This window comes from Drosophila nasuta, chromosome X, assembly GCF_023558535.2.
Source record: "Drosophila nasuta strain 15112-1781.00 chromosome X, ASM2355853v1, whole genome shotgun sequence".
In the NCBI taxonomy this organism is placed as follows: domain Eukaryota; kingdom Metazoa; phylum Arthropoda; class Insecta; order Diptera; family Drosophilidae; genus Drosophila; species Drosophila nasuta.
The window spans coordinates 7,608,388-7,877,586 of record NC_083459.1 but is presented as its reverse complement, the minus strand read 5'-3'; the positions used below and the strand labels follow the sequence as shown (position 1 = coordinate 7,877,586).

Sequence of the window (269,199 nt, the reverse complement as noted above, 5' to 3'; positions counted from 1 at the left end):
GCACTAAAATATTTGCATTGGCCGGAGCGGAGGGGAGCGGGGAATGAATGTCTTTAATAAATTTATTGTGTATAGCAATTAGTAAGTTCTCAAATGTGAGTGTGCGTGTGCGTGTGTGTGTGTGTATGTGTGGCTAGAACCCAAAAGTTTACAATGTAGACAGACAGACTGGAGAAGAAGAAGCAGGATTGGCAACTCATGTGTTGCGCCTAAAACAGGGCAAACATTTGTTGCCTGATTACTTTTAAATTATTTTGTGGCATAATTTCTGTGGCTCAGCGCCAGGCACACACACACACACACACACACACATAGAGAGACAGCAGATAGACACAACAAAGAGGCCGCTGGCTGAGTCTGAGGCTGGCGTGCATAATAATAAATAAAAGACACGGCGCGCGGGGAGAGAACGAAAGGGGGGGGATGCCAAAAAGGACCTGGATGACAGAGCTGCTGTCGTTGTCGCTGCTGTTGCTGCTGTTGCTGGAGGGGCATAGAAAAAGCTTTGCGGGCTTTTGTTGAAAATGGCAACACACACACTCGAACACACACTTGCACACACACACATGCCTTTAGGGGTAAACAGGATAGAGCAGGACATGCTGCGGCTGCCTGCCAAAAAGGAGGCCCAAAAGCATATGCTATACACAAGCACAAACACACACACACACGTATTTACTATATATATTATATGTGGCTAAGGATGCTCTTTGAGGCGCCTCGCATTATGATATGCTTAAACAGCACAAAACTGTTTAATTATTTATGGATGCTTCCTTTTGGCACAGGACAGTAAAAGGCCTAGGCAACTGGATTGGGATTGGGATTGGGCTTGAGATGGGGATTGAGATGGGGACTGGGACTGGGACTCGGAATGGGACTGTGACGAGCACTCGGAGTGGGATTAGGATTGAGTATGAAACTGGGAATGAGACTTGGGACTGTGCCACATTATTTTGTGGCAAATGGCAAATCTTGCGTGTCCTTGAACAAATTGATGCGAATACAGAAGGCAGATCAAGAGATCAGCGAGAAAGAAAAAAGGGGACGAAATGATAATGTCAGCTTATCACAGATCAAAGCAAATGGAGATCATATATGTTGATAAGATGCTAGAAAGTTAGTGTTAGTTTAATCAACCTTTTTGTGTGTGTGTGACAGCTGTTCATCAAACGGCGAGCATAAAACGCATTTCATGCAACCTTTTTTTTTTGTCGGGTCAGAAAACAGATGCGTCCCCTTAGATAGTAGGCATAGAGAAAGAGAGAGAGAGAGACACCTAAAATGTTGCTCCACATATTCGGAAGTCTTGTGTTGTGCTCGTGTTGCGCTGTGTTTTCTGCAAATTAATGAGCTCTTTGTGGGGCTTAAAATAATACAATAAAACGGAACGAAACAAAGGAAACACACACGCCCCGACAACAAGCCCAAGTGACAGACAGCAGCAGCAACAGCAGAAGGAACAGCAACAGCAGACACAACCCGCAACCCGACAAAACTGGCAACCTTAGAAAAGCAGAAACAGTTTTTATCATTCGCAAAGGGACACACACACACACATCTACACTCACACACACATTGCGCGCGTGTGTGTGTGTGTGTGTGTGGCATACATCAAATGCACTAATCAGCGATGTTCCCCAAGTCACCTACTTAATTTCAGGTCGGAGTAGCTTGTTGTTTAACTCTGCTTCCGCATAATCCTCTCCTGGTTTTCGAGGATTTCTGCACAGTGGTTGCGACTGCGAAATTGTCATAAATCTGTCATCATCATATTTTTGTGTTAAATTGTATTTAATGAGTCGACAGCAGATGTTTGGAATACAAATATATGTGCTTTGATAATTGGGTTTTTGCTTTTTATTTTTAGCTTTAACTTTACTGTTTCTTTAAATGAATTTAAAATTCAGTTCGAATTATAATTTATATAAAATCAGATTTATATTTTATTAAATTGTATTTACAAAAAAGAATGTACATTTATTTTAATTAAGTATATAATTTAGAATTCATATAAATGCAGCATTGAAATTGGATTATTCACAGATAATTTGATTTGATATGTTGCTGACATTGATAATAACATTTTTAACTTTTTTTTATTTTACATTACATTCTATTTATGGCAGAATGAAATAAATTGATGTGATATATCATATTAAACTTTTGTTCCTTTTTTCTAACTAAAATGGGCTCAATATTTCTGTTTGTTGAAATACACTTAAAACGCAGTTAGTGGATACCATTAATCTTAAATATGAATTGCACAAATACAAAATAATATTCGATAGCTGTGTACACAATAGATATTGTTTTCCCTGCGATTGAGCTGTCTTCTTTTGATATTCAAAATTTCGTTTCTTAGCTTTCTGAAAGAATATTACATATTGTCTGTGTTTAGTTTGCTTCCCAAAAGCATTATTTTAATACATTAGAATCAAATTGTATTTGTAATTCCGCTCCTATATAGGCTTGCTCTCAACTTTAATTCTATAAAAATAATTAAATTTTATTTGAAATAACTTAAAGAAGGTGCTTCAGTTTTATATTCTTCATACTCGCAACAGGATTTGTTATTTTTTTTCATTATTTAAGCTGGCTAACTTGTAGAATAAGTATGTTAACCAAACAGCAGTCGTATGTCGGCGCCACGCCCACTAAAACATTTTCCGCCCATTGTCGCAGTAAGCAAATTTGCATTTCATATTTCCGTCGAGTGCTTTCAAATAGTTTGGCAGTCGACAGTTGGCAGTTGGCAGTTGGCAATTGGCAATTGGAAAACGAATTCAGTACAGCTACAGTTCATATTCATATTTGACCGGAAACGGAAGTGTGCGTAGTTCATAATTACCAACTAAATGTGTGTAGGTGGGATTTACGTTTGTTGTTGCTGGATTTTATTAAATTGGCATCGAGTGCAGCGAACCGACTAACCAACTCATTTTATACGCGTTTTTACAAGTGTTTTATAATCAAATTGAATGAATTCCACTCTATCTCCCCCAGAGCACGGTTATCTCTATTATATCATAATTGTATTGCACTGTAATTACGCGCAATCAGGCTTTACACACACACACACACACACACACTCGTATACATTGAGAGTGAGAGAAAGACAGAGCGATACTCTCTGAATTAAATGCAATTTTATCAAACTTACACATGAGTTGCCTTCTGAAACATACGCATATCAGCGTTCATTCGCATGCATGATTTCTATTTTATTGCCAAATATATATAGAGCACTTGAATGAGCGACTAGTTGGCCAACGCCTGAATCGGACCACCAAAAAAATAAAAAGTTCATTTATTTTTTAATAATTTGGTAAATATCCAAATTTAATTTTTAAATGTTTAAACGCCTAATAGAACGTTGAAACGAATTCATTTAGTTTTTGTGTTTTTATAATCAGGTGAAAATACACATTACATTTTTTAAATGCTCAAAAGTGTTGTAGAATTTTGTGTTTAGTCTATTTTTACTGAGTTAATTTAAATAAATTATCAAGGGGTTTCAATCACTTATCTCTAAAGTGCTAGTCACTTTTGTTTTTAAGCTGTTTTATATCAATTTGTTATCAATTTTTAAATATAAGCTATTTTATTTATTTATTTTTGTGATCCAAGTGAATTACTTCAAGTTATGAGATTTAATTTTTTGTCTGCTTTCTGCTTTTGTGGATTGTATAAAAAATAGAAAGTATAGACGCAGCGTAAGCTTGATGATTTTCCAGCAAAATTATTACAATTGATAACTTAACTAATTTAGCTTGCATTGCGAACTTTTGTCAGTAATTTAAACAAATTTAAAGAGCAGTTCGTGTATGTGTGGGAGGCATCACAAACTGTACATGATTGTTGCTCCCCTGGGGGCAAGACGTAAATGTGGCTAGCTGTAAATAATTAGGAGATAACAGTTCGAAAGCAAACAATGCAACAATATGAATATAGAATATAATAACAAAAGCAACAGCAATAACAACAGCAGCAGCAACAACAACAATAACAGCCGCAGACGCAGGAAAAAAAAAGTGCACAAAACACAGCAAAATAAACAACATGTCTATTATTTGCTATCAAACTGCGACGCGAATGCCTAAAACAATTATACGTGGTCATGGACGCGACGGGGCGAGATAGCAACCAAGGGGATGACGAGTCGGGACAACGGGTCGTATGCGTATTTTGTCACAGTTGCTAATCAACGCTGAAATGACCCCAAAAAGTAGGCAATATGTTTGCTCATTTGTGCTTCCCTTCTCCGTGGTGTGGGGAGAAGCGAAGAGGGGAAGAGAGGCGGTGTTTGGTGCAGCGATTTGTGGTGAAATTATGTTGGAAACAGCGCAATTAAAATATGCGCAAGTGCAACAAGCAAAGCAACAACAATTGTTCAAGTTATATGTCATGCCACATTTCACTCCTTCTCCTCCTCCTCCCTTCTGACCCCTTCTGCCTATGTATAAGTGGTCTTATATAAAATATTCATTATATATGGCAGTCATGAACGAACACAAACGATAATGCCATATAATTGACGGACGATTTATGCGACATTTGTAAATACAAAACAGCGCATCAGCAACAGCAAAAGCAATAGCAACAGCACAATTTGTTTTTGTTACACTCGCATTATTATTGTTGGTCATAATTTTGGGCTCAATTAATTATTAATTTACGTTCATGATTATTGTTTGCTGCATTAAACCGACTTTAGCCGCATTTAGAGGCAAGCCAAAAGAGAGACAACACCAAAACATTTTGTGGCTTTAAACGAATTTGTAAGAATCAAAGAAAATCTCTTCAGCTCAACTCAAAGACAAAGAGTGAAAATAAAACACAAAGACGGATTATGCTCACAATATTATTATGTGGTCAAGTGCAAAGCGAATTCAAAAGAAATATTAATACATTTATACTACAAACAAGTAGGAAAGCTGTAAGATATCTTGTAAGCTTTTTCTTTATGTATATTTAGTATTCTATGGGATATTTGGAATGTAATACTATATTAATATACCAAATCTTCAGTAAATTTTAGTATTGGTGTGTGTGGTTTAGTATTTTATGGTATATTTTAATTGTAGTACTATATAAATATACCAACACTAAACATTCGGTGTATTTTTATTATTTTATGGCACTGTTCTGCTGTATTTTCAAAATTATTAAAATATACCAAAATAATATGCTTCAAAAATATACCGAAGACTGTATTTGGAGTATTGATATAGTACTACATTCATGAATGTATTTACTATATAGGTCAAAATATACCAGATTGTCAGCCAAAGCAGCTAAGACTCTATTGCAGTATGTGTTTTTTTGCCACACAAAAGTATTTCCTTAATAACATTTAAAACGATTTCTCCTTCTGCCCGTTACATGCATATAATACCCTTCTACCCCATGGAAGGTGGGTATAAAAGGCACAAAAATTGAATTTGTTTTTAATTTTATTTTACAGAATTGCATTACCTGCTTTTAGTTTTGAAGGATTAAAAGTGTAAAATAAATTTATGCACATTTTTTACGCACAAGCAAATCAGAACAAACAGCAGCTTGCGAAATTTTAAATAGAAATCTTACAAAAATTGCATTTTCTTTGCGAATTCAATTTCGATGTCAAGCAAGTGCAGTGTGAAGCGTGTAATCTGAAATAAATATACTCGAATAATGTAAAGCAAACACACAAAGAAGACTTTGCTTTGTTTTTTGTTTTGCTCACCCAGTTGTCGTGTGTGCGCACATAGTATATAATCTTTTCTAGCAATTTGAAATCAAGTTTATTTTTGCAACGAATTACGCATTGATTGGTAAAAGGTTTAATCCAGCTACAAAATGATATTTGCTGAACTAGATACGTTGAGAGTTCGGTGAACCATTTCACTCTGGCTGACTGAATGAATGAATGAATGAATGAATGCACGAGAATGCAATTCGAGAGTGGAACACATTCAGAGAGTAACCTCTGTGACTGCATTATGCTGCATCGAGAAGCACTTTCTTAGATTATATGCAACTAAATGAAATTTTCTGTGCAAATTAACTAAATGCAGTTCACAGAAAACGCCAGTGAGAGTGAGAGGAGGGAGAGAGGATAGCATATCAATTCAGTTGAAGTTGTTAGCGGGCGATACAATGGATGTGCATCAGAATGATTAAATTGCAGAAAGGCCAGGCCTATGGCCCAAGTCAGACAGTTTGAAGCTGTGATTACAAACGAGTACGAATATATATGTATGTATATAGCATGACTATCGATGCTTATGTATCGATGCAAACATTTCCGGCACAAAACGCTAAAATGTCACGTTGATGACGATGACGACGACGCCTCATTTCTGACGTTGACAGGAAGCAAGAGGAAGATAGAGAAATAGAGAGAGAGAGAGAGAGAGAGAGAGAGTAACAGATAGAGAGCGAGAACAACGTGTCGTTGCCCCAGGCTTGGCAAATATGTGTGTCAACTGGCAGTCGATGCCATTGACGCCGCAAAAATGCAGTTGCAGTTGCAGTTGCAATTGCAATTTGCAATAGTAGCAGCAGCAGCAGCAGCAACGGCAGCACTGGTGTTTTCATTTGTTCTTATATTGCAAAGTGAGTTGTGGCTTTCACACTTCTAAAAGTGGTCGACGAGCACAAGATTCCTTGCATAATTTTCGTAAATGAAAATGAACAACACAACTCGAGCATTTAAAGCCCAAGCACAAGCTATCCGACCAATCGACCAACTGAACTCAACCAGTCAGACAGACGGACAGAGAGACAGACAGACAGACTGTTAGGCAGGCAGACATACAGATTGGCAGATAGACGAGCAGACAGTCGAGCTTCAAGCGAGCTTCCTGGCTGAACAGCAAAAAGGCTTCAAGTGTGTGGCATATCAAGTGCTTTTCCACAACCATTTTCCAATAAGTTTGTCGCCTAACTGCTCGTTTTGCTTTTGCACACACATTTTCTCTCCCTCTTTATGTCTCTCTCTCTTTCTCCCTCTTCCTTGGCTCTTTGCGTTGCTAGCCTGTAGGCCCTCATAAGTATGCTAAGTTTTTGCGCCTTGTCGGCGCCTCGGCAAATGACAGAGTGTAAATCTAAGTGGCTCAAATGTGTCGACTATTAGTTGTGCCCCCTTCCTATTCCACTTTCTTTTATACGCTCTTCATCTTTGCATTCTTTCCGCTTCTTCCCTCTCGTTCGCTCTCAAATGCGGAAGCGATTTTTGAAGCCTTGCACGTTCGATGCTCTCGGCATTTTCTCAGTTTTGCCCTTTCTCTCGACTGTCGCTGTCGCTGTCGCTGTCGGCCCTCGGCCCCGATTGTTTTATTTGTTTGTGTCGCTGCTTTTGCACTTAATGCAGCAGCTGTCGTTGCCACTTTTCAATGCATTTTCATTTATTATGCAAATTGAAGTTTTCAAGCCTCAAGCGGAAAATAACACAGAATAAAACACAAAAAAAAGCGAACGTCGATGAAAGAAATAAAAAGAAATATTTGCGCAAGCAGCTTGGGTTTTTCTTGTGGGGCGCCCTTTTGCACTTAAGCAAACTAATTTGACATTGAAATTATGTGTAAAGTAAATTTTATGCAGTTTGCAAAATTATGATAAAAAGAAAATGCCAAAAAAACAAAATGAAAGCAAAAAGCGGTGGCAGCTTGAGTAAGGAACAGAAATAAAAATTTGCGCATTTTGCGCAGCTGTCAATGAAGATGAATGAAGACGGAGCCAAGTAGCAATAGTTGAAATCAAAAGGGAAGCTTGAATATTGGCCAGTTGAGCACTTGGATCATATATAGTATAGTATGCATGATGGAGCGAATTGTGTAATCATAATTCACAACTGGCATCTGATTTGCATTCACGCATTCATTCACTCAATAATTGCGCAAATTTTCATATTTAATGCCCTGCTATTGGTTTTTGGCATTCATTTATTCATTAAAAAGTCACCTTGACTCGCTTAGCCTAAATAACGATATTACGATTGCCATTGAAAGTTTATTTCCCATTTCGTTTGCTGCTGTTTTTTTTTTGGTGCCCTCTCTCGCTTTGCTGATTTCATTGGCAGATGTGTCCCTAATATCGACATTATGTCACAGTGCTTTGATTTATGGCCAACACTCATTCCCACACACAGAGCAGGTGACTCTCCTCTCCCTCTCTTTCTCTCTTTCTCTTTTTACTCACATTATTATGAAATATCAAATTTTCACTGATTGCCCGGGGAGGGAAAAAACTGTCCGGTCACGTGTCTGGGCCATGTTTATAATCGGCCATCAGTTTAATGGCTTTAATCAATGCATTCGTCGCTGTTACAGAAATATCATCGCTCTGCGACTTTTTGGCCATTATTTTTCGCATTAGCTTCGGCCAACTGCAGCTCGCTCTTCAAAGGGGTGTAACCACACACGCACACATACACACACACACACATGTCTCGTCTGGCAGCGATGCCTAAAATAGCCAAGTCATAAATAGGTTGCCGCTGAAACTTGTCCAGACATTAGACATCCGACGTTGCAGACATTGTCATTATTTCGCCTTCTGCTTCCCATTAGATGCGCACGCGATTGCAATTAACCATTTACCGTCGACCATTTCACATCCTTAATGAATCACACAGATGGGCGGGGCTCCCCATCGAGTCAATGACACAAATGCAACTGAAGCCAATAAGTAGTTGTTTATTTTGTATAAAACAACAAAAATCAATTTTAAGTAATATGCATAATTACAATAAAATGTCGCAAACTGGAATTGAAATAATGGAATAATCATTGACATTAGCTACTGAAATATTATATATTATCGCACTTTAAAGCTTGTTGATTGCGTCTTTATCTTACAAAAAAAAAATATAATTTTCTTGGGCAAGACATTTTCAGATTAAAATTTTAATGTTCGTCACTTCTTTTTATTGGTAACATTAGTTATTGATGACCAAGCTTCTTTATTGTATCCTCATCTTTGAAATAATATTTTCTTATGCAATACTAATTTCACTTTCCAATTTGGATGTTGATTTAATACTTTAAATTTGAGTTAGTATTTAAATCGCATTTACATAATATTGTTGGTGCGCCATATGTCTTGGCAAGTCTCAAGGTTTTGCAATCAACTCATGCAAATAACTATCGACGTCAGTGAATCGTTAGCTTCCTGCTCAATTGTAATATATACTGGCACTCTCTTTCTATATATACATATACATATACATATATATATATTATGTATGTATGTGTGTAGAGAGCATGTAGTCAGAAGTTTGCTTGTCTGCCAAATCGAATAAGACAATTCATTCGCTTGAGATAATCGAATAGCGCATCTGTGGGCTTATTGCCCGCTGGCGTTGTTTACAGCCATCTGAATTGTAAACGAACCATGTGAATTTCTATTACAAAGTTTCTCCGAGGCCAACATGAATGAATGAAAAGATTGCGCGACGAAGTTCAATTCGCATCTCAAACATTTTCAACAAGGCGATGGCAGCAGCAGTGGGTGAATCTTGAATGCTGAATTGCTGTTCAATATGGGTTGGCGAGGGCCAAAGGAATGAATAATTTAGGCCACTTTGGCGTAAGACAAAAATATTTGAGAACGTTTTGCACAAGAAATCAATTGTAATTGTGTGACGCTACATAACGAGTTATAACTTCGGATAACACAATCTAATCTCAATTTAAGGCCAGTCAACGGGGCAACTTTTTCTTTCTCATCGCTGAGTGAAAAATCTTGAAATTACATGTGTATTTATTTCTGAGCACATAAACGACTCTAAATAAGCACAACCAGAAACCAGCAAACAGACCTCAGAGCAAAACTCTCACGTCCCCATCTCCTCCTCCACCGCCTTCGGACTGAGGCCAGACGCCATCGTCGACATTTTGGAATGTAATTTTAGCCTGGCCAAACAAAAATAACAAAAAAAAAAAAAACTAGCAAAAATTGCAAAGTTTTTGTGGAAAAAGACACAAGTTTGGAGTTGGCGATGTGTAAACTGATTGATAAATACCCTGTAGAATGTTCAGGAATGAATTTGTTTATTTTTAATAAGCAATTTTGTTCAAAGTAAGTTTTATTTCTTAATTCTTTTCATAATAGTTTTAAAAAAATATATAAAACACTTGTTGTTGCATCTATAATATTTGCATTTTATTAGTTTTAGAACGCAATAAGTTACAGTTATTCACCAAAAAAGTATATTATAGAAAAAATTGGAGCTCAAAGGTTATTTCATTTTGCTATATTTTGCATCAGTTTTGTTTAAATCAGGAAATTATATACAATTAAATTATTAAAATGAAATTATTAATATACATAAATTAAATAGAAATTTGTACTGCTATTTATATATTTATTTTATAATTTTGAGCTCATAAGAAAGGAGTTTCATAGGAAAATGAATCATAAAGATATACACTAAAGAAGAAATGGTCTAATATTAAAATTTGTTCATCCTTTGTACCAATAACCTGAATATCCTCTATCCCCACTTTGCCATAGTGCTCGGTATCTTTGCCTTTTCATGCTTTTTATATGCAGTGAGAAAAGTGCAACCGTTTAAAGAGAGAAAAACAAATGCGAGCAAATGTCAAAATAGCGCCCACAAAACTCGGAGTGTGTGAGTGCGCATATGTGAATAAAAGTGCTAGCGTGTATGTGTGTGTGTGTGTGTGTGGTGCATTCATTTTATATGCATGGCGGGAGCAGAGCAGCGTATCACTGGAATTCTAATTTGCAAGCGAAATTGAACGGAAATGGCAATTTTCAAAGTGAAATGGCAACTGCGACTGCAACTGCAACTGCGAGTGCGACGAAATGTTGCGACAGCTGCAAATGTTTTGGGTCCAAATGTGACTTCGGTGCGCATCGAACAGGAGGATACTCACAGCCAGCGCTAATGATTGCCAATGAAAGTAAGGCTCAGAGAGAGAGAGAGAGAGAGGGGGGGAGTGTGTAGCCAGTCAGTCACTCACTCAATCGATGATGGTGACAAGGCAATGCCAAGGCAATGGATGCCACTAACTAAGTAACTAGAAGTAGCCATCAGGCATTTTTACAACTCATTTAACAAGACATTTTCCCACTCTGCCAAAAAAAACGTAAAACGAAAAAAGAAAAAAAAACAACACTGACCGCAAGGACGAAGATGACGACAATGAGGCAAGCTATGTCACGCTGGCAGCAGCTTGTTCCCGTCCCTCCGCTCCTCAATCTACTTTCCCTTTGTGCCCTTTGTGCCACACCCAAGTCACACGCACAAACAAACAATTTGCATATTCGACTTCATTAAACGCGCGCTTCCTTAACAGTTGGTATTCTATTCTATTCCATGCCATTCTATATTTTTTTTCTGCTTTGTTTTTTTATGCTAAATGTTGAGTGCTTGCTGCCTCTGGTCTCATCTCTTTTGCCACTTCATCGTGTTGGTCAGTGGAGCAGCAGCAGCAGTAGCAGCAGCTGTCTTGCAATTTATCACGCAAGGGTCTCGCTCTCAACTCATCCCAGCCCAGCTCAGCCCAATGCCCAACCAACAGTTACTCCAATTTCCAGTCGACAGTCAACACAGTCTCACAGTATAGAGTCCCAAGTCGAAACCCCAAACCGACCGCATGCCAAGCAGCCGGATTTTACCACAAGACCCACTGCGGCGGCGGCGGCAGCGGCTGTTGGTTGCCACTGCGGCAGCATCTAATCTGCGTCTTGTTGGCAACAGATTGAAATTTATTACGCATAAATCTAGGCATTCATTTGCACCTGGCCAAGCAGCCCAGGCTTCAGGTTCAGCTAGAGCTTCGGTTTCGCGCGCCGCTATGCAAACTATTTGTGGAAGCAACAGTTTAGCAAACGTTGGGACATTGCCACACAATGGTTGTCGAGGGACTTCGGGGCGGGGCCGCAGTGGCTGTGTTTAGCTGGTGACGCGTGCAGCGACGCACAGGTGACAATCGGTGGCAAGCAGAAACCGAACGCCAACGACCGCGAGGAAGTCTCGCTGTCTGACACTCTGCCTGTCTGTCTGTCTCTCTGTCTGTCTGGGGCTGCAAAATGGAGGTTAAACGTGCCGCAATGCGCGTGATTGCTGGTCAAATTGGTTGAGGGTGTTAGCCACGGGTGGCAACAGCAACAGCAGCAGCAGCCGAGCTTCATTGTTGTTGTCGTTGTTGGTGTTGTTGTTGTTGTTCTACTGTGTAGGTTCATTGGCACAAATAGATTTTCATTTCATTTCGCTTAAGCTCAAGTTTAGAGCCTTTGAAATTTAAGAATGAAGACGTGCAGTAAATGCCTAACTAAGCATCGATACGCAACGAGGCAAGGATTCAAGGATGCCAAGTGAGACCCAGAGCAACGCACAACGCACAGGGCACGCATCCGAATGCCAAATAAAATTGGAATTTTTAACTTGTACCAAGCAATATGAACAGCATCGTTTGATAAACAAAAAGGAGATGTAGACAGACAGACAGACAGACAGACAGACAGACTGAGAGATGGAAAGACAGAAAGACAGAGAAACGGATAAAGGCAGCGAGACAGCCTTCGGACATTGCCATTGCCTTTGGCTGACTCAGCAGACATACATACACAAATATACATATATATTGTACTATTCTATATACATATATATTGTCAGTCACACTCATGTTCACACACACGCGCACTCAATGGCATTTGTGTGTAGCGCCAAAAAACTCGCATCGCATATTACAACTTCAATAAAGAACAAGTAAGAAAGCTACTGTCAAGTGTGCTCGACTGTGAGATATCGGGTAGCTGCATACTTCTTAAATTATACCACAATAATATACCATAAAAATACTAAAAATATACCGAATACTTTCGATGTATATCGATATTTTGCTACATTTAAAATATACCATAGGCAACAAAATATTCCAAAGAGTTCAAAATATACCAAATTGTCTAGAACTATATTTAATATATACCATAGAATACAAAATGTCAATATGGTACATTTTGTATTCTATGATATATATTGGATATTGTTTTGGACAATTTGGTATATTTTGAACTACATTACAGTACTACATTACAAATATACCAAAGAGTACAAAATGTGCCATAGAATGCAAAATATACCATTGACTACGACAGATTCTATAGAAAACAAAATATACCAGACTGTCGAGTGCTACATTCGAAATATACTAAATTGTCAGCCAAAACAGCTAAGACACGATTGCAGTAGACGTTTTTTTGTCATCTAAGAGTATTTCTTAAATGCCTTCAACAACTTTTATTCGATCGCAACCAACCAGGAATTAACAATGTATCATAAAAATCATTCATTGTCTGTACCAAAAAACGCAACACAAAGTTATAGTACTCCTCTACCCAATGGGTAGCGGGTATAAAAACCCAAATAGCAACAGCAAATCGAAGTAGGATGGAAAATCATGCAAACACTTCCAATTCATATGTGTATAAAATGCAAACATCGAATTGAATCCGGGTCACACACACACCCACGCACACGAACAGTGAGTGCCGAAAGTTTTGGCCGCATAATCAGATTGGCAAATGAATGTGTAAGTTAGTGAAAGTTCTTAAAGTAATCAATTCATTTGGCCACGGCAACCTTTATGAATACACAAATAATAATAAGGAATATAAAGAGTATCTCGCTGAGCTCATTATAAATATTTAATGCGTTCGTCGCTCTTCAATATCAAATATAAGATAAGTGACAAAATCTCATCTGGATGTTGACTCCGATTGCTCACTGTGCCAACAGCTAAATCATCAATTTATTGATGCCGGGCATCAACTGAATAAAGCAGTTTTGCATAGCTTGTTCCGTTTTTTTTCATCTTCTTCCGTTTGACTCTCTGAGTTCTTCACTTTATTTGCAAGAACTACGACTACGACTACGACTAGTATTTGCCATTCCTTTATAGTTTTCTTTTTATTTTCGTTTCGTTTTCTACATGTCTGTTCTTTGCTATTTTCATATTGTTTGACTTGGCACATGATTTTTTGTTTTGTTGCTATTGCTGTTTGCTTTTCAATTTTTTTTCTTCTCGCTTGGCATTTCTTTGCATACATATTGCCAAGAGTTCATGAGAGAGATGAAGAGTCAACTTAAAACTGACACTAATACTATAACATAGCAAAGACCAGCCCAGCCCAGCCCAAAGAGCCGTCAAACTAACGCAGTGTGAGAGTTGCCGAGTTTTAAAGACAACGTCTGCAGTCACTTTGACTCTTTTCGAGAGGGTGTCACAGGTTTCCTTCATTCTACACGACGCTGACTTTCTTCTTTCGTCCTGAGTGAGATGTATGCTCGCAAAGGGTATTAAAGAGTACGTCTTTCAGCTGTGAAACTTTCACGACTTGATCACAGTGCTTTTAAGACTTGAAATGCGTTATTAAAAAATGCTGTTAGACTATTTAAAATATGAATTTTATGTTTTATTTTTGGGAGTAATCAAATAATTTGGCTACAAAATTTAACGTTAACGTAACTATAGAAAAATAGTTTCAAAATAATAAAAATATTCATAAATATAATAGATATTTTATTTACGATGGTGTAACTCATTATTGAGATTCACCATATAATTTGGCTACAAAATTGAACGAATAAACCTAAGTTAACATACTATATCGGTATTGCAAAAATAATTGAATATTAATCAAAAAAGTAGAAAATTGTTTAGCTAGTTTTAGATGCCCGATATGGCAAAATGGATTAAATAAAATGTAATAAAATATATTTTGTTGCAAACTAAATTAATTATTTATATTAAAATAGTAATAATAAATGATTAAATCAATTTTTGTCTTCAAAAATAATTTAATACCTTGAACAACATGATTTTTCTGCATAAATTTGTCTTTCAAATATTGTTTCAAACTATATACAATTCACAATGCAAATCCTAAATGTAAAATTAGTTTTATTTCGTTTTGTATATTAACCTAGAATTTTCTAATTATTTCTATACATTATCTACTTATCATTATACATAATTTATTTTATAATGTAAATAAATAAATCTTCGAATCAACATAGATTTTTAGTCAGTAGCTAATTAATTTCAAAATGAAATAAATATAAATATGAATCAGATTCGGATTTGGACTTTGAAAAATAGTTTTACACACTATTAAATTCAAATAGTTTATATATTTTGTTATTAAATTTATGTTTAAAAATGAGATAAATATTAATGGTAATTCCATTTATTTCTCATGCTTTATTGAGTTGTTTCTTGTTCCACTGTTTGTCAGAGTCTTTTACATTCGACGTTCCTGCCTCAAGTTTGTTTTCTTCGTTCTGTTTTTTGTTATGTGTGCTGAGCTATGTTGTTGGTGTTGTCGCTACTGCTGTTGCTGTTGCTGTTGCTGTTAGTATGCTCTAATGGTGTGCTCAAGTATGCTGCTTGGCTGATGTGTGTGTGTGTCTCTGTGTGTGTGTGTTGCTCTGTTGTGTTGTGTGTGACCTTCGTTACGTGTTTGGCAAGTTCATTTTTAGCGCGCAAAGTTAACTCACAGCAGAGGCAGCCAAATAAACACTGTGTTTGTTCAAGTAGTTGCAAGTGACGCTGAGTGTATGTGGCGTCGCTTTCCTCTTCTGTCTTCCCTCTCTGACACACCAACGTCAAACACTTGCTTCGGTGTGTGCGTGTGTGTGTGTGCGAGAGAGTGTAAGTGAAGTGTGTATGCGTGTCTGTGGCACACGCGCCCCATTATATGCTTTATATGCTTTATTATATGGCAACGCAACGCAAAAAAAAATGCAAGCATAAACATGTGTAAGCCAGCGACACCGTGTGTGTGAGTGTGTGTGTGAGAGAATGTTTGACAAAACTTATTGTATGGCTGGAGCTTCTGACTTCTGGCTGGCGTCGCTGACGTCTCTCTCCTACCTAATTTGGCAACATTGCGAATTTCTTCATTTTTCATGCATGCTAATGTTGAATATTTTGACAGCTATTGCCCGTTGTGCCCCGGGTCGTATGCGTAATATTCTTACGTTGAATTGCTCTCGCTCACACTCTCGCTCACTCTTGCTATTATGAGCACATTCTTAAGGTAGCACTCGTAAATGAATAATTAATGATTGCGCCTTTATTTTCGCTGTGGACTTTTATCACGCAATCGTAGTGGAGAATTTAATATGATTATGAGTGATGCAATTGCCCAACGCAATTCAAAATTGTATGTGTGTGTGTGTGTGTATTTGCGTGTGCATTGCGTATACGCATCGTTGTGCATAATCACAATGGCTAACAATTGACAGATGTGTGTGCTCGGCGGTTTTGCACTTCGTTGTACATGTCAGAAGAAAGTGAGCTCTGTGTCTCTGTTTGTGATTGCTGCTTGAGTGCTGCGCCTTTGATCCAAATATGGAGAAAGCAAAACTTGTTGGCTTCTCTCGTTGGCTGTCGACCTGTCAAATTGTCAGTTTGTTAGTTTGTTAGTTTGTCAGTTTATTGAATGTTCAACTTTGACTCGCTCGTCACTTTCATTATGAATGACCTTCGTGTTGCTGCTGCTGTGGCTGCTGCTGTTGCCGTTGCTGTTGCTGCCAAAGTGCAGCTTTGATCCATCACTAATCAAATTCAATAAAGTTGCATTAGAATTGCGCATAAATTTGCTCAGCTAAAATGTAAATCGAAATGCATGCATTGCAAGGTCCTGCATAAATACATGAACAAACCGAACAAATTCATGCATATGCAGCGCAGCAGCAGCAGCAGCAGCAGCAGCTACAGCAGTGGCAACATATGAGGCATCAACACACACACTCCCACACACACACTTGCACACACACTCTCACTCACACACACTTGGTTCAAGTGGCGTAACATTGGCAGATGCGGTTAATTCGAGTTTCACTGAAAGCTGAAAGCAGCAGCGGGTCAAAGTTACGCGATGCAGCTGGGAGCGAGTGTGGGGCAGATGTGAAGGCAGAGGCGGTGCGGTGGGTGTGGCATGCTGCAAGCAGTTTCATAGATAGCTCATAAATATACAGCGACACCGCCGCATTGCGCTCGGCTGTGATGCAATGCTGCGTGTTTGTGTTCGAGTTTGATCAAACAAGATGGCGGGCATGGGGCATAAACAAATACACACACACACACTAGCACACACTCACAGACACTCATACGGCAGCACACTCACATATGCATATGCATGAGTTGAAGTCAATGTTGATGCAGCGAAAGTGTAGTTAGAAGAGCTATGTGTGTGTGTTATGCCTGAGTGTGTATGTGTATGTGTGTGAGTATGTTGTGGCATATTCACAGTTGTGTCGCTGACAAACAAGCAATGGATGGATGCAACAACCCACAAGGCCGCTTTTGATTTGCATAATCTCGATTTAATTCCATGCTTCTCTCTCTTCACGTATTCCTCTTTCTGCCTCGTTGTTCTTGTTAGTTTTCCTTCTGTGCGAAAGCGAAATTCCGAAAAATACAAAACAACAGAGAAACAGAGAGAGAGAGAGAGAGACAGCAACAGCAACGGAGAGCTGCAATTGAATTTGGCTTCCATTCTTAAGCCTTGCTGCTTGCGTCGAACTCGAAGGCTCGAATCGCATGTGACTTGGCAAACGCTAAGCCAGGACTTACAAGCAGCGACAGCAGCTGAGAACTTGGCCAACATCTCGTTCGACACACGCACACGCACACTAAGAGCATATCAGTGGCAACAAGAAGAAGAAGAAGAACCAGAGAAACATCAACAAGAACAACAACAACGAGAGTAGCAGTAACAGAATTCACACGCAGCAGGCTTAAGAAAATGTGTGTACAATTTTGGCAGCAGCTGGAAAAGAACAGAACAAAGCTTATCAAACCGATTGAAAACCCAACAGAGACAGACAGAGAAAGAGTGGGTGGGAAAGAGTGAGAGGGGAAGAGCGAGATGAAACTGAATTAGGTTACGAAAGAAGACGAAGCCAAACAAACAACAACTGATTTCGAATTATTGACAGTTTGAACTAATTTCTTTCGATATCGAATTAATACTCTGATATGAGAGACTACGGCTAACTACAATGCCAAAGAGCGATTGCAGTTGCAATCAAAGTCGAATAAGTTTCAGCTGCTGCAAAACATTTTTAGTAGTTAGAAGCTGGAAAAATTGAGAACATTTGCTTCAATCAATTCACTTTTTGTATTGTTTTCAATCGGAATTTATGTTCTCTTAAAGTTAATGACACTTAAATTATATGTGTGTGGAATTTGGAAACAGTTTTTGTGTCTAAAAATAAAATGCAAAGTATTAAAAATGACAGAAAAATCAGATTTCAATACTTTATTCAATTAATTGTTATTACAAACATTTGAAGTTTTAATTTATTCTTCTGTTATAATGCATAAATAAACTCAGAATGTAAATGAAGATTCTATAGTAAAACCTTGCATACACTTATGATATATAAATATATGCGTATATATAAGTAATAGCTTTTTTAATAAAAATATCTTTATTTGGTTGTATATGCATTATTAACTATATAAAGAATATTGTTTCCTAAGCTAATAGCAAGTTTATATAGCTTTATAAAACTTGTATTTATTGTATTTGTTGTAGCAAAAGTTTGTAGAATATTAGAGAAAAAAGGAAAGAACTAAAAGTTGGAGTTTTTTTTATTAATTTAATTCTTACTAATGCAAATTATTGCTTAAATTAAAAATACGACAACTAAACGAAAGAACTTAAAGTAAATAAATTAGATATTAATTTCATTTCTTTCCTCATCTATCGATTGATAAATTTCGATTCAATTTGATACACAGAGGATTCTAGGGTCACTTACTATCTATTATTTAAATTCTTCCACACTCTCGCTGCAAATTGCATAATTTTATCTGTAATTTGCCACAGTTTGGAGTCTGCTGCATTTTATGTCTGTGGAGGAGGAGAAGGAGAAGGAGGAGGAGGAGGAGGCGGAGTGTTGTCCGCTTTTATGTTGTTGTTGGTGCCGTGCCATGCCATGTGCTTATGCAAAGCATATTGCTGCTCATTATCTCACAAAGATTAACATGTTATCCTTGGCACGCGCGGGCGCCTCCAGCATTGCTGCTGCACATTATTATTGTGCTCCTTCTGCCGCTGAGCTGCTTCTACTTCTGCTTCTGCTTCTGCTTCTACTTCTGCAGTTGTTTTTGTTGTTGTTCTTGTTGATTTTTGCATGTCGTTTGCTTTGGTTTTACGTTGCACACGACTTGCGCTCGCTCGTTCTCTCTCTCTCTCTCTCTCTCGCTTTTCCTTTTCCCTGTTTTTTTAAGCACTTTTTGGCAGCGGTAATGGCGACTAACAAGCGCTGCGAGGTGTCTGCGAGGGACTGCAGTATTGGCTGGGCGAGGCGAATGCGTAACAAGAATTATTACCACATTCTATGTTAGCTGCCTTCAAGCTGCTTTGCCTCTCCCTCTCTCCCTCTCTTTCTCGCATAGTCGCTGCCTTGGTTTACTGCAGGATTTGCACGTTGCCTTTGTCATGCTTATCCGACTAACCTTCCGGTTTCCCCCTCCCTCGCCACCGCCCTCACCAGCTCAGTGTTAGCTGCGAGTTTCGGGAGCGTTTCGTGGCATGCAAATTGCGCGTCGCCTTGTTTGTGGCAACTGGTTTTTGTGTAGCAGCGCACTTTTAACGTTTTGCACATTTTTTGCCAACGCTCTACGCTTTACACTCTAGCTCGACGTTCAACGTTCAACGTCCAGTGGCTCTGGCGCTCGTGTCGCTCATACGCCGTGTTGAACACGCAAAGCGCCAAAAAGCCGGCAAAGCAGAAAACAGCAGAGAAACGCAAAACGCGAAATACGCAAACAGCTCACGGCTCTGCAAAGGCGTTAGATCTGATGAGCGCAGAAACCCGTAGCCTTTTTCTATAGACTCCAACAGCATGTTGTGCCCCTTCTCTCTCTCTCTCTTTCTCTCTTGACAGAACTCGTATACTTTATACACAATATATATTACGTTTTTTTTGTTGTACTCCCCACGTTCTTTTGTTGCTCTCTTTGGCGTTTTGCGGTACCTGTTCTTCACTTTTTTTTTTTGCTGTTGCTCGTTGTATTTTTTATTTCTTGTTTTTAATTTTCTTGCTACGGGTTAAGCGGCCCTTGGCTTTTGGCTCAATGTATTTACCTTTGCCTTTGCCTCGCACACAGCAGCCAACCGCTCGTCTCTTTGTTTTAAGACCCTCTAGCTGAGCAACACAAGGCGAGTTTATTAGGTTCATCGAATGAAGAATAAAACTAGTCGAGTCTAGCATCAGCTTTTATAATTTTGCCTATACGAAAGGGTCTCGAAAAGTCGAGTTGATCGGGAGCAGCGTTGCTTATTTGACTTGGTTCTTGTTTAACAAAGAACGTTGCTGATACAATTGCAGTGCAACAACGACAGCAACAGCAACAACAGCAACAACAGCAACAATAATAATAACAACTGGAAAACAAAGAGGCAACAACTGAGCTAACGCTAGATACCGACCAAAGACGAACAAACAGAATACAAAAAAAAAAAAAAAGGAACGAAACGAAACGAAACAGCAACAAAAACAAACACACACAAAGCGTTGGATTGATTGAATTTCGAATTTTTAAGCATTTCGCCGCAGTCCAAAATTTCGTTAGCCAAATTGCAAAGGAAAGTGCACACAACCGAAAATTGCAAAGAAATAAAAACAACAACAAAAAACATCACAAATAAAAAACACAAAATATGAACGCAAAAAAAAACTGGTGCCAGCTTTAACGCTCAGCTTAACAAAAAACGCAACAAGAACACCAATATATATACATATATATATTTAATAAAGAGCAAAGAATTCTCGTAGAACTTCAAAAGAAATATGTGTTCATTGGTTTCTTTCCTTCCGCAAGCATTTAAGAAAAAATAAGAAATTAGCGAACACATTTTTGTCCATGTTCGATGTCAAGTCTTTTGTATTCTTTTATTTTTTCATTTTCTTTTCATTTCCATACAACAATTAATCCTGTTTTAAGTTGCCAAAGCATTTGCTGAAATACTGATTTAAGTCGCACAATTTGCTGACCAAGTCAATTATTAAAATAGAATTTTCAACTCGAATTTTTGTAAAATTCAAAAACATTTGGCAAACAACAGTTCTTTGAAAATACACAGGTATACGTCTCGTCTTGATCACACATTAGACGAACCCTTGAGGACATGATTTTTTGTTGTTAAGATTTTCAACAACATCATTATCCTTTAAAAATTACACTTGAAATTTTTTCAAAGGATTGGGTAAAGAAAAATTGTCAAAGCTTTAAAAAAAATCCGCTGTATCTTGGCCATTTGAAGGATTATCGGAATGTTCTTTGGCACAAGGGAAGTCACAGTAAATATAACCCAATTAGCTTACTGAAAAGGACGAAAGTCCTTACTCTGAGATAAAAATACTTTTTTGAATTCAGAAAATATGTTATATCTTTTGAATGTCATTGCGTATCCAAACAAACCTATCCACTCTCGAAAGGGCATTTCTGTCGTCCTTGTGGATCTCGAGTTATCCTGTAATTTGCGAATTCGTCCAATTTCCTTTGACCTTAAGACTGAAAAATAACAAGTGTTGGATTCTTAGATGATCCAATATTTCTTTAATGTAATCCGATAAAGTTGACTCTTGCGATCCTAGTAATATGTACGCGTTGAAAATGCGGCAGGATATGACCGATATATACGTTATTTTCTATCCAAACTATTAGTTGCAGAACGTTATTTAATATCAGACCCTAAAAGTATGCAACATATGAATTGCCTAGAAAACGCTGCATTTAAAATTATAAATGTGGCCCCAAATTTATGCAACTTACCATTTTGCTTAAATAAGTTTTTTTTTTATTTACCTGGCCGTAAAAGTATGCACCAAAAATAAAATCGTTTGATAAACTGCAAATTACAAATTGAATTATTAAAATTTCATGAATAATTATTTCATATTTATATGAGTTACTTGAAAATGAATAAATCTATATCTGATGAAATTCAAGAACTAATTCCACATAGCTTGTTCTTAATTTGATTTTAGTACAATCTTTTCAACAGCCAGGATAGATAATATTTTATACTTAAAGTGAATAATTTCTAATTAAATATATAAAAACAATGAGAAATATCTAAAATATTACCAACTTAGCTTATAAAATTATTGAATAATTAAAATTAATTTCTGTTTTTCCCTAAGAAATCAAAGTGTCAAACAAGTGAATAACTTTCAATTTTTTTTCCGTTTACAGATTGCCCAAAAGGTGAGTTAAATGAATGCTGAACAATAAAAAGCGAAAGAGGAAAGCGAATGCCTGCGAAAAGTCAAATCGCTTGGTCAACGTTATTCAACTGTGTATGATCTGAGCAAAAGGGAGCAAAGAGTTGACGTCGAACTTTGGGGGCGTCGTATTTGTAAGCCTTTTGGCCTTCTGTTCGGCCAAGAGTGTGTGTCCAGGCTATCATTTTACCGTATATATGGAAGGAGGCATGCCCCCATTTGTGGCAGCATTAAGTGCAGTCAGGCCGAAGGAGTTACAAAATGAAAAGACGAGATGAAGAATAAACGTGTGACGTGGCATCCCAGACAATGCGAAGAAACAAAAGGCAGCAGCAGAAGTAAAATAAAAAAAAAAGAGAAAGAAAAGAAAAGTGTGAAGAGGACTTGTGCATATTGAATTACGCGACAAGTGCAAGGCAAGTTTGAGGCTTTTTAAACTGTTTATGCTTCAGTGGCACACTGGGTGAGTGTTACACTGCGAGTCTGAGTCTGAGTGTGAGTGCGACTAAGTGAGTGTATGAACGCCATTATTTTGTTATAACAATGGCAAAGTTTCGACCACACTGACTGCTAGCTGCTGCCGCCCGCTTTTGGCCCATTTTCTATAGCTGCAACCAAACACTTAGCACAATCAATATACACACACACACACACACTGACACACAGAGTTGTGTGTGAAAATGAGTGAAAGAAAATGAGTTAATGGAAATTCTTAGCAACTATTGTGATTTGACAGCTGCGTGTAAACTTGAGCACAAAAGGACGACGCCCAGCGAAAGCTGTTAAAGTGTGTGTGTGTGTGTGTGTGTGTGTGTGTTGGCCAACACTACACATACTACTTCATAGCGCACAAAGGCGCGGCCAGAACTGACAGTTTAAAGGGAAAATTGCAAGGGAAACACGCCAGCTTCGGGGTTTGAAGTTTCCAGTTAGCAACGAGCTTTTGTATAACGGGCTGAGGAAAAAAGAAGAGAAACGAAAAAACCAACTTCAACTTAACTTCAAAAAATAATAAGTGGCAAAAAGAAAGTGCTAAAATGCGTAAAGAGAGAGAGAGAGAGAGATAGAGAGCCTCAGAGAGCTACGCACAGATTCAGAGTGTGTGTGTTGGTTCAATAAAAACGCTTGAAATGTTGCGATAACTCCCAATACACAAACGCATCATTATCCATTTCTATTCGTGAGCAATGGCTGAGCTGAAGCTCAAGCTCAAGCTGCACCAACAAAAACGACATTTAGATGGAGAAACGAATTGAGAATGTGAGTTGGAATGTGTGCTGTGAATTGGGATTGTTTTCGACATCGCACACAAAACGCACAAGACAACAAAAGACGCAAACGCAGACGCCACCTTTGCTGCGAAGGAACATCATTTAGTCATTCTGTAATTCATTCATTCATGTGGCAGCTTCATTGAAAGAGCTTTAATAGTTTACCATCACGACAACAAAAAAATACCATTGAAACAGAGATTAAGCAGTGTATTAGGCAATAACTCGATTGAAATGAACTTTAACAAAAAAGTGAGTGATATTTAATGCAATGTTCAGTAAATTAAAAAAAATTGCAAACAAAAATATCAATTTAATATAATTTAATACTTTAGTTTCCTCTAAGTCAGATATCATAAACAAAATTAAATGAAAATCATATTGAATATTATTTTAAAAACAAAATAATTGAACATTATTTCATAAATCAATATTCAATTTCACTTTTGAACCTAAATGAGGAAGAAGACTTAAATGAGTTTATAAATACTTATCGCTGCCTTATCGTAAATTAAGTCGAATAAGTCTGCATTTATTTTGACAATTTATTACAATACTTCAAGCAAGTCGACTATAACTCTCGTGCTCAGCTTCAGCTTGTTTATATCTCTTATGTATTTTTTTTTGTGTGTAGTTCTTCTCAATTTATAGCATAAATTCTGCGCCTTACTCTAGTTTCTTTGAAGATTTTGTGGGTAGTGGCCATAGTTTTGCCGCCTGCCTTAAATGCTTATTAGCCGTAGCCACGCCCACAGAAAGAGAGAGAGCTGGTGTGGCACAGTGCTCATGTTCTTGCCACATCATCTCTCAAAGGGCTTTGGGTCTTTGATTAATGATCGACGTCGTCGCTTCATCGGTGCCATAAAGCAGCATCTCGGTAAAACTATGAGGAAATACTATAAATAGTTTTTCCACTCAGTCGAGTGGAGTTGAGTTGAGTTGAGTTGTGCTAAGCTGTTTGGTGGCATTGCAATTTCCTCGTCATCTTGTCACATCTTCTTGTTGCCTCCTCCCACTCAATTAAGCGGGGCGCGAAATAAATTTATCTAAATTATCGGCATTATCTGCGGCGCGTTATTAAAATCTAACGCAGACGTTTTCCCTTTCCACATTTTGTCTCTCTCTCTTTCTCTCTCTGTGGCTTCGAGCATTCAGCATCTATATCTATCTAGTACTCAGTCTTAAGCTCGTTTTCCATCCCATTTTCATCTTCATCTTGTTGTTCTCATCCTTATTCTTGTCATCACCATCTTTCCGTTGTGGGCTTTTGCTTTTTAACGAGAAATTATGGTGGCATTGTTATTGTTATTGGTGTTGTTCTTGTCGTTTTGCCGCGCGATGCCATCAAAAAGCGAACTGTGAACAGAGCGACAGAACGACAGAGAGCGAGAGCGAAAGGAAGGCGGGGACAAACGCTAAAGTACCAAAGTACCAAGTACGAAAAAGGCAAGGAAAATGCGCGTCTTTTATGACTTCCGTTTGTCTAAAATGGCGCAGTGGGGCCAAACGGGGTCCCAGCGGCGACTGCAGCTCAACATTTTGACTCCATGCTCGAGTGCGTCGTCTGCCATTGTTCCTTTTCCAGCCAAACACGCACCACTCCACACCCGACCCGTTGCGAACCCGACCCAACCCAACCTAACTCAACCCGACCCGACCAGGCCAGACCAATGCACTTTGCCTCCTCTCAGCTGCACAATGCAGCAAGAACAGCAGCAACAACAGCAGCAGCCATCGTTGAGTTTTGTTTGGCAAAAATAAAACTAACAAACAAAATTGTAATGAAAAGCACAATAAACTGTCAGTTTAAATATGAAAGACTCGCTGTCTGCTCACCCAGAGTCTTCCACCTCCTCATCTACAACTCCACTGCAGATGCTGGGGGAAGTGGAGTGAAGTGAAGTGAAGTGAAGTGAAGTGAGCTGAACTGCATTGTCGTGCCATAGACATCTTTAAGCAGCAGCAGCAGCCAGAGCGTCAAGTGGCGAGTGCATTGAAAGAGCAGCTGGCAATTGCGGCTAGGATCTCGCTGCGTATACGTAATGCGATGTGGCAGCGTGTATGCTGCTCTTTTTCTCTCTCTCACTCTCTCGCTCTTTCTCTGCTTGTCACTACTTAGCGCATTCAAGCTCCCAAAAGGTCTGCCTACTGTCTGATACTAGCACAAGATTGAAAGAGTTTACTGGATTTTAAATGCAGTCACTACAAGAAACAAGCTGCTGCAACATACTATGAGCTCTAACAAATATATTATTCACTTACTCGCAATGGAAAAGCTCTTCCAAATTAAGAACTCCTCAATATTTATAGGAACCAAAAAGTGCCATCAGTGTGTCCAAGATGTGCAGTAAAAGAAAATAACTTCAAAAGCTGCAAAAGTAATAACAATAGAGGTAATAATAATAATACTTAATAAGTAATAAGTGAGGTTGCATCTCGTTTTATTGTATACTATGTTTATAAGTAACTGCTGGTAATCGGTTGTGTGCAACAGTCGTTGCCTCCTCAAAACATTTTCTTAAATAGTGACAAGAATTTAAAAATAGTGTTCAGTAATAGAATGACACCATAGTTATGTATCTTAAATGGTTTTACTTTCACTTATATTACTTAAATGGAATTGTAGTTCGTCTTAGGAATTTCAATTACGAATATCAATATTGTGACCAGTTTTTGAATGTTGATTTTTGCCACGAATATAGAATTATGTATTCGAATTATAAGTACGCTGGCAAGTCGATTTATTCAGAGAATATAGAATGGTCTGAAAATTTGCCCTGCAAAATGCCAGCTTCCAAGCTTTTTGCATATTTGATGTGCCAGCGCGATAACAAAGCATGGGGCAAAGACAAAAGTATTGTTGACCAATTGGTGGTTGACTCGAAATAATTGAATGACAGCAGCAACAACTGCAGTAATGCTCGTGAATTTGGTAGCAAGCAAAAAGGAAAACAGCAAAGTAATGTGATACAACAAAAAAATGCGAATGCGCTCAGGAAATGCGAGAATGTTTTTGCACTCTGCAAAGGTAAGAGCATTAAAACATTGCAACGTCGTCAATCAATTGATTTTAATGAACTATGAACAAAAGTCTTTAATACTTAAATAACTCGAATGGAAGTCAGACGATGCTCATGTGTAATGCTATTAAATGGGATGCGAAAATGCTGTAGAAGTTGAAATTAAATAAAAAAAAAAAGAAAAAAGTCAACTGCATTAATTGCGACGGCAATAAATTAAAGTTGTACTTTTTTTTGTGTACAATTTGTATTTCAAAAGTTGTTTATTGAAAAAAATTGTGTATTTAATAGAGCCATATCCTTGTGGTATTGGCTGCAAGTGGTAACAAGTTTGTTGCTTATGTCCTGCTGTTGCTGCTGTTGCAGTTTTTTAGTGTTTGAATTAAAATGTTTGTGAGTTTTAGTGGTTTTGGTTGTTGCCAACGACAATGTTGCCCAGAATAAATTACAAGCTACATCAACAGCAGTCGCTCTTTGCCTGTATGTGTGTGTGTGTGTGTGTGTGTGAGGGAGAGAAAAAGCCATAAATCTGAACGCCTCAGTCTCGGCTCATTTGCAGCAGTAAATGTTCGAAAACCAACAGCAATTAAAAATGGCAAATGCCGAAGCCCATAAAAACGCTCAGCAAAAACCACTTTGCCATCGTTTCATCTTCCACTTCCTCCCAATGCAGTTTTCCCATAAGAGATTGGTTGATTGGCGACACACACACATACACAAAGATTTACACCTACACACACACACAATGCACACAAATCGTTAACACTGTCGATGCATTTGGGCAACTCTGTTGCTCGGTTGCTCGGTTGTCGTAAAACGAGATAAAATTCCAAAAAGTAGAAAATGACATAATGCACGTATCTGGATGCAGGACAGCAACTAAAATGCACTCAAACCAAAAAACTGCAGTTCTTCAACTCGCTGCGGTCGCTGTGAAAATTGTCTTTATTTTAACAGCTAAGCTTGCAGACAATAGCCATGAAAAAAAGTTCAGCTGCTGCTTGTAAGCAACAAAGTCGTACTCAATTAAATTCCAATTAGTTGAAATGATTGAATTATTAGTTATGTAGTGCATTTTAGATTCTATGTTATTCGTGGCGTTACGTAATATCATATCAAATACATTTAATCGGATCACATCTGCTAGTTTTTTTTTTGTTATATATAAAAATTCTCAAATTTTTCTTGCACGTTTGTTCTCTTTCATTCTATCTCTCATGACTTATGCTTATGCCAACGTGCCGTATGCGTAATATACAGCTATTAATACGCATTCGATCTGGTCATCGAAGCTTCCACTTTGTTCTGTTTAACGGTTAAAGCTTTTTCACATTTTCTGTTTAGTTCTTTTATGCTCTTTGAATCCAACATGTCGTATACATAATATTTACAATCTCCTTGATTTTCTATTAATTTCATTTAAAAGAAATATGAAAATGTAAAAAATCTATTTTCCAAGATATTCGTGAATATTTGTTTTCTTGTTTTCTCACTCTTCTGACTTTTTTATACAACGTGTCGTATACGCAATTTTAAATACAGCTATCAATTCGCATTGACTCTTCTCGTCGTTGCTTGCACTTTGCTCTACTTTACGCTTAAAGCTTATTTACACATCCCGCTTCGATTTTTGCTGGTATGCTCTTAGATTTCTACATGTCGTATACTTAATATTAATATTTATTCAATACGGTCTTAGCTGCTTGCTTTCTTATTAATATAACTTAACAAATATTATATAATCTTGTACATTTGTTCTCTTTCTTTTTTATCTCACGCATTTTGCTTCCAACGTGTCGTATACGTAATATACAGCTATCAATATAACTGCTTACTTTCCTTTGCCTCGCTTAGAGTTTCGCTGACTCTCCAGCTCTGTTTTACTCTATTCCTCGCTAAGATTAATATAGCATTTATTTATTTTTAAGTATCAGCATTAAAACGCACCACAATTGCATATTAAATTCGTGCAATGTTTGCTACGTTCGTTTTCTGTGTGGCGAATCAGTGCACAATGTTTCGATGTCACGCATCCCCCCTTCTGTTTCTCATCACCCTCCACTCCGGGGGTGCTAAGTGTGTGAGCTCTAGTTAAATCAGACGAGCGCTAACCGCAGCAAAGCGATTAAAATTCAACACAACAATTTACTCAATTTATGAGCAACATAACTTTGAGACTCAATAAAAAGGGACGAAGGGGAGTTGTTGCGAGGGGGGTTTGACTGTTGCTAAGGGCATTCCCTTACTCTCTTTCTCTCTCTCTCGCTCGCTCTCTGCCAGCATTCAACAAACCGAAGAGTGTTATAAAACCAAATGATTCTATTAAAATGAGATTTGTGCCATTCATGCGTAAATCAATCTGCTTTCATGTTGTTTCTGTCGTTGTCGTTCACGTTGTTATCGTGTTTTTTGGCCATGGCCATGGCCATGACCATGCCTATATAGCAATGGCTATAACAGTGCTGCACACTCTCTCCCATCTTCCATCTTCCATCTCCCACATCTCTCATCGCTTGCCCGCCCCTAAATCATAAATTATTTTCTGCCTACCTTGTTGCCAAAGCGAAATTTGTTGAAGGCAACAATAAAATATTCATTGCTTGTTTATTGAATGTAATTTAACAACAGTTAACCCGCTCAACGCGTCGACCCCCTTCTCCACCATCACCATCCGCAATGCGAGTCAAGCCGTGGCCAATCACAGTAAAAAGCTGAAAGCCAGACAACTCTCATCTGGCTCGCTCGCTGGGGATCTACATAATGCTGGCCAACGGCCGGCCCCTCGGAGTTGCCACCAAAGGGATCTATTACGTGGTATTTAATCAGATTTTTTACGACCGGCCGACAATAAAAATGTAAATAGACACGAAAGGATTGCCATTGCTTTAGCCCTTTATTTTTATTTTTCTTTTCGCCATGCTTTAGTGCGACTTTCACGACGAAGACGGGACATTGGGCAGCTGGAGTTTTCTGGTACGTTTAACGCCAAACCGCCCTAAAGCGCTTCATTTTCCGCTGGCTCCGCTTTTATGGCATATGCCATCGATGCTCATAAAAAATATTGTTTTATGAATGCCAAAAGTGGGCAAAAATGGGAGGGCGCAAAGCGTTTAAGTGAATATCTCCATCGATAAACACACTCAGTCGAAAGTTTTTTTGTGTTTATTTACGACAATTATGAGCAAATATCAATAAACCAAAAACAAAAAAGCAGTGTCTCTTTTTTTTCCATTTCTTACACTACACAAATCTTTAGTAAGTACAAAATTAAATTACACTTGAATAAATTAACTAGTTTAGTTTGCTGACTAAGCTATTCGAGCACAGCTTGTTCTCCATTTCGGTGTTTATTTTAAATTATCCAAAGAGGCAAATATTTAATACTCAAAGAGCAAATACAAAACTTGTAGCTGACAATTTGGGAATAAAGAGAAACTGTCACTTGTCTGGCTGCCAGTTCAACTTGACAAATAATTAATTTCAACAGAAAGAGAAAGAGAGAGAGAGAGAAAGAAAACAAGACAGAAAAAAGAAGAGAAAAGTGACTCTTGCTTTATTGGCTTGTTGTTGTGTATGAAGGCTGTCAGGGGCAGCTCCAATTACGAGTTGTAGTAAACACTCCCACTATAAACGAGTGGCAGCAATATGAAATTCACCTTTCAGTTTGCATATTGTCGCAACACACACACACAATTAATTAATTTCGTAGCCAAAGTCATTGTCAGCATTACACAGAGTGAAAGTTTTGCGCAATTTTCCACCATCAAAAACGTTGCCCCATAAATATTGACGCAATGAACACACAGATTTTTGCACAGCATTATTTATGGCATTTCAATCGACTTCAAATGCCAACCGGCAAAGTTAATTTATTTGCTAAAATATGTCTGTATCAATTTTACAATCATCAATTAAAACCAACTCGCACTAAATTGTTTCTTAAACATTTTACAGTAAAATGAGGTCGAAAAAAAGTGGTAATCAATCTGGCTTTCAATTTAGATTTTCATTTAAATAAATATGCTGCATATTGATTAATAATAATGTATTTCGCTTTTCTCAATTGGCTGCATTCCGTTAGCAAATTCTGTTGGCATAAGTTAAATAAGTGTAAAACAAATAAAAATTATTGCAAGATTTTGCTTGTAATCTTTTGCTGCATAAATCATATTTGCAAGCATAATCGACAGCTCAACTTTAATATTAATTTGTAATTTTGTAATTTGTTGTTGTTTGAGTAAATTACGGAATTTCCATTTTATTCGACTTTTAATACTTAATTAAATTCCAGCTAAGTGAGTTCATCTAGTTTGTGTTCGAACAAAAATTAAGTCAGATTCCAAACGAATTGATTTATGAACTTTAAAATAAAATTCATTTACAATCTAATAAATTGGATTATAATATGCAGATATAGCGTGTTATTAATTGCTTTGCTATTTGCAGATCGAGAGAGAGTGAGTTGTCCCCACTCAATTCCGCCAGAGTGAGCTTTGCCCCTTGAAGGACTTGGCTGGCAATGTCCTGACACATACCAATAAAACATTAAGCAGCGTGACTAACTCTGCAGGCATTCTGATTAGCCTGGCGTCCATATGTGTGTTCGTGTCTCTTTCTCTCTGTCTTCTTCTCTTTTGCTGTCTGTGTTCGCTTTTTATTTCTTAATATCTGTGCAGGAGAACAAGAGAAATAAAGTACAAAATAATACGATACATAAATATAACTGTAACGTTTTCGTGTGCCACATTTCTGTGTTGTCCTGTGTAGCCTTGTTTTCACTTTGATTGCTACGTGTTGTCGCATGCTGCCCCAAGTCGTAGCATCAGCAGCAGCATCGCATGCAGGCAAATTGGATTTTCATGCATACTTGGTCACACGCGCGCTCCAGCGCCCCAAAAAGCCAGCAATAGAAACATGGCCAAAAACCAGCGACAGAGACGGAGCCAGAGAGAAGAGAAGAATGGCGGGGGAAGAAGAGGGAAGCCAGCCAGGCTGGCTTGCCACGCCCCGTGGCCAAAGTCAGCGCCAACTCTTCTCGCCTTGCGCTAAATGTTGTTATCTGCCTTATTCCCTCTATCTGTCTCCCGTCTGAAGTCTGTCCTCATGTCCTTTTCTGTCTGTCGTCTGTCGCCTGTCGCCTTCTGCTTTTGCTTTCTCTGTTGCCTTGTGTTTTATTTCCTCGTTCTGTGCTCGTTTGTGCGTTCGATTCGTTGTCGCTGTTGCTGTTGCTGTTGTTGCCGCCTTGGCATAAATTTATTATAAAATAATTTGCATAATTCGTTATTACTCAGCATAAACAAAGTGAAATTAAGACGATTTCTTTTATGCCCCCATCCTTGTTAATGCCATTGTCTTTGGCTCTCCAACTCCGCATCTCTCGTTCACATTGGGAACTGTCTCTGTTCTCTGTGCCCCGTAGGTCGTCGTCGTCGTCGTCGTCGTCGTCGTTCTTTGTGTTGCTTTCGTATCGTTGTATCTTTGTATCTCTCTCTCTGCTTATTTTGTCAATGTCATTTGCCTAAGCACGCCAGCCAGTCAAAGACTCACTCAACTCTCGGCCCTGACAGTCATTTGGATTGTCATTTGTTTGTAAGTATGCAAGGCATTTCAACAGTCCACCTCTCGTTCTCTCTCTCTCCTTTCTTTCGGTCTCCTTTCTGACTCACTCAGGTGAATACAGCTGTGCCCATTCTCCTTTCGTTCTATTCATGCCATTTGCTTGAGCTCTGCTTAATATTTATGATCAACCCCATTGTAAATCTATTTACAACAATCGAAAACAATCCGAACGAAGAATAGCGAAGCAGCTGCTTTGATAATCAGCTGAATTGCCAAAGCACACTGAGTGATGATGGCGTCAAGAAAACTGCAGCTCAAACTAATGCGATTATTTCGCAATTTACATATGTATCGACTGGCAAACAATCTGGCTTAAGTCTTAGCCCCAATTACAAAGCAGAGTGTTAGCTGCTGTGTAAACTGAATTAGTTTTGCTTTCAAATCAATAGTTGTAGTTGTAGTATATTTTGCACTCTATGATATATCTTTAATGTAGTACATTTGGTACATTATACATATGTATTACTATATCAATATATCAAATATATTATTTAGTATATTTTCAGTATTTTTGCGGTATAATGATTTAGTTAATTTTTAGAATTATATCGCTTTTATTCAAACTGGGAAGCGGTTATCTCACTTTCTTACTTGTTTTTATTGGTATATTTTTATTATTAATTGCTTTACTTTTCAAGTAAATATATATATATTTTTAAAAAGCAATGATAAATTAATACAAATACTAAAAGTTATAAAAATATTTTTGAAAAAGAAATAGTATTCGATCTCTTAAAGATTTATGTTTGTGCCGAGCAATTGATTGTATTGAAAAGTTGTGTGCAAGTTTTGACCTAGTCTAGCTTACACGACACTAATCAGTTTACAATCGACTTACACGCACCAACTACAACCACACCCTCACACACACAACCACTGCAAGTGTGCGTGTGTGTGTGTGTTTCACACTCTGGTGGTCTGGGATGCGATTTGTAGCTTTTGAACTCAAACTTAGTTTACTTTTCAATTTGATTGGGTCGTCTAAGCAAATAACGTAGGTAGCTCAGAAGCATAAACAAATGGTTGAACTTACAGAGCTGCAATACAAGTACACACACACTCACACACACTCGAACTCTTGCACACAGACTGTCTGCCCTGCTGTGTGTGTATGTATGTGTGTGTGTGTCCTGCGTCCACTTTCATAGCAAGCTCTATTTATTATGCCAGTAAGTAAATGTTATTTCCGTTAACTTGTACAAATATAACACACACTCACACACACTCACACACACACTCACACACACTCGCACATGCAGCCAAGCATGTAGAGAGCCAGACCACTTGTGCCCATCAGGCAAAGTGCGTGGGCGATGTTGTTGCTGCTCTTGTTGTTGCTCATGTTGTTCCCTCTGCCTCTCCACCTGCCTCGCCCCTCGATCCCATCGATGTGCACTGAGCAGCCATACTATATATTATCTTATTTATTGCCTGAAGCTTACCTTTGCACTTGAGTCGTGGATAACAAAAAAAATACTTACACACACTCACACAGAGAAGTCAGCTGGAGAAATGCGACTACGAGTATCTTTTCAAGTTCAATGTGCTTTGAGTGCTATAAAACTGCTCTTTAATCAGTATTTGAGAGCCTCAAAAAATGAAAAAGCAAAGAGAACTAAAGAGCCAGCTAAAGCAACGAACGAACATTGTCTGAGTCCAAAAGAATTTTTAGGTGAGGCTTTTGAGTGTGCTCGTAAATCAAGTAGATTTACACTGCACAACATGCCATAAATCGGATTTGTGAGCAGTGTAATTTAAAGTTTAGCTCAACGGAAAAGGAGGAAAACAATGGAAATATTGCTAAAGAAATGATAACCAGAAAAGCTATGCATTCGATATGAAGTTGATATCAAATTTGGTATACATAATGTTTGATCAATAAAGGGAAGAGTGAAATAGCAATCAATGATTTTATTCAGCTTGCAAATGCATTTATTTCATATCAGAATTTATCGCATATTGTATAATATATAATAAAATAATTCAAATAAAAAAGTTTAGTAAGAAATATGAATATATTTGAAGTTTATAATGCAGTTTCTAAGTTAAATGACTCCAAAATAAATTTAAAATATTTAGCTTTAATCCACAAATGTAAGAATCTCTTTAAAGAATGACTAAACTGAACATAAGAGATAGTTAGAAAATAGAAATCAAAGTTTAACTGAGCATTGTAGGTATTGATTGTTATTGTTTAATAACTTATTAATAAATATTTTAATTTACATTTTAAACCACAAACCAAACAAGTCCTTAATAGAGGGATTAAACTGAATATTAGTGAGGATTAGAAATATAAATTTTCTACTTGCTTAAATTAAAAAATAGAAATTAAAACTTATCTAAGCATTGCAGATATTAAGCATTGTTGAAACGAATAATAATGGACGCATATATAACGATCGATAACCAATGTTAGAAGTGCATTAACATTAAAATTTGCACTACACAAATGATGTAAGCTACCATTGACAATATAGTTAAAGCGGATGGACGTTTTTCCTGGAGGATCTTTCCTGACGAATCACATTATTCTTTAAGCTTAAAAACTCATTAAAATATTCTTAATTACAATTGTAACTTTAGACCAAATTAATTTTGAATAGAAAACAATTCCTTAAAATAATGTTTAAGCTAAAAAGTAAAGATAGTTAGAAAAGTAAAGATTTCTAGTCTTCAAATTAAACATCCAGTTGGCGGGATCTAAAATTTTTCTTTGCAATCATGAATTTAGCATGTTTTTTGTTAACTGACCAACACTGGGAAGGCAAACCAGCAAATGCTGCAAAACATGCCGCAAACTGTAACAAACACAAATACATACTATTTGTATTAAGCCACCCACACACACACACACTCACACACACACACAGCCACGAACACATGCTAACTTTGTGTTAGTGTGCGGAATCGCTCAAATGTTTTCCACTTATTTATGACTGTAAAATTTTCAGTAAAAGCCAAAAATTTTCAGAGACAGTGGGGGAGAGAGAAAGGGAGAGAAATAGAGAGAGATAGAGAGAGTGTACAATATTTTTGGCATTCATTTCATTTCGTTGTTCGCTCTGTTGTTTTGTGTGTTTTGGCTTTATTTAATTACACATAATTTGCTGCTGCTGCTGCTGCTGTTGAAGTCTGTGCGTGCGTGTGTGAGTATCTCTGTGTACGTATGTGTGTGTGTGTGTGTGGGCATGTAGCATAAATATGCCAAACATTTTGTAGCATACTTTTTGGGGGCCGACATAAGCAGCCTGACTTGACTCTTTGGACATGGCTTCAGCTTGCTGTCTGTTGCTCTGTCGCTCTGTCTGTTTGCCAGTCTGAGCGGTAGAGCGTGCAAAATTAGCTAACACACACACACACACACACACACACATACGCATGGTTGACTGCGCTCATTAGGCACAACGTTGTTACTTTCATGGTGCTTGGCTTGTCCCGACTTTGGCAGTCGTCGCCTTCCGCTTGTTTTGACTTACACTTTCCACTCAAAAATGCTCATATTTTGAGACACACACGCACACACACACACACACATTTACGGACGGAGTGCAGTAGTGTGCGTGTGTGTATTTATGGCTGTCGGTTGTTTTTCAGCTGCTCTCATTTTTGTTTCGAGCACGCAATGTTTTTGCATACTTTGTGCCCGCACAGTGCCCAAAACATTTTCAACGCTTTTGTCCTTGTCTTTATTAAAAGTTGTGAAAAGTTTCCACGCCCACCCACACACACACACACACACGCACAGCAGTTGGGGGAGTGAAGACAATCTAACCATTAATGTTTACTTTGTTTCGTTTTGTTCACTTCTGCGTGTTTTTTTCTGTTTCTATTTGACTCACTCGCTCTCTCTGGCTCTCTGTGTTATTTGCTTTGCCTTGGTTTCGGCCTACAATTCTCAGCTGTTGCCCCCTTTTTTATGCCAATTCAGAACGCTTTGTTTGTGCGTGCGTGCGTGTGTATGTGTATGTGTGTGTGTTGGCCTAAGGCTGAATAGTCTTGTGTGTGCTGACTTCCATTTCGGCCATTGCCGCTGGCCATTGTCCTTGCTCAGCAGCAAACTGTGGCAACTGTGGCAACCATTTGACCCCTCGGCCTTGTCTTTCAACTTGACTTTCTGCAACTTGAGTGTAACTTGCAGGCCTCCAATTGCAGGCCAAACTTGTGTCTCGTATCTCATATCTCGTGTCTCATGGTGGCAAGCTTAGTCGCACTTGCAGTCGCAGTCGCAGTCGCAGTTCGTGCACCTTCAACAAGGCTGTCAACGAAATGCATTTCGTATTCATGGCAACATGTACACACACTCGCTCTCTGGACACAAGGACATGCCATGCTGTGGGTCACTTTTTTTATGTTTTCCCTCTCTCTCTTTCTCTGTATGTTTTTGTTCTGTCGGATTTTTTTGTGTGCGCTGTTCTCTTGCTGTTGAACTTTTGATTTTTCTTTTGCGGTTCGCTCTTGTCTTTGATTTTCCTTTCCTTTACTTTTTTTTTTTGCTCTTGCTGTTGCTCGACGCATTCTGTTGTCTCGACCTGCCGCTGGCTATAAACTGGGCTCGTAATGAGACCAAGTAACCAAGACGCCACAGCAGACAGAGAGAAAAAGAGAGAGAGAGAGAGATAGAGAGAAACAGAAAAAGTGAGACAGACAGTTTTAGCTGGCATGCAGACCCGCTTTGCTTTTTGGTTTTTTAACCTTTATTACTTTTTAGCCAAAAGGCAGTTGGCTTTGCTTTAATGAGCACAATTTTATTAGCTGCTTTAACATTTTTCTTTGCCTTTGCCTTTTGACTCTCTCATATTTCTCTTCCTTGCTATCTATCTGTCTTCGACTCAGACTCCGACTCTGCCTTGCGCTTTGCTTTGGCTTTGAGCTTCATTTTTATGTACAAACGAAATTTTCGACTTTGTTTTAAAATGTTTGGCATATTTGCTTTTTGAGTGCCCATTTTGCCATCCAACTGCCAGTCGTAATAAAGCTGGCCAAACACACACACACATACACATTATACTATCAAACACACACAGACATATTGTGGATATATATGTAAGGAAAGCAAAATTGTGTTGAGTAAAGTTACAGCTAATAATATTTCTATTAGTCGAAAACACTTTTCAATCAAATTGAAAACAATCCCCAGAGTCGAGCAAAAACACCGCAAACCAAATGCAAATTGAGAACAGTTTTCAATTTCATTGTAATTTTTTAAGTAATTTCCTTTTAATTTTTGCATTTGTTCTACTTCTGATTTGTAGCCCAAGATTTCTATATTAAAACTTTAAGCTCAATTTAAAACTGATTTATAACCAGTTGGTCAAACTTCATTATTCTTTATTATATTTTTGCAATGCTTCACGCCATTCTACTTTAAACGTATATCTATGATGGATATCTATTAATTCGCTCACATATATCGTGTTGCGTATTTTTGAAATAAATTGAGCTCAAGGCCTGCGATAAATGATTATGTTATTGAAATAGTAGAACTCTGGTTTCTGTTTTGTGCATAATGTGTTAACATATATTGTTTTTTTTTTGTGGCCATCAAGAATATCTCATATTACGCATACGCCGGGTTGTGGGTTCCTCAGTTTGCAAGGCTAACAAAATATTGTGGGTGATTTTCTTAAAGCAAAGGCATTTTAAATACATTTTGTGCTAATTGGCAAATTAAATTCCATGATAATAAATACTAAAATTTGCTGTATTTTGTGTGTTCACTGGAGGTCACAAAATTCATGTTTAAAGCAAAGCAAAACGAGTTTTGTCACCAGGTTTAAATATATTATTGATTTCGCTTAAAGTAAATGTTAAAGAAGGCTATATAAAAAATGAACTTAATTTTTATTGTGGATTTTTTTTTATATTTATTAGAGTACAAGCTACAATAACTGAAAAATCTATTAAACCATACGAATTTAAAAAATTAACAAAGGGAATTATAGTACACACTCATAATAGTAATACAAAATTTACGCTATATCTTCCAATAAAAATCTAACAAAAAATAATGAAAACAGAAATATAGTACACAATTATAATAATAATAATAATAATAATAAAAATGTTGTATTTTGTTGTGTTTTACAACACAGATAAATGCTTTATGCTTCTCTATATGCTGTACCACGATACCATTATGATATCATGTTTTTAACACTAAGCTGCCTAAAGTTTCAAGGGCGCGGCCATTTCAAGGAAGCTGTGAGCTGTTTACTTTTTGCCTACTTTTAGGCGCATTATGATTTTAAACGCCGCCATCGCTTCACTCGGTGTCTATGCTTATCTTTCTGCTGTGTTGGCATAAAGTTAACCACCCCCCCACTCACCATTTCCCCCGCCCACGCTCTCGAGAAAGTGCTCTGTAGAATTAGTGTAAATTGCAAAAGTTCGTTTTTTGTTGTTTTTTTTTTGTTCGCAGTCTCTTTTGCTGTGCTTAGTTTGGGGTTTTTGTGGTTGCCATTCGCTCACTCATTATTAACGTCATGGTCATAACTCTAGAGCGAGATGGAAGAGCGATAGAGAGAGAGAGAGAGAAAGAGAAGGGGGGACAAACATTTGACAAGCTTTCTAATTTGTTTTTAATTTTCAGTTTTGCTGTTTCTACTTTTCTGGCTGTCGCACGCATTAACTGCTTTGCCGGCACCTTTTTGCACCTGCCTTATGAAAGTTTCTTCTGTTTCTCTTTTTTTTTATTCCTTTTGTTATAGCAAAGAAGGAGCGAGCTTTGCCACGACGTTGGCGCTTCGCTGTGTCTTCGCTATGTGGCATATTAATGAGCTCGTCTTTAACACGCTTTTGAATTAGTTGGCAGCCAACGTTGTCATTTTCACCTTGACGCAACTTTTTTTTTCGATGTTGCTTGATAAAAACTTGCAGCGACTTCTCGCCACTTCTCTCTCTCTCTCTCTGTCTTTCTCTTTCCGACCAGCTCCGACCAGATACTTGCGGTTTAGTCTTGGGCCGTTGAAGCCGCCATTTTAATTTGTCCCAAGTTTTAGCGCCGCCATTTGCCATTCGCCAGCTTCATTCGCCACGTGTTCCATTCCATCCACTCGCAGACGTTGTTGATGTTGTTGTTGTGTAGTTATTGCCTCCACTTTCGAGTTGAACAACTTATTCAGCTGCCTTCCATCGTTTGCCTTTGCTCATTTTGCGCCTAATTTCCGTTATAATTTGCTTCGTTTTATTCAAAACCTTTTTGGGCTTCCTCATTTCGCCTTTTGGCCACGTTCCTTTGCTTTCGTTGCGTTGCGTTTCGTTTCGTTTTGCTTCTGGGCCGAAAACGCGCCTAGAATTTAACTTGTCTTTTTCCACGCAGCGCCGACATTCGCATCATAACAATTAGGTAGCATTTGTAGCTCTTTCTCTTTCTTTCGTTTACTATCTCCATCTCGTTTGCTCTCCTGTTTGCCTGTTTTAGCCTTTCAACTTTGGCAAAAAAGCTGCTGGCTGTTGCCTGTTGTCTAACTAGCCTCAGCACTGTTCGGTGTCCTGTGGCCAGTTGTTTTTATTGTTGTGCTCCCGTTATTCATCAAATGCTGACGTCGGCACACACACTAACACAACACACAACACACGCACACACACGTCCGCTGTTGTGTTTGCGTAAAAATTTCATACGCCAGCAGAAATTCATTCGCGCGTGTCCCTTTTTGGTCAGCATTCCGCAGCGCAGAAGAGGAAGCTGCCACTGTAACCTCGTCCTCGTCCTCGTCCTCATCCTCGCCATCGTCCTGCCACGTCCTGCTGTTGTCCTTGACGCCCGGGATGACCAATCAAATCGACAGAGCTTTTGACAAATTCAACCGTGTTTTCGCCTTGAATTTATGTGGTTTAGCTTTGTTTATGATTTATAAATTAGCCAGGCGCTTCCCTCGACTAACACATTGATTGTCTCTTGTTAATAAAAGCCTTTCGAAAGAGCAAAAGCTTGAGAAATGCGTAGAATGTTTGCTGCCTAATGCCATTAAACAATAATCGTGTGTGTTGCTGCATCATAATTTAAGATTAATGCACTCGCAGTTGGACAACATTTGATTAAAAGCCGTTAATGTATCATCATTCAATGTGGAAGTATGTGCCTCGTGTTTTAATTAATTTCTGCCCAAAATGCTCATATTGAGTTCCTCTTCTTCTTCTTTTTCTTCTTCTTCTGATTGCACAATGCATTTGCAGCTCTCAATTGGATTTTTAATCCTGGCTTATGAGCTAGCTCGCAATTAGATCAATATGAGCGCAACGAATTCATTTGATTAAAATTTAAGCTAGCTGAGAGCAGCTTAACAATGCATTTGTGGCTTGAGTTTTAATACAAGCTGTAACTCATTTCCTCTTAATGCTGTTCGCTTCATGTTGTCATTGGTTGCAACTGGCTGCTGCAGCTGCTTTTGTTGGATTAGAGAGCTAGTTGAGATTGCAGTTGTTTTGCAATGCTTCAATGAAATTCGAAGTTGTTAAATTAAAACTTGGATTCTTCAATAAGATGTTTCTATGCACTTGAAAATATTTAAAAAAATTGGGTGAACGAACTTTTTTAACCCTTTCGGGACGGGGTTTTATTTCGAAAACCAAGATAGTTAGAGAAAATCCTTTTTCAGATTCTGAAAGATGACTAAAAATAATTATGTACTGCATACTTGCAAATCCTGAATTCGTCCTTTTATCCTGGGACATATAATACCAATCCGAAAATATTCACCGTTACCGTTTTGTTTACATTATGAAATAGACACTTAAAACTGTGTTTGGGATATTTCACAAGTGCTCTAGCATTAAAATTATAGAAAATACGATGCAATGAAAAATTTTGGGACGTATTGTCCAAGTATGCAATGAAAAATTTTGGGACGTATTGTCCCAGTAGTCCCGAAAGGGTTAAACTTTGCCCCTACAAAAGTATTACTTATGTATATAATTTCTACACTTTTCATCTGAACACAACTAAACTTTTAGGCACTATAAATACTGTAGTTACTATGTTATGTATGTTCCTTGAAAATCACGCTTGTTATTCGGTTTTTATCTGTTTGCGAGGACGGAAGTGGACTTTGACAAATTTTAAAAAAAACTTAATAACATAACAAGTGCTGTCGAAAAAAATTATATTTCTATCTCTAATAGTCTCTCTGCGATCTAGGTGTTCATATGGAAGGATAAATGGACAATTTATATCGTCTCGGTTCTTGGCGCTGATCTTAAATATATATATGGTCGAATATGCATTCTTCTGCCTGTGACACACATTTCCTGCAGGCACAAATTAATAATACCCTTCTACCCATTGCAATGGGTAGCATGTATAAAAAAATAAGTGATTTCTTACCTATGCAGTATCATGTTTCGACAATCTAATGTTTACTGTGGGCAACGTTGCATCTTGGTTTCAGCCTCTGGTCTAGTATTGGTCTCCGCCTGTGTTTGTGTTTTTCAATTTTACTTGAGTAGCCGTATTGAATTTTCAATTAAAAAGTATTAAATAACCAATAGATGGCTTATTCCACATGAATCAGCCATGTGAATATGCTTGAATAAAGCAACAGCAGCAGCCGGCTTAGTTTGTGTTGCCTTCAGGCTGCAACAGTGTAGGCTTTTGTGTGTGTGTGTATGTGTGCAGTGTGTGGGTGTACATTAATATGTGTGTGTGATCAGCATGTGTATAACTCTCATATACCTATGCTTAGCTCCTTAAATATGTTCATCTCTCTGTCAGCTGTCATCTCTTGTAAATATTTTCGACCTTTGGCTTTGCTTTGTTGTCAATTTGTTGTTGTTGTTGTTGCTGTTGTGGGTCGTCAGCATTTTCTGCTTTTGTCGATATATCCCAAAAACAGTATGCGACGGGGAAGGCGTGGAAGAAGACTGCCAATGATATTTCTCGAATGGGATTCAGCATGAAGAGAATGGTTCTAATGTCGCCTGCTTCAGCGCTGAAACTAATCAGAAAATGTGTTGCTGTTCTTTGCTGTTGTCATTCGATATAACGAGCAAAACACAGAGAAGGCACAAGAGAGAGAGAGAGAGAGAGAGAGGCAGAGAGGGAGCAAAAGAGACAGCGAGACTGTGGGGGAGACAAAAAAGTTGCCTAAGTATTTGTGTGCATATGTAATTTGCTTTGTTATTGTTGTCTGCTCATTGCACGCCATTTTCCTTTTCATTTTCATTTTCATTTTCATTTTCATGTTGATTTCCATGTTGATTTTTCTTTTTCATTTTCATTTGCTTTTTGCCACAAAACACAAATACAATCTCATTCTCGTTCTCGTTCCGATTCGCTTTCTGCTTTGCTTTCTTGCACCCTTTTCTTTTTTTTTTGAAGAGCAATGCAAAATATTGACTGACATTGATTATACTCGTTTGCTGTAAGCATGAGTGTTTGTGTGTGTGTGTGCGAGTGTGTGTGATGTGGGCTTGAATGTGTTACATATTTGAATGTATTTGTACATGGGGCTTATGGCCCCAAGTTGCCAGCAGACACAGTTTTTCTATTATGCTCTGATGTGGCAAGTTCCCTCCGTCCGTCTGTCTGTCTGTCTGTCTGTCTGTCTGCCTGTCTGTCTGCCTGTCGAGAGTTGTCATCGTCGTCTCCATCCTCCATCTCCATCTCCATTTGCGTCTTAGTTGACGTCCTGTTTGTTGTCTTTTTGGGTGCCCACATGCAGACAGCCAAGTCAGACAAAGTGAGTGTCCTGTCTTTCAGTTCTCGCTCTCTCGCTTGCTCGTGTCCTGTCCGGTTAAGTTTAACAGTCAAGGACTTTGTTGTTGAAATGTTGATTTTTGTTGATTTGGCTTAGTGGCTGCCACTCACATTACAACACATCACATCACAATGCATACATATGAATGTGTGTGTGTGGCGCCAGGAGTGAGTGAAAGGACATGGCAGGATGGAAGGATGAAACAGCAGAGGAGCATTCTCCTGGTGTCCGACAGTATGTGTGTGTGTGTGTGGCCGGTGGCCAACAAATTTTCTAAAAGCAACTAAACTGCTGATGAAATGGATTGTCATGTGCGTTTCAATTTCCGCCAATGACATTCCACACACACACATTCCATAATGAGTGTGTGTGTGTGTGTGTGAGTGTGGAAAAAGTTAGCGCAAAGTTGTGTGCGCCATTAGCTGCCACTGCATTCAGTCTCTCTATGTCAGCTTTGTGCTAATGAAAAGCATAATAAACTGTTGTATCAATGTGAGACACTGTGCGTAGCAAAACGAATCAAATGATGGCAATTGAATATAACCATAACTCGTGCACACAAAATATACTTTTATACAAATCACAAGCAGCTTAAGCTGATTGTAAAATGAAATGAATTCTATGCAATGAAAGAGTTGCATTGAACATTCGAGTAACATCGAAAAGCAAATGTATAGCGAATAAAAGCTAAAAAGTTAATTTTAATGGCACATCTCAAAAAGTTAGCAAATAAAGTTAATAAGCTATTGGATAATATTCAACTGAAAATTAAAGTGCAACTAAAATCTCAGTTTATTACTTGATTATGTTAAATTAAATGAACATTAGAAAAATTGAAAAGCTAAAAAGCTTGTATTACAAAAACGTTTGAGCTCAATAAATTCATGGAATTTATAAAATACCAGCTTTTTGCTTGACTAAATTAATAAACATTTCGAAAATGTATTCTTAATTTTTAAAATGAAAAATGTTAATCATTTATCATATACAATTTTCTTTCCATCTTCAAAAGAAATCTTCACAATTGAGTGCCAGTTTATTCAATTCAAAAACATTACTATCTAGTTAAAGCTTTCAAAGCAAACAAAAAGCAAAGCTGATTAAGAATCAAAGATTCAACTTTGAAAGCTAATAAAAGCTCAATATATGGCTAAGAAATCTAAAAGTTGACAATACTAAATTTTAATCAAATATATAATTAAGTTTGTAAAATAAATATATAAAATATAACAAATAAAGTAAACGCAACTCTGAACTCATTTCATAAAATAATTAAGCTCAAAATAAACTGATTGCAAGCTGATCCAAAATTAATAGTGTAACTTCAAGAGAAACTGAAAGCTCAGTTTATGGCTTAAGAAAACTTTAGTGAACTTTAATTGCTGTTCTGAGTCGACACTTGAGAATTAGTCAAATTAGAATCGTACTCGTAATCATTTAGTTTGCAGTAGAAGCACCTGAAAGCTCTAAGCAGCAACAAAGCACTCGACTTGATTTAATCTATGTGGCAATGTATGCAATATTTGTCACCAAAATCCACAAGCTTAAGCTAAATTTGAAAGCAACTTGCGGCTGCAACTGCTGAAGAGGTAGAGAGGGACAGAGACAGGGAGAAGGAGATAGAGAGAGAGAGAGATAGAGAGAGTTTGAGAGCTTATGACAACGTTAATGCTAACAAGAAGGAAGAGAAGATAATGGAGTAAAGCAATTCGAATAGTACACATAAATGACTTGGCATTATCAGGCATTCAGCTGCCACAATGTGCTCGCCACAAAATGTTGCAAGTTTCGCAAAGAAGAGATGCTTAAATCTATGACTAGCCAACATCAAGGCAAGGACGAAGGGAGAAAAAGTTTCCATGTACTTTTGCACTTGAAGTGACCAAGTGAAAATGGGGATAGAGGAAACGGGAAAGAGAAAAGCGAAAAGCGGACTATTAGAGAACTTAGAGAGATGTTTAACTATTTTGTTTATGAAAATTACACGCAGTCAACGCAGAACGAGGTGAACCTACACATAAATGTTGATGATGACCTCAACTGGAGAGGCTAAAACTTCAATTACATCTACAGCTACAGTCAAGTTGAAGTTGCAAGTTGAAGTTGAAGTTGAAGCTGATGCTGATGCTGATGCTGAAGTTGCATGTTCAAGTTGAACAACGCCATTTTCTGGTTCTTCGACGACTTCCGTTGCGGCAGCTGTATTTGCCTCAAAAGTGGCAACTGTCTGACGTTGCCATTGCCTCTTGCCACACGCTCCTCTGGCTGCCTCGTTGACTGACTAACGGCAGTTTCAGTTTCAGTTTCAACAACACAAAAATTGTTCACTTGCAAGTAAATGAAAAAAGAAAAACACAAAACAACGTCAAGAAAAGGCAACAAAAAAGAAGAGAGAGAGAGAGAGAGAGAGAGAGCAAGAAAAAAGTAGCAGAAAAGAGCGAAATGAAAGCAAAAGGAGTCAAGTTGGACCCGCAGTAGGTGATGACGACAACAGCAGTGGAGAAAGACAGTGGCACAGGAAGAGGAAGAGGAAGAGGAAGAGGGCTAGGACGGGGGCTGGGGCAACAGAAACCAAAGGCAACTTTGCCACACATTCGCTGGCAGTTTTGTGTACCGTTAGAAAAGCGCGCAAAAGTAAAGTTTTTGCTTTGCAAACAACAACCAATAAAACTTTAAGCAATCTTCCACAGCTTGAGCGTGAAAAAGCGAACGCCCTTTCTTTCTCTCTCTCTTTCTATGTGTCTGCCTGGGTTTCTTCCTCTCACAACTTTGTGGGCGGCTTGAGGCCCAAATGCCATGCATACGTTTCGCGGCAGCTCACTCCCCCCTTTATATCTCCTTCTCTTCTCTAGCCTTTTCGTGTTCATTTTCATTTTTATTTTGCTTTTGCGCTGCACTCTCTCTCTCTCTCTCTCTCTCTCTCTCTCTCTCTCTCTTTCTCTGGCTGAACTCGATTTAATTTCTTTTGCTGTGCGCTTTTCTTTTTCTGTATTATGTTGCCTCTCATCTGCTGCCATGTAACGGCGCCTACAGCAACATGTATTGAATTCGGCCTAAAAGTCTGCTGAGTTTAAGCCAAGGTTCATGTTGTTGCAAGTAGCTCCTAAAAGTATGCAAGTTAAATTTCAACCAAGGCACTATGTTGAATTTGACCCGTTTTCGTGGCCAAAACTCATTTTTCGCAAGTATTCAAATTTCCGTGTCTTTAATGTTACCATGTTGAGAAATGATCAAATCGCGATATTGTATACCGAAAAGGTTAACTTAACAGTTTAATGTTAAAATAACAGCTGTTAAAGTAAGCTGTTGCAAGCAGACAATACGTGCAGTGTTAAATGTTAAATTTGCGATGCAATTTCAAATTGGCATATCTCCCACAAAAAATCATTGAATAATAAAATTCAAAAGGAATATTACTTCTTCAAGTTATTACTATGTATTGATACTAATATGTTGCGTGGTTTGTTCGTATTTTTCTAACAATTTGTATATTTAGCAAGTGTTGTCCCCTTGTCACTTTTCGAAAAAAAGTTGAACTTTCCAAAAGGTTTTAACTAAAATGTTCAAATTTGTTCAGTGAGTGTCCATATACATGTTGTAGATCTGTCAATTCTCAATTCATAACATGTAAGCTCATTATGCGTTTTTTGCGGTTTTTTGCGTAATTTGAATTTTTGGGAAGCAACATTTTGACCAGAATTGCAGAACTGCTAAAGCCTTTGCGATTTTTTTTTTCTTGAATAACTTCCATATTTATTATCCGATCTGAACCAAATTTTCAGGACGCATTTGAAATAGGACATTCATCATGTGTTCCAAAATTCGAGTCTCTAACTTGAAAATTGATTTATATATTCGCTTTTTTTCGATTTATGTGGGCGTTGACACGCCCACTTTTCTAAAATACCTTCCTATAGCAATAACCTTTATTATACAAGAAACCTGCATTCAAAAATCTTGTTAATTTAAAAAATTTTAATTTTGGCCACAAAAACGGGTCAAATTCAACATAGTGCAAGGGCGCAGCTTTAAGTGCATCAGCTGCGCTGTAAAGCCGAGCTTTAAGTAGTGCATCAGCTGCGCTGAAAAGCTCATTTGACGTTTAGCGAGTTGCACTGGAAAGCTCAGCTTTGACGTTTGTGTCACCACGCGCATGCGCAGCTAGCTTAAGCTAGGCTGGTTCCGGTCAAAGCACTTTTCTGGTGACCGGCAGCGTGCATAGACGCATATTGGTTGGTGTAAAAATTTATACCACAAGACACTAGAGGTTAGAATTCTCTTAGTGCATTTGATACTTGGTAAGAATAAATAGTAATAGATTCTGGTAGGTGTTCTTTACTTATTGTTGTCGTTTACACAGGTCGTTTTCGAAATTTTCTGCTTTTGGTTTGGCTCTTTTGAGCGTGACAGTGCCTAAGCTAGCGGCCGGCGGAGCGCTACTAAGCGCCATCTTTGTCGCCGCCCTACCGGCCAGTAAAGCGCGCCAAAGTGCTCTCATTGCGGCACATAGCAGCTAGCTAAGCGTCCTTAGCGCCACCTTTGCGCGCATAGTGGCCAGCGGAGCACCCTTAGCGCCGCCGTTGCGTGCATAGCGGCCAGCGGAGCGCCCGTTGCGCAACCTTTGCCGCCGCATAACGGCCAGCGGAGCGCCCTTAGCGCCACCTTTGCCGCCGCATAGCGGCCAGCGGAGCGCCCTTAGCGCCACCTTTGCCGCCGCATAGCGGCCAGCGGAGCGCCCTTAGCGCCACCTTTGCCGCCGCATAGCGGCCAGCGGAGCGCCAGTGCGCGTCTTCTTGGCTACCGCGTCAGCGGCCAGCGGAGCGCCACTGAGCGCCATCTTGGCTGCCGCAGTAGCGGCCAGCAAAGCACCAGCGAGCGCATCTCTGCTCGAGCCGCCAGCGCAGCACCCTGCGACTTCTTGGCCTGCATCTGCGTCGTCAACCTCAACTTTAATCATCACCAGTATCTTTTTCATCATCTCATCTCATCTTTATCATCTCATCTCATCTTTATCATCTCATCTCATCTTTACTCCTGATCATCAGCGACCAGATCGCTTGTACAAATATAGTGTGTGTGTTAAAGTGAATTTTTGGGAAATTAAAACCAAATCTGAAAAGTTTAAAATGAAGCGCTACATTGTATAAAACAAAAAAAAATAGTGAAACAATATGATAGAGTAAAAGCTCAACAGTGTAGCGCCGCTCAGCACAAGTTAAAATGAAACATGTTGAGAAAAATTTAGTATTGCAAAAATCGCAAAAATTGCACAGAAATATTAAAAATTAAAATAATTAAATTTAATTTAATTTAGTTAAAAATTGGTTAAAAAGAAAAAAATGAATACGCTAAAAAGTTAAAAGTTGAAAAATTATTAAAAAAATTGAAAGTTCATTTGTTCACAAAAAATAGTAAAAATTCACATTAATTTTAAAAGCGCTACTGCAATTGCGGAATTTCAAAATTGCACAAAAAAGAAAATAAAAGTTAAAAGTTAAGTTCAAAGTTAAAAGATAAAATGATTTAAAATCAAAAGGAATTAGCGCAGCTGTTTTGTTGATAAAAAAAATGAAAAATAAAAAGTTAAAATCAGAACGAGTATTGTGCCACATTCAATTAAAAATAAAAGCGCTAAAATATTGTAAAACAACAAATTAAAAAAAATTGAAGCGCTACAAGAATTAAACAAAACAGATGTACAAATATAAATGAAATAGTTGAAATTAAATAAGAAATTGTAGAGCCATGAGAATTTAGAATTTAAAACAATTGTTGAATGTGAAGTGCACAAGTTACAAAAAAATTTAAAATATAAAACAAAACAGCTAAAAGCTTAGAAGGCAAAATGCCTAAACGAAAATTATTATATTAAATTAAATTAAACAAATAAGTTATGAAAATCAGTGCCAAGTTATGAAATATCAAAATTAAAACAAAAATTAAAACGTATGCAAATTATATTGAATAACTAGTACCAGTTTCGCGTAGGTACAATATGAAGTGTTTCGGTGAAAGTTGTATTTTTATTTTAATTTAGCACTGTTCCAGCACACCTTCGTCGGAGATCGATCGCCGCCGCAGGAGTTCTGTTGGTGAGTTTTTATTGCGAAACACACACTTTATACTTTCACCTCGATTTACATTGTACAAACACGAATTATAAATTTATAGAAAAGCATACGAAAAAAAAATTAAAAAATATTAAATATTAAAAAAAAAAAAAAATGTTTGAAGATAAATTACAAAATTAAATCAAAGTTTAAAATTTGGTACATGAAATAATACAAAGCACTGAAATTAAAATACATTATATATTTAAAAGAAACTTTAAAAGAAATATTGCAACTATCCTCTTGTAGTATTATTGATCATTTTGTACTATTTTTATTTATAATGCCATATTGTTTAATATCTATCACTAATTAAATATTGTATACCATGAAATAATTTACTTTTCATTTAGCCGAAACAAGCCAGCGACACCACTGTCGTAGGGTTAAAAGGGATCACCAGAGCCATGCTCTGATGCTGTGATCATAGGTTGGGAGGGGACTTCATCACTTGACAGCTGTGATGGCCTGCCTCAATTCTCGCTCTTTCTTTCTCTCTCTTTCTGTCTCTCTCTCTCTCTTATTCTCTCTTTGGTTTTTTCTAATTTTTGAGACATTTTTGGATCTTTCTTCTCTTTCCGGCTAGTTTTCTAGCAATCCCTTCTTCGTCGCAGCACGCTCAATTTCTGATCTTAAATTAATAATAATGAGCAGCGAAGAAAGGGCTATTGGCATAAGCAAGACCACCACCCCCAAAGCCGACGAGCTAGAGCCGGACTCTAAAGCGTGCCCCGCAAATGCCAATAGCCCTGTCGCCTTGTGCTTCTTCTCGTTGCACGTTACAGCCACAACGTTGCGCCTTTGAGCAAGAGCGACAGGTAAGAGCGCATCTATGTGTGCGATGTTTTGTTCAATGCGATCGTGAATGTGATTGTGCACGTGTATGTATTGTGTGTGTGTGTGTTGTGAGTGTGTGGCCTGCAGCCAGTCGAAAAGCCATTGGGAAGGAAGTTGTAGTAGCGGCGTTTTCCGGTTTCCGTTTCCGTTTTTGCCTTTGCTTTTGCTTTACCTTTCGCTCTGCTCTTTTGCCTTCCATTCCTATAACAATCGCTGCTTGTTCTTTTTGGCTGTCGATGTCGATGCCGATGTTCGATGCGCGCTTCAGCTTCGGCAATCTGCATGGCCGGTGAGGCGCCCCCTTCCCCCTTTCGCCTGCTTGCCTGCCTGCCACATGCAATGCACAGCACCTGCTCTCTTGCTTTGGCTCCAGCAATTCGATAACAACAAACAAATAAAGCAACTACAACAACTACAACAACAACAGCAGCAGCAATAATGCCACAAAAAAACATCAAAAATGTTTTTGTTTGGCATGCAACGTGTTTTTAAATTTATTTTTAAGTTTCGGCAACAACTTGCCAAAATGTTTGCCAGCTCAATGTGCATGCATGTGGGTGTGGGCATCAGAGTGTGTGTTTTCTCTGTATGTGTATGTGTGTGTGTGTGTGTGTTTGCAATTTTGGTTTTTGCAGCTGCACTGCTTTCAGCCTTTTAGTAAGTGCTCTTTAGCACTTACCGCATACGCCACACATACACATACACACTTATACACACATACACACACACTGTGCAGAGAGTTACTCAAATCGGATCTCTGGGAGGCATAAAAGGGCAGCTATAAATATGCTTCCCATACGCTTTGTGCCAGCTTAAGTCTTGCGGCAGCTGCAACTCAACATTTTATGTCTCGAAATTATCGAAAATAAAATAAAATAAAATGAAATAGCAAAAATGGAAACAAAGTCTTCACAAAAATAATCTCTTATGCGCTTCACTTAGCCGCACAAAGATTTAAAACAATTAGCAGACTGCTGATCTACACTCGGAGCATTCGAGCATCGCAAAACCATAAATTATTGATAATATTTATGCACCACATAAACCATATTTTATTCGACAATAAAGCGGCAATATTTTGCTTCGATAAAATGTATTGACAACTTTTCAGTTGTTTCCACAAATTTTGCAAATTAAAAACACATAATTGAATAATATTAAATAAAATGTCGTTGCAGAATTTTTTAATCTTCAACAGCCAAGATTGGCTTTTTTACGCAAGAATCTATTTATGTTTTAATTCGTTGGAATTTGTATTAAAAACCATTAATAACATGGTGGAATATTTTTTAAGTTGAGTTTAGAATATGCTTAAAAAATGTATAAAAGGAATAAAAGTAAAATTGATAGTTCAATAAACTGTGCTGAATATATTTAGTTTTTAGTTTCTAATAGCAGCAGGTTAAAATATGTGTAAATAAATTATGAAATGAAACAAAGATAATGCCTACAATCCATTTATAATACAATTATTTTTAAACAATGTGAACATACAAAAACATAGCCATAACCCACAAGGCAAAAGAAATTGTGCTTATATAATTTATATAGAATTCTTTGCATCGTTGGAGAAATACACACAAGATTTCGCATTAAAGGAATTATGTTTTTTGTGCAAATTGTGCATTTACTTTGGCTTTTGTTTGTGGTAACCCATAACAAAAAAGTGAATGCCATAAATAGGGGAAAACCATCTTGAATCACCGACTTCAGATCTAATAATATGCATGCAATTGCTGGTTATTTAAGAATTCTGGCTTCGACTTTTGCCTGGCAGCAACTGAAACTCAATTTAAACACTTCCTGCAGTGGGCAACGGTGCAAAGAGAGGCTTCTTCTACACACACACAGAGATAGTGCAACTGCCCCTGCACCCTTTCCCGCTCCTCGCTGTCTCCACGGACTGAGGCTAGAGTATAAAAAGCATTTTATCCGGCTTCGTCCACTTTGACTCCGGCTGTGCTCACCTGAACTTACATACGTTACGGTAAATTGCCCCGAAACAAAATATGAAAACGCATTACCCGTTCTCCAATCTGCAGTCTATCTCCCTCTCTCTTCCTTCTCACTCTATCGCTTGTAGTTTGTGTATGTGTGTGTGAAGTTTTGGCCTGCATCTTTGTGTCTTTTTAGTTGGCTGCTTCTTTTATTTTGTTTGAACTCTATTTTTATTTTTATTGGCCCCGCCCAGCCAACGACACAACTTTCTAGAGCGCCACTTGAGTAACGCGCCAACACAAACACAAACACAAACACACACTCGCATATGGAACTGCCATAAAGGAAAAGTTGTATTACATTTATGACACTTTTGAATATATTTTTATACATTTCTGTTGGCGGGCCTCGCATACTTTATACATATCGTACATATATAGTATTTTTCGTATGTCTTGCGCCATTCCCTCAGCACGTTCGCTGTTTTATTTAACTCGCCATTACGTTTTTACAACCCTTTTCTCTTTTTTTTTCGTTTTTTTTTGTTGCTTTCCTCCGACTGTGTTGACAAAGCGGAAAAGGCAAACAAAGCGAGCGAGTGCAAACAACAGCACGACAACCAACAGCATTGCCTCCGTAATAAGGGGATGCGGAATGTGAGTGTGTGAGTGTGAGTGTGAGTGTGTGTGCGGAGGGAGAATGTAGGCAAACATTTTAGTTGGCGACATTTCATCAAAATGGGCAATGAGTCAATCCTCGCGTTGGCGACGAAGATGAGGAAGAGGCGGAGGCGAAGGTGAAGAGGGAGAGAGATTCATCTACAAGGACACGCACTTAATCAAAGCATACTTTCTAGAGCGTCGGCGATTTGTTGTTGTCCTTCTTCTAGCGACAAACAGAAAAAAAAAAACAGACAAGAATAAGAATAACGCTTTCGCATTCTGCTGCCACAGAATAAATAAGCCGACAGCCAACAGCGAACAATAAAGCAAATGCAAATAAGCAAACAAATGACGAGTAGACAAATAAAATCTTAAGGTCGCAACTGAGACTGAGACTAAAAATGAGACTGAGACTGAGCGATGTATAAATTGAGACGAGTTAATGCATTAACCAGTCCCCAGTCTCTGGCATAAACAAGTGTTCCTCTACAGCTTACAAAATAGTCCCCAAAGTGTCTGCCCATTACAATATTTACTTTGCGCTCCTATCACACTCTGGCTATTCATTCATATTATATTAGAAAGCGAATCGAAAAAAAAAAACGAGAAAAACAATAAGCGTGGGTTAAACAAACGTCTATAATGCGACTGTCAATTGTCAATCCTTTTTGCGGTCATTAATTAATGAGCTTCTCACACGTCGCGGCGACGTGTGTAATCAAAACCGAAAAACATTTCCACTTATGAATGCGATATTTTTTTTCCCTTTTTTTTTATGTGTTGGTTTGTGTTGTACTCTTGTAACTTCTCTTTAATTAAATATTAACATCAACTGACATTTGACACGTGTTGGAGGAGCACGTCAAGCGGAAAATTGATATGCAGCCACTTAATTTCATTTCAAATTGCGCATACGACGTGTTGGAAAGTTACAACAAAAAAAAAAATCATGCAATAAAAATAAATATCAATGAAGTAAAGTCGCAAACTACTTTTTCATTTTTTTTTAAAGCTAAGACAATATTATTTTTAAAAGAAAATCAAGCCATTTTAAAAGAAATTCATCTAAGCTTGGTTATTTTTCATTTTGACAGATAAATAAATAGAAATTTGAGTCAAATTCATTCAATTGAAATTCAAGATGCCTTATTTCAACTATCAAAATTAGAAAGTTAAGGAATATTCTATAAGATTAATGCAATTAATTTTCATCTCAAGTAACCCGAAGGCAATAATACATATTATGTAGCAAAGTTGCAAGTTTTTTTTTTAATTTTAATATGAATACTGTCTCATGTTAAATGTCAGTTGTTGGCAAAAGAAACTCAACTCAACATGATTTTATTTAATAAAAATATATGTATTTGATGAAGTATAGTTGTATTAGGAGAAGCCAAATGTTTTGGCTGAAATAAGAGAGAAAATTCATCCAATTGAATTAAGATTCCTTCATTTAATTTAATTTCAAATGCAACAATATGGCTGAAATACTAATATAAACGCGATAAAGAAGCAGGCAAATATTGTATTTAATTGTAATATTAAAGTCAAAAGAAACTCAACTCAAGTTTATAGTATTTGTATTAAAAATATATTTATTTGATAAAGTATAGTTTTATTAGGAGCAGCCAAATGTTTTGGCTGAAATAAGAGAGAAAATTCATCCAATTGAATGAAGATTCCTTCATTTAATTTAATTTCAAATGCAAAAATATGGCTGAAATACTAATATAAACGCGATAAAGAAGCAGGCAAATATTGTATTTAATTGTAATATTAAAGTCAAAAGAAACTCATCTCAAGTTTATAGTATTTGTATTTGTAAATAGCACCCAAAAATATGCCGCCTCTATTCTATTCTTACAATTGAAATCACGCAGCTAAACATTCAGCTGTTTTTGCCGTCTGCTGCTGCTTATCTTGCAAATTAAGCGAGAACTGTGCCAACAAGCAAATGGCCAAATGTGCTGAGCCATTTGATAAGGTAATTAGTGAATGAATTCAATCGAAATGATTACACACACACACAGACACCAAGAGAGAGAGACACCCGCAATTAATTGCACACATTTATATAGACACAAGAGCAAAGTTTTTCTGGTTGTTGTTGCTGTTTGAATGTTGTCCGTTTTGTCACGTGACTGTTTGTTGTTGCCAGTTTGCGATTTGTTTTTGCTATTGTTGCATGTAATTGAAAGCGGGCACACACACACACTTACGACTGTAGCATCCGGTGGCAGCTTGTCTGCATATTTGCCATGTGGCAACCAGATAGAGCGGGGGGAGGAGGACAGCAGGTAGCTGCTGCTGCTGTTGCTGCATTTCATCAGCGTGGCAAATCAAAAGAATTCAGTCAAAATGTTTGCCATGCAAACGAAACGAACGAACAAACGAAGGCAGCGAAACGCAGTTGTGTTGCCAACAGTTGCCTTCCGTTTTCTTTTCGTATGCCAAAACACGCACACACACTCACACACACAGAGATATCTTGCTGCGGCTGCCACGTCCTTGCTGTCCTTACTTTTTCCTTTTCTCATTTTGCGGCGCGCTGATGTTTCGTTCATTCGCGCAATTTATTTAACTTGATTTGCTGCAATTTATTTCAAGTGTTGTCGTTTATTTAAACACTTAACACACACACACTCACACTCACACACACACACACACACTCACAGAGAAGCAAAGTGATAGACAGGCTGACACTCGTAGACCGCATGTAACACATAGGAATACTTTGACGGCGCGTGTAAAACGCACCGCAAGAAAAATCTACTTGAATGGCCTGCATAATTGTGCGCCACTTAACATACGTTAACCAGGCGTGGCACCACCAGGCGAAACCTGCCACAAATAGCGCCACACACACACAGGGTCTGTGTATGTGTCTGCAATTAACCCTTTGATGGAATGGACGTCGCAGCTAGCAACCTTTTCACACACACACACACACACACACACTCGGTTTCACACAAAAAACGAGCTACAACAAATGCAAGCAGTTGCTTGGCTCAAAAGTGACATGTGGCATGCAACATTCTGCCACACATTTTGCCAGCTCTGTGTTGCGGCATCTTTTCGACAGACATGTGAATAGAAAAGAGATTTGACTGGAAATGAAGCCGCATTTTCATATTCAAATGTATCGAAAATTGTGCTGGAAATGAAATGGAAATCTATCTTTACTTCTGTTTTCATTCTTTATCTTCATTCCTAGATTCATGTCTAGTTTTGTCTGTAGCACATTTGCTATCCAAATTTGTATCTTTTACTGTTCTCAGATCAGTCATTGCTTCTATTTTTATCTCAATCTTAAGCTTTAGCTCTGCATTCATTCGTTTGAATCTGTATTTGAATCTGTTTCAATATCAGCATTTCACTTTTGTTTTGGCATCTCTAATTGTATTTATAAATTCTATCTTTCTATCTAAATTCGAATCTTCATCTGTATCTTTATGTTTGTAAATGTGCAATCGAAACTCTGTCTGCATTTGTATTATTTCCAATTAATCGATCTGTATTTATATCTGTATCAGCAATCGCAAATCGATTTGTATTTTAACTTGAAGCCTCATCCCTATCTGAATCTTTATGTTTATAAATCTGACTGTTTTTATGGCACTGTCTATCATGTACATCTATTCTTCTCTAATTCTATCTACAATCTCATTTCCATTTGTATTTTGTTTTCAAGATCTATTTGTATTTCTATTAGCATCTATTTTTGTATTTTTATATGTCAATTTACTTGTATCTTAGCTTGAGTAAAACTATCTGCATTTCAATTTTCATCTCCATCTCTACATTTATCGCTGTATCTACATATATTTATCATATCAGTCTTGAGTCGGCTTGCTCTACTACACTATCTGCTGTCGATTCCTTCCTCGACCATTTGCACAGTCAATATTTTGTGTGCGCTGTGAGCTCAGCTCCATTTTCAAGTGTTCATCATTGTGCGCTGCTGCTTAATGGCCGCTCATTTATTTCATTGACAGGCGTTTCATGTTTTTTCCTCACTCTCTGTCTCCCTGACTCTTTGTCTATTATTTTCAGTGCTGTTTTTCATGGTGCAAAAGCCTTGGCTTTGGACAGGACTTTGCATTCAGTTGGCGGCTAAAGTGTGCAAATTAGTTGATTTTCATGTTGTTTGATTTGGCAGCCTCGAGTGAAAAATGAAGTGCGTTTAGTTGCTAAATTGCCAAGTCTTATGATGGCCAATTGAAGGCGTCGCTTTAGTATATAGATAGCTGCTGGTTAGGAGTAATTTGAGTAGCTCGAAATCAATAAAAAATAACAAAAATTAAAAAAAAAACCATACGAACCGCTTAACAATTTGCAGCATCGCACCATCGATTGACCCGGAAAAACAGAAATGAATACCAATATAAATGTTGCTTATTTCGCGATAATTAAATTTATTGTATTTTATTTACAGCAACGACGCAACGCGGCAACTTGCGACTGCAGCCTGAGTTATTGGTGGCGTCTCGTAATTGATAATATTGAATGCAGCGCATTGCCAAGCGAAATCCATTAGTGAGTATAAATTAAGCCCTGAATAAATCATTAACAAAAAAAATAAAACACATCTCGTCGCGAGATGTTTGGCTGGGAAATCTCTTCTGGCTTGCTTTCACGTCTCGTTTTTCTCTGTGATATAGGCATAAGGGAACGGCGACAACGACAACGACAACGACGACCCATTTCAATTCAATAAAGTTAAAACTGATTACACAGGTGAAATCGATGTCTGCTGTGGCTGTCTGTCCGCCTGTCTGCCTGTCTGTCCGTCTGTCTGTCTGTCTGTGTGCGTACGCTTTAATTGAAGCTTTTACATTTGGCTTTGTGGCAAACGATAATAGTTAATAATTGAAGGCGCTGTCCCCAAATGGCCCCAAGTTCTCTCTGTCTGAGTGTCTGTGTGTGTGTGTGTGTGTGTGTTGGCCACTCGTTTCCGACCACGTTACAACATCAACAATCAATGCATTGCATTTCTACGTTCTACGAAATTGAAATCGAAATGTCTTCAAACCGCAAAAAGAAAGCTCAATACGAAAGAGCAAACAAAATGGTAATTTGTTTTCGTCTACTTTGGCGACGGCTTTGTAATTGCTGTTGGTTAGCTAAGCTCAGCCCTCTGTCCTGCAAAACACTTTATAAACCGCAGACAATTTCACCATTTGGTCTTCTTGTTACACTCGCTACCCAAAGAAGGGTGTAAGGGTATTGTAACTTTGTGACTCCAGAATGTAACCTGCCTGAGGAATCATTTTTGACCCTATGAAGTCGATATAACCACGTTCTCTCTGTTTAATATACTGCAAAAAATACTAAGATATTCAAAGTATAGCCTTCGATATATTTTATTATATACTGAATTTAGATTTTTGTATATTTCAGACTTCGGTCAATTTTCGAATATACCAAATATAGCCATCTGGATCTTTTAGTATATTTTCAGTACATTAATCAGACAGACAAGTCTATAACGCATAGACTGTTGACGCTATACAAAACAAGTAAGAAAGCTACAGTCGAGTGTACTCGACTGTGAGATACCCGCCACCCATTTTGAATAAAAACAATATATTTTGCGGTATTATTCTCAAAATATACCAAATATACCACAAAAATACTAAAAAAAATATACCAAATGGTATATGTGGTATATCGATAGAGTACCGCATTCAAAATATACCATAGACGGCACAGTATACCAGATTGTCAGCCAAAGCAACTAAGACCCCTTTTTATCGGATCGCAACCTAATTTTCAGAAATCATAACTACTATAGTTGTTATTGTATATACTAAAATTCGGAACTCTAGCTTTAAAATGACGCTTGTTATTCGATTTTTTTGATTTGCGGGGGCGGAAGTGGGCGTGGCAAAAATTTGAAACAAACTTGATCTGCGTGCAAACATAACAAATGCTGTCGAAAAAAAATTATAGCTCTATCTCTTATAGTCTCTGAGATCTAGGTGTTCATACGGACAGACGGACAGACAGACAGACGGACATGGCTAGATCGTCTCGCCTGTTGACGCTGATCAAGAATATATATACTTTATAGGGTCAGAGATGCCTCCTTCTACCTGTAACATACATTTCCTGCCAACCCTATGGGTAGCGGGTATAAATATACCAAATAGAGCCTTTGACATATTTTAGTATTTTTTCCAAAACATTAATTTGGTATATTTAAAGAATAGAATACTATCATGTTTTGCTTTAATTCAAAAAGTGGTTGGCGACTGAAGCTTTTCTACTTGTTCTTGTTGTTTATATGTATGTATATATCATGTTTACATATTTAAATGTTTATATAGAAGCGCTGCTCTGACTGAGCGGGGATTTACAATATTATAATTTACGACTTTTTGACAAATTATCGGCATGGCTTGTCCAAATAAAGCGCATGCATAAATTTTGTAATCGCAATAAGCGCAAATTTCAATAAATTAATCATTGCAAGACGTCTGACAGCATGAAGCGTCGCGCGGACGCGGGGAAGTGAGGGGCAACAACGTGCCACAATAAGCGGTTTATACTCGGCCTCGTTCTGGTTCTCATTCTCATTCTCCTCTCCATTTCATTTTTATGAGCAGCTTCAGCAACAGGCTTTGCCATGTTGGACCCCTGGACTCCGTCCTCTCTCTCCCCCACTCTCTCTCTCTCTCTCTTGGTATTTTCCTTTTTTTTTTATTCTGCTAACAACACTGTTAAAATGTTCTAAAATCAAATGTTTACGCACACCAAATGCGATGAAGAGGGAGCACAGGAAACGGATGCTTAGTTATGCTGAGTCGTGTCGAGTCATGTAGCAACAGCTGTTGTTTAGGCCATGTTTTGAGCCCTGTCATTAAGGCCAGCAACTGTTTCTGTTTCTGTTGCTGTTGCTGTTTGTGATTTTGTGTTTTTTTCGAGTCTGAAATTGGCTTAAAGTGCAACAGCTTATCGAAATGCCATCGATTTATATATTTACAAAAATATGTTAAAATTTCACAAATTGCAAAGCTGCATTTTAAGTTTATGGAAATGTATGCGATAATTCAATGTCTTAGCCAATAGCATATTTATTGTGCTAATATTATCTATGTGGCATTTTGTGTTGTTCAATGAAATGATGCAAACTTTTATTTAATGCTAAATCAATGTTTAATGTTTGTGCGACATTCGTTTGTATTTAAAAAGCGTTAACAATTAAGCAGCTGTTAAATGGTTTTTGGCTTCAAGCTTGTTGCCCACTGTGCCACATGCCACATGGGCAACAGTTGCCCTTGTTGCTGCCGCCCTCCCCTCAGAAAACGAAGCGAAGCATGGAGTGGGAAGCGGAGGCTGCTGTGCAATTAAATTTGTTAGTGGCACACTTAACGGGAAATCGCCTTCGGTCGTACAAATGCCCGGAACCAAGACACACTTGAGGCTGCCTGGAGGCAGCTGTGATTGTGGCATGGGGCATGGAGTGTGGAGTGTGGGGCATGGGCAAAAGGCAGCTGGCAGCAAATTGATGTGTCCTTATCAATTTCCGTTTCATTTGACATTCAGGAAATTGTTGACTGTCATTTTATTTTATTATATACAATTTTTTTGTTCAATTTTGTTACTTTTTTTTTAATTCTTAACTTACTAATTATTATTATTTTTTTGTCATTGTGTTTAGTGGATATCTTTGTGGGGCAGTCAGACAGTGACTGCAACTAATCATGGCGATAGCCAGCTAAGCAAAAATCTTTTTGGCACAGCAGCAAAAATGTTCAAATGAAATTCGCATGCGATTTTCGAAGAGTAGATTTTTAGTTGCCCAATTTCCATTTGGCAAACGCATCCAAAAAGCCAAACATAATCATCGGCTTCGTAGGTAGCAAATAAGAAACAAAAACAAAAGACATACAAATGGAAATGGAAATGGAATTGGAAAGTCAACGGAGAGGAGGAGAAAGAGCGGTGGCAAAGTAATTGCTGTTTGGGCAGGCAAACCTTATTTCTTGTCGTCGTTGTGGCTTCGGCATTTGCGGCAAAAGTCAAACAAAAACTGTGCCATATATTATGTCAGAGGCGTCAGATAAGCGGCCAGACAACTACCATATACAGACGTCTCTTCCGCTCTCTCTCTCTCTCTCTTTCTTTGCATTTCTTTCTCTCTGGCAGGCGAATGTAAATCTGCTGCAAAATTGGTTTCTTCTTTTGAAAATGCGATTACAACTTGATGAGCCGCCATACAGTGGCAGCCAAAAGTAGCTCAACAAGGGCGCAACATAAAAATACACAAAAATACACAAAAATCACAAAAACAAAATTAAAGTCAAACAAAAAATTACCCGCAATAAGCTGAGCACAAGTGCCAGGAAAGTACTATATGAAAACACTTCCATCATTTGGCAAACGGATCATATTATCATCATAGATGAAACTCTTTCAAGTTACCGAGTTACGAAGCACAGTCAAGATCAAAGTTATGGCCAAATCTCGCTTAACGAAATAACGCTAAACTTGTAGAGGCGCATAAAATGAATGTAATCCATTTATTTAAGCTTCGTTGTCACATTTTCCACCCTTAACACACACACACACACACACACACACCCAGAGAGAATTCTCTGGCAAGGAATCCCATAAATTATAAATATGAGACAGAGCTGCGACAGTTCCATCTTCGTCTCGCATCTGCAACTCGAAATGGTTCAAATCCTTGTCCAACGACAGTTCCTTCAGTTCTGCTCTGCTAGACAGCGGGCCATGGCCAACTTCTCTGACTGGGGACAGTAATCAGATGATTTGCATGCAACTTGTGGCAAATGATTTCAAATAGCCGCAGACACAGTCTGCCAGGTGAATTCTAATGTCACACGCAGCACAGTGGACAAAAGTCTGAGTAGCATACGATTAAATGCAGTGGTATTTCATATTATTATTATTGATGATTTAAACGTAAATATATACTTTTAAATTTTATATGTAAAAGCTTTTTCTGAAAAAAATAAAATGTGTTTTAAAATACACTGAAATTCTCATGATATTTTTATTTCTTAAATGTTTATCTTCGGATCTGTCTTCACACAAAATGTTGGATAAAAGCATCATAGTTAATTGAGCTTTCTATTGATTAAAACGCAAATTTCTAATGGTAAATGTATTTTTTGCAAATGACTAATAAATTGTGTTTTAGTTAGTCATTGCTTATATATTTTTATTAGTAAAGGAGTTGCTTTCAAACGAGATCTACAAATTATGTTCATTAAATTACTGGTATATATAACATATATAGGGTCTAACAAATATAACAAATTGTTAGTCTTACACTTAAATAGTTTAATTTTAAATTTTAAAGCTTATTTGACCACTGTACAAGGGTTGGCTTGAGGTAAAGTTTTAAAGAGGTTGCAAGCTGGGAAATTGTGGCAAGGAGGGCATCAACAGCATCGGCATTGGCAGCAGCAGTAGTTGGATTTAGGTTCGTAGGCAAAACTTAGAAGTACTTGCGAGTATTATATCTTTAAGCTGGAGTGCCTGGCCGCTGCACTTAAAGGCCAGAGTTGCTGTCAGTTCGCAATTAAAGTAGTTAATTAACCGCAGGAACAATTAAGGCATGCAACATACCGCATACCATCTATCTACTGACTGCACTCTCTTCTCTCTCTCTCTCTCTCTCTCTCTCTCTCCTCATCTCTGGCCCTGTCAAGTTGCATATTTAAAAGGCTGGTGAGCGATTCAGAGTAGCAGTGAAGAGGTCCTTGTTGAGGTCCTTCACTTAGTCAGTGCAATGAAATGTGCAGAGAATACTTTCTAATTAGAAAAGCAAAACGACCACATTTTCATTCTACCCCTGTCTCCTGTCCCCACCCCCGCCTCACTCATTCACTCACTCCCCCTATTCACTCAGTCTAACCAACCCCAATCCTATTTGCCTTTCACCCCTTTGGCACACACATACACACACATTCATTTGCAGAGGCACAACAAATATTTAACGAAATTATAAATGTACACAAGTGAAATTTATAACAAACTCAACGTTGATGCTGATAATGATGTTGCTGCTCATCATGATGATGAAGACATGAAAGCATTCATTACTCATTTTCCAAGATGAAAAGCACAACGTGAAGAAGTGCAAAAAGGAGGAAATGAAATAAAAGTAAGGGAAGTAAGTGAAGGTTTGCTTAGTTCCAAAAAGTGCGCAACATTTCTAGAGTTGTGTGCTCCACTTGAGTCGCAGTCAGTCTCCATTCTCCACACTCTCCACTCTCCACACTCGACTCTCGACGCTAGTCTCCGTCCCCCAAAGGGGGAAGATGCTTGCTTCTCAGTCGCTTTCAACGCAAAACAATTAAAAACCGTAAATGTCCCCACATGACAAAGTGTGAACTTAATTTCATTTTTGTAATTTACAAACGCAACAACAGCAACACCAACAACACCAACAACAACAATAGTAACAACCACAACAAGAACAACTAGTTGGACAACGAAAAAAGAGATGTGCAAGGGAACGTTGATAATGGGCCAGCCAAACATTGTTGGGAGGGGAGAATGGAGAGACTGAGGAGCCAACTAAATACAAATGAAAATGCTTTTGTAATGCCACAAAAACTACGCAGCAACCAGCAGTGAAGAGGGGAGCAGAAAGAGAGGCGAAGAGAGAGAGAAGCAGAGCAGTGGGCAAGGCAAGGCAAGCAACCAGTTGCCAGAGAGGAGCATTCAGAATAACGAGCAAAACGTAGCACGAATGAAAGTAATTTTCTAAATACTTAGGTATACACACACACACACATACATGCATACATGTATGCCATTCCCACTGTGCGTGTGTGTCTGTGTGTGTGTGTCTCCCTGTAAGTGTGCTGGCCATTTTTCAAAGCTTAATTTCCAGAAACAAGTAGCAAGTACTTGGCATTAGTAAAAAGAGATTCAACCAAAAAGAAAACGAAAATAAGACAACACACAAAAAAACATGAACACCACAATAACAATTGAAACCTGAAAGAGTATAATGCTCGACTAAGAAATACCCTAAATGAAGCAAAGTAATTCAAGGATATGAATATCCTAAAATTATCAAAGAAATTTAAAGTTTCGAAATCGCTTTGAGTTAGATAAAAAATATATACAAGGTATATACATAAATAAACTAAATATAATATCTTTAAATAATAAATTCCCATAATAAATATAAATTTCCCTTTGAATATATTACGTATACGCAGATCAAAGACCATTATATAATAGTTTCTCAAATGTAGTAAAAAACTTAAGCAACAAATGAAAAAATTAAGTAAGCATACACAAAAAAATCAAGAAATTATATAAAATTCTACAACAATAATACAAATTTCATACTTATTACTTATGTATACGCTGAACGAGCCAGTTCAACATGAGTTTCTCAACAAGTTGAATGCTTTTGTACGCATTACTAATACACATTTATGTGTTGTTTGGCATGCTTAGCTTTTGTTCAATTTAAAAATTAAAAAAGTTCATCAACTTCGAACTGGAAGATGTCCCTGAAAGAAGCTCAATCGATTTGCCAAAGAGTGAGCTTAGAATAGAGTAGAAGAAGTGAAGCGAAGTGAAGCAAAAGATTGATACCAGCTGCGCAGTTTCAATTATTAGTTTCCTGAATATCCTGCCACTTATGTACATATATGTAGATGGCAGAGCGTAGCACTTAAAATGCATTGCCGAATGCTGCAGCAGTCACCAGCTCTAATCAAAAAACTACGCTGAGACTTGCGCTCAAACGAAGGCTGAAAGGGCTGGAAGGATTCGCTACAAATTACCAAAGCACTCGACTTCCGCTCAACAAAACGCATCAACGTTGCAATTGCCCTTAGAAAGGCAGAGGAGAGATATACGCAGAGAGAAAGAGTTTCAGTGCAGTGCATACAAATTGTCGGCACCATGTGTGTGTTGGTGTGTGCTTTGAAGTGTGCTGCTTTGTGTGTGTGTTGTTTTGACGCAACCTTCAGAGGCTGGCATTACGCATACGCCACGTTCGCCACGACGTCTGGGTACTGCGGCTTTGCGTGCACAAATGAAGTTAGTGCTGCACTTAGGTGACTCCATCGCCAAACTCCAACTGAGACTACGACTTTGACTGAAGCCCCACTTGGCAGCCAAGTGGCGCGTTTAAACGCGTTGCGAGCCAAGTCGAACTAGCAAACAGTTTGACAGTCAGACAGCCAGACTGTCTCTCTGTCTATCTCTCTCTCTCTGTCTCTCTGTCGAGCTGCGCGGTTAGCCAGCTGGCTGGCACAGGATGCTCATGAAACATTCATTAAGGACATTGTGTATTTCCGCTTTTAGTTTTTATCATACGTCGTGCAACATTTCGCAAAACAGCAACCGCTACCTGTGCAAAGAGACGTTTAAAGCATGCTTCCCCCACACTCCTATTCTCTTTCTCTCTCTTGTTTTCACTTCTCTTTATCATTGTGTCCATATGAAAAGTGAACTCAAAAATGCGGTCAGGATACACACAGCAGGACAACGATATGATACAAATGTTTGTCTGCTTCTATATTTAGCTAGCATTCGTTTTGGCATTGCGTTCAAAGCAAAAAACTCCCGCTCGTTACGTTCTCTTTCTGTCTTTCTCTGTACTTGGGGTCAGTGCTCGGCAAAGTATTGAAACCTTGACGTTCAGCTGCCACATGCAAATGCTATCAAATTCGCAATATCGAGAGCTGCACTTCATACACATTATGTTCTTACTGCAACTGCAACTTCAGCTCAGCTCAGCTCAACTGAACTCAACTGGTAACTGGCAAATGTATGGATTTGTGGTCGCCAATGATTGCCCCTGGGTTTTTGACCAAGGGATTGAGTAAACTCTTAAGTGAAAGATCCTTTCATCTTTTTCATCCCGCTATGCGACACACACACACACACAAAAACTTTCAACTCAAATTGCTGGGAATAAGCCCGCATAAGCAAAAAAGTTGGGCGAAACAAAAACCCTAAAAGCTGAACACATTAAATTAACTGAAATTAGGTAAAGCTATTGTAAAAGTTCTCGAGAATCATTGTACTTTCGAAATGTTAAAGTCGCAAGCTTATGGCAAAGTAATAGAAAAGAGATTTCGTGTATAAATTAGATTATCATTTTGCTGCTTTGATGTGATTTGATTTGTTTGGGAGTTTCCTTTGAAACCGAAACCATACTATTATTTGACATCACTAGAGATAAATAAAAATCATTTCAATTAGTAAAACAACTCAATTTAATCAGTGTATTTTATATTTTATTATATGTATGGAAAATTTCAATTGTTGTATTTTAGTATTTAAATTACTTTTGAAACTTTTTAAATAATTCTAACTCAATAACTTTATTATAATAGTTTTTATTAAATTGAAATACCATTTTTTTATTAGCATTATATTAGAACAAAATGCAACTGATATAATTTTTATGCTTAATATATTAACATTGTATGTATAATCTAAGTATTTAGATTACTTCTTTAAAAACTTTTCTTTCGAAAACAACTTTAAATCAGTGTGAATTGTGTCATCTGATGAAAGAGAATGAGATACTTATTTAGTAGATGACGTTGCAGAGTGGGAGAGAGAGCGGAAACTTTAATCTGCTGGCGTTAAGTGTATGACAATAATAAACATTTAAATGTTGCTTCAAGTTGCGCTTTAACTGTTATTGTCACTTTTGAAAAAGCAACTTAAAGCTTATGCCGAAATGCGAGAAACTTTTGTGATCTCTTCTAATGTTCTATGTAACAGTAGTGACTCCTTTTATCAGTCAGATTCCTCTCGCTCTCTCTCTCTCTCTCTCTCTCTCTCTCTCTCTCTCTCTCTCTCTCTCTCTCTAACACACTCTATATTGTAGTTCAGTTTATGCTGTGAAGTGCATTCAGCTCGAAATGTGTGCACTACACTTCGTGCTATTGCTGTTTTTGCTGTTGTTATGAGTCAAACTTTGCACTGCAACTTCTTATCAAAGTCTTGCCCGAAACAGGCGAGTTCATAATGAAGCCGGAGAAAGAGCGTGAGATGAGGGCCAAGCAAATAATTAGAACTCACATTTGGTCAGCTCGTGAAGTTCGTGGCCAAAGGAAAGCGTATCCATAACACAGACTTCATTGTTGTCCATAGTTATGTTCAATATATAAAGAAAGCAGGAGAGCTTAAAAGAATACTCTAAAAATGATTAAAAATAATAATAATAATAATAATAATAATAATAATAATAATAATAATAATAATAATAATAATAATAATAATAATAATAATAATAATAATAATAATAATAATAATAATAATAATAATAATAATAATAATAATAATAATAATAATAATAATAATAATAATAATAATAATAATAATAATAATAATAATAATAATAATAATAATAATAATAATATAATAATAATAATAATAATAATAATAATAATAATAATAATAATAATAATAATAATAATAATAATAATAATAATATCAAACTACTCCACATAAGCTGCTTAAATTCAAGGATACACACAACGAAAAAAGTTCAACTGAAATTCGAGAATCATCAACTAGTTACAAACACATACGACACATACACACACATACACGCACATACACACACATGCATGGGCATAGAAAGCAAAGTTTGTCCTTCATGCAACAACAGCAACAACAAGTTTTGCGGTTGTGCTCGATGGCATTGTCGTTGTCGTTGTTGACAGGCGTGGCAAAAGAGCAACAAAAAAAAAAAAAACAAAAAACAAGAAAAAAGAATTGAATAAAAAGTGGCAAAACGTGAAGTTGCCAAGCATTAGGCAAAAGTGTCAGGGCAACAACGATGAGTGCAACTGCGAGTGCAACTGCAACAAGAACAACAATCATCCAGAACTCAAGTAATTTCATTGTTGTTCGAATAGTTTGCCGCCTTTTGTCGTGCACTTATTTATTATTTGGCTAATTCGCGCGTTGCCAAAGTGGCTTTTCAAACAATAACAATATAAAAGTAAAGAGTAACAATAACAACAGTTAGCGAAAGCAAAAAAAGCAAAAAAAAAAAAAATGTAGAAAAGAAGAAACAGCGGAAAGTCGAGCATAAAATACACAACAAAAAAAAGAACGAGAAACCGAGGAAAACGTGGCAAAGAAACTTTGCTGTCCAAGTGGCGTCCGGCGCGTCGCCTTGTGGCAGCGTCGTCGTTGCTTGCACCCTTGCTCCCGATTTGCCAGCTGCCTGCTGCCTGCTGCCTCGCAATCCAATTCTATTTCACATTTGCACAAACTTTAAACAATGCCCACAATGCGATAGAGACAGCAACAGCAAGAGAGCAAGCGAAGTGCGGATAACTTTGGCAGCGCCTAGAAAACTTTTCGCAGCGGGCAACAGTCAGCGAGGCACTTGCAGTTGCAACTGGAAAAGAAGCTGCTGCAACTTGCAACTAATTTGTCTTTGCTTTTCATTTTGGGGCGTGGCTTGGCAACTGCAACTGCAACTCCCGCATCTTTATCCACTCCATTCCATTGTCCACTTTTGCTCGTGTCTCGTGTGTCACTTTGGCTTTTGTTTACAGCTGATTGTATTTAGCTTTTGTTTTTGGCCCGGGCGCAAGTTGTCACGTCGTTGTTGCGGCCTAATGAATTGAAAGTTAAGCCACTCCACCTCCACCTCCACCTCTACTTCCACTTCCAGTTAAGCCTTCTTCATTCATTCATTCATTTGCTCGTCTTTTCATTGCATTTCGCCTTGTTATTGCATTATTCCGCTCCCTTTGCCCCCCCTTTTGCTTGCCTTGTTGGCTGACTTGGGCTCAGCTTTCCCCAAGTTGCAAATAAATACAAAATATTATTTCAAAGTTTAGCAAATTCATTTTGCCACCATTTTCCTAAGGCTAGGAATAGCATGTCTCCTTTTTTTCGGAGCCAAATTACATTTTATTTGGCGTGTTAATCAAATTTTTCTGGCCTTGCTTTTGGATTCGACGAGTTTAATGTTTGCAATAGCAACTGCTCTTCAATGTTGCGCTATTCAAACATAGCAAATATTTAAAACTATATATCTGAGATAGCCAGCAGCTTGAATAATCTCATGGCTACTAAAATCTATTTAAATTTTTCGCTTAAGTGGTTAATTTTTCTGTCATAAATTCATATAGATTAAATGACATTGTTTTGCAAATCCTGCGTGGAATATATATTATTTAATATAATTTCATTTGTCTTAATAAATAAGTTATGGAATATGCATATAGATAGTTATTCAAGAAATTTCGAATTATGCCATGAGTACATTTTTGTTTTTAATTTAGGAATAAATAAAATAAAATGATACGTTTTTAATTGGATTGACTTTAATAATATCTTTTACATCAATACAATCATCCAAGTTGTTCGAGCTTTTCCTTCAATAATGATTAAAAGTTAATATTCTTTTATAGGTTCATTTGATTACAAAATGTTGAATTCATAAATCAAATAAAAGAAAGTGAAGTAAAAAGTTATTTAATTACGTTAACTGAAATTTTATTTCTTTTTATTTTTACTTATATGAATCATTATATTTTCGATCTCTATAATATTCACTTCTACAATTAAGCACGTTTTCTTAAGCTAATACATTTTTTTTAAATTAATTTAAACAGAATGATAGTTTATTAATTATTTATTTATATTGCAATCAACTATTAGTTTCCCTTCGTGAATTGAATTTAATTGCTTACAATTTTATTTTATTTAATATTTATTTAACATTTCTTCTAGACTTCAATTGAGGAAATCAGCTAAACTAATTTTGAATTGTTTGAAATATACGAATTTATTTGATATATTCCTTACTTGATTGCTGAGAATATAATTTCTTTTATTTCATATTCATGCATATTTATGTAAATAAAGGTTTTTTTATTTTCTAAAAAGATTCTCTTCCTGACTCCCATTTGGAGAAACTAGATAATATTATTTTCACTATAAGAATATATTTTAATTCTATACTTGAATATAATTTTGTTTCATTTGATATTCATTTATATTAAAATCAATGAGTTCATTCGAACTGCGAAGGCACTCGATGCTTGAATTCATTTGAAGACATTCTCATGAGCTACGCTTATTGAATATGCTACGCTTTCTGGCAATGTTGCCACTCAAGATGCGACGTTGAGGGGGTCTCGTGGTAATCCTGTAAAGCTCTTGCGCTGCGCCACACAGCTCAGTTGCATAGGCTTATTCGATTTTGTGGTTAAGCATACAATAAATTAGGCAATTTTGTGGGCAACTGTGGGCCTCCAATCAGCCAATTCCACAACGACATTGCCGCATCGCCACATCGCCACATCTTCACATTGACTTCCGTGAGCAAATGCATGAATCAATGCACCAAATGTGCTAATACTCCGTATCGCATCGTATCGCATCGCATCGCATCGCATCGCAGCTTTGGGGCAACGCATTTTGGGGAGCATTGTCACTGGCCAACAATGATGATATTGGTGGCAATGGCAATGGCAATACAGCAGTAGCTAGCCAAGCGTGTAGCGTATGGTTTCCACTCCTCTTGCTCCCTTTGGCACTTAACATAAATTGAAACTGTGCCCAGCTAGTGCCGTCAACTTCATCATCATCATTGACAACATCATCATCGTCATCGTCATCGTGGTGAACGTTGTCGAAGCTCATCGATAACTGGATTTGCAGCAAACAAATCGACGGCACACTTGAACACGCCACGCAGCAATCACACTCCCCGCACTTCCGTTCCTCCCCTCGCCATTCTGTTTGTGGGGCGGAAAGTGAACTGTCGGGAGGGAATTGCTAACTTATGACGCCGGCGCGTGTGTTTTTCGGCAACTTCATTATCGATTGCTGATCCATTGGATTAGAGTAGACAATGGCAACAAGGCGTTTGCTCCCCTCTTTTTGCATCCCTGCCTCCCTCTTCGAGTCCTTGGCAACTTCCGTTGCGGCGCACAAATTTGTCCACAAATTAACACAAAGCGCCCAGCACAATGTGAAGAGGCGACAGCAGCATCAACAGCAGCAGCGGCAGAGGAAACAAGCAGCAGGCACCTAAATTGTTCTAGTTAGCATTTAGGCCTGAGCTTTTGTGGGGTGCGCAGGTCCTTCTTGGACCACACACACACACACACACACACACCACACCACACCACATACACTGAGGACAACTGGACTCTGTCTTTTTTGGGGTGCTCCACTCGCCTCGCTCTAGGCACGCACATTTGGCTGCTAACATTTATCGCCGGATTTCCACTGTCATGCCGAATTGTGGCACACACATACAAGAACTAGAGAAGGAGAGGGTAGGGGCAAGGGGGAGGATCTACTTGTTTTGCGGCTCGCTTGTCGTTTTGTCTCGTATGTTGAATAGAAATAAATTTGAGACTTAAGTCCTTGCGCGCATTAATTCGGCCTAATGTCGTGTAGTCGCATCCTGTTACCGCCCCCTCCCCGCTCCAACCGTTCTCCGCTCTGACCATCCAGCCACCAAAAAGCCATACTAAACTGTTCTCGGACTAGCATTTTATTTATGAGCAACTAACAGAGGCGGAGGGAAGAGAGAGAGAGAGAGAGAAGGAGGCGACTGGTCAGTGGGTCCTTTTGTTGCCTCTGACCGCAGTCGTCGGTCGTCGGTTGGCATAAGCCAGCGATACACAAACAAGCGATGCGATCTCCCTATGTTGGTGGAAGTGTGTGTGTGTGTGTGTGTGTGCTGGTCAACAAAGCCGATTTATGAGTGCATATGTGTGTGTGTGTGTGTGTGTGTGAGTGTTTGCCGTGGGCCATTCGAATGCGTGGCGTGCGTGCGTTGTGGCTATTAAATTATTTGTAAACAATTTTTGATATCTGATTTTATGCACACACACAAACAAAATACGCACACACACACACATACACACATACGTGCCAACACAACATGAGAGTGACAAAAGGAAGGGGAGAAGAAGGGGAGCGGAGGATAGGAAGCAAGGGGTTGGTTGTTGGTTGAAGTGAAGCAGCAACTTTTGCTTGTTGTGCTGTCATAACTCGATTCCAACATTTTGCGATTCGTTGCCCAAAACTCTAACACACACACACACACTACGTACACACACACACACACACACTCGCATATTTTTATGGTAATTCAAAGTCGTTTTGGCTTGGACAAAGGCAAGACAACAACAAAGAAAAAGAAAACGATGAAGAGGAAAAAAAAAGCAACCGAGTTGGCATTTTTATTTTTGGGCTTAGCCCCAAAAAGCAACACGAGAAAAGTGTTGGGAGCTGGGCAAGGGGGAAAACATGCGAGTGACTTTGTTCGTTTCCTGAAAATTGCTTGCCAAACGGCATAAGTAGATAATAGCTCATAGTTGGACCCACACTCCCTCCTCCTCTCTCTTCCTCCTTTTCCTCTTCCAGACGAGAGAGTGAAATCAAGGAGCATCGCAAATATACACTAGGATAATCAGGGATTAGAGAAATCAGGCAAACACATCATGTTCTTCTAGTTGTTAAATGGAACAACAAGAAAAACAAGTATGAAAGCTACAGTCAAGTGTGTTCGACTGTGTTGTACCTACTACCCATTATTATGTGGTATATTTCGTGCAATATACCAAATTGGTATTCTGGTATAATAAACTGAAATATACTAAAATCTATATTCGATAACAAAATACTAGAGATGGTGCTAGAAATGCGTGTTTCTGCCTATTACATGGATTAACAAAGTTATAATACTTTTCCACACACGATTATGAAGATTTAACTAATAAGTAAGAAAGCAACACTCGAGCGTGCTCAACTGTGAGATACTCGCTACACATTTTCTTGAGGCATTTTACATGCAATATACCAAATCAATACAAAGAAAAATACTAAAATATACCAAAAGCTATATATGGTACATCGATAGGAATATGATCAATACTTTGAAGATGTTTCCTGCTGCCACTTAAATACATTTGTACAAACTCACAATAGCCTTTTAATCTAGTGTAAAAAGAGTACTCAAGCTCAAATCGGCACAAAGGAATATCTTGCATAGACTACTTACTTATCTGCAGATATGTTTATTAAGAAATATTCAAGGTGAGCTGAAAATAAACCAGCACGAAGGAGAAGCCCTAAGCTAAGCTATATTTGCAAATAAATGTACAAATTTTTTCTCAAGTGAGCATAAATTGTAAATCACAAAAGTATTGTAATCGATACGATTGTGTAAATGAGTCTAGCGTTAATTTTATAGACATGAGCAAATGAAGTATATTTTGTCAAAGGATCAAACATTGAATTGAAATCTTTTGTGTTTAATTAAATGCCAAATTTGTGTTGGATGCAAGTTGAAATATATGCGAGAACAGTTTAGCAGACTAAGAGCCCTGGTGCTTGCCTGCTTAATGCTGGACGTAACTAATGTGCATGCATTGCTCACAGAAAAGCTTTTAAGCCGATGCCTAAACAGGTTGTGAGATTGGCTCAAAGTAATATCGCGCATACGCAGCGTATGCGTAATGTGGTAAACTGGGATAATGGCATTAATGCACCAAAATTTATACACCATATGCAAATGCTGCAACACTATAACTATGTGTGTCAGAGTGTGTGCGTGTGTGTGTGTGCTTGCCACGTGTGGCATGTGCCACGTATGTTAGGGCCCATAAGCTTGCCAATCGCATGTGCAATCAAATTTCAAAGAACCAAATGAGCCACACACGGTCTCTGTCTGCTAATGGCAGCGGCAGCAGCAGCGACTGAATTTCAGGCCCATCACACACACACACCCTTCATTGCCACGCACCCTTTAACCCACTAAAGCAGCACAGCCGCAAAATGTGCCGAGCCCATTCATGTGGCTGCAGCACGAAATAGCATAATATTGACTACGAAAACTATTAAACTGTCAATCGTCGAGCGCTCCCCACTCTCCACCCTCCCTCTGCTCATGCTCTGCTTTTCAGTCACGACCACCACAGAGAAACAACAACAGCCAAACTCCATTCCACAGCTAGCTTAGAGCTTTGAATTTTTAGCTTGCAGCTTAGAGCTCAGCTTCTATTCAATTGCCTGCATTTCAACAGCAATTCTTATGGCATAACAAATATCGATAAATATATCTATGATGATATTATATATAAAGAATTATGAAATTTTCTAATTTGAATTAGAATTTGATCGATGAGAAACTATATCCGTGAAATTAACTCCAAATGGAATTGCTAAGCTAAACATGCATTTATTTTAATATAATAAAACAAAAACAAAATATTGCACTCTAAAATGTTCTCAATATAATAAAGAATATTATACGATTTCTTGCAAGAATAAATTTTAAATAAAAATTACTATATGACGATACAAAATATTAGAATATAATAAAACATAATGTTTATTATATAAATAGAACATATATTGAACATAATTATTATTCATCTTTAGTCATAATTCCATATAAACGGTGATCCTTCTCAGCTGCTGAAAAGTTCAATAAATGTATAAAGTTAAATATCTTGTGAGCAGTTATAGAGCACGTCAGAGCTTGGAATGTGGTTCAGCATAAATATGCTAACGCATCAACAACGTATTAAGGCATCGAGACCTAAAAAAGAGAACGAAACGAAAAGTGCTCTATGTGCTGCTTAACAAAAAACAAAAACTCAAACGCAAAAAAAGGATAAGAAAAATGAAAATAAAAATAAAAACGAGGAACTGATTGCTCCACTTCGACGTAGCTGCCGTTGGCGTCAATGCTGAACCTCCACTCTGCACTCTGACAGACAGAGTCTCCTCTCTGTGGTGGTGCTTGGCAGCCATCAGAGTTGAAGCTGGTGTGCCTGGCGAGTGCTGTCTGCTGTCCAATAGATGACGCTCGCTTGTTGGTTTTTACCATGGCCGCCGCACAATATTTTCCAGCGTCACGTGCGCACTTAAACATCAGCATCATGATGGTATTCAGGGCAGTGAAGCGCAGAGCAGCGCAGCGCAGGCTGAAGACTCAGAGGCAGCCGCAATGCAAAGCGTAGCACCCAAAACTCTCAACTCCCTTCTCATCCTCAATGGAGTATATGCATATATCACAGTCAGTTTAGAATCAATAAAATATAACTTTGCGTGCTGATTTCTCTGTGTATAGCCCGAGGCCGAGTGTTGTACGTTGAACGCTGCTTCGACATCTCAAGGTGGGGCATGCTACACTACACACTACACATGCCGCTTGCCGCATGCCGCGTGCCGAAAGCAGCTCGCCATGCTTAGCAGCTGCCAGCTGTGAAATGTATTCATAAACATCGCCGGCGACATGAGAGCTAAAATCCCGGAACCAACAACCGACTGACAGCAGCACGTGCATCCATCTGTCTGTCTACACACACCCACACCCACACCCTCTCATATGTGAGGCGTTTTGTCTGCGCTTAGGGATTTCCGCTTGAATGCGAATTTGATATGCGCAATAAAATATTAAAAAATCGACAAAATTGTTTTTAAAGCGCGTAATTCAACAGACGACGCCCCCGAAGATACCCAAACATATTTGCATGTATTAGTATATGAGTGTGTGGATGCATATGTGTGTGTGTGTGTGTGTGATTGTGTGGAAAAACCAAAAACCAAAAACTGAACGCGTTTTCAGTCGCATTTCGAAACGCGTTGCGCATGCAAAATGAACTCTTTAAATGTGATTCAAACACTTTGCTATTGTGTGTGTGAGCATGTGTGTGTGTGTGTGCCTGTCATGACCTGTCGCCTAAAATATCAGTGAGGTTTTTCTTATGTTGAAACGCTTAATGGATTCAAGCTGCAATCATTAGGCAAAAACAAAACAAAACAAAACTGTTTTAAACTTTCAACACAAGTTTAAGTAGCTGCACCCAAAAATAGAAACGATTTTCAAAGCTGAGCTCTTTACTTTAATATGAAATACCCTTTAAATTTATTTCTTTTTTGTTAGTCGCTAAAATAAATATCTAAATAATACAATTTTATAAGTCAATTAAAGTTTTTAAAGCTAACTCCCATATTTGCCCACAAATTACGTATACGGACCGTCGAACAAGTGACTTTTTTCAAGGGTATGCACATCGCCAGCAATCAGCAATGGACTGTGAAATGCGCTAACAAAACTTGGTCCAAACACCAACGACAACAAAATGCTCATATTAAAGTCAGCGCGGACGGGAAAGAAAAGTGACAACAAAAGAGGAAGAGGAAACGACGTTAGAGTTGTTGCAGCGCAAATGCAAATGAGCGTTAAGTGGGCGTTGGACCCTGGGCGTGGCACATTGGCGTTAAAGTTGACGTTGGCGCTGACGTTGACGCTGACGTTGACGCTGACGTTGATGTTGACATAATTGTCATTGAAGATAGTTTTAAATGTGCCGTTCGCCACTCACCACTTGGCAACATTTTGACTATTGCAAATTGATTTTTCTAGCTGCAGCCACATGTCTTCAATCCCTCCTTACCACCCTCTATATCGCATATCGATTTTGAATTCTTTTATGCAATAAATACAAAGAGAGAGAGAGCGGGAAAAAGTTTTGCACAAATTGTGGCGCAAAATTTGCAACTTTCGCGTAAAGTTTGACTCAAATTACCTAAACGTTGACGTCAAAATCAACGTCAGCGACGGCGACGGCGACGGCAGCGACGTCGACAGCATCTCCAATAACGGAAAAGATGTTGAAAAGTGAAAAGCGCAAAGTACTTGGCCGAAAAGTTGCAAGATTGTTTGACAAATACGGCACAAACACAAGCCAAGCTAATGTGAGAGAGTGGCTTAAAAAAAAAGTGAGAGAAAGATTTAGAGCAGAGGGAGAGAAAGTGAGGGATAAAAAAAGCAATCACTATTCACAGGCAAGTTCTCCTGTTCACTATTAACAACTGAATCAAATTTCAAAGGCTGCAAGGCAACAACTCTAAGAGTATTACAAATAGCAGTTAATTTTTCGATATTTATTCATGTAATTTAATTTTATGCTATATTTTTCAAGTCAATTATATAAATAATAATAAAATAAATATTAGTGCAAAGTGTTCACATCTGGAAATGATATAAAGATCTCCCTCTCTATGTCTCTCTCGCACTCTCTTTCTTTCTCTTTCTCTATCTATCCTTCCCTTTCTCTGTAAGTATTTTAAATGCTTTGCCTCAACGCAGCTGAAATTAAGTGTGTCCATTTCGATTTAAGTACTGCGCCCCAAAAATTCGAGACGATCTCATACATATGCTAATGTGATGAGAGCGCGTTGGCATATGAAATGATGTCAAATGTGCGAGTGGAAAGTGAAGAGTGAAGAGCAAAGAGTGAAGCACGCAAAAAAGTGCGAAACTTTTTGGTGAGCAACATAAAAAAAAAAGGAAAATCAGAGCCTGAAATGGCAACTAACGGCAGCACCCAGAATCCTTCCTCAACCCGAAATTGAGGCGTGGTCAAGGGCAAAGGGGAAGAGTGGTGGTAGAGAGGAGGAGAGGGAAGGGAGGTGAAGTGAAGTGATGCGAGTCCAATACACATAACCCCCGCTTGCCACAGGCTTCATAGCCGGCGATATGGCTAATGTCGTTGTTGTGGGCAAAATTCAATTTACTGCCTGAGTCCATAAGCACACGCACATAACAACAGCAACAGCAACAACAACAACAACAGAGAGGGAGCGGCAGTGGCAAGAAGAAGTGGCAGCAACAACTACAACAAGCGCAAGTTGAGGCAGGCGGCAAACAAAACGCGGCAGCTGCGCTGTGTGTGTGTGCATGTGTGTGTGTGTGTGTGTGTGTGTGTGTGTGTGTGTGTGTGTGTTTTTTTTTTTTATTCGTAGTATAGGTTAGAAAAAGTTTACAGAGTGGAGTTATAGGAAATTATGTCTAGAGACAAGGAAGAAGAAAACCGAGTTAGCGGAGCCTGGCTCTTGTGGGACGGCCGCGAAGCAATGCTTCACAAGTGCGTCGGCGCCACTTACTCCCTCGTTCGTTGTCTTGCCTTCTCGGCCCTCCTTTGCTCGTTCATGACCGCAGCCACAAATTGGCTGATCAGTGTCCAGTTAGTGGACGATACCAGCATCAGCGGAACCAATGTCGACACGGTTAACCTCTCACCAATTGCAACTGCCAGCTCTTGTCTGAGGGTTGCGTATCTACCGCACTGGAAGATTACGTGCTCGGCGTCCTCCACCGCAGTCGGGAAACAAGCGGGGCACTCTTCGGCTGTGTCGTGTCCGAACCGGAACAAGTAGCTCCTGAAGCAGCCGTGGCCACTGATGACCTGGGTCAAGTGAAAATTCAACTGGCCGTGACTCCTTGTCGTCCATTCCTTAATGAGAGGGATAAGCCGGTGAGTCCACCGCCCTTTGGACGCCTCGTTCCACCGGGTCTGCCACCTTTCGAGGCATTCCCTCTGTGCCCTTTGTTTAATGGATCTCTTCTCGGCGTTGGGTAAGGAGCCAGTCTGGAGTTGCCGGAAGACACTTACCCTCTCCTGACCATTTCCTCGAAGGGGGTATGCCGGCAATGACGTGTGCAGCCTCGTCGGAAACGGTCCTGAAACCGCTTATGACTCTGATGGCGCTCAGCCGGAAGGTTGACGCCAAGCCGCCGATGTACGAGCTTTTGATAACGGCGTCTGCCCAGATAGGAGCAGCATAAAGGGCTATGGACCTTGTTACGCTCGAAATTAATGCACGACGACACTGTTTGGGGCCCCTGGTGTTGGGCATCAGGCGAGATAACGCCCTGTTGGTGACAGCAGCCTTACGGCCAACCTCCTGCAGGTGTTCCCGAAAACTCAGCCTCGAGTCGATCGTCACTCCCAGGTACTTAAGTGTACGCTTGGAGGTAATATGGGCGGCTCCGACCTTGACTACCGCTGTTTCCACTTTCTTCCTGCTACTGATCAGCACTGCTTCCGTTTTTGGGAGCCAACTCCAGTCCGACGGAGAGCAGCCAAGTCCCAATGCAATCGATAGCTCTGTTGCAATTTGATTCGGCGACCTCCAGCTCCTTAGCGACCACAAGTAGCGCAATGTCGTCGGCGAAACCAATTAGGTTTGCTCCTGTCGGCAGGTCCAGTCGAAGGATTCCGTCGTACATCGCGTTCCACAATAGCGGGCCAAGCACAGACCCCTGAGGAACGCCTCCAGTCACGATGTACTCTTCTGTTCGAACACTGGTATCATATTTGAGTACTCTCGACGAGAAGTAACTCCTGATAATCTTTAGCAACTGCCGTGGGACTTTGAATGCGTCTAGCGCCCGTAAGATGCAGTTCCACCGGGCCGAGTTGAAGGCGTTTCTGATGTCCAATGTCACCATCAGACAGTACTTCTTCTGGCCCCCTTTCCAGCGAGTGCCAGCAATTGCATTGGAAGCAATGCCAACTACCTTCTCGATTGCATCTACTGTCGACCTGGCCTTCCGGAATCCATATTGGTTGGGGGAAAGGTTTCCGTTCACCAATATAGCTTCCTCCAAGCGAGTGCAGATCACCTTCTCCAGCAGTTTCCCCGCCACGTCGATGAGGCAGATAGGCCTAAACGAGGATGAATTGCCAGGCGGTTTCCCGGGCTTCGGAATTAGGACCAGCTTTTGAGTTTTCCACCTATCCGGGACTACAGCTTCTTCCAGGCACTTATTCAGCATTGCTGAAAAGCTTCTGGATGGAGGGAGCAGGCGAGCATTAGTGCCCTTGCGGGTATGCCATCCGGACCTGGAGCGCCGGTTTGTTTCATACTCCTAACGCATTTTAACACCTCCTCGCTGGTGACCAACTTCAGCGGCAGACCATCGTTGGATGCTGTATCTGGCAGCCATGCGTTGTCTTCCTCCACGCTGGGAAACAGATCCATGACAATCCCACGCAACAGATCATCCGGTGGTGGTGGCGATCTCCGTGCCCCGATTCTCTTTATAACGATCTGGTATGCCTTGCCCCATGGGTCGTCATCCAGTGTGTCACACAGGGCCAGGAAGCACCGTTTTTTGCTCTCCTTGATCGCATTTTTGAGAGTTTTGCGACTCTCTCTAAAGAGTGTTTGCCAATATAGGAAAGAGGGTCTTCCCCGCGCTCTCTGATAGCGCCTCCTCGCGTGGTTGCAGACACGTCTTGCAGCGGCAATGGTTTCGTTCCACCAGTAAACTGGTGTATGGCGTAGCGAGGGGTTTACTCGACTCGGCATGGAGCCTACGCAAGCCGACTCTAGCCTTTCCATGACAGTCTCGACCATCTGCTCTGCGCTGCCTGAGACCTCCAGCTCTCTCAGCGAGCTTGTAAAGCGCTCGACGTTTAGCTTGCTGGCTGAGAAATTCCTCCAACGAGGTGCGGCAGAGATGCACCTGAGGCTCCGAGCTCCAATTTTGCAAAAAATGGCCATATGGTCGCTCCCTGTATAGGAGTCACTGACTCCCCACTCCGCTGAATGAGCGAGCGAACTGCTGCAAAATGTTAAGTCAACAATTGAGCCGGTACCGGCCCTGCTAAATGTCCATTTCGAGCCTTGATTGAGGAGAGTTAGGTCCAGTGAAGCAAAGGCTTCGACCACCAATCGCCCTCTTTGGTTGTGTGTGTGTGTGTGTGTGTGTGTGTGTGTGTGTGTGTGTGTGTGTGTGTGTGTGTGTGGCAGCTCTGTGAAGCATATAATCGACAAATACGCACACACACACACACACACACAGAGATGAGGAGAAAGGACATGGCCACATTGCGTATACGCAACGTAGCACAAAAGCGACAGGCGAACGCGCAAACCGCTTAAAGCCAACAAAAATTGCCAGCGACAACATCATAAACTCAATATGTATTCAATCCATTTGACTTTTTGCCCGCCATCGTTGACGTGCTTGCCACATCAGTGGGCGTGGCAACAGCAACAACAACAACAACAACGCACACTTGCTGGTTGCCCCAAAAGTTTCCACTTCCACTCTGCCCCCTCCCTTAACCTTCCCTTTCATTGCGAACGTTTGCGAATCGCACCGACACAAAAAAAAGGAAACCGAAGAGCAAAAAAATATTCGGTTCATTCTTTTTTTTCGCTCGCATTGATTTTCAGACACTGATTGTGTTGTGTCTAACCGATTGATTTGTGTGTGTGCGTGTGTGTAGAGTGTGTGCGTGCGTGGGTGTGTGGGTGTGGTCTCCATCTATGTGAGTGCGAGTGTGTGAGTGTGTATTGGCATCGTGTAAAGCATGTGGCAAAGCATTCGATATAGACATTGGCATGACCAAAAACCAACGCGACTGCCAATAGATCAACAAGCATGCCAATCGACTCACTGGCTGACTGACTAACTGTTGAACTGTCTGACTGACTGACAGACTGAGTGTCGGACTGGACACTGGCTGATTAAGAATGCTGCTGCATGCGGTATGCGTGCGGCATGCGGCATGTGGCATGTGGCATGTGGCAAGCTGATGCCGCTGGCTTTGCATTTTATGCAAATGCCGAAACAATCAACTTTTTAGTTGAGTTTCAGCTGCATTCGCAATAAGCATCAAATGCATTTTCAAGTGCTACACCATCACGATTCTGTCGTTGATGGGGTGTAAATGTCTGCTTGTAAAACAATGTGAGAAGCATCGCCAGCATTTGCACTTGTTTGCATGACCCGCAAAAGTATGCTACGGTTTTTCGCTCCCAACAAACAATCGATTATTTATAGATTACTGCAATTTGCTGACCAGATTAATTTCTCGACAGCAGTGTAATTTAATTATAATCGAAATTGTAAGTTAAAATATAGTGTAGACATTTTTCGATATTAAAAAATTAAAGAAAAAAATGCATTTGTTAACATTATTGCTGAAATATTTAAAACTAATATGTAGTGTTGTTTCATTTATTTTTCATTCATAATTATAAGCTACACAGCACTTAAATTAACTAACCGTTACGCATTACTCAACACTTTAGTTAAATAATCAGTTTGTACTACACAGCGCATAAAATCAGAAAGTATGGAAAAGAAGAAATCGTGAAATCGATAGTAAAGCGACGCTAGACGAACATCCAGACTAAATGTTGAATATTGTAAAATAATAAACATAAAATTAATTAGAATATTCATCGCCTACTAACATTCATATTTATACACCACACAACACTTAATCTGAGTAACCGCTCCACATTAATCAACACATAAATTAGGTAAACAATTTCACTAGGTTATATTCCAAGTGTCTTTATTTTAGTTTATTTTTAAATTATAATTATTTATAGAAAACATTTATGGATTAGTGCTTTAAGCACGTCAGTTCACTTTCGCGGCTATGGAAGCCGCGACTTCCCTTTGATGTCTTCGTCATATACTATCGATATATCGTGTCATCGATATAGTCGATATTTTGACTATTTTTACTAAACTACACATAAAATCAGAAATTATCGTTAGGAAGAAATCGGGATTGGAAAGATTGTGAGAGATTGTAAAATAAGTTAAAATATTTATCGTGTACAATTACCAACAATCGCCTGAAATTCAAATCTAACCAAGTAAATAATTAAATGCAAAATTAAATACACAGTTTAACACTTGCTTAAATATAAATACTTTTCGATAGCCGCGGATTTTGTGCAGTTTATTGCTGGAAGCACATTAAATGCTGCTGGATGAATAAAATCGATTAATTGCATCGCTTATTAAGCTGAATGCCAGAACGTTTAATGTATTAATACAAAGCGAATTTATATAGTAAATTGTTGGCATCTCACTTTCATTGCTCCACATGGATTTAAATTCCATTTTGATCTCGTTGTTGTTGTTCTTGTTGTTGCTTAGTTCATTCACAAAAATTTCATTTGTCGCCACAACTGACCCAACAACACAAACTCACACTCACACACACACACATGCACGCTTCGTGGGGCATAAAAACATTTGAAAATTTATAGAAATAAAAAAAGTTATAAATGTAGAATGAAAATATATATAAAAAAAAAATAGACAGACAGGGAAACTGATGCGACCAACTGTGCTGCCAACAGCTGCAGTTTTCCCTCTGTAAAGAGTGTATTTTAGAGTGTGTGCATGTGTGTTAGTGTGTTTGTGTGTGGCTGGCAAATGGCAGCCTGGGTTTTGAAAATTTCATCATTGCATTTTGGGTTTTTGGCTTCGATCGACGACGCGCCGCTTTGGCAGTTAAGCATTTCTCTAGTGCCAGGGCGTTTTTGTTGAGCGATTTCGCTTGCCCCCGATTGTGGCACTTACACTCGCTTCTCCCTTTCTCCCTCTCTCTGTCTCTCTCTAGCTTCAATCGCTCTCTCCCTCTGCTTTGCTGAGTGTGCTGACTCCAGTCCCCATACACTACTATATTTTCTGATTTTTTTGTTATTTTTTCGTTGCACTGACTGTGCCTTCTGTCATGGCTGAGTGCCTCTTTAGCGTAGCTCAAGTGGGCTCTGTGTGAGTGTGTGTGTGTGAGAGAGAGTGTGGGGCAGATGGGAGTTGGGTGGCTTAGACCAGCACACGTACTCGTATGTTGAGTGACTGCTCAAATCTGACGGGCATCGCTCGTATTGCTCTTGCTGCTCTCGCTTCCTTTCTCCAGCTCCAATTGAAACTCCAACTCCAGCGATGTCATTTCCAATGCTCATTGCCGAGTTCTTTGCCATTGATTTGTGTGTAGAGAGCAGCAGCAGCAGCAGCTGGAGACAGTTAAGGCCCCAAACCGCTTGGCACATTTCGCTTGATTGCCCAATTCGGGCAACCGCCTCCTTCTCTGCCAGGCTGAGCCTCAGCCTACCAGCCAAAGTAGTCGCATTAAAAAAACGACGACCTCACACACACACACATATATAAATAGATATATGCCTCCTGCTTTTGCTTCTTTTTTTTTTTTTTTTAAGTCAATATCTGAGGTTGGGAAACGAGGCAAGAGGCAATCAGGCAAACTGCTTAAGCTGCGGCCACGCCCTGCTTTCCACATATGTGTGTATGTGTGTGTGCGCCATTCCCGCTTTATCATTATCGGCAAAAGCAGTCATCATCATTGTGGGGCAGGAGATGAACTCGCATAAAACGGCGCATAAACTTCGACTGCCGCTTCACGACGACTTCAACTTTAGTCTCCGTTTCAGTTTCAGCTTCGGTTTCAACTTGAGCAACCCGCGCTAATAAAAACATTAACGTACATATGCCAGGCGGATGGGATGAGAAGTTCACTCGGGGATCAGCGAAGTTTACTCATAAATAAATATTTCCTTGGCTAACATTTTAAGAAGTCGCGCGCGAACAATGCTCGCTGCTTAAAGCCAAGTCGAAAGTTCGAGTTTTTGGACACAGCGTGCCAATTTGTTAATAGTAGAAGCAAAAGTTCTCGAGTTGTTGTAATTTGAAACTGTTTACATTCGCCCAAAGGGGTTGTCCATGTTAGCTATGTCTCTTTCTTTCTCTGTGCTCCAATTGTCGAAGTTTCTGCGAATTTTGCCAGATAACAAAACGCGGGCGAGGCAAAACTTTTGCTCCTGGACGCGTGTAACAATGGCATTCAAGTTTCCTGGCCCTGTTCCTCGACCCCTTAGCAGCGAGCACTTAGAGCTTGGAGCTGAGCTGAGGCCATGCTTGATTGGCTGATTGACTTGGCAATGGCCCGCGGCAGACTTAATTGTTCAGTGCTCGTAAAACTATTTGCCACAGTTTTGAGATCTGATGTTATCCTCGCAAATGCGTTCGTCAACTAAACCACAGCATTAAGAAGAAGAAGAAAGTTTGCCTCAAATGCGAAATGTCTGTCGCGACTTTAAATTTATGCCCGACGTTGAAAATTCAATTTCGCTGCCATCGCAAATTTTCAAATATTCCAAGTCTACCTCTCTCTCTCTCTTTCTCACCCGCTGCTTCTTTGGCGTTCTCTGTCTCTTATTCGCTGATAAATTGCCATCAACTCTCTCATATATAGCTGGCTGTTTAAGCTTACACTTCATATGCGCCTTGCCCTTGCTCCTCTTTTCTCCCTTGTCTCTCACTCTCTCTTTCTGTCTCTCTGTCGCTCGCTGTGTATCACACATGCTGCGACTGGCATGTTGCATGCCTCACTGAGCAATAAGTTCGACAAACTCATTTCATTAAGCTCACAGCTGCATAAAAAACGAGCTAATGCGCTACCGATGCTGTTGCTGTTGCTGCTGCCTTGTAACGGTTCCTCCAACAGCTTGCGTGCCTCTCTACCTCCTCCCTCCACAATCGATTGCCCCTGCAGCATGCAACATCGCTGCTGTTGCTGTTGCTCGTTCTCTCCACGGTCGAGATGCCTCATCATTTATTGGCAAGCGCTTTTCAACGGATTGGCAGCAGCAACATACGCGTCGATACACACACACTATCACACACATACACACATACACACTCACATACTTTCACACACATTCGCCTTAGGCAGAATCAGCTTAGAGTTCAACTGACACGAAGACTCAAACTCAGACTCAAACCGATACTGATACGGAGACTGAGACTGAGACTCTGAGACTTCGACTCGCTCGGCTTGAGATTCAGTTTGCAGGGCCATGGACACGTCACGACATGCTAGGACATGCAAGGACATACCAGGAGCTGCCTGTTGGTATTTATTTGCCAGCCAGCAGCCGGCAGCCTCAATATGTGCCGCACTCTAAAGCCATCAATTTTTTATTAGATTAAATAAAATTTACCAACGATTTATCTAAGCTCACGGCCGCGTCTGTCTTCCATTTCCTGTCTCCTGTATCCTGTCTCTATCCCCTTCCGCCCATCTTCTATCTTCCATCTCCTGTCTTCTGTTGCCTGTCTTCTGTCGTCAGCTTCTTGTTTCTGTTGGTCTGTTGCTCCGTTGCTCCGTTGCTGCTGCTCCCATGAGTATCCGATTGGCAAGGACAATAATAGCAGCAGGATGTGCTGGTTGCATTTAATGCAACTATCTGATTTACTCAACCCCAAAAAAAAAAAATAAATAAATAAATAAATAAAAGCAGCATTGACGAGTGAATAAACAAGTTTATAAGATGACAAAGACCTTATTTCTGATGTACGAAATTTAAATCTCATTTTGTTTATAGCTTTGCTCTTGAGTAATACTAAAAACAATTAGGCTTCACATATAAAATTTAAATAATAATAAATACAGTTTCCTTTAAGAACTTAATACATTTTAGTAAATGAAAAATATGTAATAAAAACAAATCTATAAATACAAATAAGTGATTTATTTTTAAAGAAAAGTTCATATACAAATAAATTTATGCTTTTGAAAATTATTAGCAATTAAAATTGTATGTAATTGCCTATTAATTATTAAGCCATAACAATATTTTATATGAAGTTTAAGATGCTAAAATGAAAATATAAAATGACAATTTATTTATATATCCTTTTACAATATATCTTCCAAAACATGTGTAGTCAATAATTGTTTTGTACAACTGCGAATTTAAGTACCTGTGATGTAAGAAGATTTTGTCAGACAATTGCGCATGCATTCATTTCAAATTTAAATAATTATCCTTCAAAGTCAAATAAGATTTTAAATTAAATTTATGCAATTTAATTGTAGTTTTTATGCGACTAAAAGCGACAACTTTAAAATTACATTAGATAAAAAGGCAGTGGCAATAAAAATATTTCTAAATTCACAGAAGATGAGTTCAAGAGTATAAAACTATATAAAGCAATAACGGTAAATGCATTTATAATTAGTTTTAAGTTTGTATAATCATCGTGTAATTATTGTGGTTAATACTCCGCTGCGTATGTCGCGCATTAATGAATGCAATAATCTGCAATGTCGAATGTGCGCACAAAAAAAGAAAAACCCATTAAAGGCATTTCCCAAGAGGCAGACTCTGTCTTGCTGTCCCGCTTCCTCCCCCGCACACTCCGCGCCCCACGCAACTCATTTGCAATTGCCATCGAGCCATCGACTTGCCGATCAAACTCTGCCCTCAGTCCTCGTGAAATTTGTTCGAAATTCATTGCGCGATTTCTTCGTGTTATTTTGTGCCATTGCCAAAATGGAATTCTTACGTCGATGCTGAGCTGCCACGCCCATGATTGGATGCTTCCCCCGCTCCAGCCCCCGCCCACTTTCGAGATTCCCATGAGCCGCAGACGTTGCACAGACTTTGGCGTTGTCCTCGCGTTGTTGCTGTTTTCTTCGTCTTTTCCTTTTTTCCTTTTTTCCTTTTCGCCGTCTGCTTCACCTCAGCAGCTGCAATGAAAATACATTAAAATGCAGTTGCAATTGCTTTTGCAGTTTGCAGTTTGCCATTGCCATTGCCACGCCCACAAGAACACTCAGTGAGCCACACCCAGACTCACTCAGGAATTGCCAGCTGCAGTGGCATTCATCAGAGTTATCCTGTCTCGTTATCCTTGTGCTTTACATGCAATACGAGCAGCTCGACGGCAAAGCCACTTAGCATTTTCCACCTTTGCTTTCCACCTTGCCTCGCCTCGAATTTTCTCACTCTCGCATTCACTATTGTTGTACACAATTCGCATTCATCTTAGAATAAACAACTGAATGAAAATGAATTCTATAATTGATTTAAATGCATTTCTTCTCGTTGCAGCTAAGCTCGCTCTGAGTTGCGTTTCTTAACGACGACGACGACGACGACGTCGCTTCGAGGTAAGTGCGAACAATTTGCAACAATTATTAAAACACCGTGTCGATAGCAAATGCAATTAAATGAAGGAATACAACAGATTCCCTCCCCAATAAGTATGCTATGCGTTTTATTGTGAAATTGTTGCGAACGAAATTCAAGAAAAACGCGAATTTCGAAATACAAAATGAGCTCGCATCGAATTTAAGTTGCAAAAATATTTATGCGAATTTATGGTAATCGAGAAAGAGAGCAAAGTCTTTATTCATTTATTTAATGCGCCAGCATTTCTTTTTTATTCGGCATTTGATGTGCGTATAAATGTGAATGTAAATTCGAATGCGTGTTTTTATACCCGCTACCCACTCGGTAAAAGGGTATTATATTATTTGGTACATTAAATCATGACTACACTCTTTAAAATTCTTGTAAATTTGGCATTTTTTGTACTTTAGGGTATGTTTTAAATGTATTAGTATATTGATATACCAAGCATAGCCTAAGGTTTGTTTCTGCATTTTTCAAAATATTTTTTTTTGTATATTTTAAATAAAAAAATATGGCATACTTTGTACTTCATGCTTTTCTAAAATATTACACTATATTGATATACCAAATATAGACTTTAGTATATTTTTAGTATATTGATATGGCATATTTTAAATGTAAAATATGGCATACTTTGTATTCTGTGGGTTTTTGAAATATTACAGTATATTGATATACCAAATATAGACTTTAGTATATTTTTAGTATATTGATATGGTATATTTTAAATAAGAAAACATGGCATACTTTGCACTTCATGCTTTTCTAAAATATTACACTATATTGATATACCATATATAGACTTTAGTATATTTTTAGTATATTGATATGTTATATTTTAAGTGTAAAATATGGCATACTTTGTAATCTATGGGTTTATGAAATATTACAGTATATTGATATACAAAATATAGACTTTAGTATATATTTTAGTGTATCGATTTGATATATTTTGAAGGTAAAAGTGTATTGATACACTAATTATAGCTTTTCGTATATTTTAGTATTTTCGCGCTGTTTTATTTTCATTAAACACTTGTAGCGAGTAATTCACAGTCGAGCAAACTCGACTGCAGCCTTCTTACTTGTTATATAATCAAAAGTGGAGTTGCTTGCTTTAATAGCCAGCCACATTAGTCGCCTGTCGTTAAGTGCGGCAAGCAAAGGAATTGCCACTAAATGTTATTGAAATCGAACAGCAGCCGCACCCACTTATGGGCGGCTGCTCAGCGATGCGTTGCGTTGTGTTGTATTGCGTTGTGTTGCTTTGCCTCACCAGGTTTATCTTTTATAATCGCAGCCAACAACAAGACACACACAGCTGACTGGACAACACATGTCAACATATGTATGTTATTTTATGTATGTGTATGTGTATGTGTATGTGTATTGGTGTGTGTGAGTGCGGAGTCGTCTTCTCTGTGCTTTTGACTTATTGCCCGCAACTAATTCCTAATTATAATTTCAATTAAATATTTATTTTAATTAAAAAGCAACTTCAAATACATAACCCACATCCGTTTTGGGCAATGCCACAGACAGCCACACACACACACACACACACACACAGCAAACTGGCATTGCCACTGCCACTGCCACAACAACTGCCGCTTCAACTGTTTTTGCCGAGCCACCAGCCAACCATGCAGATCTCAGTCAGCAAACCCAATCGAGGAGCCATTCCAGCCAGAAGCCATGCTCCCACTCCATTCCTCGGCTCTGCTCTGCTCTGCTCTCCTCCGCATCGCAGCTTTCAGTCAAACCATTCAGCTTGCCTGCTTCATTAAATTTCATGAATCGCCCGCAGCGTTACCCCATATCCTGTGCATGTTGTTGATGGCTTTACACACACACAGCAAGAGAGATAGAGAAAGGGGGAGAGAGAGAGAGAAAGAGAGGGAGCCCACTCTACGCTTTGTTGTCTGCCAGCTTTGGCTGGAACATGCGAATATAACTCAGCGAATCTCGCGACCCCTATGCCTCTCGCATCCCTTCATCCTCCCTTCTCTCTCTCTCTCTCTCTCTCGCTCGCTCGCTCTTTTCGGACCCTCGCGGGCTCTTTTCTGACCATGTGCTGGCCCCGTATCTTGGCTGGCATATCGCGAGCTCCACGTTTCTGTTGTTGTTTCAGTGAAAGCCACAAAAACTGTTTGCGCTTTTATTTATTTGCTATTGATTTCCACAGTCCCAGGACGCAATTTGTTTGCAATAAACTTCATAACAATAATTCATGTCCACACAAATAAATAATTCATGGTTTCACTCGATACCAGCCGCTGTTGGCGCCCTCTCCCCATCCCCATCCCCATCCCTTTGAGGCTGCATTTACTGACCATCATCAGACGACGATCTGTTCCAATCCAATCCGTGCCCAAAGCTAATGCTTTATCCTTCGCACACTCTAATTTATATAGTATATACTATATATGTATGTATGTATATATCTCGAATAGATAATTTCATTGCGCAAAACAAATGTCTGAAGCTGTTTGGCCGTTGAGATTTCAGATTCGACGACGTGGCTCGCAGCAGGACCCAGAACGGAGAACGCAGCACGCAGGACACTGGAGGAGCATAAAAGTCGAGGAAGCGGCGAAGCTAATAAATTCAATGCGCGTTGCGATAATAAAAACTAAACATTAAATTAAAAAGGTGTTTCATTGCGTTGTCAATGCCATTCATGCATGTAAAAGCGCTGCCAGAAATATGAATGAGTGCACACTGCTCGCACAGTGGGGCCAAAAACGCACTCAGACTAGCAGATGATTTACTTTACTTAGACAAAGAGCTTGCTCAGCAAATAATGTATGTACTTTCCCTAGTAAGGAAAAAGTTGTCCTTACTTTACAAACCTTCTATTACGGTCGATATATTTTGTATTGAAAGGGTTCAACTTCTTGTTTTATTTATTTTAAAGAGTTATCTGATAAAGTAAATTCTTTAACCTTTTCATTATTATTTATTTATTAATATGCTGATACTATTTTTTACATATATTTTTCAATCAGAAACACAAAATGTTATTCTAAATTATATATTTCTGTTATATTATATAGCGTCGTCAAGATAGTAGTCTAAGGTTTTAGTTTCCACATAATGTGTTGTTATGGTAATATATTCTTAATATATCTTAATCCATCCTTAATCTATCCTTAATTAAAACAACAGTTAGTTCTTCTATATACCCCAATCTAATTGCCTTTTACAATCTGCCCGTAAAAGTTGTTCACTATATTTAGTGCATTATATTTAGAGCATTGAAATGCAGCTTTAATGCTTTGAACGCATTCACATTCTGCGGTCTTTCAGTCTCTCTCTATCCTCTCTCTTTGTCTGTATCCAACATATATTATTACTTTGCTACTCGACTGATCCCTTTTATGGGGCAATTCCTTGGAGCTATTTGGCATTGTGAAATGCTTACCAAGCTGTCAAACATTTCTCAAATGGTTTTATTGACTTTGCTACACTGTGAATAACTATTAGAATAGTTGAGTGGTTTTGTGAGTGTGTTTGAGTAACTCGACTCTGTGCGAGGAGGGGGGAGGGGAGAAGTGTTCATGCGATATCGCTAAGTAATCGAAAACAAAAAACGATAACTGACACAGACGCCGCAATGACACTCTCAGCGAGTGTGTGTGTGTGTGCGTATTGCCATTAGCATTTCCACAAGCCATTGTCATTTCCATTACCCCTTTCTCTTAGAGAGCGGGAGAGAGTGAGAGAGAGAGAGAGAGAGAGAGAGTGAGAGACGCTATGCATGGGAAATTGAATTTCCCATTATCGTATAAATGAAAATTAATGAAATTTTTGCGAGCTTCAAGCTTTCGCTTCGCTCGCATTTGTAATGCCAACTCTGGGGGAAGTAAAACTTTCTGCGCTGTTAGCTGATTGAATGCATAAAGTGACATGGACATGAGACTGACCAAAAGAGAGAAAGAGAGTGAAAAACAGAGAGAGAAAGAGAGAGTGCTTGTTTGACGACAGCGAATAGAGACCGAGTGAACACTCGAAATGGAGTTGCGACGTTTGTGTTTTGAATTCGCCAATGCCGCATTACTCATACGCCACGTGCACCACGGCGCTTTGATATTTGTGCTGTGCTGTCATAAAAAGGCTGCCAAAGAGTCGAGCAGTCCAGTAGTCGAGTAGTCGAGCAGTCGCTGGATGAATTGGACACTCATTCGAATTGATTTTGTATGTGGCGCATAAGTCAAACGAATTTCGTATCAATAAGCAGAATGACATGTGGAGAACATTTCGAAAAGCCAGAACAGTAAACCAATGCGAATGAAAATGGAAATGGAAATGACGATTGCCAGAGAGAAAGAGAGAAAGAGAGCGAGCTGGTCAGTCGGGCAAATATAATAAAAATGAAAAGAAAATGAAATATTTACACATGCGAGTACCGAGAGGACAAACAAATAAATAAACACAAATAAAATATGGCACAGCGCAGCGCTGCGCAGCGATGACAACGATAAGGACAACTACATCGAAATGGACGAGTGCCAATTGAGAAAATGAATTTACTATGTACGAAATGGTTAAGTACAAATATGTTGAGACAGGAGCAAAGTCAAACACCAACAACATCAACAACAGTAACTGTCATGTTAAAGTACCGCATAGTGGAGCTAAGCCAATGCTATTTGAGCGGAAAACGATATCAAAATCAATGCCAACTAAATTCTAATTGAGCGAAGAGGTTTTCTTTTTATCAAATTATTTAGTTACAAGCATTTATAATTTAGTTAGTTGATATCTGAATGAAATGTGTGCATATTAAACATGGCTGGATTATTAAATAATGCGACTCGAAATTGAGACTTTTGATAGCTAATTTTGAATAATTTATTTTTTAATAAAATTTTATATATACTTATACTTATTTAAGTTCAGCTCTCTTTAATAATAATAATGCAATTGTTTGAAACCCTAAAGAAAAGTTCAATACAGATTTCTTTAAAATTATTTCAAAGACTTTCTCAAACACTTTTACATTTAAATTTTCATTGTCTTAAGCAGATAATTACAATGGAATTTAAATATATCATATGAAAAACTTATTTACTATTTTCTATTCTGATTGTAGATATAGCTTAAACATTATTTAAAATTTGTAATGTAGCTGAAAAATTCAAGACAAGTCTTCTATTTTATTGCCATTTCATTCTTTCTTTGTTTCTGCTCACTTCCTAAAGCAGCTATGCGTGAGCAGTTAACTTGGGCTACAAATTAATGTAATTGATAGCTTTGGAGCTCATTTCAAATGCAAATAGCTAGAACTAAGCGATGTCACCACACTATGTTTGCAAAATTCGCAAATCTAGTTCTCATATTGATACCTCGAATTCGAGTTGCCAAGCGCACTCGCACTGATGGCTGCTCCTGTTGACTCCAGACAAGTGCTGCTGGCAAAACTCGTGTCCACCGCTGACTGCACCTGACTGCGTTGACTGTGCGAGCATGACGCTTACAGTTGTCGTGGCGGACATTGCCACATCCAGAGCCAGAGTCCGAGAACTGTAGCTGCAATCGAAGTCATAGCCAGAGCAACTGTAGTTGAAGCTGCAAGTGAAGCTGATTGAGGAAATGCGCATCAAGCGCTCTGAGCCACTGCCAATAAACCATGCGCCTGTCTCCGTCTCCGTCTCCGTCTCTGTCTCTGTTTCCCAAACGCAATGCGAATGTGTTCACATTGATCTCGAGAGAGTTGACAGAGAGAGAGAGAGAGAGATAGAGAGAGAGAGAGAGAGCGGGAGAACGATAGAAGAGGCCTAAAGTGAAATCCTATAAATATGCCATTTGAAAGATAATGCAGCAATAACAAAGTGATGGCGAGGACGTGAAGCAGGACGTGGCAGCGACGAGCTCGTCGACGAGCTTGGCCAAAGATAAATAGGCAGCAGTAGGCAAACAAGATGAGCAAACAAACGTCCACGAATGGGTCTTTTCTTTCTTTCCCTCTCTCTCTCTCTCTCTCTCTCTCTCGATGTTCTGTGTTCTGACGCGATTGCACTTCAGTTTCAACTACAGAGCTTGCTCTAGCAACTGCTTCCTGCCCACACTTTTTGCATGTTTGTCCTGGCCTGGCAAGGACTGCTGCTGAAGCTGGCAAGCATTGAGCAAACAGGACAGCGCCAAAGGCGGCGAAACGCATTTGGAAATGCAGTGGTAAAGAGGCGGAGAGGTGGAAGGGTGTCACACACTCATACAGTCACATAAAAATGCCAACTGTCCGCTTGTGTGACTGAGCCTGTCAGCAGGACATGTGCATGAGACACAAGAAAATAGATAGATTTCGACGACGTCGAGCTGGGATTTTGCAAAAGAAGAAATTAGAAATGCAACAGCAGCAGCAGACGCTGCGAAGAGGATGAGAAGAGGAGTAAAGGGTGAAGTCGGGAGGGGGGGAGGTGAATAAAGTCAGCAAATAACAACAAAAATAGTAAATAGTTGGCTCGTTTGAAAGTTGAAGGGTATTTTATATGAGCTTCGGCCAAACAGAAGAGCTACTGCGATAACGCCAGAGAGACGCTCGATGTCTTGGCTTTCATAGCGGTAGATAGAGAGAGAGAGAGAGACAGAAAGAGAGCGAGACAGCTGGAGACACACACAGTTGTTTGCTAGATTAAATTTACTACATTTGAAATTGAATAACTAAAGCTCCCAAAGGATCATCTTCATTTTGTATTTATCCAGAATGAATGGTAAACGACAGTTGGAATAACACACACACATACACACACTCGCACACACATACACTCTCACATACACACAGATGAGGGCATGGATTGATGATAGAAGCAGCCGTAGCAATAGCAAACAAAATATTGCAGAAATACGACTGAAAGCCAACGACAGGACAAACTGGCAGACAGACAGATGGAGTGACTGAAAGATAGACAGACGCTATGGCAGACGGATAGACGGATGGACAGAAGGACAGACAGACAGATACACATACGAAAACAATCAGTAATGTAATAGAAATGCCGTCGAATGAGGCACGAGACGACGAGACAGCGCTGCCTTAGTAAGCCTCTGGGGCAGAACGACGGATCGACTGGAAAAGGCACGAATATGTGATGCGATGCGAGTGTGAGATTGAGTCAGAGTGAGAGACAGAATCATGAAAAAGAGAGAGAGAGAGAGGCAAACAGATGGAGATGAAGAGGCAACAGAACTTGCAACGTTGGAATGCTGCAGGAAACAGCTTGACAAGCCGTTGAAATTTATATTGAAAGATGTTTGTTTGGTTGCATGGATTAAGTAACTGTACTTGCATTTACCTTTCTGAATCAAGCACACGAGCCACAGCAGCAGCAGCAGCAGCATGAGCAAGGACGCACCTTCTTCGTGTCCTCAGCCTCCTTTTGCCAGCCTGAATGCCTGGCCCATTATCCCTTTGGCACACACTCTACTCGTAAAAGCGTTTGTGGCATGCATGATTCATTAAATGACAAACACACCGTTGGCCAGACTTTAATGCACGGCGAGAAGATACCGCTTACATATATAAATTTTGTGTTGTCTTAGCAATCAAAGTTAATTTACATTGCAAAAATCTTTTCAATCGAAAAATTACATTTTAAATGAAATACAGAAATATCTTAATCAAATCTATTCAAATATAAAAGCAAATTTTTAATTTTTACCGAATTGTTGAAATAACAATTATAAATTGCTTATAATCTGAATTATAGTAACAATTTAATAAACGTTATTTAAATTAAAGGCGCAACTTTAACAATATATAAATTATATAATTGCAGGTAGTTTAAATAAAGACCTAAAATTCAAATAATTAATAAAACTGCAATGAAATTCCAGTTCATAACCAACTCGCTTTATTTTTCAATTCAGTTGCACTCTCAACGTTAAATATGTCAAAAATATCGTAAATATTTTGTAAAGTTTTTAAACTGAAAACATTGAATTCACATAGAGTTTGTAGAACACAAAGGAATCGTAATTACATAAATATAATTGAAGATATCCTAAAAAAAAGATTTGAAATTTAAAGATAGAAATAACCGGTCAATAGAAGAGTTCCCGGCCTGACACATAGATGGCGCTTCTACATTAAAATCCCGATGGTTCTTAGAAAACTTTAAGCTATACAAGATGTGTGTAAACATTTTGAAGACTGTCATTAATTTGTGAATTAAAGCGAAGTAACTTTGAAGTGAAATAACTTTTATTATTGTGAAGGGCAAAATACAGTTGAAGATAAAACCTATATTGCAACGATCCAATTGAATGCAGAAAGCAGGGTATTGTAGGAATATTTGTTTAACCCGCGAGGCGCCGCTTTAAGACACAACAAATGCAGAGGCGCCGTTGCAATGTGACGTTATTAAAGCGAGCACAACAGGGTGTGAAGTGTTGGCTGAGAGGGAGTCGAAGGGGTAGGGGGATATCGAATACGCGTTCATTACGGATTTAGCGAATTGACAAACACCTGGCACGTGCTTGCGACATCGCGTTCATTTTAAGCAAAACTCAAATCACACAGACAGAAGAGAATAGAATGTATATGGCCAGGAGAATATGCAAAGTAAGCCGACGAATGTTTAATCCAATGCCTGTTTATGTATATTACCATGTGTGTGTGTGTGTGTGTGAGCCATTTTGCAACAATGGCTAAAAGGGGTAGCTGCTACTTTGGGGCCTGGGAATTGGGTATTAGGCAGAGTATTGGGAGAGTATTGGAAGTATTCTTCGAATGTATTGTGTGAGTCAAGGCATGCGGATGTCGATGAGCTGGCGGATGCGGATACGGATGCCGACTTGCTTTCTTCTATATATGTTACATATACGCATATACATATGTGTATATTTTTTTCCCCATTTTTTTCGCTTTTGCCTTTCGTCCGCTTTGCCGTTTGTTGTTGTCTGCATTTTTATGTGTGTGTGTGTGTGTGTGTGTGTGTGAAGGCCGTCGCCAGTGTTATGAATAAACATAAAAGCGTTTTGGCTTCTTATCGCGCTGAGCATCAAGAATTCAATTGTATTTAATACACATACATGCACACACACACACAGAGAACAATCGATTGACAAGCACAAAAGAAAATGTTTTATGTCGAAGGCGCATAAAACTGAATATTACTCATACGCAGCGTACAGCAAAAAGAAGAGAGGGCGAAAGAAAAAGGCATTTGATTAGCAACAGTATCGCAATCAAATTGAAAGAATTTCTACACCACATGCTGCTCGTATTAGCCAAGAGCTGGAAGCTTAAACGTAACTAGAGGGCAGAGTTCAGCAGCGAGTACAAATTGCTTTCAAAGTGCAATTGACATTTGGCCAAAAGTGAAAGCATTTATTTTGAACATATAGTAGGCCCAGCAGGTAACTAAAATACTCAAGGGCTTGACGGCCGAAAAGAGATAATTAAATTTGGTAGTTATTCGATTTCGAATTGAATCTTGAGGCTTGTGTCTTTCTCTTGTTTTGCATTCGTTTAGAAATCACGAATGTTTTCTGTTTTCTATTAAATCATAAATCACAAACCGAAATTGCAATTAATAAACAAGGTCACATTTTATTTATGTCAATGGCATTTTATTGTTTTTTTTTTGCTTTGAGAAAGACTAAAATTGCTTTGACTTGATGACGACAACTACATGTATGTAGTGAAAGTTACATTTATCATTGGCAAACTCAAAAGGAAATTACCACAGAGACACTTTTCATTTGCTGCCACTTTTAACTTCAACATCAGCCATAACTTTGTTTAACTTTGCCCTAGCCAAAAAAGCAGCAAAAAACACATTTTCAACTTAAAGTTTATTGTTCGAGCTCAACTCTCAGTTCAGTTGAATTCTGTTTCCGCCTTTTTGGCTTTTGCCTGGCCTCAAAACACGTGTTTAAGTGCATCACCTGAGCCCTCAGTTTCCCTCCCCTTTCTCCCTTTCCCCTTTCTCCACATTGTTGGCGTCTCACATGCCGGTCAAGCGGATTCGTTTCGTCTTTATCATGATCCCCATCCGTTCGTTCGGTTCGTTTCGTCGGCGACCTACGTTAAGTGTCAAACACATTTTGCTTTGGCAATTTCTTGGGTCGCTCATCGAGGTGGCCACCGCTTCACCTCCTTACCGCTTTCACGCCCCTTTCCTTCTCTCTTTTAGTCGCTTTCCTTGGGCCGACCCCTAGACGCGCAAAAGTTCTCATGTCTCATGCTCATGTCGTAGGCGTTGCCAACTCTAATGAAATGATTCATTTCCGTTTTCCGTTCTATTTGTATGTACATACGTGTGTGTGTATGAGTGTGTATGTTCGCCCGTGTGTGTGTGTGTGTCTGCTTCACACACTTGACACTTTCTTTCCGCTTTGGCTCGTGGCTGCGGCTTTGCTTCGTTGGCTTTGACTTTGCCACGTTGATAAATTTGTGTAAATCCGTTTTAGCCAATTTCCACACACACTCACAAACTCGTACATACACACACACTCGTGCTAATGTCCTTGGAGAGCAGAGCGTACACCTTTTTGCTGCCACAGCTTGTGGTTTTTCGCTCCTTCCTTTTGCGTTTTCCCACTTGGGACTCTGTTCATTCCCACTTCTGCTCCATCACCTACTTTCCCCTTCCACTTACCACTCATTCCTGCCTGTTTTCTTTTTTTGTGTCCTTTGGTACAGATTCCCTCTTTTGTGATTCCCCACATAAATAAACGATCGTTGATGTGTTTAGCTTTTTTTTTGTGCTCGATAATTTCACTGCTTTGATTCCACATTAAATTTCAGTTTTTTGTGCTCTCGGAGTTGATCACAGAAAGAATTTTCAACGTTTTTGTACAGAATTTATAATAATATAAATTTTTAGTAAGCTAAGGTAATTTTTTAGTGCTTATTTATTTTTCCATGATTTTGCTTAACATTTCACATTTATTTATATTGCAATTTTTAGAATTATATATAGTTATATTGCAATATTTCAATTTCTCTTCAAGTTTGAAAGTTTTTCATTTTTCTAATGTTCAAGTCAATTTTGATAAAACAAAAAACTTATAAAAATACATACTTAAAATTATATTGAAGTATACAAGATTTCGTAGTAAAGTAAAGTAAAGTAAAAAAGCGATTTAATTTAATAATAGTTTTCAATATTTTTCTCTTATATTATCCATTTAATTCGATTGCATCGTCTTATTAACAAGTTTTCAACATTTTGAGAATTTATTGAAATTAAAAATTTAAGTTTCTATTAAAGCTTCAAAGTTTTCAATTTGTTTTGAGTTTAATAAAACAAACAAATTAAAAAAACATAAAGCATTTATATTAAGTAATAAAATACTTTCCGTATTTTTGAGTGGAAACAAATTTGTATACATTTTTTAAAGATGCAGATATTAGTTTTCTTTTTAAAAGCATCGCTTGGTTTATCAATTATTTTCAATTTCTTTTTTTTTAATTGTCCTGCTTCAATGTAAAGGCGACTTCTCAATCGACTTTTATTAATTGTTAACAATATATGAGCACTGAGCATTTGCCACGTTCAGTTTTCGATTATTGTGCAGTCGCTGCTCTTTAGCTCCCCATCCAGCTGTCCTCTCTGCTGTGCGCTCTGCAGTTCTCTTTATGGCTCTAATGGTGCCTCGTTTGCGGTGTCACTTGGCTGGCACATGACACCCAGTGGCGCAGTCTTTTGGGCTCGAAATGGAAGCCGGAGCTGCTCAGTGGTGCACTGCCAATGGCATCTCGTTGCGGGGCCGTATAAAACTCCAGAAATTGCCTCGTGTTTAAATAATTTGTGCAATTTGCTTCTCTTTTTTTTCGTTCGTTTTCGTTTTCGTTTTTGTTAAACGTTTTTCGCTTTTGTTTTGGCATTTTTACGTTGTACTTGAAGCAGGCTTCGTTCTTTTTTCGTTTTTTTTTCCCCGTTTTTTTGGTTGCCTTGGCTGTTGCGATTTTCGTATGTTTTTCTTTTGTATTTTTCTTCTGCCACATTTTTTTTTGTTGGTATTGTTGTAGCCACTGGTCTGGTCTGTGGTTTCATCTGCAGGCGACAGGGGGCGGCAGTGTGCTGGCCTGGCCTGCTGGTCAGAGAGTTGTCGCGGCAACGGCAGCTTTTGGTCACATGTTTCATGCCAGTTACAGCATGTGGAAGACGAGCAAGCGTTGCGCCCCCCTAATAGTGTCCCTACCTTCCTTCCCCCCATCCCCCTGCCCCTTCTGGCTGGGGCCTCGGCTCATAACTTATGCCAGAGGCGGCTGAAATGTGCCTGGCCCCAAAAAATGGGCAAATGGCGGGCAGCGCAGCGCAGCGCATTTGTTACCACCAATGGCAGTGGCAACGTTGTCACACACACACACACACACACACACACACACATACACGCACACATGTGGCCTTTGTGCGCCCTCTGACCCCTGAGCCCGCCTTTGCCTCTTGCCCAGGGGCGTCACTTTTGAAACATTTACTTTATGTTGTTCACAGGAAATTAGATTTTTTTTCTCTCTCTCTCTTTCCCTCTCTCTCGCTCACTCACTATGTCGCTGCCACGCCTTCTATGTGAAGCAACGTGCGCGCCTCCATACATATATTTTTTTTTTTTTTTTGTGCAGCGAGCACATTTAGTTTTAGCTGAGTTGTCAATGGCAGCAGCAAAAGCAAAAGCAAAAGCAGCAATGTCCTTGCGGACAGGAAGCAAACTCATTGCGGAAACAGCTTTTTAGCCGTAACAAGCGCCGCACACACACATACACACACACACACACACACACACACACATACACACTTAGATCAGCGTCGAGTTGGCAACTTGTTTGCCATGCTAATTTATTTATAGACAGCATTTTAAGGGGCAAAGAGAGGGAGCAGAGCAGAGCACAGCACGCCCTGGTCAGTCGTGTCTTCTTCTACAACATTTTTTGTTGATGCTGCTGCTGCTCTGTGTTAGTTCCGTGCAAATTTCCGCCACAGACGACAAATTACATACGTGCAATGTCCACCTGAAGGCAGCTTGAGCTTCAGTTGTCTGCCTCTCGCTTTTTTTTTTTTTGGGGTTGCCGGTTACTTAATTCGATTTCGAGCTGTACAAACAAATCATTAAATGGCCGCCAGTAAAAAAAAAAAAAAACGAAAAAAATGTGGGAAACATATTTGGGTCAGTTGCGCTGCTGCAGCTGCTTTTTTTTTATATTTTCGGAGGAGGAGAAGGAGGTTGGGGCACACCTTTTCCATTACGCTGCCATTACAGTGCTGCAAGCGAGTGAAAAAGTGTTGCAAGAAATGCTTCGCTGGTTTCGTAGCTCTCTCTCTCTCTCTCTCTCTCTCTCTCTCTCTCTCTCGTTCTCTCTGAATGGACATTGCCACGTGTTTGGCTCCTGTTGCTTGCTCCAGTTACAGTTTGCAATCGTTGTAGAACATGATAAGTAGCATAACCATTAAAATCAAAAGCAGCGCAGACGAGACGAGTAAGAGGTTGGAGGGAGGGGAAGAGAACGCCCGCCAGTTGCAAATGGAACGCGACCACTTTGGTTAATGTTCGGCTGGCTGCAGCAGCAACAGCAGCAGCAGTAAAAGCATATCGCTAACAGCCAACACAACACAGCGCAACACGAACAACAACAACAACAGCAAAAACTTGGACATGGACACGGTTACGCCCCATCGTCCATATGCCACGGCCACGGCTGCCGCAGACCGTGGCATGCATTCATTTTGGGCCACTGCTCGACTTTCTTCTTGTTGTTGGTGCAACTCTCGTTCTGTTTTTGTTTTTTTTTTTTGTTAAAGCATTTGCGGCGGCATTCCTCCAGGTAAAATAGGTTGCAACTCTATGGATGTGGCAAGTGTTTATTTGTGTGTGTGTGTATGCTTTTGTGTGGCAACTGCAACAGCAGTTGAAGCTTAAGCGTTGCATTCAAAACTCTCGTTGCCAATCATATTTAGCGTGCATCATTCGAACATGTTGCCAACTAAGCTGGCAACCAATGATTGCAGCCAGTTGCTGCTGCTCCGCGTGTTACCTCTGGCTTTACTTAAAATGTTTAATAGGTTTTATGAATTAGAGTAATTCACTTTAAAAAAATAAATTTAAATAGTACCTTGAATTAAATATAAGTTTTTTGCCAATAGGGAAGCGAGCTTCTATAATAAGGGCATTATCAAGTTGGCATCTCGTTGGGAACTCGTCATCGAACAAAACGGCACATATTTGACTTAAATCGCATTATTATAACTAATTTTATGAACAATTGAAAATTCAATAAAAATACCGCAAGACTTTTTTGCCAACCTTATATATGAAATAATCAAAATGAGTCAATGAGTTAAACCCTTTTCTTTCTTTTTATACCCGCTACCCATAGGGTAGAAGGGTATTATAACTTTGTGCCGGCAGGAAATGTATGTAACAGGTAGAAGGAGGCATCTCCGACCCTATAAAATATATATATTTTTTTTTTGATCAGCGCCAACAGCCGAGACGATCTAGCCATGTCCGTCTGTCCGTCTGTGTGTCTGTGTGTCTGTGTGTCTGTCCGTGTGAAACACTGAATCTCAGAGACTGTAAGAGATAGAGCTATAATTTTTTTTCGACAGCATTTTTTATGTTTGCACGCAGATCAAGTTTGTCTCAAATTTTTGCCACGCCCACTTCCGCCTCCGAAAATCAAATAAAAATCGAATAACAAGCGTAAATTTAAAGCTAGAGTTGCGAATTGGTATATACTATAATTACTATAATCGTTATGATTCCTGAATTTGGTTGCGATCAGATAGAAATTGTCGAAGTTATTAATAAAATGCATTTGTATGGGCAAAAACGCCTACTTACTAGGGGTCTGAGTTCCTTTGGGTGACAATCTGGTATATTGTGCCGTCTATGGTATATTTTGAATACGGTACTATATCGATATACCAAATATACCATTTTATATATTTTTAGTATTTTTGCAGCATATTCGGTATATTTTGAGAAAAATACCGCAAAATTTCTTTCTTTTATTCAAAATGGGTAGCTGGTATCTCACAGTCGAGTACACTCGAATGTAGCTTTCTTACTTGTTATTTGTTATATTTACTTTTAATACTTGCGGCTTGTATGACTTTTTTTGATTTACTCAGTTGATTTTACATTATATTACGCCATTTGATGTAACGAAATTCAATACAGTTTTACAATTCACTTTATTCATATTGTCGACTCATGTCTCGATATTAAAGCTAAGCACTTCAAAGTGTGAACTGCAGCTGCCATTGGCACTTTCGATTGCGTCTTCATTTAAGCATTTATCAATAAAGCATTTCCATGCAACTTCAAGCGCGTTTTTCGGCTGATTTTGTGCCACTGTGCGGCGCTGCAGCAGTCAGTTGCAGCTGCAGCTGAAGCTGCAGCGTGTGTTCAACCTCTGCCAGCAACAAATTGTGGATCTCTGCTGAATCATATTCTTCATTTGCTGCGGTGCTCGAGTGAAATTCGTTTCAATTTGTAAAACGTTTTCATTGTGTCGACGCTGGCGACGTGGTAAATTTCATATTTTTAAACGGCGTGAGGAGTGAGGAGAAGCGAGAAGCGACAGACGAAACAGTTGCCCGGCTCAGACATGACAGCTGTTGACGTCACCTCGCAGCTTCGTTTTGCCGGACAGCAGCTTACAGGAAGGAGGAAGAGGATGGGGAGGAGGAGGAGTCGGTGCCCCCCAGCAATAAATGAAAAGCAATTTACGCCGCAGAAGGTGCGCCGGACGTGCACGGCGAGAAAAACTCCACACAAAATGGAGAAGAGAATAAAAAGAGAGAGAGAGAGAGAGAGAGGGCGGTGGGGAGAGTTGAAGGGTAAAATGAATCAAGGTAGAGAGCGAAGCATTTCGCTCAAAAGCATTTGCCACATTTAGTGGCGCCAATTGCCAACTGTTCCCCTTACCTCGGCTGCTTTTGTCGTCGCATTTCTGCATTGTTGCTGCCTTTTGTACACAACATTCTAAGCTGCTTTAATGGTCGACAACATTTTTGAATATTAAAATGTTTTGCCCAAAATGCTTGCCACAGCCACAGCCACAGCCAGAGTCAGTGGCGCGGCCTTGGGGCGCCCATTGCTCAGCCGCGTGTCTGTGACTGCGACTGCGACTGCGACTGAGACGCCACATAGAGTGAAAATACTCGACTTCAAGCAGCAGCCATAAATAAGACCATTTTCTTAAGCGACTTTCTACCCGCAGAAAACTTGGCGCAACGAAATCGAAGCACTCGCCGAGTGGCAACTTGAAAGTGGCAAGTGGCATGTGGCAAGTGGGAGTAAAAGAGGTTAGCTCGCTGGGGACGTTGCTGCGGTCGCACACCTTTTGTTGGCCTCTGGAATTTATATTTTATTTCATTTTATTTTATTTCACATTTCGTTCTTTTTTTTTTGCGTTTCTATTCTTTTCCGCCTCTCAAGACGAAAAGAAAAGCAAAGAAAATGAATACAACCAGAGGAACACGTTTACAAATTTTCGCTATAAAAATTTATGCAAATTAAAAATGCTCCATTCGACCCATAAACCGCAGTTCCTTGTTCCTTGTTCCGTCTGTGCTTGCCACAGCATGTGGAATTTATGGTTAAGGAAATGCAAATGCAAAATAGAGAAGAGAAAAGAAAAGGCCCAAAAACTGATTTGGCAGTTGGGAGTTGGAGTTGGAGTTGAAGCACATTCCCTAGGCTGGCCACGTCACATCATCATCATCATTTTATGGCCCATCCAAGTTAATCCAAGCAAACAATACAACACACACACACAATAATGCCAGACTGTGTTTTTTTCTATTTTTTTGATAAACTTAGGTCTTTGGTTAATGTTTCTAGCAAGGTTAATTGAAATTGCCTTTGAAATGTGCAATAAAGGAATTAAAGCTAAAAGCTCAAAAAGAAATGAAAATATATGAAATTGGGAATTCAATCAATGATTTAAATTATATTTTAAAATTTAGTATTGTAATTTGATTTAGCTAACGACATTTAATTATAATTAATATTAAATTGAAAAGTCAAAAGGTATAGTGAAGTATAGTATAGTTTGATTGAAATTATGTATAAAGGAAAATAGAAAAATTGAATTGAGAGTAAAGCAAATTTATGAAATTCAATTAATTCATTGAATGATTTCAATAAAACATTAAATTTTTTTATTTTATTCACTTTATTAGGCTTTGGCCTTAGCTTAATAGATACATATATCTAGTAATTTCAATGTGTTGGTTTTGCAAGTTTGATTGAAATTATGTATAAAAGAAAATAGAAAAATTGAAATGAGTTAAGCAAATTTATGAAATTCAATTACTGTTTACTATTGCAATTTGAGTAGTTTAATAAACACCGTTTGACTTTAAGCTCCCCCAATTTAGTGGCTAACTTCGAAAGCACATTAAATCCTTAGCCTCAGGTTAATTAATTGCTGCTTAATGCTCTGTCTGCTTTAGCTCGGCTCTGACCCTAATCCTTTCGCCTGGCTGCAAGTTCCATCGCACATAAAAATGATGTGATTGTTCCACATCCTGACATTGACCATTTTGCCGCACCATTTGCCCGAAATACATAGCATAAATATATGTGTGTGTGTGTGTGTGTACGACTGTGTTTGGGTGTGTGTGTGTGTGTGGTTGTCACTTTTCTAAGTATTTTAGCAATTTCATTCTTCTGAACTGATGTTCGCGACGGCAGTCTGTGCTCTTCTTTCCGGCACTCACAGTCATAATTATCTGTCCGCTGTGAGTTCGCTGTGAGTGTGTGTGTGTGGCTTTGTGTGTGTGTGTTCTGCGTGCCAGCCAAATCCTACGAGAATCCTGTCATCTTTAACGTGTTCATTTGCGACGCCTTTTCTGTTATGTGGCTCAGTGCGTGCCTTTTGCCTTTTCCCCATTTCCCTTTTTTCCCTTCTTCAGGCGAAGCTCTTTAGCCGCAGCAACCCCTAGGGCACAGGATTCGGGACTCAGGACACAGTCCAGTATGGCGGCGACAGTGTGCGTGCAACTCAAAAATGGACATCAGCAGCCGAGGCAGCTCGCTTGCTTTTAAGCAATTCCCTACGAACCAAAAAAGAAAACGAGAAAAAAAGAATCCCAACTTGCCGTTGTCGTTGCTCATTGCCTGCGTCTCCTCATCTCATTTCATTCCATTTCATTTCATTTCATTTCATTTTGTTTTAATAAATTAAAATGTCAAGTTGATAAATGAAGGTTCGCCGTTAGTCCCGACGTCCCGAGTCCCGACGTCCCGACGTCCAAGTCTCTGAAGTTGGAGTCGTTCGTGTTGGCGGCATTTTGAAGCCCAAAAAGTGTCGCATTGTTTGGCATTCGTTCGCTTGCTCCCTCCCTCGCACACACAATCACACACACACACACACACACACACACACACACACAAGGATCACATTAGCGTTTGTCCAACATTCAGCATCCATTGTCCAGTGTCCTTTTTCTGTGCTCTCCACACATTCTGCGCACATCCGTTTCAGTCGTTTTGTGGTCGCTCACTAAATTATGTTGTTGTTAGTTTGTTGCACTGGACTCGACTCAACTCGACTCGACTCCTTGTCACACACACACACATATACTGCGATAAGGGGCACGTTACCCGCTGCCGCTGCGGGCCGCAACATCAACATGGGGGGACATCATTTGGCGAGGCTATGGGACCCGCTGCGGTTGTCTAAGTGGTTATGAGTTAATTTTATTTATTTATTTATATTTTATTGTTATCATTTATTTCACTTTTTGTTGCGCTTTCTTTGGTTTGCCTTTTGGTGGTCTGTGGTTCTTGCTGTAAGTGCGCATTATTTTATTTCCCATTTTGCCGGCAAGTTGAGCAAACATATGTACAAGTATTCGTTCTCCTATTCGCATTCACTTGCGCATTGTATTTGTATTCGCATTTATTTCTCTTACTGTTTTGCTGTTGCTGTTACGGTTTGATTTCTATCCGGGCCGTAATTTTTATGAAGCGTTATTGCCTTTGGCTTAAAAAAGGTCCGGGAATGGGACCTCATCTCCATCTCCATCGCCATCTTCATCGGCAGCTGTAGCTGTCTCCTTCGGCTCATAAATTCGCACAGGCCGGACAGAAGAACGACTCAAAGAAGCAAAGAAATGAGAAAAACGAGAATGAAAAGACATTTCCGTCGCTCATTAAATTTGTCTACGCATTTATTTGTCAGCAAGTCGTAAAACTCGAACACGAATTTTATTAGTGGACGTCCCCCCCCTCCCACAAACACAAGCACAAGCAAACATATCCCCAGTCCAGCTATAGGTATTTTGTCCTTTATTCCTTTAGCGGCCCTTCCTTAGGCATTTGTTGCCCTTAAGCACACACCTGTTTCGCATCTGCTCATCTGCTCATCTGCTCCGTTCTGTTCAGTGTCCACTCGAGAAAGTCTTTTGGCATGGACGAAGGCGAGGCAAGGCAAAAAAAAGGTCGATTTGATGACTTGGGATAAATGACATGGGCGTGTAATGTGGGCATAATGAAAGCAGATGAAACAACGACGGAGGTGAGAAACAACAGATGACAAGTTATCAAATAGTTTACTCACACAAAAACCCTTTTTTCGTTTGCGCCAGCTTACAACTTGTCAAGTATAAATAACATATTCCTCTTCGTGACATCCGATAGCATCTTGTGCTGGTTATCAATTTGTCCGCTTGGTTTCCTTCTAATGCAAGTTCAAAACAAATGCTAATGATAGTTCAAACTCAATTTTCAATATAATATTTATTTTTCTAATTTATATAGAAACTTTCAAATTCTAAGCCATTAATATCCAATTAATTTAAAAATATTTTAAACACATTCAGAAATATGAAAATATAAGTAATTATCATAATTGCGATATCTTTGAAATTGTTGTTGGCATCTTTAGAAATAATGCCGCAACCACCGCACTGGAAACTTTTGTGATGTATTAGCTTGTTTTTTTTTTTCGTTGCCATATAATTTTATATTCCCTTGGGGCGCAAAAAAAGCAAAGAATAAGTGAAAGAAGAACTGAAGACGGATGGCGGTGAGGGAGAGACAGTGAGTGGCCTTTAATTGTTAGGTAAAAAAGTGAGGGAAAAACGAGACACGACGTCGCCAGAGAATTTGTTGGGCGACGACGAATCAACAAACTTGACTTTAAACAAATGCACTCAGCCATGCACTTGGGCAAGTTCATGGCAGAGGAAGCGGCGAGAGAGGGGGAGAGAGGGAAGAGTGCGCTGCTTTGCGCTTGAACTCGGCCTAGATCGAGCAAATGCTAAAGTTTTTGTATTAAATTAAAACGCTGAGCGCTGAGAAGTTTGCTATGCACCCAAGGGTCGAGTGGGTGGGCCAACCTGGCGTATGCGCGATGTGCAAGGGCAATAGAATGTGAATGCGAATGGAAAAAGGAAAGAGAGCGGGCCAACTTTGGGGCATTGTTGCCAGCTTCAACGTAAATCGTTTTTGTTCGTCGTCATTCCTCGGCCTGCTGAGCATTTGGCCGTCTCGTATTGCAACTATTATTAGCAGCAGGCGGCAGGCGGGGCAAGCGGCAGAGCGGCATGTGGCAGGCAGAAGGCAGAAGGCACAAGGCAGCAGGCAGCAGGCGCGAGGCATCTGCTTTCCTGCTTGCCGTCTGGTGCTTGTGTGGCGTCTCTGAAGTGCAACTGCAACAACAGCAGCTTCAAAATCCCAAAGCAAAACTTTTTCTTGCCACGCGGTTAGTTACTGCTAAGACAGCTTCTTCCTGCTCCTGCTCCTGCTGCTGCTCCACTTCTAGTTGCACTTCCACTTCCACTTCTTGCTGTTGGCGTTGGCAAGATCTTGTTTGGGTCTAGCGCACAAAGGCATTGATGCCTGCGGCTTCAGCGGCGGTTTGTGGCAGCAACTTGAAGCCCAAAGACCAAAATAAGTATGATATTTGAGAACGAGGTCTTAAGGCGCCCAAAACTTGTTTAAATCATTCGCATTTTATAACAATGCTGCAAACTGTTCGATATTGAATAGTTTTGCCAGCAACTTTGCTGCAACGATTTACTACCAAAGTCAATTCACTTCTTAAGGCGCGTTAAATAAATGCCAAGGTATCAAGTGGCTAAAGAAAAAGAAACTTAAAAGCAAAATTAGCTTAAAGCTAAATGCATTCAATTTTATCTGCCTAAAGAAAATTGCTCTATGCTCAAAATATAATTTCGTTTAATTAAATTGATTTATTCTTAATTCAAAGATCAAAGGCTTGCTCTTGCTTCTAAATAAAAAATATATTTTATTTACTAAATCAATATCTTGAATTTGAGTTTGATTTTTGACTAAGCCTAAAGCATTACTTCAATTGCAATTTGTATACAATTTTATCTTTGTACATCACATTAAATCGCAGTGCAGAAATTTATATGCACTTTATGCTAATCCAGGCTCAACCTGCTAAAAGCCCAACAGCAATTGTTAAACATATGAATTTATATATTAGAAATTGAGCGCATTATTTGACACTTTGTTGGTTATTTCTGCATTATTCATAATGCCACGGTAATTAATTTTCAAATATTATCATTTTGCAGTGAACGCAGCAAAAAAATACAAATGTATATGTTATGTAGATGCTCATAGTCTGATAGCCGCATTAATTCCAAGTGTAAAAATAATATGCAAACACCAACACACAAACACATACACATATCAATGTACACGTAACGCACAATTTATGAAAATCAAACACACAAAAATAACGCAATTAGTGGCTGGTTGGAGCATTAATAAATTGTTGCTTGTCTGCTGCGCGCTGCGAGTGTATGCGAGTGTATGTGTATGTGTGTGGGGGGTTATTTTATGAGTTTTTCGTTTTAATTTCCTCCTGTTAATGGAAAAAACGACTCACTCTCTTTCGCTCGCTCTCTCTCCCCCGCTCCTGCTCAGCCTTTCACATACATATAATAAATATGAGTTTGATACGAAAAATGCAATTAAAATGTATGAAAGAAAGCCAGCAAAGACGCACACACATACGCAGAAGTATGCACACATGCATGCGGACTGTGGAAGCCATTCATGCAAAACATCAAAGTGCCAACGAGCTCTGGCAATTTACCATAGCATACTTTTAGGCGCTCGCCTATAAGAGAAAGTTAAAAATTTTGCAATCGAGAAATACAAATGAAATTAAATGTGCGCCAGCCCACCCAACTGAATGCGAGTGTGTGTATATCTTAATGTGTATGTGTGTGTGTGTGTGTGTGATTGGGTGTGTGTAAGACTTCTCTGCTTCAAGCTGTGAGCTCTCGCTCGTTCATTAGCAGACGCCACTTGAATTGCCCGAGCGAGCAACCAAACGAAAAATAAAGAAACGTAAAACCTCTGCTCTACTTTAAAGCTGCCGCCGTATGGAGGCTGGACAAGAGATGGGCGTGGCAGCTGCGCTTGACTTTGACTTCAATTCAACGCCTTGGAAATTGCCCAAAAGGCAAAAAAGTAGTCGCTTCGCCTTGTCTTCAGCTCCAATGCATTGTTGTGCTCTGCATGTGTTTTATGTAGTTGTGAGCATGTGTATGTGTGTTGTATACGATTTACAGTTCATAAATAGTCGTGAACCGCAGTGAGCGCCCAGCACAATGAAGTTCTTTTTACTTTTTGCTCTTCTGCTTTTATCATTTCGTGTTTCTTTTCGGTCTCATCGTTTGCTGCCGCTGGCGGCCTTTCACATGCGATTTCCTTATTGTTGTCGTTATGTGATTTGCAGTGAAAGTGCAGTAAGAGTTCAACTCCCTCCTTCTCTCAGTCTTTTGTTGCTTCCCCTGCGATCAGAGTGCCTTGGGCTTCCGCTGGTTTGGCAGCTGCCTTCAATATAGCAGCCGCTTTATGCCTCACTTCCGTCGTCCGTCGTCCGTCGTTGGGCGTTGAGCGTCGTTTATGGGCAACCTCATTCGCTCATTGTTGTTGTTGTTGTTGTTGTTGTTGCTGCTGCCAAAGTGCCAACGGAAAACGGAAGTCAACAGGCAGCCAAAGAGGACCGAAGGGGGCAGCGTCACACTCTATTTCCACGTCCTTTCAGCATTGTTGTGCGCTTGTGTTGTACATTTTTATTAGCGGCAATCAATCGGCTTAAATGCCTGCCCATTTGATGGGCGAGAAACAAAGGGGGAAAGGCAAGTACAATACTTTGTATATATGTGGATCAGGCGAGCCTGTTGCCTCACAATTTCACAATTTCCACAAGGAAGTTGCAGCTGCAAAAATGCAAATTGTAATGCAGCTTAACTAAATATTTGAGGGTCATATTTAACATAAGCTAGAGATGATAAGTATCTGACGTAGAACAATTGATAGCCGAAGGGAATGCAAGTGAATGAATGAGTGCCAATGAATGCGCGTGTTTGTCTGTCTGTAAGCTGCTGTGCAATAAATACTTGTATGACTGCTGCCTTTGGGCAATACCAATAAGAGGCATAAACAAGCAAAAGGAAACTCAAACACGCTGCCCAAAATCATTTGCCTTTCAAGCCAAATGTCAATGAGTTGTCATTCATTTGCACACACACACTCAAGTGCATGCGTGTGTGTCTGTGTGTGAATGTGTGTAGAGTTTACGGCTGGGCTGCAGACAAGCATTGCTTTATTTGCGTGTTAAGCTGTGGCTGCCACATTGAACACCAAATGGCCATTTGGAGCACAGTTTGCAGCAGCAGCAGCAACACTGGAGACTGAAATCCGTTTGTGATTTACATATGTAAGCCACTCGTCCATGTGCCACACATACACACACACACACACACACACAAAGATAAATGCACACTTGCCTTGGACTGCAGTTGAAATCCCAATGAAATACTTAAATGAAATCACAAACTGTTAACGGGGCAAACATCGAGCATCAAACAAACATTGATGCGAATCTCGAAACTCGAAGCTCGAAAGCTGCAATCTCGAATAGCAATCGCAATCGCAATCGCATCGCCAATCGGCAATCCAATCGCCGATGCAATCGCAATCCGCATGTGAGGCAACACTGTCAGTAGGCCAAGATTAATTGCCAGGACTCTCTGTCTCTGTTCCTGTCTCTGTCTCTGTCTCTGACTTTGACTCCGTCTCTCTTTCTCTTTAGGTGCAGCTCTTGACAGCGCAATGCAATTCGAAATGCAGCCAAATGTGGAACAATGTGGTCGTTCTGTCGACTTCTGGCAAAATGGTATTCCATCATTCCTTTTGCTCTCGACAGGCAAACAAACAAACAACCAAACAAACAAACGTTCTTGCCACGCCCTCAACGGGTGACCAACTGCCCGACAATCTGACTATCTGACTGTCTGACTGTCTGACTGTCTGACTGCCTGACTTCACCAACTGTTAATTGATTGGGGCGTTTATTTTAACAATTGCGAACTCACTTATGTTAATTTATGTTAATTCATCTCATCTCTGCCTCTGGCTCACGCACCAACAACAACTACAACTAACACACTCAACTGCTGCAAACGTACAACGCATTAATTTCCCTGTAGCAGTCAATTACAAGCTCATATTAATAGTGTACACAGGATTTACTAAGCGTTAATCACACTCGAAATGTGCACTGAGTTCTCTGATACGTAGTGTATTTATTGTATGTAATATTATATATTAAATGTATAAAGTATACGCAGTGTTTAAAGAGTATAACGTATTCGCTGATGAGATAAAGCCATCGCAGTCCGTTTATTCCTGTTTGTGTATAAAGTTTACGATTTTGTTGTATTTGACGTATACGTGATATTATGGTACTTATACTTTATAAGAAGTATTTTTGAATATGAAGTATACGCAGTATGTATGAAGTATATGTCAATTGAATGAGAATGTTATTTTCCAACATATGCAGTCAGTAATGTATTCGAATTTTATTTGTTGTATTTTGTAAATATAAGTTAGTAGTATATATAATAAATTATGCGCAATCGGGCAGTATATTAAGTATACGTTATATTTTGGTAGAAATAGTTGAACTAATATTATGGTATATATGTAAATATAAGCAGCATTGTAAAGTATTAAGTAGGTGGCGAATTGTATATGAAGTGTTTTTAACGAATGATGTAGATAAAGTATTCATAGATTATTTAGTAAATTCAGTAAATTAGGTATACATACGTAGTTTGATAATTATATTTTGCATTTGACGTATAAGTAGTAACATTGTTCATGAATTATTCGTAATACAATTGAAGTAAACGCATAGTGTTTGTAATATTATAAGTATATGCGATTTGTATGCCGTTTGTATATCAAATATACAAAGTCACTATAAATCACCATTGCATTGTATTTAAAATAGTTATAAAAACTGAAAAATGTATGTATTTACTACTGTATAAATTAAAAATGAAGAACAATTAATTAGATTCATTTAATTTAAAAAATAGAGGATGAAAGTGAAGAATCTAGTGCATGTACTTTGCAATTTTTGCAGCGAAACATAAATCTTTATTCGTATTACTGGCAATAAAATTCGTAGTTCTATCTCGTGATTTTGTTAGTATCATTATTTCAAACAATAGAACTAACTTGCTTATTTCTTACAGCCTAACAAACTAATTTAATTAAAGAAGCTTGGATTTGACTTCAAGCACAACACATAACAGAAAGATTTTCTACTGTAAAGAGAGGCGTGATTTTGACATCGATTTGGTTGCGCAGTTTTGCCAATTGAGAGTTGAGAGTTGAGTGTAATAAAAGGTTTTCTCATGACATGATGATGATAGCATCGCCATAACCATATTTCTTGCTTAGGGTGACAGCGGCTTCCCTACAGCCAAAAAAAACGGGAAAAAAATGAAAATAGCCCCCACAACTGCAATTTTGTGCCGACAAAAAAAAAGGGAGAATGAGGGAAAAACTGAAAAAACTGACGGTTATTCGTGTGTGTGTGTGTGTGTGTCCGTGTATGTGTGTGAGTGCGAGAGGTGTGCGTATTAGAAGCATTCGCATTCGCATTCTCATTCACTTTTTGTTTTCCACACAGCAGATCTACATGTGGATTTCAACATGTTCTGCTGGTTTTTTTTCAATGTGTGCACAGTCGATATATCAACAACTTTCATTTGCGTGCGCCCAAAGCTGCCCCTCCCTCTTTTTCTCTCTTCTCGTCTCCTCTCGTCGTCTGCACCTTGCGAGGCTGCGGCGCAACCCTTTAAATGCATTTATGTCTGCTGTTTGCATGCGTTTAGCTTCGTTAGTTGTCGTTAGTCTCTCAGCCGCTTGCCAGTTGCCAGTTGCCAGCTGTCCCGTTTCCAGTTGGCAGCTCGCACGCCACACGAAAAGTGTTGACAAGGGAGACGCCGCTGGGGGTGGAGCGAAAGAAGGGGAGAAGAGTGCAGCATGCTCCTTGCTCCTTGCTGCATGCTGCGGTGTGTGTGTGTTTAATTGTCGCAATGCGACCGGCAACAAAGCGCGCCATGGCTGCAATCGCATCTCAGAGACACCCCCAAACAAGCCCTTCAATCTTCTCCCCTTCTTTTCCCTTCCCCCTCTCAACCAACTGCATTGCCAGCCATTTTTCAACATGAGTGTGTGTGTGTGTGTGTGTGTGTGTACTGCGATGCTGCTGGCAACGTAAATCGCCAAAAATTGTCCCGACAACGTCGTGTTGTCGGCTTTCGACGAAATTTGCCTACAATTTTTGCCAGTTGCCAGCAAACTTGGCACGGCGCAAAAAGGACCAAGACAAATATTTTCGTTGCTTGTGTGATAAAAACTGCAAATGTGCATGTGTGTGTCGCTTCTCTCTCTCTCTCTCTCTCTCTCTCTCTCTCTCTCTCTCTCTCTCTCTCTCCTTTCCCCTTTCGGTCTGGCTGATGGGTGTTTGTGCGTATGCCGCTCGAGAAAATATGGTGCAATAAACTTTGTGCTCGCGACATGCGCGCATTTTTGAAGGCTCCTGTTGAGCATCACACACATATACACATTTACATACTGACACACATACACACGCACACTCACATACACATATTCTGACACACACACATATAGGGACTAACACACACAGTTTTTGTTGCTGCCAAAATTTTTAATTTCATGTTACGCCCGAGGCCTTTTTAAGTCAAGAGTAGTTTCAGTTTTCTACACTGAGGAGACGGGCGAATGACGAAGGACGAAACGAGGCGGTCCAGGTGTATGTGTGTGTGTGTGTGTGTGAATGTGTGAGTTTGTGCTAATATCTGGGCTAACAAGAGCAGCAAACTTAAGTTAAAGACAACGCGTTGAAAGCTAAAAGCTGAAAAGCTATAAAAACTTAACTAAAAGTGCAATAACAGTTGCGATAAGTCTTCTGATATAAAGGAGCAGCACGAATGAATAATGAAGAACTCGCGAGAAGAACGCACAAGAGAAAGAAGGAAAGAGATGGAAAGTAGAGCCAAAGGAAAAATGAAATTAAGAAGTAGAAAGAAGCTTAATGTAGCAGAAATAGTTAGAGTAGCGACAACAGAATTTGTCACAATAAAAATGAAATTTATAGAAACCTCAACTGAAATGAATGTAAGTAAGCAAATGTAGCAAAACTAACGACAAAATTAAGTAATTGTGATACGTGAAGTATATCTGAATATAATATGTTGTTATATATTATGACAATATCGATATTATACTAATAGCAAAAATGCTTAATTCTTGCAAATAACTTTCTATGTAAAACTAACTTTTTTCTGTAAAACACTATTGAGATTAGCAGAGTTCATTTTGTTTAATAGCGATCAAATTTAAATATTATACAATATATCATAAATGAATCAAAGGAAAAAAGAAGTAATTTTGCATGGAAAGTGCATAGATTGAGTTAATAACAGCAATAGTAATAGCAAAAGCAATTTCTTCAAAGCAACAGAAACAGCTGTGATAATAGCAGCATTAAAAACAGATCAAGTAAAGTACTGAGAGCAAGCGATCTTCGACTGCAATAATCTTAGCAACTGCAGTAATAAATAGTAAGAATAAAAGCAAGTAAAAAATCGTGTGTGCTTTGACTGTGATATACCCGTTACCCATTTTAAATAAGAGCAAGACAGTGCGGTATTATTCTTAAAATATACAAAATTGATGCACTGCAACAAAAACTAAAATATGCCAAAGGTTCTATTGGGTTTATTATTAGAGTACTACATTTAAGACATAGTAAATAAATATATACCAGTTTTAGATTCTTAAACATACTTGATTACTGTAAGTAAACAAATCAGATTGCCAGCCAAAGCAGCTAAATCTTCTTAAAAACCTACAATGTTTATCAAATCTATATCTCTTATAGTCTCTTAGATCTAGGAAATCAATCGGACAGACTGACATGGTTATAGCGACTCGGCTTTTGCCGCTGATGAAAACAATTCTTTGTGGTTGGAGGATAGAAAACCAGCAATACTTTCAGCAGCAGCAACAGTAACAGTTGTATTGTAAATGACAGGAACGGAAAACTGTACTTGGGGCAACAAAATGTTTCATCAAGCCACGTGATAGTGGCAGCAACTACAACTATAAAGATGATCAAAACAGCAATCATAGCAGAAGTAGGAATAATGATAGCTTCTGCTACAATTGTGGCAGCAACAACTTGTGGCTGCAGCCGTGAATGAATGTGAATGCCAAGTGTGAATGCTGAGTGTGAATGGGAGGGTGAGTGTGAGTGTGGCAAGGAAATAACAAGTGTGGGGAATCGACAAGAAGCTTAGTTAATTTGACGCGCCAAGGCGTCTAAGCTGCGAGTGGATAAATGGGATAAAGGGTGCGAGGACAGACCAGATGCCGGCTAATGGAGTGAGAGAGAGGGGAGAGAGAGGTGGCGAATGGGAGGGGCAAGGAGGAGAAGCAATAAGCATGGCAGATAACAACAGGTGTCTCCGGCTCAGCGCTAATGCAGAGCCATAAGCTCAGTTGCAGACGGCAGCCAATTGCTCGGATTTATGAAGTGTGGCAGAAGAAGAAGAAGATGAAGAAGAAGAGGGGGGAACAGGAAAAAAGGAAGACGCGGAAGATACGCTTAGATGGCGCTTAGGCAAAACAAAGCCAGAGACATGCACACACGCAAATTGTGCAAACAAACAAGCTTGGAATTGGAGAGGGGCGTGGCCACGCCCACACACACACAGCTAGAGAGTAAGGCGATTTGGCAAAACGAGGCGGAGAGATAACGAGGTAAATAGATAGAGCTTGGATTTGAGTGGGAATTCGGAGGAAAGTCGCAGGTAACATTTTTATTAACAATAACTTATTTTGTGTAATAAACAATGTCTGCATTGTCTGCAGTGCAAAGTGGAGTGGGACGAGAGAGAGAGAGGATGGAGACGCTGTCTGAGCTGGCACTTGAGGCGCCGCTTCAGCTGCTCGACATGCAAAAGCAAATTCATGTTGCGACTTGTGTGTGTGTGTGTGTGTGCTGAGGACTTTGTTGGCAGGATTACCTCAATTCCTGGTTGCTGCTTGCTATTGTTGTTGTTGTTGGTGTTGCTCATGTTACTACTATTGCTGCTGCTGTTGGCTTCCGGTTGTGCTACATGTTTGTGAGGTTGCCTCTCGTTGCCTGCTGCCTGCTGCTTGCTGCTTGCCACTTGCCCCATTTGCTGTGGCTTGCCACCCGCTGGCGTTTTGTGCGCTCACCTAATAAAAGCTACAAATAATCACGCATTTATTATGCTACTCTCCTCGCTCTCCCTCTCTCTCTCTTATGTGTATGTGACATTGTTGTCGTTTATCATATAATACCAGGGAAAAAATGTTACAAATTTGCCGCAACTTGTCTTTTGTTCTAAGCTCCAGCTGCCCTCGAGATTCCATTGCTGCTGTTGATTCGGATTCTGATTCTGATTCGGATTCTGATTCGGATTCTGATTCCAATTCCTGTTATTCGCCCCCTTTTTTTTTACTCGCTTCGTTCTGCTGCTCCGCATTTGTGCACATTGCCATCGCCCTTATGATTAACATTATAATGAAAATTCTTGCTTTTGTTTTTTGCCCCACAGTCTTAGCCTTATTCAACACAGATTTGCCATCTTTAGGGATTGCAATCTCACCTCCCACAACAACAACAACAACAATGACAACAACAAGAACAACAACACACTCTCTACTCATAGGCCTTTGAAGAGCTCAAGAACCAGCCAACTCAACCAGCTGTCCATGAGCTGCTTAATTTTATTATTTATTTTCTTTTCTTTTTCTTTTGTTTTCTTTTCTTTGTGTTTTTCGTTGCTGCTTTCTGCTGTTGCCATGGCACAGCGATGGGATTATGTTTTACGACCAAGATTGTTATTGGTTAGTTTGGCAGACAAGATGTTGACCTAAGTCGATAATTGCTACTTGATTTGCATTATGGCAGCTTAGTGCTGAATCAAAACGCAAATTTGTTATCATACGCAAGACACAAAGCTCTTTAATTAAGCTATTTATGCCGTTAACTGCAAATACTTTCAAGCTAATTACGCAATGTCACAATATAAAAAAACATAGCTGCAAAAATTATATCATTATTTAAAATCCAACAAGAAGTTTAAAATGTATTCTCTGGTTTAATTTGACAAATATGTGAAAAGATTTATTTACCACTTGAGTCACATCAATATATTTAAATATTTTTAAATTATATTTTATTTTTATTAACTTTTTTTCTAGTATAATTGTTTAATAGGTTAGATTTGTTAGAAAATTTATTCAACACATAAGTTTTAATATACATATATATATATTTTGTTTATCAATAACTAAGTTATAATAATTTCAAATATTTTTAAATAATAATTAAATTTGCTTTACTTTTTGGTGTTTGGTTTTTTTAATTGATGTCAGCTTATTATCACAATTGGCAACATATACAATAATGTATTCAACACATAAGTCATTTTTAATATTTTTATACCCGCTACCCATAGGGTAGAAGGGTATTATAACTTTGTGCCGGCAGGAAATGTATGTAACAGGTAGAAGGAGGCATCTCCGACCCTATAAGGTATATATATTCTTGATCAGCGTCAACAGCCGAGACGATATAGCCATGTCCGTCTGTCCGTCTGTCCGTCTGTGTGTCTGTCCGACCGTCCGTATGAACACCTAGATCTCAGAGACTATAAGAGATAGAGCTACAATTTTTTTTCGACAGCATTTGTTATGTTTGCACGCAGATCAAGTTTATTTCAAATTTTTGCCACGCCCACTTCCGCCCCCGCAAATCACAAAAATTGAATAACAAGCGAAATTTTGAAGCTAGAGTTGCGAATTTTGGTATATAAGTACTATAGTAGTGGTGATTTCTGAAAATTTGGCTGCGATCAGATAAAAATTGTCGAAGTTATTAAAGAAATACTTTTGTATGGGCAAAAGCGCCTACTTACTAGGGGTCTTAGTTGCCTTGGCTGACAATCTGGTATATTGTGCCGTCTATGGTATATTTTGAATGCGGTACTATATCGATATACCAAACATACCATTTGGTATATTTTTAGTATTTTTTCAGTATATATTCAGCATATTTTGAGAAAAATACCGCAAAATATATTTATTTTATTCAAAATGGGTAGCGGGTATCTCAGAGTCGAGTACACTCGACTGTAGCTTTCTTACTTGTTTATATCAATAATCGTATACAAAATTTTAATGCATTTATTTATTGTTTTATTTTTTCTGTGTTTAATTGAATACAATGTCTGTAGAAAGTGCATTATAATTGACAATAAAGAAATAAAATGTATTCAGCACTGAAATCATATATTTAAATGTTTTTCTTATAAATTATTATACCTGATAAAAAATAAATATTTTTTGTATGAATATTTAAATTCGCTCAAAGGATATTTTTAGTACGCCTTACCCATTTCTGTTGTAGTTTATTTATCGAAAAGATGTTTTTGATGAATTCAGCTAATCGATAAATTGATGACTAAAGTCCGCTAAAGTTTTCGTGTGTTTTATGGCCAATGTCGTGAGCTTCCATTCAGTTTAGAGTTCATCTTTCTTAGAGCAAACGCCGCGACGTGTGCATTGCGAATCAGGTAAGCTGTCCAACAGCGGAACTCTGCGATGCTTATCATCTTGGTTGGCAGTTTTTCTCTTTCTTCTTTTTGTTGTTTAGCCCAGAATACACACACACACACACACACACACACACACACACACACACTGAGAAGGCGCCCCTTTCTCTAAGGCCAATCGACCCAAAAACTTGGTCAATTGGCAATAAAATCAAAAGCGAAAAAACTTGAAGAGCAACAGTAGACGCAAGTAGCAGAAAGAGAAAGAGAGTTTGAGGGGAAGAAATAGAGCGAGGATGGCCGAAAGTTATTCGACAAAGTCCAGGCGGCGTGTCTGGCATCCCAAATGCGACGCGGTCAGCGGGCTGGTCAACGGAATGGGACAGGAACATGAGGAGGAGGGAGACCGAGAGTGTATACCGTGCTGTGTATATCAGGGGTCTGGAGTTGGTTCATAAAACGCTTTGTACGCTCAAACAGACACAGTAATTGGCGATACACCAACACACACACACATACAACACACACACAAACACAGCGATACACATGTGTGTTGTGATCCTTGGCCAGCACTTTGTCTTATGGCGAGGGGAAGGGAAAAGAGCAGGCGAAGCAGAGAGCAAAAAATAAAGAAACTTTGGCGGCGACGCGCCTTTCATAAACTTTGAGTGTTTCTGGTTCTGGCATGCACTTATTTTCTTTATATTTATTTATATTTTGCTCAGCATCACAGCATATCCCCCTCTTCCCCCGTTCCACCGTTTCCACCACCCACTTCTGGCGCCCTTTGCTCTTTTCCCAATTCTTCATAGCGCACATATTTTCATCATTCTGGCAGTGCTTGCTGCTGGCTTCTTGCCTTCTACTGTCTGTTTTCACTTCAACATCTTATTGAGTGGTCATAAGTTTTGGCCAGTCTCTGTCTCACTCTCTCTCTCTCTCCCTCTGTATCCAGCTGCTTCCAACTGTCTGCTTTTTCGCTTCCTTCTGCTCTTCTGCTTTTCTTTTGCAATTTTGATAAAAAAAAAAAGCAAAAAAAAAACAAATGAAACAACTCGAAAGCAGCAGCAAAATAATAATATTTATAATAAAATACACCAACGAAATTATGTTGAAAATTTCCGCTCTTTGGCAAAATGTATTTCGCATTCACTTGCCTCGAAATATGTGCCAGAAATTGTTGAGCCTTTGCATTATGGCCACCTCAGTCTCAGTCTCCTTTTGACTCTGAGCAGAAGTTACAAATCGCAATTGCATTTCAATGCAATAAGCAAAGTTATTCTTTTGCCTTTGCATTGCCAATTGACTTTCTTTTTTTTTTTTTCCTTCTTTCACAGGCATCTTTCGCTCATTCACGATTACGAGTACTATCTTTATGCGCTATGCTGTTAAAGTACAAATTGTTTCGCATTTGCAGCCATAATACAATACAAAACTCCTTTGCTGCTGCATGTGTTGAAAACTGTTTACAAAATCGGCCCGAGTCGGCTATAAAATGGCAGCGAAAATTGCTGTTTGCTTTTTAAATATTATGCAATACTTTACAAACATATCGCTTTTCAATTCTCTTTATATGTGAATTATTTCACGCGTGAACAATAAAACTCACTGAAAACTGAAGGCATTCAAGTGTCGAGCATATGAATTTTAGGTATGTATATTAATTGTGAAATATTGCAGAGATGTGCGAAACTTTAGAATATTAGATTTCAAAGGCTCTTAGTAAATCTCGTTTTGAAGCTAGATTTAATTTAGTTGAAAGAAATTTAATGCTCTAATTCAAGAATTTTCTTATTTGAGAGTTTACGCAAGATTTAATTAAATAATTTGCCTTTCAGCTGTAGCTTTATACTTAAATTGTTCAACTATTTTTCTATTCCTCTTCAAGGACATAATCCGAAAATCATATTTAAAAATTTCTAAAAAATAAAGCAATTGAAATATGCTGTCAACAAGCAACTAGATTATAATAATTAGAGGAGAAACATTTTGCGCAAAAAAAAAAAGTGAAAACTAATTGCATTTTCCACAAGACTGCAATAAGCTGATATTCAAAATGTTTACAAAGTATTTCAAATTAGTTGCCGTATAATTAATGGGACAGCGAATGCGAATGCGGCAAATTACAATTGTGCAAGCGCGAAATAAAAGTCGAAACAAGCGAAACAAGCGAAAAACCAAAATCAAAATCGAAATGGAAATCGAAATGAAAATTCCAATTATGAGGGCTGGACATTGATAATGCCGACAAAAGCAAATCAAATTCAAATGTGGAACTGCAGTTTGACACTCATTAATTTGCATTAGGATTTGTATTTTGCATGTTGGGTGTGTGTGTTGAAAAGTGAACTGAACTTAAATGCGAAACAAAAACTTAGTTGAATTGAAGATGCAGTACATCATTCTAATGAATTTGCACTTTCGTCGACGTCACAAAGGAGTAATTACTTAATGCACAACGATGACGATGACGATGACGATGAGTTCAGAAGGCCCAACCAATGACTGAGTCGAAAGACTGACCACAAAATCAAAGCCCCGTTGCTGCTGCTGCTGTTGGAAGTGTCAGTGCCACAAATCAAAAGCCAAAGCCAAGCCAAAAGCCAAAGTCAGGCAACGTTGCTTGCAAAAGCGGATGAGACTGATGACGGACATTGTGACAGAGCGACTGACGCCCTGACAGACTGAGATCCAAGTGGCGAATGAGGCTTGGCGAGTGGCGAGTGCCAAGTAGCGAATGAAGGACAGACGAACGGAAGGATTGGTTGACTGACTGTCCGGTTTGGGGCTGCACTTGTAGCACTTTTCGTAGCAGATAGCAACACCAAAAGCCAAATGAGTTCAGCGTCCTATTACATCAGGCAGACCATGCAGAGTGCAGGATGCAAAAGGCGAACAAAGACGAGTCAGCAGCTGGGGGGAAAGAGAAGCAGATCACAACAGGGCTCTCACTCTCTCACTCTTCGCTTTCTCTATGCTAACGAGTGGCGAGTCGAGCAATGATTGCGGTTACTTGTTGGTTTTCATTTCATTTTTCATGCCACACTTCTACTTCTTTGACTGCGAATGCCCGCAAGGGGCAAGGCGGAGGAATGCGCAGTGCTTCTTGCTGAAGTTGAGCTGTCCAGCTGCTTGTTAAGCACTTTAAACAATGCGGCAGCAGCTCCTCTCCACTCTCCACCTTCTCTCTATTCCCCACTCTGTGCATTGCACATTGTTAAATTTAATTTTGCCACTTGTTTAACCAATGACAGAGAGCCAAACGCAGCCAGACAGCAAACGCAGCAGCAGCAGCAACAGCAGCGCATCTGCTTTGACTTTGCCCTGCAATTCCGAGCTGCAACTGCGCCAAAAGCGCAATTTGTCAAATGAATTTCAAGTCATTTCACTAAATTGCACAACAAGCAGACAATCGGACAGCTGACGGACAGCAGGACAGTCGGACAGACAGACGGACAGACAACTGGCCAGCTTGATGACTTTGCCGCGACGCGGCTAGAAAACTTGACAGCTGAGCGCGCGCGCTTACTTGACACGCCCAACAACTGCTCAAGAGAGGAAAGAGACAGTGCAAAGAGGAGGGAGTCTTTGGTCAGCTTGGAGCGAGGGTGCGATTCGGTGTCGGAGTCGGAGTCAGAGTCGGTGTCGTGTTGCAAATGTTTTAAATGTATTATGCTCGGATATTACCTCTGTGAGGCCTGACAGGTGCGCGTTGATTGCGCCGCAAATTGCTTCTGACTGAGAACGTAGCGTATACGTAACGTGGATCGCGTATACGCCCTGTTTGCGCCCGGACTGCTTCGCATTGCAACAGCAACAGCGTTAAATTTAATTTTCCAATTAAATGCCAAAAAGTTTCTGCTCTCTTTTTTCTGTGCGCTTTTCTCTGTTATTGTTGTTGTTATTTTGTTTGCCGCTGATGCTGGAAAGTTTTTTGCGCGTCAAACAGACATCGGGGAATATTACAAAACTCGGCACGCAGCGGCAACTGCCCAGCTCCTGCTGCTCTTCGAGATAAAAAACTAACGAACACTCACACTCACACTCACACACACACACACACGCTGAGAGCAGCTGTATTTGTTTGGGTATCGGTTGCACAAACATGTCCGAAAAACGCAAGTGAATAAAACAAAATGCAAAAACTACAACAAATTCAAATGCACAAAAAACGACACGATTTCAACAAATAAAATTAAAATAAAAGAGCGAAATGAAAATCCGAATAAAACTATCTAAAAACACAACGTAAATTGCCAACGTCGAACAGCGTGAAAAGTTAACTGAGAACAGCGGGGGGAGTGGAGAAAACACCCAGAGCGCGCCTCTGTGCATCATGCACATTGAGTGTTGCCATTTCACTTGGGAAGACGACGGGGGATGCGATGAGGGGGCGGCAGTTTGATAGCCACAATGAGATAAACATTTTCAATGGCTACCCGATTAATTAACCATCGAGAATCCACTCACAAATTGTTTGACAATCAACCCGAAATGCCATTTATTTTTTCAGCCAACTTCAACTTTAAAAACAATTGCAGCACTTCGCGCATTAAATTAACTTTAAACGCTTTGCTTGCCTATCTAAACTGCTTGATATAGATCGCTTAATAAAGTTGCATTAACTTTGAGTATTGAAATGAGGATTGTAGAGAAATAAATGGATCGTCGTTACTTCTAGTAACTACAGCATATGAGAGACAGGTGTTACATCTGCGTATGGTTTCTTTCTGTTGTTATGACAATGATAATTTGATAATAAAAGAATTTTAATTGATATACTAAAGTTATATAACATTGCATTTAGATGCATGTTGCGTCGTGCGCATAACTTAAGAAAGACTAACTTCAAAAAGAATTGTATCGAACTATCAAATATTCATGCTGAACACTAGGAAAAATGCCGTATATACATACATCTATCTAACATGTTCTTTCATTTCAAACTGATTGGCTGCAAATAGAGTTCTTTTTATAAAGAAGAATTTATTAAGATTATTATCAAATGTTTCTCTTGGCTTCGAGTTAGCTCTGAATTAAATCAGCACTATGCATCGAACCCTTAAGGACTTTCTTTCAAAATACTTCAATTTGTTTAACAATTTTTCTGGTTTTTAAGTTTGGTTCAATTTAGTTCATTAATGAATTCAGAGGTTGCGTGGCTTTATTCAAGTATAAACGAAATAAAATAAATTGCTAAGAGGCTACGTTTTTATATATAGTGTGTATAATTTTAGATTCACCTAAATAAAGAAGCTAAAGCAATTTTCGTGCTAATATCTTAAAAAGTAAATATTGTGAGATCGTCCATTAATTGTACAAATTCTATTCAACAAATTAATATAAAAATAATCTAAATTCAAAAGAAAACTAATATGCTAACTAGCTAATAATAATAATTACAGAAAACTGGTTAAATTAAATTTTTCGAATGTTTAGTTTAGTTTTGGGAAGTGATTAATAATAAAGATAGAAGATAAGCTTGGATATTAATTTCCTTTTATTGATCTTGGTAACAAAAAAAAAGCGTAGTTAAAAAAAGGGCTGCAGTCACTCTGAAAAGTAGCCAGTAAATCATCTAGGGTTGTTTACTTCTCTATGGTGTCTCAGATCAAGTGAGAAGCCGCTAATTACTTAAGAATTTCGTATTTATGAAGTTGTCAGTTGCAGTTCATAGAACAGAAAAACAAGCAAGCAAACAAACAAAAAATGAAACGCAATGAGCTAATTCAACGGATCTGTTGTATTAAGCAGAAGCTCAGCAAAACTTGGCCAAGTTGATATCTCAGCTCTTTGGCTCTTGTTATTTTTGCCTCTCGAAAAGTTCTCGACAGTTTTTCACGTGGAATTTGTATAAATTTCATTTCACATTTTGCGCGCAACTTTCGCTATAAATTTGTGAAATTTTACTTGCATTTTTTTTTTGTTTTTTTTATTGGCTACGTGAAGATGAAGGTGTTGTGACCAAAAAGGATAGAAGGGCAGTTGTGGATAGAGAAGGGGAGATGGAGGGATACCGTGTCACATTAGCCAGCAGCAATTGAAATTAGAGAGTGCGTCCCAAGAGAGAGCGAGAGAGAGAGAGAGAGAGTGAGAGGAAGGGAGGGAGAAGCGAGTTTAGTTTGTCGGTTCGGCGGCCAGTGGCAAAAGTTTTGCGCATAACTTTGGCTGCAATGTGGCGGCAAATTGCAAGTCGCGCCAAAAATTAAGCGGCCAGCCGCAGGATTCAGCAAAGTTGCGACTTGCGACTCGCGACTTGCGACCCTTGAGAACATGTCCAACTAAATAAAAGTCAAAGCAAACAATTTTCCATTTTATTTGCTTGCCAACTTGCGGCCACAAATTCGAAAATTTTTCACTCTCTGCTCTTTGGTTTTCCCTTTGCTGCTGCTGCTGCTGCTGCTGAATGGCAAAACACATTTCAAACTCATCGCGACTCGTGTCTTATTTCATCTCATTTCGTTTTGGTTCGCTTCGTTTGGCTTTCGCATTGGCATTGGCGTTGGCTTTGGCAAAGTGTCTCAGCTGTGGCTGCGGCTGCTGGCTGGCAAATAATTAATTATGCAGCGCCCGAAACTATGCAACAGTTATCAGCGGCAAAGCCTCTCTACCTTCCTCCCTAACGCCCCATCTTAACCACCTGCCAAAAAGTTTTGTGTATTACACGCGGCGCGCTCATCAAGCCAAAAGCATTTGACGTTTGCCGGCCAAAAAAGTTAAATGAGTTTTTATGCCAGGCGCCGTTCTCCGTTCTCCATTCTCCATTCGCTCTGCTACTTTTCCCACACAGTCCCTCTCCCATTTTGGCCTGGCACTTTGACCCCGCCCAGCGACTTCTAATTGGAAAAAGACGCGCGTCCGTTCGCTGGCAATGACAATACAAAAGTTTGCAGCTCAGCGAAATTGAAATAAATTGCCGGCAATAACAACAAACACAATAAATAACAATGAACGAGTTGGCAGCACCTTTCACAACAACGCTGGCAACTCTGCGCGTAAGGGTTGTGGTTGTTGTCTTTTGGTTATGCTGAATCTAATAGCTGGCAAGAAGAGCAGGAGGAGGAGGAGGATGGGAACTGACTTCAGCGCTGCGGCGACCATTTAAAACTTGATTAAGGCGACGACGCATCGAGGGGCAGATGAGTTTGGAGCTGGAGTCGGCGACTGTTATTGCTGTCGAATGGTTAACTTTTGAGGCAAATAAGAAATTCAGACAAGCAGTCAGGCTGGCAGGCTGGCGCTGTCATGCATGTGGGCCGTTAAATCGCTTTAATTGCCAATTTCCGGTTAAGTAATTAAAAGCGTTTTGCCCGCTCGACACGGAAATTGGTAAAAGAGCAATTAAATAGCAAACATATTTCGTGTGCTCTCAACCGGCGCAGCTCCACTCAAACTCAAACTCACTCACAAACTAACGAATCACGAATAACAAATAACAAAAATATAACAACGATTGACGACGACGACGCAAGAGTCAGAAGTCAGAGGCAGAGAAGTGAAGCGGAGCGGAGGCAGTTGAGCGATTCGCTAAAATGAATAAATTAATGTTTGCATGAATGATTGTCTGACTGACTGATTGATTGACGGACGAGTCAAGACCAAGAGCCGAGTTAAGCTCACTCCCACTCCCACTTTTCCACTCGCCTTTTCTGTGGGCGTGGCTGGCAATCAGTTTGTTCGTTCGTTCGTTCGTTCGATTGTTTTGCTTCGATGGCAATAAACATTTCAATTTATATCATTTTTCATGTCACATTTTCATTTTCAATTATTTGCGAATTATAAGTTAATTATACTCACATTCGAGTGCTATATTTATACACATATCACTTTTTTTCTTTTTTAATATTTTATATATCGATAGCTTGGCAGTCATCCTCAAGCTGTCACCCGCAAGCAGCCATAAGTTTCATTTCCTCTCATTTTTGACAAAGAACTTAAGTTCGTTGTCAGTCAAAAATGTCAGAATGCGCTTCAAGACACGCGACAAGCTGCCAATGAGAGCTCGCTAAGTACATACTTATGCCATGTGTATGTCTTGATATGATTGTACATCACATTTTATAGTATATACTCGCAGTATATTACGACGCTCTTTTCACATTTTCAGTCAAGGCCACGTTAACTTGCGTTTATGTTAAAGTCAAGTCAAGTTTTTCCCTTTCACGTCAAAGCAGCATTTGTTGTCGGATGTTGTCGACAAGTTAAAGTCAAAGCATGCAGCTGAATTTTTAATGAACACATTTTTAAATATTTAAAATTAAGACTATTAGTAGCGGGTTAGAAATTTGTTGTGAGTGTTTGTGAATACAGAGAGAAATTAAGAGTAATAAGAAATTAAGAATATATTATTAATATTATTATTATTTGTATAAACAAACAGATACTTTCAATGTAAAAGACAACAAACAATTATAATTTAAAAACTACTTCGTTAAGGCAAAATAAAAAGCGAATAACTTGCTATTGATGCCCATTAAATAAACTAAAATGCCAGAGCTCTTTCTTTGTCTTGCAGGCGCTGCGTTAATTGCGTAGCTGTCGCCCCGTTAAACACTCGTTGGCAACTCTTGGCATTTAATTGAGAATATTTTCACGTTTATTCATTCGCATATTTGGGCGTTGCAATAAATACAAAAAATAATTAACTCATTAAATAAGCATTTGGCGTTTGCATTTGCAATTTGCTGTCCTGCCATTTCGCAGTCTCCACAGAGAGAGAGAGAGAGAGAGAGGAGGACTGTGTCATAAATATTGCTTAATGTTTGGCATCAGCCAAATGGCGTCGTCGTGGCAGGACACTCAGGACATTCGGCTGGTCAACTGAGCACCAGAGCAAAGCAGAGCCACCAGACACAAGGCACCAAGCACCAAGCACCAGGCACCAGGCACCGGGTGCCATTATGTGTTTGTGTTTTGACTAATGCACGAGCTTTGGTCAGTCGACGTGAATGGGTGTGTGTGTGTCTGTGTGTGTGTGTGTGTGTGACCGAGGGGGGAGCGGGAGCAGGTTCCAGTTCCAGTTCCATCTTCGGTTCGAGCTTCTGGCGGGAGGTGGCAGGTAATTTTCGTTGGAGCTAGGCCGCAATTAATGCCAAATGCCAAGAGACAGGCATAAACACGAGTATGTTGAGTATGCGAGTATGTGCGTGTGCGTGTGTGCGTGTGTGCGTGTGTGTGTGTGCGGTTGTTTGGCCAGCCAGCACATGGCCGGACATCATCATTATTGTTCTTAACAACTTACAGCAAATAATAAAAGCATCATTTATAATATTCACAATGTGTGTGCGTGTGTGTGTGTGTGTGAGTGCGTACGTGTGCGTACGTGTATGTGTGGTATTTTGCTGTTCACTTAATAATTTAGTTAATTAATTTGCACACACACAAAAGGAAAAGTCTAAAACTCTTGCCACACTTAAATTTCTTACACTCAATTAACATTCAGAATTATTTATCTAAATTGTCGTACACACACACACACACACACACACACACGCACATGCAGGTGTGCAAAAGAAATCTCTGGCCTGGGCAGAGCATATCAACGGGTAGAACTATGGAATTTGAGCAACAGTAACAACGACAACGACAACAACAAACGACAACGACAAATGTTCCAATTGTTGGCATTTGCAATTATTCATACGCCACGTAGACAAATGTGCTGACAGGACACGTAGAGCAGAGCAGAACAGAACAGAGTACAACACAGCAACACACAGGACATCGCTTTGAACAGGACATTCCAGTTTAGATTTGTTGCCGGCTTGTAATTGTCGCAGATAATTAAGTTGCAAGCACTTCTAACTCAGACAGGATGCGACTTGTTGTCGCCCTCTTCGAATCCCTCCTCCATTTAAATGCGATGTATTTTCCCATTTTTTGGCTTGGCACAACAGCAGCTAATTTTGTCAAATTGTTTGCAAATAAGTGGCAAAAAGTTAAAATAGCATCAAATTGTTAATAATTGTGAAATCGTATGTATAACTATTTTTATACCTTCAACACATCACAATTAATTTAACATGAGCTGCCAAAAATTAGTGTTAGAGCTTTCAAGCAAATTTTTGATAATTGGGAAATTATTTTCATTTAAATTTACCAAAATCCAACATAAAATTTCTTAGTTATTAACCAAGTAATTGAAAATCAACAAATTATTAATAATTGTGTAATCTTTTGGCTACTGTTTTAATATGCTCAACACATCCAAACTAATTTAATGCGAGTTACTAAAAATCTTAAACGTGCTCTCATAAATAAAGTACAAAACATTAAAAAGGAAAAAAATAATAAAAAATCTGCAAAGAGCAAACAATAACGATGCTTTCATAAATTTGACTTTGTTCAGATCAAGCATAAATATCTTTATCTTTTAACAAAATAATAACGAGAAAAACTTTTGACCTGTCCGGACAGGTCAACTCAACTCAAAAAAAAACAAAAAAATAAATAAAATGCAAAGTACAAAAAAAATGAAGCACAAACGAAGTGCAATTTTTGTCGTCTTTTGTCAAATGAAAAGTTACGAATACTTAGAAGCATTTAGTTGTAACTTTTTCTCTATTGTTGTTGTTGTTATTGTTGTTGATGTTGTTGTACCGGGCGTATCCTTTGTCGTTGTTTAAACTGTAGCTGGACATCCTGCTCCTGCAGAACTCCTTTTTGTGGCTCTGCTGCTGCTTCTGTTGCTGTTTGTGCGCTGCTCGCTGCTCATTATGGCTATCAAAAGTGAGGGAAAAACGGGCGAAAAGATTATAAACAAAGTGCTCAGTTTTGAGTCTTTGTGAAATATTAAAACACATAATTTACAAGCAAAACCAGAAGCTCAAAAACTGTATGAAAGAACCAGGCTGGCAACGAGTTGAGTCGAGTTGAGTCCCTCCAAGATGCCGCTGAAGCTCACAAAAAACACATCCATCCCTTCTCTTTTCGTCTCTTCTGAGAGCGTCAACAGCGACAGGATTAAAACGAACTGCAACTGCAACCAACAATAACAAAGCCAACACAATTTGTTGCAAAAAGAAAGCAGTTCAGCTGAAGTTGGCAGCGCACAACAAAAAACTAAAAAAAAAAACAAAATGGCTTAGCAGCGGGGCCAAAAAGGGCAAAACGCAGATGAAAGCAGAGACAAAGAGAGAAAGAAGGAGAATGAAAGAGGGAGAGGGAGAGAGAACGACACATTAAAGCTCTACATGATAGTTCACAGTGTTTTATTGCATTATTTATTTAAGCTCCTTTGTATGCATTAATTTACCTTTTTATGTTGTCATTTTGTGGCTCTAAATTCATAAATTTCTTTAAACAAAAAATCTACAACTTCAAATTAAATAGCATTTATTTGTTAAATAAACATTATTAATCAAAACAGATTATAACGAAAAGTCTAAATCAATTAATTTGCCTTCAAAATCTCGCAGCTAGCAAAAGTTGGCTTTTGGGTTTTTATTTTGCTAAATCTATTTGAAACTGTGTGAATTTGCAGTTAAAGCCTTGGCGAGAAAAGTGTCGTAAAAAACTTGAGCATTATGTCGGGAAAGAGAGAGAGAGAGAGAGAGAGAGAGAGGGAGAGAGAGAGAGTGTCATAAATAAAACTATAAATAATTATGAAAAAACAATTAGGCAAAAAATAAAGAGGAAAAACGAAACGCAACTGAAGCGAGAGTTTTGTTGCTCGTAAAGTGAGCTGTGACAGGGATCAGAAAGAGTCAGAAAGAGTGAGAGAGAGAGAGAGAAAGACTGTTAATTAAATGGCCCAAAAACACACTTGCACACACACACGCGCTCGCAGACATCATTAACAAGGCTCTAAAATGGTCATATAAACATGTTAGCACCTCTATGAGAAGCACTCGACCCCGTGACCCTGCGACTTTCTTCCTCTTCTCCTTCCCCTACTCCTACTCTTTTCTCGCCCATCTCATTGACTCGCAAATTTAGCAGCCAGCGAGTTCTCGCTTTCTCGTGCATGTATCATAAAATTATATGGGTTCTGGCACTTGAGGAATTCACAGCAGGCAGCGAGGGAAATGACACTCGCAAGCGAAGGACGAGGCATTGGTGGTCGTTGGTGGGCAGGCTGTGAAAACGAGTTAATCGCGCCGAGAGAAAGAGAGAGAGAGAGAGAAAGAGCGAACTGAAAGCGAAGCGAGGAATGGCGCTAATTGCGGCAACCTGACAAATGTCGCACCTCTCGGCTAAATGGGATGCGGTAAACGTGGCCGAGGCAAACAACAACATCGACAACAGCCAAATGGCAAATAAACATTACACTAAAGATACGGCAAACACATACCAATAGCATCGTCACATCAAAGGGTCCTTTTTTCCTGCTGTCCTTTTTTGCCTGCCAGCCAATTGGGGCAACAACACAGCACAGCAGAGCAGAGCAGAGCAGAGCAGAGCGCAGCGCATCCTTTCGGCCACACGGAATAGACAACAATAAAAGCGCAACACGTAATTGTTGCCGCTTTTTAATAGCAACTAACGAGCAACAGCCAGCCTCATCGAAAGTATAATAAAAAAACAAAAACGAGGTGAGAAGCGAAGAGAGGAAAAAACAATAGAAGTGAAAGCAATCAGGCGCAAGGCGAAACATCAATAGGAAATGGTCAGCAAAAAAAAGGACATCAATGTGTTTGAAAACAGCGAGTGCCGATCAGAGCGCAACCATTACGGATCAATTGGCAATCAAATAGTGAAACTACAGGAGCGATTAATGCAGTATATAGTATACAAAGGCAATCAACAGCCGCGCATGAAATGAAAGTTCAAAAACGATTTGGCAAGGTTAACGCATAAGAAAAGAAAGCAATGAAACAATTGAAAAACAAGGGAAATCAATAAGATTGAATTAAGATGAGCAAAATAAAGTCAAGTTAATAGAAAACTTGCTGCAATAATGTGATAGTCATATGAAATAAAATGAAAAATATGTTTAATAGAAAAGCATTTAGTAATCACAAGTTTAAATCACAACATAAACCCACAAATAAATTGGAGATTAAAAATAGATTAAGCAAGCAAGTTAAATGAATAAGAACCGAATAAATAAAATTCAATTAAGATGAGCAAAACAAGAAACATTGAGTGTTAAAGAAAAATTGAAGAAAATTAAATTAAGATGAGCAACAAAGAATGAAGTAAAGAATCGCTGAAATAACGCGACTGGAGGAGTATAACAGAATATTCCAAATCTTGAAAATAAAATTAAGATGAGCAACAAAAAATGAAGTAAAGAATCGCTGAAATAATAAGACTTGAATATAACAGAATATTCCAAATCTTGAAAATGAAATAACGATGAGCAACAAAGAATGAAGTAAAGAATTGCTGAAATAACGCTACTGGAGGAGTATAACAGAATATTTCACATAGTATATCCAAGAACGAAAGGTTGAAACCAAGTGAGACTCGTACAACAAGCAGCAAGGATCAATAGCAATCGAGGCAGGCAAATTGAAGCATGCAAAGCGCGTCGGCTGTAAACAGGATAACAGCGGCAACTCGCTAGCTAAGCCAGGATATCAGTAGCAGCGATTGCAACTGGAAGCCAACAGTGTTTGTTTATGTGCCGACAACAAACTTGGCTTTGAAGGCAGCCCTGGCAAACGGAGGTGGGGTGGTGGTGAACGGGGCAACTAGGCAGCTGACAACTTTGAAGTGCTGGGCAAACAAGGACATCGCGAAGTAATCAAAGCAACGAACGCACAAAAAATAAAAAAAAAAAGACGAACTCGAACTGCAGAATTTATGTTTGTCTTGCTGTCGTCTCGTCTATTGGCCAAGCAGAGTAAAAATGTGACAAGAGTGAACACAGCATTTGGCTAGACATTGAACTCGTGCTCGTAGTCGCATTCCTCGCTGTTCTTGTTGTCCTTGCTGCGACTGCGAAGCAAACGCAGACGTCGATCCGGCGGCAAAGGCAGCAGCACTTGGCCCGAGTGCGAGAATCTTTGTCGATTGGGGCTGTAACTGTGACTGTGACTGTAACTGTGACTGGGATTGTTACTTGTGCTGTAACTGTGACTGTGACTGTGATTAGGATTGGGGCTGTCGCTGTGACTGAAACTGTGACTGTAACTGTGACTGGGATTGTAACTGTTACTTTTGCTGTAACTGTGACTGTGACTTGAACTGGCGCTCTGATTATCACAGTCATAACATGGAGTGTAACTGCTACTCTTGCTGTAACTGTGACTGCGACTGTGACTGTGACTAGGATGCTGCTCCTCTTGCCAGTGCACGCAGCGCGGCAGCCTCGGATGCTGTTTCGTCCGCATATCAGGCAAACTGCGATGCACGTTAAGCTGACAGCTCTCTGCACTTGCCACGTCCATCTCTTGCTTCTCTGGCAGCGGCTTGAACACCTCCATGAAGCTGGGCAACGGCGCCGCAACGCTGCTTGCCAGCTGCGGCCGCTTGAGCTTGTGCAGTGTAATGCAAAAGTCCTGAAACCCGTGGACCGTGTGATAGTTGTGCTCCTGCTTGGCCTCCGTCTCACTTTCCGTTGCCGTTGCCGTTGCTGTGGCATGCAACATGCCCGGCGACCAAGTGTGCTGATACTGCGTGGCCTCCACATCGATGAGTCGCCGCTCATCGCTGTCCAGTCGATCGATGGCGCTGTGCAGCTCGGGATCGTGCAGCGCCACCTCGCGTGCCAGCCGCACATCGTGCCTCCAAAAGTGCTGATCCCGTCGCTGCACCGTCGGCGCCACCTCCTTGATGTGCAGCACGACAACGCCCATCAGCCACACGCACAGCACATTGACAAGGGTTAAGGCCATGCTCACTGCTGCGCAGATGAACAGCTCAATGTGCAGCTGCTGTGAATAGTCGCGATGCTTTGAAAGGCTCTGCAACAGTTGCGCATCCACGTGCCACAGTTGCATGCACGCTCCGATGGCGCCCAAGAGTCCCGCATTCACCGCCGGCGGCAGCAGCGATGCCGAGATAGCCACGCCCACTAACGATCCCGTGTTGCCGCCCAGCACGCCAATAGCAGCCGCCGCACCCGAGGCCAACGCTGTCACAAGGCCAATGGCCAGCGAGTGAGTGTCGCAGCGTGTGATGATCTCCTCGGTGAAGCCGCCGGAGAGCACAAAGTGTCGCGAGAGGCCACCAAAGCAGATGGCGCAGCCAAAAACGAAGCCAATGGCAACGGAGATGCCAATGCCAATCAGCTCGTTGCGTATGCCCAGCCAACGGAGTCCACGATCGCGTATCACGGAGCCAAAGATGCCCGCTATGATGGGACCCATCAGGGGGGAGATGAGCATGCTGCTGGAGAGGAAGAGGAAACTGTTCTCGACGAGACCCACGCAGGAGAGCAAAGCGGCAGCCACGAGGAGCACGACAAAGTCAAAGTTGATGGTGGCATCGCGACGCACCAAGCGAACAACTTGATTCACATTCAGGCGACATCGCACCGAGTCCATAAAGCTCTGCCAGCCGAGATGTTGTCGCTGTTGCTGTTGCTGCTGTTGCTGCTGTTGTTGTTGAGTTGCAGTCTCAGTCTCAGTCGCTGCTCCAGCTCCAACTGTGCCCCGCTTCAGTCGCGTCTCCAGGCAATTGATGGCAGTCACTTGGGTGCCAGCTCTCTCGCCAATGCCCCAATCCTGCAGCGTACTCAGCAAGCGTTCGTAGCGCTCGTCCTGCTGCAGATCAAAGCGTGCCTGGAGTTGACATCCCGCCAGATCCTGTGACCAAAAGACTTGCTCCACTCGCAGCTTTTCCACAATCGATCGCAACACTTGCTCGAGTGGCGCATTCCCTGGCAGCTGCTCTGCATTCGCTTTCTCTCTGTCTCGCATCCTTTGTTTTAGATGCGGTTGTAGGCGACGCTTCTCCTCCAGCTCGGTGGGCACGGTGACCATCACACAAACAGCTGCATTCATTCTGCATTCGAGTATCACGTTGAGTATTCACTTGAAATTTGTGTGTTGAATCGATATGTGAGACACATTTCCCACTTGCTAGTTAGAGCAGAGCTGCCTCAGCTAAAGGCAAAGCAGCTATCAATAATTGTAGCTAACAATTGCATATTAAAACAAAAGCCAACTTCCATCCCAACTGAAATAGAAAAATATTGAATAATAAGCATAATTATACCCGCTACCCATAGGGTAGAAGGGTATTATAACTTTGTGCCGACAGGAAATGTATGTAACAGGTAGAAGGAAGCATCTCCGACCCTATGAAGTAAATATATTTTTGATCAGCGTCAACAGCCGAGACGATTTATCCATGTCCGTCTGTCCGTCTGTGTGTCTGTCCGTCTGTCCGTCTGTCCGTCCGTTCGTATGAACACCTAGATCTCAGAGACTATAAGAGATAGAGCTATAATTTTTTTCGCTAGCATTTGTTATGTTTGCACGCAGATCAAGTTTGTTTCAAATTTTTACCACGCCCCCTTCCGCCTCCGCAAATCAAAAAAATCGAATAATATATATTGCTTTTATTCAAAATGGGTAGCGGGTACACTCGACTGTAGCTTCCTTACTTGTTTTAAAGCTAGCTTTGCGATTTCTTTACTTCAGTATTTATGATTCTTGCCTGTCTGCCAATCTGGTATATTTTGGAACTCTATGGTATATTTTCAGTGTAGTACTATATCGATATACCAAATATAGACTTCGGTGTATCCTAATATTTTTGCAGTAATTGAATTCAGTGTATTTTAAGAATAATACAGCATTCTTTTGCTCTAATGCAAAATGGGTAGCGGGTATCTCACAGAAAAAGAGTAATAAAATTGATTTAATGAGTCGGAGATTGGATTCAACATTTTCAACATTCATAGCTTACAACTTGCTCAACAATGTTTCAGTCGCCAAATTTAAAATGAAATACACTTGAGTACATAAATAAGTAAATGTTTTAGAATTCTTCTCAATATTAAACATACCATTTTAAATGCATTATTTGTATTGCATGAATTTGAGCTGTTCATCTGAACGTTGCATGTAATATTTATCATTGCCAAGACAATATTCGCTATCAATAATAAACTCTACATTCTCAAAGCTGTGTGTTCGAGTGGAGCTCGAGAGAGAGAGAGAGAGAGAGAGAGAGAGAGAGAGAGAGAGAGAGAGAGAGAGAGAGAGAGAGAGCAAATCAATAACTCAATCATCGTTTCGTGTGGCAAACGAAGTGTGAACGCATTGTGTGCGACGTTTAACTAAGTTGTGTCGAGTTAATTTAAGTGCAATCGACAATCGACAATTGTTGACTCAAATCAAAATGGCAAATCGCGCATGTCATGTCAAAAGGATATTTCCTTACGGCAATTTGAAGCCGCATGCCGCATACCTCATGCCACCTGCCCCATTCTCTGGATGCTGCTGCTGCGACATCCGTTGCAGTTGTCGTTAGGTGGGTGGGAGCGGCAGGCAGAGGGAGGCAGAGGGTGCAATGTGGCGCGTGTCCTGTTGCCGCATAATCGACACGGCCACAGCCAGAGCTAAAGAACCAAAGAACCAAAGAACCAAAGAACTAAAGAAAGCAGCAGGCGAAAAATGTCAACAAACTGGCAACAGCCATGAAATATTATGAGGCCGCTTGGCAGACGGCTGCGGTTTGGCAGTAATAACAAACACAGCGGAAAGTCGTCGAAGAGAGAGAGATCGCCCGGAAGTAAAAAGCAGCAAGAGGCAGGGCAGGGGTAGAAGGGAGGAAAAAAACTGGCAGCGAGCAGAGCAAACGCGTGAAAATGCAAACAAAATTGCTGAAAAAACGCACGCAAAGCGAGCAGCAGCAGCAGCAACAAGAATAACAATAATAACAACAGCAGCACCAGCAGCAGAGCTCAATGCAACCATTGTTCTGTAAACACACACACATGCACACACACACACACATACTCGGGCACACTTGCACACACATTCGCACACTCTCACATATGTGGAGAATTTTTTGCTGCTGCATTCCTCGGTGTCCATTATCCAGCAGCATTTTTTCCATCTGCCATTTGGCAGTCGCCGTGCATGTGGGCGTCACCCCGCCCCTTTTCCACTCTCCCCCCCTCTTTATGTGTGTGTGTGTGTGTGTGTGTGCTTTACCGAGATCAAGCGTCAAAATTACATTGTTGGCATACGCTGTGCAAGTTTTTGCGCCATTCGCTGCTGGCCAACATTTTATTTTGTGCCTTCTGTGGTGCCCCCTGTACCCTCTCCTTCTGCTTCTCCACTCCCCTTCCCTTCCCTACGCTGCACGCCCTGAGCTGGCACGCCTTGCGTTTCCTGTTTTCCGCCATCTCGCAGCCGCTGCAGCATTTTATCCCTCTCCTGTTTTTTTTTTGTTTTTTTGTGCAAAAGCAACTCTTGTTATTGCGGCTCCTGTTGCTGCCGTTTGGTCACCTCGAAATCCTTGCCAGCCATGCTGCCAGTCAGCCGAACAAGCGGACAGACAGACAGACAGACAGACAGACAGACGGGCAAACCAAGCAACCAGCAAGGCCATTGTCTGGTCTGCTTCAGTTGCTCGTTTTTCGGCTGTCCGCAAAATGTGGGCGGCAAAGCAAAACCAAAAAAAAAACCGGCTTAAAACACGCTGCAGGCGATTAACCGACGCTGCAATACTCTAACTTTATTTATTTGGGAAACATTTTTTCATTCTTATTGCTCAAATTTAAGGCAGCAAATTTCAAGTTCAATAAATTGTTTAAATTTTAAATTATTTAACACCTAATTAATAAATAGTGTAATGCAGCTTTCTTCAATATTATTTTTATTTAAGGAAAGATTTAAAATTATTTAAGACTGTAGACAACCTTAAAATATTGCATTCCTTAGGTCAATTTACTTAAAATTCAACTTCATACAGAAAAAAACGTGCTGAAATCAAGAATAAAATCTTGAATAAAGATTATGTGATATCGAAATGACACCAAGAAGGTTTATTTTTAAATCAAGATAAAAATTCTACTTGGATTCTAGGTTGCCCAAGCTTGAAATTCAAGATTATAATCTTTTTTTTTAAAAATGAAAAAATCTCTAAATTGAACCTAGAAGGTAAAATCTTAAACGTTCCAAAAGTTATCTTGTTTAAAATAAAACAAAAAAAAAGTGTATTTGTATACGATTTTTATTATATATATATTTTTTACACTTTTTTGTATGTGTGTTGTATAATTTAATGTAAGTTAAAGTATCTTTTGTATTGTATTTAAATATATATTATTATATGTAAGTATATATTTTATATGTTCTGTTAATTTTGATAAGTTTAACTCAATATTTATTTAAGTTAATATCAGATATAAATATATTCTTATTTAATTCATTTTTCTTTTAAGATGAACTCAATTTTTCTTTAGATATATCACATCTAAATAAATTATTCTTCTGTTATTCTTCTCAAACGTTGCTTTTCTTCTTTTAAAGTATATTTGAGATGTAAATATATTTGTTATAATTACTGAATGTAGTTGAAGAACTAAGAACTTTTTGTTTAAAGTTTACACTGAATTATGATCAGCATTCTCTGCCATGATTAATATTTGTTAAGTACGCCAAGTTAATTGAAGCAAACACTAGAAGTAGTCTTAGCTCGTAGCTGAAATGCTCCATGTAAAAGTGTATGGAATGCCACCAAAAAGCAGAAAAAAGGCGAGCAGGCTAAATGGGATAAAGAACAGCGAGCAGGACGACGCACTGGACATGGACTGAACGCTGAACGCAAAGGACACGCAGGACACGCAGGACATGCTGGACGCAGGATGCGCTGAGCAGCGTTGATTGTTGCAATTTCTCGTTAAATTGAATTCAGTCGTTCAATGCGAGCCCAGAGCCCGAGTCAGATCCAGAGTTGAGCGTTGAGTGTTGAGTGCTGAGAGTTGCGAGAGAGCGAGAGAGAGAGAGAGAGAGAGCGTAGAGCTGCACTGCTTATTTATGACAAGTGGCGCTACATGAACAAGGCCAGGATGCAGGACCAAAACAGGACCTACAAGAGCGGACAGCGAACAACAGGCAACAAGCAACAGACAATGGCCAATGACAACAGCAACGAGTACAACGACAGCAACAACGACAACAACAGCAACAACAACGACGACGACGACGTCAACGACAATGCCAATGACAACGCCGATGACAATGACAATGAATACAGCGCATTATGAGATTGCGATTGCCGATTGCAGATTGGCGATTGCAATTGCGATTGTTGGTTTGGTTTTCAAATTACACAAAACACATGGCAACTCAGCTCATTGGCCAGCTGATTGGTTCTGAGCTTCGACTTCGACTTCGACTTCAACTTCGATGAACGCATAATGGGGGGAAGCATAAGGTGCCTTTAACCTTTATTGTCAACACTTTGTTAGACTCCTCTTGCTCCTCGATGAGACTTCAGACTTAATTGCCAAGGTGGATGTCATAAAAATGTAGTCGAGGCCTTAATTGAAATGAGAGCACAGAACTTACAAGAAAGATGAAATTAATTATATGAGTATATTTTATATTTCATATAAACAAAATAAAATATGTAATAGTTGTGTCATTTGATCCGACATTAAATAAATCTACGCAGTAAGACATTAAACGAAGCATCTAAAAAATCGATCATATAAAAATTGTAGGAGTTATAAAAGAAATACGTTTTACTTACTAGGGGATCTTTCTTGCTTTGGCTGACAATCTAGTATATTTGTAGTCTTAGGTATATGTTCAGTAAGTTTGGTTTATTTTAAAATGAATACCACACAATTTTTCTAATATCCAAATTGTGTAACGGGTATTTCACAGTCGAGCACACTCGAGTTTTATAAATGTTTCTTTCTTTTTTTATATCTAAATCCGATTATTACAGTTATCTAACTATAAAGCTTATTCAAAATGGTAAATTTTTATTAAATAACAAATTCATTTAAATACAATAAAATAGGTTTAGCACTCTTAAAGCTCTGTTAAAATGTGATATACTTATTTTGTAAAATTTAATGAGATATTTCACGTATCAATTCATTATTAGATAATTAGTTAACAATATGAAAACTTTTTGCAATATTCTGTTGTAAACTTTGCAAAGTTCACATCTGCCGCGAACTTTGGCTTTACTTAAATTATGTTACAAAATTGAATTTACTACTTTAACCCTTGCCAAACGAATCAGAGTTCATCTCTATAACATAGTTTTTGCACTTTTAAAACTGTGCATAATTTATGAATCGAAACGAAAGTGGAAAGTTCATAAGCTGCTCTCTGGCTTAAATCAACTTGTTATTCCAAGAATCTTGCCACTTTTCCCAAAAAAATACAAAAACTCTCTTCAAATTAACTCTCCATTTGTAGCTCTTTCCATCTCTCCCTCTCTCTCTCTCTCTCTCTAGCTCTCTCTGTCGCTGTTCTGTCTCCCTCTAAATCATATTAGTTCACTTGGAATTAGAGCTTTCGCATTTGTTTGCTAAATTGACTGACAGTTGCAGCTTAAATGATACAACATTTTCGACCCAGTAAACTAAGTTGGGGGAGTGAAAGAAGAAGGGGAAAGGGGGGTTGTGGTATAAGAAGCGACGGCTCGTAAATAACTAAAATGGCAACCACAGAGCCACAGGAAAAGGCAGCCAAATGCAAAATTATGCGCCACATTTAAATGTAATTTGCATTTATTGCCATTAATTGAGTTGCACAACTCGTTGTGCGCGAGTGTGTGTGTGTGTGTGTGGGGTGTTTGTGGGTGTGTAAGTACAGGCGAATGAATGGCATCAAATGAGCATTTAAGCCTTTTCATTGAGCAGCAGCAGCAGCAACAACAACAACAACAACAAACAGGCCTTTCGGCATATGGTTAACTAATGAACCGAGTGCTGACTAAATCCGCTTCAGATAGGCTCATAAGATAGCTGCTTATGGCAAACTCAAACAGATACAGATACATAGATGCGGATACAGATACATTTACAAAGACTGTCATTAGGTAAATTGCAACAACGACAACAATGAATGGGAGCTGGGAAAAAATGCTATTTAAGCGGCAAATCGCAAACATTCCAATTACTTAACACGAATGTTTGAGTAAGTGGCCAAGTTTGAGGCGCCTCGCCACTCGCTGTGTGGCAAGAAGTGCTCGTAATGAAAGTGCCAAATAAATAAGGTGTAAACACGACTGTCTGCCACTCTCTATCTGCCCATCTGTGTATGTGGGAGTGTGTGTGGGAGTGTGTATGTGTGTGTGCCACACCTGTCTACTGCCTTCAGCCTGTTGGCAAGCTTAAATGCCAACAAAATCGCAATCGCCTGACGTTATCCTTATCATTGTTATACTTAAGTTAACAACAGCTTAAACAACAGCGCAAACACACACACACGCTTACACTCGCATACACGTACGCACACTAATCAAGCACACACCCACACCTTTGCACTTGTGCTGAGGCAACTTGAGTTTTATGGACCGCACAGTGGGTGTGTAATACATTAAGAGCGTGTGCATAAATAATGCTTGTATTTGTTTTAAGATTGTATTAAATTAATTTCCTGTTTTTATATTCAGTTTTATAATCTTGTAAGGCAACAATTTTATATATTTTCGGATTAAATTAAATTAATTTGATTTTCATATTCATTTTAATAATCTTTTAAAGCATAAACTTGATCTATTCCTTCCTTAAAAAAGGAATAATTTTATTTATTCTATATTATTAATTTATTTCATTCTAAATTTAAAGCATTAACTTTATCAATTTATGTATATATTTTTATTTATTTTATATTATATTTCACAGTCATAAAAAAGGAATAATTTTATTTATGTTTTAATTTTTTTTGACTTTTTTTAAAAGCAAAAAACAACAAGTTAAATCTTATTTATTTTGTTTTTTAATTTTTACAGTGTTAAACAAAGAATAATTTTATTATGCTATTGTATATTTATATTTTCAACCTTAAAAAAAAATAATTCATTCAAATGGGAAAATTATAAAATATCTTTGACAAATAAGGGAAATTTAGTTCTTGTATAGGAAAACAATCAATATATATGTGAATTGGCATTTATAGCAAAATGATCTATAAAATGATTGAAAATAATCCATAACATTGCCACTTGCTCCACTGTGCAGCATTGATACGTCAGATCTTGCATTCATTTGAGTTGTGAGTTGATAGTTGGCGTTTAGCTGCCGCATTCGAAGTGTCTGCGACTGCGTTTGCGTCTGCGGTGTCCTGTTTGAGCCACTGCCACAGTGAAATGGAAATGGTAACGAGGCAGAGCAAGCAAGCAAGCAAGCAACGAAGACAGCAGTTGGCTGGGCTTTTAGCCACGCTCATTTTGTGGCAGGCGCAAATCCCCATAATCAGAAAGCTTTTGCACTTTATTTGTGTTAGTTTCAATTATATAAACAACGGCAATGGCAATGGCAACAGCGGCAGGCAGCGATGGCAAGAAGAACCAATTACCGCTTGATTTAGCACACGCACACACAAATGCAAACAAAGCTTAAACACTCACACACACACACACACACACACACACATGTTCAGCAGCCATGACAAACTTATTGAGATTCATTGAGCAGATTGTGAAGCTTCTCTCTCTTTAGTTGAGTTCAGTTCTGGGCAACACGCGGGCGATGCGGCACTGACTGACTAACTTCCCCTCTCCCCCTTCCCCCTTTCCCCTTCACCACTCATCCTCTCTGTTGCTCTGCAAAGTCCCCTTTTCAGTGTGCTCATCCCACGCATTGGTAGGCAGACAATAGCTAATGCTTCAACTGGCAAATACAAACACAAACATCAACACACACGCACTCACTCTTAGTTGAATTATGTACGTATGTAAATGTGTGCTTGTGCTTATGCGTGTGTGTGTGTGTGCGAGCGTGTGTGTGTATCAGCGTATTGTTTACTTTGCATAAAAGCTCAGCCATTGAAAACTAAAATACTGCACAACACATTGAGACTTTGTATTGCATAGCATTAGGCGCCGTTTCATTTATATTTTATGCACACACACTCGCACACACACACACAAACATTCCCAGGGACACAATGTTTAAGTGCGTCGCTTTATCGTCCTGAATTCAGTGTGAGTTTGAGCTTAATAGTTAAATACACAGCAATTTCCTTCTGCTGGCAGCAGCAGTAGCAACAGCAGTTGCAAAAGTTGCCATTTTGCCAAGCGAATCGAACTGCACAATCGAACAAGCACATTCTTTATTGTAATTGAAATATTTTATTTATTTCCACCAGCTACAATTTTTGTCTGCACTTCACAGCAGCAGCATTCAGCCATTCAGCCATTCAGCATTCAACGTTCTCAGCATTTCCAATTTTAATTTGGATCATTTGGGAATTGTTTGCTTTAACTGTACAAACTGTGTGCAAGCAGCAATTGGGGCATCAAGTGTGAATTGCCATTGATTGAAGTCCATAATAAATTGATCTGCCTGAAAGTATGCTACAAAAACTGGCACAACGACCGTACACGTAATGCAACTGGCCGTTAGATGGCGCTTTGCGCAACCAAAATGCAACGTTATCAGACGTACGCGAGACAACCAAGCCAAATGGCCGAGAAAAACAGCTGTGCATACCTATTCGCATTCGCATTCGCATCCACATTCACATTCACATTCGTAGTCACACTCACAGAAATTCAGCTGCTGCAATCAACGCCTAATGCAGATCGTTAGGCAAACACGTATTTCAGAATTTCTGCCAATTTTTCTAGCTGCGCTCCCCCGCTCACTTTCTCTATATCGCTCTCGCTCTCTCTCGTTTTTCGTTATGTATTTTATTCGCCATGTTAACATGCCGTCTGCATATGTTTACCAAAGAAATTTCTGGCGCAAAAAAAAAAGAAAAAAGAAAATAAAACGAAGAAAAGTTAAATTTTCCTAATGGCATTTGGTACACGAGGCAAACATACGAAACGCACAACATCGACACCTCGACGCCGGCTGCAGGCAAGTGTGACAGATATTTTACCATATTACAGTTGTAGGAGTATTTGTGTGTCTGTGTGTGTGTGTATGTTGTTTGTGCATCGTCATGAGCGCCAGTTTCCTGTCGCTGATTTTGTTTCCATGGCTTTTCGGGTAATCCTAACACTCGTCCTCACTCACAGCTGTCTTTCACATTCACATTCACATTCACATTGGCATTCGTATCTGCATCTGCATTCACATTCGCATCCGCATCCGAATTCATATTCGCCGTAGTACAAGTTATGTTTGCCTTTAGCTAACTCAGCTGAGACGTTGTTCTTTTTTTAGTTTTTGGGGAGGTAATTCCCCGACAACATTTTCTTCTCTTTTTTTACGCTTGTGGACAACAGCAATTGGTCTCGGCTTGAAGCTCACCTTGGTCTAGACTCTAGACCCAGACCCGATTCTCCATGCAGTCGAGCGCAATAAAAACTTAACTGACAAATGTACTTGGCCTCAAGTCGTAGTTGGTGGTTGTCCCCCCGCACCGCCTTCATTAGAGTTGAATGAGTTTTTGCTACTATTTGTCCAAGTGTGTCCTTGGGCAAGTTTCTGCCTGCCCGTTGTCCGTCTGACCGTCTGTCCGTCTGTCCGATTGTCTGGCCGACCAAGTGTCCAACTTAATCCCGCATAATCGCACCAATTCATAGTTAGAAAACTTACCACAAAGCCTCAACACAAACGACAATTTCTCATTCTCCGAGACGACTTTTCGGGGGCGTCACAGTCACAAAAAAGCGAAAGGAAAGACGAGGCTGAAACTCTGCAGCCGCAAACTGCGGCCAACTATTAAATCACATGAAAATGAAAGCACTCAAGAGAAAGAGAGAGAGCGAGAGAGCTTCAGGATATCTGAGTGTGTAAATAAAAACCGCATTTTGCATTTTTGTAATTCGTCTTTCGTACTAAACTTTGTTGTTTGCTGTTGTTAACATTCAATTTGAAGTTGTAATGCCCACGCTTTATCATAATTAAATTATTGCATCAAATATTTTTGTTTTTCGTTTTGTATATTTTCATATTTTCGATTGTATTTTTTACGTTTTTTTTTTGTTTGTTTGTTTTGGTTTTTAAATATTTTTGTTTCTCGTTTGTTTAAGACACCAACAAAAAAAATTTAGGTTTACAACTATTTACATGCATTACATTTAGTTTACAATAATATATAAGTGTGTATGTGTATGTGTGTGTTTAGCATAAATATTACGCTTAATAATAGTATTGTTTATTATTTATACTCGTATATCTTTGAAAATGTTTCTTGAGCAGCAGCGCGACTCTTCTTCTTTCGCTCTTCTTTCGTTTAAAAGATCATCAACAAATGGCCTTTTCACCTTGATATTTTTTTTTTTGATATATATATTTACACAGAGACAACTACAATGATGATTTACATTAAAAAAAAAAAAGTAAATATTTATGTGTACAGAATATTTTGTTTGTTTGGAAAGGGAAGGGGAAAGTAAACACAATTTGCAAATAGATTCATATCATACAGATTTCTATCGCAATAATTAATATTGTTAATTGTGCGTGGTTGTGTGGTTGTGTGGAGAGAGAGTGAGAGGGACTAAAACTAGTTATAACTTTAGATAATCACAATTAAATATTGCTAAGGTATGCAACAGCGGCAATAGCAACAGCGACAGCAACAGCAGCCAGCAACCAGCAGTTGTTGTTGGCGATGCCCCACTTGAGCACAATCATATAAAACTATTGTACTCGTAAAAAGCGCACATGACAAAAAAAAAACTATTAAAATTAAATCAACAACTTAAAAGATGCAGCAATCTGAATAACACGACGACGCAAAAAAAAAATACATACATATATATTTATATATTTGTAATTATAATAATAATAATAATTGTTGAAACGGAATTGAGTTGACAGAAAAAAAAAAATAGAAACATATTTACATAAAGTATTACACAGAGAGAATGTTTAAAATTATAATTAAATAATTATGATTTAATTGTGAGGGGGAGAGTTTTAAAGGGGGAGGAGTAGGAGGTGGGTTGAAACATTTTATAGACGCCATTTGCAACTGATTAAAACAAACTTCAACATTGAAATTGAAACGTTGTTGCCATCGGCATTATTAACGGCATTCGAGATGGCAACACGACACGACACGACACGTCAACGACACTGACCACTGACCACTGACCACTGCCCACTGTGCCTTGGTGCCCACTGTGCCTGATCAACTCCAGCGACTCTCGACATGGGCGAGAGCAGCTAAGAGATTGCCCTAGAAATGCATAAAGCTTATTTGCTGCCACACCTGCACCTGCATTTGTATCTGTATCTGCATCTGCAACACATCTAGCGACGCGAGGGCAATGTCGTTATTCTTGTTGCCTCTTCTGCTGTGTTGCCAGCACGAAATGGTCGAAAGAAGCGCAACAACAACGAACGATCCTCGCCGTTCTCATCCACCTGACGATCGAGACGAACGCCAAAATTCGGCAGCCACCAGAATGGTGTATAAGCAGCAGCATTGCTGCTGTTGCTGCTTACTGTTGGTGTTGCTGGTGTCGTGGTTGTTGTTGTTGTGGTTGTGGTTGTTGTACTGCTTTCGACTATGCTATCTATACGAATTATTTTACTATTTCTATTGCTACGATTTGTATTAATACTTAAATGTGATGTGGTTGCTGCTGCTGCTGTTGTTGTTGTTGTTGCTGCTGTTGTTGTTGCCGCTGTTGTTGCTGTTGCTATTGAAGTGTCTGCAACACTGCTTTGTGCAGTTGTTGTTGCTGTTGCTGTTGCTGGTATTGTCTCTGCTGTCTCATCGGTTGTTGCTGCTGTTGTTGCCTCCGTTGAGCTCTGACTCTGGCTCAGCATTGGCATTAACTTTGACCAAAATGTTGTGTTTTCTGATGCTGCTGGTGTGCTGCTCGTTACTTCTGAGCTTTCCACACTCGTTGTTGTTGCTGCTGTGGTTGTGCTGCTGCTGCTGCTGCTGTTTAACAACTGTTGCTGTTGCTGCTGTTGTCGCAGCTGCGATAATCGCCACTTGCCCTTAACCAGCTCATTTATAATGCTCAATTCTTGTTCGAAATTCATTTCGCCAGCCGCCTTCTCACTGTCGCCCTGCCCACCAATTGTATTTGTCATTAAATTGTCACTGGCTGCCATATAGTTCAGTTCATCCAAGTCGACAGCATCAGCGACAGTGTTGCTGCTGCTGCTGCTGCTCGTTGCCGTTGCTGTTGCTGTTGTGCTGCTCGTCGTGCTGTCTGAATGCTGATAATAAAACCGGTCATCATCTTTCGCATTGCCATTGGCATCTTGATGTATGGCAGCAACGTCGCCTTCATCAGCAGCAGCAGCAGCAGCAGCAGCAGCGGCAACAGTTGTTGTTGTTGTCACTGCTGCTGTGTCTGATGTTGTTGTTGCTGTCGCTGTTGCTTCTACTTCTGCTGCCGCTGTTGTTGTTGTTGTCGTTGTTGTGGCTGATGATGATTCTGCTATTGTTGTTGGCGTTGCTATTGTTGTAGCTGTTGCTGTTGCTGTTGTTGGTGTTGGTGTTGGTGTTGTTGTGGCGACAGTTGAGCTCAGCTGAACCGGTTGCACTTTCGATTTTTTCAACACAACTCGATTTTCGCCCTGTGCATCTAGCTCTCCTTTTGCTGTTGTCGCAGATGTTGTTGCTGCTGCTGCTGCTGTTGCTGTTGCTGTCGCTGTTGTGGGCGTCGCATCTGCAGTTGGTGCCATATCCGTGGCCGCCGATTCATCGGCATCGTCCAAATCGGCGCTCAGCAGCGGCGCAACACGACGATGACTGAACGGCGGCAACAGATCAACGCTGCTGCCGTAAGCTGTTGCTGGCAGCAGGGTGTCGACCTTCAGCAACTGCGCCAAGGCCTCCTCGCCATCATCCTCACTCGGTTGCACTCGTTCCTCATTCATTTGCAGCTCCTTTTCATTGTGTTGCTGCTGCTGCTGTTGTTGCTCATCGGCATCCGCATTGAGCATGGCTGTTGTTGTCGATGTTGCTGTTGCTGTTGATGTTGATGGTGCATCCGCCTTGGTCACCAGCTGTATGGAGGCCTTCTCATTCACTGGCAATCCCGCTGGCACCACAATCGCCTCAATGCTGCCAAAATCATCAATGTTGCTGCTGCTCGGAGGCAGACTGATGCTCAACGTCGTGGTGCTGGGCAGAGCAACACTCGAGTCAGCCAGCAGATCATCCAGCTGGGTTGCAATGCGATTGCTTGACTGTTGCACAGTGGCTGCTGTCGTTGTGGCTGTCGCTGTTGCAGTTGCTGCTGTTGTTGTCTCCGTTGTTGTCACTGTTGTTGTTGTGGTTGCTGTCGTCGTTGTGCTCTTGGCTGCCGTGTCCAGTGTCATGGGATACTTGTTCTCGAATATGTTGAATTTAAGCGGCGCATCTTCACTGGGCAACGCCTGATCCTCGGCAGCGCCATTTGGTTGCAGCGGCGGCAGCAATTGTCCCTTCTGCATGAGCGGGACATTGATGAACAGCTCGTCGCTGTCCTCGTCGCCATCGCTGTCGCTGTAGTCGTAGTCAAGATTGACGCTGGGCGCACTGCCACCGGGACTCAACTCGATGAGCAGCTCCTGCTTGATCAGATCGGTGGGATCGATGTTGATCTGGGGTATGCAACTATCGCCGAAGCGCTTGTGATCGGGTGGACAGTGGCGAAATGGGAGCGTGAATATCGATTTCGCCGTCACCTTCTTCTCCTTTTCGAGGGTGCGTTGATCGGGCGTCAAGCGTTGCCACTCCTCCCACGCCAGCAACTGGGCGTTGCCCTCGATGGGGCGTGATGTGATGGGCAGCGCCTCAACGCTTGCCAGCTGCATCTGCAGCGCAGTCAACGTCAACGTTAACGTCAGCGCCAGCGCCAGCAGCATGCCGCTCGCTGTTGTTGATCTCGTTGCCATGGCGGCGGCGGCAGAACAATCCCTTGTGGCTGCAACGCCAATCCTTGGGCTCACTCTTTACTGCTCCTTGCGATCGCTGCAATCGAAAATGAAAATACAATTTGCGGATTAGTCAGGTACATTTTCTTTTCTTTTCTTCTCTTTTCTTTATCTTTTTGGATAGTTGATTTCCCCCAAGTTGTTGCTCCCTCGGTTTGGGTTCTCTTTTGTGGCATAACAATACCGGTTTTATTCATGCCACAAACGCGAGTCACAGAGCGTGCCACAGTGGCACACATAAAGCAGCATTTGTCAACGCCAGACACCAAAGCCATTCATTCTCTGCTCTACTCTCTGCTCTCGACTTAGTTAGAAATCAATGAATTATTAGATGAGAAATTCTGCGTATTAAGTTTACCAAGAACTGCAAACAGTCTGCAGACTACAGTAGTCACTCGCTACATCAAATGGCCCTTACATAATGACAGCAGTGCAGTGAATTCCTTCTTGGAAGAAAAGCATAAAACAGCAAGCTGATTGCCTAGCGTAGACATTTATTCAAGTCTGTATCAAAATTCATAATAAGTAATAAGAAATTTATACCATTCATTAATATAATTCTTAGCAACCCTATAAAAAACTTCCTGAATTAGGAATGCAACGCTTGGTAAAGTTAAGTTCAAACGTATTAAGCAATCTTTAGTATGAAATTTAAATTCCATTGTCACAATTACCTACTCTCAAATTAATGCCTAAAATGTTGCCTCATTGCCATTAAATACGTAGAAAAATTTACTTAAAATTTCGCTTCAAATATAGTAAAAAGTGGGGATTCACTTTAAAGTAGCATCGACTCACTAAATGGAAACTTTTTTTTGTCAATTTATGTGCTTTAATAAATTGAAATAACATTATACAACAACACATATATTAAGTGTACGATTTGACACAAACGAAACGTTAAAGTAATCAAATAAAATCCAACAAAATTATTAAAGATTATCTTGATTTTGATGACGAATATTATAGAGAAACTTTATGGTATGTTTTACTCCTTCATACAATTTTTGTTGTTGTTTTATTATATCATAATGTTCTTATATAATAGGCAACCTCAAATTCAAAATAATCTACATATTTTATATATATTTTTATATGCTATATTTGGAAAACAAATTCCTAAACAAAAATGCGCTAAATGAAAATGTAAGAAAAAAGTAGCAACAATGCTATTGAAATAACTTAACAAATGTATTTAATTAGCTGGATTATATGCTATTATAAATGCAGTTAATTAATATTGCAGTAAACATTTTTGTTTCAGTTATTTGAATGGCATTGTTGCCACTGTGCGCGTTGGCAGCGACGTCGTTGCTTTTGTTGTTGTCGCTGCACACAAAGATTGTGAACTTGGGCAGCGTTTTTAATGTTTTAATGGGTATATCGACGGTGCCACACACACACACACGCACACACACGCACACACACGCATACACTGGCAGTCAAACAGAGAGACAGAGACAGAGAGCGAGGCACATGCATAACTCACATCAGTCATCGGTGTTGTCATAATCAACGGCAACAATAATAATAATAACAACAGGCACAACAACTGCATCAACTTGTTGCTGCCGCAGCAGCAGCCACGCCAGCAGCAGCAGCAGCAGCAGCCGCATTCATTGTTGATGTTGCACTTGGCTTAAGCATACACAGACACACACACACACACACACACGCACACACATCGTATACTCAGCAAGCACGCACAATGTTTATTTATAAAGAGAAGTGGGAGCGAGATACAAAGAGAGGTGAAGTAAGGGGTAAGGCAGAAGACGATGAAGAAGAAGAGGGCGATATATGTAGGTTATCTGCGGGTTCTTAGAATTTATGAGTTCAAGTGTGGCACATTGCAACCGCGACTTTTCCCATTGCTGTCTGTCTCTGTCCGTAACTGTTGCACTCAAGTTTATGGCTGCCACCGTTGTTGTTGTTGTTGCTGTTGTTGTCATTATTACTTGTTAATAGCTTTTTAGTGGGCCTGACTCGGCGTATCGGTCATAAAACTGGACAACGTCCCTTCCCTTCCCTTCCCTTCCCTTCGCTTTACTTCGTTAGTCTGCTCTGCTCTGCTTTTGCTTTTTGGGCTATGCGTGTTAAATGCGCGTGTGAATGTCAAGTACCTCAACCCACACTCACTCACTCACTCACACACTCACACACACACTCACAGAGGCAAACACACTCTGGCTGCTTGATAAGGTTAATGTCATAACGGTATTATATAAGACAATGACTTTGACACCCGCAGCATTTGAAGTGCTTCTCATAATGCAATTGGATCACAGCGGGGGGTAGGCAATAGAGAAGGGGGGATGGGGGTGGCAATGAGTGCGAGCAAACGAATCAATTGCTACTGTATTTTTTAAATGCACTCGAATGTTTGTTCGTTGCTTCAAATTTTGAGAACTGAATCAAAGCAGTGCATTCAATGTAAAGTAAATCTTTATATGAATGTTGAATTCGAATGTAAATACATTCATGAATAGATTCACTTTGCAAATAGCTTATATAATTGAGGGAACTTTAAAGCAGTGCTTTCTTTAGATGAATGTTTAGTTTGAATATGAATTTATTCGTAAATACATTTATGAATAGATTCACTTTGCCAATAGCTTAAACACTTAAGAGTGCATTAAAGCAGTGCTTTGAAAGTAAAGTAATTTTTTAGATTAATGTTGACTTTGAATTAAAATGTATTCATGAATACACTCATGAATAGATTCACTTTGCCAATAGCTTAAATAATTGAGAGTGCTTTAAAGCAGTGCTTTCAAAGTAAAGTACATCTTTAGATGAATGTTTAGTTTGAATATGAATTTATTCGTAAATACATTCATGAATAGATTCACTTTGCCAATAGCTTAAACACTTAAGAGTGCATTAAAGCAGTGCTTTCAAAGTAAAGTAAATCTTTAGATTAATGTTGACTTTGAATTAAAATGTATTCATGAATACACTCATGAATAGATTCACTTTGGCAATAACTCATATGCTTATTAGTGTATTCAGTTCGAGAAAATCTAAATACCAAATCACAATTTTTTTTATAAAGGAGACTCAATCAAAGCACACTCATTGGCAATTGCGGCCACTCATGAGTGCATTCAAAAGCTAATCTGCAGCTGCTGCAAAGAGTGCATTATATAGTATATACATTTTTGTGGTTGGCATTTCAATTGACTGTCCATTCGTTCGTTCAGCTTCGATGTGGAGATATATCTTGACTATTTAATCTATATTTATGAAGCGAACGTCATCCATTTTGGATGCGAATGTGTGTGTGCGTGTGTGTGTGTGTGTGTGTGTGAGTGTGGCTGACATGTGATGACTGCTGTTGCCTGTCGCTGTTCGTGTGTTAGTCTTCCTCTTCCTCCTGCACATCCAGTTCCTGTTCCTGTTCCGTTCTGTCCGTCCTGTCACGAGGCATCAACTGTTATTTCAGCGAATCAGCTGCAGCCCAACCACCCCCCGCCCCCTCTTCGCCCCCTTTGCTGTCTAGTCATGTGGTCAGTCACGAACAGACTTCTCTATATATCATCTTCTATGCGAAGCGAGCCACATCGAAAAACCCGGGACTAAACAGCTGAGTTCTGTATCTTTTGTTGGATGTATCTATGTATCTGTATCTGTATCTTCTATCTTGTATCTGCTCATCTGTCAGTTGAGGCCGCTGACCCTCCCCCCGCCCCCCATCCAAAAGATTGAAATCAACTTCACACGTCGCAAATTTTTAATTAAAAATCAGCAACTGATGTCAATTTGGGGCCACCAAACCAAACCAAACCAAACCAAAGCAAGCCAAACCAAACGTATGCGAGTGTCCAGAGTTGTTTGTTTGCTTTCTCATGTCGCTTTTTTCGTTTTTGATGTGCTTTGCTTTTTCGGACAACATTTGATGCCCTTTACGCGTGTGATCCAGAGACCAGAGACCAGAGACCTACGGCTGGGCGTGCTCGCTTGGGTGTTTGTACATACATAATTCCATGCCACACACATTGACATCCTGCTAATACATAACAGCAAACCAACAACAACAACAACAACAACAGCAACGAGAACAACATGTAGAGGACACGTAGCAATGCTCTCTGTTTCGTGCTCGCACGTATTCAATTCAATTCAATGATTCAATCCAATTCGGTATCCAACACAACACACCAGATCTAAGTGTGCGTGTGTGTGTGTGTGTGCGAATGTCCTGCTATTCATTTGCCATTTTTTACACATGTGTGTGTGTGTGTTGCCCGCGGAATGTATTCACATTCACATGCACAATCTCATGCTCATCTGCTCTGTGTGTTTGCCATAATCTCTGTCAGCACTCGGACATAAGGCTCAGGCTTCAGCTCCAGCTCCAACTCCAACGCCGGCTCAGGCTCAGGCTCAGGTCATGTCGCTTAATGTTTTTTTTTGCACAATTTTCACACAACAATTTTTATAAATATTTCTCCTGCCTCTTTTATTTGCAGAACTCTTTCTCTCCGGCCACAAAAGGTGAGTAAATGAAATCAATGATTAAGCCAAATTAATCGCATTCAGCCAGCACTTTAACCAATTTAATACAGCTGCAAAATATTTATTCACCAATTCGCATTCGCGAATAATTGTTATTATTATCGGCTGCAAGTGATTGCATTTTTATTCAGTAATTTAGAATTTAATGCGGACTGCTTAAGTGGCTGTCACATAAATGCAATATTAATATGAAAAGTCCAATGACACTGGCTGAAAGTGACAATCCCGAAAGAAACTCTTTTTGTGCGCTGTCAAGAAAATACTTTTGGCTTAAATGAATTCCAAAGAATTTTTTGCACTGACTCCAATTGAATTCAAGCAAAACATTCTCTAAGCTGCAAGTCAATTAATTATCCATTGTGTGCTTATAATTTTATATGTATACGAAAACAAAAAAAATGCCAAAGCTGACAGCGTAATTAATTTCAATACTTGTATGTGCCAAATGTCTAGAGATGAAAGCTAAGTAATTTTAGTTATCACCAAATATTGTCTTTCAGTTTCGAATGAAAGCTAAGTAATCTTTTTTATTGCAAAATATTAACTCGAAGCAAAAAAAGCAATATTATTAAACGTTTTCAGATGAAAGCTAAATAATCTCTTTTATTTATTTTTATTTTTTTCTTTACAATTAAAAAATGTAAAGAACAGCGAAGCTTGTTCATTATTTATTCACCTTCAATTTAAATATTTTTCATTTCGCTATTCCGCAATAAAATGTATTTTTTTCAAAGCTTTTTTTGTAGAGGAAACAAAAGGGGAATTTGTAATATTAGACGTGAGTCTACGATAGGAACTAACATATTAGATTGGTCAATGGTTGCCGCAGCTCAATTGCAATATTAGTGAGATCATCGGCAACTAGCAAACCGTTTACTGTTAGCGATGCAATCTCCCGTGAAAGATAAATAGATAGATAGATAGATAAAGAGCGAGAGAGACCTCGAAATGAAACTGTTGGGCATTCAATTAGTCGGTGGCTGATGATCAAAGTAGTCCAATTAGCAGCAACAGCCACAGCCACAGCAACAGCCACAGCAACAGCAACCCGTTGCAGTTGTTCTTGGTTGCTGTTGCTGTTGCTGTTGCTGGCATTAGAAGTGGCTTATTATGCATTCAGCGAGCCGCACACACAAAGATTAGACTGCGAGTGTGTCAATGTCTGGCCAAGAATTATACAATCGAGTCGCAGTCGAAACCAGATTCAATGTTGTTGCCTCCTCTTGCCTACGCACGTGTCTAGTTGCCACTGTTGTTGTTGTTGTTGCTCTAGGTGTATTGGCTGTAAGTAGTTCGAGTGACAACCAGTTTTTGGGCCTCAACAGTGTCGTAAAAATTGAAAATGCAAAACTGTCAGCTAAACAAATGAAACAACAATACTAAAAACAAACACGGCGAGGGAGAGAGAAGAATCGCTGCAACAACAACAACGACAACAGCAGCAGCCAGAGAAGAGGCAATCAGAGTGAAGTGGTTCAGCAGGCAACTGGAACGCTTTTTGTGGTTTATTTATTGCCGATGCGGGCGGCACAGTTGCCATTCCCTCCACTCCCCTCTCCTCCCCTCTCCTCTTAGCCACTCTTTCCGCCTCTGCTCTGCTGCCTTCACCTCAAGTGGTGTCATTTAGTTTTCATAGTCGTTTAACTGCTTTGCCAGCAGCAACAGCAACAGCAACAGCAACAACAATCAGTCAGAGTCGAGTTTGCAGTGTTGATCAAGTTGGCCAAGCTGCCAAAAGGCGGCCCAGAGCCCAATGGTCAACTAGACGCCAAGTTGTTGTCGCCTGTTGCCGACGCTTTTGTTATTTTGTTATTGTTATTGCTGTTGCTGTTGCTGTTGCTGTTGTTGGCAACAGACTGGAGAACCGTTACAGTTCAGGGGAACTGTTAAAAACAGGCGACAACCAACACCGGGGGAAAGTGAAGCTGGCAATGTTTTGGGCTCTATTTTTAGAGCTCCCTCTCTGTGCTGTCAACTGCAATTATCGACAATGCTGATCGACAGCCATTAACTAAAAGTAACTCTTGGCAAAGGTAATCAAGCAATCGAAACCATGAGATCAGCACAAACTAAAAAGTATTATTATTAGCAGCTCAGGAAATACTCGCAGAATTAATTTTGCACATAAATCAATCGATGTTGTTGTTGTTATCGTTGTTGTTGTTGTTTCTCTCCCTTTCAATATAAACAACAATTATTGAAGACTTGCATGCGCATTAACTAAATGCGAAAATCATTATAATTAATAAACAAAATACACACACAACGATATATGTGTATATGTATAAATAAATAAACGAGATAAGAACAAGTCAATTGGGCCAATTCATTGGACAGCGTTTGGGGGCTGACATCATCATGATCCATCCACTCGCTGACAATTCCATTAAGAATTCCAGAGGGAAAACTGAGCAAAACTATCAACTTATCTAATAGTAGAAGACGAGCACGAGAATATGATGAATATGAGCGAACAATCAAACAAACAATCGACAACGTTTGTTCGCCAAGTGCAAATTGCACTCAGACAGGGAAAATTGAAAATTGCATCTAAATGAGGCATGATCTAAGACAAACATATATACATATATCTATGTTATGTATATAACATAGTATAGCAACAAAATCTATATCTATAAGATGATATTCATTCAGTTGAGGCCTACGTGATGATCTTTGTATAAATTGAAAATTGAAAAATTCATAATTGATTTTTCCAAACAAATGCGCATTGCGTGTGAAAAACGCAATTACGATTCTCTCTCTCTTTCTCTTTTCTCACTACTTCGATAACACTTTGATTTCTTCTTTTACCACGCAGCAGGTGGCGCAGCTCTATCGAACAAAAAGCAAAGAACTGTGGGGCGGAAAAATCGTTTACAATTGCAAAACAAACAAGTGGAAAAAAGGCACTTGGAAAATGATCCGCCAAAATCGCTGTCGTTGTTGTTGTTGTTGCTATTGAGTTATGGCCATTTTGGCAGCGAGGCGACTTTAGCCTGCTTTTTCCTCAATTTCGTTTTTGGGGCCAGCAACATTTGATTTGCTGACCAGCTGAATATTGTTTATGACACTCCGAACGAGGCGGGGGAGGAGGAGCAGGAGGAGGAGCGTGGGCTCTGCTTTTTGGTGGGTGTGACGACTACTTACAGCCACTTGGCACAGAGCAGCAGACAGACTGAGGGGAGTGGAAGAGGCAGAGCTTTAGCTCTGAAATGCGCACGCAGACGCGTGCCGAATTCATAAAAACGCATTCGAATCGATTTACATTTAGTCGCACTTAGGCCGGGCCAAAAACCCGCAACATGCGAAGCGAGGCACGAAAGTTGAGCTCTCAATTGAAATGAAAAGGCAACAAAACACAGAGCAAACAACAGCGCGAATTACCGCCAAGAACCAATCAAACAATCAAACAAAACAACCACAGAGGGGCAGCATGAGTGAAATGAGGAGAAACGGAGCGAAGAGGGAGAGAGAAAGAGCGAGTGAGTGAGAGACTGAAGCATCGAATTCTAAATGCTCTACTAACATTCCACACAGACATTATGTAAACCGATTAAGGTTGAATGCCCCAGCTTAGGCACTCCATTCATAATCCACTAACTATGCGAGCAGCTTATGCACTGTAACAAAATGTGGAGTAAGATGAAATCAAAAATATTCAATATTAAATGAGAACATATTTATACTGTGGAACATATTTATACTTTAAATGTTTTGTACTTAATAAATTGGTACTAAAGATGCACAAAATAAGAAATTATTCATGGTATGAACATTTCAAAGAATGCATAACATTAAAGACAAATATTTATGCACGAAAATAAAAATCATATTTGTCACATGAAAATTTATAAAATTGCCTAAAGTTCAATAAAAATATTTACGTAGCATACCAATAAAAGGATATATGATTTGTATATCTATTAAAATGATCTGCTAACTAATTTCATAAAGAAATATTTTTAAAAATATCGTTATATTTTATAACATATTTTATCGTATATTATATTTCATTTTTAAACTGAATTTGGATCCAATTTTGAGCTCATATATATTCAAATTAGAAATACTACACCAATTTTGCTCAGTGTATTTGAAATCCTCCCCGTGTGCTGTGCATTTGCATAAGATGTGATTAGAGACGAAACCAAAGATCGTGCGGCTAATTTGTTTAGCGCGCAACTAAGTCTGATATATAGAGATACTATATTTGGTATTTTGTCGGCGGCAGGGGGAATTAAAAATGGAAAAAGGAATGAAGAATGAAGAATGGAAATGACTTAACTGGCGAGCATTATTTCCCAGCTACTGTTTTCCCCTTTAACCTTTATTTTTTTTCCTGTTTTCTGTTACGTGTTGTGTCGAGTCATCGTCGATGGTTATTCCCAAATGCCTGGCGAAATGTAGGGGAACTTTGTTTTTTGTTTTTGGCAGTCACTGTGTTCATATTGTAATTGTTTCTATTACTGTTTGCCGCACACACACACACACACACACACACACATATACAGAGAGTCAGAAAAACGTTAAAATGTTGGTGGCATGAAATGTTGTTATTGTTATTGCGGCTGTTGATTGTTTTGCATGTGCTTTTCATTTTCGTTTTCGCCTCACTTCATTCACATTTACATTTACACATTCACAATGCCAAAGTGTGGCAGAACTTGAAGAGGTCATGGCTCGAGATGACCCAAGGGGGCCCACTCCGCTCCTCCACTCCTCCACTCCACCACCTCCTTTAGAACAAACGAAGAAGGAAGGAAAAGCGGAAAGCTGCCAGCCAGCCGCCAGTCATGGGAAATGTTGCTCAGCTGTTGCCCCCCAACCCCCTCCGAACGCTCTGTGAGGCAGCCCAACAGGTTGCTTGTCCGTGAGAACCTGAAGCTTCCTCAACTTGCAACATGCCCCATACCACACGCTACCTCTCTCTCTCTCTCTCTCTCTTTCTCTTTCTCTTTCACTCTTTCACTGTGCCTGTCGAGCGTTCTTTCTGCCTGAGTTTGCCTGAGTTTAGGCTATTGTACTTGCTCTGTTGTTGTATTTACAAAACACTCGTAAGACAACGTTTGTTTACCATTCAAAACCAAATGTGTATCTCTCTCTCTCTCTCTCTTTTTCTCTAGTTCTGGCTGAATCTTTTATTTTTATTCTTTTTTTGATAATTACTTTGCCATTTTTATATACAATTTCAATTTGCGCACTTTTGAATGAACAAGTGCGCAAAACTATTTTATTGACCCGCAACGCAATTTCAATCACCCAAAAACATAAAAAGATTTTCCACTTTTCTTCTGCGTTCAACTTACTCGTTTATCTTTATTGTTGTTGTTGTTATTGTTGAGGTTGTTGTTGATGTGTGTGAAAGACCCCAAGGCGTTAGCCCCGACAGTGGCAGCAGCAGTTAAGTGTATCCAATTAGTGCAAGGTTTTTCTGTGGCTAACAAAATGTATCTCAATCTATTGGCTGCACTTGCCTCGCTCTGTATCTGGGGTTTGTTAAATTATAAACTCACAACTGGCATTGCCAAAAAAATTTAAAAAAAAAAAAAAAACATTACACAGCACGAAACACAGACACAACACATAAAAAATTAAAAAGCGTTTCTTTTCTTTTAATTTGTTAAATAATTGTTTTTTGTTTCGTTTTTGATTTTTGTAATATATTTTTACAAGTGTTTTTCGGTTGGGTTTTTGGGCGCGTTGTATGACTTGTTTAGCTGGAGATCTGAATGCAGACTGAGTAGAAAATACACGAAATTTTCGTATCAACTAATAGACGTACAAATCGCCGAGAAGACGACGACGACGACCGAACCAAAACATTCGCCGAGAGCAGCAAGAACTACACACAGAGAGCTGGAGAAAGAGCGAGCGAGCATGGAGAGAGAGAGAGAGAGAAAGATATCTGTTGAAGTAGAAAGAGTAGAGAACAAACGGACTAACTGAGCAGAGACAGACAGTCAGACAGTCGGAAAGGCAGACAGATAGATGAGCAGCCGGAAAAAAAGTAAAAGATAAACTTACGCAACGGCCAACAAGAAGCCGCTGCAACAGCAACAACAACAGCAACAACAACTGAGCTGTGTTGCAGGCAACAAGCGCAACAATTTATGGCCACAATATCGGCGATTATATATGAGATCGCATGGCATATTGAAAAGAAGCGACGAGAGACTGAGAAGAGCAGCCTGTTTCTGTTTTGCGCTGACTGTTTTGTTGATTTGGCGGCAAATCATTGCCACTTGCAACAACGATCCTGCCACACACACACGCTGAGCAGCAGATAAACAGATGCACAGAGAATGGGGCAACATCGAAATACAGACAGAGAGAGCGAGAGAGAGAAGTGTGGAACGTGGATTGAACAGGTAGACAACGCACTTGTCACTTACCTGCGCAGTCATTGCAGCCTTGAGCCACAGTCTCAGCCAGAGCAACAATAACAACAGCAGTTTATTGTGCTAAATGTATCTGACAGATACAATTGTTACAGTTATGCACAGACAGAGAGCGAGAGAGGAAGAGAGACGCAGAGTGAGAGCTGAACTGAGCTGAGCTGGTGATAAGACCGAATACTCAAGTCTCAACTCTCACGTACGTGCCGCGTCCTTGCCTTTATTTGCTTAAGCGATCTGCAGCAACAGCAACCAAGCAGCAGCAGCAGTTGTTATCGCTGCAGCAAGGTGAAATGTATCTGGGAGAAAAAGTATCTTTGGCTGTGCGTGTGCTTGTGCACTGCGAGTGATAATAACGCTGATAACAACGCAATGCAAAGATACCTTGATGCGATTATTTACCATGCGCTGCACTTGATCTCGCCAAGGCAATTGCCTGATAAGACAGTCAGCAATCAAGCAGCTCCGCACTCAGCAACCATCCTTGAGGAGAGGCTGCTGTAATAATATTAACTGAGCTTAAAGCTGTCAAGCGAAAGCTGGCGTATATTTCTTTGACTTGTAATTACAGCACTGGAATTGATTAAATTTCTTTATATTTTATAATAAAATAATACAGGTATGCAAAGAAACTCTTCAGAAACTTGGCTTACGATGTACATTGATAAACTGAGCTTTACGAAATACAAAACAATCTTTAAATTCTCTAAATATTTTGAAAGTTGCACTATATAAATATACTAAATATCCCGTTTGGTATATTTTTAGTATTTTGTGGTATATTAATTGTACATATTTTAAATTTAATACCGCAATGCAATACTGCATCAATATACCAAATGTAGCCTTCGGTATATATTTAGTATTTTTGTTGTATATTAATTTGGTATATTTTAAAATTAATACCACATTGTTTTCCTTAACTTGTTTTGGTTAAAATCTTCAATACAAATCATGCAAAGACATCAATAACTTTTAAAAGTATTGAGAAGAAATGTTTACAAACATTTAAAATCTTTTGAATTCCTTAATTTTTTTTGTATTTTGTATTTTTGGTATACCATGTTTTTTATTGAGCTAATCTTTCTTAATATGAAGTGGTAGTAATAACTAGTAAATATTATATAATATATACAAGCATTGGTAAAATATGGATTTATCTTAGCTTGAAATTTTTAAAAATCGTTTAACAATCTTTGAGCTCGTGCAAATTACTATTTGTCTTAATAGTTATTGTTATTGTTATTGTTGAAATAACGATCATAATTCATCATTCTTAGGCTATTATTATGCATTTATTTAATTGTTTTCTATTATTAAAAGTTAATATGAACAATTGCGACATTTACAATCACTATCAATCTATAATGATGATAATTATTTGGTCAATTTTTTACTTGCACTTTCAAAATTCATCGTTCGGCACTCATCAAGTCTTGCAATCATGAAGTATTCTCATTTTGATGGCAATTTATCGATAAACAAATAATCATTTTATTTTTTTACGCTCAACTTTTGCGCAAACAATTTGTTGTTTGTTTTTTGGCTTTTGTCTGTTTTTTTTTCTCTTTGCTTTGTTGTGAATGAAGATAATTGAGATAGAAAGTGAAATACTTGAACACGATCGCTTGGCTGTCAAACATGCTCACATCGTCTCAAGATGAAGCTCAACTAGCAGATAAAAACTTGGTGATAGATAAAGGTGAACAAAAACTGACAAAACTGACAAATGTCATTCGGTTTTTCCGGCAAAAAGAAGAATTAATCTAGTCTGACGATAAGTACTTTGCGCGTTTTCGTGTTATCGCAGAGCAAACAAGTGTATCTCAGAGATACATTTGCGAAAATAACAAAACAAAAAGCAAAAGCGAACATGGTATAGGTCAGTAATTGTAATTGGTCAGGCGAGGCAGAAAAGGGAGCGACAACGAGACGTGTGTGTATGTGACTTGAAGTAATCGATCCAATTCCGATTACAACAACACAAAAAAAAAATGAGAGAAAAATAAAAAACGAAAACGCTGCAACTGGAGAAGCGCGAAAGAAGAAGCTTTCGTTTGGCATTTCAGCAACACACACAGCGAACTCGACGTGTTCTGCTCGCTGTTTGCAATTCAATTAACGCTGTCAATGTCAGACGCCGATGCCGCAGTCGCCGTCGCTGTTGCTGTTGCTGTTGTGGTGGGTTTTTGTTATTGTTACTTTGCTTGCTGGCGGCAAGTGGCAAACGGCGGCAGTTGCAAGATCAGCAGACCAACAACCTGGCGACCAACAAACCCAGCGACCGTGTTTGATTTGGCTGCTGTTGCTGCTGTTGCTGCTGTTGCTGCTGCTGCTGCTGCTGCTGCACTGCATCGTCTATCTCTGGCTCGCTATCTCGCTATCTCAAGCTGTATCTCAGTTTGGTTATATATCTATGTACATCTCTCAGTGTTAACGTTTGTATCTTTTGTAGTTGTAGCTGTCGGCGGGCCTTATGATCGACGTTGCTGCTGCTTTGGCTGCTGTTGCTGTTGGGTGTCTGTGGTTTATCAACGTGTTAGACAGCTCGCGACTCCAGCTGCTGCTGTTGGCCATTGTCTGGCCAAATTCTAAAGATAGACAGACAGCACACAAAGCGCTGCACAAACAAGCATCAACAGCAGCCAACATCAGCAACATGACTAACAGCAGCAGCAACAACAGCAGCAAGTGCATGTGAAACAAACTTTAACAGAAAGTATGTGTGTGTGTATGTGTGTGTGTTGTTCATGTGTGCTATTATTGTGGGCAGCTCACAAATGGATGGCGTCTAATTGCATTGCATGAACGGAGCGTGAGCAAGCTGCAACTCTGACGGTCGACAGTCCGACCGATAAGCATCGATAAGGTCGACTGGAGACACATCAATTTCGTTAGCTAGACGACAGACAGAGATAGTAGCAGAAAGAGAGAGAGGGAGAGAGCGAGGGCGAGCGACACTTGAACTTGACGATAAGTTTTAGGCGTCAGCATTATGTTTTTGGTTTTTGTTTTTGTTTTCTGGGAGCAACAACTCAAAAGGGGGCACGGACTGAACTTAGTTTCCTCCCTCGCCATAAAAGTAGTTAAGTAGTTGTAGTATTTTTGGGGACGACAATTATATGAGCTTAAGCTACTCGTATAATTCTATTTATAACAAAAACACATTTAACGACACTTCTCTTTGTTTTTATAACTCCCCGAGATACATTCCAATTGTGTGTGTGCCGGAACAGAGAGGCACTCGTAAAAAAAAGCTGTGCCCCTTTTTTTCATACTTTTTATTCTCAAATTGAATTATATTCAAAATTCTGTAAAGGGCACGGAGAGAATGGGGGAGGCGAACAGAGCAAACGACAAGCGACAGGCGACCATAAAATGCCAGACCAATTAGTAGATTTAGTAATCATAAAAAGCAAACAGACGCACACTCAAATTGATGTATGTATGTAGTATAGTGTCAACTTTTGGCAACATGCGAACGGACAGCGACTTTTGCCGGAACTGGCGTAGCTCAATTTTTGTGGGTCTCTCCCCCCACTCCCCGGATGGCCTTGGGGCCAAAACCCAAATGAAAACCAACTGAAACCCAACTGAAACCCGACTGAAAAACCCGCCTACACAGCGGGCTTCCCTCTCTCCCTCTCCCTCTATCTCTCTTTTCAACCTTCCATCGGTGGATATTAGCCAACTAATTAAAATAAGCCGCGTTTGCATTGATGAAATGCATTTGCCAGCTATCGAAAATTAAATCAAATTCAAATTCAATTTCAAATGCAATGTGCGTGTGCTGCGTTACGGTTTGCTTTGAATTCTCCATTTAGCGCGTTTTTGTCAATTGTATTTTATGTAATTTTCGCAACGCAAAGGGCCGCAAAATGCGCAAACAGCGTCAAACGGAGATTCGTGACCAGCCACAAGCAACAACAACAACAACAACATCAATGAAATAAATAAATGAAAAAAAAAGAGAAAACAATTGTGTATTATTTGCTGTTGTTGTTTACCCCAGCTCTGTGGCACATTTATTTATTTTATTTTTTTAAATTTTTTTTTCTTTACGCAAAATTCAAGGCCAAACCTTTATTTGTGCCATATTTGATTAGTACGTGCATGTGTTTGTCTCTCTCTCTCTTTTTTTTTTTGATTTGTGGTTGCTTTGTGGGCGGTATGTAATAATAGAAAATTGCCAAATTAACCGCTCAACTGTTGTATTGTGGGTGGAACGTGGTGTGAATCGATATTCAATTCAACAAAATAGTTTTTTTTCGCCCTCTCTCTCACACACACTCTCTTCCTCTCTCTCTCACTCTTTTTTTCTCCCTCTTACAGAAGAAGTATCTAACAGATTTCTATTTGCTTAGCTTGTGAAAGTTGCGCACCACAAATAAATTGATAGGGTACTTCAAACGTCTTGAGTATTCTCTGAGTGGATAAGTGTTAAGGCTTAAGATCAGAATGGGACAGCTGACAAATAAATTATACATAACATGTTTAACAGACGATACCATTTCGGATTTTAACAAGAAATTGTTGGGGTTTTGTATGAAATATATTATGAAAATATATGGAATATTTATACTATTCCATAGTTTGATTATACCGAAAAGCAAATAATAGAACAAATGACTAAGTCAGTACTCTCTTTTATGTATAATTCAATGTAGTATTAAATACTAGATTCAATATAAACGAGTAAGAAAGCTACATCCGAGAGTGCTTGACTGTGAGATACCCAGTACTCCATATTCTAAAATTATACCGACAATTTTCTGAAATATACCGATGGCTATATTTAATACTAAAATATACCGATGGCTAAATTTGATACATCGATATAGTACTACATTCAAAATATACCATTAAAGAACAAATATACCAAATAATATATATACATATTATACATTATTCATTCAAATACAACCATATTCTAAAAATATACCGAAAAATTCTGAAATATACCGATGGCTATATTTGGTATATCGATGCAGTACCACATTAAAAATACTAAAATATACCGATGGCTATATTTGCTACATCGATATAGTACTACAATCAAAATATACCATTAAGTAACAAATATACCAAATAATATTCCGAATATTAATTTCATATACATATTATACATTATTCATTCAAATACAACCATATTATAAAAATATACCGAAAAATTCTGAAATATACCGATGACTATACTTGGTATATCGATGCAGTACCACATTAAAAATACTAAAATATACCGATGGCTATATTTGCTACATCGATATAGTACTACAATCAAAATAACAAATATACCAAATAATATTCCGAATATTAATTTCATATACATATTATACATTATTCAATTAAATTTTAAATCGATTTTTATTTTAGATATTTATGAGTGAATACATTTTCGAATATGAAAACTATAACAAGAATTGTAGAGCTTGATTGCATTTTTCTTGCAACTGAGAATATTAATTCTAAAATTACATATATTTTTGTTTTCAGCCATTTACAAAACACATTTGGCATGCAAATATTGGAATGTTTACGATTACAAATGTTATTCAATGCAAATGAAATTACAAATTTTACAAATATCTTATGCATCACCAACTAAAAAAAAAAAAAGATAAATATAAAGAGCATAAAACTATATGATAATTTGGAATGTGCGAAGGTTTATTTTTTTTATGGCTAAATCATGTTTTGGTTTGCATGAAATGAAATTGATTATAATTTCATAAATAAATCATTAAAATGCCAAATAATTCGCAAAAATAAAATTTGGGTTAATTGTGGCAATTTCGAATGGTGGCCAAAAAACACTTTGCATTTGCAGTAGTAAAACAAAAAAAAAAAATAGGAGAAATGTTTGCAGTTGGCAGTTTGTTGGAACAAGAGCAACAAACAATCAGAGATCCGTGTAGATATGCTGTTTTGGGCTTAGTGCAACTGCAACAAAAATGTGGCAATTGCGGTTGCATTTAAAGCTTCCCATTTGGGCCTCAATTTTCATTGCGGCTTATGCAACACACATTTTGCAAATGAATTGTTCGGCAAATCAATTTGCATATTGCGCGACACATTTTGCGGCCACTCGCTGGGTGAGAGAACAGAGGGAGAGACAGAAGAGAAGAGGAGAGAAAGAGGAGGAAGCCTCCCCCACACAAACACACAGACACAGACAGAGACACACACACACTTGTACAATGAAACGACGATTTACAAAATATTTTTGTGTTCACACTCAATTAATGCCAATTGACTGCAAAATTGCAAACACCTTTGACACGTTTTCATTTTGCCATGTGAAGCAAATGGAAATGTGCAGCCAAAGCAAATGCAAATGGGAATGGAGAATGGGAATGGAGAATGGCGAGCAGACTTTTTCTCTCTCTCTCTCTCTCTCTCGCACTATTTCTCCTTCCCTTTCTCTCCCTCAATTTGCTGTTGGCACATTTGGCAGGATGACACTCGCTGTATTTGTGTTTAGTTAGTTCAAAGCCGTTGTTGTTGCTGCTGTTGGAATTTAAAGTAAATCAATAAATAAATTGTCACATGCAATATGCATGAGCTCAGATAGACAGACAGAGAGCAACAAAAATATATCAATAACACAGCAACAACAACCGCAGGAAATTATTGGCATTTTGAACGCAATTGAACTTTTACGCATAAATTTAGTCGCAACAAATTCGAAGAAATAAAATATAAATAAATACATATACTATATGTATGTAGGCATTTACTCGTAGGCAAACTTCAACGCTCAATTAAATTAAATGCAACTGCTTAATTGATAAATAATTGCTATTATTATTATTACGAGTATTGTTGCATCGAGTGACTTCCAAATGGCCACAAGCTGTCTTTTGTCTGCCCACTTCTGTTTGCTCTTCAGAATGCCCAGTGATTAGTTGGATCAATAACTGCTCACTTCGAGACAAAATCGAATCAATTTCCAAAGATGCTCAATTTATGTTTCATTCTTATTTGAAGTGATTGAAAATTAGGCGAAATTCTATTGCACAATTTGTGTAAATATTACAACGAATTACGTTGCTATGCGAAGTATTCTGTTCGAGTCACGATCAAGCCAAGTTCATGATAAGCACGCTGCATACCCTGTACCCACAGCATGACTAAGCTGGGTATGCCAAACAACAAGCATAAAAATACTTTATAAACTCCTCCGTTTAATTTACATAATTTTGTGAAATATGCAAACTAATATTTTTCCACTCGTAACTATTTAATTGAATCATCGTTTGTATTCCACACACAATTACACAGTTTGTGCAAAACTATACATTTTTTGTAGAAAAGTTTTGCACACTCATTTAGCAATGAAAAATGAAACATTTTAATTAAACTGAAAGCAAATTTTGTGTTTCACTTGCGGAAGCAAAAAACAAGTTCATATCAAATTAATTGCAAAATATTTCGAAAGGTAATTAGCAAGTTTTTTGCCAGAGCAACCCTGGCATCGAGCGGAAATATGGCAACCTTTGCACGCGTTGACAACCCTATTACACAGCACCCAGCTGTAGGCTCTTATTTCACAGCAAAATTTCATAACAACAACAGCAATATTGACTCACTTCCGCTTAGATCACGAGCATAGCAAACTATTTATATACTCTCTCCAGATTATTTATAGTGAAATACGTAGATACATGTATATATGTATATAGTATGTAGAATATGTTTGTTACAGATCTGACGCAGTCTCGATCTCTTGATGTCTTTCTTTCTCGCTCTTTCGCTGATATGATCGCACTTGAGCTCAAGCCAACTCATTTATGCATTTATGCAGATGCCACATGATGACTACCAGATATATACATATATATATATATATATATATATATGTATATATATCTGTTTGTATTTACATATGTAAGCACGGTCTGTATGCTGGCATTTTGTGCTGATTTCGAGAGATTTGCAATGCAAGCAGCGCCAACTGTTTTTTGCTCAGGGGCAACATGACTAAAGAAGATTGGCTAAAGGGGGTTGATCGTGGAGGGGGAAGAGGCTGAGGGGATACCCAAAGCTGGTGGCAAGTGCGTCAACGATCTGTGAATTCTTTTTTTTGTTGTTTTTTTTGTTTACTTCGTAGTATTCTGTTATATATTTTAATTCTTTTCTTTCTCCCACTTCTTACGTTGTTTTTTACTCCCTCTCTGGTTCATTCGTTGCCTCTGTTTCTTTCTCTTCGCCCCTCCGGTTCTTTCCCTTTCCCCCCATGGTCAAGTTATCTGCGACCATTTGGTTGCCTCGCTATCGCTTCCGGGTGCGTTCCACCGCCAACGCCAATGCCAGAGCCGAAGTCTCAGTCGATGTCGAAGTCTCAGTCGAAGTCTCAGTCGAAGTCTCAGTCTCAGCACTGAAATTGAAGTCGCATTCGGGGGCGGGGAGAATCGCAATCGAAATCGTTGGCTGAAGGTGGCAAATGCTTTGTTTTAGGTGCGGGAATTAGGCATGCAGCCCTGGTAAATGCAATTAAATGCAAATTGCGACCCCCTGCGATGCGATAAGCTTCATTTTGTTCGTTAGCTCGCGATCAGTTGGTCGATCAGTCAATCGATCGATCGTTGCTTACTTCGTTGGTTGATTAACCCCGTTTGCCGGTAATTTCGACAGCTCGGCTCGATTTAAAATTCATTGTGTGTTTTCATTCCGAGCTGCGCTCCTTCATCTTCTTCTCGTTGTTGTTGTTGTTGTTGTAAGCGATTTTATTTTAATTAAAATTATGTCAACGCAATTGAAATGTTATTGAACCAATTTAACAACAGCGAGTTCATTAATTTGGATTTTGTAATTTTTATTCAATGCACAGCGCCAAGAACAACAACAACAACAACAACAACATCAATAGCAAGAGCAACAGCAACAACAAGTTGCGATAGCAACAACGACAATATTGCCAATATTTATGCTCAGCAATTTTTTTTTATTACGATTTTTCGGTCCGCGCATTCGCGTAATTTATGGCAATTGTGATAAAGAAACAGCCGCGTCGTGGAAAAGTGCTGCCTGGAAAACTGGGAAATGCATTTCCAGCAAAAAGCGTAAAACGAACGTAAGGCAAACGCCTGTTGCGAGGGGAAGGGGGAGGGACAGTGAAAAGGGCAGCGCGTAAACAGTTGTGTTTAATCAACTAAAACATCAGCGCGAAAAAAAGCCACAACAAACAAAACGAAAATAAAACAACGCGTTAAAGAATAAAACAAAATTAAATGAAATTCAATCAAAATGGGAAGTTTGCCCATTCGCAATCAGCGAACAGCTAACACCTCCCTCTCGCTCTCCCCGCACTCCATAAAGTCGAACGTCGGCAAAATATTTATGCAATTTATGGGCTCGAAAATTATCAGCAGAAAATGCGCGAAAACAACAAATTAACAAAAATCAAAATTATTTATGTGCTACAGTCGAACAACGCTACATCAAACCATCTATCAATTTTCACATTTCATTCTTGCAGGCTTGCAGTTCGTTGCAACGCTGCTTTACTGTACCACTTTTTTTTTGATTGTAATGCGTGTACTCACCCCAATGCAGGCGACATAAATGTCACGAACGACAAAACAAAAAAAAAAACAATCGGAAAACAGGAATAACAAATGCAACGCCAACAGTTTTGCTCCTCCCTGGACAGGATGTGGGTGCGCCCTGTAACCAGCTCCAAATTCCCAGTTCCCAGTTCCCAGTTCCCGATTCCCTTTTTGCTTCCCTGCTCGCTCAGTCAGTTCTCAGCTGCGGGATTGCTGTAATAAAAACAGGGAGAGAAATTAATGGTTTATTTGCAAACATTGGATTAATCAAACGAGATTTTGTAAACTTTTAAAGCTGCTAAAAGCTCGGTCTACTACAAATATTCGCAAAAGTAAATACTTCAATGCAGAGTTACAGCTTTAAGCAACTAATATACGATTTCAGCACAACGATTAAGTTGGCTTTGAAATATCCAGTATTCGATATACTTTGTTAGTTATCTCTGTAAATTTTATAGCCGAGGAAAGCTTTAAAATTCCTTTAATTTTCCCTGCTCAACGTTAAAGTAATTCATAGCTTTCAAGAATGGTTCTGCAGCTCTTATCTACTATTTAGTATATCATTTTAAAAGTATAGCTTAGCTATACTCATTAGTAAGATACATTTTGAAAAAACTTCATAGGTCATTACGCCTGTCTTTTTAAGAACCTTTAAGCTAGTTTTCCCTTCCCTTATTCAATATACGAGTTATCCTTTTAAAGCTGCTTAAAGCTCTGCTGTTTCAATTATAAACATGTAACTTAATGTTTATTACATAATTTTCAAGAAAATTTTTAAACTTTGTTATTATCAAATTCACCTCTAAGAAGATTTAAGCTTTCAACATAAGATTAATCCTTGATTTGACTAACACATTGCAAGCTCTTCTTTCACTTTCAAATTTCTATACGTAGTGAAAAAAACATGGAATAGTTATTTGTTTTTAGGAGAGATTAAACTATTCGAGCTGTTCTATTTCTTCCTGTTTTCTCGAGATTAAAGCGAAGAATTGGTTAATGCGTGCCACGAAATGATGTTGAAAGCGCAAAAAGTGAATTTATTGTTGCTATTACTGCTGATAGGAATGGAAGTTTTTTTTTTTGTGGAGAGGAAGCGTGTGGGCGTTATGTGTGGCGTCTATCGGCTGTGTTTATGACCTTGATATAGAATGATTCCATAAGACTTAGTTTTATTTTTCTTTACATCAAATTTAACACAACAAATTCCGAGAGCGATTAAAGTTGTTTTGTGTTTTAAGCTGGTTATCAGCTTGTTTTTCCACTGAAAGTGCGCTTGCCTTTAAGTGGGGAGGCGAAAGAATTCATCATGAGGCCAAATGTTTTTTAGGCATCTTTGCGCACTGGCATACGGTACGTATACGTAATGGCATTGAATGTAACAAATCCAGTTATTTGTTGAATTTGACAGTTTAATTCTACGCCTCGATGAGCGTTTGCCCCCCAAATCGATAACTGAACCCGATTCAATGCTCAATCCTCTTTCTCTTTTTCCCACCCACACACTCACTCTTTCTCTCTCTCTCTCTCTGGCTGTCGCACTCTTTCTGTCCCTTCTTGGCGCAATATTTTGTGTCTATTTCAATTTGTGATGTGCGTTTGCTTTATTTGGATTCGGTTGATTTGGAAATCAAACAGGTTTTGCCATTCAAGTTGACATTCAATTTTCGGCCCGCTGCCAAGGAACTTTATTTTTTTCCTTCGAAGCGTATGTGTGTGCCTTTTGTGTGTGTGTGTGTGTGTGTGTGTGTATTTGTTGGGTCCTTCATGAGGGTGCCCCAAACAAACAGAGCTGCAATCAATTTGCTTCTTTTGTTGTCTGTTATTGCTAAAACATGAAACAATAAAAGTAAAATTTGCATTCAGGCGAGAAATTTCTATGACGCCTATGAGTGGACACCAGATTTTCAGGTTCTGCCTATTGTCGGGGAATGGGCAAGAGGCGTGCGGGGAAGGGTTACAGCTGTGGGCCAAATTGGTGAAAACTTGTACAAAAGGCAAACAGACGGCGACGAATGGCGAGTGGCGAACGGCGCTATAAAAAACAGCAAAGCGCAAATCAAGAAAGATAATAAAAATTGAGCAATAAAAAAGCCAAAAAAAAAAAAATTTATATAAAAAAGAAAAACACGACAACAACAATAACGGGCCGCAAGCTAAAAATGCCGTCAAGTGCCAAAAACACGTTTAAATGTCAAAATGTAACTCCCCAGACAACTAAAGCAGCGGCAGCGGCAGCAACCGCAACAACAGCAGCAACAACAACAGCAACAACAACAACTGCAACAGCTGCAGTCGCTGAGGCGCCGCAAAAGCAACAAAAAATCAAATTAGCGCCAAGCAATGTCGCCTCTGTCGACGTCGACGTCAACGTCGCTGTCGCCGTCGCTGTCGACGTCGCTGTTGCTGACAGCTTCCACTTCCAGACTTTTGCAATCATCTTTCAGTTTTGTCGTCTTCTTATTAATTTTTGGCATTTTTTTTCGCCATACTCTTTCGCAGCGAGCATCGCAATTATCAGCAGCATTATGCAACAAATTTAAAGAAGAAAAAAAAAGTTTTAAAAAACACTTTCGATTTGCATAGAACACTGCATAAATTAGATAGAACAGGATGGCAAACTAAAAATATATCTAATGAATAATGAACACAAAACTTGATTTAGAGTGTATCGAAACAATAAATTTATTTCGCGTAATACTTTTCATTTCAATCGCTTTTATAACTCTGCATCTTTAAAGTGTATAAAATCTTTGTTACTTCGTAGAGAGCTCTTCTTACTTGATTTCTTTTTTTTTTTTGCTTTTTTTTGTTGCCGTTGCGATCTCCCTTGCAGTGTTTTTGTTTTTTGTTACTTTTTATTGCTGTTCATAATTTGCGCTTATGCAAAAAAACGACAACAAAATACGTATATATTTTTTAAATTAAACGCAAATTTGTAGTTGTTTTCTTGTGGCAATAAAACGGCGACAATCCAGCACCAAAAAAAAATATAAGAAAACAAGAAAAAAAAAGGGGCGAGAAACCCAAGCGCGAAACCAACTGCTGCAAAACTCCGGGGGACAACAATGAGAAATAAAATGATTATTATATCATTATAGCAAAGTGCGTTAAAATTTATGAACAATGAAAACTTTTTTCGCTGCTGCAGCTGCTGAGACTGCAGTGCAGAGGGAAAAGAATCCGGATGGGTGCTACGACCCGGGAACAGTCGCAATCGCAGTCGAAGTCGCAGTCGCAGTCACACAGGAGAAGGGAATACTCGATGTGTGTACTGCGGAATATAACGAGTTGCGGCTACATAAAATACACGTCGACGACGAGTACACGCTCATAAATATATCAAGCCATTCATCAGTTGGCGAGCAGTTTAGAACTTTTACTTGAGGCTGGCAAACAGGTCCCAGGGGAATACCACACACAACAAAACAGATAACCAGATGCTAACATGGCTAAACATTAGAATGGAGTGTGCCGACCTCAGGAGGGCAAGATTTTTTTGTTAAAGTGTTGAAATTTATTGCACAATTCTGCTTAAAATGCACAACTGTTCTCAGGTAGAGAACTGTTCCCACGATTTTTGTTTGTACTAATAGTATTAGTATAGGTATTAGGTATTAGTCTAATACCACACAAAAGATGATATGGAAGGGCAAGAGGTGTTTTATCTAGCACTCAAAATTGCTTAAAATGCACAACTATTCTCAGAGTGAACTAAACTGTTCCCAAGATTTATGACTACACAATAACAGTTAACCAGATGTTAACAAAGTGCAAGAGCACTCGAAATTGCCTAAAATGAACTACTGTTCTCAGTCAGAGACCTTAACTGTTCCCAGGATTCCTACTTATATTGATACTACACAAAAGATGAGAATGGTAAGAGTTCTCTTTCTGTGTTTATATCAAAGTGTTGCTAGCGTTCTTGGAAATGCACAATTGATCACAGGCAGAGAACTAAACTGTTCCCAGGATTCCTAGTTATATTGATACCATACAAAAAATCAGAACGGTATAAGTTCTCTTTCTGTGTTTATATCAAAGTGTTGCTAGCGTTCTCGGAAATGCACAACTGTTCTCAGGCAGAGAACTAAACTGTTCCCAGGATTCCTGCTTATATTGATACCGTACAAAAGATGAGAACGGTAAAAGTTCTCTTTCTGTGTTTATATCAAAGTGTTGCTAGCGTTCTCGGAAATGCACAATTGATCTCAGGCAGAGAATTAAACTGTTCCCTGGATTCGTGTCTATGCTAAATAGCTCTTCACGAACTGTACCCAGCGTAGCAGCAGGCAGCGTCTAAAAAGGTGCTAACGAACGACAATGCAATGCATTGAAAACGTGGCGCATCAAATCGATTGCGATTGATTAATTATGAAATACTTAACGTTGCTCAAAATGCAATCAGAAAGAAGCATCATTTAACATATTCACAACGTCAGCGTCAGCGTCAACGTCAACTCCAACGCAAACTCGAACTCGAACTCGCACTCGAATTCGAATTGACTGCATAATTTGTATACTATTCATAACTGGCACTTGAATGCAGCTGACGGACGACGATTGCAACAGTTCGAAAACCAAAAGTGATTGCTTGACGGGCGACCAAGACATGATTAAAGCTCAATTAATTGCAACTGACAATGACAAGGAGAAGTCTCAGCTCTCAACTCTCAGTTCTCAGTTCTCAGCTGGAGTTGCGCGCTCAGAGCTGTGATGTTGTGATGTCAGGGACAGCCAAAAAAAACAAAAACAAAAAGAAGTAGAAAAAACGAGACACAGCAAGAGCTACGTGGAGAACTTTGCTCAGGCAAGACACAGGGACGGGGAGCAGGGGAAGGGGAGGCAAGCGCTGTGGGTCAGAGTTCTGTGTAATCATTATCAACGAACATAAAGCCAAGTATGTGTAGTATAAAGCTATAGCTATGTTATATACATTCATAGCTATTGCATATTATGGCTGTATTAAAGCTAAAGCTTTGTCGTAATCTGCTTGACAGCATAACTCGCCCCTTCCCGTTGACACTCCCACAAATGCACTTACGCCACTACCCCCCTTCCCCCCTTCCCGTCACTCGCCCACCGCCTTTTTCGCCTCTTTTTCCTCCTCCCGCTCCTGGCGTTGGGGCCGTTGCACGATCACTTTAATGGAGGTCAACGTTCCCCCCGAGCAAGCGACTTTGTTGTGTGTGTGTCAGTGTGTGTGTGTGTTTATGTGTGTGCCTGCTTGTCTATGTATTTGTATTGCGACTTTTAATGCGGTTTGTTTTCGATTTCGATTAGACAAAGTTACGCACGCTCTCGCTTTGCATTCTTCCCCTCTCTCTCTCTCTTTTTCTCTCTCTCTCTCTCTCACCCACTCACCATCCCCCTTCTCTGCCTTGCTGCATCTATCTCGCTTGCACTCAGCGCCTTTGTAATGTCATTAAACTTTCTATGGCTGTGCTTATCACAGTGGCTGCCGCTACTGAGCAGGGCGGCACACGGCAGCAACATGTTGCTGTTGTCGTTGTTGCGGCTGCGACTGCAATCGAGTGGCAGGCTCGCTCATTAGTTCAATGATTTTGAATGTGGAGCAGCAACAATGCCGCATCTATTGCTGTGGCCGGCATTGATTTATCTGCCATCTCACGTTCCAATGCACGACAACAACAACTGCAACAGCAACAGCAAGAGCAACAGCAACAGCAGCAACAACAATGAAGGGCTGCCGCTTGCTTGGTTGCTTGCTTGTCGTGATCAGTGGCCCGCTTTGGTCCGATCCATGGCCCACCCATGACTCGCATTGTTTCGCGCGCAACATCATCATCATGTTTATCATCATGAGCAACGTTGTCGTCGTCATCGTCATCGTCGTCGTCAGCGTCGACAGCGTTCGCGTCATCGTCATCGTCATCGCCTAATGCCATTGCATTTTCAATTGAATTGCTTGAACCACAAAATCATTGACAGCACACAAAGTTAACAACTGGCAACAATGCGGCTGCCATAGTTGTTGTTGTTGTTGTGGTTGTTGTTGTTGCTGCTTTGAGGCATCAGCAACATGTCAGCATCGGTCACACGGCCAATCGCCCATTCAGCAAAGAGGGCGCCATCGGTTCATGGGAAACTGCGGCAGAAGATGCCACACAGCAAGCAGCAAGCAGCAAGCAGCAAACAGCAGCAGCAGCAACAACAACAACAGCAACAACTAGCTGCAGCTGCAGCTGCAACAACTTTGGCCCCGCTGCAATCGCTGGCATTGGTGTGGGCGATTGCTAATGAAGAATGAAGCATGAAGCGCGCGAGAATGAGGAATGAAGCATAAAGCAGAGGGCGGCAGTGATAGTTGTAGAGCAACAATAACAACAACAGCAAACGAGGAGGAAGGGGAAGGGGAGGGGTAGGGGGAAGTGTTGCTGACAATTTGCTTGCTTGCATTTCGCTGTCGCAACAAATTTTAATACATTTCTCACATAATTCGACTCTTGGCCCCGTCGCTCACAACTGCTCACAAGATATTCTTCGTCTTGTTGTTCTTGTTGTTGTTATTCCTACAACGATTGTCGTTGTTGTTGTCGTTGTATCGTTGCATTGTTGTTGCAACTGATTCGCTATGCGCCCCCCAAAACCAACCCAACCCAACGGCAACAGCAACAGCAACAGCCCTGAGCCTGAGCATCTGGTTGGTGTTGGTGTCGAGTCAAGTATGCCATGACAAGTAGCGATCAGGCGATGAATACCATACAAAAGTGCAGAGACTAGAATTAAGGAGAATAGAAGAAATGCATTCTAACATTTTCCACTGAATTGAATTGAATAAATAGTGAGTGCGGAATGCAAAATATATATTGAACAAAGAATTAATAATCCAGCACACAATAGGGGAGAATATTACTTTTGAAGTATACAATAAAGAAAAGCAAAGACAATGCGAATGCAAAATATACAGGCAAGAGATTACAGAAAATTATATAGAAGTATTCATGAAAGAAAATTCATTGAAACAAATAGCTGAATATTATATGATAATACTGAATAAATATATACTTATATGGAATATTAAATGTAGAAAATATATGTTTGCCTTGCATAAAGAAGTATAACGATATAATTTTAAAGCTGGAGTCAAATTTTTGTTCAGACAATAAAAGCTATACTTTGGTTGCTATCAGATAAAAATTCAGAAGTTATTTAAAAAATACTTTTGAGTACTTATGTATGAAACGGGTACATTCAATTTGGTATATTTTGAACTCAATGGTATATTATGAATGAAGTATCAATATATTAACAATATACCAAATACAATATTTGGTAAATTTGCAGTACTTTGAAGTATATATAAAAATTTAGAAGTTATTCAAGAAATACTTTTGTATGAGCAGAAACGTCTACTTACAATTTGGTATATTTTTAACTCAATGGTATATTTTGAATGAAGTATCAATATATTAACAATATACCAAATATAACACTTGGTATATTTTCAGTATTTTTGTAGTGTATCAATTTGGTATATTTTGCACTCAATGGTATATTTTGAATGAAGTATCAATATATTAACAATATACCAAATATAACACTTGGTACATTTTCAGTATTTTTGTAGTATATAAATTTGGTATATTTTGCACTCAATGGTATATTTTGAATGAAGTATCAATATATTAACAATATACTTAGTATAACATTTGGTATATTTTCAGTATTTTTAAGTATATTAATTTAGCTCTGTTTTAATCAGAGCATAAGAATGATTACTTTGACAGCAAGTAAAAGTAACAGTAAGAACAAATTGCCAAAGATTACCTCAACGAAATTCCCGATAGAGAGAGAGCGATGCACAGCATTATCGAGGCACGCAATTCTTTGGCGCTTTGCGACTGTTGATCCAACAGTTTCATAAATGTTTATCTCGCCGGCGACACGTACGCGCATTTGAGGCATGCCACTGGCAGTGTGACCACATCCCATTTTTGGTAATGAGATCATGGAATTATGTTGTTTGTTATTTGCCGTACTTGTTGTTGTTGTTGTCGAGCATTTATTGTTGTTGTTTTCGCAGTCATAAAATTAAAAAAAAAAATAACACACACACACACAGAGGAAAACCCCAAACGCAACATACTGCATAATAAACAACCCTAACAACAACAGCAGCAGCAGCAACATCGACAGCGACAGCGACAGCGACAGGCGACAATGGAAGCTAAGGGGGGTGGGAGGGAAGGGAAGAGGGGAATGGGGAATGGGAAGTAGGCAAGCAGCATTCACAAACAACAAAATATGATAAAAAGGCCAAAAATCCAAACGAGAATTGTCAACCAAAACATCGCTGGCTACCGCAAACAGCTGTAACGGATGCCAACGTCGTTGTTGTCTCTTTGACACCCCCTCTCCCCTCTTTACTTCTCTTCCCTTCACTTCCTCGGCTGACAAACAATCAACGAAACAGCCATAACCCAGCGGCAACAACACCCTTTCCTCCCTCTCCCCCCGCTCAAAGCCCTTGCTGTTGTCCCTAAGGCAACGAGGCGTCGGTGTTGCCGCTGGCACTAGTAACAGCAACAGTAACAGCAACACGAATGGTAACAGCAACAACAGCAACAGCAACAACGCGTTGCAACAACAACGACAAGTGTGGCGAGCAAAAACACGCGTTTTCATTTTGCATACACCGAAAACTGCATTGCACAATGTGAATAATCCAGCTTCCTCCTCCTCGTTTCCCCTTCTTCACCTTCTTCCCTTTAACGCCCATGACTCGTGGCCCCTTAACCTGCCACGCCCTGCACTGTCCTATCCGCCCACTTTCCCCTGCCACTACTATTCACTGCCCATTCCCCCGCCCTCAGCTTCACCGTCAACGAGTACCATTCAGAAGCCACAACACACGCTACTCTGCTCTGCTTCGTCCTGCTCTCCTCTCTCCTGCTCACCACTCTCCACTCTCCACTCAGCGCCCATCACGTTGCCCATTGTAAAAACATATGCTTTCACACTTGACACACACACACACACACACACACACACTCTGCACACACACACGTTTACGTATACACCTGAATGCCATATGCATGCTGATGGCTGCAAAAGGGGAAAGGGGATGAAAGCGTTGGAGGGGCGAGTGCTAGAACAGGTGCATAGCACTCATGGAAACGATGGCGCAGCCAACAAATTTGTCAACATGCAGCAGAAAAAAACGCGAGCAGAGAGAACTAAGCAGCTAATTAGGTAAAGAACTATAAACAAAATAGAGAGAACTAAGAAAAGAAGAGAATTGCGACGAGAATCGCTCATTTTCATAGGGAAATGTGAAAAAGATCTCATTCATATTCCATAAATAAATATATATCAAGTTAAATGAAAAATTATTTAACTACTAGCTGCCCAATTAAATCATTATAAAATATAGATATAGAATATAGAGAATGGCGAAAAGAATTGCGTAGAGAAATACGAAGAGAATCACCCTTTTTCAAAGGGAAAAGTGAAAAAGATCTCAGTAAAAGTTAAATCATTCATATTCCATAAATATATATATAACAAATTAAATGAAAATTAAATCATTATAAAAATATAGATTCTCAACACCATCAGTACAAACTTAGAAAAAGTATTATTTATAAATTTCATTTTACAATTTTTACTTCATTTGTAAACTCAAGAAACTTTTTAATTGATTTTAGAATACAATAAAATTAATTATATTATTAGATTATTAAATTATATTAGCTCTTTAAGGCATTATTTTATTATCATTTAAATAACAAACAGAATATTCTAGATTTTGTCTGTTAAACGCAATTGCAAAAATATATTTCCCTTATAAAATAGTTTCTACATTTCTAGAAGTCAATTGTAACAAATTTCATTAAATTCATTTAATATGAAACTTTTAAAATAATTGTAAAAAAGGAAGGGAAGAAAATATTTCAAAAGGAAAAGAATACATGAAGTAAAATACTGAGTAATATAGAGTATGTTTAATATATAATATTTTTTAGCACAATATTAATTGTGAATTGGAAATTAATTGTAAAAAAGAATGAAATAAAATATTTCAAAAAGAAATAGAATACTAAAAAAAATAGTAATATGCTGAATATGTTTTAAGATGAATTAATACAGAACATTTGTGGTATATTTTCTAGCATAAAAATAACACTGTCAATCTACCATTGTTTTAAACAAATTTATAGCCAATAATAGTTCAACAACTCTTTATTCCAATTCGATGCTGATCTACAACCAACAAGTTCTTGTGGCGTTGTTGAATGGCAAATAGTAAATGGGAATAGTGTGTCGCCTGTGGCTTGATGCTGTGACAGTTAGTAGTAGCCTTTATATCCTGCTGGCCAATCCTAGCCAGGCTCTTGCCTGCATGGTTGCCTTCCTGCTGCTTTTGGCCATCCACTTCCACTTTTGCGAGCGCACTTTACATGCATGAAAATTAAGTGCTTGTCACATTTGCGGTTGACAACGTTTAATTTTCAGTTTATTTTTATGCTTTTCCCCCAAATAATATGCCAAGCAGAAGCGCGGCCAAAAGCGATTGTGAGTGTGAGTGTGAGTGTAGGGCGTAGGAGGCGTGGCCGCTGGCACATGCAAATGTGGCCAAACTCCAACAAGAAACAAGTAACAGCGAATGAAAAATGAACAAAAAAAAGCCAAACGAAAACAAAAACAAGAATTTAAAATAATTAAATCATTTACCAACAGAAGCGACAACAACAACAGCAACAACAATGTCGACGGCAGCAGAAATAGAAATGAAAACGGAATATAAAATGTGTAATAAAGTGTAATAATAAAAAACAATTGTAAGCGGAAGTAGCAGCGACGCATTCAGCTGTGACGTCGAGCTGAGCTTTGGCTTATATCAGCAGCAGCAACAGCAGCAGCAGCAACAGCAACAGCAGTAGTTGCTGTTGGCAGCGGAAGAAGAAGGTTTCCTCGCCCTTCGCTCTTTCTCTCTCTCTCTCACTTGCTGACTCCCTCTCTTTCTCTTACTGCGACGACAACGTGGAGGCATCATAAAGAAAGACAAACGACGACTGTCGGCCATGGAGTGTAATGTAAATTACGAGCGGAGGCAAACAAGAACAATAAAAAGTCGCATTGTAATAGCTGTTGTTGCTGTTGTTGCTGTTGCTGCTGCAGAAGGCAGAAGACGCATCAAATGAGGCAGCCAAGCAAACGACCAGACCAACAAAATAATGCACCTGTAGACAGAGACATAGAGAGAGAGAGAGTGAGAGAGAGAAAGAGGGGGAGAGCGAGAGAACTCAAGTCCAGCGATCGGCGGTGATTAGACGCTGTTCCTCCCGCAACCGCCTCCCTCCTCCTTTCCGTCGTGCCACCAACTGTTGCCCCAAACTGTTTACTGCTTCCGCTTGCCCGCCAGCAGCAGCAACAGCAACAGCAACAACAACGATGACCACAAAAGCGTAACATGCGCTGCCGCAATCAAATCGCCGCGAGTATTGTTCTCTCTCTCTCCCCTTTGGCCAGTGGTCGAAGTTGCCCCCGGGTTCGGTGCGGACGGTGCGACGTTCGTCGACACTTTGACGCATCGCTGCGTTTAAGCGGGCGGACTGCGACGATGATGATGATGATGATGATGACGATGACTCAGAGTGCGGCACAAGCCGCATTGCGTTGCGAGCCAGGCAGCCACCCTGTGGCGGCATTTCATGCTTAAATAACTGGCCAACACAGTGCCAAGGAGAGGAAGAGAGATGAGTCAGAGAGTGGGGGTGGGGGTGGGGGTATAGAGAGGGGCAAAGGGGCAGAGGGGCAGAAGCGCGGCTTATGCAACGCTACAGTGCACAGAACTTGGAGCTATTCTATGCTACGCTAACGGGTATATTCCAACCTGTCTACCTTTTGGCATTTCCATTTAGTCACACACACTTGCACACACACACACACACACACACACTCGCACACTTGCTGGTCAGGTGGTTCAGCTGGGTCAGTTGGCGGTTGGCGGTTGGAAGGCCAAAACAGTCGTGTACAGTTTAGCTTATTAAGTTTCCACCTACAACAACAAACAATCAAACCATAAACAAACTGTATTCTTGTCTTGCCAACCAACAAATTTACATTTTTATGTTTTAATACAAAGTGAAACTAATTGCGATGCCACAAGTTTGCTCATGGATCGTGGCATTTTAACTTTGATTCAAATGCATAAGAAATTGATTTAAAATTCCATACTATTTTCTAGATTTGAAGTGAACATTTCTTTAAGCAGTAACCAAATGCAACTTAACTTTTAATCTGTATTATGAAATGGGAATTATAACTAAAGTGATTCCCTTTAAATGAAGCATTGAAATTAACAAAATTTCACACAAAGCTAAGCTTACAATTTATTGCTTTGAAAATAAAAAAAAAAAGAGACCTTATACTTTCATTTACATTTAAATTAATACACATTTGAATTAGAAGCTTAAATGATTAGTTTTAAAATAAATAAAATAAATACAAAAGTTGAACTTACAATTTGGGATTTCAACTCCATTTCCAATTGAAAATAAAGTTGTTAGTCCTAAATTCTGCTTTGAAATTTAAATCGAAATATATAGTAATATACAAATAGGATTATAGGCACTAATAATTTTCAATTCCTTAAACTCAAATTTTTCTTTAAATTGCAACACAAGTGTAATAACAAAGTTGTGCTTGCCATTTTGATTTAAACGCTATCAAGAAAAATTGGAATTATAAGTAAAGTTCACCTTTCAAATTAAAAAATAATAATAACAAAATTAAGCTGACAAAAATATGAAAAAAAGCGTTTAAATTCTTAAGACAATTAGAATTAAATCTTAAATGCCAACTCAATGCTTGAGTGCACATTTGAAATCAATAACAAAATTGAGTTGACAATTTATTTAATTTACATTTGATTTAAACCAAATATCCAAGTTAAACATAGAATTTCCTTGATGACAACTCAAATCTTAAGTGCAGTATTGAAATAAATAAAAAAAGCAACAAAAGTTGAGTTTACAGTTTGATTCGTGAAGCCATTGAAAATTGGTTATTTTAATTTAAATGGAACACTCTCGTTTATTTCGATTATTTAGCAAATAAATTAAAAGATTATCTTCTCTACTGAAATACCAACAAAATAATAAAAAGACTCTCAGCGTTCAATTGAAAGTTCTGCTGAATAACAATGCAAAATTTTAATATATAAGTTGAATATAAGCTACAAAGACTTTATTCTCTGGGGGAAATTATGAAAAAGAAAAACTTGAAAAAATTATCAACCCAATAAATCAAAACAATGCAACCGGAAGAGTTCCCTTAAGTATTTACAACAAGTTTCAAGAACCAAATTGAAATGTGTGCATAAATTTTCCTAACAACTATTTTAAATGCTTTAAGAATACTTTCTTATTGTTCCTGCGATTAAATTCAACTAAACTCATATTTCCATTTCCCAACTCTTTCTATTTGCAGCAGTTGAACTGAAAAATCGAACCCATTTGATGGAGTGTTTAGCGTCTAACTTGGTGAGTTCTTGGAATGCAAAGAGCTATAAAACCATAAATAAAAACAAAATGAAAATGAAAATACTCATGTCTAAATCATAGCAATTGAGATGAAGATATGGAGTGAGGGGGAGGGAGTGAGAGAGGGAGTAATATAAGATGGAAGCTGAGGTCATTGATATCAAGTCTTAAGGCACGTATTGTGCATTCCGTCGGCTTTTGCTGTTGTCGAAGTAGAATTCCAGAAATTCGTCGAGTCGCTAATGGCCATTTCGAATGTGCTCCATTGGCTGATTAGGGCCTCGAAGCTAGCGCCTTTAGCTTAAATCAAATTATTTGCTTTGTGGTGGGGAGGGGTTAAAATGCGAGGAGGGAATAGACCACGAAAATGAGAATTTCGTGTCTCGTCGTTGCTGATTTATTTTCACACTCTACTCCGAATGTGTGTGAGTGTCTCGTTCTCTGAGTGATGAGTATGGGAGTGAGTGATGAGTATGGGTGTGAGTAGTGAGTGTGAGTGTGAGTGTGGCGAATGCTGAGTATGTGTGTATGTGTGTGGTGTCCGCCTATCAGTACTTAATTTGATTTGCGTGCTGTTTGTAACACTTTCTAATGCGTCTAATGAATTTTGGTGACCACGCGGACAATTTCCCACAGTCGACACTCGACTCAACTCGATTCGATTCGACTCGCGGTGGCATTCAAACTTTGCATCGGATGTCACCAATTTCACAGTTTGACTGCCTGCCAAATGTTAAATACCATTACACGTTGTGTCCCTCTTTTCAGTTGCTGTCTCTCTCTTAGATAGGGGCTGGCATTTGATTAACGGAAATGATCGGTTTGCCTGTGGTCTGAAGCACATTTATTTCGCTGATAACGCCCCTGACATCATCATTAGCATTCCCATTCGTATTCCCATCGCCATCGCCATGATCATTAGCAGCATCGCAATATTATGAACATATGAGCTTTTGTTGTTTTGCCAAATATTTGACTGATAAGCCAAAATGTGAAGGTCAAACAGTTCAATGGGCCATTAAAAACCTCTTCCATCTAGCAAATCTTTTGACTTTGAGTGCGAATGTTCGCAGCTGCCACAAAAAAAAAAACACGTTGTCATTTGGTAGGGAAACCCAAGAGAAAGGATTGAGCTAAGCATAACAAAAATATTAAAGTACCAACTGGTATAAACTAGCTTAACATATGCCATTAAATATAATTGCAGTTCGTAACCAACTTAATTATATTCTTTAGCCACATAATTCACCAGCTAATTTGCTTCAATTTATATTTCTCTAATAGTTTATAATACGAATTTTAGATACTCTGTAGTTTTCGGTCGAGTGTGTCCCCTACCAATGGTGAATAAAAGGAAAACTGCGGTATTATTCTTAAAATATACCAAATTAATATACCACAAAAATACTAAAATATATATTTGGTATATTGATACCTTTGTAGTACTAAATGTAGAATATACCAAAGGGTATATTTGGTATATTGGTATATTACTACATATGTAATATATATTAAAATAATAATATATATATTATAATACTTAAAATATACCAATTTAAAATACTGCAAAAATACTAAAATATATATTTGGAATATTGATACCTTTGTAGTACTAAATGTATAATATATCAAATTACAAAAAAATACTTAAATATACCGAAGGGTATATTTGGTATATTGGTATATTACTACATATGTATTATATACCAAATTAATATACTTCAAAAATACTAAAACTGCCGAAGACTATTTTTGTTATATTGATATAGTACGTGACAAAACATTTTTTTTAATGCCACCAATTTTTACAAATCAGCTTGTTTTGAAATCCATTATTTATTAATTTTTTTTTTTAAGTTAAAGTTATGAGTGAAAATTGAGTGATAATTTTTCCATTTTAACAGCTATGGCCTATCAAATATTCTTTCATAATATTCTTGAAAGTTTAATTTATTTCATTTTTACTTTTATTGCATATTTATTTATTTGTTATATTCAGAAATATAAATCTGTGGCACGCTGTTGTTCTTTTTGTTGCGTATTCTTAGAAAACTTGATTATCAATTTTATTGTTGTTGTTCTATTCGAATTCGTAGCTAATTCATTTTAATTGAGATGTCGATGTGTACAGTATGAAGTGAAGAGACAAGAATTATATAACAACAACATACAATCACAGTCGGTTAAAGCGAGGCATGACTGTAGGTGACTCTTAAATTGATATTTCATGTGACCACGCAACTCAGCTCAGCTCAGCTCTGCGTTGTGGTTGTCGTTAAGCGTTAAGCGCCTCTCATAAACCCATTTCTTGCTTGGCTCATCATCATCGAAAGTAACACCTATGAGTGCGCATGCGGATTTCGTTTTGCGACCGAAAGCGAAACCGGCCAACGACGACCAAATCGACCGATCGAGCGACCGTCTGTCGCCTGCCTTACTATACGACATTATATCCGCATCCGCATCCATATCCGCATCCGCGTCGCAGTCGCAGCCACAGAAAAGAGGCGCAACTTGCCCTCAATTAAAGAGAAGTCAAATGGTTTGCTGAAGAACCCTGCGGCTACGACCAGATGCTGGGTAAAGCCCAAGGATTTTGGTCGCGCCCAAGGCCTGTGGTAAAATGTTGAGGATATGCCCGACAGTGACTGCTAAATGTCTGACAACACAGTCAGCCAACAACTCGATGGTCTACTACTATTTATTTTTCTTCTTTTTATTTCTACTGCGATTTTTGCTCCCCTTTTGCCAGCGGCGAAATTCAATTGAATTTGCATTAAAAACATGTTTTCAACAACAAATTTAACAAATTATGATAATACTTAAAATGAAAACAAAAACAGAAAAAAAAAACTTACATTTTGCTGTTTTATATCCCAGGCGAAAGAAGATGACAATCAAAAGTGGAAGGAGAAAGAGACGCAGAAAAGTCGTTGCGCATGCGTTGTTGTTGTTGTTGCTGCTGTTGACAACACAGCGATTGCTGTTGTTGTTGCTGTGGCTGCTGCTGTTGGTTTTATCTTTCGCAGTTGTTTTATTGGTTTTCGTCGTTGTTGTTGGTGTTGGATTTTGGGTTAATACCAAATTATTGTAAAATAAATTAGCATACAAATAAATATTAAATACGAATTCGTTTGTTGCTCGCGTTTCTGTTGCTGTTGTTGTTGTTGTTGCTTCGAGAACCGCGCTCTAAATCGTTGTTGTGGACTTGGCCAGTTTTGGTTTTGGTTTTAGTTTTCGTTTTTTTTTTTTTCTGTGTTTTATCTAAATTTTATTTAGTTGCTTAAAGTTTTCTTGTCGTTTGTTGCCTTTCATTTTTTCGTCGTCGCTGTTGTTGTTGTTGTTGGTGTTGTTGGCATTATGACAACAGCTCGTTGTTACTTTGCTTGTTGCACTGCAAGTGCCTCACATGGCACGCACACACACTCACGTATACGCTCACATATATAAATGCCGTATATAAGCATAGATAATTCCCGTTCACAAAGAAAGATTCGCACACAAAAAATAAATATCGTCACAATTTACACGACAACAACAAATTATATGCACATACAACACACATATGTATATATATATATGTGTATTATGTATGTGAACTAGTGTAATAAAGGAGGCAGAAAACGCACGCACAGTGGTACAATAACTGTTGAAAAATGCAATTGCAGAAAAAGAGAGAAGAAAACATTATAATAAATGAATGTTGAATAAATTATCATTTCGTTGTAACATTAACCAAAAAAAAAAAAAAAGATTATTATTACTTCTATATATATATATGACTATATACGATGCTCATATGAATACAATGTAAAAGATTATAAATTATCGGCGCCTGTTGCTGCTGCTGTTGCTGTTGTAACAATAGCAACAACAACACAACAAAATGCGGCGTGTTTCACAACACATACAATTGTGCGTGTGTGTGTCCGGATAATATCGGTCTATATACATATATATATTTATAGTATAGTATGCATGTACATGGAATATTAAGTATTATTTGTGCATTTTATTTGATTTTATTTCTCCCGCTTTTTGTTTCCTTTCACAGATACGCATGTTTTTCGTTGTTTTGTTTTGTTTTTGTTTCGTATTATTGTTGTTGCTGTTGCTGTTGGTGTTGCTGTTGCTTTTGTCACTTGCTGGTTACACACACCACACCACACAGTCCAAATTCAAATCGGAATCGGGTCAAACTAACACCAAAGCGATTCCCCACTACAAAAGAGAAATGCACACGAAAAAACGTTTTTATTTTACTTTTGTACATTTCGTTTTGTCGCTAGACTTTTTGGCGCACGATCGCAAAAAAAACACACACACACACACATACACACTAAATCAGCAAAGAAACATATGAAAATTGTAATGTAATTAATCGAAATGATGAATTAAGCACGTTTCACGCGATTAGTAATTTCTATGATTCCAACAATGCCAAAAGTATGTTTTAAATACTACACAAAATGTTGCTCTTCTGTGACACACACACACACAAAAATAAAAATTTAAAAAAAACGTGTAAAATAAAAAACAAGGAGAAAACTATAAAAATAGATGGAGCAAATCGAAAATGAAAATAGAATTATTGATCGCTTTGTCACATATGTTGGGCACTTGTTGTCACCACTGTTCGTTCGTGTTGGATGCTTAAGTTTTTAGTTTTAGCTGGGATTAGGTTAACTCGAATGGGGGATGGCAATACTGTGGGTATGGGAAGCGTAGCGATCGCCGACGATCGGATCTGAGTTTTAAGTCACACACACACACACACTGCACGCACCGTTACCGTTCACGTTCACAGTTGTTTATGGAATGAGGCTTGAAAATGTGTGCGGGCGTCGTGGCCCCGAGCCCGCAGTTGACGCTGCCGCTGCCGCTGCCACTGTCGTCGTCGTCGTCGTCGTGTCTGTGAGCGAGAGTGCGACCGACGAAGAGAGCGCAAGAGCGCCAAGAGTCACCAACCGAAAACGATCGCTGCAGAACTGCACAGCTAGAGTGAGAGAGCGCGAGCGAGAGAGTAAAACTGAGAGTAACAACTGAAGTGAAGAGAGCGCAACGACTTTGACTATGTGACAGAGTCGATGCTGCCTTCGTGGTTGCTGCTGTTCTTGTTGCTCTTGTTGCTGCTCTTATTACTACTTGCATTTGTTGCTGTTTCTGTAAGCATGCCAAAAGTGGCGCTAGCTTAAACTTTGAGCATCGCAATCAAAACAAACCAACTGCAAAGTTTACACTTACCAAATAAATGCTGTGATAAAGTTTCTACCGGGCATTTTTTAGTCGACTTCTCTTACTAAGTTGGTTGATTATGAACCAATGACCTTTTCGATTTTCAATTTAAAATTATTTGTCAGCTTTGTAATTGCCTTAAATTTAATTCGATTTACATTCTTGTCATGTAAGCTCTATTATCATTCCTTGACATTTATTGATTTCAATTCCGTTTTTAGATTATATAAAAGAAATTCTCTATATTTATAGTCTAATCGTTGTTTGCTGATTTAATAACAGAAATTACAGTAAATTAAAATAATTTGCTTGACGTATGAGTAATATTTCCATGCACCATTTGTTTTTTAGGGTCAAATCAATCTGAATAATGCAAAGTGATGCGAAAAATTGAATTACGAAGCAAAACAGAAATTTTACAAATATTTTTATTACTATCGTGATTTTTTAGTCACATCTGAATTAAATAGAGCAGCGAAATTTGTTATCGGGTTAAATGGAGGAAAGTGTGTGTGAATTTTACGTAAATTTATCGATAACACTTTGCTGGGAAAATTTAGTTTTAACCTCTGCGCGTGTGTTCGACTCGGTTATGCGCATTAGTTGGCCAACAAATTTGGAACTGCGACTGCAACTGGACTCTTGCTGAGTTGCTTCGATGTTGTTGCTGTGGCTGTTGCTGTTGCTGTGGCTGTTGCTGATGGCTCTACGATGGGTATGACAGCTAGACACTTGGTCGATAGTTGGGCTGCTCATGATTAATGACACCGAGAAATGGATTTCGTTGCTTTTGTTTGTGCAACTAATTGAGAAATTTACATAGTCAGCCGCACACACTCTCGCACACACACACACACCTAGTATGGGGTCATGTTTTGTTGCAAGCCTTAAATTCTTTGGTAAATTTCCAGTGACATTTTCAAAGAAATCAATTTCGATTTTCACATTTTTTCTCCTCTTGTTTTTGTCCCATTCTCAATTTGACAAATTGCCGCTGGAACATTGCATTGAAATGCAGTTGTTGCATTGCATAGTTTTCGAATTTAGATTTTTGGCATAGGTCAGTCAAGCAGTCAGTCAGTCAGTCAGTCAGTCAGTCAGCTCGATTGGGACAGGTCAGAAAGAGGTCAGGAAACTTGACATAATGCTTAGCGTAGTAATCCCCTGACATTTACACTGTTCTGTGTAAATCCAGAACTGAGCGAATATCTTCAAATCACAATCGCCGTATTCTCGAGAGCAACCTCTCTGGTTTTCATCCATCCATCCATCGAATTCCCAAGCCACCGTTAAGCTCATCCGCTTACATTAACTTTTTGCGCAATGCCCCAACACACAAAAACCAAATACGAAATACAAAATACACATCGTCTGCTCCACTCGCTCTTCGTTTCTCTTCCTGTCTCTCTCTCTCTCTCTCTGGAATTGGAATTTCATTTCAGTTTCCATTTCGCTGGCGAATGAAGAGAGCGGGAGAGGGGAGCTCCGTTGGAGAGGGCTTCAGTTTATTGAAATCCTTAACTTCAACTTGAACATGTTCGAATCCATTATGGTTATTATGAATGGCATGTAGTGTTGTTTTCGTTGTTGTTCTCCTTGTTGCTCCCTGCTGCTGTTGCTGTTGCTGTTGCTCCATTGCCAAATTGTATTTCACGCTACTTTTAATTAGCCGCCTCCCAAGTGGCCCTCTCTCTCTTTCTCTCTCTTTCATTGCTGCGCCTGCTGTTGTTGATGCTGTTTTTTAGGCCCACATAATGGCCAATTATGCCCACTTGGATTCGGACATAACGCCAGTCTCTCCCCTCTCTCCCTCCCCTCTCTCTCCCTCCCTCTCTTGGCTGCCTTTGTCTGAGTTTGCTTTTTAATGGTCAAGTGTATTTCGGATGGATATGTCTGTTCTGGCTTTGGCTCAGGCCTTTCCCAAAAATCAAGACTTGCGCATCCAAATAAAAAACGAACAACAACAGCAACAAAATCAACAAACTTTTATTTCATTTTTTTTTTTTTTGCTGGTACTTTTCCTGTTTCTTCAGCTGCTTCTTGTGCTTTGTCTTGTTGTTGGTACTTTAAGTGAAATCAATTAAAAAATTTCTTTGTCTTTCGAATGTTTGACTTCGTTGGTGCCGAGCATCTTCCAAGTGGCATTTGGAATTCAATGGAAATTAATTTCTTTCTTTTGTTTTTTATTTTAGCTGTCTTGCCCTCCTCCCCCCTCCTCCTCCTCCTCCTGCTCGTGACCCCTCCTTCGCCACTCTACATTTTCATTTTCACTTTTATTATTTTTGGTATTTTTTCTTCTTCAACATCTTCTCTGTCGTTGTTGTTGTTGTTGGTGTATTTTGTAAGTTTTAATGTTCTCGTTTTCACTTTCAAGGCAAAAGTTTTCTTCAATTTGTTTGTTTGATTGGAAATCATTTGATTTTCGATTTCATGATGCTCGGCAATTACGACAACAAAGCGCATTAATTATAAATTTTGAAGCAAAAAAAAACAAAAAAACACAAGACAAATGCTGTTGAACCTGAATATATATTATTCATATATATTATTTAAAAATAAAGTAGACAAAAGCTGGTCAAATCAATCGAGGGCAAACAAGGCGGAAAAACATTTTACAATTCACATGATAAATCCTTTTCATTTGAAATTTCTCGCCTGGCTCTCGACTGTCAATGTTGTTTCCCAACTTCGAATTGGGATTCCGATACGAGTTCAAGTTCGTCGAAAGGGATGGGAGGGGGTGGGGGAGGGGACTGAAAGGGGACTCTGCTGCGGCATGCCGGCTCTCTCGATTCATGTCTTTCGTAAGTCAAAACGCAAATTGACAACTTAATGCCATCAAAGTTCAAAGTGCGCACAATAAAACCCGGCAACATGCGTCACCCTGGCATCACCCCCCCCCCTCCTGACCCTCCTCGACTGCGTTGGCGGCAGCGGCAGCGGCATCGACATTGACATTCAAATCTAAACATAAATAATAACAATGATAAACATATCAACACGTCGACAGCATTGGGCTTGGCCTGGAAGCCGCCACACACACACACACATGCATGCCACCGACACCGACACCGACTCCGACACAGATACAGATACAGATACAACTACAGCAGTAACAGATACAGATACAGAGATGCAGGAGGGTAGCATGTTACACATACATATATGCCCAGATGCCAAATGCCGATACGCAGCGCCAACAACACAAAAAAAAAAAAAAATATGTGAAAAAGAAGTGGAAAAAAAATACAAGAAAAGGGCAACAGCATTTTTAGGATTCTGATGCTTTGGGCCTACAAATCGAATAAAGGCAAAAGAAAACATGGACATGCTCCACAAAAAAAAAAGCAGAAATGAGAAGCAGCATCGCAGTGAAAGATGAAGAGAAAAAGAGGAAGAGACACTGACAAGAAGAAAAACTGACGCTGACAACGACATGAATTGCAGCGATAAAAGGTTCAAACTTGGGTTACAGCCACATGAAAAGTGGACGGCAATTTGCCAGTAGTCAGGCTTTTTTCTTCCTCTTCTCATTTCTGTTTTGCCAAAAAAAGCATTGAAAGACGAAAGAAAATTCTCAAATACAGAGTTGAAGCAAATGTAATGCACATATTTTGACGATACGTGTGTGTGTGTGTGTGGACAGTCAAAGAGATTCTCTTGCTCACGATCAAAAGACTTCTGGTACAATTCCCGACTCTTCCCCTCCTTCCCCCCACTCCCAACAGGTTAGCGAGCAGAACTACGGATATTTAGTGGCACTGCATAATGAATTTATCTACTTAAGAACTCACTGGCCCAATTCTGATAGTGTCCCCTAACGGCACTTTTGGCGTCCCATGTCAAAGCGAGCGACCTGCATTTCAAATCGGCCCTTTTGGGCATTTATATACCCTGTAAAATTATCAAATTCACTGTGGGGTGGCATCTCATTTAATGTTATTAGATCTGCCTTTGAAGTTGGTCAACGAATTTTAATATTCTTCAAGTTGCAGCTCAAAAATAAAAGTTATTTTGTTTGGATTTATTAAATAGTAGAAACACTCCAATAATAATGTACAATAACATTTTAGGAAAAACATATTCATTCCGACTCATATAGTGAGAACGTATACCATAAGAACGTAGAACTTATTAAATAGGAAAAATCAATTTTAATAAAACTTTTTTGAACTTTTTTAATTTAAAATTATATTAATACTTGAAATACCCAATTAGAATAAGAGGTGCTAAATGAATATGCCATAAATTATAGAAAAATAACAAAGTCTAATTTGGTATTTATCTTATTATATACAAGGTTCAAGGTTACAAGGTTCCTTTCAAAATATTGAGAAGATGAATTATTTTCAAACAGTTCACACATTGAATTTAATTTAGAATAAACAATTTCAGACTGAATTAATTTCTAATATTATTAGAATAGATGTAGAGATTTTTATTCTATTTTTATTCTAAATCGAATTTGTTTCCCAAAAATATAGAATATTATTTCTCAATAACCAACGGGGTATTTGAAAGTCGTTCACTGACTTTTGCAATACATTTGGACTTGTGTTTGTTCTGTTGGTTTCATTTTCTATATGACGTTACCAAAGTGACGACAAAGTGAAATATTTTCAGCATGATATCTTCGGAGAGCAGGCGGGACACAGGGGAGACAGGCGAATGTTTTGTTGGGCCTGATAACCGAACAAGTCGAGACTGCGACTCCGACTGCGGCGGATACCAAGAAAATCGTGGAAACATGAACCCAAGTGGCGTCGCCATCGCCTCCGACTCCGACTCCGTCTAAGTCGATGTCGATGTCGATGTCTCGCCCGTTCGCACTGACATTTGAACTTGGCAATGAGTCATCACAAAATCAAAAAACAAAAACAAAAAAAAAAAATTAAAGAAATGGGAAGAAAAAAAAACGTAAAGAACAAGATACGACTACTTTGGGCATTTGCAGAGGGTTCTCCCAAAAAATATGTAGTTGTTGCTATTGTTGTTGTTGTCGTTGTTGTTGTTGTTACAGCATTTCGTTGACCTTCCAGGAATTTGCTGGAAGAGTCCAGCAACATCAACAGCAACAACAACAACAACAACATTGGCCACTCCCCGTGCCACATCCCTTTGAGTCTCGTCTGTGGTTGTTCTTGCTGTTGTTATGCACATCCGCTGCCAATTAATAAGTCACTTCACATATTTTTTTGTTATTTTCCATTTTCCATTTTGTATTTTCTATTTTCCATTTGTACGATTTACGATACGATTTACGATCAAGCTGTTTGTTTGTTGGTCCAGTTGGGACACTCGAGTACTCGAGAATTGACGGCAAATAAAGTCGAATCGAAATCCCATCAAGTTGAAAATCTGGTCATTACTCTCGTTTAGCCATTTCAAATGCCCTTCGAGTGTGTCTGAGAGTTTTAGGCATTCTCCTCCAAAAAAAAAACATCTTCAAGTGCACGCCTTTTTTTCTATTCTCTTGGATGAAAACATCTTTAACAGCATGCATAGATCTTGCTTATGGCCTTTATTATTTCAATTATCTGCTCAATTGTTTTGCTGCTTTGAACTGCTTTTCAATTCTGAAATTCATTTAATCAAAAGCATTCATTTGATTGAGCATTGCCAAGAGTGCACAATTGAAAGTAGAATTTCCAAATATATATTCTCGAATATATTTTCAAATATGATTCAAGATTTTTTTTTACATTTTTTGTAATCGAAATTCTTTATTTTATTTATTGTACAACATTTTTAGTTTCATCAAGTTGAAATGTCCTCACATGTATGTAAGTGCGATGTCTGGAAAATATTCCAAAAGCAGATGAATCATTCAAAATGATGCCAGGCAATCAATCAAACTGTTCGAAAGTTATTTAATTGAAATATTTCCCATATTTATTTAGATATTTGTACAATCATTTCCCATAGACTTTTCCTAAACAGGAAAAGTAAATACAAAATAAATCGGAATGAATGCTTCCATTTCCATTTCCGTTGCCTCATTCTCCATTCTTTTATTTTCGGCAGAGTCAAAGGAAATATGAATTTTCATTTTCCTTTAAGCCAATTTAAGTATCTCTCCATTTGTGTGTTCCCTCTGCATATTCCATATTCGATATATTGCCTAAAGCAGAACATGCCGCTGTTGACCTTTCGACATCACGATATCGTATAATAACAATAACAATAATAATAATAATATGAATTTGATGCGCATAAATGTCATTTTAAGTAAAAATAACTTCATTTCTTGTTAATAGGTATAACTAATATGGGCGCCAAAGGGGGCGTGGCCCAGCCCCTATGGCCATAAGGCAATGGAGCTGTTTTCCCTTTCCCCTCCCGTGGTCACGCCGCTTCACTTGTTGTGGTCAACAACTAATTATAATCAATTCTAATCGCCTTTAAATTGCTGCTTTTACTACACGAAGTCGCTGCCTTTTCTGGGCCGCACTTTAAAAGGTGTTGTTGTTGTTGCTGTGCTGCGGCTTCCGCCTTGCAGGAGTTGGCTGCAATTGCCGCACGCGCCACCAACGTCTTACCATCAGTAACAGCAACAACAACAACAACAACAATAACAACACCAGCAGTTAGCCATTTCGATTTTTCTTCTCTTGGCCTTTTCGAGATGTTGTTGCTGTTGTGTTTGGCTCTTCAGTATGTGCACGTAACTTCTTTATACACTATCGAAAAGTGTATTCTTACTTTGCTGTGCAATATGTAACAAATATCTTTTAATATATGTATATTCCTTAGACAATGCATTCGCTCTTTTTCTGCCTTTGGCAAAGTGTTATTATTGAAACTTATCATATTTATTTATTTATTTATTTACATGTTAATTATTATACAGAATAATATAATAACTAAAAAAAAAGGGAGTGCTAGCAAACTTATCATAGCTTCAGCTGTTAGTTTTAAATATTTTAGGAGTTGAACTTCCATACCTATGACAATCATTTATCTTTAGTAAACACAAGAAAAAACGAAAAAAATAACAGTCGAGTATGCATCCATTTTAAATGAAATCAAATCTTATAATAATATACCGCAAAAATTCAAAATTTATTTATACTAAAGGCCACATTTGGTATATTGTTATAGTACTATATTAAAAATATACCATAATATAAAATATAATAAATAAAATATACCAAAAATTTACCAGATTGTCAACGAAAAAGTTAGTACACCTTAAAAAAGGCTTTTGAGTTTTTTGATGTATTGTCATGCATAGTAAAAATCAATTTTAAATTAAATATTGTCAAACTGTCAATATCTGGTACATTACTATTTATTATTTATTACTATTTATTACGTGATAGTATGAAGTACTGGCAAATTATATAGCAAACTCACATTTATATATTCTAACTAAATTTTATTGAAATCGAACCATTTTTATAAAAATCTACAATTAAGACGATTCAGATGTTTCGTATAATATTTTACTTCTTAAATTTACCAACTTATAAGTCAACTGCAACGCTGCAAGCGTATTTAAGCTTCGTTGCGCATTTTATATATACATATATTTTTTTTGTGTTTTGCCAGTTTCAGTAGCATTTTGTTTTTTTATGGGCTTTTGGCTTTTCCGCTTGGTTCTATTTTGAACAGCAACTGCTTATGGCCTTAAAGCGAAACGACATGGCCAAAATGAAATGAAACGAAACGAAACGGAATGAAACGAAAGCATTTCCAGATATTTTCAATAGAAATCTAGCAGAAGCTACTCCAACAGAAGCCAAGTGAAGTGAAGTCGCAGTCGCAAACGCACTTCGTAGTCGAAGTGGAAATCAAAGTCAAGCCATTGGAACCCATGGGCAACCGCAATGTGTCAGTTTAACACGACAATCTACTTAAAGAGCGACCCGCATATGGACACTGAAAGTGTCAGGATGAGGAGGATACCAAATACTCGACGGTGGCAGGGGTTGAGAGAGAGAGAGGTTGGGGGTGGCATCCCTCATCCCCCTCATGCGTTGTCGCTGTGTTGTCGCTGTCAAATTGACATTTTTCATTTTCGCTTAAAAACCACAAAAACCGCCAGATTGTTTGTCTTAACAGCGGCTGGCATTCCGGTGCTGTCAATCACAGCTGATGTGACTCACTTCCCGTTTGGTCCAGGCTTCGATCGAGGCGAGACAGAGACAGAGAGAGAGAGAGAGAGAGAGAAGAGAAAGAATGACAGCGAGAGAAAGGGAAGCCGATTTTCTCGCCCTACCCATTTGAACTTGATTTGATGTTGGAATTTATAGCAGGCTGGCAAACAACAAAAACCAACGCAGACACCAGGCGCTAATGTTTCCTGTCAGAGCAGGGAGCTGGCCAATTACCCACACTCCGTACACACACACACACACACATACACGCACACACATGCTTGATAGCGAAACCAATTGCACTATGGAGAATTCTTACACATTTTTTGCATAAATTATTAACTTGCAAAGTATGCAATTAAAGTCACTTTCCACCCTCGCCACAATTTATTGAATTATTTTTTGTAAAGCGTTACTTTATATTATATATCCTGTAATATAATGCTTATCACCCTCGCTCTTATTAACTGATTATTTTCTTTGTTAAATCTTACTTAATATATGCTTCATTTGCGACTACTAAATCGACATTTGATTTATTATTATTTCATTCATTACAAAAATCATAATTCGCAATTATTTTACCATTTTTTGACGTAATTTAATAATTTCCAAATGCAACGAATTATTTATAAATATTTGTTGTATTGTTTTTCATATCTTCATTTCACCCAGCGCAACCATAAATTTATATATTTCCAGTTTAATTAAAATGTTATTTAATATACGCTTCAACATTGTTAAAAAATGTAATTGGAGAATCAAACTATTTATGGCAATTATTTCAGAATGGAAAATTTGCAAATTTTTTTTTGTTTTGTTATAGCGTATTCTTCTCAACTCACATTTCACATTTTACATTTATTTAGTACAAAACTTTACCTCGATAAACCCGCTATCCACAGGGTATTCATTTATAATTCCTGATTTAAGAAATTTTAGTTGCTTTAACTGACAATCTGGTATATAGTATTGTACTATTCTACTATATATTTCGAATGGTATACAAATTTGGTATATTTTAGGAATAATACCGCACTGTTTTGGTTTAATAAAAAATGGGTTGCGAGTATCTCACAGTCGAGCACACTCGACGGTCTCTTTCTTACTTGTTTTATTTATTTTCTATTTCAAAATTCTGCAAATAATCGCTGAACGGGAAAACAGTCCAAAGTCAACATCTTTCAAGAACTTGATCTACTTGTAAAATGTTACCAGAAAGACGCCTTATTTTCTTTAAAGTTTGCCAATTTGCCCATGGTGCATCATTTGCTTTGGCCATTCACACGTTCAAACTTTCAGTATACAAGATTCGACTTTTCACCCAAATGCGTTGTGTCCCCCCTCAATTTGATGAATGGGCTGTCACTCTGCTGCCAGGGTTGCCAAACCTAGCCGGTGCCGATAGTCAAAACAATGCCACAAACAGATTGAAGGAAAGAGAGAGAGAGAGAGAGAGAGCAAGGCGCAGTTGCATGCCACACAGTGTTGCACGCGTCAGCGATTCAAGGAAATCTTTTGCTGTTATCACTTTGCCAAAGCTGTTGATGATGCTCTGCTCAACATGACCAAATTGACTGCCAGCGCTGCTGAAGTAGGTAAGCAGCATGCCCCACAACTGTTGCCCCCTCCTGCTGCATCCACAACTTCTACTTCAACTTCTAGTTCTATATGCAGCCAACATCCAGTTAGAGCTGCAACAACCCGCTGCCTTTCTTCCCCCTTGGCCCGTTGCTGCTTTCGTGTGTTGTTCAAATTAAGTAAAAACCCATATCAAGGCATTGCCAATGTGAGTGTGTGTATGATGGGCGGGCAGCCAAGGGGCGTGGTCTGGGACACTACTAGCGCCTCTGTCCATGTGTGTGTGTGTGTGTGTATGTGTGCAGTCAGTATCTGTTATGTAATAGCATGTTACGTGTATAACTTTTATTATTATGATTATACTTTTGCTTCTGCTTCAACTACCATGAGTTTGTTGTTGTTGCTGCTGCTGCTCTGCTGCTGCTGTTCTGTTGCTACTTCGTGTGGCTGTTGCTGTTGCTGTTGTTGCTGCTCCTATATGGAGCCAAAGCTGTAGCTGGATCTGGAGCTGCCTGCTTGTGGAGATACGTGAAAGTCACGTGAGTCATTAAAATGAAATAGCAGTAGGCAGCCCAGCAAGAGAGAGAAAGAGAGCAAGGGCAGCAGAAAGAGAAGCTTGAGAAGGAGACGAAGGGGCAGGAGAGGCAGACTGACAAGCCACTTGGCAGCAGGAGAGAGAACGAGGGCATCAAACAGCAAAGTTGGGCACACAGTGTACACAGCAAAGGCAAACACAGGTGCTCAGTCGCTGTCTCTCCTTCTCTTTCCCACTCTTTCTCTCTCTCTCTCTCTCTCTCACTCACTCTCCATCTCGCTCGCGTTAGCTGTCCCTACTGTGAATGATGAGCTGCTTACTACTATTAACAAAGTTGTTTGTTGTTGCTGTTGTTGTTGTCGTTTCGGTTCTCTAATTTTGTGCTCTGTTCCTTTAAACTCTTCTTTTTGCTGTCTGTTTTATGATTTACTCCCTTTGTTCTTTATGCGCTGTCAACGCTAATGTTATCTCCGAGCTGAAGCTTTGAGCCTGCCACAACTATCCTGTACTTGCATTTGGCGTGACAGATCAGAGCAGCAGTCACAGTTACAGCAATAGTAACATAACTGCAAACATAAATTGAATTATTATAGTCACAGTTACATGAAGCAGTCACAGTTACAGTTCATGTCACAGTTATAGTTCAAGTCACAGTTACAGTTCATGTCACAGTTATAGTTCACGTCACAGTTACAACTAAATTTAAAAATTTAGCCAAAATCAGAGCTCCAATTTACAGTTACTTAACCAACTCGTAGTCACAGGTACAGTTTAAGTCACAGTTACAACTTAATTTACAAAATGTAGCCAAAGCTCCAATTCACAGTTACTTAATGAAGTCGTAGTCACAGTTACATTGCAAGTCGCAGTTACAGTTCAAGTCACAGTTACAGTTCATGTCACAGTTATAGTCCAAGTCGCAGTTACAAGTAAATTTTAAATCTAGCCAAAATCAGAGCCCCAATTCGCAGTTACTTCACCAAGTCGTAGTCACAGTTACATTGCAAGTCGCAGTTACAGTTCAAGTCACAGTTACAACTTAATTTACAAAATCTAGCCATAATCAGAACCCCTCTTCAATTAGTTAACGAAGTCACAGTCGCAGTTACATTACCAGTCACAGTTACAACTTGATTTTCACAATTACACACTGCAGTCGCAGTCACAGTCACATTTGAAGTAACAGTTACAGCAACATTTTCGATGCCCAGTCGCAATTAGAATCACTTTTAAGTCGCAGTCACTTTCACAGTCACAATTGCAGCCGCAACTCACTTTTGCTCTGCGCGTTATTGCCAACGTCATCGTCGACATTAGAGATCGTCATCGCCGTCATTATTATAGCCAGTTGTTGTTGTCGCTATTGTTGTTGTCGTGCTTTTGCCTAGGGCAACTGGATTTGTAATTGCAATTAATTTTGAGAGTCAGTCTTGTGGGCACATCCAAACACACATACCATACTCGACGAGAGCACAAGCTTTGCCCCGCTGTGCTTCATTCATTCACTCTGCCAACTCATCCTCGTTCTGGCTCCGAGTCTGACTCTGACTCTAACTCTGACTCAGTGTCGAGGTCTGGGACTTGGACTGGACTGGACTGGACTGGACTAATGACTTTCACTGCTTAGATCAGAGTGCTTAGATATGTATAGAAAGTAAGATCGATTACTTTCGACGCTGCTTGTTATCGTTTAAAAGAGATTCATTGAGTACAACAATTTTGGATTCTGGCATGAATAATTCGATTGAAGTTTGTTCAAGGCTTTCAACACACACTTTTATCGATTTTGTACTATATTTTTGAAATATCGAATTCAATAACTTTTCTCTGGCTCTTTATGAGCTGTAATTAAATGAAAGAGGAGGCCTACACACTTCGTAGGCTGTGTTATCGATAGCACACTCATAAGTTTCTGCCAGCCTTGCTTACCCGTCATCTAATTTGCATCTTCTACGCTCACACAAACAAACACAGGTATATGTGACATGCAGATACTTTAATTAACACACAGTTGGGTGCCATCGAGAAGCAATGGGGCTATCCCAGATATTGAATATCGGTTAGAAATGGGATGCCAATGAAAGGGTTTAATATACAACATGCAATGCTTTTGTTCCTGTTGCTGCAATTAATTTGCATATTTGTGTGCATCTCTCTCTCTCCCTCACTCTCGCTCTCTCTCTCTTCGCAGTGTGTAAATTGCACTGTTCTATGATATTCTACTTTACTATACTATACGATATTCATATTCACATTTTGGCTTATGCAGTGCAACGATGCATTCAACTGAGCAACATGCATAAAAATTTACAAAATTCATTCTATTGACTAACTGACTAACTGACTGACTGACTGAATGCCTGCCTGGTTAGCTGGCCAGTGTGAGCCTCAGGGTTGCATTCATAGCCCTGGGTCACCGTGTCCTGGCATAAATATGATGTAATATGCACATTTATTAAACAACAAAAGAAGCTGTAAACAGTTGTTCGTGAGCAACCGTGACTAGAGATGCTCTGCATATGCATAAAATAATGTGAAACTGTGACTCTGCACAGCTACTGTGCCTTATAGTGATGATAATCAAAAAAAGATTTATTATAAATAACTTAACATATTGTATACTATATTATTTAATAGCCTTTACTTACGTTCGCTTTTGTTTTCCGCAAATATTATTAGAAAACTATTTAATGCAAATCACTTTAGTAGCAGTTACTTTTAGTTCACTTTAACTTTAAAGTCTTCGTATTCCGTTTCTTTTAGAAAATAATGAACTTAATTTTATGTCACAAAGAGTTAGTTGCTAATAGGATTTCTTCACTTGTTTTACGTCAACAAAATAGAAGTTAGTGATACAGCAGCTACTTTTAGAATAGCAGTTACTGTGATGACTCATTCCACTCCACAAATGTAGCTGTTCTATCCAAAAGATGCGCATCTCCAGCTAAAAGGGCGAGACATTTGCTGCCGAGATGTGGATAGAGAGAGAGCGAGAGAGAGATGAAGGAGTGAGAGAATGAAAGGGAGAAACGTATCATGGGCAACAATTGAAACAAAACAAAAGACACCAAACGTTGGACAGTTAATAACGTTTGGGCAATTAACTGGAATTGTGGCCACATTGGCCATTTATTAATGCATATGGCCTATTTATTTATTTGCGAGTGTTAAATGAATCCACACTGAATATTTGATTTCAGTCAATTGCCACAATTCGTTACGATTTCATTGCACATTTTCGTTACACAATTAACATTCAATTAATTACACACGCACATAGAGAGAGAGAGAGAGATGCAGAGAGCACAAATGTTGCAAGTATAGAGATATTAACTGAAGTCACATCGATGTGTGTCGATGCTGAGATCTTTTTGGTCAGACAATTGAATTGCCAACCTGCTGACCCATTCAATGACAACGACAACGACAACTACTGACCAACAACAAGTCTCGCTCTCAGCAGACATTTTTGTGGCAACAAAACTGAAGTTGTCATGGCCACTAATTGAAAGTGCCAGCGGGGGATGATAAACAGGACATAATAGTAAACACAAAAAACACAAAACGAGAAAAGACAAAACTACCAACTGAACCAGCTGTGCAACAAACACTAAGCACTGAACATCGAACACTCAACACTGAACACTGAACACTGAACACTGAATTGAAGTCTCAGGCCTATTGAACATCTGGGAGAGTTCGTTGAAAGCGAAAGCAAATTCAACCAATTCCTCCCCTGGGGCAGGTGTCGTGTCACACGGCACGGCACGGCACGGCACGGCACGGCACTGGGACAAATGCACAATTTTCAATTTGGCTTACAAAACACTAATTCCATTAATGCCTTTCATTCATTTTCATTTTGAGTAAGTAACTCTTTCTTTCTGCTTGTCGATAATCTGAATACCAACTGGCATCTCTCTCAGCAAACATTTCTTGTATCTAAAGCTTCAAATCTAACCTGTGCTGGTCTATGCTTGTGTTAATGATAATTCTCTGAAAGAGTCGAAAAGAAATATTCAATAAAGCAGCTATGGCAATCAAAAAAAAAAAAATATGGAAAAATTCCGACTTTAAAAGCTTCAAGTTGTATCTTTAAAATTGGCAACGTTTTGTTGCTCGTTTTTAAAGAATGTGTTTTGCGGTTTTTGCTACCAGATTTTTGTGCAACCCAATTTTTTGGGTGGGGGAGAGAAAATTCGCGGATAAAATATTTGGCAGCACACGACCTTCGCGTTCAGTCTCAGGTTTCCGTAGAGTGTGTTTTTCGACGACCGGCGAAAATCAAATATTTTATACAGTTTATTTTTCATTTCACATGCTCCATTTTTTTTTGTTTTTTTTTTTTGCATTGCATTTTTTTCTCGCTTCTCATTTTTCTCGTTTTATTTATTTATATTTTTTTTGTGTGTGTGTGTGTTTTTCGTGGCATGTTTCTATGTGCATTTTCTGGCGTTTTAGCTGCGACTACCGGAAATATGGAATAATTAATATTCGGTTCGTTGTTGCAATTCTACGTCTTCTTATTTTATTTCCATTGCTCACTTACTTCGTTCGTTCGCTGTGGCTCACTCGCTTTTATTTTTATATTTTATTGTGCAAAAACGAAATTTCCGGCTAAGGCGACTAGCAATTTGGTAGCCTGGCAAAAGCCGTCGACGGCATTAGCTGCCATAATTTTAATTGCGTTTAATGGCGCAGGAATTGAATGCGAATGTCGAAAGTCGAGACGGGCGAAGATGAGGCGGACAACGACAACGACAACGACAACAACACCAACAACAGCAGAGCAAGAAAAAAAACGCATTAATTAGAAAACGAGCAGCAGGAAAGCAAATGATGGAGAGCAGCAATAGGAGCAAAAGGACAACAAAAAAAAAAGAAGCGGAAAGAAGAGAAAGCCAAAGTAATAAAATAATAACAATATACATAGCATGCCAACGTGACCGACACGACACGCCTCCCAAAGAAAAAAAAAAACACAAAAAAAAAAGCGAAAGCAAAGGAAAAACCCCAACATCGCCGCCCACAGTCGGACCAACATTGGACACCCCAGAAAGGCAGTAAATTAGGCGCTCGAGACTAAATACCCGCGAAATTCACGCACTTGACACAAATTCCTTTGGGGCGGATGGCATTAAAATTGAAAAAAAAAGTGAAAATAAAATTATAATAACAAGTTAGATTGCGCTCAGGAGCGTAATGAGAACTCTAAAGATGCTCTGTTTGGAATGAATTCCAGCACAACTAACGATCGTAATTAAATTTCAAGAATTCTCAGACACTATTGGAAACTTTGACTCAGAGAATAACTTTGAGCTTGTGTGACTAGTGAATTGATAGAATAAGCAGGATAAACTCTTTATTTCCTGCACAATAGCTAATTTAATAAATCAAATTAATTAGCACATCATACCCTACACACCACATTTGCCGGGGTGTAATATATAAAAGGACGAAAAGTGCACAAAAAGTGCGGTAAAAGCACGCAAGAAAATAATTCATAATAATGCTGAACTGGCGCTGGAATTTGGAATGGGATTCGGAATGGTAACGGGGATTGCAGATTGAGAAAAGTGGGTGGCGGGTGACGAATGGGAAGGGAAGGGGGGGGGAGCTGTTGTAGAAATGCTGAGTGGCTGTAGCTGAGTGGCAGGACAAAATGGCGACCGCCATGGCGGAAGTGCGCGCAAATGACAAAACGCTGTTAGCCCAAAATGTTGGCCAAGAAAATGGCAGACGGCAGACGGCAGACGACCAAAAGCAACAACAAGAACATGAACAAGGAGAAAAGCAAAGCAAGCAGATGGAGAAGAAGAAGGAGAAGGAGTCGCCAAGGAGCCAAACTCAATGAACAAAATGTCCTTAAATGGGTTGAAAGTGCGTCGGTCGAAATTGCCTAACTGCATAAATGGAAAATATGCAACGAAAACAAGCCAAAGGCGAAACGTAAACCCAAAATGCAGAAGCAAGTGCACACAAAGGGGACGCAACAAGGGAAATGCAAAGGAAATAAGTAAAACAATAAGAAATTCAATGACAGTTTCCCAAAGCGGTTCTCTTACAAATTAAACTTCTTTGGGCGGTTCTGTTGATTGTTTTTGAAAATAAAGCAGCATAATAATTATTTGCACTACAAATAGAATACAAAAGAAAACGGCATTACTTTAATCACAGTTTATTATTGTAGTAAGATAATAAATTAATTTTGGGGAATTTTCCATTTAATTTTTTATTTTCTTAATTATTTATCTTATTGTTTTCTCACATCATTTTCTTTATAATCTTAATCTGTATTACTTTTTTTGTTACAATTTTCTATAATACAAATTTGTTAAATATAAATGAAAATAAAAATAATAAAAAAAAGATTTTTTGTTTTTTAACAGTCAAATAGAGTAAATAAAAGATATTTGTAAAATCTGTGAATAATTTTCTATCTATAATAATATCTCTTTCTATATCTTTAGCCAAACAATTTCACGACAATCTCGCTTCTCTCATTCAGCAACTACAACAAAGTAATTGCAATAATTTATTTAGAACGCAGCGTTGAAAATTGCGAGCACTTTTATTTAATGCACACACTTTACACTTTAATAGCTGAACTTAATGACAATTTCACTTGCTCTTTCACTTGCAGATGGCGAGCGTTTAAAAACGCGCGGGAAACGCGCGCGACATGTGACAGCAGCCAAGAGGAGGAAAGAGCGAAAAACGACAGACAAAAAAAAACAAGTAGAAGAAGAAAATAATAGAAAAACAAATGAAATATAAAAACGGCAATGGAGCCACACACTGATTGAGAGCAGTAGCACAAAACACAGAGAAAATACTAAAATCACACACAGCGAGAAATATACTGAGAGAAAAGGAAGAAGAGAAGGAAGAAAGAGTGGGCAAATCGAAATCGAAAATGTGCAACGGCAGCAACCCAAACACGGCGACAACTGCTGCAACGCTCACAAACTTATTAGCGAAATGCACGAAGTCAACAAGCAGCCACCACAGCAACAGCAACAGCAACAGCAACAACAACAACAACTGCAACGACATTGGCAGCATCAACACTAGCAATTGTCAGCAGAGAAGTCGCATGCAAGTGCCAACAGGAGCTGAAGTTGGAGTCAGAGTCAGCGTCAGAGTCGGAGTCACAGTTGGAGTTGCTGAGCTGGCAGGCGGCAACGAAGAGCCACAAAAACAACGAGCAAAACGTCAAAACATGCAGCAGGAACAGGAAGAGAAGCAGCAGCAGGACGACCAAGAGCAGCAGCAGCAGCAGCAGCAGCATAATCAGCGGCAACATCAACAACGTCAGGAACAAGGACATCAAATAAAGCAAATGGCAGCGGGGACAAATGGAGAGGCAGTCGCCGTTGCGGCAGCCAAAGTACATGAACACAAACACGAATTTGGACGAGACCAAGAACAACGTCGTCGAAATTGCAATAATGTTACCAGACTGCAGCCTCAGCAGCAGCAACAGCAGCAGAAGCAACGACAGCAGCCACGACAGCAGCAACATCATTTGAAGCTGCAGCAACGTAGCTGTCTCTCGATGCTGCTGTGGTTGACTCTGCTAGCGACAGCAGCAGCAGCAGCAGCAGCAACTACAACTACAACAGCAGCATCAACCAAACCAACAGCAACACCTTCTGGAGCAGCAGCAGCAGCAGCAGCAACACTTGTTCAGCGCTCCGCCCGCTCGCTAAGCATCGGACACAATGGTCTTGGCAGTGGCATCAGCAGCAGCAGCATCATGGGCCACAGCAGCAGTGGCAGTGGCATTGCCAGTGGCAAGACAGGCAATGCACGTGAATTGCACTACGAGCTGAGCAGCGGCAGCGGCAATCTAGCAGCAGCAGCAGCAGCTGGAGCCGGCGGCAATGGCGTCGGCGGTGGAGCAACGGGCATCGAATGTCCCAGCTTCGATGATAGCTCGGCCTGTCCTTGCTACAAGTTCGAGGATGGTAAGTGCAAATGTGCTAAGAGAGGAGAGAAGGGAGTGGAAGATGGAGGGGGGGGGGGAGCAACTGGACGAAGGAGCAACGAAGCGAACTAATTAAACGCATCAAAGCCGGAGAGCCAAAGCAAAGTTTATTGCACCCAAAACGTGTGGACAAGCACAATAACAAATCACGACATGGCCATCCCCCCCCCCTGATCCACAGCTTTACTCCCTGTCACTTGTCTGTCTCCGTATCTCCCTTCTGTCTGTCTGCCCGTCTGTCCGTCTGTCTGTCCGTCTGTCTGTCTGTCTGTGTGCAGATTGACCACCATTTAAACACCAACACATGCTCTGCATGCCAAGATTGTTTACTTTGACACCAGAGCAGCATCAGCAGTGACATCAGCATGTGTCCTAACACACACCTCGCCTCCACCGCTTATCGTCCCTCACTCCGTCTAGCATCGTCCCTCTGGGCCAGGAAATGCACTGGCAGTTGAATAAACACACCACATGGACTCATAGTTAACCAACGAGCCGAACCTAATGCATTAGATTAATCGCCTCTAAAACAGAGAATTCCCACAAGCATGAGCTTTAGCCGTTTAAAGATTACAGCATTATTAATATGTCGTGCAGCTTTTGCAGTTGGCAACTAAAGCTTTTGATTAATTCTAGCTGACTAAAAAGCTGTCATAGACCAGAGCTTGGGGGTAAGCTCAAGTAACTTGCTCAGAACTTGACAATTAAAGCACTTTAAGCAGATGCTTAAAATAAGTAAATAACATAGTTCAAACTTAAGGAATTATCTGAAAGTAAATGAAATGCATTTCATGTAATATTTATTTCTTAAACATTAGTTGTAGCCAGAGAAAGGGAACACTTTAAATTATATAAGCCGAAGGCGCTTGCAGCCAGATTTTAGAAATACGTTAGTGTTAACTTAAATTATATTTCATCTTCTTAACTAAATAAATATAAATTAAATTAACAAGATATACATATAAGTAGCATAGCAGACTTTAATGTGCTTTTAGTCGCTTTATATATCCTCCAAGATTTACGTATATATACACAATAATCTGTTATCTTACACCCTTGCACTTGTGTCTGTTTATTCAGGCGCTTGTTTGTCCAGTTTTTGCCAGTCAATATTCAAATATGGCCAACACTCCCCTTGGGCTGTCGATTTGTTTGTGTTGCTGTTGCATGGGGCGCTATTAACTAATAACAAGTTGCTGCAAGGATAATAACATGCAATAGATTACAATGATAGCCAACTGCTGACAGTGGGCTCTGCTCATTGTTATGCAATGCCACTCAAGCTTCGTAATTGAAATGCGAGGCACATAGAGTGAAGTTGCCTGCTCAATTTTGATTTGTGCTTGGCATCTTGATCCAGTTTTTTCATCTTCTCCTTTTCGAATACCTTTTTGCAGGCCTCTTCCTCGAGTGTCCGGGCACCACGGCGCTGTCGCTGCGCTCAACACTTGAACGCATCTCGGCTCCGATACACTCGCTGTCCATCTACGATTTCGATAGATCGGTGACCTCGCTCTCGCAGGACGTCATCCAGCCGGGTGTGCATATACGGCATTTGCAGTTCTCCCATTCGCACCTCGAGGCGCTCAAGGAGAGCAGTTTACGCAATTTGCGCGGCAGCCTCGAGTCGCTCAGCATTGTCAATGGCAAATTAACGCAGGTAAGCAGCTAATAAATCAAATTGCGTATCCGCCACGTTCGACTCGTTGCATTTGTAACATACCAGCAATATGTGCGAATGTGTGTGTGTGTGTGTGTGTGTGTGCAGTGGCAAGTGCCACTCAGAGAGATAGCGAGTAAACAGCACTCAGCACTGTCGCTTGAGTGGAGTGAAAAATGAACAAAAATGGGGCAAAGTCAGACACCAAAATAATTGCATGCAAATTTATGGCTCTTCACAACAATTTGCTGCTGCTGCTCGTTGCCGTTGCCGTTGCCGTTGCTGCTGCCAGTCACTTGTGCAATATGCTTAGTGTCATGCTGCTGGCAGCAACACTCACCCACTCAAAGACGCTCCGGAAATGCGGTCGTAACCTAACTAACGGTGTAACAATCATTTGTGACCCCAGCTCGCGTTGCATCATGCAAACAAAAAAAAAAGACAGCTGCACAAATTACTTTAAATACATTACGAGCAGGTAAAAGTAAAACTTGCCTGCCACAAATGTTGGTACAGAAGAAATACTTTTTTTTAGATTTAAAGATTAATTAAGTAATTGATCCAGTACAACAAAAACATAGTACTATAACAATAAATTATAGGTAACTTATGCGGGCCGAACTTTAAGTTCATATCAAGAAGAGTAATAGATTTGAATTCAAGCATATTACAAATTTCAAGCTCATATCATGAGGACCAAAATAAATGTATTCAATCATTTTACAGATTATGCCTAGAAGTATGCAATGATATTTGACTTGTTTTCAGCGTTTGCAGTGTATAAAGCTAAAATTACATTGCATACTTTAAAATCTCAACCTAAGAGAAGAAAACGTGACCTTGCTGTCAACAGAATTATAAGCACGGTTGCCACTTTTGGTACAAATGTACCAAAAAACATAGCGGACATAACGGACATATCGGACATATCGGACATAGCGGTACAAATGTACCAAAACTGGTACATTTTTTATGCGTTGGTACATTGGATCACTTTTTTTCATATTGGTACATTTTCAATATAACTGGTCTAGTATTTAAATTTTCCATAAAATTTTATGTTCACACATATTATTTTAACAAATGGCTGTGTTCCACCAGACACAAATTTTGTATCAGTTAGAAATTGAACCACGACTAGCACTGGAAAATATCACATACAGTCGATTTGCGATGTATCGTGTCAATTGAGAAAATATGTACTATATGTATGCACCAATGTAAGGTCCATCACTACGTAAACAGTTATATATTTGTGAATTACAATTTGTGAATCACAATTTGTGATACACAAAAAATTTTTCGTGAAAAATGATTGGTACATATTTGCTAAAATTGGTACATTTTTTCCAAATTTTGGTACAAAAAATTTTTTGGAATGGCAACCGTGATTATAAGTCTGCTAAAAAGTTGGGAATAGAACCAACAACATGCAGTTGATTTCAAAATTCGAGTATGCAAATTAATTGAATGATAAACTAGATCATTTTATGAAGCGTAAATGTAATTGTGAAATGCTGTTCATATTCTACTGTAAAGTATGAAGTAATATGTAATTGTATGCTTTCTTTGAATATTTTATGACAAGTTTGTTCAAAGAATTTGTATTTGTATTTGTATTTCTATTTGTATTTGTATTTGTTTGGTTCACCAGTAGACACAAAAACAACTATGACGCAAAGATTGCATAGCTCATTGCGCTCTTTATTTCTCAGCCCTTTCGTTAAACACTGCAATTTGCTGGAGTTTGAATATTGAAACTTCAATCACTCGCCTTTAGTAAAACCTTGAATCCGGTAATAGCTGTCATATTAAAACCTTAGAACAATATATAAAATATTTAATTAGACATCCGTGGTGTTTCATTTGCTACTAATATTTTTACAAAATGTTATATATTTGTTCATTTATAAAATTCTCTACTTCATATTGAACAATAGCATCTATGAAGCTGCATTCTTTCAATCGTAAATTTAACTTTTAGCAACATTTGTGGACTCTTGAATATTATCCAAAGCTTAGGTGAATGCTATGGGAAATAACAAGATGAGGTGTGGAGGAGCGGTGTCGATGGCGGTGGCGGTGGCGGTGGTGCAGCCAGAGCTAATTAGCAGCACCAACATACGGCGCCAATAATGTTCAACAAAGTTGGGCAACCGAAAAAATGCAAATGGCTTTCTAAGCCATTAAATTTGGAAAACAGCCGCCACAGCAGCAGTGGCAGCAACGATGGCAACAAACAGTGGCAGAGGCAACAAAGCAAGCACCAACAAGCGGTGCTTCGGCAGCCATAAAAAGTAATTTGCCGCCGCGAAATAACAAACGAGCCAAAGCCAAAAACAATTGCGTTCAATAAAATAATTTTTGCCGAGCAGCGGCGGCAACGGCGACGAGCTGAAATCCAGCCAGGCGGAAACATGTGTTAAAGGCGCTGCTGCGCCTGCCACGCCTCCTTCACAACCCAGAGCCTTCACCACAGAGTCGCAGGAGCAACAACTGGAGCAGAAGCAGACAGAATTGGAGCAGACAGAGCTGCAATTAAAGTGTGTAAATATTGCCGACCGACGAAAGCTTGCCAAAAAAAAGAAACGCAGAAAATATACTGAATATTGTGTTGAATTTTCAGTTTATTATGAAAATTGATTTACGCAAAGCATATGCGAAATGCAATCTAAGGATCTACGATAATCTGTTACATTTTCAGTTTATTATGAAAATTGATTTATGGCAAAAAAAACAAAAACACAATGGGAAAAATCAGTCCAAAAATCTAGGATCTGACTGTAGTTGTGCGATTATCCTTCGGCGGCTCTGAAGTCGTCGGCCGCTGAGTCGTCGTCGTTGTTGTTGTTGTTGTTGTTGTTGTGGATGTTGTAGAGGTTGTGGTGGACTCCGTTGTTGTTGCTGGCGTCACCACAATTTGGGGCAAGGCACGACAGGCATGTGGTTTGTCGCCCAGCTGCATACGATCACAACGACGTTTATCGGTCTGTTCCCAGTCTGCAGAAAACCAAAGATTACTTAGTGAAAGTTCATTCACGTTCCCACACTTGCACTTACTGTGACGTGGCCGTGAGAAACAATTGTTGTTCAGCAGCTGACAGCGATTGGCCACCACCTTGCAGACCTGCTGATTGCGCGATCGCACACAAATCTCCGCATCGGCTGAGGTGCGTGGACAGTTGACCGCAGCGCTCGGGCAATCCTCGTAGCACCAATACTCATGTTGAGCTCCAATCTCACGCACACGGCGACAATCCTTGGCGGGCGCATGTCTCCATGTCCTAGAGCCCAACGGCTCGCTACGATTCGCCTCGAGTAGCTCACAGATGTTGGCAAAGCGACGACACATGCCATCCGAGGTGCGGCCACAGACTCGAGGACTCCGTGCCACACACACCGGAGGCAAGCGGCAAATGGGCCAATGCGGTGGCAGAATGGTGATCAATTCCGGTGGTGCTCTCGTGGTCGTCGTGGTGTGCGTTGCGACCACCGTAAAAAGGAGAATCAAGGCGAGCATATTGCCTGCAACAAGAGAGAAGAAAATGCACTTGAGTTGGAGTGTGGAGTGGAGTCAGTAAGGAGTCTGCTTCACCTGTTAACGTGGTCAACTGCATGTTGTTCAAACACTTGTTGTTGCCCCCACAACAAGTTGCGTTGGTTTTATAGCTCATCATCCATTAAGCGGTAACAAAAGAGCTGCTTCAGCTGGAAAACAGCAGTTTCAATAGCACTTGCCACATTCTTGCTTGGCACGCGCCACTTTTGTTACGTCTTTTTGCTTGCGTCAAAGCGGGGCATTGACCTTGACTGAATTTCCCCCAAAAAATGAAGCTGCTTAGGCGTCACTTGCATTTTTCGGGAAATTTTCAGAATAATAAATGAAACATGATTTCAAGACGACTTCAAATGCATAGTTATTTTCCCATTTAATACACTTCTACCTTAGAAAATCACAATGAGATGCTTTCCACTAACTGTAGAAAGAAAAAGTAAAGTTATGAAAGGTTATGACTTTCACACTTATTTAGAGGACTTTGCTTTTAACGAAATACATAAATAAATTGCACTTGCTTGAAATTTAATATCATAAATACAGTATGAATTTAAATTCTAAGATAAACATTTGAATTTGTAATTAAATGAAAAAAAAACGACTTCTCAACGTAAAAGGCACATATAAATTGCAAATTCTTAAAAATAAATAGATTTGAAATATAAATTTATGAATGCAAAATAAATATTTCAATTGTAATTTAAGGAACACTTTGTATGTTAAAAAGAGATCTTTTGCTGTTCTGCATAAAACTTATAAAATTCATAATCAAAATTTGGGAAAATAATTGGACAGAATGCGATAAAAAAATAGGAGTAATTAACAGAACCGAAGTTTGTGTTTGAAATACCATAGATCAAATATTTAACACAACAGAAGTTAAGTTAGTTATAAATTCACATGTTTTAGGAGATCTAACTTAATTTGTTACAAAAATTATTGTAAAATTGAAAGTAGAAAGTAGTGCAATAAAGAAATACTACCAAATCATATATCTTCCCATGAGAATTTTTGGGGGTCATTTGAAGGCAAGATGTTGGAGCAGTTGCAGTGCCCCAAATCCATTAGGAATAATCATGTAAACAACAACAATTGCTCAGTTGCGATGTTTACGAACTAAACTCGAATTCGCACAGAATGAATGAATGAGTAAATACATGAATGCGTCGAATGAATGCGAGCATATTCAATTGTTGACCCATGCAAAACATATGCCACACAAAAACAATGTGGCACCCGTCACTCGTTGCGAGTATAAATACCCAATCGCAATTCTCAGTAATCATCATCAGCAGCAACTGCAAACAGCAACAGCAACAGCTACAGCTACAGATCCACTCAAGTCAGTCCGAAAAAAGCGAAGAAGCAATCATGTTCAAGCTTACCACTTGTTGTTTACTACTCGTCGCCTTTGTGGCCATCGCCGAGGCGAGCAAGAAGCCAGCGACACCACCTTGTGCAGGACGTTGCACTCGCAAGGATTTGGCTGGCCGGGGCACAGTCTGCATACGCCATGCCAGGACGAACATCTGCACCAGGCTGCGTGCCTGCGAACTGCGCCAACGCAACTGCTCCTTGAGGGATCTCGGCCTGCCCCAGCTGCGCCAGACATCGCTCGCTCGCTGCGGCCGTGTCAAGGGCAACACTGGCAGTGCTCGCTGTGCGGCAATTCGTCGTCGTCGCACCGTTCGCCCCACCAGAGGCTGTGCGATTGCCAACTGCAGACGCCAGAAGCCCAACAGCTGCTGGCGCACAAAGAGTGGTCGCAGCGAGTGGATCAGCGATTGCAGTGCTCGGGAGCGCAACTGCCGCAACAAGAGGCGTCCAGACCTTCAGCTGACACGCACCGCTGACTGGGTGTGCCGTGGCCCCAAGAAGGACAAGGACATCATCGTCATCAACAAGGTTTAAGGGCAGCGACAAATGCGATCAACCGGCAATCTAGACGACCGAATGCAACTTTTAGTATATAAGAATCTTTTTTTTTCATAGTTTATAATTCTTCAGCAAAATTCTTCTATATTTCGTTTAAATTCAATAAAAAATACATTTTATAACAAAACTTGCTTGATATATCGACTATCGATAAAAATGACGTGCTTTAAAGGCACATTTTACAACACTGGAAATTCGAAAACTAAAATTAAAAGAGACGTTTAAATACCCAGAGAAAATTAAAAATATTTTATTTTACATATTTAAACTGCTTAATCAGAATTGATAAATATATATAATGCTTTTTTGTGGTTATGCAACTCTGAACACTTATCGATTAAGCGCAGCCAACTTAACTAGGTGTTCGATTGTAGATGATGATTGGTTTTTTCTCAACAATATTTTTCCATTTCATTTAGGCAAAAAGGAATCCACAACTAAAAAAACATTCATAGAAAGGCCAAGACTTAGTTTTAAAATCTTTGGCATTGCAGCTATGCTTATTATGTATGTTGTATATTGTTCTTAGGAGTCACGCTGGCTTCTTATCGCATCAATGACAGGTGAATCACCTGATGATGCACTAATGGGCGTGTCATCTAAGGCTGACAACAAATTCCAAATATGCACAAATATTTCATATTGTTTGCCGACAATAAAAATAAATATCATTTTATCGCAGGCGATTTCTCTGTCCATTGTTGTTGTTGTTCTCGCCCCTCTTCTATCCCATCCGATATTTTCCATTTTGCAGCCTCGCTTGACTTGGCCATAAATTTACACCAGGGCGCCAAGTAGAAAGCGGCGGCACTGTCGAGAACCAAAAACGACGGTGCGACATCGCCAAATGTTCAATAAATTAAAATCGACTGCCATAAATTTCGATGTCAGTACATTAATTAAAAGGCCGTAATTCGCTGGCCCATGTCACACGGCACATCCCCAGACTCTGGACTCCAGGCTCCACGACTTCGGACTCTCACCCTCCACCATTTATAATGTCCAATCATCGTTCCACAGCCACCTGCTGCCTCCTCAGCCGCGGCCAGTCTGCAGCAGTTGTAATGCAATGGGAATTGAAAAGCCAAAACTCATTCATGCAATGGCAATTTCGTGTTCTGATATTACAGATAGTAATTTTGCAAACCTTGTCATCAATTTTAAGCTAAATACACTATAATTATTATTAATGTAAATTTAATAGTTGCGTACGCTAATATCGTCAATATTCAAAGCTTGGAATCTACCGTTAGTAATGATGATTTTTCAACTCTCTCTACTCCTTTCACATATTGAACGAGAGAAACTTCCGAATTTCCTATCTCAAAATGTATTATTTGAATAAATGATTAAGTGATTAAAGTGTTTTTCATCTGCGGATAATATTTATACATAGATAAATTTGATTAAATATATAATTGTAAACAAAAATTTAAAATTAACTTTTTTAACGCGATTAATTGACTCCATTTTCATCACGCCTAGTTATCAATAGCCAGCACTGGTTTTTATATATACATACATATATACATATAAATCTATATATAAATAATGTGAATTTGATTTAATAATACAAACTGAATTTTCTAAAGCGATAAATTGATTCTATTCTTATTACAACTATCGATATCCAGCACTGATTCTTATCGATTGCTGCATTTACCGTCTCTAACATACACATGGTTGCATCTTGAAACGAAAGGGTCAGTATAGCACGTGATTTAAGGATGACATTCAATAGAAGTTGTGGCGATTGCTTCCAACTGTCAACAAATGTTGAAAAAAGCAGTAGGCATTGCGTTTTACTCATCAAAGCTCGCAGTCTATTCAGTTGGCATTTAACGTCGCACAGTCGCTCGTCAGTCACCAAATCATTTGATTTTCGTAAAATTAAAAAACTTAAATAATTTTCGTGAAAATGCCGCGAACTGTGTTGAATAAAGAAGACAAGGTCAAGCCGGAAAAGAAAGACAAGGGCGAGCATCTCTCCGCCAAGCCAAGTGCTTCAAGGGCGCTCAAGAGGAAGAAGTCGAAACGCTACTTTTCATCCAGCTCTGGCGACAGCGAAAGCGATTCCAGCAGCAGCGATTCATCGAGCCGATCCTCTGGTTCCTCCGCCAGCAGCTCATCATTCTCGTCAAGTGATGTCGAGCGCAAGAAGAAGAAGAAGCGCCAACGTCAAAAGTCGAAAATCAAGTCGAAATCCGTGGCAAAGCAGAGTCGCAAAGCGTCCGCCTCGCGAACTCCAGCGTTGTCAATGCCGTTGCCAGTGCCAGCTCCATCAGCGGAATTGGCAGCATCGCCAAAGCAGCCAACATTTGAGATTTGGTCGCCAGTTGACGGCGAAAAGCAGCAGAAGCAGAGGAAGTCGAGCAGTCATCGTCACCATGGACACAAGTCAAGTAGTCGCTCATCGCAGGATAACAAGCATCGTAGGAATTCGCTAGTTGACGGCGAAAAGCAGCAGCAGCAGGGGAAGTCGAGCAGTCATCGTCACCATGAAAACAAGTCGAGTCGTCGCTCATCGCAGGAGAACAAGCATCGCATCATTTCCCATGCGGTCTCCAGTTGCAAGTCGCTAACTGACGCAGATGGCAGCGATCAGCCAGCCAAGGAGCAGGAGAAGCAATCCAATCCAAAGGATCAAGAGCAGGCAGTGAAAGTAGTGAAGTTAGATGAGGTTAAGTTAAAGTCCGAGGTCTTCAAGGAGCGAGCTATGAACATGATGGAACGCAGTTCAGCAGCACAGGGCACTGAGAAACCGAGAGACAAAGACCGCAAAGGAGATCGTTATCGAGACCGTGATCGTGAGCGAGAGCGAGAGAGAAGCTCGACATCGAGCCGTTCGATGTCACAACGTTCGCATCGTGGCAGATCTCGCTATAGACGCTCGCCCTTTTCGAACAATGCCAGGAATAATTATCACCCCAATGAGCAGCAATTGCGCAAGGTGCGTCTGTACATCAAGGGACTGAGTCCGCAGGTGACCAAGGCACATATCGTGGAAATCTTCGGCAGCTTTGGCCCGCTGACCAATGTCGATTTTCCCATCGAGAATTACGGACAAGGCTTCAATAGGAAGACCGGACGTGGCTATGCATTTTGCGAGTTCCAAAATCCTAGGGATTGTGCGCGTGCTCGCCGCCACATGAACGGCGGCAAGATCGATGGCAAGCAAATTCTTGTCGTCCCATTTCAAGCCCGAAAGTTGAATTTGTCGTTGCGCCGACGTAGGCCCTCGCCGTACACAAATTATCGCTATTAAAACAGAAACAAATATGCGACTATGGACCAAATAACCAAAAACCATATTAACCAAATGCTAAAGACTGAAATTTCTACAAAATAAAACCTAAGCAGAAACATATTGTCTTCAAATGAAACTAAGCTAATTTCATTTCAAGTTTTAGAGTTACAATTAAGCAATTGTCGCCAGGTCGCACTGACATTAAATATTGCGATGTGTTTTCAATAAGTTCTCAACAATCTTTGGCAAGTTGTCATCCCTTTCTGTTTTGTTTTTTTGTTGAGAGTTGTCAAAAAGGGCAACAACTGAATGACAGCATTATTTTTTATTGTAGCGTTCCGCTTTTATCCCATTTTATTGAATTTTTGTGTGAATTCAGTTTATGAACTGCAAGTGAAATATATGAAAAAATATGTAAACAACTGCAAATTCACGAAGCGAGTTGTGTTGCATTGCTGCTTTCATTTGACAGTGTTCTATTGTTCCTAGAGAAAGCAAGAGAGAGAGAGTAGGGAAAGGGTCTGAAGCTTTCGTCACAATTTATTGTTCTGCAATTTGGTTGTCGTTGTAGTTGTAATTGTTGTGCTTGAACCATTTTAGTAGAATGCATGAAAAATGTACGAACTTTTCAATTAATTGCTATCAAAAAGAATTTAAATATTTTATGGCCAGGCAGCAGGTAATGCACACCGAAACAGGTGTACAAATAAAGCAATAAATGCAGAACAACAAAAAATGATTAGCTAAGAGATTCCCTGTATTCTGCCTCTACAGAATGTTTAAATAGATTATTTAAATATTTCTTGTTATTACATTTATTTTTTAATATTCTTAGCTCGGAATTAAATTTCCTTATTTTTAGACACTTATTAGGTATTTATCCTTTTATTAGGTATTTCAACGCGTTTTTTGTGTTGTTTATTTTAACTTTTGTGAGCAATTGGCTAGGGGTAGGAATATCAGGGGACTCCGAAATATTTTGTTTAATCTGGTCATTCAACAATAACAATTGTGTTTTATGTGTGGGAAGAGCAGAAAGAAAGCAAGAGCTTTGATAGACAATGTATAGCTGGTTCAAGTGCTGTTGCTCTGCCCCCTCAAAACAAAGTCAACAACTTGGCAAAAGAATGAAAAATTTGTTTGTGTGCCTGAAGAGGACAACATACATATATATATATGTATGTATTTTCGGCAATATGCACATATGTACATACAACTTTACTACTAATTGTTAGTAACAGGGTGTAGGTGCGGAAGAAGTGCTCTGCAATATTGCATAATGACGCAACCGCAGTGTGATGCGTATATTTATTTTTTCGAGCACACAATTACACAATTGTTGACGCTGGCATTAATTACAATCAACGAGCATATAAATTAAAAAACTGATGTTTTAAGGCAATTCCTCCTCCTCCTGAGGAAGTGTCATAGTAGTGAGCAATTGTCACATACTAATACGTGTACTCCCACTTTCTTGCAGCTGCCGTCACGTGCCCTGAGCTCCTTGCAAAAGCTGACTGCTCTGGACTTTGACTACAACGAGATCGTGCGCATCGACGACTACAGTTTCTATGGCCTGCGCGTGTCCAAGCTGAACATCAAAGGCAATCGCCTGCAGAGCATACCAGAGAATGGTTTCACCGGCCTCGAGGACTGCATGCAAGAGATCGATGTCTCCGAGAACGGACTGCGCACCTTCCCCATGCTCGCATTACGCAAACTCGGACATTTGCGTATACTCCGATTGTCGAACAACAAGATCTCCACCTTCTATGGCGACATACAGCTGGCCACGAACAATGCTTCGGCTGCGGTGGCCACAGCAGCGGCATTGCAGTTGCCTTCCCTCATTTTACTCGATTTGAGTTCGAATCAATTCAGCGAGATTGTGCACGATTGCTTTCGCGCCTTTCCCCAACTGCAAACGCTCTCATTCTATGCGAATCAAATTGAACTGGTGCAGCCGGAGGCATTCAAGAGTCTCAAAGAGCTGATGTCATTGGATATGTCACATAATCGCATCATTGCACTCGATCCCAAGGTCTTCGATAAGAACAAGCGACTGCAGACGGTGGACTTGAGTCACAATCACATTCACGCCATCAGCGGCGTTTTCTCCAATTTGCCGCAGTTGCGTGAGGTGTTTCTCTCCGAGAACAATATACTTGAGTTGCCGGCGGATGCGTTCACCAACTCGACGCTGGTCGATGTTATCTATTTGGAGTCGAATGGCATTGCACACATCGATCCGAATGTGTTTAGCACGTTGGCTAACCTGGATCATTTGTATTTGCGCTCGAATTTCATTCCCTTGGTGCCCGTCACGCTGTTCGACAAGTGCATCAAGCTCTCGTCGCTGTCGCTGGACAACAATGAGATACAGGATCTGGAGATTGGCATGTTTCGCAAGCTGGAGCAGTTGCGTGAGGTGCGATTGCACAACAATCGCATACGCCGGGTGCGTAAAGGCGTCTTTGAGCCGTTGCCTTCGCTGCAGGAGCTGCACATCCAGAAGAACAACATCGAGGACATTGAACCAGGAGCATTTCACACGTTGCGCAACATGCAGCACATCAATCTGCAAGACAATCAATTGACCGTGCTGGAGGACATCTTCCCGGAGCAGAACTCTTCCCTTCTATCGATTCAATTGGAGTCGAACTATCTGAACAAGATACATCAGCGCACCTTTCGACAGCAGCAACGCATACAGATCATGTGGCTACGCGACAATAAGCTGCTGAAGATCGATCGGTCGCTGTTCGTGGACACCCCACAGCTTGGCAGGCTGTACCTGAGCAACAATCTCATACGTGAGATCGAGAAGGACACGTTTGGTAGTCTGGGGGCGTTGAAGTTCCTCGATCTGAGCGGAAATCAATTGCGGCAACTGCGTCGCGATTACTTTGCGGCCCTGCAGAACCTTGAGGAGCTGAGTCTGGCACACAATCACATCGAGGCCATTGAGGGTTATGCGTTCAGTCGCCTAAAGCAACTTAAATCACTGGACTTGTCCCACAATCCGCTTGTGCAATTAACGCGTGACATATTTCTGGAGGAACTCCCGTTGATCACGCTCAATTTGCGCAACACTTCGCTGCGTAAACTCGAACTACACACGTTTAAATCGCTGCAGAACCTGAACGAATTGAATCTAGAGCGCAATCAACTGAATCCGGCGGACATACAGAAGCTGGATGTACAGAGTTTGCGGCGTTTGCATTTATCGCACAACAACTTCAGTCATGTGGGCATGGGCGGCACCATGGGTGGCATCATGTCGGGCATGTTCGACAAGCTGCGCTCGCTGCAACAGTTGTCTATGGCCAACTGCAGTCTGACGAGCATTCCGGACCAACTCTTTGCCAAGAATACAAACCTCGTGCGCATCGATTTGTGTGACAATCAATTGACCGAAATGAATCGCAACATTTTCAGCGGCTTAAATGTGTTCAAGGAATTGCGTTTGTGCCGCAATAATCTCGTCGAATTCCCGCACATTGCTCTGTATAATCTGAGCACACTGGAGACTTTAGATCTGGCTCGCAATCAACTGATCTCTATTGACTTCTTCAAGCTAAGTGGCACACTTAATTTGCGTCAGCTCATTTTGCGTGACAACAAGATCAACTCGTTAAGTGGCTTCAATGCGGTGAACCTCACACAACTCGATAATGTGGATCTCAGTGGGAATCTGTTGTTGTCGCTGCCCGCCAACTTTTTGCGGCATTCGATCAATTTGCAACGCGTCGACTTGTCCAGTAATCGCTTTTTGCAAATTCCCAGCTCGGCTTTGTCCGATGTCTCCATACCGCGTTTGTCGTGGCTCAACTTGACAGGGAATCCCATCAACAAGATCTATACGGTTAAGGAGGAGCGTTATCTGTATCTGAAGGAGTTGTACATCTGCCAGACGAATCTCTCCATACTCACCTCGAAGGATTTTGAGGCATTCCAGGCCCTGCAACATCTACACTTGATCAACAATCGCATCACACGCATTTCGCCCGGTGCCTTCAAGTCGTTGACCAATCTGCTGACTCTGGACATAAGTGTTAACGAGCTGGAGATGCTGCCCAAAGAGCGTTTGCAGGGATTGCGTTTGCTGCGATTACTTAATATCTCACACAATACACTCAAGGATCTCGATGAGTTTAGCGGCGATTTGGCGCAGTTACAAACGCTTGACTTGAGCTTCAATCAGCTGGATCGCATCTCCAAGAAATCGTTCCGCAATCTTCATGGCTTGGTGGAGCTGCTGCTAATGGGCAATCGGATGACGGCGTTGTCCCACGATGGTTTCCGCTATCTGCGCAAATTGCATCTGCTGGATCTGCGCAAGAATTACTTCGAGCTGGTGCCGTTGGACCCGCTGAAGCCGTTGGAAACCAATTTACGTACGCTCAAGCTAGAAGGTGAGTTGTCATAGTATCTTATTATTTATTTACTACTTTTACTCTATTGTATTTAATTAGTTTTTTTCGAGAAACTTCTTTTAAGAATCCATATATTTTATTGGCGTTCGGTTTATTTTATTCTACTTTTTTATACCCGCTACCCATAGGGTAGAAGGGTATTATAACTTTGTGCCGACAGGAAATGTATGTAACAGGTAGAAGGAGACATCTCCGACCCTATAAAGTATATATATTCTTGATCAGCGTCAACAGCCGAGACGATATAGCCATGTCCGTCTGTCCGTCCGTCCGTATGAAACACTGGATCTCAGAGACTATAAGAGATAGAGCTAGTTTGTTTCAAATTTTTACCACGCCCACTCCCGCCCCCGCAAATCAAAAAAATCGAATAACAAGCGTAAATTTAAAGCTATAATTACAATAGTAGTTATGATTCCTGAAAATTTGGTTGAGATCAGATACAAATTGTGGAAGTTATTAAGGAAATACTTTTGTATGGGCAAAAACGCCTTACTGGGGGCCTTAGTTGCTTTGGTTGACAATCTGGTATATTGTGCCGTCTATGGTATATTTTGAATGGTGTGCTATATCGATATACCAAACATACCATTTGGTATATTTTTAGTATTTTTTAGTATTTTCGGTATATTTTGAAAATAATACCGCAATATTTTGCCCTTATTAAAAATGGGTAGCGGGTATCTCACAGTCGAGCACACTCGACTGTAACTTTCTTACTTGTTTTTTTTTTTCTAATTGGTATATTAATTCAATTATTTTTCTTTGTATTTAATTTGTATAACATATATTTGCATTTACTTACTTGAGCATTTTTATGGAATCTATTTTGTTTTAGTTAATTCTAGTTTTATATTTTTATTTATTTTGTTAGTAATTTGTATCCATATAAATCTATTTGGCAATAATTCTATATTTTCTTGAACATATGTTTATTATTTTGTTTGTTTTTATTGCATTTTTTTTTTTTTTTTTTTTCTGTTCGGCTGCTTGATGAATTTGATGATGACATTTTGTCATTTCATGTGAATGGTATTTTATTTATTTAATTATTTTTCTGCGTTGCAGAGAATCCACTGCATTGCAGCTGCGATGCGCAAAAGCTGTGGGAATGGCTGCGGGATCATCGCAAATGGTCGCTATCGCCAACGGGCGGCGATAACATTAATTATCTGAGGTGCGAACACCCAACGGAGCTGCGTGGCAAGGTGTTTGGCCGCATGGAGCCGCAGCAATTTTGCGATGCCCCATTAATACCCAAAATGGCCATACAGGACATTCAGCCCTATTCGGTGGTCGTCTCCTGGCAGAGTCGCGAACATTTGGGTCTCACTGGATTCGAAATTGTTTACCATGCCACCGGCGATGGACTCGGCTCTGGGCCAACCGAGCGCGACCAGGCCAAAGGTCATCATCATGATATTCATCGCGATTGGGAACGCGACCAGGATGTCGATAGAGACTATGAGCGTCTGCATCAGAGCAGCGAGCGGGATAGGGAGCGAGGAGAACGCGAACGTCTGGCCCAATTTGCTGCCACGGATGAGGTGAGTTTCAGCCCCGCCCAAATTTGAAAGTAATTTGATGGTAAATACTCCAATGCCGAGTCTCAGTCGCAGTCGCAGTAGCAAGTTGTCTGTCGTGTTGGGTCCGTAATTTTCCTTTAATAAACGCTTAATCAACGCTTAGGGGGAAGGAAAAGAAGGGAGGGTGGTGAAGGGAAAGGGAAGGTTCATTCGTTCGATCGGCGATAAACTGGCGCAACTTTGTGCATACAAAATTTAATTTAAGCTTCACGTTGCCCCGGGTTCTCATTGACTAGAAGATGCCAGGCACAGTGGGCAAAGTTGCCGTTTAAAAGGCCAATAAACTCGATGAAGTATTCAATTACAACTACAGTTTTCTGTTAGCATTTACAAATAAGCAAACATAAATAAACCATTTCAATATTAACAACTTATTTAAAAATGTACAAGTTTGCTTCCTTTTGAAGCGAAAGTCTTTTTGATATGCTATCAATGTTGATAATTAACAGCATTTATGTCTTTAACTACTGGCGTCAATGACAAGTTAACAGCAGACTCAATAAGTCTGCTTTAGTTAGACTTTAGCCATTGTGCTGTCCAGTTTGTGAAAAGGACGCAAGGCCGCAGGCCACGCAAGAGACAGTTTTAATAAAACGACACGAAGATGATGGTGATGATGATGACGGTGACGGTGACGGTGATGGGGAACGTGGAAATTGGGGATTGAGGTTTATGAATTGGGTATAAGGTTGTCCGTTGCCAGTTGAGGTAGCTTGACGTGAACGTTGAGCGAGAGCTAGAGCTAGAGCGAGAGAAGCGAAAAACGACAATAACAATCTTGCACAACTTGGTTAATTTATTCCACAGATACACGGCAAGCGTCTAAACGGCACGGCCAGCTCCACAAAGCTAACGAAATTGAGCCCGAACACGCGCTATCACATCTGCGTCATCGGCACCGGTAATTGGCTCTCGGAGCCTTTGGCCAATGCGCTGCAAAGGTTGCACTACAACGACTCAAGGGACGACTTGGTGCTGTCTGGTTCAGTCTCAGCTTCAGCTTCTAGCTCCAATGATGTCTCATTGGCAGCTGCCTCACAACCGCTGCCGGAAGCCTACTCACCGTATCTCCATCTTAACGAAGCGGACAACGAACAGCAGCATCTACAGCAACAGCAACAGCAGCAAGCACTCATCGAGAACAGCATTGTGACGGACAATGTGCTGCACGAGGTGCTCAAAAATTCACATTTCTCAGCCTGCACCGATGTGCAGACACTCGACTCGACGCCCAGTTTGATTACGGATGAGAACGGACTGTCGAGCAATGGATTCATACACTCAATATTGACACGTCGCTTGGGTCTGATTGTTGGCTGCTGTTTGGGCATCATTGTCTTCATTGTAATGATCTCGGTGCTCAGCTACGTGAAGCTGAAGAAGCAGCGCATCGAGAACGCCAAGCGGCAGGCTGCAATGCCGCCCGAATACATTTCCTATCGTCACTTCAGCATACCCAACGAGGAGCTCACACGCACCGCAGCAAACGTTGGCAATGCGGCAGCAGCAGCCGCTGCTGCGGCACAAGCAGCTCAGGCTGCAGCAGCAGCCGCAGCAGCATCTTCAGCGGCAGCTGCAACATCAACAACAGCGGCAACAACCATGTCGAGTGTGCCGAGTGGCATCAGCGGGCACATCAGCGGGACCAGCTTGAGCACCGGCACCACAACAACCACAGCGGCCACAACACCCATTGGCGGAGTGCCGCTGCCGATGGTGAAGAGCGGCAGTCGCAGTCCCATTGCGGGCATTGCGGGATTGGTTGTTGCCGACAACATTGTTGCCGATGGAGCGGGCAATGTTGTTGCCGTTTCCACAGCATCGCCGGCCAACAGTAGCAATGGTGGCCATGCTCACAGTCACACACACACTCACAATCACAGTCACACACACGCACACAATCACAATCACAATCATCATAGCCACAATCATCAGCAGGCAGCGGCGGCGGCTGCAGCGGCACATCGACAGCAGAACAACAACGGCGGTGTTGTCGGCGGTTATATGGCAGCTGGCGTTGTACTCAATACGAATCACTTGAGTGTCTGTTAGTAGTCTCTCGCATTCAAAAAGTTATTCAATTTATTCGATTGCTTTAAAATCAAATGAAATATGAGAATGCGTTTATCATGCACAGTCGTAACGTGTTTGACCTCCCTCCCTCCCTCCACCCACACAAACAAACAAAAAAAGAAAAACGTGTCCAAAAAACTGATCTGTAAACTCTCGTACATATATTTCATCTTTCAAATGGCATTCAATTCATTCATTTAGCATAACTTTTTCAATCAGAGAGAGATAGAGAAAATGCAAAAGCATTTTTATGTTTTCCAATGTGGCCCAAAAATGCATTTAATTTATGAGTAAAAATCCCAACTAACAAACCAAAAACTAAAAGCAAAAAAAAAAAAACAAAAAGGAAAAACATAAACTAGGTTAGTGATAATCATCATGTTGCGTTCAACGTTCGTTTAGTTATGAAACAATTTAAAAACCGAAAAACCTTTTTTTTTATTCAATGTAAATAAAAGTTGAATCGAATTGCAAACTCAGCGCGACAAAACAAACAAAACCAAAAAGAGAGAAGAGAAGAAGAAATCGACAAATGAATTAATAAATATAAATCCGTTTTTAGATTAATGATAAATAACTTACATTAATAAATACATACATATATGGAAAATACACAATATAAATACCGATTACTATGCGAAATGTCGGATATGACAGATAAATCAAACCAGACGCCAGTTATTACAGCTAAATTTGAATATGTAGGATATTAAAACACACACATGGATACACACTAACACATATGACATATAAACACACACTTGTAATCAAAGTAATGACTTTTTTTTTGCCACAAAAATAAAATGAGATACTATACTTAGTGTTAATCGAAATTTTTTTTCTAGAAGTGAAGCGCGGTAAGTGAAAATACTAAGTAAATAGCAAAGATGCGAAGAAGAAGAAGAGTAAACAAATAAAAATAGTAGCATAAAAGATTGAAAGAGAAACATATTAACTAACTAATTAACAAATAATAATAATAATAAATACAATTAAATTAAATTAAATTAAATTAATTAAGCGTGCAACATGCAGTAAATGTTAGCAAAACTCAAAGAGTTTCATTTGTAAAATGCATAAAGTTTTTTTGTCTTCGTAGTTAACTTTAATCTCGACTCGTTTCGTTTGGGTTTTATAAATAAATACTGATTATAAAATACATAATTTCTAGCTTTAGTCACAAAGAATTAGCTATAAAAAAGAGAGAAATAAATTCAACTACAATTGAACGGCATCTTATCGAAATAAGAAATAAACATATTTACTTATATATATGGCAAATAAAGAAACAAAAAAATGGAAAATAATAAAATGTCATGTAGTTCGAGAATGAGTATAACAATTACTTTATAGTCAGCTGGGAATGCGATAACTAAGTGAAACGAGCTGCTAACGTACTATACACAACATACAAACAGTCAAAACCAATTTAAGGCACACTGCAACAATTTACATAATGACAAAATCAACAACAACAACAACAACATGCAAAAAGCAAAAAACAAAACAAATGCAAATATTGCTCAAGAATTTTGTTAGAAAACTACTCGTAAGCAAAAAAGAAGCAAGAGAGAGAAACAAACAACAAATCAAATCATAAGAAATGTTGCTGCCCCCCAAAAAATGTTATGCATACACTCAACTTCCTCCACTTCCACTTCCAGTTCCAGTTCCAGTTCCACTTCCGCTTTCCCCACTCGAATATAGACCGAGTTGTGTTTCTTTTATTTATTCACACAGCTTGGACATTTGTTTAAATCAAATCAAACAAAAAGCGATAACAATTCAGTAAACTAAAAATCTTCGGCATACCGAATCTGCAATTCCCTTGCAGACGATGTGCGAATCTATTGCATAAATGCAAATGCAATATTTTTTTTTTTTTTTCTGTAGCTAGTACAAATATTATTTCAAGTAGAACAAATTTTGATATACACTAATAGAACTATGAATATTCTTTAAAATATGTATATCAGCTTAGCATACATCTGAAATTTATTTTATTAATTATAATATCGTCTGCAGGGGCATCAATAATAAATTGATCAAGCAAAGGCACAACTACCATATATATAGACACAACAAGTTAAAAATAATAACTGCGATGAAGGGGCAAACGTTTCAACATAGAGAAATACACTAACAAAACACACAAATGGAAAGAGCAAACCAAAAAACGAAAAAGAAAAAATAATAGCTGCACATGTTGCAGATGCAAATGCAAATCAAAATCAAAAATCGAACTTAAAATACAAAAAGCAAATAAACAGAGCATTAATTATTTTGCCAAAGCAAAAAAAAAATAAAAATAAAAAAAATAATAAATATAAGAAGAATATGCCGAATTAAGAAAGCTTTCAATGCTCTAGACAGTGGCTATTGTGGAAGGACTCTGTCTCCCCCTTCTGCTAAACTAGTTTTAGTCTCAAGGCAAATGCAAAATATTTAAGAAGCAGCGAGAGCGAAGAAAATAAACACACTTAAACAAATACAATAAAAGGAAAATTATTACTAATAAATATTGTATGGAAAGCAAACAAAAACTAAATATAAATAAATGACAAACTACAAAAATAAATGTTGTTTAATTTCGACTTTAACTGATCGAAGATCTGCAGTTTTCTATAAGAGATAACCTTAGTATTTTCCTTAGCTGTGTTATTTTAAATTGATTCTTTTTATTTAGAAAATTTTAATTAAATGGAAATTTCCGCTGTCTTGAGCACGTATTCTCATCAACGGCATTAAATGCAATGCGGAATTTTAATTAGGCTTGCAAATACACACACACACACACACACACACACATCCATACCCACACCCACACTTCACGTACTTCACACACGCAGCCAGCGACCACGGGGAAAGTTGTGGCAAGTACACATACTACACACTCGCATTAAGAGCGTGCCACATAACATGGATACACTCGCACACACCTGAAACAAGGGGACGCCGCCACGTGATGCGACCTAGCGCGACGTGTTTGTGTAATGCCTTGTCAGTGTATATGTGTGTGTATGTGCAACAGGATTTGCAGTACAATTGCAATCGAGTCGAGCACATCAACTTACCATATATGGCGACTTCAGCACACATACACAACTCTGTAGTCTGCGCGAAGAAATATAACAGTATTATCTGGAATAAAGCTTGCAGCCGAAAGCTCCATTAATCAAATAGAGCTTCCATCTTAAATGTATTTCTTCAGCAAATAACTTTTTCAGAAGAAATATAACAGTATAATCTGGAATAAAGCTTGCAGCCGAAAGCTCCATTAATCAAATAGAGCTTCCATCTTAAATGTATTGCTTCAGCATTTAACTTTTCAGAATACGTATCGTGTAAGTACATTATTAACTCATTAACGAACTTGATGCTCAGATAACACAGCTTAAAGGTTACACATTGGTACATGAATGCCTTAATCTATTGACATTTTGGCTTTTTAGTATTTATTTTTAGTCTTTTTATTTAAACTTAACTTTTAAAAATATTAACACACAAACATGTTACTGAAAGTTTTAATAAATGTATTTCATAATTTCACTATACATAGAGCTTAGTTGTTAAAGTAGTTACATTTAAAACTATATATATGTAAGCACATTAGTTACTTAAAGCTTTAATCTATCAGCTTTGAGTTCATTATTATTAATTTTGTTTTCCTTTTTAATTAGTATTTAACTTTTAATAATGTAATCTTACAAGCACACAATTAAGTGAGAGCTTTAAACAATGAACTTAATGATAAAATTGTTGTGTCTTTAACTTACTTTTAGAATTATTTAAAAAGGTGAACTATAGAAATGTAAGCATACATTAAGTTACCAATTAATGTTTGAATCGATCGACTTTATGCTGAGTAACTTAACTTAACTTTTAAGAGTATAAAAGCATATTGTCAACTGAAAGCGCTATCCAATTAACTTTACGTTTGAAAAGAGCTTTAAGAATTTATTCAAAAATTATAAATTGAAAAATACAAGCTTTCACACACATGGGTTAATTAAAGCTTTAATCTATTAACTTTAGGTTCATTATTTACATTTTTTTGCATTTATTTTGTTACTTTTAATTATTATTTAAAGTATATTTAACTTGCTAGCACATTCTTAGCTTAAAACTTATTTACATTTAATGTTTAACTTATCAATAACTTGCTTTGTGAAAATCAGCTGAAATTAAATATAAAGCAAATTTGTTCTTTGTTTCCCAAACACATTTTTGTGGTATATATTTTCATCTAAACATCTTTTAAGGCAGATTGTTGTTTTTGAAAGAGCGGTAGGCATTTTGTGCGTCGCTTCCAATTCAAATTGGCTAGTAAACTGAGATGCTTTCACAAGTATGTTTGCAGTTAGCACAAGGTGAAGCAGCAGGAACTGAAGGAGTTGCAACTTAAGCTGAAGCTGATGCTGATGCTGAGTGCATGCAGATGCCGTCTACTGCACATGCATTACTTGCAACAATAAGTAGGTAACTAAATAAGTTACTTAATTAAAACAAACTTTAATTGGCAAAATTTTCTCGTGTCGCAAGCAAGAGACAGAGAGAGAGAAAAAGGAGACTTCGCTCTCATTCTAGGAGCTTGGGTCTACTAATGTCTGCATTTCGTGTATCTTATATAGTACTATGTGTGTGTGTGTGTATGTTTTGTCGAGAAAAAGATACACGACAATATTGACGGCCCAATGAATTGCCGCTCCACTTAGCTACTAAAACAGTTTGCCGGTTTCTAGCGCAAATTGCAACAGCAACAACAACAGCAACTGAAACAGCTATAGCAATTGCTGCAGCAAGTGGCAACGACCACAAGTCAAGTCATGTCAGAGTCACAATCATCATCATCATCGTCGTCGTCATTATCGTCCTCGTCCTCGTCATCGTCATCGTTGTCATTGTCGTCATCTTGGCACGTCAATGGTTTGCCTTTCCTTCGTCTGTGTCGCTGTGGCTGCGACTTAATTGCATGGCAAGGACAAGGACATGAATGCACTTCTACCAGCAGCCACCTGCTACACAGACTGTCGCCTTTGTTCTACTTTTTTTTCTCTATCGTTCTTGCAACAATGTAGTCCAAATTGAAAGCCATTACATGACTGCTTGGCTCTCTTGATGGCATATTTTATGATTTCCACGTGAAGACACTGCACAATTAGAAATCGCCGAAAATCTTTGGGCAATTAAGCAAAACTTGTTTTGCGGCCAACGAGAGTTGACTGTGGACTGTGTGTAAACCAGCCATGAATCAATGTCACTGCAAACTAAAACTTAAGTTACAAGTATCGAGAGTATCGCAACGAGAGAACGCAAACCAAATGACAAAAAAAAAAAACAAACGAAAACATGTGCGAGTGGAAAAATTGTAACATATTTTTCACACCGAGCACCGCAGAACTATTGAAAACTATTGAAAATTACTATAAACAGATACTACGGCGAGCGTATGTTATGGAGTCGACAACGACAACGACAACGACAATAACAATATATATAGAGAGAGAAGATACTGCCATGAAACTGACCGCCACCACCCATTCGATTTATGGCCGTCGATTTGTGTGTCGACAAAACAACCAAAGCAAACACACACACACACACACACACACACGCACACACACATCGAAATAAAGAAAAAGCAAAGGCGAAAAAAAAGAATGGCAGGCAAACAAACAAACTGACCGAAAAGTTTTCCCATTAAATCAATGAAGCGTACAAAATATTCGCGCCAAACGACAGCATTAAGTCAGCAGCATAGTATATATAGTTGTATAGTAACTATATACATATATAAAATACATATGTTTGTGTGGAACTGTATCTATAAGTCATTGTGAACTGTGTTACTGTTGCACGCCTGATCCGAAAGTAGTCAAAACTTTTGATTTGCTGTGTGTTTGGGTCAGTTTTTTCTTTTAGGTACAGGTGCATTCATAAAATATCGCATAATGATGGATATAGTATATAAAAACGAAATAAGCAAAATGACTGAAGTGAATTCTGTGCGGTTGCGTTCAAAGACACAATCTTTATTCACATGGCTGCACAGACATTCATCCGATTTACCTGACAAATGCTGCATTGAGAGGAGGAAACTGTTGCCAACTGCAAGTAAAATGCATAGATGCGTTTTCTTTTTTTTTGCTTCGTTCGGATGTCAGCTTTAAATACTTATAATAATGCATATAAATGTAAGCTGCACATTGAAATAACAGTTCTTATGACTTACGTGTTTTAGATTTAATACTAATCTTAATTCAAATTAATCTTAATATAATTACTTTAGAATTATTCAACAATTTTATCATTTTGGGTAACTCAATATTTTATACCTACATAGATGAAATAGAAGAATCCCTAGTGAAATTCATGTCCGATGTAATTGCGTCAGACCATTAAAGAACTTTGTTGCTGTCAGCAGTTTGGACAATCTTTCTGAACTCTGATACCCTTGCCAGCTTGAATTTGCATCTTCACAAAAGGAATTTATATGAGTTTAATTATAATCAAAAATGATTATTCTATTCTTGTAGCTTCCTATAAACGTAATTTTTATTTTGAATTACATTGATTAGTTAGTTTATTAAGTTAATTCAAAAATAATGCAAGTATGTAGTACAAATCTTTACAGATAATGCAATATAGGTGTCTCGATTTAATTTGCTCAACTGCTGCAAAATGAAATAAGCACAAACATGTGTTAGTAGGTCGACTTAAGCTCAAGAGACGAAGTACTTGAAAGTTGAGCACATTCGCTTCTCAAATTTGCACTTGTTATGTGTGTGTTGACAGCTCGGTTTTTTTTTTTAGTTTTGCCATGTTTTTTTTACCAACACTAGCAAAAACATGAAATAAAAAAGAGATGAAATGCACCAAAAGTTGCGGAAAACATTTGGAACAAAAAAGTGAACAAAAAGCCAATTGAAAGTTGCAACGGTAAGGGATGGCCCAAAGAGGAACAATGGCTATGACAGGGGGGAAGAGAGCGAGAGAGAGTTGTCAGCAAGGGAGACATACCATATATATATATATGATATATATATAGGAGAAGGGAAAGCGCTGTGTACAAAGATAGACAGGAGGGACGACGACTGACAGCGGCGACACGAGGACAATGAATGGTCATATGACAAAACATACGTTTCGTGTAAAAATGTTTGTCATAAATTTCGTTTGGAGGCTTTGGGCAATTTTTTATATAATTTTTCATATTTTAGTGGATTTTTTTTCTCTATTTTCATTATTTTTTTTTTTTTGTGTGTGTTACGGTTGTGTTCGTGTGTGTATTTGCACTTGTTGTTGGCCACTTTGTGTCGCATTCGCCCGGTGTTGAAAGTGTTGTTGAAAATGGGAATTATTAATTGAAATTCGCATAAACTAATTGCGCAATTTACTCAAGTCAGGCAAATATTGCAAAATTAAATTTTCATATTTAACAATGCAGAGAAGAATGCGTCAAAATTTGAAGGCAAGAGAGCAGCAAAATTTCACATTAAATAAAGGCTGAAATTTTACTGAAATTGCAAGTTTCATCACATTTGGTTTAATTTCTAATCTTCTTTCTCTTTTAATGTGTTTCCTATTTTCATATTTTTTCTATACTTAATATATACATATATTCGTTGAAAGCTTGTTTAATTCGTTTGTTACGTCATTTTCCTAGCTTTGTCTGGTTATTATTTAATATTGCTTTCCATGCAATATTATTTTCTATTGCCAAATATTTCATGGCAATGTATGGCAAATGAAAGTAAATGTACAAGGAGAGAAAAATATTTAGATTAAAAAGAAGATTTCAAATTTGCTTTGAGAACTTTCTGATTTTAAAATATAACCATGAAATTTGTAAGTTGAAAAAATTTGAAAACAAGATTTTGTTCTTCATTTTGGAATTAACAAAATCTTCTTTTATGATCGAAAAGACCTCAAATTCAAGAATTTTATTTTTGTTCTCAAAATAAGAACTTTTTCCTTCCAGAAACAAGTTTGGGCAATCTAGAATTTTTGTAGATTTTAGAAATTGATTTATTCTTAAATCTGATGGCATCAATTCTAACATTTTATTCTGATTTTAACAAATTTTTCTTTTGTGCTTTGAGAAAGAGTATTATTATTAACACATGTATATTATATATGGATTTATTTGCATTATTTCAGAAATTAGTTTTCTTTAATTTATTTAATTTTTTAAAGGTCTTTTAGTACATACTTTTCGATGTTCGGATGTTCTCGTTGAGACGAGATTGCGATTCACATTTTCGTGTCTTATTTCGTACTGTAAATATATTTTTAGTTGTGTGTTGCCGTTCATCATATGCAGCAGGAGTCAACGTGCCAACGCGTTTGTGTTTTGTTTTTGCGGGTGTGTGTGACAATCAAAATAAAAATAACATTAGTGGATTATCAGGGAAAATGCGCCAGTGGTGCTGATGTACGCAACGAGGGAGCTCGCTGCCATTGCGTTTGACAAGGAAATTCCATTAAAAATGAAAGTTTTAAATTTGCAGAAAACGGCAGCGACAACAGCAGCAGCAATAGCAATAGCAACAGCAACAGCAACAGCAACAGCAACAGCAATGGCAGTAAATCAACAACAACTGCAAATAAACCACACAACAGCTAAAGACAACAGCAACAAATGAGCAGCAACAGCGTGTTCGTTATTGTTATTGTTAGTGCTGTTAGGGAGAGATGTTGCTTCTGCTGTTGCTACTGTTTTTATAGCTGCTTACGGTTAAAACAGCGAACAGTCTCACAACACTGATAGCAAAGTTGCTAGGTAGCTCGCTTAACGGGCCAAAACCAAAAAAAAGCAAGGGAAAAGAAAGGGAAGCAACACAAAACACAAAAAAGAGAAGAATACAACAACAATAACCAGCAAGAAGACAAACAGAAACTGCCCGTCTTGTGATAAATGACCACTCCATAAATTTTTATTTCTACTCAACTCAATCTCAAGCTTAATCTTATGTTGTTGCTGCTGTTGTTGCAGATGTTGCTGTTGCTGCTGTTGGTCAGTTTTATGGCCGCCACTGTGGAAAGCACTTTTCTTTTGGGCCATGATTGCACAGAACACAGAACACAGAGAAGCAACGGACGCTCACTTCAGCCCAGTTCAGTTCAGTTCAGTTCAGTTCTGTCCGCAGAGCCAGTCCAAGTCCTGCTTAAGCCCTACAAAATTGTTTGTCTTCCATTCTGATAGGTAGCATCCAGTGGTATCCAAGCAGCTGACGAGTCGGAAAGCATGTAAATTGATTGCATTGCCAGGTGGGAGTGAAGATAACAGCTACAGCGAATGGTTGATTGGGTGCCAGCCAGCCAAGGGAGCCAGTCAGTGAGTCAGTCAGTCAGGGCGACATTGGTTTGGGGGTAGATAGATAAGTAGCGAAGCGGCGGCGGCGGTGGCGGCGTCATCAAGTGGGACACAAATAAATTAAGGCATTGTCAGCGCAAGGCGACAACATTCTTATCCTTCGTCCTCATTCCATTGCATTCCATTTTCCCTTTTCTCGCTGTCATCGTCATCGTTGATATCGATTATCGGTGTGTATCGAAGGCAGCCTCTGATGAGCTGCAAATTCATTTTGACTGCGGCGCAATTTCAATTTGCCACTTCGATCCGCATTTGTCGACTTCAATTTGCTGCAGGCGAAAACGAAATTAAGAGAAATCTTTCTTGCATTTGCATGCACCATGTTGGGGCAACACTTTTGCGTGGCAGCATTATTTTCGATTAATAAAAGTAGCTGCTAAAGGAGTTAACATCAAATGAGTGTGGTTTATTAGCATATCAAAAAAATTAAGTATACGCAGCAGTTTCTAGGTAATTTTGTTATCAATGTGTAGTTTGCTTCTTCAGGTGGATAAATTTACAGCAAATATTAAATCGTGATCTTTTTATTTTACTTGGAATATAATTATACTAATATTTGAAACTTAAAATACAAGTAAATTCTGTGTTGAGTAAGTCTCAACAAATTAAAATAAAATAATCAAGCTTTGGTATAACGTATAACAATAAATCATAATCAATAAATAAATAAGTTATTGTCTTCATTAAAAACAAATAGATGCATATTCACAAAACATAGGCATTGTAACATATAGCTTACGATATTTCAGAACTTTCATCACTTTTTTATATCTATATATATATATATATATATATCTATATTTTATATCTAGAATGCGGTGACTATAGATTTTAGTTATACAAGTGTGTTCCGACTAGATTACGTATACGACCTGTGCACACAATCGTAGTAAGACGAGCCCTCTCGGATATTATAACAACTCTCTCATGATGTTAGTTTTGTTATCTTTATTACTATCCCATCTCTGCTTCGTCTTTGTACTTCAGAATATATAATTTTGAGCTAGGGGATCAGTCTCGATCGGTAAGCTGAATAAAACGAACGCTCGTAAAAGAAAAACCCATTTGTCTCCCACAAAATTCTGTGTACACAGGACAAAACTTCCAAATAAGTAAGCTATTGTTTTTTAATAAATAGTTAATGAATTGCTGCTACTTTTTTTTAATGTTTTTGCCTTGTAGCTAACAGTTACATATTAACAGCCAATTCCATTAACCAAGAAGCTCTTTTCACTTACATTTCCCATTCGATGTTGTTGCTGTTGTTTTTGCTGTGGCGAAAGTTAAAGATGAAAGTATTTATGAGCTCATTAAATAATACTAACTGCTAATTTATTAGCTCCGTATATTAGATATATATATATTCTTTCTTTTTTGGTTGGCGGCAGTTTATTTTTAAGGGACAAAATCGTTTTCCTGTTTGTTCTTTCTTTTTTCGTATGTCTTTTTTCGTTTTTTTTTTTTTTTTTTTTGGAATTGTGCCAAATGGACTTGCGTTGGCCATTTGAGTTCAGTTAGGCTGGCACGACTTGGCAGGACACAAAAGGACACCTTCAAGTTGCGGTCATTGTCGCGTTGTCTCTTGGCTTTTATTTCCGTTTTTTTTTGGTCCGCGTGGGCGTGTTGGGCAAGTGTGAGTGTATTTGTTATTATTCAGTACAGCGAGAACGTTCGAGGCTGAGAGGTTGAGAGTAAATTGTAAGCAGCCGCTCCACGCACGTTTGCGCACATAAATCAATTACAGTGCTCAGTGGAAGCTAAAAAAAAAAAAAGAAAGTATAAATGGGAAGAGCGACGTAAGACATAAGGCGTTGCTGGGCGTGGCTGCTACCAAGGTGTGGGTGTGTGTGTGTGTGAGTGTATGTGAGTGGTTAGTGGAGGTGTGTGTGTGAGTGAGGAAAATCGTTGGTCCTTTTGTGAAAGCGAAAATTTTTAACGCAATAAAGAGCAACCTGCACTTTCTTGGGCTCACGAAAATTTGAAAACTTTTTTAATACTTTCCAGTCAGCAAGCGATAGATAGATAGAGTGAACGAGAGAGCGAGTGAGAGCGAGCGAGATAGCGAGTGTGGTGGGAGAGTTGAAGTGGAAGGAAGTGGCAAATGTTAACGTGAACTTTACGATAGCAAGCCACAGGCCTTGTCGTGATTGCTGAGCAGCCGCAGCTAGCAATACAACACTAACTACAACAACTACAACTACAACTACAACTCGAGCTTCAGCAACGGATTTAAGGACTTAACAGTACAGCCCAAAACTATGTGCACACATTACCCAAAAAACCAAAAAAGTACTTTAAGTGCCTTTAGCTAAACTTTAAATATACAAACTCGACAGTTACAGCAGGCAAAAAAATAAAATATATACATACATACATACATATATGCTATGGCAGAGATTACGGCAGACAAAAGGCAGCAGCAGCAACTGCAGTTGCTGGGCAGAGGACAACGGCTCGTTTGGCGTTATTGATTGTTGCACGAATTGGCCGCCAACTAACAACTAACATGGGCTTCTAGACCAGACCGTTGGGGCTTCCCATATTGATTGATCGATTGACTGACTGACTGGCTAGTCGGTTGACTGACCGCCTGACGAATTGTCCCTTTGATTGATCGTCATTGTCGCACATTAGTTTGCTGTTCCGCTGCTGACCTTTCGCCTTTTGCCTGGCGAATTTCACTGCCTAACGACACGATTGTGCTGCTAGTCCATATATATTTAGTATATATAGATATAACTAAGCAGCATAATTTGCATGCAATTCAATAATGAAATTTGCATACGCGTTGCGTTCTTCCCATCTGCCGTATAATTCTACACTGATGAAAAAAGTTATAAAATCAATATTTCGTTATTAATACTAAGAATTTTGGCCTTAATGCTAGAAAACACATCTTGATTCGAATTACATTTGATACAGGACCTAAGTTCTCATTAATAAGAGGAAACAAGTTCGAGTGTGCTACAGTCGAGTGTGCTCGAATGTGAGATACCTGCTACCCATTGTGAATATATGTAAAATAGAACGTTATTCATTTAGAAATATACCAAATAAATATGACGAAATAAACCAAATTGACATACTTCAAATATATGTATCATGTATATGGTATATATGTATGTTTAAAAATATTTCATATTCAAAATAATCCAGATTGTTAATCGTCCACTTATAAAATACTTATCATCGATTCTCGCTGCATTTGAACCAAGCAACAGCGCGATTTACTGAGCTCTGAACGAAAACATTCAAATCTAGATGAAACCTCTTAAGAGCTGCAATGAATTGGCAAGTTTTAAATCTAGTTTTTTATACCCGCTACCCATAGGGTAGAAGGGTATTATAACTTTGTGCCGGCAGGAAATGTATGTAACAGGTAGAAGGAGACATCTCCGACCCTATAAAGTATATATATTCTTGATCAGCGTCAACAGCCGAGACGATATAGCCATGTCTGTCTTTCCGTCTGTCCGTCCGTCCGTATAAAACACTGGATCTCAGAGACTATAAGAGATAGAGCTTTTCGACAGAATTTGTTATGTTTGCACACAGATCAAGTTTGTTTCAAATTTTTGCCACGCCCACTTCCGCCCCCGAAAATCAAAAAAATCGAATAACAAGCGTGATTTTAAAGCTAGAGTTGTGAATTTTGGTATATATAATAATAACTATAGTAGTTATGATTTGGTTGCGATCAGATAAAAATTGTCGAAGTTATTAAAGAAATACTTTTGTATGGGCAAAAACGACAACTTACTAGGGCTCTTAGTTGCTTTGGCCGACAATCTGGTATATTGTGCCGTCTATGGTATATTTTGAATGCGGTACTATACCGATATACCAAATATACCTTTTGGTATATTTTTAGTATTTTTGCAGTATATTTGGTATATTTTGAGAAAAATACCGCAAAATATATTGCTTTTATTTAAAATAGGTAGCGGGTATCTCACAGTCGAGTACACTCGACTGTAGCTTTCTTACTTGTTTTTTGTCTTATTTTGAGAATTTGGCATTTTTCCAATTAATGTTTTAAGAATTTGTTCTAAAATGGACTTATTTTAAGTACACAACTTTTAAGACAATTGTTTTTGATTTTAGGAATTTTTTTCAGTGTAGCTGTGTGCTCATTATGCTGGCCTGGTCGTAAGCACTGCTTGCCGCATTGATTTGCACATTTGCAGCATGACTTCAGTAGCGTTTCGCCCTCTGTTGCTTGCAACATTAATGCTGCCTTCGTGTCAATGTCAACAGCAACAGCAACAGCAGCGACAGCGGCAGCCATTGGCGGTTTTTGCTGGCAGCGTTCATTTTGATGAGCTGACGCAAGTTGCAAAGGCATCGAGAGCGTCAGCAGCAGCAGCAGAAGCAGCCGCCGAGCTGCTTTAAAATGTATCTATGTTACAATATAAGCTACTTTGTATAATTATGTATCAAGTATATAGAGTAACTCTCAGTCGACCTGCTTTTGTCTGCATAGCTGAGCTTGCTTATTAGTTTATGATTGGTTAGTGCCACAGGCGCAGATGCTGTTGCTGTTACTGTTGCTGTGGCTTTACATCAATTGGTATTACTTCCCTTTGGCATTATTTCCAGTTGCTGCCTTTTTGCTGCCAACTCAGTCAATCCTTGAGGTGACCCGAGCTCTTCATTAGCTGCTATCGCGACACAGTCGACTTTGCTTGCGGCTTGTGGCAATGTCTCAGCGTCTCAAACTGCTTCAAATTACGTCACAGATTTTCTTGAATTTTCAATTCACTTCGTTTGCTGTATTAGATCTTCAGGTATATACATACATCGCATCTGCAACTATTTCAACTCCATTCAGCTCTGTCGCTCTCTCTTCCTGTGTGTGTGTGTGTGTGTGTGCGGCTTTATTATTGTGTTCTGTGCCAATTTCCGTTTGGCGTCAAATGCGTTTTGTAAATAAAATGTCAAAAGGATTTTCGTTCTGCCGCGCAAACGACCAAAAATTCGGGAGTGTGTGTGTCTGCTATCAAAGTGTTCTTGTGCCTTGCGGGGGCTAAAAGCGAATGAGAGAACCAGCGAGCTGTCATGTTCGCATTTTGTCAATGTGTCACATTTACATGCACACATACACACACACACTCAGAGAGAGTGTAGTATTTGATAAAAAGTAAAAGCTTGCTACAGATTTAGGCAAATGGCAAAACAGCTGCGGCGCGCGAATGGATTTCCAGTTTCAGTCGCATCTCTTTCTCTCTATATATGGCAAATACTTAAGTTCGATTTGGATAAAACACCCGCCACGCCCCCCCACACACACACGCCCATTGTCGTTGCTGCTGCTGCTGCTGCTGCTTGTGGCACATTTATAGCCAAACGCATTTGCATGTAAATTATTGCATTTGCCCCAAACTCTCTCTCTCTCTCTCTGTCTATATATATAGTATTCTGCCCCTTCAACCTCTTCAAAATACTTAAGTGCCGTCATCGCAAAAGGCTGGCACTGGAATTATTGCGTTGTCCATAGCCATCAATTGGGGTTTGAGTACGCAAACTCTCTTCTTACTTTGGCGAAATGCCTTTCGCCAGAATAACTCAATTGACATCTCTTTTTGTGTGGTAAGTTTAGGAATGCGTACATAATTATAATTAAGTTTAAGTGTGTTGCATTTGTCATTCTTACAGCTTGATGCATGTGACCCCATTGACCCCATACAGTGGAGATTTGCAAAGGTTCACATTAAATCTTTATTTGATTGTCAATATCCATATTCAAATTAAATAAACAATATTGATTTAATTTTAAATATATATTTATAATGCATTTTCGCATCTAACCACATCGAATGCACAGACAAAAAGTGAGTTAAGATCAAGTGTGACCATACAACTAAGTAAAGAATATTTAAAACTTAACACGGTCACTTTTGTTTTGCTAATTATGTTGATATATACAATATGGGCACACTTACAGCCACCTTTAATGCAGTTCGTTAAAGAAACCAACAGACTTTACAAAAATACAAGTTTTATAGTTTTCACAAATCGTTTAGTGTCTTTAACTAATTTCTAAAAATTGACTGTGTTCCACAAAATTCAAATCTTATGTATATCATTAAAGTTCACTATGATTAAAATATCCTGAGTATTTAACAAGTTCCAAATTTTGCAACGAAGTCTATCTAGTTATCAACAAATAATAATATAATTCTTATTTAAAATATGTATGAAACAAACAAATAAAATAAAACTATTTACAAAATAAATACAAATTTTTTGTTGCTTTTTTATAAGAGTTATTCGCCACGTGATAAAGTTAAGATAAGTTTAGTCTATTTACAAAATAAACCAACTACTTTTTATGCTATTTAAGCAGTAATTCATGTGCTTTCTTTTTATTTAGTTTTTAATTTATAATTTTTTTATTGATAATATAAAATTACTGAATTAACTTTAGCGCAAAGAAGCGCTAACAACACATTTTTCTGGATATTTGCTCTCAAAAATTAACCGTGGAAGATGATTTAAACTGTTCTGCCGATCAAATAATAATAAAAGTTGTGCGAACACAAAATTGCAATTTTAATAAATGTTGACTGTATGTCGTATTAGTTTGTCTCCATGTTTTATTTGGGGGGCTGTTTAAATTGTATGTGTGTGTGTGTGTGTTCTCTGTATCTGAGCATTCCATTTATTTATGGCTCTCGACTGGCCACAAATGTAAATGAAAATGCATAAATTTGGATATACTAATCGAAGATTTGTTTGCCTCTTCGAATACACACACACACACACACACACAACTCGTATTCGCAGTCGGTCTTGTTTGTACCTTGCCAATTTTTATGGCGTTGATAGTTTCATAAGAAATATGCACAAAATGCCAGCGTATAAAGTATGAGTATATATGGCAAATGATAAGGAATTGCCACAACAAAATGGTCATAGATATGGGGGAGGGGGAGGGGGAGAAGGGAAGCGAAGGGAATAGAATATTGTCCCTTTTAGAGTTGCCAGAAAGTGAGAAGGGAAGGGAAAAGAAGGGGGAACTTCTGTGTCTGGTGCGCTGTTAAGCTAAGCAAAACGCATAAACGATAAATGAAAAGAAACAATTTCAATAAAGTTTTGGCCACACTGCAGGGCAAATCGAAACGCGCCGTGGCAAGGACGAAATGCAAACCGGAAACGGAAACTGGAAAACGATGTAAAAAGCAAATTACATTTGACTGCCTGTTGTCTGAGCCAACCTTAGCTTACGCTTGCCTTGCGCTCTGTCTCTCTCTCTCTCTCTTTCTCTGTGTATCGCTTTCTTTCTCTATCTTTTTCGCTTTTGTGTGGAATATGAAAATATTGTAAATGAAGCAGAGATCTATGTAAATTGCAAACATAAAAAAACCACAGAAAACAGAACCAAAATGTGGTCAATGTAAAATAAAACGAAATAAAATTTCTCGTTTTTCTCTCTGTCTTTTGGAAAATACTATGCAGTATTTCAGCATGGCCAGAGAGAGATTTTTGGGGCTCTAAGCAAAGACAATAGATAATTTTCTAGGTAAAGAAATGGCAATCATGTAATCTTGATATCATTTACATTTGAAAACACTAACAGATGCGGAAATGCTGCTTCTCAATCGGATACCATTTGCACAGATATCCTGTACAGACATTTATTGAAGTACAATAGATTCGCATTTGGGCAAAGAACTGCATGGGACACATGGAACTGCAAAATTATTATGGGGTATATACGCAGCTGAGAATAATTTGAGTAAGTTTTCAATGTTTAACATAGTTTGAAAGTTATTAAAACGAAGTTTAATTTAATTTACAACTTGACATTTATTTTAGAAAATTAAAAACATTAATAATTTTTACAATGTTATAGTATTTTTTATAAAATTAGATTCTCTTTTAGCAACGTTAAAGTTCTTTTAATATACAAAGTAATAATATAATCATATTTTATTCTAATTTAAATTTAATGTTTCTTTGAAAAAACTGAATTCAGTATAGTTCCAATCAAATTTAATTTGAGCATGTTTTTATATATAAAACACATTTTGATCAGCTTTAATTAATTGTAAGTAAAAATAATAAATCATATTATTTAAAAAAAACAATAAGAAAGTATATGAAATAATGTTAAATTAGCAAAAAAAAAAACAAGTAAGGTTACATGATTAAATAGGAAAAATCTCATTTGCGTCTACGGACAGCCAAATATAAAAATAATAATTAGTCGAAGGCCTCACCAACCAGAATCCTTTTTTCTGTAAATTAAATTTGGTATTTAATACTGGATTTAATAAAATAAAAATTATAAGTACAATTACAATATTTAACTCTTAATATTTGCTTTTAAGCATACCCCTTGACATATTTTGCTCAAATAGCATTTCAACTGTGCCTGGACAATATCAGTGGCAAAGAAAATAATATTTGAGATTAGATGTATAACTAGAAAATATAAAATTAACACCCTTCACACATTCGAGCATTGCCTGCTCGGGTCTCTTTGTGTGCGTTGTTGTTTGGTGAACAATGTTGGGTAGCCAAGGGAGATTTGAGTGCATTTTGAACTCGGAACCTTAAATTGCCTTACGAATGGTAAGTAAAAATTGATATGCGACTGGAAATAGAAATACAAATAAATACAGTTGCAGTAGCAAGTTGCACACACATACACACACACACACAATGCGCAATGAACATGCAAATATTCGTGTACGACATGCGAATAAGCTTGAACGTGTATATCTTTGCATTTGTACTTGTTGGCCATATCTCTAACTCACATCTCTAAAAATGTATGTGTGTGTGCTGAGTGTTTGTGGCAACAAATATTACTCATACGCAGCGTTAGTGGCTCTGTGTTCAACACAAATTTGACTTGTGCCTGGACCAAATGAATGCATGCGAATATGAGCAGCTTATTGGCCAGTTGCTCACTCAGACAGAACGGACGAACAAACGAACGAAACCGACAACAACAACTGTTGCCTGGCACTTTCTTAAATGCAACAAATGAACAGAAATTTGTGGCCAATATTCTTGGCCGTATGCAATCATTGTTTGGCCAAGCAAAAAGGCAGCAACAACTACAACTACAACTGCGAAATGCAAACGTGCCTGTGAAAGCGGCCAACATAAACAGCTGAAAGAGATTTGCATCGATGCTAATAACAACCAACAACGACTTCAGCTCAAAGGTAGCCCACAAAATTGATGCTTGTTGTTGCATCCACAAAGCACGTGTTCAACTTTTAGCACTGCTCTGTTGCTATCACACCTGATGATGAGCTCAACGGCAGCAGCTTCAATAAATTTGGCTGCTGCACTTGATTCCTGCTAATGGGATAGAACGTTACAGCAATTCTCTTGCTTAGTAGAACTTGCTCTTAATACGCATGTTAGCTTGCCTATTTCCAACACATATTCTGCCAAATCATAGTTCAGTTATATTCACGATACTCTCGACTCTCGTTCTATAGCTTTTTTGATGGTTTAATAATCATAACAATAATGTTTTCATAAAGTCCGAGATTCCGAGATTCTAAAGTCGTATTCCTCTTTAAGACAAATCAAATTAATTGTTTTGAGTACAGACATAAATCTCCTAGATTTTATATTTAAAAATTTTGTAATCAGCCAGGATAATCATCTTCAATAGCTCCACTTGAATATATACTTACTGTTTTGTTAGAGCCATAGAAGGCTAAAAATTGCCGAGTCTGCAGGTTTTTACCAGGCGAACATAAGTCAGTAGCAAGCGGAAATACAGAAATTCAGAGATATTTATTGAAGTAAGTGATCCTAAAAGTATGCACCACATAAATACAGAAAGTAAATGAAAATAATCTGTTATGTGGCATATTTGTAGGATCAGCAAAATAATAGAATTTAAACTGAAAGCTAACTTTCATGTATGTAATAATTTTGGTGCATACTTTTAGGGTCACTGAAATAAAACAAAGTTTTTGATTGTCAACATACATCTTTGAAACAACTATAGTATATAATTTGCGCTTTTAAAAATTGAATAGTAATTTCAGATTTGAAATTCAAATGCAACCTACACACAGACAAACGATTCGTTAAAATTTGAAAATATGTATTTTCATTTTATAATTTTATTTCTGGTTCTTTTCGACAAACGACATCGGATTTCTTGTCATTTCTCTAACAAATCCTTTAAATAGCTACCGCTAACGATTTTCATTTAATAATTTTATTTAACCTTTAAGAAATACAGATAAAAATTCTTCAAGTAGTTAATGTAAAAAAAATGATCCACAATTTAAGAAAACCCACTTTATCTCGGTCATTTAAAGGACGATCGGGATGTCCTTTGGCATAAGGATTGCTTATATATATACAAACTGTCTGATGTACAAAACAGGACGGAAGTTCTTACAGAACTAGAAATAAAAGGACTTTTACGTATACAAAAAATAGCGTATATATTGGCCACATGCTCTCTGATCCTTGAAAGCCCTGTGTTCGACGAAGTCCTATGATATAAGAACATTCAAATCGTTTTGTTGGCTCTTGAGTTATCCTACAATTTTAATTTCTTAAATTTTTTTTAGTCCCTTGACTGACAAGTAATCGATTCTTAGATGATTCCATAATTGTTTAATATGTAGTAATCGATAGAGTTGTTCATTGCGATGCTAGCAATATAAGTCCTTTGAAAATATGGCAGGCTATCACCGAGACACAGCTTGTTTTCGAAAAAGGACCCTTAGTATGCTATAAAAATTTGAAATTTTAGAGTGACCGATAGAAAAGCAGAAGTCCGTTAAAACCGAAAATTAATTTTTTGGATTATTATTTGTGTTTATTTTGTTTTTGTCATAACTTTACCAAAATATTTAAAATCTTGCTAAGACCGTTACCGTTATCAGGATAGCTAGCTATATCGATTGACACTCTAGGATTTTCAGGATTTTTTCATTAAATGCTTAACAACTGTACTCTCTAACCGAAATTCATTTTGTTGTTCAATTGCTCACTGTCTCTACTGTGTTTCTGCTCTTTCTTTTCATGTGCCAAAAAAGGCAAAGAAATCATGGAAGAGCTAACTGGTTTAGCAGCCAGAAGTAGATAGTTAACATGCACATAGCACAAATCCCTATTAGATTTAGTAGTAGTTATTTTGCCAGCACTCCTCACTCGCGGCTTTTTCCACACTTTTCCGCTGCTCTGGCTGCTGCTGAGAGCAACAAACACTTTGCATAATCAAAGTCAGCCAGTCGGAGCAATAGCGAGAAGCCCAAAACTAAGCCAAGCCAAGCCAAGCCAGACAACTCTTTTGCAACTCCAATTCCAAGTATCCATGGAAGTGAAGTCCTGTTGTTGTGCTCTGTTCGGTGTTCGGTGTTCGGTGTTCACTGTCTGTTGTCTGTTTTGTTGTCTGGTGTCCTTTGGGAGTATTTTGCCAATGCCACGCTTTGGGACCAACGACTACGAGTACCAACGAACAAAGCATTTTTAAAAAGCATCATGGCATCATGGCAAAAGCGAGCGGTAGCACGGGGCGTATACTCGTTGCAAGTGGATTACTTAACTGATTAGCGTACAATTATGCTGAATAATTGGTAATGCATTAGTAGCGCATATGAATATTGTATGAAGCAGACAGACAGAGAGGGACAGAGAGAGAGAGAGAGAGAGAGAGGGAAATAGTATGATATGAGTTATTTTGAGCAAAATCTGTTGGCATTTCGGATGGAATTACATAAATGACTCAAGTCAAGATTCTTTCAATCGTTTCGCAAATGAAATTGACGCGCTAAGGATGTGCTCGAAAATGCAACGAATGTGAATGTGAATTGAGAACTAACAAAGCGATAATACCAAGAGGAACTCTCAATGCAGATGCAGATAGAGTTGAAGTTTGAGACGACGACGAAGACATTATGCCGTTGATTGTCACTGGGCTTTTTTTGGGGTTTGGAGGCAACAGCAGCAGCAGCAGCAGCAGCAGCAGCAGCATCAGCGACAGCAACATCTATCTATCCATCTAACTGTCTGACTGTCTGGGCCGCAGCCTGGCAATGACCATTGCAATGCAATTGACGACAATGGCAGTCAGAAGCGAGTGCAATGCAAAGTGCTGAACGGAAATGCAGACCAGAAGCACAGCCAGCTAAGCCATCATGATGATGATGGAGAAGGAGACAGAGACGAAGACGAAGAAGTTGCAGGAGCAAGCAAATGCGAGTAGAGGAGTTTGGGCAGTTTCTTTCGCCCTTAAGCCGAAAGTTGATGCTGTAAATGGCAGGACGTACGAATATGTGAGTGTGTGTATGTGTAGACTAACATACACACACACATACACACACACGTACGCATTCTTGTGCAATGGAATGGATAAGCATTTCAAGTCAAATTGCTTCAATATGCGTTGTGCATTAGCTGGCGCTCGTTTTGCGAAAATGTGCACATACACACACAGGAGAGAGAAAAAGAGCAAGAGAGAGAGAGAGAGAAGACGACTCAAGCTCTCTCACACGCATAATTGGCGTAAAAAGTCCTGCAGCTGTCGCCAGCTGCGCCACGTTTTGGTCGCTGCATCAGCAGAAAATCATCATCGTGGCCGCAGGACGAAGCAACAGCAATAGCAACCGCCAAGACGCCATCGATGCTGCTGACGATGATCATCAGCTATATCATCATCATCATCAACAGCAAGAGCAAGAGCAGCAGCAGAAGGATGTGGAAAACAGCGCCACAAACCTTTATTCAAATTCAGCATTTTCATGGCATTGGCGTAAAATCATTTTATTGCTTCCTGACTGAATGACTTTTACAACCTCGTCTCGGATTCAGATTAACCCAAATGCGGTGATGCGGCTGCTACTTTGACTGCTACTTCGGTTGCTGCTGCTGCTGCTGCTGTTATTTTTGCTTCTTTTTTTTTTTGGCTCACATTGACCCCACGGAGAAGAAGCCTTTTCAATTCAAATAAAATTTCGCTGACTGCCCCATTTGCACAAGGTACAAGCGACCATCATACACGAGTGCCACACACACACACTCACACACATGCACACACACACTCTCACACATTTCACATTAGACAAGAGCCATATCACCTAATGTCTTCGTTCCATTTAAACTTTCCTGCAGCTCTTACTTTTTTGTTTATTGTATCATTTTGGCATTTCCTGCATTCACAGTTATCAAGTTAAGCGACAGTCGATATTAAGACTCAGATAATTTTAGATTATAATTGAAATGTTTTAAACTAGAATGCATCAGAAATGTATTAAGAAAGTCTCTCTAAAAAATCAATGCGCAAGATTACAAATTCATACTGAAAGTATAAAATCAAAAAATGGCAAAAACTCACTACAAAATAATGTTATTAAAACTTAAGGATAAAAACACTTTAAACTCAATTTTGAATGACAAAAACTCTGCTTTATACAAATTTAATTAAAACTGGAAGATTATAAACACTTCGAAAGCCATTTTAAAGGGCAAAAACTGTGCTCTAGAAAATATAAAACATTTTATCAAAGCTTAAATATGATTAAATAAAATTGTTAAATCAATTTTAAGCACAGCTGAATGTATTTGAATGTGTGAATAGAATGGTTGTTGTTATGAATGCTTAAAAGCTTTTAAATAAAATTGAATACTTAAAGTTAATGCAGCGAGTAAAAGTGAATATCTAGAGCAGTGGCCATCAGTGTGTATTTGTTTGTGTGAGCATTGTCAATCAAACGTAACCGAGTCTAACACAACCGCATACAAACAAGGCCAATTGACCGACTCCACATACACATACACACACACACACACACATACACACACACCTGCCCAACTGTAAATGAAATGAAATTTGTAATGACAACAACAAAAACAACAACGACTACAACAAAGTCAATAGTGAGCAGTGAACAGTCAACACCCAATGGCCAATAGCCGAGGGCCAACAACTAACAACTAACAGCCAAACAGTCGATGCATTTGGCCATTAGCTAATTGCAAAAGCCGCCAAAATCTGAAAGAGTCACAATCAGTTAATCGACGCTGGCCATGTGCTTAGTTTGCGCAAACAAATTTGGTAAAGGTTACTATAATAGGAACCATATATTATATTGTATGTTATATTACTATTGCCAAACATCATGATTATGATTAGTACTGAGACTTTGAATTGCAATTGCATAAATTTGAAGTTTACTTTTGCGGTGATAATCACTTTTCAGCAAACGGAAATACGCAAATTCTGTGAGCACATAACAAAAACCGCATTTATTATTACTGATAATGCAATGATTATGCCATGTGTGAGTTGGAATATTAGTCAGTGCATTGCGAATGCATTTACTTAATGATGAACATTGAAGTAAGCACGAAAGAAAGGCCACAATACAATACAGAATCACTATCTTTAAAGACTATTCACAAATTCAAGCAAATGGCATTCAAAATGATTTGGTGAATAGCAAGAAGCCATTTGAATATGGATCTTATTTAAGCTATAAATTTAATACCTTATCTTATAACAGTTGTTGAAAAATTAAATTTCACTTGCATTTGAAACTTAATTGAATTTGAATAAAACTGTAGATGAAAACAGTTTTGTAATATTTAAAAAGAATTCTTGCAAATACTTTTTAAATAAAAACAAGTGAGAAAGTTGAGATACCTGCTACCCATTTTGAATAAAAGAAATATATTTTGCGGTATTTTTTCTCAAAATATACCAAATATGCTGCAAAAATATTAAAAATATACCAAATGGTATATTTGGTATGTTGATATACATAGTACCGAATTCAAAATATACCATAGACGGCACAATATACCAGATTGTCATGTCATTGGTCTATGGTATATTTTGAATGGTGTACTATTTCGATATACCAAACATACAATTTGGTATATTTTTTAGTATTTTTCAGTATTTTCGGTATATTTTGAAAACAGTACCGCAATATTTGGCCTTTATTAAAATTGGGTAGCGAGTATCTCACAGTCGAGCATACTCGACTGTAACTTTCTTACTTGTTTGTATGCTATATTTGTTGTGTTAAAATAGAATAGCAATAAGTCACTTGAATTAAGATGTAATTTAATTCCTGCTTATCAAATTTGATAGAAATTGAAAATTTGCTTTTGCTTATATAATATAATCCTGCCACTGAAATTTGAATTATACTTCAACTGAAAACAGTCCTTAAATATTTTATAAAAATTTGCTTCAAATACTTTCTCAATATATACTCTTAAAAATGATTTCGAGCGGTCGCTGGCCATATTAGTATGCTATATTTTTTTAGTGTTAAAAGTAAATGGCGTTTATTTAAATTTGTAATTCTAAAAGTTTTTATTTTTGTTTACATTTCTTGCCCCGTTTTACTTTACTTTAAAGTGTTTAAGAACTGTTTCCTCAGCATTTTCAGCTGAATAACTTGGAATATTTTTTGTACTAAGATGTTCTTATTTACTATTTACTATTTTATAATTTACTTGTACAATTACTTTCAATTTTATTTCAATAATGTGCTCTAATTTAATAATATTTAAATTTTATGTAATGACAGAATATATTTAAATGATTTACTGAAATTCAACAGATTAAAAAGGGATTTTACTATCTAAAGTTAAATCGTTCTAATTGCCGAGTGACCACTGTAGCATTCTAAGCACTTTCAACAAATTAAAGTTGCTCTGACGTAGTTATTTTTTTATATAATCCAAAGGCAGTGCAATGTGCTGGCAGCAGGTACTTAAACTGCAGCAGAAGCAGCACACTAAATTTCATTCGCAAAAATGTTGACCAACTTTTAAGCAGCTGCCAGGGAGTTGCAAATGCAGCACGTGCCCATGCTCAGGTGCTGCTCGAGGTCAGTAATGAATGTCGGTGCGTGGCGTGGCAGAAGTAGGCACAGTGACAGACACACATACACAGAGATAAAGCGCTACACACACACTGAACACTGGCCTTGTTTCCGGCTCAGAAACGCTTCAGCCTCAGTTTCAGTTTGAGCTTCAGCTTTAGTTGCTGTTACTTTTCTAGTTTTACATAGCGTTTTGTTCTTATGCGAGCACGTGCAAACTCTTGACCTTTATATCAATTTGAGCGAACCCTTAAAACCCATTATAAATTATGGCTTTTGTTTTGTCTCTGTGTATGACGGCAGTTTACTATATATGTTATGTAAGCTGAGCTACGTCTCGCAATCAATACAAATGGCACTCGACTTATGTATGTATGAATGACATTCACATAACTGTTTCAGTTGATGCTGCTGCTGCTTTAATCCCAGGATGCAAAAGCGAAAGTGACACACACAATTACACTAATTTGTCTCTTTGCACTCGCTCAGCTAGTCCGAGACAGTAAGTCAGTCAGTCATGCTGTCACACAGAAGAAAAAAATATATATACTGGCAAAAAAAGAGAGCAAAAAGTTTTCTAATTGTCGCCAAAGTGCACTTGGGACTTTTGTCCCCCTTCCTTCCCCTCTCTCAGCTGTGTGTGTGTGTGTGTGTTGGTCTCTCGCCATTGCCTTTGCCTTTGCCTTTGCTCATTATGCATGCAACAACAATGCCAAGCGACAGGGGCAGACATTTTTCTTAAACGGCCGCCAGGTGGCGCCTTGTCGTGTGCCCCCGTGTGTCAACTGGGATTCAGGGCCAAGGAGATTGCACGTCTGCAATTTGGATACACAACTTTGCCGCTTACGTGTTTCATTCGTCTCTCTCTCTATCTCTCTATCTCCCTCTATTTTCGTTTCTCTCTCTCTTTTAACACCTTTGCATAGACTCGTGCACGTGTGTAAAGTTAAGTTCTCGGTTGAAGTTGGCTGTGCTTGGACTTGTCTTCTCACTTGTCATTTGCATTTAAATCGAAAAAATCCTTTTTTGATCGAACCCATTTCTCTCATCACTTTTCGAAATTCATTTAATGCGTTAATCACTTCAATTATTGCTTGAGCCAGTGTTGTCACTTTTAATTTTATGGTATGAAATAATTAAAAAAATCATTTTAATGGCGAAATTTATAAGAAAAAAAATAATAGTTTATAAGCTGTTAACCTTTTTTTTTGTTAAAAAAAATATGGCAATGCAGTCTGATATTCGCAAAAATATAAAATTCTGTAAGTTATTTATTATAGTTTTTGACGAAAGACAGATTGTCCACAAATTTAAATTCTCGAAAGAGTTATATAGTACATTATACAGCTTTAAAAGACGAATGAGGGCAAAATTCTTAAAATACATTTTTGTTTGCTGTACGTTTATGCTTTGAAACATAATAAATCCTTAAGACGCAAAAAGTTCACAAAAAAAGTACTTGCAAAAATTAAACATTTTCGGAAAGATTTAAACGTAGCTTTTTAATTAAATAACGAAGGAGTATTTATTAGCAAGATAACAAAAATGTAACAAAATTCTCTTCAAGAAAATTAAATTAAACCAACTAATATTAAACTTAATAATATTCATCAACCTTCTAGAAAACAAATGGAACAAACAAAGAGAAGAAAACAAAAAGAACCTAGACATTAAAAAACAAGAAAGAAAGCTGCTCAAAGCAAAACAGTGTGGTATTAATTTTAAAATATGCCAAGTTGATATAGCACAAAAATATTAAAAATATATACTACATAATATATTTGATACTCTATTCAAAAATACTATAGAGTGCAAAATATACCAAATTGTCAGCCAAAGCAACTAAGACCTGATTGCAGTAGACTTTTTTTTCCATACAAAAGTATTTTTTAAATACGATACAAAAATTTTCTCTGCTCGTTTTATTTCAAAGTAAAATAACTTTTTTTAAATGAAATATCGCTAGAGTTTAATGCTTAATGCCAACTATGAATTATTAAAGTGGTTTGCAATTATTGTATGCAGTAAAGTAACTAAGAAATTGTGAATAATTTACGTAATTTTCTTGGCCGGAGACTTGTCGCTAGAAATTGCACCTGCAGCATTTACGTTGAGAAGAAGGACGTCAAATGGTTGGTGGCAGCAACTACAGAGCGTCATTCAACCACTGAGTCAACCACTCAAGCATCCTTATTTCGTGAAGGGGGGGAGGGGCGATGGTGATGATAATTACGTTTGTTGCAGTTGGCAAAATTGTGTGTAAATGAAATGAACTTGAATTTGGCTTCGCTTGCAACTGGAATTGATGAGCTCAGTTTTTGGTAGTAGTTGAGGTGCCTAAAGAGAGCGCACATTCTACTCCTCACTGTGCCTTTCTTCACCACTTTCTCTCTGTGTGTGTGTGTGTGTGTGTGTGTGTGTGTGTGTGTGTGTGTGTGTGTGTGTGTGTGTGTGTGTGTGTGTGTGTGTGTGTGTGTGTGTGTGTGTGTGTGCACCGCAGCGACACTCGTAAGTAATTCAAGTGAAACCACATTAAGCTTACTTTGCTAATTGCAAGCGACACGTCGTCGTCGTCGTCGTCGTCGTCGCCGCTCGCTGTGCAAGCGCATGTGAAAATTGAACACTCACTTCAAGCCACCCTCACATATACACTCACACGCTTATCTACATAACATAGCGGTTGTGCGTGTGTGTGTTTGTGTGTGTGTGTGTGCGTTGCTCCTGTGGGGCCTGGACGAAAAGCAGAAGAAGCAGCAGCAGCAGCCAGCGAGTGAGAGCAGGCCAATCATTTTAATTAATTTGTCAGAGTGTTGGTAACACACAAAAATTTATTATACTCCAACGTCTCCTCATCTCTGTGCACGTTGTCCTTGCTTGCCATCGTCGTGGTCGTCGTTGTCGTCGTTGTCGTTCTCGTTGTCTTCACAAACTGCAGCAAATTAAGCAGCGAATACACTGCGCACAGCGCTCTGTGTGTACAAATGAATGTGTGTGCTTATGCCAAGGAAATCAGTGTAGTAAATGCGCCAGGGGAACAAAACTTTTGATTACGAAAACCAAGAAAATCAATGGGCTAGAGTACACACACTCACATACACTCTCACACACACACACGCAATTGCACAGCACTTGGAGCGTGGCAAGTGCAGCTAACGATGGCAGCTAATGTGCCGCACCTTTTTTTTTCTTATTTTTTTCGCTTTTTTGGTAATGAACGCGTTGTCCAAAGTGATAAAATGTCGCCCCACATTAAATGACCTCGACACAGTGGCACTTGCCACATTCCACAGCCACACAATTAGCTGCAAGTTGCAAGCCAAACCAAAGTAATGAGCTAACGACTTTATTAATCGTTCTACCCACGATACTATAAAGTATGTATAGCTATGTATGTGATGAGCATTAATTTCAATTACTAATTATATTTTATTACGTTACATTTTATTTATTAAAATTCAGAAAATATAATAGTTGGTTAAACTAAACAAAACAATATTAACAGATATTTAACACTACAATTGCGCTTTGGCTATTTGTATTAAAACGACAATGTTGCTTGTAAGCACTCTAACATAGGTTCTTAAAGATATATGAGACTGATTTAAAAAACAACTGGGAAAGTTGTTGAGATACCAGCTATTCGATTCCAGCAAAACTATATTCAACAAATATCCAACAATTTTCCATAAAAATATACAAATTTACCGAAAGCTATATTTGGTATATCGATATATGTAGTCATATATATAGTCGATATATGTAATCAAAATATTCCGTAGAGTACAAAATATAAGACTCAATTGTAGTAGATGTTTTTAGCCATACAAAGGTAGTTCTTAAAAAACTAATCAAGTACAATTTGTCTCTGATTTCAACCAAATAAATACTGTAGTTATTATAGGTAGAGGGTATATATATGCCAACTAAATATGTGTGATATTTAAAGGTAACATAGAAAATCAGGATTTCACTGGATCATGACTGAAATAAGATCACCATAAAGCGTTACTTATTTTAATGTAGTATTATGTGGTATTAAAGTAAGTCATACAAAATGGAAGCTAAATATGGGCTATTAACATAAAATAGAATAAAATTAATATTGCAAATAAATAATGCAAATAAATTGTTATTATTGTATTATGTTAAATTAAATATTTTTATAATTTTTTTTAATTTTGCAATATAATTTTTATTAACCAACTGTATTTTATTTTTCATTTTATTTATTCATACTCTTACTGCAAACTTAAGCTTATTAATTAAGTGTTAGTCAACAGCAATTTTTGTTTATTCCAATTTACTTCTCCGAATTGGAAATAAACTCGCAATGTTTTTTAGCTCAATCTGAGCAACTAAAATACTTTTCAATCTGTTTGAATGAACGCATTAGAAAATCACACTTTTTCGTGGTGATTAAGAGCACTTCACATGCTCGCTCTTAACTCGATTCCCTATCAAAAATGTGTAGAAGAAATGTATCAGTTGAATGGCATTTTAGTAAAACATCTGTGGAATCTGTTGGCAGCCAGCTGCAGGTGTACGTACGTGTGTGTGTGTGTGTGTGAGTGTGTACTTCATTTGGACAATCCCCAGAAAGTGGAAAAGCAACAGCTAAAAGTGAAGTGAAGTGAAGCTGAGTTCAGTTGAGTGGAGAGTGAAGTGAAGTGAAGCTGTCACGATGTTCCATTTGAAGATTTTCCGTGTTGCTACCAAAAGAAGTTGTTGTTAGTCTCGTTGTTGTTGTTGTTGGATGGCTAGAATGAAATGAATTGCCCAAAGTGCTGCCGGGTGTTTAATTTAAGTGTGCGCCAACCACGCGCCGCAAATCCTCGTTTCCCTCCCTCCACACACACACACACCTCTGTTTCATATATGCCGTGGATTTAGCCGTTTGCCGTCAAAAGCCAAACGTTGCCTCGCCTGCAGTCGCAGCAACACCTGACCCCGTGCCACATGTGGCATGAGCAGCAGTTAGGGGCAGGAGCAGGGGCTGGGGCAGGGCATGCGAGCCAAGCTGAAATTGCACGCCATTAGGACAAGTAATAGGCGAGGCGACCCGAAGTGCACTCCAAGTAGTTTCTTATTGCAACTTTTAATGACTGCCGCTTTTTTGCTTGAGCTGCCACGAAAGCGCCAAGACATCGCCAACAAAGTCTCTCTCTCGCTCTCTCTGTACTTTCTCTCTCTCTCTCACTAATATCTCCGTTTCTCTTACAGATCGAGGCTTGTAGTTTCTGCTGCTAAGCAAAGTTAAGTTGAAATTAAAGACGGAAGCGCGTTTTGTGTAGACTTCAAAAGTAAAGCTTAAATAAATTAAAGTCTTTTTCTAAAATAAAAGCAATGATTTTAATTTAATTGATTAAATATAAGAGTTTTGTATATACATATATCTAATATGGTCTTAAATTTAAAACACAAATGAAATCTATTGTATTAAGTCTGTTTATATCATATTTTTTTTAAATAGTAAATTCTGTTATTTTTGTTTTATTTTAACGTTTCTTTTAAGGTAATGCTTATAATTCTTAAAATAAATATACAAATCTAAATACCAATATATAAAGACGTTTTTCGATATGCATCTGTCAACTCATCTAGTCTTCATCTGGGTAATGTTATTTTCTCTTTTAAGTTCTCTCTTTAAGTTCTGTTATAATCAAATTGCAGAAGTAAATACATAATATATAAATGAATCGAGCTGATGGCTGATGTTGATAGTGTTTTCTGGTGTATTATGGTGAATTCTAAATGGACAGTTATATATTTCTGAAGACGTCTGCCTGTCACGCACGAAATTCCAATGTCTGCATCTGCTCTACAATGATAGCGATGATCGCGTGTCTGCTTGGCTTTAATAGAAACTTCTCTATTAGCCGTAATTCACAACCCGTTTAATCACTATGCTTCATACTTAAGGTTGGCCATATCTGAAATCTTTATCTGCATGTGTGTGTGTGTGCTTTCAATGATTTTCGTGCTCAATTTCAATCGAGAGCTACGCACACACAGACACACAGACACGTTTGTGCTCTTCTAATGTTTGGGGCAAGCAGTTGATTAAATCCGGCTTAAGCTTATTAGCCATATCAACGCAATTTGTTTCACATAGACAACTGAACTTATTGACTGTTAATTGGCATTCGTTGTAGTTGCTGTTGTTGTTGTCACAATTTGTGGGTTAAGGGTCAAGTGTGCATGTGTGTGTGTGTGTGTGTGTGTGGGGGGAATGAGTGCATGGGGAATTAATGCAGATAAGTGCTCAACCCTTTTGTGTTTTTTTTGTTAGCTATCGAATATGTTAACTGTGCAGTAATTAAATGGGGATATTAAGCGGCTTATCAGCTATTGAAATATTTGAAGAGCAATTGCAATTCTGCCGAGGATTTGCCACTTAATGCGCGTGTATGTGTGTGTGACACATTTGCCCCAAACCTCGACAAGAGTGAAATTCACTTTTAGCCGGCCCCAAAACAGATTCAGCGGCAACATGTTGCGCAGCTTTAGCAACATGCTGCGCTGCTCAACAGACGCGCGCAGACTCAGCGAGCAACATGTTGAGTTGAGGGAAATAATTTCGTTGAGCGAACGAGAGTCCTTTTGGCCGTTGCCCGTTGCCGGTTGCGGTTAACGCAAGCAGGCCACTGAGAATGTGGCGATGGCGATGCTATTGTTAGTTAGTATTATGTGTGGGAGGGAACATGAGGGAGGAGAGGGGAAGAGAGTGTCGTATGTGTGCAAACAAAATGCGCAAAGACAATTTGCTTGCGTATGAATTGCAAATGCAAATGAAAACTTCTGAAAATTGTATATCATTTTCACCAGCAAGCACTCGCTGTATCTGTATCTGTGTATCTGTGTGTGTGTGTGTGTGCTGAAGGGGTGTGAGTTATGGGTAGGAGGAGGGGGTGAGAGGGGGGGCCATGCGTGCCTTGCAAATCACGTCGTGATATTTACAAATGGTTTCTTGTAATTAAATTAACACAAAACGTGACATTGTCACTGCCGCAGATTTTTAAGCGACACACACACACACACACACAAGTACTAGCACATACAAACACACACACATATTGTGACACAGTTAAAGAGACTGTGCGACAGACACAAATCACGGCAAGGACAAAAGGCACAACGAATAGCAGTCGGTCCCCCAATGGGAATGGAGCAAGACGGAGGAAGACGACTTGTTCTTGTTCTCATTCTCGTTCTCGTTCTCAACTTGCCAACCGAAATTGTAACTTTCTTTACTTAACATTACTTTGCTCTTGTTGTCCCCGTTGCTGTTGTTGTTGTTGTTGTTGTCTCAAATGAAATTTAAAACACAAATGAGCAAAAGTGCGTGACGCTCACGCTGTCCGTCCAACTGTCTCGCAGTCTCACAGCAGTGTGTGTGTGTGTGTTAGCGTCACTGGGGATCCTGAATTGTGCCTGGACCGGCTGGAGCGGCCTTAAAGTGTAGTTAGTGCTGTGTCCCAGCTTCCCATGTGTGTGTGTGTGTGTGTGTGAGAATGTGTGTGCGAGTGAGTGCGGCGCCTTGCAAAGATTAGGAATGTAATTTACAATTTACAGCATGCTCGCAAATAAATGTCGACTTCTTTTTATACAGGCACTTATGCCGAACACCAGCCAACGTTACCTTGCCTTGCCTCGCGCTCACACACACACACACACACACACACACACACACCTTGAGATGCCACCCGCTCACGTACAGCCCCTTTTGCTGTCGCCTTTGCTGTTGCTGTGCCACAAAACGATACAATATGTGTATCAAAACACATGAGCTGACTGCGAGGCGACTCCAAGCTGGAGACGATGTCATTGGAGGAGGCTTCATCAGGCAACAAGCAAGCAAGCAAGCAGCCAAAGAAAAAAAAAATAAGAGAAGAAAAACAGAAAAAAAGATTGACAGTTGTTGGCGCAGAAATGTGCAAACAAAACACAAAAGTAGCAACAAAAGTTGCCCGAATAAAGGCACAAAAATAAAAAACCGAAGCGCATTCAAGACTTACAGGGTGTCTTATAAGTAAAAACAACTATAAAAAGAGAGTCGAGTGAAGTGATAGAGATCGCTCAAATGAAGCTACATACTTCTATGAGTAATATAAATAAATATTTAAACAGTTCATTAAAGGAATGTGAATTATATTCTGAAATTTTTTTTTTTGCACTTAAAATTATTTTCTAAAATACAAATTTGAAACAAATTTAGTATATATGATTTGTAAGGTAAAACTACATATGAATGAATTATAATATATTTTTGCATTGAGTACAAATGATGTTCAACATTCTCGATTTTTAAATTAGATCGAACTTATTGAAGATTATTAACAGAAAATAGAGAACTCTGCAAATAAAGCTTAAAGACTTAAAGTCGCACAATATAAGCGACTAACAATGAAATGTATGCTTGGCGTATACTTAATATTAAGTTAACACCCAAGTGAGAAATGGCAACCTAGCGTATACTTAATATTAGGTAGAAACGAAACAAATGCAATAAATGAGTCCGTATACTTAATATTAGACAGAGATCTAATAAAGGAATGCATGATTTGCGTATACTTAATATTAGTATAGCAACATAGAAAAGAAGTCGTATAATTAAAGTCTTATGCGAATACAGAAATGCATCGTGCGTGTACTTAATATTAAGTTGAAAACAAAAAGTGCATCACATGAGAACGTATACTTAATATTAAGTATACGCCAAACGATTTGTGTATGCGTGCTTTGCGTATACTTAATATTAGCATATGTAATGTTAACATAAGCCTAATACAGAAATGCATAGTGCGTATACTTAATATTGGGTAGAAAACAAAAATGCACTACGTATACTTAACATAAAGTATACGTCAAACGATTCAATATTTCACTCAATATGTAATATTAAGCATAAGCCGAATACTTAAATGCACATGGTGCGTATACTTAATATTATAAAAGAATACTCGCTAAGATCGCTTGGACTGTTGCACCCTGTATTTGACTGACTACTGAAATGTATATGTGAGGCAAAAGAAATCTGGAAATTCCTTATCGCACCTCAGTGTGCTGCATTAAGTGGGCCTGTGGCACGTTCACGTACACCTGTGTGCATGTGTGAGTGTGAGTGGGTGTAGCATGACAACAGCACTGTTAGTGAAGCACAAGGGATTGAGGAGTAGGGAACAAGGGTGTTGGATGGTGGCAGGTAAGTCACCGTTGCCAGCGTTGCAAGCGACCGATTAACTACCCGCCAGCGTCAACGTCAACACGAAAGTATTTTCACATACCGACAGCGATATAAATGCGGACAACCGAGGGACAATGCGGGAGGGATGGGGCTGAAGAGGATAAGGGAAGTGGAGGGGAAGGGGGAGGAACAAACAGCAGCAAGCAGCAAGCATCATCCAGCAGCAACGTGTTGAGAGAGGCAAATGTATCTTGGACGTGCTGCGGCTCTCGTTATCCGCTCCACGCTCCACGCTTCTCGCTCAACGCTCCGTCAGTGAGCAGCAATGAAACTTCTGCACACACACAAAATAAAAAGATGGGAGAAAAGAAAGTCCCTGACTGATGCCAGTGGAAATAGTTAAAGGATTTTTATGCAACTGCCACTTGCGGACTGGCAACTGAGGTGCAAATAAATGAGGCAGCCAAAAGGTAAAGTGAAGTAAGTAAAGGGAGTAAGAAGTTGCCCAGAATCATAGTTGAGCTCACAACGACATCTAATCAAATTCTGTTGTTCGCGTCAATTAATGTAAATAAAAAATAATAATAACAACCTTAACTCATATAAAAAACAATACTAATGTAAATTAAATGATTCTAATAGTACTTATAAATAAAAATAATAATAAAAATAATACTGTAAAGGACATACATACAATGTATGTCATACATATATCCAAAAAAAAAATGATTGTGAAAATAAAATAATCTAAAGTTTAGTTAAAGCTCAAAATTCTTACTTTATTCTTGTTTTAAACATACAAAGAAAATATTATTGTAGATTATATAAAACTGGTTTCATCGAGTATCTAAATTCTTGTCTCCTTTTCATTAATTCTAATAAACACTTAAGCAAAATATAATTGCAATTCAAATAATATAATTTATAATCATGTTTAATCATACACTAACCAAATCGCGGTCTCTTATGTTTCCTTTTTATGCTCATTTAACTTCATTGACAACTATTTAAAAGTTCACAGTTTGTCATCCGCATTAGCTTCATTTTATCCACTTCATCTTCTTTAGCTTTATCAACTTTTCCCTTTAACTTCTGCAACACTTTGTTAATTTCATTTTAATGTTTTCATAATTATTAGCAGCTCTTTCAGTAAAAAGCAACAACTAATCCCTTTCCCGTCTTCCATCCACCCAGCAGTCTGCAGTGTATGGAAAGTAAAGCTTCCTTTTTGTGCTTCGTCGACAGCCAATCGAAGGTCACGTAATGTTTAAGTGGCCTCGGCGACCTTAACTGGTTGAGTTGACCAACTTAAGAGCAACTCGGGGGCAGGTCATTAATGAAACTTTTTGGTGACGACTCTTCGTCCACTTCGGACCACAACAACTTAAGCAACATTCCGCCAAAGTCCAGCAAAAAAAACGACAACAAAACAAAACCAAACAAAAAAAACATTTAAAAAATGGGGAAGCGAAAGTGAAGTGCATAAATTTTACACCTAATTAAAAAGTAAATGTTCTTTTATGCAAATCAAGTTGTAACCAAATAAATTAACCCGCCAGTGAGCGAGACAGTGCGAGAATGAGAGAGAGGGAAAGAGAGGGAAAGAGAGAGCAGCACGAAATCCGCGAAAACAAAGTTGATACATAGATAGAGAGTCGAGCGCTGAGGCCTGCTCTGAAAGTGAAAATAACGCAGAATACTGGACAGCAACACACACACACACATACACAGTACACATACACACACCGAGTGCCAAGCAAGTTATGGAAGATGGCGGCATCTCAGCTCGACAGCGTGTTAATCACACTTAATCTCATTTTTATTTCTGGGTCAGCATCTTTATTTATTTTTTTTCATTCTGTTTTTGTTGTGCTGCTTGCTGGCTGTCTCCCCCTCTCTCTCTCTCTCTCTTTCTCTCTTTCTCTCTTTCTCTCTATTGCTATCTCACTCTTTTCCTTTCTAGCTGCCTTTCTGCCTACCTCTTAGCCAGTTTTGCTTGTTGCCCATCGTCGCATGCAAAGCATTCGCTAGTCGCACATCCTCCAGCCTGTCGCTTCTCCCCGCCTGACCGCCCATCGTTTGCTGCCCTGCCGTAAATATCCTTGACAAATCTTTTTGCCCTTTCGGCGCGCGAAGCGCAAATAAAAAGACATTAATTCGTTGTCGTTGTCGTCGTCGTCGTCGTCGACGTCGACGTTGTCGTTGTGTGGGTGAGTTTTGCGCAATTTTCGCAGGCGCTACCAAAACTCCCACAGCTGGCAAGCAGAGCAGAGCAACCAGACTGGGCCACTGCCACTGCCACATTCGCTCTGAATCTGAATCTGACTTTGCCACTGCCTCTGCCACTGCCTCAAGTGGCGTTCCAGTCACCGCCGACGGCAACAGCGACAACGACAACGACGACGACGACGACGCCGATGCCAATGACGCCGTCGCCTTTTTCTCGCTCGTTTTTTATGGCCAGGTAATTTACGTAACGAACCTGACACTTTCTAATTTATAGCAGCCGTAGCACCAACAGCAGCAGCAGCAACGTAAGCGGCAACAGCGCTGAATTTTCCATGCCTGCTGCTGCATGATGACAATAGAAAGAGACGCTGCCTATAATGATCCTAATGCTGATGATGAAGAAGTTGCTGCTGCTGCTCGAAATGAAGATGCTGTTGCTGTAGCTGCTGCTGTTGAAGATATTTTGCTGCTGCTCATGATGATGATTAAATGATGATGGCGATGCGAAATGGCGATAGTCTAGCCGCCTGCCATTTCCATTTGTGCCGTTAACCGCGTGAACTTAACAGCTGCACGAATATGCTGCCGCAGGCATCGACTGGAAGTGGAAGTGGAAACGGAAGGGGCAGCAACAACCAGCAACAACCAGCAACAACCAGCTACCAGCAATGATAATAATAATAACAGCAACAACAATGACAAAGGCTAACAAAAAGTGGCACTAGGTCTACCATTCGGCTTTAAGGGTCAGCGTGTCAGTTGATGGGGATTAGCGCACAGGTCGCCAAGGCGATTGCACTGCGAAAGTGACAACAAGCGATTTAAATAATTGAACGAGATGATGCAGATCAATAGCCGACTGTCATAGCACGTAGCTAGCAGTGGTAGCAAATGCTGTAACAGCGAGCTTATAAGTAATTTAAATAATTTCTTTAATTCATGTTTTTGGTTATATTTTGAAATTAATATTTGCTTTTCCAATAAATAAAGTTGATTTTTTCTGTATAATTGAGCGTATTAAATATTCGAACTTAAGCTGAAGGCCTTCGCTGTCATTGCATTACCAAAAGTATTAATTTTAGTTAGTATTAATTTTTTATTTTACCACTAACCTTTAAATAATAATAATAGAAATATTCAAACTAGAAGCCACAGATCAAAAGAATGTTAGTGGAGTGTCAAAGCAGTCAGCTTTCAGGTGAAGCAAACGCTGTTGCAGAGCGGGCTAAGAAAATGCAAATTTCTGTCTTTTGTAATGTAGAAATTAAATCCATTATTTTAATTCATATTTAGTTTTACGATAAGCTAAATCAAATTGATTTTGCTGTGCAATTTTATCAAACGCTCTAAATATTTGAACTAGAACCTAGCGATGTGTCATAGCAGTCAGCTTTCAGGTGTAGCAAACGCAGTTGAAGATTTCGGTCTTTTCGAAATGTAGAAATTAAATCCATTTTTTTTTAATTAATATTTAGTTTTACGATCAGCTAAATCAAATTGATTTTGCTGTGCAATTTTATCAAACGCTCTAAATATTTGAACTAGAACCCAGCGAAGTGTCATAGCAGTCAGCTTTCAGGTGTAATAGTCGTAAGATATAGCAAAAATTATATTTTATTGCATGTCTAGTTAGGCAATCAATTTTGGAGTATCATATCAGTCAGCTTTTAGGGGTAATAAACGTCGTAGCAGCACGCTTAAAGAATTATAATTTGAATTTTATTGGGGTTGTCATTTCAAAATGTAGAAATTAAACCAATCCATAAATTTTTACTGCTGAATGTATTTTGAAATTATTATTAAAATAATTGGATAGTTTTAAAGCTTAGTATTTTCCTTTTAAATCAGCAAATTTAAACAGCATTTCAGCCAGCTACCCCATAATTTATTTGTAGCTTATATCAAAAAACTGAAACGAATTGAATTTGCCGTGCATAGATTGAATCCAGTTTTGCATTGATTCCAAATTTGAATAGAGTTGCCCTTGTTTTTGTTGTTGGTTGGTAAACGGAAATCATAGCTGAAATTGTTTGAATCGTAGCTAAACACATGATGCCCATGGCAATCTATTAAAGTGAGATCCAAGCGCTTAATGCTGCTCATTAGCTGGGACTCCGGCTATTACTGGCCCCATCGTCGCATTTATCAAAGTGCGTTTCGCACTCGCACTGAAAACACCAAACAGCAATGGCAACGGCACTTTTTCATTTAGCCCCGAGCGGCAGTTATCAGTTGAGTATGTGTGTGTGTGTGTGAGGTAGGTCGTAGCACAGACTGGGTCAGCAGAGCTGAAAAAGTGCGGTAACGAACAACCAAATCCTCACCTAATATGCAAATTTAATGAAGTAATTCAAAGGGTCAAACCGAATGGTGGAAAGGGAAGAAAAGCGGGGGGATGGCATGAGTATGCCAGAGCGAGCATTTCATTTTAATTTAGAAGCCCCTGTTTGCTCGACACCTTCACACACAGAGAGAGCGAACTAGAAAGACAGAAAGAGAGAGAGAAAGAGAGAGTGAGAGACACAGCTGAAATAATTCACGCAATTTGCCGCACATTTTGGCCAACGCGTTGACCAAGCTCGAGTCCAATCCCAAAACTCACAGCACGGCAATAGCGTCGACGGTGGCGTTGGCGGTGGCGATGGCGGTGGTGGTAGACAGACACAACTTTAGCCTGTTGGTTAATTAATAAAATGACCTCTGTCGCAGTTCTACACTTTTTTAGTGTCGCCTTTTCGGCTTACAGACGCCCCCGAAACACGCTACACACAATTCGCCACATTCAGCTGAAGACAATGGGTCAGCAGGTTGCCAGCAGCATTAAAGAGAGAGAGAGAGAGAGAGAAAAGTGAGAGAGAGAGATGGAAAGGAAGATAGAGAGAGACAGCCAGAGGTCGCAGCCAAAAAGTATACAAAGAGCAAAGGCAAAAACGATGGCCAAATAGAAATTAAGAGTTAATTGCGTTGCTATTAAATTTAATTGTCGCGCTGCGTTCACCACTCACACTCACACACACACACACACACACTAGCACAAAAAAAAATGGGAAGAAAGAGAAGGGGAACAACTGAATGCCGCGCTGTGTGGCATTAAGATGAATGTATGCCGAGTGTAAATGAAATGAATGGCATTCAAAGGCATTCACTGCATCCATTCAGCATTCAGCCGTGAATCCGAATTAAGGTTCAATGCTATTTACAGCACACAACTTGTATAAAGATTGCAATAAAACAAACTTTCAATATATAGTATGTTGCCCGCCTGCCTCTCTGCCACCATCCTACGAAATGAATCAGTTACAAGAAGAGCTTTCACTTTTGTATCAATTTCACAGACAAATGCAAATGAATCGTAAGAACGACCTTTAGTTCGAGTTTCCCAAAAAAAAAAAAAAAGCAGCCCCAATAAAGCAGAAGGCCCTTTTGCAAGTTTCACGTAATTGAAAGTGAAAGTAAAGCTGCAAGAGTACTTTGTAAATAGAGACATATAAAATGGAAAATCGTTCATGTAAAAAAACGTATACAGAGGTTAAACGATTAAAGAATTTTTCATATATATAGTAAGTGAATCGTGCTGAGATTATGGAAATGAAAAATTAAAAAAAAAATAAGTATATTAAAAAGCAGCTATAGAGAAATATATTCAATATTAAAATTTAATAAAATAATAAAACAAATAAGTAACACAGATTACAAAAAAGAACAAATTAAGAATGCATAAAATTATTCGTATAATACAAAATCCAGGCTAAATATATAGTATTATACATAGCTAAATTTATTAATGAGATAGATAACATTAAATTTTATTATTATTATTAAGAAATTACCAGCAATTATAAAGTGCGGGTAATTTGGTTAGTATAAAGCAATAGCTACAAAGGCCTTCTGCTTAGATAACATTAAATTAATTAAGAGAATTGATTACAGATTGTGAAAAACTAATAAGTTAAAAGTGTACAAAATTATTCGAATAAGACAAATTATAATCTGAAATTGTACTGGCCCCAAAAAGTACAAAATCACATCTTATGTTCAACCTGGATCATTTAGTTTGCAAGCATGATCATTATTGGTTGCAGGTGATGTCAATGTGCAATTCGCCGCGACTGCTACAATTATGATAATGTAATGCGATGTGATGTGCGCTGCACATGACAGACGATGAATTCATACGCCATGTGGACCCAAATGGCGAACGCGTAGAGCGACTGCGACTGCGACAGCGACAGCGAATGCGACTCCCCGTTTCCAGCTGACAGTCCGCAAGGACATGCCACTCTTCGTTGCATGGCAGCGGCGGCGGCAGTCGGAGGCCTCTCGTGTATGCAACATAATTGAAAGCTGCATGCGTCAACATAATTTTCTGACAACTTTAGTTAAGCATGTAAATTAAGTTAAAAATAACGATGACATTGGTTACATAAGCGCAAATGCATGCAACACCCGCGTTCCGCAACCCAACCGAAGCGAACCAAAACGGCAGCTGAGCTGGGCTAAGCCCAACGCACAGCTGAGCCGAAGCCAGAGCCAGAGCCGGAGCAGAAGCTGGAGCTATAGCCACATCCTCCTCTCCTCTCCTCTTCTCTTCTATCCTCTCTGCCGTCCGTCATGTTGCGCATTTTTCTTTTGCAACACTGCTGCACGGCTGCTCGTAATTGGAGCGTGGAATATCACTCTTCATGTTATGACATTTTTTCGCCAAAAGCGAATTAATTGTGCACTGACAAAAAATCTGTTGTAAACGGACAGCAAACTATTAATAATAACAGCTAAAAGGTATTATGGTAATACATGAATTAAATATACTATAAGAATACAAAATATGAAATGAAAATTATATTAATATATATTGACAAATTTCATGAATTCCAATTTCATTTTTTAAAATATAAATTACACTTTGATATGAAATATTAAATATTAAAAAGAAGCAAACTCATTCCATACTTCCAACTCTACTAAATAAATGATATCTATAAATCTAAAAACAATATAAAATCAAGAAATAATTAGACCTTTAAATCAACTGTGTAAATAAAACTCGCTCTTTTCTGACAATAGAATTCAAACTCAGTATTTAAATAGTAAAGTTAATTCATCTTCTTTCATAATTGCAAGTTGCAGTTAAATTTATTAGAAAGAGATATTCATAGGAATATATTCATAGAATATATATCTAATGAAAACTGCAACGCATTGATCGCCAACAAATATTAAAATAGAATTACACCTGCAATTTGTTGCAGTGCATTATCTTGCCACGCCTCGCAAGTATTTACATGCAACATACACCGATACGCTTGTCTGTGTTAGTGCTGCAATGTTGCGGCTGCCTGCCTGTGGTAGCACACACACACACACCCACATAACACACACCACACACACAGAACGCACACACACTGCGCACACACAACAGCTAAGGCAACGTGTGCCTGGCGATATGCGAAGCAAAAGAAACCGACGTCAAGGTTACCTGTGCTAACCCAACCAAGTATATCATACACATGCTATAACTATGCACTTACACACGCACACACACACATACACATATGCATGCATAAATATATACATACATACTCGTACGTATAGAGACGTATACTTATGCAGCGCACTCGAGGTACACTCAAACACCTTGCCCTCGCTTCCGCATCAGCAGCGCACACGTTGCAAGCATGAGACAATATTCACATTTTCTTGGCTAACAGCGCTGCCCTTTAGCCAAGGGCTCTGCCATGTGGCATGTGGCAGACGTAACTAAAAGACACGCGCGTTGCACGTTGCACAAGTACGAGCAGAAATGCAAAAATATGAAAACGAAAAACAACAACAAGTAAAACAAAAACACAGATGAAATATGAAAATATGTATAATGTTCGCTCGTTAGGCTCGTCTCCTTGCTGCTTCTGCTGTTGGAAATGCCAAAAATAGCAAGACACTTGTTTGGCAGTCTGATTGTTTGGCATACGCAGCAAATGGCATGGAATCTTCATTTAAACCGCAGATGCAATATATATCCGCAACTAAAAAGTCATCCACCCTTACTTTGTAATATGTATGGTATATTAAGTATACGTAGACAATTTGAAATATTCGAAATATATTTTTAACTTATACGAAATATAAACATGCAGTCAGTGAATATCAAGTATTAGCAATACAATTATGGTACATTGCGGTATATTGATTATATGAACTATACGCAATAGTTGTATTATATCAATATCGCTAGTGAGTAAAAAGTGCACACGATATACTCTGTGTATGAAGCATAAGCAGTATTTTTGGTATTTAGTAGATGTATTACATTTTTAGTATATATTATACATGAAGTATATTTCATATATAAATTATACGCAGTATATTTAGTTAATTAAGTATACGCAATGTATATACATAAAATAAAATATTTAGTATATAAAATACAGTTATATAATTAGTATATGAAGTATACACAAAATTGTTAGTATGATATATTAAGTATAGGAAATATAAGAATTGTTTAAAGTATTCGTATTATATTAATTATATGTGCAATATATTAATATATGTATATGTTCATGAATAAATTGTGTAATATTACCAACGTATTTACTCATTTTTGTTTGTAAGAAAATATGTTATACATATAGTCTAATTTCCTGATAATTGCATAAAAATATATTCTTTTTTCCAAATATGACAACTGAGTTTCTGAGAAACATTTACCTTTTAAAGCATTCAAAGAACAAAGTGTAGCCATGTTAAAGTAAATAAAACTGGGAAATCTTCTCTCCTTCCAAAGGGGAAGTTACTTTCCACATAACTGATTCATATTTTTGTAAATGTATTACGCATTATAAATTAATTTCTAATTAGTTGCCAATAGCTGTATATAAATTATGTGTATTTGATGTCGTCATATACATTACAGAAGTTTTAAAATTCAATTGAACGTTTCAATTGGGATTTCTTTTATGCTTTCCAATGAATTCGCCGACTTACTGCCACTGACAGACTGATTTAATTTGCTTTCATTTCGCTGGCTTCCTGCTTTTTTGATTTAAAATGCTTTATGCGAAGCACTGAAACTTGTGTTGCGTCAATTTGTTGGAAGTAATTACCAAAACACAGACTCCGTGCGTATACGTAATATTGGGTCAATTAGTAGCATAGCTTAATGTATTCGCCGTGCCATAGCATTTTAAAGTCATTAAAGGCAAAACAACAAAGCGTAAATCCGATCAGCAACAAGGCTATCACTAACCCATCAACAGCAACATCAGCATCAGCATCGGCATCAACAGCAACATCAACATGAGAATCGCCGGCCACAGTCACAAGGACATTGGCTTTGGCATCGCCACGCCTCATCGCCGTCAAGTTCCGTTTTTATCCGCATCTCTCGAGCGTTTTGCTGGTGAATGCCAGCGTCATGGATGGCCAACAACTTTGCTATTGCCCATTGAAGTAGCTGCCAACTGCCCTCAACTCCCGTCCCTGTCCCTGTCCCCGTCTACGTCCCCGTCGCAACTCCCAATTGCTGACTCCTTCTATGTATAGCCCAGGCTTTGACAGAACAGTGGCAAGAACAACACGGGTCACAACTGTTATTAACGAGAACGCCCACAATGCCCGTAAAGTGCTTCATATTACGCCACTAATTGCATAATTTCGTTGCCATTTTTATTAGTCTCTCAGTGCGATGCTCCCGCCTTTGATGTCGACAACAGACCATCTACCCAGCTGCCCAGCTGCTCATCTCCCATCTCCCATCTCCCATCTGCCATTTACCAACTGTCATCATCATCATCGACCATTGTTCCTCCTTCCCTTCTTCGCAACCAGCTTTAGTATCAACTCCAATGCTGAGTACTCGTACTCGCATTCACACTCATATTCA

At 38.9% G+C, this 269,199-nt stretch overlaps 5 protein-coding genes across 9 annotated transcripts; 2 read left to right on the top strand and 3 right to left on the bottom strand.

The window, feature by feature from the left end:
• Nucleotides 1-56,853: 56,853 nt before the first annotated feature.
• Nucleotides 56,854-227,258, top strand: LOC132795168 (chaoptin). 3 transcript variants are annotated; one of them, XM_060805720.1, is made up of 9 exons: nt 56,854-56,954; nt 86,904-86,962; nt 153,266-153,290; nt 182,713-182,765; nt 204,859-206,185; nt 207,603-207,865; nt 218,084-221,018; nt 222,108-222,586; nt 223,433-227,258. In XM_060805720.1, the coding sequence occupies exons 5-9, from the start codon at nt 205,132-205,134 to the stop codon at nt 224,675-224,677; spliced, it is 5,976 nt and encodes a 1,991-aa protein (XP_060661703.1). In that variant the 5' UTR covers nt 56,854-56,954; nt 86,904-86,962; nt 153,266-153,290; nt 182,713-182,765; nt 204,859-205,131; the 3' UTR covers nt 224,678-227,258. The 3 variants fall into 3 exon arrangements, with proteins under 3 accessions (XP_060661703.1, XP_060661704.1, XP_060661705.1); XM_060805721.1 differs by lacking the exon at nt 182,713-182,765; XM_060805722.1 differs by lacking the exons at nt 56,854-56,954; nt 86,904-86,962; nt 153,266-153,290 and having other exon boundaries at nt 182,697-182,765.
• On the bottom strand, nt 132,652-134,903 carry LOC132796721 (uncharacterized). Its single transcript, XM_060807978.1, has one exon. The coding sequence runs from the start codon at nt 134,803-134,805 to the stop codon at nt 132,736-132,738; it is 2,070 nt and encodes a 689-aa protein (XP_060663961.1). The 5' UTR covers nt 134,806-134,903; the 3' UTR covers nt 132,652-132,735.
• Nucleotides 144,826-187,601, bottom strand: LOC132795169 (protein folded gastrulation). 3 transcript variants are annotated; one of them, XM_060805725.1, is made up of 4 exons: nt 187,558-187,601; nt 185,624-186,411; nt 169,255-169,470; nt 144,826-148,830 (listed from the first exon to the last, which is right to left on the bottom strand). In XM_060805725.1, exon 4 carries the CDS (start codon nt 148,752-148,754, stop codon nt 146,163-146,165), a length of 2,592 nt encoding a protein of 863 aa, XP_060661708.1. In that variant the 5' UTR covers nt 148,755-148,830; nt 169,255-169,470; nt 185,624-186,411; nt 187,558-187,601; the 3' UTR covers nt 144,826-146,162. The 3 variants fall into 3 exon arrangements, with proteins under 3 accessions (XP_060661708.1, XP_060661707.1, XP_060661709.1); XM_060805724.1 differs by having other exon boundaries at nt 187,552-187,600; XM_060805726.1 differs by lacking the exons at nt 169,255-169,470; nt 185,624-186,411; nt 187,558-187,601 and adding an exon at nt 158,621-158,788.
• On the bottom strand, nt 210,585-211,726 carry LOC132796414 (uncharacterized). The gene is made up of 3 exons (XM_060807575.1): nt 211,461-211,726; nt 210,926-211,390; nt 210,585-210,865 (listed from the first exon to the last, which is right to left on the bottom strand). Exons 1-3 carry the CDS (start codon nt 211,540-211,542, stop codon nt 210,636-210,638), a joined length of 777 nt encoding a protein of 258 aa, XP_060663558.1. The 5' UTR covers nt 211,543-211,726; the 3' UTR covers nt 210,585-210,635.
• On the top strand, nt 212,711-213,499 carry LOC132796379 (uncharacterized). The gene has a single exon (XM_060807537.1). It carries the CDS (start codon nt 212,793-212,795, stop codon nt 213,330-213,332), a length of 540 nt encoding a protein of 179 aa, XP_060663520.1. The 5' UTR covers nt 212,711-212,792; the 3' UTR covers nt 213,333-213,499.
• Nucleotides 227,259-269,199: the final 41,941 nt, after the last annotated feature.

Bases quoted from the DNA above. Each gene is read 5' to 3' on its own strand.
- LOC132796721 (XM_060807978.1), bottom strand. From the start codon at position 134,805: ATGAATGCAGCTGTTTGTGTGATGGTCACCGTGCCCACCGAGCTGGAG.
- LOC132796414 (XM_060807575.1), bottom strand. From the start codon at position 211,542: ATGATGAGCTATAAAACCAACGCAACTTGTTGTGGGGGCAACAACAAG. The intron at 211,391-211,460 runs GTGAAGCAGACT...CTCTTGTTGCAG, and splicing joins GCAGTTGACCACGTTAACAG to GCAATATGCTCGCCTTGATT. The intron at 210,866-210,925 runs GTAAGTGCAAGT...GGTTTTCTGCAG, and splicing joins TTTCTCACGGCCACGTCACA to ACTGGGAACAGACCGATAAA.
- LOC132795169 (XM_060805725.1), bottom strand. From the start codon at position 148,754: ATGGCAACGAGATCAACAACAGCGAGCGGCATGCTGCTGGCGCTGGCG.
- LOC132796379 (XM_060807537.1), top strand. From the start codon at position 212,793: ATGTTCAAGCTTACCACTTGTTGTTTACTACTCGTCGCCTTTGTGGCC.
- LOC132795168 (XM_060805721.1), top strand. From the start codon at position 205,132: ATGTGCAACGGCAGCAACCCAAACACGGCGACAACTGCTGCAACGCTC. The intron at 206,186-207,602 runs GTAAGTGCAAAT...ACCTTTTTGCAG, and splicing joins TTGCTACAAGTTCGAGGATG to GCCTCTTCCTCGAGTGTCCG. The intron at 222,587-223,432 runs GTGAGTTTCAGC...TTTATTCCACAG, and splicing joins AATTTGCTGCCACGGATGAG to ATACACGGCAAGCGTCTAAA.